The sequence below is a fragment of the Choloepus didactylus genome, chromosome 19 (assembly GCF_015220235.1).
Source record: "Choloepus didactylus isolate mChoDid1 chromosome 19, mChoDid1.pri, whole genome shotgun sequence".
NCBI classification, from domain to species: domain Eukaryota; kingdom Metazoa; phylum Chordata; class Mammalia; order Pilosa; family Megalonychidae; genus Choloepus; species Choloepus didactylus.
In genome coordinates, this window is record NC_051325.1 from 35,893,163 (window position 1) to 36,173,776 (window position 280,614).

General features: G+C 51.6%; 4 protein-coding genes and 2 long non-coding RNA genes across 19 annotated transcripts; 3 read left to right on the plus strand and 3 right to left on the minus strand.

The window, feature by feature from the left end:
* Positions 1–1,199: 1,199 nt before the first annotated feature.
* Positions 1,200–120,909, minus strand: NOL4L (nucleolar protein 4 like). Of its 5 annotated transcripts, none has more exons than XM_037811054.1 (11): positions 120,612–120,909; positions 74,599–74,754; positions 68,685–68,796; positions 61,066–61,175; positions 29,948–30,089; positions 14,464–14,723; positions 11,911–12,096; positions 11,640–11,831; positions 11,287–11,409; positions 10,663–10,864; positions 1,200–6,045 (listed from the first exon to the last, which is right to left on the minus strand). In XM_037811054.1, exons 1-11 carry the CDS (start codon positions 120,648–120,650, stop codon positions 5,825–5,827), a joined length of 1,743 nt encoding a protein of 580 aa, XP_037666982.1. In that variant the 5' UTR covers positions 120,651–120,909; the 3' UTR covers positions 1,200–5,824. The 5 variants fall into 5 exon arrangements, with proteins under 5 accessions (XP_037666982.1, XP_037666981.1, XP_037666983.1 ...); XM_037811053.1 differs by having other exon boundaries at positions 14,446–14,723; XM_037811055.1 differs by lacking the exons at positions 61,066–61,175; positions 68,685–68,796; positions 74,599–74,754; positions 120,612–120,909 and adding exons at positions 34,244–34,372; positions 34,500–37,823 and having other exon boundaries at positions 14,446–14,723.
* LOC119515208 lies at positions 60,713–64,138 on the plus strand. Its single transcript, XR_005212992.1, has 3 exons — positions 60,713–61,107; positions 63,566–63,734; positions 63,856–64,138. It is a non-coding gene; the product is annotated as an uncharacterized LOC119515208 (long non-coding RNA).
* A 36,122-nt stretch (positions 120,910–157,031) lies between the features above and the next one.
* On the plus strand, positions 157,032–171,446 carry LOC119516189. Its single transcript, XR_005213219.1, has 3 exons — positions 157,032–157,063; positions 160,267–160,418; positions 170,321–171,446. It is a non-coding gene; the product is annotated as an uncharacterized LOC119516189 (long non-coding RNA).
* A 4,870-nt stretch (positions 171,447–176,316) lies between these two features.
* LOC119515278 (uncharacterized protein C20orf203) lies at positions 176,317–176,739 on the minus strand. Its single transcript, XM_037811145.1, is given in 2 exon segments — positions 176,317–176,547; positions 176,550–176,739. Coding segments are annotated over 2 exon segments (375 nt in total). The 3' UTR covers positions 176,317–176,362.
* A 7,249-nt stretch (positions 176,740–183,988) lies between these two features.
* On the minus strand, positions 183,989–224,664 carry COMMD7 (COMM domain containing 7). Of its 5 annotated transcripts, none has more exons than XM_037811586.1 (9): positions 224,469–224,664; positions 217,672–217,722; positions 217,470–217,572; positions 208,326–208,382; positions 208,207–208,244; positions 207,652–207,742; positions 207,304–207,353; positions 206,865–206,913; positions 201,891–205,088 (listed from the first exon to the last, which is right to left on the minus strand). In XM_037811586.1, the coding sequence occupies exons 1-9, from the start codon at positions 224,550–224,552 to the stop codon at positions 204,952–204,954; spliced, it is 660 nt and encodes a 219-aa protein (XP_037667514.1). In that variant the 5' UTR covers positions 224,553–224,664; the 3' UTR covers positions 201,891–204,951. The 5 variants fall into 5 exon arrangements, with proteins under 5 accessions (XP_037667517.1, XP_037667514.1, XP_037667513.1 ...); XM_037811585.1 differs by having other exon boundaries at positions 217,672–217,725; positions 224,469–224,663; XM_037811588.1 differs by lacking the exon at positions 201,891–205,088 and adding an exon at positions 205,548–206,345 and having other exon boundaries at positions 224,469–224,662.
* A 13,607-nt stretch (positions 224,665–238,271) lies between these two features.
* Positions 238,272–277,806, plus strand: DNMT3B (DNA methyltransferase 3 beta). 6 transcript variants are annotated; one of them, XM_037811942.1, is made up of 22 exons: positions 238,272–238,348; positions 250,846–251,008; positions 251,979–252,040; positions 253,526–253,630; positions 254,594–254,725; positions 255,383–255,592; positions 256,385–256,543; positions 261,234–261,341; positions 262,352–262,499; positions 264,120–264,245; positions 264,373–264,417; positions 265,632–265,711; positions 266,014–266,126; positions 266,632–266,815; positions 267,418–267,502; positions 268,669–268,814; positions 269,179–269,269; positions 269,652–269,800; positions 270,641–270,726; positions 273,390–273,459; positions 274,333–274,451; positions 276,313–277,806. In XM_037811942.1, the coding sequence occupies exons 2-22, from the start codon at positions 250,852–250,854 to the stop codon at positions 276,452–276,454; spliced, it is 2,517 nt and encodes an 838-aa protein (XP_037667870.1). In that variant the 5' UTR covers positions 238,272–238,348; positions 250,846–250,851; the 3' UTR covers positions 276,455–277,806. The 6 variants fall into 6 exon arrangements, with proteins under 6 accessions (XP_037667870.1, XP_037667871.1, XP_037667866.1 ...); XM_037811943.1 differs by lacking the exon at positions 238,272–238,348 and adding an exon at positions 263,013–263,072 and having other exon boundaries at positions 250,534–251,008; XM_037811938.1 differs by lacking the exon at positions 238,272–238,348 and having other exon boundaries at positions 250,534–251,008.
* The last annotated feature ends 2,808 nt before the right edge of the window (positions 277,807–280,614 follow it).

Here is a 280,614-nt window from a genome sequence, read left to right on the forward strand (position 1 = left end):
CGGTTGGCTAGCGTGGTTTGCATGAGGTGGGTCTCTATTCTGGGTATATTGGCCCAGATCGTGGGCTCTTAGTGATTGTCAACAGTGGTAGTTCAGGACAAGGATTTTTCATGACTATTACTGAAGATTGGCTTCCCCTTGATCTCTACATCTGCATGAAAGGATGAGGTGGAGGTGCCATCTTTCACTTTGAACTTACTTGCTAATATCTTTATTAATCTTAGTCCCAGGGTACTACCTCAGTGCAGTGGTTTTCAAACTATTGGCCCTTCTTATTTTACATATTTGTCTTCTACATAGAACTTGAGTTAAAAAATTCTGCCATTACAAAAAGTTTTGAAAACAACTGCCATATAGTTTGTATGCAATATATATATATTTTATATATATCCTATATTAAATTGTAACTGTAAAACGTATGCCTACCATTTTTAAGTCACACAATCAGAATTGTTTTTAAACCCATGACAGCTTTGTTCCCCTGCAATTTTTCCTTAAAGTTTAACTTAAATGGTATGTGTAGGGTGGGGAAAAAAAAAAAAAAAAAACTGCACAATAAACATCCTTGGAAAAAGTGGCCCTTTTGTTTCCTTCAAGGTGGGATCCAAACTTTTGCATAGAATGGAATGTCAAGTATTGAAGGTTCAGAACCAATGATCGGGTTTCCTCAGTTTTCCAAGCTAGCGTTTAGAGCCTGTTAGATGAATTTTGTTTCAGTCAGTTGAGTTGAAGAGCCAGGCACCATGGTGAGGGGTAGTAAAAGAGTGCATGTTTTGTAGTCAGATAGAGTTGGTTTTAGGTCCCTGTTTGGTCACTGACTGTGAGTTAGATTCAGGCAAGGCCTGTAGCAGATGAGTCTCTTATTTCCTTATTCTGCAAATGGGAATAAGAATACCTACCTGTAAGGTTATTGCAAAGTCAAAATAAGGTCCCTCTTAAGCTTTCCCAAGGTTCTTGCAATTGACAAGCACTCAGAAAAGGTTGGTTGCCTTCCCTTTCTAACGATTTAGGTACTAAAAATGAGTTACAAATTTATTTGTTCAAGAAAATACACTAAGGACTTTCTTTGTGCTTAGATTATTGACTAGTAGAAGGTGGAATCTACTAGGAAAAAGGTGTTTCAGGCAAAACTAGATTTGGAAGGAAGAGAACTAGCCGACAGTGCTGCTGTCTTAGGACAGTGGAAATAAAACATTCAGTTTGTTATTCAGTGTTTATTAAGTAGATTCAGTCTTATATATGATATACAGATTCAAAAGAAAAAGGATTCCACATACTTATGAAATCAGTGCATTTAGCAAGTAATACCATGGAGATAACAGCTCGATTAACAGCTCATTGGTCTTTTGTTAAGTGAAGGGTGAGGGAGTTGGCCTGTGCTAGTCATTCCACAAACAAAACAATTTAGTTGCATCACATAGAGAAGACACATTCTAAGAATTAAAATGTTAAGCCACATTTACTGGAAAAACTCACGATATAGAACACAAATAATTTCTATAGAGAGCATTGAGGAGGAAGTCCTCACCTGCTTAGAAGAGCCACGTTAAGTTGCATAGGTGCATATCTGTAAAAATATAATTTAGAGGTGAAGCCATTGATTAAGTAATAAAGGGTCACCTTTAAAAGTTGGTGCCATCCACTGATGCCTTAAGTGCCACATGCGTACTGTCTGGAGCCCCCTGCCCCTCCCCAGAGGTGATGCCTTACGAATGAGCTGCCTCCAAGGAAATCCTGAAGAAATGCTTGTACCATCTGCACTAGAAAGTCTTAAGTTTGTCATCTCGGATGTGGAACTCACGCCTTTCTAAAAAGTCTAAATTATGCTAGAGGATTGAAGACCTCTTGGGCTGTCCCTAAATCCTGGGTGACTTGACCTGAAGGCCACGAGTTACCTCGACTTTGGCACTCCTAGGCTGCCAGAAGAACTATATTCATGCCATGGTTCCGCAGCTTGAGTCCTGCCTGCCTTCACTTTTCATCTGTCCATGCAATTACCCACCAAAGACTAATTGGAGGTCTCTCTTCTCACCCTGCTCCTAAATGGACCACATGATAGTGGCATGTGGGCCATCTGACATGTGGAAAGGATTTTCCAAACTTAGTAAAGTGTTTTTCAGCAAGTCTGAGTTCTCTATGGTATAGGTTTTTTTGTTTTGTTTTTATTTTTAGGTGGAAACATAGGTAAAAAGTGAGAGGTTTTGCTTTGTGGCTTTGCTAAGCAGATGAGCTTAGTGAGGTGCATCTTCCTCCTCAAGAGCAAGTCTTGCGGAACACACAGGGACTGGGGGCATCTGTACATGTAAACAGTACACTTTCACTGAGTCCAAAATTAGGAGCAAAAATACAAAGGTTCACATTGGTCTTAGGTAGATACAGGTGAAAAAGGATTGAGCTTAGCTCAGAAACAACAAAAACAAAAGTTTCTAAAGCACCACTAAATTATATAAAAATCAGACCATGGACGGATTGAAACTGGTATTCTGGTGAAATACTTTACTATCTTGTAAAAAGTTTTACAAAAAATTACAAATTAAAAGTATCAACCCTCTGAGTTCAAAGCAGCATTTTGAAGATGAACTGGTAGTTAATCTTATAACCACCCCTGGAGTCGTAAGTGGCCCTTGGTTATAGGGATGGATGGGTTCCTGTTGAAATTCTCTATATCCTTTCTAGCCCCCTGCCTGCTCCCCTTCCCCTAACACTGTCCTTAGGGATAAACTGTCTGTTTGGATGAGTGTTGACGGCAAAATGGATTTCAGATTAGTTACACACTTATGGTTTACTAGATGATCCAACACTAAGACCAAATTCCCACTTTTCGTCTAATTCTATCCTCCCAGTAGCGGCCCCTTGCAAAGACTCTGGAATTGGTGAATTCTGCTCTTGCATTTCCATTTTAATGAAGGATCCCAAATAGTTAATCTGTGTCCTGAGGCTCTCCATAAGAATTTTAAATGGCTGTGGAACAGGGCTTTGGAAGCTCCCTTGGGGAGAAGGCAGTCCCTCAGGAGTAAGAATGGGATAGCAGTGAGCTAAGTTCACCAGAAGCAGCTCTTTAGTGCTCTCCAAGTCAGGACGGAAGGGGTTGAAGCTGCATCTTTTGAAACAAAAGCAAAATAGATCAAGTTTCCTGACTGAACTAATGGAATCCTGTTTCCACATAATAACTTTGCTCCAGATTCTGTGTCACCAGGGTTCAGGCGTAGCTTCTCTGGGAAGGAAAAGAGCCTACCCAAGAGATAGTATCAACATGCAGAATCCATGGTCCTAGAGGGGCCACTGGGAGCCTCCTGGGATTGTACCACTGGCATTTGTTTCCTTTCTCTTTAAAAACATTGAACCTATGCTCTTACTGCAGTACTAAGGCAGGCTGAAGGTAGTTACAACAGCTTAAACTCAGAAAGCTATGACTTCAAACTGTAGCTTATGCTGATCTTTAAATATAAACCCTTGTATGGGGTGTTAGGGAGAGCCCCTTCCCCAGTCTTTCTCACTCCTGCCAGCCAAGAAATGTGAATTGCTTATGTCTAGCTTGAGTACTGCCTCTGGGAGGAGAAATGACATGTTAATAAGCAATTGATACCAAGAATTCTAAGGCGGCGATTGTCTCTGCCATTTTTTAACATTAAGAGTTTCTCTAATTGCCTGGGGTCACATTTTGCAAAAGATCTACTGATTACTTTGTAGTATTGTTCACACACAAAAATAAATATTTACACAAATTCAATTGTCTGGAAGTAGTACTGAGCAGGTGGAGGGTGGACATGTGGATGACTGGGGTGTAGGAGAGGCCTTGGGCACTGGATTTTGTGCTGTGCTAAGGGTGAGTCTCGGGTGTCTTGGCCCTGACCAGAGGCCTGGGAATTAGTCAAATGGAAGGCAGAGGTGGTGTGGCTGGGTGGGGTGTTGGAGGCCACTTGAGAAACAGACCACCCCCAACCTCTAGGGACTGGAAGCAAGCATGGGGTGGGGACACACTACCTTTCAGAGTTTCTGGATCTGGGGCCCTCCAGTCGGGCATGGATCTGAGTCAGGGTGGCAGGCTCCATGTTGGAGCCCCCTGTTACCTTCCTGAGGGGTGGTCTGCCACTGTGCTGGGAGACAGTGGCCATGGCTGCAATAGGCAGTTGGCTGTAGGAGAGCTGGTTTGGGCAGGGGTCCTGTTCTGGGAGAGCATGGTTCTCTGTGGCTGTCTTACGGTTCACTTGGCCCTGGCTCCCCTGGGGCCTCGCTGCTCTGAAGGAGGAAAGGCAACAGAGGACTTCTACCAGCTCTGGGCAGGGACAGGCAGGAGAAGAGCTCCTCTCCTGTGCAGCGGGGGCAGCAGAGCTGCTGTCATGGCTACAGAACGTGTTGCATGGAGAGGCCCCAGGGGCCTTCTGAGGTCTGGGTGAATCCCTGGTTTTAGCAGCACTGGTAGGTATTGCACTGAGCAAGAGGAAGTGCCTATCAGGGAGGAAGGAAACCAGGCCAGCTTCTTCTTTTTGCCCTTGTTCACACTCCAAGGATTATGGGTTTGTTCCAGGACTGGCCCTCTGGAAGAAAGGCCAGTCCTAGGATTACCCAAGTGGCTTTTCCACTTCAGTTGACACTCCCACTCCAACCACAGGGCAAGGGGGAGAGAGCTGCAGTCTGCCCTGGGGTGTGCAGCTGCCATTCCTGTTCTGTGGTTGCCTGATGGTCAGAAGGCTCACCCTGAAGAAACAGGCCCTTCTTGGCAGGTGTCTGAGGGCCCTAGGCCTTTGTGGAAAAGTGTTCAGACCCAGGTCCGTGGGACGGGGGTGGGCAGGGCCTTGCTGTTCAGGTGCCATCTCCCACCATTGTCCTGTAGAGTGGCTGGGAGGGCCAGGCCAGGGGACTGCAAGTTGCTCGTTGTGGGGGGGACAGGGCCTTCTATGGGCTCCAGCTCCTGGACACCCAGTCTGGACTTACCTCCCAGGCAGACACCCTGTGGAGAGAAATTGGGGGGACAGCCATTTAGAACAGGCTCAGGGCACATCCTGGAAAAAGCCCACGCTGGAGTGTGAGGTAGAAAACAGGTGACCATATGACTGGAGCTTCTAGAGAATGGGGTGGGTTGCCTTTGTTTTGTTTCTGCTTTGCGATAGGTGTGGGTGAAGCCCACGGGCTTGGCAGTGCCTGGAGGCATCTGGCAGCATCCCTGGAGCAGCACTGGGATTTCCATTGAGACAGCCTGGCTGAGGGCTGCTGGTCTTCTCAAGGGTGCACTGCTGCTCAAAGGGACAGCTGCTGGCTGCCTGCCCTGCCCTGCTGGCCCCCAGCCCCATCAATGTAGTGATATGGAATGTTAGGTCACAGGGATACATCCTTCTGATCAGACAGACACAGACTGGCAATCTGTACAAACACAAAAGAATCCATTTTGAGAAAAATAAATTACTAAGGGTAGAGGAAGAAAGGGTCCACTTTGTTTTTCTCAATAAATATGCAATTCTGCTCACCTAAGACTTGAAAGGTAATTATCTGGGGATGGGATTCTAACATCAGGGTCCACAAAGGTTATTCTAAATAGAGCTGTGGCCCCAGCGCCTTGTCAGGGGAGCCCCAACCCTTCCAGAGCTGCCCCAAATGGCCTCTTCCAAGCAGGTCAGAGCACCCGTGTGGTGAGATTCAAAAAAAAAAAAAAAGTGTCCTTGTGCCCAAAGTCTCAGGTGCTTGGAGTGTGGCTAGAAACAGCTTTTTTTTTTTGGATCCCACCTCTCTCAAAAACAAGAAGTACCAACTGGTGAGGCAGGAAGCTGGGTCCAAGGATGGGGCAGCCTCCTTTCCTAGGGTCGTGCACACCAGGCGCCCGTGGGTGTCAGTTCTGCTGTAAAATGAGGTTTTCCAGTTCATCTGCAGAGCGCAGGAGGAAGGCAGCAGACTCCCGGTAGCCAGCAATGAGCTGCCGCACAGCGCTGATCTCTGTGGGGCTGAGCTGGGCAGTGGGCATGGTCCTGCTGGTGCTGTTGCTGGATGGGGTGGGGGTAGGGGTGGTGGAGGTGGAGGAGGCCCCACCTTTCATGCTGAGGTCCGTGGGCCCTGTGGAGAAGTAAAGACTCGGTGAGGAGGGGACCAGGCACTTTGTGTGGTACTCAAGAGTGCCAACCCTGCTGTGAGACCAGTCAGGCTCTCAGTCTGCAGCTTCATCTGTCTCATTGATGGCTGTACCCCTAGCATCTAGAATGGAGCCTGGGACCTGGACGTTTGTGAGGGGCTCTGAATCCTCAGGGTGATCTGGCAAGGAAGGGGGATCTTGTCATTGCTGAGGCTTGGGAGGTGGAAGGTTTGCCTGAGTTCAGACAGTGAGTGTGTGCCTGGGGCTGTGCCCAGAGGCAAGTGACCCAGAACTGGGCGTGGTCTTTGGCATCAGGCAGAGCTGGCACGTACCCTTGCTCCCTGGCACTGACTACACACTCTTGCTTTCTAAGGACTGTCAGGTGGTCCCCAAGATGGACCTCCCCAACATGACTCTTCATAGTGTGGTGAGCAGAGCAGCTTGGGAATGCGTGAGGTAAGTACCACAGAGAAGGCTGTCAGCATGTCCAGGTGAGCAGTTGGAATCTGTATGCTCTTTCTCCCCAAACATGGAAGGTGAGATGGTGTCCAAGAAACTCTTCAAGTAGGTAGGGAACCAATATGCCAGAGAGGGGCATTCTGGGGAAAACCTGGGTAGGGTTCAGAGTAGAGCCATAAAAGGCTAGGAAAAAAAAACCATCTGTATGAGCTCAGACAGAGACGAGGCTTCTGTCCAGCGGAGTGAAGCAAGAAAGGGGCTAGCTTCCCTGGTTGCCTATGGGGAAGGAGTACAGGCTAGACCAGCCAGAACTATGGTGGCATCCCCCAGAGTGGGACTGTGGATGTACACCAGAGGAAGGGGCTGGGTGTGCCAAACCTATTTCTGATGGGCCTTTGCACCTGAAAGCCCCCTTGAGTTCTTTATGCCCTTCAATGACTTACATGCTAGGAGATAGTGGCCCAAAGGAGGTGGAGGGTTAATATTGCAGAGAGTGAATATGATGTGTGTGAGGGGGCGAGAATGGTCAGGACAGGCCCCAGAGACACTGGCCAGAGAAACTGCCTCCCCCTTTATTCTTGGATAGGGGCAGAAAAGAGAGAAGTGAAGTCCTCTGGAACATACTAGTAGTGTGTGTGAGTTGGGGGAGGAGGGGTTCCCTAGGCCCTGTTTCCTCTCAGTCTTTCCCAAGGAGCTCTACAGGGTGGGGCTTGGATACACATCGTGGCTCTCTGCCACCGCAAGGGCGATGCGTGACCTCTCTGGGCCTCAGATTCCTCATCTGCAAACCAGGGAGGCTGCTGCGAGGCCAAGTCCAGCTGCTGCTGTGACACTCACAGCACAGGACAGGGCTGCTGTGTGAAGGCCTCTTAGCTGTGGGGACCAGCTGCTAGGAAAGGGCTTCCCAGTGACTTTAAGGGGCTTTCTGAATGGGACCCCAGGAGACATGGAAGCTCTTATAGTTTGAGACACATTCTTTTGAGGTGTTCAACAAGAAAATAGCCAAAGAAGAGAGAATATAAGGGTATGGAGCCAGAACATCCTCAGGGAAGCCTTCCTTGGCCTGGCTAGATCAGCCTGTGCCCTGATCCTTGAGTCCCTTCCCCAGGTCATCTTATGGGGGGCTGGAGGGGGTGGTCAGGTTGCTCTTGGTCAACCAACCATGTCCCCAGGACCCTGTAGGTTCATTTTGCTCATAATTGCATTTATAGTGGCAGTTTTTATTGCTGCTATAAAAGTGAGATGGACAAGCTATGTCACTGAAGACATCTAGCCCAGAAGTAAGATCTTGGGAAAGATGATAGAAACTCAACTGCTGCTAAAAAAAATTAGTGCAGCCCTCAAATGGGGAAGGAAGTTGGAGTCTGCAGTGGGACAGTTGTCACATAGGGTTATTTCCTCTCTAGCCAGAGAATGTGGACATCAAGAAGGGAAGTCTTAGGAGCTAGTTGGTTAAGGAATAACCTTGAAATGAGAACCAAGGGAAAAGTTAGGTCTGTTATAGTCAAAAGCAGGAGGAGGGATGGGGCTGTGGGTTGATGGAAACAGCAGCCAAGGCTCCTGCGTTTGTCCCCATCTTGGTGGCACCATGGGGGCCAGGAGAACCTCTGCAGGATCCTGGATGCTGAGGGTCTGGGCCTGCACGGATAGTGAGGGGAGGTTTAAGGGCCTCCTAGGTGGCTCCTGGTTCCCTGTGGACAGTGCCTGGCAACAGCAGAGAAAGGAAGACCCCTAGGATGGCCTGCCATGGGTCAGTGGGAGCAGTGCCTGGGGTCCTTTCCTCCTTCCATCCACGTGTCTTATCCCAGTCTCCCTTGTGCTGAGAGTTCTTCTTCCTTCTCTGCTGCAGCTGTAGCTAACACCCAGAAAGGAGAACATCCCTGTTTACTGCAGCCAGTCTGGCCTGGAGCCACCCCCACAGCAGGCTCTGGTTGCAGCCAATGTTCAGGTTGCCAATGCCTTGGAGCTACTGCCACTGAAGAAGCCAGAGCAGGCTCGAGCTGCTTGGGATCCCAGGTAAGACAGGCAGAGCCCGATTCTATCTAAACTGATTTGCATCTCCAGATTATGCTGTAATTACCAAAGCAAAGAGCTCTGAGCCATTAATATGACTGCCCAATAAAGGTGCCAAACCACTGAAAACTCCCAATGGACAAGGCTGTGGCTGGGGAAGGGGACAGTGTGGGGCTCAGCAACCACACAGCTGCATGTCGTTTCCTCTCCAGTTACTTAAGTTAGGTACCAGTGTTCCCAGGACACGAGCTGACCAGATTGCTGCCTTGGTGACTGCACCACCCACCTCAAAGGAAGCAGGGTGCTCACACTTGGGAGACTGAGGCCTGGGATGCGCAGGGCCAACTGCCTCCCTGAAGGGAAGGATCTGGCTGTGATCGGGCTGGGAGTGCAGCAGGTCCAGCACCCTTCTGAGAGGTAGCCAGAACCTGTGCAGGTGCAGCCCTGAGATGGGCCCTGCTGGGTGGCACCAGCTGAAGGCCTGATCCCCAACACCTGTGGCCTGGAGCGCTCAGGCCCAGGCCCCCACACCTCTTCTGCTGGGCCTCAGGCTGCCCTGAACACGGGGCCTTCTCCAGATACAATCTATCAAGGACCCCACTCTGCAGGGCTGTTGAGGGGTACTGGATATTCTTCCAGAAGGAAAACAGTCTGCCCTGGGACAGCCATTCAGGCTTCAGCTTCAGGGATTAGGGCCAGGCAGCCTCTTATTTTAGGTTAAGAGGCATTAGGAAGGGATGAGAAGTTAAGCCCAGGCAGGAATCTTCAGGGACCTGAGCATACTGTCTGGTTCAGGGAGATATGGTGAGCACTGGGGCAGAGTTGGCTTCAGGCTTAAAGCCAGGGGGGGCAAAGGGATGGGAAGGCTGCTTGGGCTTCCTGTGATGGATAAGGCCTCGCCCCCTCCTCGCTGCCCAGGAACAGCAAGGGGTTTCCCATGGCCCGGGACAAGGGCTTGAGAGGAATTTTTAGGCATGATCTCCGACTTGGTGGGTAGCATCTTCCTCCAACCTACCTTCAAGTTTAACTCTTCCCCTCACTACGTCACCTTTGAACTCCTGAAACACCCCGCTTCTGCCTCCTGCCCTCACCATGACGACAGACAGAGTGATGTCTGCAGAATACAAGGCATAACCTCCTCTGCTCAGAACCTCTCAATGGCCCCCACTGCACAGAGAACAAAATCCAAGTGCCTGAACCAAGCAGCCATGTCATCATCACCCTAGCCCACCCCCCACCTTCCTCTAAAGCTCCAGTCTACAAGCTGCCCACAGTCTCCCAACTGTTGGGCTATTCCCCACCCGGATGTGCACTGACTCTCCTGCTGTCCTCCAGCCTCTGTGAATGATCTTTAGGTCCCGCTCAGCACAGTACCTGACACGACAAGGAAGTTTTGGTAACTAATGGTCTGTGTCCCATTTGCATCAGTGCTCCCTGGGATGCATCTGCTCAACCAGTGTGTGGGAGAGGAGCCAAGGCCCTCAGGTTAACCATTGCCCCACGTGACTCCAGCATGGACTCCAGGTGGCCCAGCACCTGAGTAAAGGGTCTTTCACACACTGAGGCCTGGAGAGGGAGGGATGTTCCCTGCCCAGAGCCACTCACAGGGCTGCCAGGCCACAGCAGACATGGGCTGCTTCCATCCTCACTCAATGTGACCCTGGGCCAACAACTATTTCCCAAAGTCTCTATCATCGTGAGTAAAATGGGGGCAGCTGCCTCTGCAAGGGTATGGTGTAGACTCCACTCAGGGAAGGAGCAGGCTGTGGTTGGGCTCGCTGTGCACAGCCACGGGCATGGAGGCCCTCCCTGGGAACAGTGCAGAGAGCCGGGCACCAGAGCAAAGGGGGGTGGGGAGGGCAGGCAGTGGAGTTGTAGGGTTTTTATTTTAACCAGCTGAGGTTTTCTTGACCTTCCATATCTAAGGACTAGCTAAGATTATGAAACCAGAGGACCACCCCCATGCTCCTTGGGCCATGAGGGAGTCACTTTCCCCTACTGACCTCTGATGTCCTCATCCATAAAATAAGACTCTTCCTACCTGCCCACCTACTTCCAGGGGCTACTGTGCAGACCAAGCTGGGGGTCTGCTCAGGGAGCCAGAGGGCCTGGGCCCCACCCCCACTCACCATTACTGTGATTTCCTGTTTGGAGGGAAGCAGGGGGCTGCAGGTTGCTGCCCAAGGCTCCGTAACCACGGTAGCTATAGTTGAGGCTCCCATTGACGTACACGGGGTCCTGGGAGTAGGAGGAGGCTGGCAGTGAATAGGTGGAGTGGGTGATGGCTGTGGAGTCCCGGGAGTGCTGCTTGTCCAGGGCTATGGGCTCGTCCTGTGGAGGAGAGAGGGAGACGCTGGAGAACCAAAGAGCATGAGGCCCTGGCTATCGTCCTGGGACATGGGGTAGATGAAGGCTGCAGTCCCAGGGTTCCTGGGACCCATGGCCATGCCCTCACCTCTGGGGTTCTGTCTGTTCCCTCTGACTGGATGCCTTGTCCCAGGGTCACCCCCACTCTGCATGGCCCCTCGGGGGGAGTGGATTTGATTTGTCTGTACCCAGTTGAAAACACATTCAGGGACTTCTGGTCTTGGGATGGAGTCCAGAACCCACGGCTAGGTCTATAGTGTTCTTTCTGACCTGATTCCTCAATTCCCTGACCCTTCCCCTGGCTTTGTCCTGCCTTGTGAGGGAGCTGGAAATGGCTGAGTGACCCCACAGCCACTCGCCTGCCTCTGGTGGCTTGTGAGCAGTACCTGCGAGGATTGATAGATCTCCAGGCGCATCCTTTTGGCTGCTTTTCTTGTCTCACTTTCACAGGCAGCTGCCAGGATGTTTTCTGCCATGGCCGAGGTCAGGTGGGGAGGAGTGGGTCTCGTCTGAGGGCAGAACAGGGACAGAGCCAGTGTTTGAGGCTCCCAGAGGCCCTGGCCTGGGGACAGGCAGCCAGGGCTGAGTGCAGCTGTGTAATCTTTCTGCCTCAGTTCCCTCCTCCGTGAAACAAGTCACCGTGCCTGCTTCCCAGGCCATTGTATACATTGGGAGTGAAGTGTCTGGCTGCAGGAGGCCAGGAATCCCAGGGGCATGGGCTGAGGAGGGGCAGGCTCACCATCTCCATGCCGTTCTTCTTCATGCGGCGGCAGGACTTGAGGTACGTGCGGATGCGCTTGCGGGCCCGTTCCTGGAACTCTGGGAACTGCCGGCTGCAGGACTCGATGATGGCCTGGATCTTCTCCTTGGGCTGCTTGGAGATGGGCACCATACGGTCCAGGTTCTCATCCACAAAGAGGCGCACAAACATCTGCAGGAGACAAGGGCCATGGGATGGGGTGGCCCTGGCTGTGGCCCTGCCCACCCTGCCTGCCCTTGCCGCCACTCACATTGAAGGCCTTGAGGCGCTCGGGGTCCATGCCCTCAGAGTCATTCATCTTGTCATTGTCCTCATGGTCATCGTGGTCATCGTCGTCGTCATCTGCAGTGGGAGCCCGGCCCACTGTCAAGTCCTCAGGACAGCCACTGACCTCCGTCTTGATGGAGTCATAGCTCCCAGAGCTGTAGGGAGGGGACTAAAGAGGAGCCGGGGTGGGGAGGGTCTGGTCAGGCCAGGCAGCTGACCACAGCTTCACCTTGGCCTTCTGCAGGTAGTGAGCTTGGGGACTGGGGTGGCCACAATGTGAGCCATGGCCGCGAGGCCCCCACTTCCTTCACCTGTGAAATGGGGACAGAAAGGCTACCTCCCACCCTGGCTCCTGTAGGGAGGGCTATATGCAGCAGTGCCCACTGAGGCCCATACCCTAGAGAAGCTGAGTGGGGTTAGCTCAACGTAGAGCCCACTCCAGGACGTGCCACACCAGGCAAGGGGCAGGCAGACACAGAAGGTCCCACTGCCAGCCAGACTCTTCCTGCTGTGCCAAGTTCTGTTTTGGCTTCGAGGGTTTCTTCCCTGATCCCCAAGGGGCTGCAACCCTGAGCTGGCAACTGAGCTGTCACTAAAGCACCAGGCATGCTGTCTGTCAGGAGTAGGAACAGACGGACCAGGAGAGAGAACCAGCCAGGGTGACAGGCCCATTATGCAAAGCATGCTCCAGAAGCTCGTGGGCTGGGGGGTCTCCTGCCTGCCCCCTCTCCTCTCAGGAAGACACTCTGAGCCCCAGTGCAGCGCATGTGTGTAGAAAGACGTGTGTAGAAAGGGGGAAGTGCCCAGGCAGTCCCCTTGTCCTGGAGCAGAAAAGGAACCTGCCCCAAGAGCTCCTCCCTGGAGCAGCCTCTGCTCAAGCTCCCCTGTCTCCATTTCTCCTTGGAATGCATTTCCCCACTTTCCTCTCTGCTTTCTCTACCTTTTTCACCCTTCCCAGCACTGTGCCCCATACCACCTGCTCCCCACCCTCAGGGTATATGCTGCTCTGGGGCAGCTCTCTGAGGACCTCTTTCATTCCTTTGGCATATCCTGACTCCATTCATTTGGATGCTGATTAGCAGGGTCCAGAGTACACTCTCTGCCCCCAAGAAGGCAGCATCTAGCAGGTAAGTCAGGCCCAGGGAACAAACAATGGCACAGGCAGACCCTGGGATGTGTCAGCGCAATCTGAGGGGGCCCAGAGGGGCACACAACACTCACTGGACAATAGTCAATGAAGACTGACTGCCAACGGTGCCCTAGTTCCTACAGTGGCCACAGCCACCAAGCCTCCCCCTGTATCTTCCCTCTAGCCTCTCTCCCCGGGACCATGCCCCCAAAGGTCACCCTTCCAGCTTTACTGGCCTCCTTAGGGTTCCTGGCCTATTCCCCTTCTCTTACTCCATATGCAGACTTTAAAGGGGACAGGGATGCTCAGCATCCTCCAGCCTCTCCCTGGGTCATGCCCAAGTTGCAACAGAGTCAAAAGACCTCCGAGGCAAAGGACTGGCTGCCAGCTGGCTGTGTTGCCCTGAGCAAGCCACATTCCCCTGCTGATTTTTAGCCAAATCCTCCCCCACGGTTACAGGAGACAAAGCCTGAGAAAACTGTAAGATAGGAGTAGTCAATGGCATTCACACTCCCCTCTCATTTCCTTGTCCCCCAGAGCCCTTGGCCCACACATGGCCTATGGTCACAGAGGTAGTGACAGGAGGGCCCCCACAGAGCAAATGCCCCCTCTGGCTCTTTGCTCACTGAGGACAGCAGCTATACCTGCCCCTTGGACTGGGTCCAAAAGGAGGAAAGCAGAGCTTCAGCCAGTACTTGCTCCCAGCCAGACTTCCACGGCCCTGAGCACAGGCAGAGTGACTCCCCAACACCATCAGAGGCAAGCACTAGAACCCACCCCTGTCCTCTCTGCAAAAGAGAAATCAAGCCCAGGGAGGAAGGGAGTCTGTCCAGCAGTATGTGAAAGACATGACAAGGCATCTCTGGCCACCCAGCCCTGGCAGGAGAAGATCCCAGGAGACCTCGCATTCCTCTCCAGCCCAGCACTGCAGGAAACCTTGGTGGCCTGGAGGTGGGCTTGCAGAGGTGAGAGGAAAGTCCCAGGATGCAGGTGTGGGAGTGCTGGTGGCAGGGAGGGGATACCTGTCCTCCCCACCTACATCCTTGGAACTTCAAAAAGCCTTTCCCTTTTCCTGCACCATCTGTAACAAGGGGCGAGGCATGCAGAGTAGCCAGAAAATGTGAGGTCTTGTGCTTCTCTGCTGAGTGAGGCCATTTACTGCTGTGAGTCACAGTGGATTCTGTCTCTGGGCCAGGGGAAGGTACAGCCATGAGAGGCCATGCCACACATCTGCCACCACTGCCACCAAGGCAAGGACCATCAACCCCATGTTACAGGTGGATCAGCTTCAGCTAAGCCCTGGGCATGTATGATTTCACAATAGCCTCACAACAACCCTGCAGTAAGAGGCTCTCAGCTCAGGGGGCATGGCGCTGGCAGCCCACGCACCTCAGGGGTGCTCTTTACCCCGTACTTGACACGGCTCCGCAGCCCGTCGGTGCCACAGCCGTCGGAGGGGTAGGAGGGTGTACCAAGCGTCGTGCCCGGTGGGAGCTTGTCGCACAGGTTGATGGGCTGGTCCTCGGTGGTGGCAGTGAAGTCCATGGGGGCCACGGCACCGTTGCCATTCATCTCAGGGAAGGTGGGGTCGCCCTGTGTGCTGCTCGATGTGGATGGGTTCAGGGTGGAGGAGCCATGGCCACTGCCGCTCTCGGAGGAGGAGTCGTCTGCAAGAGAGGCCTGGATATGAGGCACCCCCCACACACACACTCCAGCCCCACTGCCATGGAGTCCCCACCCCATGTTATCCTCGTAGGAACTCCTGGGGCAGGAAACAGCCCTGCTGCCCCTACACTGGATGCTCTTAAGAACCTTGCCCCCAGCCCCCCAGCCATAGCTGAGATGGTGTAGAGCTGAGGGGTGCGCAGGGCATGCAGGCTTCCCACTCTGTACCCTAAACCCACAAATGCCACATTCAGGCCCAAGGGAGGCCCAGCTTTAGGGGTCTGGGAATGAGGAGCCATGGCCTCAAATCCGGCCAGACTGCTGCCTACCAGAGGTCCTAGGGCACCCAAGAGTCTGTGTGGGCCCTCCCTTGTCCCCAGCTCCCGGGATTGCATGCTTCCTTGGCTCAGCACTGCCTTGCCCTTTTGCACCCTCCCTCAAATCTCTCCTCTGCAAGCCTCTATTCTGCCTGAGGAAGGAGAGAGGGCTCCACTGTGACCCCTGGCAGCCTAAACACAAACACCCTTAGATCTGCTCCTTCCATGGCCAGGTGGCCTTGGATGCCCCAAGCCAGGGCTATGATTCTACATCCCCAGCACCTGTCAGTGGGCCTGCCCCAGTTTCTTGAGAGGTGGGCAGCCCCAAAACAACTCTGTAGAGGCGCCTGTGGGACCCTGGGGGGACCCATTTTCAGATAGATTCCAGGCCCCTCTCGCTGACCTCATCCCAGCCTCTGGGGTCTGCACTCCTGCTTGATCAGCTGAGGCAGCAAGAGGTGGAAACTACCTGGCCTGGGCTCCAGGGATAACTGTCAGGTGAGTTCCCGGGTGGTTCCCAGTGCACCCAGGTGCCGGGCTGCTCTGCACCTACCCCCAGCCATGGAAGGGGGAGGGGCAGCCAGAGTGAGGCCTGGCCACATCCCAGATGGCCCCTTTCCCCAGACCAGGGTCATGCAGGGCCCACCCCCACCCACCTCGCCAGCAGATTATGAAGATTTAGTTCCTGGTGCTGGGCAAGCAAGCCTCAGGAGCATCCCCATGGTGACAGAGCGGTTCCAGCACCCCAACCAACCACTGGCCTCACTGCTGTCCGCGGGCAGGGCTGGGCTGCCCATCAAGCAGCCAAGGCCCTGGGCAGAGGGGGAGGGGAAAAGCTACGGCCCCCCTCCCCTGCGCTGCCCTAGGTCCCCAGGGCCAGGCTGTGTGTCCTCCTCCAGGCAGCCTGCCTCCACCATGCCCTTCACCCCCAGCCCACGGCTCACCCTTCACTCAGCCTACATCCCGGAATTCCTGGGCCAGCACCCTGCTGCTTCGCTGACCTCGCTGCCCACCCCATCCCAGCTCCTCACTCACAGGAGGGTCTGGTGGTCTTTTGACAGCATCTCCAGTGCCCCATCTAGATGTTGGCTGAGTGAATGGATTACCCAGCAGCATTTAATGAGCACCTACTGTATGCTGGCCCTGTCCCAGGCTGGGAAACAAAGTGGTGACTACAACCAAGGGGACAGAGGCACCACCAACCCACCTGGATAAATCAGAGTGAATTACCGGCCAGGCACCAATTGCCCCCCCCCTCCCCCATACTTGCCAAACACTCATTCCCTCCCCTAACCCCATCCAGCCTCCTGGAGCTACCCTTCCTCCGTCTTCAGCATCCCAGATTCCTTCGATGACACCTCCGCCCCACCCTTCTACAAGCAGAGGCCTACTGGCTTCCATAACTCAGGGCTCGCTAGCCTGGCCGCTGCCGGACCTCGCATCCCCAGGCCTCTGCCTGGGCTGGGCTGTGTGCCTGGCATGGCGCCACCAGCTCAGTAAATTCCAGTCAACCTTCAAGGCCTGGCTCCACGCTGCTTCCTGAGGAGGGAGCCTCTTTCCTCTGCTATACCAAGGATGGAGATACTCCCAGCCCCGACCCCAGCTTGGCACCTGTCCCAACTCCCTCACGTAGCTCAGGGCCAGTCCTAAGAGCTGCCCAACCCACACCCCCCGCAGAACAGGACCTGCTGCTGAGGTGCTGGGGCCTCTGTTGGGGCTGAGGAGCTGAGGGCAAAGACAGAGGCCCTTGAGGGCTGCTCATTTCCTCAGCTCCCCTGAGCTATGTAAGGTGCCCACTCAGCCCACCTCGAAGGGAAGGTGGCCAAGCTCACACCCCAGATCAGCCTGCCTCAAAATCCTGTGCTCGCCGGGGAGGCCCTAGGCAGCACACGGTTCCCATGGCCAGGCCGAGAGTCAAAGCAACTTCACGCCCCAGCACCCACACGCCACCGGCTTGACTTCAGAGGGCTTTGTATTCCTCCTCTGGAAGGAGGGGTGCCTGCGGGGGCAGTAGGCACCATGCCGGCACATGGGGAGCACTCAGCCTGGGCACTGGGCCACACCATGCTCCCAGTCGCTGCCTCCAGCAGGATTTCCCCTGGGGAGTGGACTCCTAGCCCTGTGCCCCACCCAGGCCAGGAGTCTTGCTTGGGGGCCCGGACTCCCCAGCTGCCAACAACACCCTCACCATAGGGCTGTATATCCCGGGCTGCCTGGTCTGAGCATGGCAGTCCCTGGGTCAAGTGGTGGCACCCAGGCTGGTAAGGGAAGGAGTCAGGCAGACGGGACCCATGAGGCACCAGGACCCGAGGCCTGTCTGGACTCCAGCCTCATGTAGCCACATAGTCCAAGTTTTTAGAAGAAATGGGAAATCTGCACCATTATATAAATATTCAGATTTTAAAATATTGATGTCTAATTTACATTTAAAAAAAAAAAAACCAGCAGACCTGTGGGCCACAAATTTGTACACTCCATTTGCTGCCACCCAGTTCATCCATGGGCCCAGCCTCTCCCACCTCCGTACCCCACCGAGGGGCAGGGAAAGCCAGCCACGCACACACAGGACCCACATCAGAGGGACGAAAGCCCACCAAAGCTGGTGTTCCCTGATCATGCCACAGTGCTGCCTACCTGGGGGCTACGTGCAGGCAGCCCCCAACCTGGCTACGCTTCCCACAGAACCTGCCTCCTGTGGAACTTGCTGACTGGGCTGCCCACATGGGGTGGGGCAGGGGAGTCCACATTTTGCCAGTGGGGTGGCTATGGGTTCTGGGCAAAATGCAGAGGAGTTTCGGAGCAGGCTACACACTGGCTGTGGAGCTCTGAAGAGGACACTTCATCTCCTTGAGCCACAGTTTCCTCATGTCAATAAAATAGGATTTATAAGCTGTAAAGAGTATCTGGCATAGACAGTAAGCTCATGTGCACACACGCTAGCTCCTGACGCCCCACGCTTTCTTACTTTATACAGCGCCTGAGCCCTGTACACATGTCTTCCATGGACTGGAACATGGGTTTCTGGGGCTCCTGAGAGCCCAGCACAGTGCCAAATCTCAGGTGGGCACAGCGAGGGGAAAAGGGAGAAAACAACAGGCCCGGCAGATGCTGCGCCTGCCCCAGGCCCTTCCTTTTCTGGACACCTTCTGTGTGCCTGGCCCTGAGCTGGGTGCTGTCACGCTGAGAAGGCAGGTGTGGTCCCTGCCCTTGAGGTTCTAGAGTCTCGAGACCCGGGCTCCTCTGGGCCTTTGTCCACAGCACAACCCTCCCAGAAGCAGCAAGCTCACCAGCTCCTGCACCACAAGATTGTGGAACGCATCCCAGGGAAGGGGGCTGAGGGATGGGACTTGGGGGAGGAAGTTTGGGAAGGCTGCTTGGAAAAGGTGGCCATGAAAAAAGCCCCAAAAAGCAAAGTTGAGAAGGCCTGGGGAGAGGCCTAAAGCCTCCAGACCCCATGTGGGGCAGAAGAGCAGCTCGGGTGGGCTGGCTGCGTCTGTTGGCCCCAGAGGTGGTGGTTGTGATCTTGGCTGGAGCCACAGGGACCAAGATCAGACTCCCAAGTGGAAGCCAAGCTTCCTCTCCTGAGCCCTCCTAACACTCACCCCCTCCCTGCTCCATCCAGCTGTGCTCTGGGCCTTTGCATTTGCTGCTCCCTCTCCCCCTTATGTTCCTTCCCCAGCCATCTCCTTGGCTCCTTCCCTCACCTCCAGGGCTTGGCATAAATGCTACTTTCTCAGAAAGACGCACCCCACATCCCCTCTCTGACACTCTGAACCCTTTACCTGTTTTTTTCCTGCGCATTTATCATCTTTTCACAATACTATTTACTGTATTTACGGCCCCATGTGAGCTGCTCCAGCCCTGCAGACCTGTAGTTGGCAGGCTGTATTGGAGGGCCCGGGGGGAACCGTTACTGCCTCCCGAGAAACCACAACCTTCTCTGATGAGGCCACACGATTCTTCCAGGGTTCCCCAGGTGGACACGTGCCTCAGGCCTGGCCAATCAGAACCGGCCATCACTGGGACTGGCTGACAGGCACATGATCCAAGCCGGACCAGCAAACGCCAATCCCAGGGCTTTTGCTGAAATGACTGGGAAAGAAACCCTCTTTGTGCCCTGGGGCTGCCGAGCCCACTCGGGAGGGAGGCCCACACCAAGGATTGCAGGGACTAGTGAGGGGCATGGCCAAATCCCTGGCAGCGATGTTTAAGCCCCTCGATCCACCCATGCCGAAGGCCAATAGAAAGCCCTAGACTTTTATGTTATGGAAGCCAATAATTTCCTTATTGCTGGAGCTAGTTGAAGGCAGGTTTGCATTATATGTGTCTGGCTCGGTCTCCAAGTAATCAGGGTCCACCCCGTGGGAGTGGCCGAGGGACCCAAGCTGGGAGCTGGGCTCACTGCTCACTGAACCACTACCACTCCCAGGCCCCTGCCTGGCTCTGGCCTGGTGTCTGGAGGCGGCTGGTGCTCCCAGGAGGGGCTGGCTGCAGGGCCCTCCTCTCCTCTGGCCCATGGGGAGCCTACCACCATTTGAGGGAAGAAGAACAGGCCTCAGGCAGGGCCACGCTGGGTTCCCATTCGTTCCTAATTCTTTCCTTCCCCACCACCCTCCAAAAGTGTGATTTCAGAGCCACCAAGACACACAACCAAACCAGTGCCCCAGTGGGGCACGGTGGGGGTGGAGTGGGCCCCGGGGCTCGTCAGCTGCATGACCTTGGGCACAGCCGCCTCCTCGGATCCTCTTATCTACAGCCCAGGGAGTTGCCCAACGCCCTCTTGGGCTCCAACACTTTATGACTCTGTGAAACACCCCAGCTGGCTCCGCAGGCCCAACCAAGGGCATTCCAGAGGTGCAGGCCCAGCCCCTGTGTGTTCTGGCGGGGCCCACCCCAGACCTGGAGCCCCACATGCCCTCTTCTGTGCTGCTGTGCCAGGGGGGCCCCAGGGCAGGCACCCCCATGGGGTCAGCCAGCCAGAGCCCAGATCAAGGCCGACGGTCGCGACTGCCCCCAACCTCCAAGAGGGCGAGGGACAGAGAGGAAGGTGCACTGCAGGCCACAGGTCCCCTCAGCATTTCCAAACCACCAGGCCTCCCCTGGTGACAAAGGGTGACTCCCTGATCTGGGCAGGACGTGGTGCCCACCACCTGGGCCCGGAATGCCCACGGGCAGGGAAAGACGGCCATGCCATCTATTTGAACGTGGGGCAATGTGCTGCTATTCAAATGGGGGAATTAGTGATGAATGGGGGAAATTGTTCCTCCCTCTGTCCCGTCTCCAGAAGGAGACAAAAACCCCTTTTACCTCGGCAAACAATGCCCTTATGTGGGCGCCAGCATGCCCCACAGCCCGCACAAGCCTGGCTCTGTGCAAGCCGCCAATCGCCACACCGGCTGTGGGGCCTCGGCCAGCGGCCCCCTCTCGCGGCGGGCACCCCTGGGGAAGGCGGGAAGGTACGCCGTCCCCGGGACGGGACCCTAGCACAGCAGCCTGCCTGGGACCAGCCGCGCCTCCCGCCTTCCAAGACGTGGTCACAGCAGCCACCAGGCAGGGGACAGGAGGGGCATCAATAATTCACACGCGAGAGATGAGCCGGGGCTGAGGGATGTGGACACCGGGGCGGGGGCCCCGCCGAGCCCTTCCTCCTCCCTGGCTGCAGCGGCTCTGGGCTGCCTCTGCTCGGAATTGGGGAGGTGCACCTCACCAGGACGGGCTCCCCGCCTGTGCTGACAAAGGCCAGTGGCCTGGGCCGTGTTTACACGACGCATAGTTCCCAGACTCCTGGCCGACTACCCAGATCGTCCTCTTGGAAGGTGGGCGGGGCCCGGGGGTCAAGTGGGGGACACTGGGGAGGTGGGTGAGGCAGTGGCCCTGGGATCCCAGGCCCAGCACGCTGGTGGACGGGGCCACACTGGGCCCCTTCCCCACGGCCTGAGGCCCACGGCGCCACCTGCCGCCAGGTCTGCCTGCTGCCCCACGCCCCTCCCAAGCAGCCCTGCGCCCTGTGCCCGCAGTTCAGACTGCCTGGCCAGGCCCCCACCTCGGCCTCCACGTGAGGCCATCCGGTTTCCACTCCTGCCTCCCAGGCCACTGCCCCGTGACCCTGGCACCTCGACTCCACAGCGCCCACTGTCTCTGCGCAGATGAGCGCAGCGGGCACTCCCGCTGGGACAGAATGCGACCCATTTCTTACCCGGGGCCCTCGGAGTCTAGAACTGCGCTGTCCAATGAAATGTGAGCCACACGTGAAATTTTACACTTTCTAGTAGCCACATTTAAAAAGAGTAAAAAAAAAACAGGTGAAATGAATTTTAATAATATATTTTATTTAACCCAAAACATCCAAAATATTTTCATTTCCACATGTAATCAAACTATAAAAAATAAAATTAGGATATTTCACGTTCTTTTTTCACACTGCGTCTTTGAGACTCAATGTGTATTTTACACGTACAGCACACCTCAATTTGCAAAAACCCTTTACAAGTGCTCCACAGTGACGTGGCCAGTGGCTACAGTATTCGACAGTGCAGACCTAGGTTTTAGTTGCCCCTAAAGCTGGAATCATTTCTCTCAGTGTAGGGACCCTCGGGTCCTGGCCCCGAGAGAGGTGTCCCAGCTGGAGGTGAGAGTCTAGGTCTCGGGGCAGGTGGCCACCCACCAGTGCACCAAGCTGGAAGCGGAGTGGCAGCGGTGTCACCCACCTTTGGAGAGACAACAAGGCTGCGTTAGGCCCTGGGCTTCGCAGCCTCCTCATGGTGACATCGGTAAGGAACTGGGAGCCCGAGAGAGCGCTCAGGGGACCCAGTCACATGACAGTGAGTGGCAGCGTCCACACGGGCCTGATGCCCATGTTTGCAGGCCTCCTGGGAAGAGCAATGACTCGGAGGCCGTCTCCTCTCTAGGCCTTGCTCGGCCCAGCTTACTGTGGGGCAGCTCCCCTCCTGGAGCCCCTCCACCAACCACACGGCCACTCATTGCCAGGGCATGCACAGGCTGGATACAGGCCGCTGGTCTGTCCTCCCAGGCCAGACCTTCTCCTTGGCCCCACCCCCAGGGCCGAGGGTAGGCAGCAAGAAATAAAAGCTAAGTTGGTGTGCAAAGCCCAGGCAGCGGTGCCCACCCCCCACCCCAGACACTTCATGCGTTCTGAAAGCAAACAGCTGCGGCAGGCCACCTTGTGCAAGTGAGTCACGGGGCGGGCACCTGGGTGCCTGCACGTGGCATCCGAGGGCCCCCCGCAGGCCCTTGGCCAGCCCTGCAGGAAGCTGGTCTGGGTTTGTGCAGCCCAGTCATTCGGTCAGGGCGATGCCGCTAACGAGGACACAGCCACTTCCTGGTTCCTGGGAAAGCTGCCCTGAGACAGACTTGGGGCAGTCCTCTCTCCTGCACGCCCCCTCGCCCTCAGCCTCTGCCCCAGGACAGCACGGCCGACCTCCCCAGAGGGTCAATAAGGACTTGGGGTCTACGTGTGTCCGGGAAGGGGAGGGGAGGGGTATCGACCTCCCCAATGGCCCAGGGGGGACAGGGAGCCAATAGCCCCCAGCTAATCTTCCAGGGGTGGGGGGATTGGGGGGCTTCTCCCACTCCCTTTCTTGGCAGATGCACCTCACCTCCTCAGGCCCAGGAGTTTATCCTGCCCTCGTGTCTTGTTGGGATTCAGGGGGTCTGTGGTGCCCAAGACCCCAGCAGCCTGGACAAGGCCAGGGCTGTGCAGGCCCTGCCTGCTCCCGGGACAAAGGGATCCCTCGGTGCTGTCTCCCAGCCTCTCACCCCTCGGCGGGCCGGGAGCAGGACAGCCCAGCATCGTGTGCAGCCTGCAGCCCAGCTGGTGAGAGACACTCTCCTGGGACCCGGGATGGCCAGGGCGGCCCACAGCCAACCCCAGGAGCTGCTCGAAGCCCCAGCTCTGAGATCCTGGGGAGAAGGGGAGGGCAGGAGGCTGCTGCCTCTCCATCCACTGTGGATGTTCGGAGCCTTGAATGCGGGCAAAGCGCTCTTGCCCTCGAGGGAGGGGACGTGTGACCTGGGCCAGGGACTCAGCCCAGACCTGGGTTCTAGCCCGGCCTTGGAGACGCAGGGGCAGGGGCACGGACAGGATGGGAGGGGGACAGGAGGCTCAGGCTAAAAGCTCCCTTCAGGAAAAGCAGGAAGGGAAGATAACAAACGGCAGGTACACTCAGGAAAAGATGTCCAAGACCAACAGCCATTAGGGAAATGAAAACTGAAAGCGAAGTGAGACACCACCTCATGCCCACGAGCATGGCTGTCATTGAAAAGACAGAACAGAACCAAAACAGAAAACATCAAGTGGTGGGTGAAGGAAGACCAAGGAGAAACTGAAACCCTCATGTGTTGCTGGTGGGGACGTAAAGTGGTGCAGCCACTATGGAAAACAGTTTGGTTGTTCCTCAGAAGGTTAAATTTAGAATTAGCATATGACCCAGCGATTCCACTTGCAGGTGCACGCCACAAGCACTGAGACAGATACTTGTACGCCGACTGCAGCCACCATTCCCAACAGCCAAAAGGCAGAGACAATCCAAGTAAAACGTGGTGACTCACACCACAGAATATTGCTCAGCTGTGAAAAGGAGCCAAGTTCTGGTGCACGCCACCCCATGGACGGACCTCGAAAACACGATGCTAAGTCAAAGAAGCCAGACACAAAAGGACAAATTCCGCAGGTTTCCACATATATGAAATTATCTAGAAAAATCCAAGTTGTTGAGACAGAAAAAAAGATTAGAGGCTACAAGGGGTGGGGGGCGGGAAGTTACTGCTTCTTGGGCACAGATGAAAACTTTTGGAAATAGACAGTGGTGATGGCAGCACAACATTGTGAACATAATCAAGGCCACTGAATTGTATACACTCACAAGTGGTTAATGTGGCAATTTTGTTTGTTTGTTTGCTAACCTGGAGTGGAGAACCATTTTTAGGAGTGATAAACATCTGTTGGCAACACCAAGTTATTTCCTGGCACAAGAGAGACTCCAGGATAAAATGGCAACACTTTATAATACACATATTTTACCACAATAGAGAAAATGATACAGAGGCTCACTGCAGGACCCCCGCAGAGGCTGTCCCAGGCAGGCTGCGGGAAGGGGCCGCGGTTCTCCCTCTGCGTGATGGTGACCCGGACTGAGAACGGCCAGGGGTGTCCTGCCCACGGGGAATCGGCTCTGTGGTCCCTGGTGGGACAGGGCTGCTCTGACCCGGGACAGCACGTGGAGGGCACCACCCGGGGGGGGACACCAGCAGCAGCCGAGGCACAATGCTCCCACCTGCTCCCGTCTCCTGGGACACTCCCCACGGCCCGCAGGGACACACTGCTGCCGGGGCTCCTTCCCCGGGACAGCAGCACCAAGCCGCGGCTGCCCACTCAGCTCCCGCCAGCGGGAGAGCTTGGGTCTGGGGTTGGCCAGGATGTCGGGCAACTCAGGGTCCCTCCACAGGCCCTGGCACCTCTGGGTGGGGGGCGGGACAGGAACTCTGGGGGGACCAGGACAAGCGATGAGTGCCTGGAACCTTCCAAAGAAGCAGGATTCCAGGGAGTGGAGAGCAGAAGCCAGGAGCACGGGCAAGAGCTCAGTGGGCAGAGGGAGCTGAGAGAGACCCCAACACACCAGGAGACGGGACTGCAAGAAGAGGGGCTGGTGTGGGGTTCCCAGGATCTGATTGGGTGGGGGGGCGAGGTGGCCCCAGGTCCGCGAACCCTGACCTCTGGCCTGCAGCACAGCCCCCCGCATCAGCCTGGCCCCCTGGGAGGAAACACTCCCAGAGGTACCAGGTGCCAAGTCCTCTGCAATGCCAGGCACATGCTGAGCCCTGCCCGGCCTCATCGAACCCTCCAGCAGCCTGGTGAGGTGACGGAGGCCTGGGAGGGCTGGTGACAGGCCTGAGGCACCACCGCAAGGACGGTGAGGCAGGGAAAGGCAGTGCCGCTGGAGGAATCACGGCCTGGGCGTGCGAGCCACACTCCTGCTGCCCGGCTGCCCCCACCGTCTGCTTACACGGGGCTCCTGAGGCCGCCAGCCTGGCCGCACTACTGACGGAAGCCAGGGCTCAGAGAGGGTGAGCAACATGACAGGGGCACCCAGCCGGGCGAGGGCAGGCCAGGACCACTTGGGAGACCCCCAGCAGAGTGGGTGCGGGGACCCGCCTGCAGGGAGGTGTGTCAAGACCCCAGGCCTTCAGAGGTGGCCGGACCTCTCTGTCTGTCCTCCTGGAACTGCGGCACGACAGGACCCTCATCAGACAGCCTGGCCGTGGCCTCCCTGCCCTGTCTCTCCCGGCTGGAGCTTGGGGTGGAGGGAACTTCTGGAAGGACATGACCCGGAACACCCCACCCCGGCATTCAGCATCTCCTCCCTTCCCAGCTGCCTCCTGACATGCGGCCTGAGCCTCCCAGACTTGCTTGGCCATGTTCTGTCCACCCACCTCCGTCCAGCCCTTCTGAGCGCCTACTCACCGCAGAGCTGCCCGTGACAATGAAAAACAGGGACTTCCGTGTCCTTCCACAGGGGTGGCCAGAATGGTCTGGGCAAGTCACTTCCCCCTCGGAGACACATGTCCTCCCCCAGAGAGCAGGAGGGACCAGGGTCTGAGCTCACAGTGGGAGCCAACTGGCCGCCAGTTTGGGGCTGGGCACGCAGGGCGCTCGGGAACTGGACCTCCGACCCCCAGGAGGACCGCACAAGCTTTAAAGACGTCACTGGACCGCACTTGGTGACAGGGAAAGGTAAATGAGGTAGCCCGAGGGAAAAAAGATGGCAGCAGCACTACTAGATCCCATTTGGGTTTTTTTTTTGTTTGTTTTTTTAAGAAAATGAAGCTTTGATTATATGTATAGGCTGAGAAAAATATGCCCCAAATGTTGGCATTTAAAATTTGCTTCATTTTTCTGCTCCTCTATTTTTTCTGTCTTCTACAATGAATATACTACTCATGAAGTAAGGAGGGCAGATAAGACATGTCTACAAAAACACAGCTCCTGCCCTCAAAAAGCTCTCGGACTGGCGGGGACCCCATGTGCCTGCCCCTCTCCCGGAAGGCAGGGAGCAGCCTCATCTTGTTTAGATTGAACAAAGAGCCCCTGGTCGTGCCAAAGGTGGAGGGCAGGACCCCACTGCCTCTGTCCAGCCTTGCAATGTGGTGGCAGCGCTGGAGGGGTGCAAGCCGGGCAGGGGCCCCGAACTTTCTGGTCTGCAGGCCCTGGAGGAAGGGGGGCACCGCTGGAAGTCCAGAGGGGTCAGGGTCTGGCAACAGGCCGAGGAAGGAGAGGCTGCCTCATCCAAGAGGGGCAAATGAAAGGCCCCTGCTCGCCCCAGGACACCGCACAGCTCCTGCCGGGAAACCCCCCACTCCCCATCCTGTTTGGGAAGGAGGAAGCAGCAGGACACGGGTGTGAGCAGGGCTCTCAGCTCTGCACTGGTGCTGGCTTCCTGTCCGCTCGGGAGGTGAGTAATGTCCGCTTCCCACCCCCAGGCATCCCTTCCGGAGGCCAGGTCTCACACTTCCCGCTTGGGGAGGGGCAGAGCAGGAGGCTGTGCAGCACAGCCAGGGGACGTGGAAGGGGTGGGTGCTCGCCTGCTGCAGCCAGGCCCCCGACAGCCATGTATCCCCTGCCCTCCTCTTTCCCCTTTCCATTCATTCGACAAACGTTCCCCCAGTGCCTGCTCTGAGCCAGGTCCCGCACTGGGCGCCAGGGTGCTGGCCCTCGGGAAACTTCCAGTATCCAGCAAAGAAAAGGACATTGAACAGATAACCTCACTGATGTCGGTGTAATTACAGGCTGACTTGCTGTTCAGCCCCAAGTCAACGCCAGACCACAGGGTCTCTGGAGAAAGCCTCAGCAGCTGGCCTCTCCCAGTCTTCCCCTCTCCACCCCAAAGGGCAGCCCCTGGGCCAGAAGGTTTTTTTGTAGGCACCTAGGACATATACAGAGCTCTGCTTGGACCCAAAAGAGAGTCCAAAGCTGCAGCCAAGACACAGCCAAGGGTCTGCAGGGGCCATGGCCCGTGGGTGGGCAGGGGGCAGCGGCAGGAGCCAGCTCAGCTCGCGGAAGGCGTCCAGAAGCCACAGGAAGAGCCTCCTGTGGAAGAGGGGAGAGGAGCGCCCTGCCTCTCCCTGAGCCTCAGTTTCCTCCCCCAGAGATGGGCAGGAGCAGGGTCCTCTCACAAGCGGCAGCTACAACCTCAAATGAGAAATGCCTACCCCGGGCCTGCGTGAGTGGTGCGCCCAGGCCAAGGGTCGGCTGCTGTGATGTTAGGGACCCTGGAAGGGGACCTGAGCAATGGAGGGGCGAGAGGAAGACTTGCAGGAGGCAGCAGGATCAGGGCACAGTGAGCTGGGTCTCTGCAACTAACACACTCTTGGTGAATTCAGCTCTTGCGCTCAGCCTCTTGGGCACGGGACCAACCCTGCCAAGGCCAGCCTTCATCTGCCTTTAAAATTAGGAAAAGAAGAAGAGCCCAACAAATGCAAGAGGTTTAAGTCTGTTCTGGCTGCCTGGCTCTCTGAAATGCAGTTCCAGGCTGCACCAGTGGTCAGCACATCAGCAGGGCCTCGGGTGTCCCCACACCTTCTGGCTGAGCGAAAAGACCCAGGGACCTCAGGAACAAATAGCCCGGCATGTCCCCATAAGGGGTGGACCTGTGTCCCCGCTGGATGCCATGCTCAGGGACAGGTCTTGACAAACGTTTGTTCATTTATTCCTTCAGGCACCTAGAACACCACTGGGGATACAGCAGAGACCAAGACCGACAAGGTCAGCCCTGGGACTAGCGGGGGCCTCGGACCCCCGTCTTCCCAACTCGCTGCCTGCATGGAGGACTGAGGGCCAGAGGCCGCACCAGGTCAACCCAGGGGGTCGGTGGGGCCGGGGATGAAGGCATACGAGCAGGAGAGGAGGACAGCAGGGCAGGGCCCACCGGAGCCACCTGCTCGACCTCCCCCACCCCCGCCCAGAAGCCCCTGCCTCTCTGCCACTGATAGACGCACTCATGGGAGACGGATCTCTGCTCATGCCCGCACCATGAGCACCTTCAGAGAGGAGGAGCTGGCTGCACATAGCCGGGGGCGGATGGGGACTCCAGGCTGGGTCGTGCCCAGCCTAGCCCAAAGCCTTTGGGACACCCTGCTCTGGGCAGATCCCGCAGGCACCAGAAGGAGCAACAGGGCCCAGGGCAGCCGGCTGGACCCCCTCAAGGCCTGCGAGCCCCTGTTCTGGGCCCAGGGCGGCCTCTGGCTGGCATGTCAGCCCACTGTCTCCAGACACAGCCGCTGATCAGATAATTGAATGGACGGCATAACAGTCAACGCCCTCTTCCCCGTGTCCAGGGCTGGCTGCCAGCCCTGCCCCGAGGAGCTCCTGGCGCTGTCAGCAGGCCGGCCGGCCTCAGCCCCCGCACCCGCGGTTCCCTCTGGAGCCACTTCGTCCTTGTGGTCAGCCAACTTCGAGGGAGTCCTGCGCCCCACAGAGAACACACCTTCTGCTGCCTGATCCCGAAATTGCCCCAGGAAGTGTCTCTGACACAGATGGTTGTGACGACCAACAACACGACACAGCTTCTTGGGGAAGGTGAACCTGTATTCAGTGCCACCATTCTGTTTTAGTTTATTCGTTGTTTTTTTTTTTTTTAATTTTCTGGATCCTTCTTGGGAAGGTGTAACTGGCAGCCCCTGGCTGAGCTCTGCAGGCAGGGCTCTCAACCAGCTCAAATGGGGCAGGAGGTGAGCTGTTGGGCACCGCCCAGCCCCAGAGCCCCCGTGGGAACGCTGGTGGGTGGTGCGGGCCTGGGAGCTGCAGCACGAGGGGGTCGCGCTGACCTCACGAGGCACCAAGGCACAAAAGCCTTTTCTTTCCCAGCAGCCTCGCACCCCACTCCTCCCAGAACCACTCCCTGGGCTCCCCGGGGCCACCTCCAGCTGCCTCCAGGCTGGGTCTCCTCCCAGACAAAGCCGGATTCAGGCCTGGGAAGGCAGGCGCCCGGCTTCTGCCATGGAGACGAACTTTGACCCAAACTGCAAGGCTCCTGCTCCTTATTTACTCTTTAAGGCTAACCCGTTTCACAGAGTTAACATTACACCCCTTTTCAACCCTGCACCTCCCTCCCGCATTCCAGGCTGCGACCTTCGACCCCTCCTAATTGCCGGCTGTACACCCCAGTTCTCTCGAGGCCCCGCTCCCGCTCACCCCCCACCCCCGATCACCTCCTCCCTGGAAATCACAAGACCACAAGTGCCACCCCATGCCCACAACCGTGACAAACCGGGGCCAACGCCCAGCCATGCCACCCGGGGGGGACTCTGGGCTGGACCTCGGGGGGCCTCAGATCTGACCTGACCTCAGCTCTCCCACCCCCAAGAAGAAAGCCCCAAGAAGAAAGCTGGAGGGGCTGCCTGGTGAGGCCCCCTGCCCCCTGCACTCCAGGGGGCCCAGGGCAGAGACCAGACCTTGCCTTTGGTTTGAGGGATGGGGGTCACATGTGGGCACCCACACCTCACCCAGTCATTTGTTCCCGCTGCTGGGCAGGTACATTCTCAACCTTCCCAGACCTGAATCACATGATCGCTTCCAAACCTGCATCTCAAACGCCCTTGAGCATCAGGGCGAACAAACGGGCCTGACGCCCCCTCAGGCTGCCAGTCCCAATGAGAACATCCACTTATCCTTGCATGAAGCCAACGTGCTCTCCCTGGAACCAGGGAGACGGTGACAACCAGCAGGGGCACTGGGAGCCCTGAGGTGGACACGCCCACCAGACCCTCTCCCCAGACGCCACACGGTGTCCCTCCACGGACGCGAGGCGGCGACGGATGGGGCCTCTGGCCTCGGGCCCCCTGGGCCTCGTGGTTGAACACAGCCCCTTCCGCTGTGGCCGCCCAGGGGCACTCACCGTCCTCTTGGCTGTGGAGGTTCTGGGGGCTCCGCATCCTCTCGTCCTGGCTGGGGCTCAGGCTGGAGGCCAGGTGCGGGTCAGCTGACATCCATGTGGCGTCGTTCATATCAAAATCCTCACTGCTCACCGAAGTCTCATCCTGAGCAGGGACAGAGAAGGCAGGCGTTCAACGGGGATGGGCTCGCACCAGGCCCAGGGCAGCCCATGGGTGAACCCCAGGGCCTGCGAGCATTTGGAAGCACCCGAAACCTGGCAGCGGGGGCTGGGTGGCACTTCCTCTGCCCCCTGTGGAAGCAGCTGGGGCTCTGGTTCCTGTCGGAAACCAGGGCTGAGGCCGGCCGGCCAGCGCTGCCTGTAATTGAAGACAATTACGAAGCCTTGCATCCTGGAGGGGTGGATGGTAGGACCTGGCTCTTACCCTCGTGAGCCAAGGTTGAAGTATGTGCTAGAAGCAAGGGCCTCCTGCTTCCCGCCCCCTGCCCACAGCCCGGGGGAGGGGGCTCACATACAAGGGGCCAGCGGGCCAGGGTGGGCAGGGGGGCAGCCTGGGCACCGACAAGGTCAAGCTGACTGCCCCCACTGGGCCTGACGCCCTGACTCCCACGGAGCATGCATGGAATTCCTTTCTCCCACTCCCCCAGCCCAGAGGACATTTCTGTCTTCCTCCTTCCTAACGTTTGCTGAGCTTCAAAAGATATGCTCTTGGGCAGCTTCCAGAACTGAAAAGGCCAGCCCAGAAGTGTAGAGAAGGAAGGGGGGCTGGGGGCAGGCAAGGGTTGGATCAGACCGCAAGAGGGGTTCAGCTCAAGGGCCTGGGGGGCCGCCAAGGCCTTCCAAACAGCCGGACGGCCTGCTGGAGAGGACCACGCCTGCCTCCTTCCCCCTCTCTGGCTTCAGCCAGCCCTTGGCCAGTCAACTGGGAACCCCCGGGGCGGGGCCCCTTGGATCTAGCCCTTGGGCAGGAAGGGACCCCACCTCCTCCCAGCCGCTTTCAGGAGCAGCAAGCAACTGTGTTTGGGAGCTGGCTGTAAAATGTAAGAAAGATGACCCCAGCAGCTCCCACCTCCCCAGCTCTGGCCTCGCCACCCTCCCCCCCTCACCACCAGAAGATCCAATCGCCTCTGTGAGGCCCCAGTTCGGACCCCCACCCCCCAAGCCGAGCCTCCAGGGCCCCCGTGCAGACATCTCCTTTACAGTGAGCAAACAGGGGTGGTTTGAACTTTCTTTGCTGCTGCCCCCCCACCCCCCGGCAGGCACAGCTGCACCCTCAGTGCTCCGGACGCAGCGGGGCTGTCCTCTACCCCCTCCCCCACCACGCCGGGCTGGCAGGGAATTTCCCGGAATTTGCAGCTTCTGTGCAGCACCCTCTGTGGCTGAATCCAGAGGACACGGGCTGGGCCACCACGCAGGCCTGCCCAGCTCAGGGGTCCCCGCGCAGCACACGCAGCACCCTGGGGGACCAAGCCCACGTCCTCTGCACACAGGTACCTGCACATACACTCCGTCTTCCTCCCACAGGCCACCCTGCTCTGCAAACACAGCACATCCATCCACCCACTGCCCGCCTTCGGTGAAAACACGCTCACTCACACCCACACAGACTGTGTTCTCACACCCTGAAGGACACACACACGTTCTAAAGGTTCTCTCTGCAGAAAGGGTACACAGGACAAGACTCCCCTCTACACTAACTCAATAGAACCAGGGAGAGAAGGGGCTGGCGGGGTGGGGGGGTCCTTGCAGGCACGGGGTCAGCAGCTCTCCACTCCTCCCGGCTGGTCCTGCCCACCCAGGTGCTGGGAAACAGTGATGGGTCATTCTCGCTTGAGCCCCTGGGCCCACTTGGCTGCCCAGGGCGTGACGGGAAACCATGGCTGAAGGAGGAAGGCCTTTTCCTGGCTCTGGGGTATTGTCGGAACACTCGAAATTTAAAAGACCTGACACTGAATTAACATTTGGAAGGACCAAATCATTCAAAAAGGAATTACTGAACGCCTACTGTGTACCAAGCACCTTTCTAGGTGCCGGGCAATGTGGCTGTGGACAAGACAAAGGCCTGGCCTTCATGGTGCTCACCGGCCAGTGAGGGGGATGGACAAGCAGCAGAAAATCCCATAATGTCTGGTGGCAGTGAGGGTGTCAAAGCAAAGCAGAGTAAGGGGGAAAGTGACGTGCTTTTGCCAGGGATGGGAGAGGAGGGCCTTGCTGGCCAGGGGACCCTGAGCACAGGCCTGTGGGAAGCCGGGGAGGGCTCTGGGTGGTGTCTTCCTAGGGTGTGGGCTAGGCATGGGCAACCCAAGTCGAGCACTTGCTGGTGGGTTCAAGGAGCAGCAAGAAAGCCACTGGGGGTGGGGTGGGTGAGCTGGGTACAGTGGAGGGAGAGGTCGGAGCCCCCCAGGGGTGGCCCCTCCCGGGTGCATATGCCCTGAGCTGGGCTGTACCTACCACCTCTGGCTCAGAGAAAGGCTTGCACAGGGGGTGTACTGCGAAGCTCCCAGCGGCTCCCCGAGGAGCAGGAAAAAGTCAGAACTGCTGGGTGCAGCACTGAGGGCTCACACACTCTGGCCTCACTCAGCGAGTTTAAACTAACAACGAGAGAAGCCAGAGTTTTTCAGGCACCATAAGCTCCACCTGGAACATCTCATTTCCCTGGCCCATGAGGTAGGTATAATTATCAGCCCCATTCCACAGGTGAGGAAACCATTAGGTTAAGGCACGTGCCCAAGCTCGTGCATTACAAGTGGCAGAGCCGGATCTGTGCAGCCCCAGGGGGCCCAAACCCGCCCTCCTGCCTGCCTGCGAGCCCTTGCTCCCACCGTCACTCTCACTGGACGGCCACGCTGCTGCCACGCTCCACGGTCCAGATCCCAAACGTGATCCCCGCCCTCTCCTTCAGCCCCGGCTCATTCTCCATGTTTCCCCTTCTTAAACAATCCGTCTGCCTGTTCCATGCGTCAGGCACCCGTCCCTTAGCCGGAGCATGTCGATGTGTTGTGGGTCTATGCCCTGTCTTTCCCTCAGAACCCCTGAGGTCCTTCCAAGAGTGGTGTCCAGGCTGTAGGTTCTGGGAATCCCCCATGAGGCCAGGGAGACTTGCTGAGTCAACTGGATTGGCCGGCATGATGCTAGGGTTTAATGATGACGCCGCATTAATTTAACAATTAAGGGCTCTGGTCCCATTGCGCACACTTCTTGAACAGAGGCCATGTGAAACCCTGGACCCCGGCTGGTGGCGGGCAGGCAGGCCCGTGGTGGCATGCTGCCTTGCAAAGCCCCCTCCTACAGCTGTGGGCCACCCACGCCCCGCCCAGGGCTTCTGTGGCTCCAGATGACACCCCCTCTGCCCACCGTGCTGGTGCAGATGGGGAGAGGGGGGCTATTTCACGCTGATGTCACGACTACCTGACCCCAGCCGCCACACACTCGGAGCTTCCCAGCAAGGGTTTTAGGCGATGTCCCCATGCCAGGCCTCTCTCCAGATGTGGTCCCTGCCCCTCAGAGACCTGCGCCAGCTGTCCAAGGCACCCGGCCTGAGGCGGAGCTGGGCTCTGGACCCAGGCCATCTGTGCCCAGAGCCCTCACCACAGTGCCACCACACCACACACCCTTCAGACAAAAGAACCGGATCCCTCAACAGCACAGCGCCTCGGGACGGGCCAGAGGGAGCTCGCGGGTGATAAAGCTGTGTTTAACACACACCCTCATGGCACTCGCTTGCTGGCTCTTCAATGGTCTGACACATTTATTCAGATCTACTATTTGCATGTGCTAGGGATGGAGATGACCAAGGCAGGCCCTTCCCTCGGGAAAGGGACCAGCTAAAAATTCCGGCCCACTTGTAACTGCAGAGAGAGGGGCTGTGGGACCCCCTTCTAATTATCTAACTGAACCCCAGTTGTGTGAAACATGATTCTATCCAAGATTTTTTACACCATGGCTGCTATAGTGATTTTTTAAAAGTGAACAAATCAAGTCTATCAAACCTAACATTTCAAAGAAACTAGTACATTTCAATCAAACATAGACATCTTCAACACCCACGCTTTCACAGGTTGACTTGGGAAAGAAACCTTCCCAAGACCCCTTTGCAACCCACCTGCCAGAGTACAGCCCCCGGCTATTCCTGGGAGCCGAGCCCCCCACCACCAACCCCAGCTGCAGAGGGGCTAGGGTAATAGCAGTCACCCTCCCTCACCCTGAGCCGACTGCTGGGGATCCCGGCTAACCACAGAGGCAGTCGTCAGCACACACAGTTCAGAACCCATCGAAGACTGTGCAGAGGGGACAACACACCCGCAGCCTGAGGGGCCTGCACGAAGCGGCTTGGACAGGTCTGCGGGTCCCAGGCTGGCACGCCTCACTTTTCCCTTCAGGAATCTCGAGGGAATTTGATCCATTCATTTCTGCCTTTCTGTAAACAAACTTCAATGAAACTATCATTAGAAAATAAAGTCTAGGCGGCCCGGACCCCAGAAGACTGGCCGGCCACCTGCATCCGGACCCCTCTCGCCTCTGCCCTCAGCACCCTGAAGCCTGAGGCCTTGCCCACCTGGTGATAAAAGTCCATCGTACATTTGACACCAAAGGGCCTGTGCCACAGGAGGTCGCAGGGTGACAGGGCCGGCTGCCCTCCTGAAAAGAAAGCTCAAGAGGCAGGAGGGCAGGCGGGGAGCCCACAGCCAGCTCCCGGGACACACCCCAATCTAGGAACCTGACTCTGGGCAGAGCTCCGAGAGGAGCTGACCAAACCCTCCCTGCTCTTATCTTCAGTCCAAAATTCACTGGCAGGTTCAGTTTCTCTCCACCCAAGTCCCGAGGCCCTTCCTCTCTGCAGACACCAACCACTGCCCAGCCCAGGAGGAGAAAACCGGAGAGCGCGGGGGAAATGGTCGAAACGCGCCTGTCTCCATGGCTGGTAACCACAGGCAGGTGCTATCAATAACCTGATTAGTTTACAACTGGGGTCAATTTCTCTGGAACTGGGTTCCTGGTGTCTCTGAAGTCCAGCCATTTGCATCCTCCAGGATGGGCGGGATCCTGGGGTGTGCCTCACAATATTTTCCAGGCCCTTTCTGAGAGCTGTAATTCTATCTGTACCGTTTGCTTCGGGAAAGAGGAGGAGGAGGATTTGTGGAGAGTTTAGTGCAATTGTGAGCCATAAGCCCTGATCAGGAGCCCTGGGTGTGTGTTTCAGAGGAGGGTGGGGGTGGGGGTGTAAGGGGGGGAGTCTCTGGGCCAGGCAGGAAGCAGACCCCTTTCTGGTCAGCCCCCGGGTCTGTTTTAGGGGAGGCTGCAGCTGCTGCTGGCAGGAACACCAGGCTCAGGCAGTTGCCCCAGCACCACCTCAGCCCAGAGAGGGCAGCACCAAGATGTCGAAAGTGAAGCAGGTTCTCAGCTCGCGGGCGGGTGCCTCCTTCTGGTGCACCTGCTGCCCCTTCCAGGCCCTGGAAATTCTTCAACACGAGGCGATTCTTCTCTGTCTCCATGTCAGCGAGCATTTCACACACAGCCCTCGGAGCATGCCAGGGAGGTACTGAACCGCATTTGACCCCAACTTAACCACTTCGGTTCATCAGATGGCTTATTAATGGAAGACAAAAAACCCACAGGTTCTCAAGCAACATGGGTTCAGATCCCTGTTGTGCAGGGACTGCCCAGATGAAATCTTTGGGTGGGTCTGAGCCATAAATGTGGCCAAGGCTGCTGCTTCATGCTCTACCCCAAGCCCACCTGACCACCGGGGAGGAGGCCAGCCTTCTGGGACACGCCCTGCACAATTCCACTCCTTCCTGCTAATATGCCTCCTCTGCTTACTAGTCACACAGGCACAAGCTCTTCTGGGAAACGTGAAGTGGGGAGGGCTGAGACACGGCCAATCGCCGACCACATTTTAGGTATTCTCTCTCTCACACGCAAACACACGCACATTGTCTCACACACCGAGTGTCTGCCAGACAGAAATGCATGCACATATCCATGGGGATGCTCTGTTGTCCCTGCCGTAATGGACGCCTGGATGCTGGGAGTGAGCATTTTCAACACCTTCCCACTAGTGTAGCGAGTGTAAAACGGGCTTTTGTTTCCTAAGCAAAGGCAACTGGCTGTTTTCCCAGCACTCCTCAGCACGAGGGCCTCACTATACCCCCACTCTCTGCCGTGAACGGAGAGTCTCTTTACAAGGAGCCCAGGCAGAAAAGCCTCTTCCAGCCAAAGGGAGGGCTGGAGGGGAACCACTGTGAGCAAGACTTTCCTTCCAAGAAAAGGACCCAGACAAGACAAAAAAGTTCTTGAGCAACTCAGGGGCGTTCCAGCTCCACATGGCCACAGGAGAAGTTCCCCCATGTCCGTCTTCTGGGAGGAAGGTTCTGGCATGCTGAGCAGCCTCAGGTCACCCAGCCATGGGGGCAGTGGGTGTAGGAGGAGGTGCTATTCTAAAACCCTGCCCTGTAAAGCAAGCCCAGCCTGGCCGGGATTAGACAGGGGCTTCACATCATTCAAGGGCCCATTTAGGTCCTAATGACTTTCCAGCGAAGGGGGTAATTTTCTACCTGGGGGCTGAACGACCATTGGGGCTGGGGCCAGAAACAGGCCTTTCCCCCTGACTAATGAACCCACAACTCAGAAATGTATTTTTCAGGGTCAGGACAGGGGCCTGTTCACATCATGGAGACGATGCTCCCCACAGTCCTCACATGTCCAGAGTTGTGGGAATCGAGAGCCATGAAACACCCCTCTCCACCCCCCAGCTGGGCTGGCAGACTGGCCAGGGTTTCTAGCTGATTCTGGGATAAGTAGGGCTTTACCTCGGGGGAGAGGCTATTTCAAGCCACCATCCTCCTCAGAAACAGGAGAAAATCACAGCGTACAAACACCATTTCAGGTGAAATCAGGAGGTTATTAACCTCCCCTCAGAGCAGACAGAAAGAAAAATCAATGTTTTAGAGGGGGGGGAAGGTTCCATTTGAATTAATGGGTTTGTGGCTTCTCCATTGATCTGCGCCTCTTCACACTTTCTTTTTGTGCTTTTGTGCTCTCCGGGAGGAGGGAGGGAGAGAGAGGGGAGTGGGGAGGAGGGGGCGGGCCTCCCGATAAGGAAAAGGACGGTCTAACCTTAACCTTTCTCCAGGAATAATGCTAATTAGCGAGGCTTAATGAGAACTTCCCCCAGGAAGCGCGGCCCCGGTGAGGACGACGGGACTCGGGCAAGCGCAGCTCAGCTCTAGAGGAGAGTAGGGAGGGGGGGTCACTCCTGAATCCAAACAGCTGGAATAAAAATGCGGCTTGCACTCTCCACCCCACCCCCACGCCTAAAGTGGCCGGCCCTTGAAGACGTGGTGGAGGACGGACAGCAGCGGGCTGAGGTGTAAATCCAACTTAACCCCGGCGCGCGCCCTCACTCCGCCCAGCTGCCCCCCGCCCCATGTGTCCTCTTCATTGAGGTGTGCCCCTTCGCCAGGGGTCGCCAACGCCCGCGGCTTCTGCTTGGACGGTCCACCTGAGCAGGGCACCCGGTCCCTTCCGGGGAGGGACAGGGGCCTGCAGAAGTGGGCTCAACTCTGCAAACCGCGTCCCAACTCCCCGCGCCACGGCAGAACCCCTCCCTGCCACTCAACGCTTCCCGTCCTCACATCCCCAAACACAGTCCACTTCCCTTCTCCCCGCGGCGGCGGCGGCGGCGGCGGCGGCTGCAACTCCGAGCCCAGCTCCCGCCCCGCCGCCTGCGAATGCTTCCTTCCCCGGGACGCGGAGCCGAGCCCGCTGCAAACAGTGTGGCCGCCGCACAATACCGCGGCGCGGCGCACACAATCACCGCCCCCCACGACCGGCGGCGCGCACGGCCCGGGAGTGGGGTGCGCCCAGCAGCGCCAGGCACTTAGAGCCAGGCACACCCCTTTGGCACCCCGCGGTCCCCCGGAGTGCAGCCTGCGCCCCCTCCCCCCACTCACTCACACTCGGACACACTCACCCGCCCCCCGCCCGGCGCCCCAGCCCACTCCTCCGAGGGCGCAGCCACTCCCCCGCGCCCCTCTCCTCAGCCCCGGCGCAGGAAACTCCCCCCCGCGTCCCCCTCTCCGGAACCCCCTCAACCCCCCGCCCCACTAACCGCATCTCAACGGCCGGCGGCGGCGGGAGGAGGGGGGCGGCGGCCGGGGGCCCGGAAACGGCCCGATCGCGGGGATCCGGGCCGGACTCCGTACCTGAGCGGGCGGCGAGGCGGAGACAAGCGGTCGGGCTCGGCGAGTGAGCCGGGCGGGCGGCGGTGACAGCCCCACAGCTCCAGCTGCTGCTGCTGCTGCCGCCGCGGCCGCCCGGGGAGAGGGGCTGGCACCGCCGCGGCGCGTCACTGCCCGGCCCGGGGGCGGGGGTGGCCAAGGGGAGGGCCCAGGCGAGCGGCGGCGGCAGCGGCGGCGGCGCCGCAGCCGGGAGGGAGGAAGGAGGAGGGGGGCACCGGGCACGGGGAGGCGGGGGAGGGGGGCGGGACCGGGCACGGGGCGGGGGCCGGGGGGAGGGGAGCGCCGGGAGAGCGCACGCAGGGGGAGTAGGAGGAGCAGAAGGACGAGGTGGAGGGGCGGGCAGGAGGGAGGAGTGGGCACGGGGGAGGGGGAGAGAGGAAAAGGAGGCACCCAGGGAGAGGAGAAAGGAGGGGGGGTGGTGAAGAGAAAGAGGGAGGGGGCGCCGAGCCAGGTAGGGGGTGGGGGTGGGGGTGGGGGGTGAGGGCAGGCAGGACGCGCCGCCGAGCGCTCGGGGGAAGAGCGCTCTTAAGGGGAAAGCGCTTCCAAGACGAGCAGTGCTGGGGGCTGTGCCCGGGAAAGGAGGCGGTGGGGTCAGTGCCCGCCTCTTGCTCCCGAAGGCCGCGATGTTTGGGTCCGAGCGGTGGGGGCGGGGCACACGGCGAGCCCTCCGCGCTCAGGCCCAGAGAGGAAGACTTGGCCCAAAGAAAGTGACTCAGGCACCGTCAGGACCTCTCCCCGCCCCGGGGCCTTCGGGCAGCCCTCTTCCTCCGCGCGTCTCCAGGTTTCCCGGGGCCGCGGGTCCTCGCTGGGCGGGGCTGCCTGGGCAGGGGTCCGGCCCCGGGTGGTCAGAGCAAGATCCTGAGCTGGGGAAGCCAGGCACGTGGCCGGCTCTCTGCCGCACCCCCCGCCCCCACCTCAGGGCCCCCCTTTTCTTGATCAAGTTCAAGCTCGGGCTCCTCGGCGCACTGCCCATCCGCTGCCCCTCCCCTCACCCTTCCTCCATTCCGCACCGTCTCGCCTCCTCACTCTTCCTTTGTCTCTTTCCCACCACTTAGTTTACACCCTCCCCTGCTCTCCCTCCCCACGGCGGGCACCTTAGAGTCCAGGCTGCGCTCACCTGTTCGACCCAAATGTTTCGGCGATCCAGAGCGCCTGCCGGCTCCCGGCAGCCCCACCCCGTTTGTTGTGCTCCTCCAGACCCCGCGGTGCCGGCTCCTAGGGGCGCGCAAGCTTCAGTTGTAAAGTAATGGGATGATATCTGGAATGATGCTCCGTCCTAGATTTGAGAGCGCGCTGTCGGCGGAGACGCAGCATCCGAGGCGGGAGAAGACAACGCGGATCCGAGACCAGGGCTCGGGGCAAACAGATCTCGGCCGCCTGGGGTGCGGGTGAGGAAGGGATGGGGCGTCGCGGGTGGGGGGCCCTGGATCGCGGAGCCACCTCAGACTCGGCCTGAAACGTGACATACTCGTCCCCAAACTGCAGAATTACAGTGGGACAGGGAAGACGGGTCCGAGGGAAAGGGGCGCAGGTATCTGCCCTCTCAATCCACACCCTCTGTCACAACAAATCAGCCTCAGAAAAAGCTTGTGCTATAACAGGGATGGAGAGGCACCCTCATGGAATTCTGTGGGGAGATGTCCAAAAAAAACAAACCAACAACAAAAAGCGATTCCACCTCCTGGTTCCTCTGGTCGCGTCAGAAGAGGAAGGGCAATTCTACTGATTTCTCTATGCGACAACTCATTCGCAGGGCAACCAGCAGAGAGGAGAAAACGAGACAGTCACCGCGATTGTTTGCAGTTTTGAAACAGACTGCCTTTAACCCTCCAACTTTTTTTCTGTAAAATCCTTTTTCTTTCTTCCCCTGAAAGCTTTGCATTGTAACAACCAAGGTAAGCAAGGCTCCCTCTACAGGTGGGAGTTGGAAGTACAACACCATAGGTTCGGAGCTCAGTATTCAGCCTTTAGAAAAATGAAAGGATGACAACACATCAAATTAAGGACAGACTTCCTTCCGTGCACATGCTGAAGATTTTACTGTCGATATAAAACTATAAATTATTGTGGTAGAATATGTATAACAAAAAATTTGCCATTTTAACCATTTTTAAAGTTGTCTAATCCAGTGGCATTAATTATATTCACAATGTTGTGCAACCATCACTATTGTCTATTTCCAAAACTTTTTCATCACCCAAACAGACACTCTACTCATTTAGTAATAACTCCCCGTTTTCCTATTCCCCAGCCCCCCGGAACCTCTAATCTTTCTGTCTCTATGAATTTGCTTATTCTAGTTACTTCATATACATGAAATCATATTTGTTCCTTTGTGCCTGGCTTCTTTACTAAGCATCATGTCTTCTCGGTTCATCCATGTTGTAGCATGTATGGGAATTTCATTCCTTTTTATAGCTGAATAATATTCCATTGTGTTATTTATCCATTGTGAACAGTGCAGCTATGAACACTCATGGACAAGTATCTGTCTGAGTCCCTGTTTTAATTTTTTTTTTTACTATATACCTGGGAGTGGAATTACTGGGTCATATGGTGATAGGTAAATAGTACTATGTTTAACTTTTTCAGGAACACCAAAGTGTTTTCCACAGTGACTGCACTATTTTACATTCCCACCAGAAATGTATGAGGGTTCCAATTTCTCCACATCCTCAGCAACACTTGTTATTTCTTATATAAAATATATTTTTAAAATATTTTCATAGCCATATTTTTCATAGCTGTGAAGTGGTATCTCACTGTGGTTTTGATTTGCATTTCCCTAATGACTAATGGCACTGAACATCTTTTTATGTGCTTATTGGCCATTTTTATCTCTTCTTTGGAGTAATGTCTAGTCAAGCCCTTTATCCATTTTTAATTGCATTATTTGACTTTTGGTTAAGTTGTAGGAGTTCTTTATATATTCTAGATATTAAACCCTTATCAGATATGGTTTCCAAATATTTCCTCCCATTCCGTGGGTTGTACACTTTCTTTTTAAAAAAGGGTATAAACATGTTACTTATTAGTACCTTTTATTCCTGAAACCAAATGTGTTTCAAACCAATTCACTCTCCCCAGTTTTCTCTGTTAGGTTTTCCCTTCTCATCCTCTGTGATGCAGGATAGTTCCGCAGCTTCATTACTTGAACATGGCACACAGTTGGTGCCTAGTCATGATTTTTAGAATGAATTAGTGGCTACCACTTTTCAGTTCATCTAGGGAAATGTAGACATTGACGACATGGGAACAGCCCTTTCTCACACTGCAAATGAGATCATTCAGGCCCCAGATTTCCCATCTCTTCCCACCACATTTCTAGAGACCTTTGACTTCTCCTGGCCTGAGTCATTATTTTGCAGGGGTGTTGGACATCTGGGCTTGAAATACAAGGCCAAATCCAACTTAAGTTCAAAGGTGGAACTGAACGCAGATAACCCACCTCCTCTCTGGCTAATAAAAGAGAGCTAGTACTGCCCAGAAGGGCAAAGCAATGATTTTTTTTGAGGCATGAAATGTGAACTCATTTACCATCACGGAGATAAAACAGACCCAGCCCCACTCGCTCCACAGAAGGCAGCATTCAGGAGCCCTGGAGAAACCAGGCTGCCAGCAGCACCGTGAGTTAGGCGAGTGCTCATGGACACTGACGCTGACACCCGCAGAGAGCTCCCAGATCCTTATCCCTGCAGGAGCTGCCACTCCTCGAGTAACCTTGTATAGGCTGCTTTCAGCGTCCTTGTGTGTCTGAACAACTCCCTCAGTCCTTAAAGTGGCCACAGCACAGGCCCCAACAAGGAATCGGGTGACCTAGTTTCTTGACGACCAATTCTCCCACTGACGTCTCCCTCTTCCTGCCCCAGTCTGGTGAGAGGCCACGCAGAGAGAGCTGTCCCTTCTATCTGCTAAAGAGGACAATACTGCCTTAATACGGCTTCCAGGCTCTGGAAACTGTGGGTGCTTTTGTAAACAGACGATGGGCAAGACGTGCTCTGTGGGGCAGCAAACCCCTCCAGACAGCTTCCTATGTGAAGTAAGCCTGCCCCGCCAGTGGAGCCTCAGCAGTAAGACCCAGGAGCTTGCTATTTATTATTAGGAAAAACAGGAGCTGAGCCTGACCAATGCCGAGCCGTTCAAGCATCTCCATGCATTTGAAAGCCCATTTATCCCCACAAATTACTTACTCATGACAAAGGGGGAAGTGTACCTGTACAATGGAAAGATCTGGCAGACATCCCCCACCACCCCGACCATGCAGTCAAATTCAGCAGCCCCCAAAGTGGGGCCTCCTGACACCATATCGCTCACCTCCGGAAAGAGGCCGTAAGAGGACACAGCCTACCTGTGTCGCGTTCTTCCCCAGGGCATGTTCTCCCCCAAATGCTTAACCTGAATCTGATCATGAGGAAACCACCAGACAAGAAATCCAGAATAAGAGACATTCCACAACACAACTGTCCCAGACCCTTCAAAAATTCACTGCCACCAATTTGATTGTTCTAAAGAGACATAACTGAATGCAATGAGTGAACTTGATTGGATCCTGGAGACAAGGAATGAGATGGAGAAAGGGGCTGGGGGAGACAGGTGCTAGGGGAAGACAGGGGGTGGGGAAGAAGAAGGAGGTGGAAGGGAGGTGGGGGGAGGCAGAGTGGGCTCTGGGCTGGGTGGACAGGAAAGACCCCTCCCAGGAGGAAGCCAACCAGTGCCCTAAACCCAGACGGGGGAAGTTGACAGGCAGAGGGAACAGCTGGTGCAAAGGCCCGGAGGGAACGGGCTTGGCATGTTTGAGGAACAGAAAGGCAACCAGTGTGGCCAGAGCACTGTGTGTGTGTGTATGTGTGTGTGTGTGTGTGTGTGTGTGTGTAACAGGGCATGCAGAATCTTGTACACCATGGCGAGGTGTGTAGATTGTATCTTAAGAGGGAGAGGATGTGATATGAATTACGCTTTTAGATCGGGGAAGATGAGATTGTAAGGGGGCAAGGATGGCAGTGGGGCCAACAGTGAGGAGGTCCAATAGAAAGAGTATAGCCTAATCAGATCTGCTGGCTCTGACAGTAGTGAAGTGACCTTGGGCATGATACCTCAGCCTCTCTAAGCTGCAGTTTAGTCATCTCTAAAGCAAATAATGTGTTTAACATAGTATTTGATACCAAATTTTCCCCTTTGAGATTAGAAAGGGTGGTAGCCAGCTCCCAAATGGCCCCAGATGCTTACTGGCAATCCCCCTCTAGGCTAGTCAGTCCCTTGTTACAAGGAATGGGGCTGTGCAAACAATAGGATACTGTAAACCAACAGGATACTGTACACCAATAGGACACTTGTGTAACCAATGAGATACAGTGGAAATGAGGATTTGTAACTTCCAGAGTGAGGTCATAAAAGACAGTGTGATCTTTTCCCGAGGGGGAGTACTTGGTAAATGGTGGCTTTTGTCATCACCATCATCATCCTGATTCTAAATCTTCACAGACTGTCATATCCCTCTCCACAGATGTACCAGTTTTCTCTGTCACCAGCAATATCTCGCAGTTCTCATTTCACTACACACGTGTCCCAGCTTACTATTAGCAATCTCTTTTATCTTTGCCAATCCGAGAGGTGAAAATTGGTGTCTGTTATTTCCCTTTGTCCCTTTCTGTTTGGAAATGTGACCATATTATTTCTGCGTATCATGTGTTTATTGTATTTTTTTTTATCCTTTGCTCATTTTTCTATTTGGGTTGTTGGACATTTTGTTTGTTTGTTTGTTTGTTTGTTTTTGGTAGGAGCTTTGTAATTTAAGGAAATTAATCTTTTGTCATATATTTTGCAAATATCTTTTTCTTATCTTTTTATTTTATTTAGGATGGGATTCATTTTTTGCCATGTGGAAATTTTACATTTTTCTATCATCCAATTCATTATTTTTCTTTTAACCTTTAGTGTTTCCAGTCTCTCTCTCTATATATATATGTATTTTTTTCTACTCTAAGATTATAAGAACAACTCATCCCATATTTTCATCTAGAACATTTATAGCTTCATTACATTTAAATCTTTTTTCTATCTATTATTTATCTCTGTATAAGTTGTGAGGTGAGGATCTAACTTATTTTTTTTCCAAATGGATATCCAAGTTGTCACAATAGTATCTTTTAAATAACTCATCATTATCCACTGATTAGAAATGACATCTTTAAAATATATTACTTTCCCATTATTTTTGGAATTTTCTATTCTGTTCTTTTGATCTGGCTATTCCTGTCCCAATAGTGTACCTTTAAAAATCTGTTTTTATGGCTAGTACCCACGTCTTCCTCTACCCCTCAAGAACTGTCCCTGCCCCCCCATAATAAGGGCATTTAACCTGAGCCCCACAGGGCGAAGCTCCAGCTGCAACACCATCATGGAGGAAGGAGGGACATTTCCGCCTGAGAGGCTGGGGGAGGGTGGGGAGTCCTGGACAAGGTGGCATCTACTCGCGGTACGGGAGGTGAGAGTGGCAAGGGGGAAGGGCACTTGGCAGAAGAAAGAGCACGTATAGAAGCACCAAGGGGGGTTGCTGTATGCCTGGATTAAAAATATTTAATCTGCAGGTTGTTAGTAGTTTGGCTTAGCCATTTATTTTTCACATTAGCCTACAGGTCGGCAGGGGAGTGAGAGATCAAACATATGACCACTTGGACAACTATTTGACAGTTGTGGGACCTGCTTAGAAGAAAGTGCCCAAAGTGTGAGAAGTAAGTAGCAGATCCAGGAGGGCTGCACTGAGGAGGTGACATTTAAGTTGGGCACTGATGGAGGCATGGGCATTCACTAGTGGAAAGGAGCCTTGTGCCGTCAACAAAGACACCCTCCACTCCAGCCAAATCTAGACCCCTGCAGCCCTCTACTCCAATCTCACGGACCATTCAGCTGGCTCTTAACAGACACTACTGTCCACTGGCAGGTCTCTGTCAGTCTCCTGCCACTTAATGTGCCTGTGGCACTTCCTGTCCCAAGCTCTCAGAGGCTACATGTGGTAGGGACTCATCAGCACATCCTGCACACTGCAGTCCTGAGCTCTGTGACGGAGCCCTGAATCAAGCACACCACCTAACTCCTGCCAGAGCATGCACCTGCCTCTTCCCCCTTCCTTGTCTCCCAGCTCCTTTTGAGAGGCTCAGCCAAAGGGCCAAGGTGGCAACAACCCAGCAACGACACACCCAGGGGCACACACAACAAAAATGAGTACAAATGTTCCCTAAAGGACACATTCTAGGACTGGTCATGACGGCCCCAAACTGCAAATTACCCAAATGTCCAACAGTGGAGAACGGACACATTGTGGTCCAGCCAGAGGACGCAGCACCACTCCACAATAAAAAGGAACAGGCTCTAGATACACCCGCAGCACAGATGGCTCTCCCAGACTTAAGTTTGTGAACAAGAGAAGCCAGACATGAAAGAACACACATTGTGTGATTCCATCTATATAAAGTTCTAGAACAGGCAAGACCAATCTATGCTATTAGGAGTGACTGGAAGGAGGTAAGCAGGGGTCTTAGGGTGCTGGCAATGTTTGGTGTCTTGATCTGGGTGCTGGTCACAGGAGGTGAATTCAGTTTGTGAAAATTTTCTGAGTTGTCCACTTAATACTTTGTACTCTTTTCTGTGTGTGTTATACTTCAACAAAAGTTTTAAAAAGGAAAAAAGTCAAGACCAGTTAATGCAGCCAAGCAGACTGTAGCTCAGTGTAATCAATTACCACAACCCGCTCTCCACCAGACCACTGCTGGGAGGCATGTATATGTTATCTTATTTAATCAGCCACATAACAAGGTTGATATTAACCACCATTTTGCACATGAAGAGTAGAGGCTTTGGGAGGAAGGTAGGGGGTCTTAGTCACCCAGGAGTGAGGAAACTGGTGCTGGGGTTTGCCCTGGGGTACTTTCCTGCAGAAAGGAGGATCCACCAGAGTGAGTCTGGCCCACGGGGCAGCCAATGCCTTCCCTTCGGCCGGGAACTGGGGAAGGCCAGGGCTGCTCCAATGCAACCCCTGATGGAGGCTGGGCCTGGCGGGTCCCATGGGGTGAAACTAGCTGGCTCCCTGGTAGGTAAGTGGAGGAGATGGAGGGGTCACGTGGAGGCTCCCATTTCAGTGAGTGGCGCACAGTAGGCCTGCAACAAATGTTAGCCCCTCCTTTCTACTCCTTCTTCTGCACTTTTCCTCACTGTCTTTTCCTTACTGTTCTTTTCTGTGGCCCAAGCCTTTGGCATCTTAGCACGCAAAGGCCTCACCAAGCTCAGGTGATGCACTCAGGCAGTGCCAGATACAGCAGACTAGTCTCCCAATACCCAAACTTATTTCTCCCCTGTCTTTCTCAACCAACAAGGGTGGAAAAATGAAATTCTTTCCCAGCTTTTCCCTTGAGGGTGGGGAGGCCATGTGACTGTGTTCTGGCCAGTGAGATGACAACAAAAGTCTGTTGGCAAGTTTCTGGGAAAGCTTTTGCTAAGCTAGCACCACTCCTTCCCATCTTCTTCTCACCTTGAATGAAGACAAGATGGCTGGAGCAATAGCAACTAACTTGCCACCATAAGGAAACTGTCAGCAACATCACAGACACACCAACCCCAACACTGCAGACATTAGCACCAACTGTGTCTCCTCCACTCCTGTTTCAGGAGTAAAATAACCCTTATGTTATGCGATACAATCAGCTGAGATTTTTTGTACTTGTCAGAAGCATTCCTGACTGATTCACAAGGCTCCCGTTTGTGGATGGACCAGACAAAAAGGAACCCCACTCCTCTGGGGCTTTTTCTCTAGGGGGCCGACTCCTTCCAGAGGCCGGGGGTGGGGGTGGGGGTGGGGGTCTGTGTCCAGGCACATGGTGTGCATACCGTGGTGCTTGGGAGCCGACAGGCATCTCTTTCCCTTGCCCACAGACTCTGCAGGAGGGAGAAGGTTCCAGGCTGCTGCATGGGTGTTGCCGAGGCAATTCCTGAGCCACAACAGTGTCCCAGTACCTCTGTCTCTATCCTGTTTTTTTTCCAGAGGCACTCTGAGCCATTCCAAACATCTCATTCAGACTTAAAATGACGGTGGGGGGTTGACCAGGTATGGGCTCTTTCAGTCATTTCTCTCAAGGAGGAAATTGCCGGAGAGAAGAGGTGCGGCCAGCCCAAGGCCAGGCTGCTTGTGGTAACGCTGGGCTGAGTCCCTCTCCCTGTCCATCTTCAGCACCCCAGCCCAAAGCACAGGCTACCCAGACCCTGTTACTGGGGTGCTGAAGAAGGATGGAGGGGTATCCTTGGGTACAGAAGGGGCAGGCAGGCAGAGTTCTTGGTCCCCTCCCCAGATTTGCCAGTGACACGCTGTCTGCTGCTGACCCTTGACCCTTCCTTCCCAGAAATGTCTCTTGAAGAAAGGAGGGCCTCTGTCAAAAGCAAAATGGGAAAACCACTGAAGTCTGGCCCAAACCTGCTGTTCCAGTAAGAGGGAAGTTGCAGCATGGAGAAGTGAAAGTTAGACAGCTGGTCAGGGGAAGGGCTACACTTAGAACCTAGGTTGCTGGACTCTCTCTACAGTGCTCATCGACACTTGCCATCACCCCCAGTTAAAACCCTGCTCTCTTTGGGCAGAGGAGTCGTCACCACAAGGCTTCACATTGCACACGACAAATTCCCTACTCAGCTGGCAGGCCCTGCAAGAGCTGTGCTCTGCAGACTGCTCAAGTTTATCCCCACCAGTCTCCCTCTCATTTCCCCCATCCTAGCCCCCTTGCTGCTTCAACCAAGGGCCTTTGCACCTGCTGTCTGCTCCACCTGAAAAACCCTTCCTCTTTCATCTCCACAGGGCTGCCCACTCCTCATCCTTCATGCTTCAGCTCAGAGGCCACCTCTTCAGGGAGGGCTTCTTGCCCAGAGACACAGTCTGCCATCTTACCCTATGTTAATTCTCTGCCCCCAAACTTCGGGCTCTTACATATTTTTTCCTGACTTCATTATCATCTCCTCCACCAGCCTGTGAGCTCCTGGAGGGTGGGCACCTTGTCTGTCTTACTCACTGCTATACCTCAATGTTCCAAAGAGTCCAGCACTTAGTAGGAACCTAACACATGGCTTTTGAGTGAATGAATGAGGAGGGTCTTGGGGAGGGCGAGATGTTGTGGCTGGTGAGATGTTGTGGCTGGTGAGCAGAAGCCGCGGACCCCTGGAGCTGAGTGGGGGAGGAGGAGCTGCGGGTGTTGGGGAGGGGGCGGGGGCGGGGCCCGGGGGGTGGGAGTTCCGAGGTGGGGGTGCGCGGGACAAAAAGCCCTGGGCAAAACAAAGCCTCCACAGGCAACACCGTGCCCTCCCACCTTCCAAAAAAAAAAAAGCCTGTTAATGAGGTAAACACAATCACAACCGGGAAAAAGCTTGGCCTTGCTTCTTCGTGTCCACCCAAAGCCATTATCTCTAATTGATCTCCAGACGTCAGCTGCCCAAGCGCCGAACCCTCCCGCCTCCGCCAGGTCTGGTTACAAAGCCGCGACCCGCCCACCGGCCCAGGAGGGCCTCCTGGCTCCCGCCTGCTGGGGTGACCGGACCTGTTTGGGGTCGGGCCCGGGCCTGCCCCTCACGAAACCTGTGGGCTGCGGGGACCTCCCGTATCAGAGCCGGGAGTGGGTCCCATCTGACAGGCCCCGCCGGGTGGGTCAGCAGCCCGGGTCGGAGCCAGAGCTCCCGGTACACCCGCGCATTCCCGGGAGGCTGACGGGGCCACCCGGGCCTCGCCCTCACCAAAATGAAACCAACAGTGAGGGTCGGACACAGCGCCCTGACCCAAAGACCCCACCCGCTCTGGATGAAGGAGACGCGCCAAAAACTGGAGTTAGGAGTCCAGCTGTTAAAAAAACAAAACAAAACAAAACAGAACCCAGGACTCAGCCACGAGACAACAAGTCCCCTCTGGGTCTCAGGCCGGGCCCAGAGTCGGGGGTCACGGGGTCGCCGTCGGTTCAGGGACCATCTGGACGTTGCGCGCTGCTCCTTCCTGGCCCAGCCCGGGAAAGGCGCCTCCTTTCCTGCAGGATGTCTCGGTGCTTAGAGCGCGCGGGAGCGCAGTTACCCAGGGTGCTTTGCAGGCCTCCGAGGAGACAGAGCTGCCGCCCCCCTCGTTTCTGGAGGCCCCGCGCCTGCCCTCGCTGCCAGCGTTTCCCCGATGCAGACAAAGCGTCCCCAGGCCGGCCGGGCCCGCGGCACCCGCACCAGTCCCATACGGGCACGGTAGGCATTTTCCCCCGGGATAGCGAAGCTGAAAGGCCACCTCGGCACCCTCGCGTTTACGAGGATGGACATCTGTAGCCGGGAACAGGGTGCAGCCTTTAGGAGCTGCTGGGGACAATGAGCCATTCAGTTTCAGGGGTCCACTATAGCTCCATCAGGATACTGCTCCCGAGACAGAGGGCTGCCTGGTCCCACCCTTTTCCCGCACAGCTTCAGGGAAGCAGACCGCTCTGAATCCAGGCTGCTGTTGAGCATCTGGAAACCGCAGCAAGATTCTAGAAATCACCCAAGGTGCTCTAAACATGCATTGATCACTGAAATAATGACCCATAATAAACATGTTTGACAATTAGCTTTGCATTCCTCTCTTTTGCCCTCTCAAAAAAAAAAAAAAAAAAAAAAGAGAATGTTTCCAAGAAAACTCAAATTCAGAAACGCCCCATTTTGCTTGACACAGTGGTAAAGAGGATGAGAAAAGTGGGGCTGTCAATGTTACAGCCCCAAATTCCAACCCCGGGGTCATCACATTCTTGGCGGGTCGCAGCCCCACCCTGCTTGTCTGGTGACCAGAAAGGCCTGCCAGAAAAGGGTCAGCCGGAAGCCTCTGCGGTCAGATCAACAGTGCCTCTGCAGTACTGTCTCCCACCAAGGAGGGGATGCAAAGATTTTTAGGCATTAAAGAAACAATTTGTTTGCTAAGTAACTTTTTTTTCAAGCCAGGAAAATTATTTTTGTGTGTGGTAAAATACACATAACATAAAATTTGCCATTTTAATCATTTTTAGCATACAATTCATTGGTATTAATTACATTAATAACATTGTGCAACCATCCCCACTCTAGTTCCAAAACTTTTTCATCACCCCAAACAGAAACTCTGTACTTATTAAGTAATAACTCCCTATTCCCCCCTTCCCCTGGTAACCTATAATCTATTTCCTGTCTCTATGAATTTGCCTATTCTAGGTAGTCCATATAAATGGAATCATATAATATTTATCCTTTAGTGTCTGGTTTCTTTTACTTAGCATAATGTTTTTGGGGTTTATCAACATTGCAGCATGTATCAGAATTTCATTCCTTTTTAGGTCTGTAAAACATCCATTGTATGTATATAACATGTTTTATTTATAGAAAAACTTTAAAAAGAAGGCCAAACCTGAGAGGAACCATTCTAACTAGATATTAAAACATATTATAAAGTTTTATATAACAGTGTGGTGCTGGTACATGAAAGGTCAAAGAGACCAACAGACTGAATAGAAGTAGATTCTGTTTTATGTGGAAATTCAGTAAATTATAAAGGTGGCATCTCCAAACAATGGGAAAATATAATTTAATAAATGATGTTGAGACAAAAGGGTTAAATCGGATCCATATCTCAGACCATATACCAGGATAAGCTCTTAGTGGATCAAAGATTAAATTTAAAAAACGGAAATATGTATTTTTTTGCTGTCAACTGAGGGGGCCTAAAAGGAAGTCCACCCCAGTGGCAATGAGCAGACCTAGAGCCCAGCTCTTGGTTTTTAATACCACTCTCCAATAAAAGGAATCAGGGCTCCTTGGAGAAGTGGCTGATTCCAGGGGCAGGAAATAGAGATGAGCCTAGAGCTTCTTGTAGGGCCAGCAAGTAAGGAGGTGCCCAACAGCAACGACACAACACCCCACATTCGGATGGACTGTATGGTGTGTGAATATATCTCAATAAAATTGCATTTAACAAAAAAAACCCAACAGCACCACACAAAAACGGGGCTATGTCAGAGGAACACAAGGGCTAACTGAAAGAGCTCCCAAAGGTCAAAGCTGGAACAATTTGAGCAACAAAATAAAGTAATATGGAATTATAACCTAAAGTATATAAAATAAATATCCATGAGTCCATTCTGATATAAATAAATGAGTGGCCAAATTAAATGGGGGAGGAAGGACAAATCTCCCACCCAGAAGAATTCCAAGTTATTTATGTAGATACTCTGCCCTCAAGGAGAGGGAACATAATTCCCCACTCCTTAGATGTGGGCTGTGCTTGGTGACTTCCTTCCAAAGTGTACCGTACAGAAAGGGGGAAAAAGAAACTACAATGGAGAGAACTGGCCAGGTGTGGCCAAGGCCAACAGCAGATCACAAAACATGCTGAGCCTACAGACACCTGAGAGACTGGAATGAAAGGGCACTCTGGGTTTGTGGTCTTCCTCCCAACAACCCATAACCAATTTTATCACGAGGAAAACATCAGGCAAATTCCAATAGTGGGGCTTCCTATAAAATCCCTGACCAGTACTCCTTAAAACTGTCAAGGTCATCAAACACAAGGAACACCTGAGGAAGTCACAGCCAAGAGGGGCCTACGGAGACCTGACACTAAACGTAACATGGTGACCTGGATGGGATCCTGGAAAAGGAAATGCGCATTAGGCAGAGACTGGGAATATCTAAATAAAATATAGACTTTAGTAAATAATAATATCTTGATACTGGTGCATTTATTGTAACAAATGTGTGATTCTAATGGAAGGAGATGTCAACAATAGGGGAGACTAGGTGCAGGGTTTAAGAGGATCTCTGAACTGTCTTCCTAATTTTTCTGTAAATCTAAAGCTGTTGGGAAAATTAAAGTCTGTAAAAAATGAAAATATGAAAGTACTAAAAGAAAAGATGGGAGTGGAGTGGAAATAGCCTTTTGAAGACTCAAAATGCAGAAGCCACTAAAGAAACAATGGATAAATTTGAGTACATAAAATAATTAAAATGGCAAAACACACATACCAGAAGTAAGATCAAAAGATAAAGGGTAAAGGATGGGAAAAAAGAGGCAATGACTAACTCCAGGGAATCAAAAGAAGCAAATGTAATCATACTATGCCAATTGGCCCATCTATAAGTAATATATACACACTAATAATAATATAAATAATGAATAGTGATTTATATAAATAGGGAGATGTAGACATGTTGAGAGATGGAGGAAACAAAATAATAAATTGTGTTTATGAGAGAGTATAAGAGTGTAAATACTTATCTTCTATAGCAAGACATTTTTTATGAAAAATCAATGACTATTATTTTTTTTTTACTATTTATTACTAAGAAATAAGAAATGTTATTTAGAAATATGTTCTTTAGAAATACAAGGTAAATGCCAGAAGAGATAGCTAAAAGATAAAGAAAAGAGGCTATCTCTGGGGAGTGGAAATTGAAGTGGGGGAGGCTGGGGCAGGGTCTGCTGTTTTTCTATATGACTTTAAAAAAAAATGTATTCTATTGATAAAAAGTGAATACAAATTAAAAAAAAAAAAAACAAAAAAAAACAGCAAAAAAGATAAAGGGCCCCTGAGAAGCACTTTCTGAGGGTGAGCTGCCCTGTGGGTATGGAGGAGGGTTCACAGGCATTGGGCAGGAGCTGACAGCTGCTGCCCCAACTACACATCCTCTCACAGCAGAAATGTTCCAAGGATCATTCTTAGCCAGGAGAAATCCAAGCAGCAGCCTTGGTCAAGGTCAGTTTCTCTGTTGCTCTTTGTTTTTCTTGCCACAGCACAAACTTTCTGCAGTGCCAGGGATTTACTGAGACAGGAAAAGGTTTGGGTTATAGATTTTCAGATGTGACCGGTGGCATTACGGGCATTTCTTGTGCTCTCAAGGAGGCAAGCTGGTCTCTTATGCTCAGCTATAAAACAAGTAAAAGACAAACTGATCCAAGAGGCTGGCTGAGGGGGTCTGAGAGGAGGCAGAAATGGAGTGAGAGAAGGAAGCCAGAAGCAGACCAGCAAGGCCAGGGGTCTCCCTGGATTCCTCGAGGAATCACAGGAAGGCAATCGGGAAGACGAACGAGAGGTTGAAGACTGAGAAATTGGTCCCAGCATACCCTAGTCAGTGAGCCCAGGTAGAGCCGAGGTAGCAGACTACACATTCTCACAAATTTGAGAGGGTTAGGCCGTGTATTGCTCCATGCACATTTCCAGAGAGCAGACAGAGAAGTTCAAAATTTGAAGAGATTGACCTATAGAAGTGGCTACTGCAAGACAGTAGCAAAACTTGCAAGCGGTGAAAAAGAGGCTGCTGATGATATGGAAGATGTGCTACGGGCTACAAACCTGCTCTTCCCACCAGTCCAGAAAGAAAGGTGCTGCCTCTCTTGGTGAGACCTAAGGTGCTCTTTAGACCCAACCTCCCCCAAGGGCACAGCTCCAAGGTCAAGAGACTCTGAAGTCTCACTGGGAAACCACACCTTTGGCCCATATAAAAGATCCCACTTTGCCCTACTTAGTGCTTTTTTTCCTGCCTTGACATTAATTTGTTTGACAGTAATAGCACTGTCCCCTCTTCCGTTTGTTTCAATTTCCTTTTTGTGTCATTTAAAAAAAAAAAAGTCTTCTGTAAATTCCGAATGGTTGGATTTTGCCATTTTTAAAAACCCGTCTGAGCCATTTTGTCTCTTTATAGTTGACTTTAACCCATTTACATTTATTGTGATTTATTGATGTTTGGTTTTAGCCTGTTAGCTTACATTATGTTTTCTATTTATTTCATCTCTTTTGAGTTGTTTCTTTTTACTCCCCATGTATTCACTCTTACTCTTGCTGGAGTTTTCTTTGTTTCTTTTATTTTCTCTAGGGGTTTAGAAGTTCTAAATTCTATTTCTATTTCTATTCCTTGGCAATGACTCTTTAACTTTAAAGAAACACATTAGAATCTCTGCTTCTCTAAGAGACCATCAAAGGTCACACACATAGAACCATAGCAGGAGATGTGGCAAAGTTTCCATTTTGCTGTTTCTTCCCAGAGTTTATACAGCTGCAAGGTAGCCTGGCGAGGGAGGATGGAAATCAGCAGTGTCATCAAACTCTTAAACCAGGGTGTCAAAGTCAGCACTCATGGGTTCTCCATGGGGTAAGAACCCTATGAGTGAGTAACAAGCTCTCACTTTAGCACATTATCTGCTTCTCTTTTGGGTCTGCCCATTTTCTTGGAGTACTTCTGAGCAGGAGGGAGATTGGGAAGGTTCATAAGAGAAGAAAGCAACAAAAATGGGATAGGGCTCAGAGCAAGAAGGAAGAGAACCCTCCCTACTCCCACAATCTGGTCCAAAAGATGATGATTAGAGAAGGAATGAAGTCAGCCAAGAAGTGGAAACAACCCAAGTGCCCATCCACAGATGAATGGAGAAACAAAATGTGGTGCATACATACAAGGGAATATTATCCTATTGTAAAAGAGGAATGAAGTTCTAACACATGCTACAACGTGTATGAACTCTGAAAACATTATGCTAAGTGAAATTAGCAGATGCAAAAGGGTAAATATTGTATAATCCCACTTAAATGAAATATCTAGAATAGGCAAATTCACGGAGAAAGAAAGTAGACTAGAGGTTATGAGGGGTCAGAGGAATGGGGAGTTATTGCTTAATGGGTACAGAGTTTCTGTTTTGGGTGATGAAAAAGTTTTGCTAATGGATGGGGGTGATGGTTGCACAGCATGGTGAGTGTAATTAATGCCACTAAATTATTAACTTAAAAATGGTTAAAATGGCAAATTTTATGTTAAATATATTTACCACAATTAAAAAAAGTGAATGTGGAGAGAGTTTTTCAGGGTGGGCTTGTTTCCTTCTCCACTTTGGGAGAAAGTTCCACAGTCAGATTGTGCTCACTTCCTGCTCAAATCCTTGCCTAGCTCCCCCGTGCTGGCCTCACGTCCGTTCATCCAGGAAGGCCCTCACTCTGTGTATCCTCTTCCCCCACCTCCAGCTGGTCTCCCGGAGCCTCCTCACCATTCCCCAAACTGGCTCTGGCCTCCCCCAACCCTGGGTCCTGCTTGAGCTGTTATTTCTGAAGGCCTCCCCTCACCCAGGCTTTCTTTTGTTTGCCCAAACCCCATTTAAAAATAAGCAAGTGTCTGCTATTTTTAAGGCCAACAAACCAAAAGTTCTGACCACTGTTCCAGGCTGGTTTAAAGACCACCTCCTCATGCAGCCCCACCCCACCCCCCATCCTGCCTGCCGCAATGGGTCACCAGCCCCCTTGGACTGCCTGGTAGGTTTCCGACTCCTCCGTATTTCTCTTGTTTTCTTTCCTGGGTTCTGGCTCTGTGGCTGCTGTCTTATCCCCTCTACTAGGAATTGATGCTTGAGAACAACTATACTGTCTCTTGTGCAAGGTCATTCAGTACATCTATTCAACAAAAGCTGCATACGAATATTACTGCCAATAGCAGTAGTGGTAATTGAGATTTCTTCAGTGCCTTGAATGGGCCCCGTGCTGTGCTAAGCCCTTGCCCTGCTTTATGCCTTTTACTTCTCAGGATAACTCTATGAGGTAGGGGTGTTATTACTACTCTCAAGCAACTGATGAGGAAAAAGAAGCACAGAGAGGTGAAGTGACTTGCCCAAAGTCACACAGCTCCTAGGTGGTGGCGCTGGTACTATCAGCCTGACTCCAGGGTCTTTGGCCTAACAGTGAAGTGAGTGGGTGGGTTGGAATCACAGCTTAGAACATTGAGGCCCCAGGGCCCTAGAAAGGGGCTACCCACATGTGTGCCCTCCCAGGAAGGGTTGGCCCCTCTTTCCCCGCCCTCCATGACCTAAGGAAAACTCAGGCCAGGAAAGAACAGCAGAGAGGCAGGCAGAGGTTAATGGAGGCAAGTCAGAGCCTCCATCATGGCATAAACTTGAACGCACCACTTCACACACTGCACAACAACCGTTAAGACATTAATGCTGCTCTGGAGGGCTGGAGACGGGGAGGCAAGGGAGGTGTCCACAGCCTTCCTGCTTGGGACGGATCACAGGGATGGAGGCTGTGGGGAGTGAAAAGGAGTTGAGCAGGGGGATGACCTTGGGGAAGTCACTGGCCCTCTGGGTCTCAGCCTCCACCTCTGTAGGATAAAAGCATGTTGGGACAGGAGCACAGATGTTGTGTCTTTCTCCTCCCATATCTGCTTTCTATAACAATTTCTTGGTCCAAAGACTGTGCTCTCAGGAAAGATCAGGGTAAAGCTGTCCATAGCGTGGCTATCAAGTCATATTTCTATCCCTGCAGAGAATTCAGCACACACAAAGGCAGAGACTCCACCCTCTCCCCACCCTCAGCCACATTTCTCTTCTGAGGCTTCCTTAAGTATCTTACATTGAAGGCAGCCCAGTTCCCTGGCCACCCAAAGCCCTCAACTTGACTTGCCTTCCTTGAGAAGAACCCTCCACCAGAATCTCTCCAAACCCCATGGGTTCCACACACACACGTACTGCTTTCGCTCAAGGCGGCACAGCCATTTCCGAGTACATCCTTACCTAGGTGTGGATGCAGGAACAGGGTGTGGTGTAGGTGCACAGGTTTGGGGGTGAAATGCTTGTTAGGAGCTGTGTGGTCTTGAGCAAGTGCTGAATCTTTTTGAGCCCCAGCTGTGCAATCTGTAAAACGAGGATAATAACGCAGCCCTGCAGAGGTGTGTGAAGTGCAGGATCCCGAAGACATGCGCGATTAATAACCTATCTGCTGGAAACAGCACCCACCCAGGGTGCTCTCTTTTCCTGTCCCTCTTCCACTCAAGTTCTTCCTGCAGACACCAGCGTGCATGTTTAGTTTTCCCTCATCTCTCTCTCTAGGCTGGGGAGCCCCACGTGGGCAGGGATGTGGCTCTGTTCACCGCAGTCTTCTCGGCACCTGGAACCTGCCTGGATCAGAGTGCACCCTTGAATGAATGAATGAATGAACAGTAGGAAAATTAGATAATCAGCTTGTTTGGTGGGTGGAAACGTCAAGGCCCAGAGGGTAAAGAGACTCAGAATAAGGTGGAAAATCAGCAGCAGAAAAACCAAGCAGGTTATAAAATGGTACATGCGGGATAATCCCCTTTTTATTAAATAGCCTTGTGGGGAGGGGCACCAAAATATTAGCGGTGATCTGAGCGGTGGGCTGATGGTTTTTGCTTTTTGGCTACTGATTTTCCCACAGAGGCCCATGTAGTACATGTGTAATTAAAAACAAAAAATGTATGAAAGGAAACCAAATGAGACCAGAAACAAAGCCAGTGGCCGAGTGAAGGAGAGACGCTGGCCCTTCTGTTGCCCATCCTGCACACAGCCCTGAATGGGGTCCTCGAGGGGTGGCAGCTCGGGGACCCACTGCCCTCTGGCCCCTCACCTTAGTGGAGGATGCCACAGAGCATTGTCCAACACAGTTCAAGTCCCATGCGGTCTCCCTACCCACCCCCTCCAAGAAAATGTCTTCATGTTCTGTACAACTTGATGTGATTTCTGTTTTAAATCTTTACAAGATTTTTCCTGAGTAAGGAAAAAAACGATTTTATCGGGCCACCCTCCCCCGTTCCGGCCCAGAGCCCGCAGCAGGGAGGGCTCCGGTTATCTGTGTGTGAGGACCTGGGAGGGCACAGACTGACCCCCATGGTGCCCTGCGGGTTGAGACGCTCCAGAAGTATTTGCTGCGTTGAATCAGAACTCAGGAAGAATTTTTTTTTCTTTGTGTGAAAATCATTATTGGGTTTTTATCTTACCTAATATTCTCTGTGGAGAAGAACACATTTCCCAGCCTATTGAGCTGACCCGACTGAAAGAAAGGGATCCTGTCCCGTCCTCAAGAAACTCCCACCACCTGTACATGGTCTGATCAAAGCAAAGTGAGGCAAGACGAGCTGCCTGCTTTAAGGGCTGTCTCCTGGATGTGCAATGTTGGGAGGTGGGGGGGTGGTTATTGGGATTTTTCCCATCCAAAGTTTTTAGTTATGGAGCCTTGTTCAGCATTAATCAAAGTCTTTCATCAAAGACTATGGGTGTCTCCTGTTGGCTGTGTGATGCTGCAGGGAGCTAAACCCTGTCCAGACCCCTGACGTGGGAGGTCGGGTTTGACAGCTACGGAGTGTGTCCCATGACTGCGTTGGGGCAGCTGGCTATCCCGCCCCAAGGTGAGCCCTGCTCTCACTTGGCTTTAGAGGAAAAAGCTACTAATTCAAGTACATGTATTTTTAGTCCCATCTCAAAGCAAAGAATCAAAGACTCCTGGGTCCTTGGCCCTTCCTCGCTGCTGCAGATAAATAATCTGATGAGCAACATGATTTCTTGTTTCGCTATGTGCCGGGCTATTGGAAAAATGGTGGTGGTGGGACAACCGTGCTGCCAGCAGGCCTTGTGCGCTCCTCACTGCGCATGGAGCGTGGGGTGTGGGGAGGGGTGGATGAAAGGTCCCGGCTGCAGTGGGAGCCGGCCTCACCTGCCGGGGTAGGGGCAAGGAGGGCCTGCGCCTTAGACCTCCTGCAGCGCGCAGGGCCCCCATCGGGGAAACCACTAACGAAAGTGAGAGAGACACAGCTGAACCCCACCGTGAGCAGAGGCCACCCCAACCTCAGCCTCAACCCTGGCCCAGCTGGATTCCTTTAGGATTTGCGCAAAGTTTGCCGGGGCAATTTATCCAATTCGTTTCATGTGTTCCAATTCATGTACAAGTTCATTCAGGGACACCCACCAAGCGTTTATGTGCCTAACCCTGTACTCCCTCCCCTCTTCCTTACCAGTGGAGCCCCTCATCCTCCTTACCCTCCCCGCCCCAGCCAAACCAGCCTCTCCCTCTCTCGCAGGCCCTGTTCTCCCTGGAGCCATAGGGCCTTTGCACGAGCTGCTCCCCTAGCCCGGACACTCTTCCCTTCAATTCTCCACCTCAGCTTCAGCAACCCTTTCTGAGGCGAGCTGCCCTGGCCTCAGCCAGCTCCCCATTCGAAGGGCTGGCAGCACCACACGCTGTCCCAGCTGCTCTGTCATGCTCCATTAACCTCTTCCTCAATCATGTATTGGTATCTACCATGAGCTAGTGTGTGATTTTTTTTTGTTGGTGTGTGTCTCCCCCTTGAACATAAGAAAATCTAGGAAGGATGTCTGGTTTTGCTCGTGCCCAGGGCCCGGCTCACAGAGTAGGGCTCCGTAAATATATGTTGCGTAATTGAATCCTTGCTAAAGCACTTAACCAATAGTCTTAACCCCCTCCTTCTGTTGATGCAAGTGAAAATACGCTAAGAAGTTTTATAACAAAATCAAATATAACAAAAGCCCTTAGTGGGGGGACCCAACTTGCACTGCATTGGCTACAACTGGTTCTAGCAGTGAACCAGACCCGGTGCCATTTTGTAGGTGCTGGGCCACCTGGCTGTTTGTGCTTCACTCTTCTTGGCAATGGATGAGAATGGGGATAAAAATGTATAAGAAGCCAGGTGCCTGGAACGGCACATGCGGTTACAGGAAAAGTGAGGCCACGAATTCCTCCCCAGCAGTGGTTAGAGGAGATAGAATGCTGAACCCATACAGTGGTATCCAGGTTTCATAACTATTAACAAAACCAGTGCCATTGTTACTGACATCCTTGTGGGAAAAATAACTTTGTCACTGTGAATTGGAAACCTAAGCCCAACACCATTTTCCCCACTGAAATTATTTTTGATTACGTGAAGCTTCACAGGACAGAGTCTCAGGTGAGAATAAGTGGGAGACTCAGAGAGGCAAACAGTTCCACCACCCAGGGCAAAGCTCACTTCATCCAACCCTTTTTGGGGGGCATGGCGTGGGGAAACAGCTCCCTCCTTGGGGGAGCGCGGAACTCAGTATCTTCAAGCCAACTGGTTTAAATCCTCAAACTGAGTACCACAGCCCCAGATGCTACCTGGACACATCCTGCCACATCACCACGAAGCTGGCTGCAGAGCCATTAACCCCCTCGGCGCACGTGCACAGGCGCGCACACACGCTCAGGTGCTCGGGTTGTCAAGGAGACCCGCGGTGAGCAGGACAGCATGCACACAGGGCCAGAAGTCAGACTCGAGTTCTAACTCATATTTCAACGGGGGAAGAGAGAAAGAACCCATTCCCCTAGTGGGCCCACAAGGCTGTGGTAGGTTCAGAAGTCAGGACAGATGAGAACGCTTGACACCGGGTGCGAGGAGCGACTGTCCCAGGGTTAGTGGTGGCAGAGGGAGCAGGGGTGGCACTCACCTAAGCCTCTGTGAGGGGCAGCCAGGCTGCATGCTTTGCAGGGGGGTGGAAGGTGGACTGTGGGCAGGCAGGCAAGAGACGGTTTCTTTTCATAGCCTGTTTCCATGGTGCCTGCCGGCCCTTGGCAAACCACAGCTGGGGAGTCTTGGACAGCCAGTGGGCCCCAGGGTCTTATCTCGCCCAGGCCACCCTCCGAGGCCCATCCTCCTGGCTGGTCTGGGCCCCAAGACGGACAGAGGCCACAGGCAGGCGGCCAGGGCTCCTCTCTCACCTCCCTGGGGAAGGGAGATGAGCGTCGCAGCAGACAAAGGGCACGGCAGAGAGAGGGACAGAGAGCGACAGCCCCCGGAGCCGAGGCCGGCAGTTCCTGCCCAGCCCCCTGCCTTGCCCCTGGCTTTGGGGAAAGTTTCGCGAAGCTTGAGCTTCCTGGATTTCACTGAAGACCTGTCCGGGCTGTCCCTTCCCTTCCTCCCCTCCCCTCCCCTCAGCTGGCCCTGCACAGCCCAGATAACCAGATAAGGGCCTCTTTGATTTTCAGTGTGTTTACACAGGCTGTGGCCCTGAGTTGCAGAAAGAACTGACGACATCTGGGCCAGTGGGGACGCCTCCAGGTGGGTGAGGGGAGACAGGCCACTTACCTGCTCCTGGGAATTCATCACTCGTAACTTCATCTGCTTCAGGTACGTGGAGGTCAGGGGCATATTGTAGTCAATAATCCCAGAGACCAGAGGAGAAGGAGGCTCATTTTCTGGGAGAAAGAACAGAAGGAAATCCCTCTCAGTCTGTGCCAGGGGCTGCCAGCCGGGGACCACTCCCTGTGACCCATCGAGCCTAAGGAGGAGGAAGCCACCTCCGAGAAGGAACAGGCTACTGGCCACCAGGGGATGGCATGGTGTAAAAATGTTTTTCAATTAGGTGCTGGGGTTTAAGAGATTTCACCTTTTTAAAAATATGGATTTCTGGCTTCTTGGAAAAATAGAAGGTCTGGCCCTATGGGCCTGCATTCTCACATGGCAAACAACCCCTGGAGCTGAGCAGCGGACACCTCTTTTACACAGGGCCTGTGCTCTCCATTTTGCCATAGTCTCCACCACTCCCTATTATACACCTCCACTCAATAATGATACTTGCTGGGTCCTTGAAGGCATTTACTTCTGCAACTTGGTCTAAGCCAGCTCTCTTTCTGGTGAACACATGCCACCTCTACCCTCTGCCCCACTGCCTCAGCATCCCTTCAAAGCACCCTCAGGTACCAGATGGCTCACAGGTCTGAGCCAGGCCTCCAGTCCCATACCCCACCCCTCCAAATTCTGGTTCCTCCTCAGTCACATGGAGAGGAGCCTTGTTCTTCCCATTTATTGCTTTGTTGTCTCGAAGATCAAAGTAATGCAATTTTTGTAAAGGAATTTGCAAAGTGAAGAAAGATGTAAAGATAGGGGGGAAAAAGGCCATAATTGTACCAAGCAGCTTGGCATAGGCCTCTGTGTTTGTTGTTTTTTCCCCCCCTGTGATCTTTCTTCTTTGCATACTTGGTATCTTAATGCATAAGGAGAATAACAGTCTGCTTTTTAAAAATTTTTGCTTAACATTTTTTCACAGGCATTTCCTCCACCATGAAAACTCCTGTTTTGCTTTGCAAATATTTTTATAGCCGTGTAATATTTTACCATAATATACTTGTCATTACCTTGCGATTGGCTGCTTAGGTTGTTTCCTACTGGGGCCCATTATAAATAACACTGCAGGGAACAGCTTTTGTGCCTGAATATTGGTCCATATTTCTGATCATTTCCTTTTTAGGACAGATTCCAAGAAATGGAATTCATGGGTCAAAGGATAGGAATGCTTGATAATTCTTGAAATCTCCAGCTAAACTGCCTTCTGCAAAGGCTGCCGTGGCGGCCTCTGCCCAGCCCCTCTGCTCTGCACCTGGGTGCCACAGTGGGTGCCACACTGGACGGGATGAGTTGAGGAAGGAGGTGGGGGGAGCACGGCTAAAACGGAGCCTGTCACACCTTTCCCCAATCTAGCGTCCCCTGCTATCTGCCCAAGCTCAAAACCCTGGAGTCACCTGCTAGGACCAGGCACACCAAGCTGAGTCATTTCGTCACTTGGGCCACTCTCCTTTGAATACCGCCCCCCCATGCCCTCTGCCCAGGGAACTGCTGCGGCTACCTGTCCTCTGGTGCCCTCCTCCTGCTCCAGGGGCTTCCAGCCAGGTTCATCTCACCCCAGGCCTTTGACCAAAAGGTCCCCCCAGTGCTAAGTCCATTCTCAGGATGGCCTGTGAGTGGTGTGAGGCTGCGAAGAGGGAGTGCCCCCCAGACCGCCAGCGCCTGCCCTCCCACCCCCCTTCACCCCCGTGCCTGAGAGGCAGGCTGGAGCGGAGGCAGCGGAGAGCCAGGGACAGCCCCTCCGAGGCCAAACCCAAGCCCAGAACGGCCCTGCAACCTTGAAAAGGTTGATGATGCTGAGTGAAAGAAGCCTGATCCAAAAGGACAAATGCTGTCCTATTCCACTTACGTGAGATATCTAGAATACACACATTCACAGAGACAGAAAGCAGATGAGAGGTTACCAGGGACTGGGGAGAGGAAGAAATGGGGAGTTATTGATTAATGCGTAGAGTTTCTACTGGGGGTGATGGAAAAGCTTTGGGAATAGACAGTGATGATGGTTACACAACATTGTGAATGTAATTAATGCCACCGACTTACACACTTAGCAATGGTTAAAATATTAAATTTTATGTTATATACATTTACTGCACAGACACAACACACACACACAAAAGGCCCCCACAAACAAGGAGACAAGAGAAACTGGTGCTGGCAAGGAGAGGAACAGCCCTGCAGAAAACAAGAATCCCAAACAGACTGGGCACCTGGAATGGGGGCGCCAAGGGAAGGGGTGCAATTTTGACGGCTGTGCACTTTTGGTGACTGTACAGACTGAAACCACATCTTTTAAAATCAAGTTTTATAAAAATGCAGAACTTTTTTTTTTTTTCTTTTTAAAGTTATGTTGTTACACACAGAATGCTTCATTTTTATTCTTTGGGGAAGGTACAAATGTCATTAATAGAAAGTATCAGAGACTGGCTTAAAATGGACCAAACATTTTTTTTTCTTTTCTAAGAGAATTCTTCTTGGTTCCGAGGCAGAGGGTCTGTCTGACACCCACACACATAAGCTCCCCTGGCACAGACGCCTGGTGGCATGGGGAAATGGAAGCCTGTTTTTATGCCCTCGTGCCTTCTCCTCCTTGCTGCCCCACCATCAACCTAGAGCGGACTCCCTCAAACCAGGTGTGTGTGTTAGGAATTGGCCCCCCAGATCTACTGGGCTGGATGAAATATGTCAAGCAGACATTCCAGTGACAACATTGAGATGGGGTCACTCAAAAGAGCTGTGGTTCCTTTCTTGCAGACTGAGAACTCTGCAGTTTCCGTTTCATGTCCTCAAAGAGGTAGCTGGCTGGAGAGAAGCTGTGAAGGGGCTTGGTACTCGCCAACGGTCCCCCTCACTCTCACGGGCCCTGGCCAGACGCCCAAGTGATGGCCTCATCGGGCTTCACAGTGACTGCTGGTTGGTCCATGGAGGCCGAGAGCTGTGTTCTGTTGCTGATGGCCACCACATCCTGCCTAGAGAGCTGTGACTGTTTATGAGCCGGTGTCCTAAATAAAGCCAGGTACTGTTTGGCTGAAAAAAAGCATCTTCCTGGACTGTTCTCTCCCTAGCATCCTCTCAGACAAGGAGCCTCTTGTAGTGCCCTGACGTGAGCCAGAAGATCATCAGGAGGAAGGCAGGACACCCCCATCTTGGGGAAGCAGGGACGTCTTGAGCAAACACATGCAGATCCATCAGAGAACACCATACATTGGTGCAGACTGAAAGGCTCAATTCTGCAGGTCGAGCAGCTCTGTCGAGGAGGCAGAACTTTGAACATTCCAGGTGAGGGAAGGAGGGATGGAGCTGGCTGTGGGAGGTCAGAGCACAGCCCCCCACAGCACGTAGAACAGCAGGCAGGGTTTTCAGCAGTGGGGAGCCTCGTGGGTTCTGGAGATGATGAGTGGGCACAAACCAAGAATATCAGCCTAACAGCAGAGCGAGGAGGAGTCAGGGCCTGGAGGGAGCAATGACAAGGCAGGTGCTCCCAGGTGAGAAAAATGCGATAGATGAGCAGAGGTGGAAAGATGAATGAGGAAGAAGTGGCTTCCCTGGGTTCTGCTGAGACAAGCCGGGCCCCAGCTGTGGCCACCACGTATAGAGGTCACGGTCGAGCCACTATAAATAGCCTGATGCCACTGGACTTCTGGATTCTGTTACTCCAGGAAAGGGGTGAGCTAGGAGCTACCCAGGGTCATGGAGCCTACGTAACCCAGCAGGTTACTGGGGAGAGAGGATGGAGGAAGCTCCCAGGGAAGTGTCAACATCTCTTTGCCAACGAAAATTGAAATCAGCCCAAGTGCTAGACCTAGTTTCACACAGCCTGGGAAATAATTGGTGATGTGGAGGCTTCACCCACCCCAGGCCAGGTGCCGACCCCTGCAGCTGGCCTACGGCAGCCAGCGTTACTCATCGGTCAGACCACACTGCCGCTGAGGGAGTGGCCCTCTTTTCCTTCAGAAGATGGTAATTACACAAGATGGTAATTTTCATGCAGTTTCACCTACAAAATGCAAGAAGCCCTTAGTCCAGAGAAAACAGTAGCTTGTGGGTGCCAGTGGCAAGGGTACAAGTGACCCCCCCCCCCCGCCAGGCATGGCTGGGGCATCGAAGGGCTTGAGAGTGATGAGGGCCTGGCACAGGGGAGCCACGAGACCAGGCAGCTCAGGCGGGGTTCAGATTCGGAAAGAGGTCCCAGGCCTGCGACCAGCTCAGAAGAGGGACGGGAAGTCCCCTTCCCTTGAAGCAGGTGGGTGGGTGGGCTGGTCCTCCAGGAGCACTGGCACGTGCTCAGGGCAGGGTGGGCATTCAGGGCGGGGAGGGTAGGGAGGAGTGGAAGGTAGGATCCCTGCGCTTGGGAAAGAGCGTGAGGACGAGCAGGGTGGGGCTGGTGCGGACTCCATTCGAGTGCAGAGGAGGGGGAGCTCAGCGGGAGCCAGGGGACCTCAAGGAAGCTTGGGAGGGAGGACGTGAGCAGGGCTAACGCTCAGCGGCCAGCAGCTGAGCCTGTGCTGACACGCCACGTGGGTCCTCTCGCTCCATGCTCCCAAGAACCCCAGGAGGTGGTGCTAGTGTTAACACCCCATTTTACAGGTGAGCTACTGTACTCCAGAGAGGCTGTGTCGTCAGCCCACAGTCACGTAGAAAGCGGGTGGCCCAGGAGAGGACGGGCTCAGCAGGGGCAGAGTCAGGGAGGCTGGAATGGGGTCATAACATGGGGGGACCTGGAGGCACCAAGCCAGGAAGACCCTGAAAACCACGCCAAGGAGTTGGGGCCTGGTTCTGAAGGAGCTGTCCTTTAGGGGACGGCTCTGTCGCTGAGGAAGGGGCCCTTCCAGAGGTGCCTGGTGTCGCTCCATCTCTAACTCCTCATTAGCAACCTTCCAAATAATATTTTGTCACATCAAAGAAAACAGAAATGGGCCCCCGGAGGCCTCCTCTCCCATAGGGGCCCTGGAGCAGGGCTGGTGTGAGAGCGGGCCAGTCCCCATTCTCTGTCCTCTCTCCACCAGGATGTACTCAGGGGGTGGTGGAAGAGGAGCGTGGAGTCGGGAGGCCCTGGAATTTCCCATCCTCAGGCTTCCTGATCCACCGCAGCCTCCTTTGTTTATGCTCCTGGTGCTGGGGGAGGGCACGGGGCCGCGCAGTCCCCCATGCTCTGCTGGGGACAAACCGCTGAGCAAGGGCGGCCGCTTTGCTTCCTTTCTCTCTACCGTGAGGCCAGGAAGCCAGGCGTTCTCCCAGCAGCCTCTCGAGAAGTCTCCATCCTGTCCCGTCTCCCCCACCCCCCACCTTCCCACCTTCCTGGGGCAGGAACCCCGGGCCTGCCTCTGGGGCCAGGGGCAGGCTCCAATTTCCCGGCTGGAGGGAGGCGGGAGGGCGGGCATGGCGGGCGGAGATAGGATCTCCAGGCTCCCGGCTGGGGCAGGAGAAGGGAGAACCTGCCAGCTGGCGAGGCGGGTGCAAGCGGCTAATGCCTCTGGCCATTTAGCAGACAGGGGAGCCTTTCAGACTCGAAGGCTTTCCGCTGGCAGCTTCCAGAAACCAAACCCTTCTCTCCCATGCAGCGACCAGGTAGTGGACTCAGGGTGCTTCCTGGGTGTTGGGGGGGATGGATGGGCTTGTTACTGACCCCACCTTGGCAGAGGCTGACTGTGTGTCTCTCAAGGGGCCACCTGACACTGCAGTTGTGTGTGGTGCAGACAGGTTGAGGTCCCCAGGCACCTACTGTGCACCAGGTGCCTTACATAACGGGCTCATTGAATTCAATTGCATCCTAATGACACCTCAGAGGGTTGTAGTGGCCGCGATGAGGAGGCGATGATCAGAGAGGTTCTCCAACCCGGTGAGGGCTGCACCGCAGGATGCAGGGCTGCACCCACTACCCCATGCCTGCCCAATGCCAAGCCACATTCTCCCACAGCCCATGCTGCTCCCCACCACTTTGGTGTCTCCTTCTTTCCCCTGATGGAAAGCTCCACTGCCGGGGTCAGAGAAGCCATGTTCCATCGAGTGTGGATGCCACCACGGTGTCTGTCCTGCCTGGAGCAAGTCCCTGGAAGGAGAGGCTCCTGCACAGAACCCAGTGCGCTGATTTATATTCTAGGCGGCTCCCGGCTTCCTCCCTCCCTGCAGAGGGCGGGGGCACGGTGATGGCAGCAAGGAGAGGAAACAGGCTGCCGCTGCGCTAGGGGTCACCTCCCGGCCGGCCATGCAGATGCCCTGGACGAGGCACGGCACCCGCAGCCCTGGGAGACCTTGGAGCCTTCACTGAGGGGTGGGGGGCAGGGTGGGGACACATGCTTGGGGAGGGCCTCCCACCTGTGGCCTGTCTGCAGACACCCCAGAGCAGCTCTCCACGGCAGCCCTTCTCAGCCTCGCCTCTGCTCCCCCAGGCGAGCAAGCAGTTCTGTGTCTGACTCCGCCAGTTGCTGTGGAAACCATCAGGCTGGGAACAGGCCAGGGAAGGGCGGGCGGGCAGGGAGGGGAGGGCAGCAGGCAAAGCCCTCCCAGCCCATCGGTAGGCACGCCGCCGTCCTGGCCCAGGGTGGCAGCTGTCCAGCCAGGGCCAGGCCGCGTGGGGCAGGAACACTGCCAGCCTCGGTCACTCTAAGGGCCACTGCTCACTCTCCGTGACTGCCCGGTGCCTGGTCCATGGATCAACTCTCAAATCCCATCAACCCCCTGGGGCGGGTACATTAACCTCCACGTCACAGATGAGGAAACTGAGGCTCTGAGGGATGAAGTCACCTGCCCAGGGTGCACATCTGTTGGGGGAGTGGAGCTGGGATTTCTACCCACACAGTCCTACCCTGGAGCCCCCCTACCTAACACCCCAATCCGACACTTATGGGGGATTAAGGAGATTCATTCCTGTCCCTTGTGCTTCAGAAGCCGTCCAACGTGCTCGACGAGGCTCCCACAGGCAGTAAAGTTCTGGATTTGCTGAGTCATCTGTGCCGGAAGTTGCCCAGGTGCATCAAGGATAACCAAATGAGCGGAAACCCCACTGGGTGCCTGCATGCCAGGCCTCTGGTTCTCATCTACTAAGGCTTCGGTGTTCGTTTTTCCTTCCCCATATTTGGTGGCCACCCCTTGGGCACTCCCCCAAATAAGCAGCTTGCCCTTTCTTTGGAGTCTGTCCCCAGACGCAGGAAAATCCCCACTGACTTCAGCAACCTTCGCAGGCCTGATGCCCACAAGCAGAGCTGGCTCGGTGCATTGGGGGGCAGGAACCCTGTTCCTCAGGGCAGAGTTACAATCATACCAGCCTAATGTGCTGCCCATCTCACTCCACCAAAGCCACCTGTGAGCAGATGGGCCCTGGATTCCCTGAGGCCTCTGGGATGCTCAGGGTATGTGGTGGTGGGCCCCTTGACGTGGTTCCCTGGGCAGAGCAGTGCTGCAGAGCACAGGACATCAGTCCAAGGCACCAACCTTGGCCCGGTGCAGGTGTTGCGGGCTCTCAAATTCCTTTATTCCAACCCCACAGGTTTACTGATCAGAGGCCAGTAAAGGACAGGCCCTTCTGGAGGGAGAGTCAGCCCTGCCAGCCTGGTGCCAGCCCTGAACATGCCCACCTTCCCTACCTTTGGGTTCCAGGCCGTTGGAATTAAAGTGCATCCTCTTCTGACACTCTGTGCAGCTCATCAGGAACCGGGTCACAGCCTCTCGAGGCAGGAAGGCATAGGTCTCCGCAATCTGGGGGAGGCAAGGGTCACATGTTAGATGGACCCAAGGGGAGGTGACTCGGTCACTGGGCCACTCAGGTTCTCTGCTTGGTGGCAGGCGCTGGCTCTCGCCAGGGAGGGCAGGGATTGGAGGTGCAGGGGGCAGCTGTCCTTGATGCTTAGCTGTGGAAATGAGTCAGTACTTTTGCTGAAAACCACTTGTTTTTAAGAGCTTGAATAAAGGAGCTTAATAAAAATGGAAAAAGCAAAATGCTTAAACATCTAGTTTTTAGCTTATGTTCTAATGAGCAGTAACCTTCTAGAACATTTTATTGCTGCTACCAAAAAAAAATGAGCTTATAAATATTGCTCTAGGGTAGGATGAACAATTTCCCCTCTTAAAGATGGATAAACTGAGACTCACAAATCCACCGGCTCGGGGCCTATAAACAGAACCCAAGTTCTACAAGCTATTTCCTGGGATAGCTCACTTCATCAGGAAACTTTTTGGGGAGAGCTGCAAAAGGCTGATGCCAGGGGGACCAGATACTTCAAACCGGACAGGCCTTTAGGGAGCCCCATGCTCCAGATGAGGCCACGGGGCCCAGCGACATGGAATGACTCACCCAAGTCCACATGGGTCAGACCAGAGCCCGAGCTCCAGGTCACACTACCCAAAGCTGCCACCCAGAGGGCCACCCCTAGAAAGGGAGGGGGAGAAAGGGGCGAGGAAGAGGAGAAAGGGATGAGGAAGAGGTAGTGTGCACCCAGAAGCCCGGCTCTCTCCTCAGGCTCCAGATTTAGGGAAACCCTGGTTTCACTGCCCGAGGGGACCAGAGGGTTCCCTCGGCCCCAGATTCCCCCCTGCTGAGGCCGCAGCTGCCCAGTGGCTGCTTTTCACACTTGTTTCCCAGAGCCCGGGCCCTCCCGCTCCTCTCCACTAAGGGGCAGTATCACCCCAGCGTTCGCCGTCCTCGCAGCAGCCCAGCAGGGAAAGTTGGCAGAGGGCGCTGGCCCGCCCCCCTGGGGAGGGGGTGCCCTGGGCCACAGTGGGCCCAGCCCTGCCTCCCGTCCGGGGGGCAAGCCACAGCTTTGTCCTTTAAGGACGCCAAGTGCCCTGCCCTGCTGTGCCTCTACAATGGCTGCAGAGGGGGGGCTGCAGTTAGCGGGCAGCAATGTAGAAGGCACACGGGTGCCCCAAGCTGTGGCCAGACCCTTGGAGGACCTGTTCAGGGGCTGCTCCCAGTGTTGCCGGCCCGCAGAGCTCCAGAAGCCACCCACGCCTGGGCGGCTGGCTACAAACGTGGAGTTAATTTTGGTGACACAATTGTTATTTCTCAGCTGATTTGATGCTCTGCAGAGCAGGCAGCCTCCTTGATGAGTTATCTCCCTTCCAAATTCCCTCTCTGATTGCCTTCCTCCAGAGGTCAGGGACAAGGGCAAACCCCAGTGCCTGTGACTGGAGCCCGGGATGGAGAGCTACGGGCAGCCTGCGGCCAGCTGAGGAGTCTTCTCCAGACGCCCTTGGGCGTTAAGGCTGCGGGACACGTGCTTTTCAGCCACACACTTGGGATTCTTCATCCCCAGCCCAGAGCTGACCAGAAGTCTGCTTCCAGAGGGAAGCATGTCCCCCTCGGGCCTGGGGGTTTGTGGGGTGGACCATGATGGCAGTGGAAGCGAACAGGGCCAAGAGGGAGGGGCATTTACTGGGCGGAGCAGGAGGCCGTGGCTGACTTGGGCCCTCAGATGACACCCTTGGCTCCCCTGAGGTGGGACACCCCAAGTCAGGCCTCAGAAGAGCAGACCAGAGGGCTGGGGGAAGAAAGTGGGGTGCAGTCTGCTGGGGAAAGGAGGGGAAAGTTCATCCCACAGGGGCAGCCGACTTAATTTCACGGAGCTCACTGGCTGCTGGGCAGAGAAACATTTCTCCAAGGGCTCAGAGATGGCTTTCGCGGCCTGGATGCTCTGCTGAGGCTACCCACAGCCTCAGAGGAGGTCCCTCTTGCCACCTGGCCCGCCAAGGGCACTGGGATGGTTCCCAGAGAGAGCCCACCCCAGGGGCGGGAGTGGTGGCCAGGGTTCTCCTGGCCCTGGCAGGGACCCCAGTGGTGTGCAAAGCCAGCTGGCATGCCACGGCAAGGGGCAGCACTGGGCTCACACCTTCTGGCCCCTGGCCCCACAGAGGGGCAGGAGGGGTGGAAGGAAGGCAGGTGGGACAGCAGAAGGGAAGCCACATCAGAGAAGTGCAGAGCCCAGCCAGGCTCTGGGAGGCCGTGAGGACTCACACGGAGGAGGCCGCCACCTGCTTGGGGCCTTTGACCCTCTGTGGGCATCTTCTGAGTCCCCCTCCCAACTTGCCCATACAAGAAGCAGGGCCTGTGGTTCTGGTTGAGTGCACGATGCCCAAGGCCACGGGATGAGTTGAAACCAGAGGGACAATCCTAGGATGGTGGCTTTCGAATAGTTTTAGAGCTACAGACCCCATTCTGGAAACAGACTCTTATGCTGAACCCCCAAATAGGAAACAGATAAAGATGGAGCTGTGGTGTCTAAGGCTGGGCAGGCAGCTCCAGGGCCTGTCCCCTGCCCGGCGACCCTCAGCTGCCCTGGGCTGCCTTCTGCCTTGCTCTCTAGGGCCTTCTACCTGGACAACGAGACCGTACAAAAATTTGTCTTCCACAGTTCTCCTAGTGGTAAAAACAGAGATTTCGCTGGCAGGGAGAATAGGAGCTATTTGCAGAGTCACTGACTTGCAAGGTCCCATTTTCACTCCCTAACTCGGAGGCCGACAAAGACAGATGAGGCCAATTCGGGGGATTTGCACCACTTTACAAGATCCTCCTTCTGCCCTGAGGTGGATTAGCACATGGTGGGCCTGCAGCAGCTGCTGACCACATCTGGCACCAACCCCAAAGTGGCCTGGGTAGCTAGATCTGGACTCCAGAACCAACCTGGCCCATCACCTCCCAGGGAGTGAGGAAGGAAGCATAGGGGCTTGCTCCAACCCAGACTGGTAGAGAAAGCAGAAAAGCAGGAAAGCCCCTCGAAAAGAGAACCAGTCTTCTACGAGGGTTCAGGGAACTCTGCAGACCCAACTGGAACTTTCCCAAGACTTTGGCACTGGCGAGACCCCCTGGGACAATCTGGACCTCAGATCATATAGCATCAGAGGCCAAGTAAGGCAGGGGCTTCCCACCCAAAATGGGAATCCCCCAGCTTTATCCATTGTAAATGACCATTTATCCTTAGCTCAGAACTTTTCAGTTTCAAAAAGCTCATTACCTGCCTTCTGACGCATGGTAAACAGCTGTAAGTGCTAGAAAGTTCCTTTTCCCATTGAAGAATTTGTTTCTGTTCATGTGTGCCCTCCATGCCCATCTCCCTCCCAGTGCCCTGCTTCTTTACAGGCACCCCCGGCCTGGAAGAATCCAGAAAACCCTACGTGCCCTAGCAAACTGCAAGGCAGCCCCAGGAGTCAGGTTTGGCAAAACACACAGAGACAGGCCCAAAGTCCCCTCAGCCAAGGGCTCAACGCAAACTGGGTGGAGTCAGGCTGCACCCATCTGTGGCCACCAGTACAGGGTTCCCTTGGGGGCTCTCTCACCACGGGCACGGATGTGATGGGGGCCCGATCTGCAGAGCGAGGCTGGAGACCTAGGCTTGGGTCGAGGGAAAAACAGGAGCAGATGAAGAAGGGGACAAAAGCATCCAGGCACCACATCCTGCCCCCAAAAAGGAAAAGGGTGGCATGAGAAGGGTGACAGATGGGGAAGGGGGGAGAGGGGAGGCACACAGAGGAGGAGGGAGGTGTACGGGCCCCCTCAGCCTCACACCCTCTGCAGGAGGGCCCTGGCCTGCTCTGCTCAGCCTTGGCCCTGCTGCTGAAATTCCAGCTCTGTGCACAACCCAGCTGGCTCACCGCCAGTCATGTGCCAGCTCCAGGCTGGGCCGCGGGAAGTGGGGCATGCGGCAGGCATATGCACGAGAAGCCCAGAGGCTCAGAGCAAAGGGGCTGGACGTCCACTTGGCCCAGAGACCCAAGCCTGGGTGGAGGCTGCAGACCCCAGCCTTCGTAAATACCCGGGAGTGCCTGGTGTGAGGCTTGGTGCTGGCACCCAGGGGAATCACCTGGTCTGGCTGGCCCTCGCCATCTGCCTGGGCAACAGCAAGTCATCGGGCTGACTGGCTGACCACGGGAGGTTTGTGGAGAGGAAGGATGTATGTGGACAAGGTGCAGGCTCTGGGGCCGGCTGCCTGGCTCTGAACATCAGGGGAGGGACCTCAGGGCAGGCTCTGTGCCTCTCAGAGCCTCGGTTTCCTCGTCTGTAAAGGGGACAACAGCAGTACCTGCTCCACACACACAATCTTCACAAGGGCAGAGGTTCAGAGAGTCAATGCACATGAAGTGCTGGGTGCAGAGCCTGACCCGCCAAGTGCCAGTAAAAATGCCACTGCAATGCTGAGCAAATGTGCCAAGTCAATTCCAAGGGGCCTCTGGTGGCCACGTCGTGGGCATCTCTCCCTTCTATGACCCTCTGATGGAAACACCCTCGGAACACCCTTCCCACAAGTTCCTGCCCCAAGCATACTGCCCGGGAAGCAGGAAGGGTGGGGGGAGCACACGCATCTCTGGCTCCCACTGCCTGGGCCTCGCCTCTCTGAGACCCACCCTTAAGACCTAAGGCAAAGACCATCTTCTGAGGACAAGGACAAATCTGATTGTTGGGTATTTTAAAAATCAGGCCATATGGGGAAATTATAGACTTATACAGACTACTTCCACTGTGGTTCAAGATTATATAAAGAATCTGGGGGGTGGGGGATATCCCTATCTGCCTGGGGTCAGGAAGCCTGGTCACAAAAGCGCATGTCCCTAGGACAGGTTGCACCACTCTCTGGGCCTCAGTTTCCTTAACTGTGAAATGGGACTGCTGCGAGGCTGGAAGGCGATGACAGCGTAAAGTGCTTGGCTTTACTGGCTTAGTGGTGGGCACCAGACAAATGGCTCAGAGCTGTGCAGGCACCACGGACAGACAGCTGGACATGGGAGTCAATTGGGGTGGGGGCCTCTGCTCCAGCCCCTACCCCTTCCCTCCCCTGTTATGGCATTTCTGAACTGTGGATTGCCCTCTCTGCTCCCTCCTGCCTACCTGAAGCTTAGAATGCCAGCTTATCTGCTCCCTTTTCCACGAAGCCCCCATGCCCCATCGCCAATGTAGCACTGAACATGGTTGCATTTGCTGAACACCTCAGCAAATGGGTTCTTGCTCTTTCAAAGCTAGTCTTGGAAACGGGTTCCGTTTCCCATGCATCTTGGGCTTGCTAACAGCTGCCCCCACTCCAAACTGAAGTGTGATCTCCTTAAGGGTGGGGACCTCCCAGTGCTGACTTCACGGGGTTGTGGGGGTATGGAATGAGCACACATGCACAAAGCCCTTAGGACAGGCCTGGCACACAGCAAACACCACGGAAGCACTTGCTGTTATGATTATTATTATCTGGGCCCCACGTGACAGCTCCAGAGCAGGCTGCAAGGGGCTGGGAAGGGAAAGCGAGTGAACCAGAAACCAGGGAGAGGGGGCCTCCCCTCCCTGCCCTCAGCCCTCTCCTTCCCTCCCTCTCACTCTCCTTTGTGCTGAGACCACAGAACCCGCCCCTCACCCCGTGAGCTGTCTCTGGCTGCCATGCCCTTGCCCTGTGCCCCCCTGGCTCCCCAAAGGCTGTTTCATCACGCCTCGGCTCCCTGCCCCGCCCCCCGCCCAACATGTGTGGAGCCCGTGGCCTCCTGCCAAGGCCTGCGGCTGCCAGCGGAGGAAGGAGGCAGAAATCTCACCGCTCGGTAGGTTTTCTTCTGCCCAGCATGCTTGGGGGCTTTGCCTGGCTCTGCTGAGCTCTCCACATGCATCGAGTAAATGATGTCAAAGAAATCTTCCACCACGGCGACCCGCTTCAGAGAGATGCCCTCTGGCTCCGACAGGCCATCTGCCCCCTGTGACAGGGTGGACAATCTGTGTTAGTGGCAGGCGTGATGGGGGTAAGGCTGGGCCCCAAGTCCGCCGCGACAGGGTCGGGGGCAGGGACAGCACTGCCCCCTGACCCCACAAAGCCTCCAAGGGCAGGGTCTGGGGAGTGGGGAGGTGGGAAGGGGGTGTGTGTGGCTGTGGAGAGGGCTCCGGGGAGCAGGTGGGCGGGAGCAGCGTCAGGGTGGCTGCTGCTTCCAAAAGCTCCCAGCAGCGATGGGCAGAGAACCACGACAATGAAAATACAAATTCAAAAACCAAGAGGCTCCATGTTCACAATTTCAGACAGATTGTGCCAGACTCGGGCGGGGAGCTCTCAAACCACGTGCGGTGCCAAGACCATCCTGGAAGTCTCTGGGGAGAGGGTGGTGCTAAATAGATGCAGCCCCATCAGGCGCTCGCCAATTAGCAGTAACCTTTCACTGTGGGCCGGGGCCGGGGTCCCAGGGGAATGGCTCGCATCACCTGGGTGACTTCTCCCTCCGCCCTGGCCTTTTTTGAAAAGCTTTCTGCCACCGCCAGCCCTCCCCACCCCAGCAGCTGAGCGCCAGCAACAGCAGCCAGGCTCTTTGTGTGTGGAGATACACAGAATAACAGGCCCCGAGGCCCCATGGGGGTGGCAGGGCCGTGGGAGCAGGTGCGCCCCCCCGAGTCCCCTATCAGGCTGGCATGGGTGCTGCCCGACGGGCAAGGTGTGTCAGCATCGAGAAGCTGCTGCTGGGCTGACCCCGCCCTCCCCAGTGCCAGGGCCAGGTGGGTGCAGGGGAGGCTACAGGGCCTGAGGCCTGGGGACCCCTGAGGGAACGGGGTGCTTGGTGAGCACAGATGCCCATTCACAGGGCATGGGGTGCACACACAGACTCAGGGACCCCCAGGCTCCCATCCACACTCAGCCATCCAGTTCCCTGCCGTCGTCTCCCTAAGGGGAGCTGGAGGATTCGGGTGGCCTTCACAGATAAAGAGCGTGCAGTGTGGAGGGGCTTTGGGGAAAAGGAGGGAGGCCAAGAAGACAAATCTCCAAGATGACTTGTCCCCACAGGACCCCCGCTCAAGAACGTCTGCTCCACGAGGGTGTGGGCTTTGGCCGCCCGTGGCTGCCCACCCAGCGCCCAGGACACAGTAAGCGCTTGGCACATAACCATGAAAGGATGATCCAAGAAGAGGATCTGGTCACCGACAGGCTTTGGTTTTGTCCAGGAACCATTCCGACATGGCACGATGGGTGGGTAGGGGTGTCTCTCTGTCAAGGGCCCACTTGGGAGCAGGGAGCTGCCCACTTGGGAAAGGGGCAGCTGGGAGGTAGGGTGCCAAACCCTTGAGTTGGCAGGCAGCACCCCCTGAGCGGCACTGACCCCCTCTTGCCAGTGACTTCCCTCCTGGTCAGGACCCATTTCAACGGGGACCTCTCAGATAGCGTGTACCTGGTGTGCGTGTCTGTGTGCATGTGTGCATGCTCATGCATGCGTGTAAGAAGATGCAGCAGTGGTCTTGGGGATGAGGCTGGAGTAGGAAGAGCTCTCTGCTGGGCCTGCTTTCCTTGCTGGAGGTTGTAGGCAAATGCTTCAACCTCCTCAGCTTCACTTACAAGATGAGCACTAAAATTCCATGACTCTTCTCCCTTTGAACTCTCTCAGGAGTTACTGCTACTTCTTTCTTGGGGGTCTCCACAAGAAAATATAACGGAGCTTTCATTTCTTCATCTGGGCAGTGGTTTTAGAGGTGTCTTCAATTTACAAAAAGTCATTAAACTGAACACTTACAATCTGTGTACTTTTTTGTATGTCTGTTAAACTTCAATTTTAAGGAGTTTGTTAAAAAAAAGTGTAACAGAGTAGTTCCATTTCACTGGGATAATCCGAACCCAGAGACACAATGATGGATTCAGAGGCTTAAAAGCAAATATGACCTCCCTGCTCATAAAACTCTTTGAAGCCAGAGCACAGATATTTCTGGAAAAGGGAGGAGATATAATTTGGTGGGAAGGAATGGTGAAAGAAAACAAGCCAATGAAGAGGACAACATTTTAGAGAAGGGACATGGAAAGAGAACCCTAACCAACTCAGTGACCTTGGGCAAATCACCTCTTGAAACTCAGTTTTCTCACTTGTAAAATGGGCTTAAAAAGTTTTACTTGGATGTTCCAAGGATTAAATGAGAAATATGGCAGGCACCAGGCACATACAGGTTTGGTAAATATTCTCCTCTTCCCCTTAGACCCACGGGGTTTGGACAGTCTGTGTTTAGGAACCAGCTTTCATCTCCTGCCCCTCTGGGCCCTGCAGGTTACAGAACAGGTCCCCTGCAGTAATACCCACTGTCAGAAGAGATGCAGAGTCTTAGGTAATTCCTAAATAATATGCCAAAGCTGTCACATGGCTTGGAAGGAGCTTTCCTAAAGTCCAGGTATAACCAGCTCACCGAGAGAAAACAGCCAAGCCCATGCCCGGTGCCTGGCTGCCTCTGCCCTACCCTCCCGCCTCCATCCTTAGACTCAGCCACCCCAAATTTCATACCTGGCCCAGTGCACCTACACATCATCCCCAAGGAACCCTTAGGGAGCACACTTGTCAGTAGCCCCCTCTTCACAACTCGATCGCCATCTCCCTGCCATTCAAACTCAGGGCCTGTAATGGGCCTCTCTTAACTCTTGAGATTGCTCAGGAAAGGAGTGCAAACCTCACTCGGCCTGTGGCGCTGTACCTCGCGGCCACCTGCACACCTTGTAGGCTACACCCTAAGGGAAGAACACTAGGGTGTCTTCCTTCAAGGGAAACTCTGGGAAGAGGGCAACCAAGGGATCCAACGCAATCCTGACAATCCCAGGCTACGGACAGCTCTGCCGACTCCCAGCTGAGAATTCAGACCTGGGGCTACCAGACAACAGCTGCTCCGGAGGAGGGGAGCAGAAAGCACCTTCCCCACAGCCTAGGGGTGCCTCAGCCAACCCACTTCTGCCTTGTGCCCAAATTAGCCTAATCTGACCCACTGCCCCAAGCAAGCTGGGCACTGGATTGACAAGGGTAGCGTGTTGTTTACAGCTGGCTGCGGAGGGTGCCTGGAGCCTCCTGCCCATCCTGAACTTCCCAGGAACGCAGAGTGGGAGAAGTGGAACGGAACCCCGCAGTAACCCATGGGAGAAACCAGGAAAAACCCAGTTATACAGGATCAACCTCTGGAGCCTTCCTGTGTGGGGAACTAGCCACCCCCTAAACAGCCGGCCAGACCCAGACCAACAAAACCAGACATGGCAATCATTTTTAAGAATTTGTGGAGCTACTAACTTTCTTGGACATCACCCACCCCCTTAAAACCAGCCCATCTAGGTCCTAAACTAAAGGCCGGGTTACAAGTCACTGAAGAAACTGCTAAACAGCTACCTCAATCCTGCTGATATTTCAAAACAGCAGCAGCGGTACCTGAGAATGTGTTAGAAATGCAAATTCTCAGGTCCCACCTAGCCCTCCTGATACAGACCTCTGGGTGGGTGGTGGGGTGGGTGGTTAATGGGCCTCCCAGGGGACTCTAATGCATGATAGAGTTTGAGAACTGCCGATTAGAATGTCTCCACGACTGAGACAGGGAGCTAACTAGTAGAGAAACTGGCACTGGTTCATTAAGTATAAACATGCTTTGTGCTTCCAGGCCTAATATATTAATATTTTCATCTCCCATGAAGGCCAATTTTCCTATTTGTGGGAACAAAAGCATCTTACTGGACAACATTAGTATAAATTCAAGACACCTGCCCAGAGGCTTAGCGTGGATTATGGATGGAAAGGGCAGGAGTGCCCAGCATCAAATTTTTACAGCCTCCCTGGCAAAGTCAGTCAACAGTCCTCAATGGGTCACTTCTGGCTTCCTCAGTTTCCTCAAGTGATCTGAATGCTCGGCCCAAGGAGCGCTGTTATGCCCAGGGCTGCAGACCTACGAGTGGGCCGAGAGGGTAGGCAGATCTCACCAGGCCAGGGTGGCCGTAGGAGCACCACCCCCCCCCAGGGGGAGTAGGGTCCTGAATCTGACCGAGCCTTATCTGTCTCCCTACTTCAGCCAATTAAATGAATCCCTGCCCTGGATGGCAGGTGAGGCCCAGTTGCTAATGGGTTACAGTTCTGTCATCTCCACTGGAACCCCCATGTCACTTGCTGGTAGGAACTCACCTCCTTATCAAGGTGGGCTCACTCAGCCACCAGAATGCACCAAACAGTGCACTTCTGACACTATATTGGAGGCGTATGCCTTCCAGCAACGATGAGGCCACGGCAGAGAGGATGCAGCTAAAAAGTGGGGGCATTTCTCAACTGGCTTGTTCCTCTGGTGGAGGAAGACAACCAGGGAGAAAGTCCTCAGGATGTGCCTGCCTAGCGCATTTCAGATCCAGCTCTCAACAAGGAGGAAAAATCAGAAAATCAGGAGAGCCAGTCAGCAGTGCCCACCGCAGAGGCCGCGAACCTTTGGTTAGAACTTGTGTGGGAGCCCAGGAACTAAGGGGGGGCGACTGCACAGGCACACGTGGGGATGCCACTCCATCCCCACCCAGTCAGGCGGCAAAGTGCCCGAGGTTACAGGCAAAAGCTACCGTGCATGTTATGGGTGTGTTCCCCCCAATGTCCGGAACCACGACCACTCTGCCTGTCCCCAAAATCCTACTGGACTGGGGTTTTGGAAGCTGCTACCCCAGAGGGACTGAAGTGGCAGATTCGCTTTTGTTTTTGTTTTTGGTTCCTGCAAAAGCTCGTTTAAACTGGCAGGGCTGAAAGAAGAACCCAGGGGGAGGAGCCAGTCTCCTGCAAAGGGCCCCAGAGGGAAAGGAAAGAGGTGGGGAGGAAATTAAAAAACCACACTAAACTGAGAGAACGGAAGTAAAGAAAACCAGAATGAAGACCCGCATCCAAAAAAGCCAGAAATTCTCTCCTCAGAATCCCCAAGAGAAACTGGTCACAATTTGTAAAAAAACAATCAGATGAAGGTGGGGGAGAGTATGGCTTAAACGGGACAAAGCCAGTTTTTTAATTCCTCTTGGTTCTGAATCCTACCTATTGTAGACTGGAAATCAACAAAACAGAACAAAACTCCAAAATAAGGATTCACGTCATAATTTTAGGACCCATAATTCCTGTGTGCTCTTGTAGGCCTGGATGGGACAGAGGGATGAGGCACCCCCTCCCCCCATAAATAAATAAATGCATAAACAAGGCACCGAGGACTCGATGTAGCACCTGCCTCTTCCCCACCCTCGTGCACAATCTCCAACTGCTAGGGTGGAGCCGCCGCCACCGCGTCGCACCTGCCATCTGGAGCAGACCTCACATATTCCAAGACCTCCTTTCTGCTTTGCTGTACCTTCATCTTCTTTCAAATCGTGCCGGGGACAGAGAAAGGTTCCTGGGATCAGCCAAACGACAGCACTACCTCTGAGGGTTGCCCTACCCTTCAAGCAGCTCTGAGTGTCTTTGGTTTAAACTCTGGGATTCACTTTTTGGTCTTAACTCTAAATTGTCTGGAAAGGATATGGGGGAAGGGGTGGGGAGAGAAGGGGTGCCATGGGCCAAAGAGTCCCTCTCTTGGAAGGACAGAGGCTGGGGAAATGCAAATCCCAATGACAGTGAACCCAGTTTAATAGAGCAAGGGAGGGAGCAGCTAAGGGCACTCTCCAGCCTCCAGGCCAGAGGAGACAGGGCCCGGGAGAGGTCCTGGCCAGGGGACATCAGGAAGACCTTCTCCAGAGGTGAAGTCACAGGCCCGGGGACCAAACTGCTCTGACCCCAGGCAAGGGGCTGGCCTGCCTGGGCCTCGTTTTCCTCCTGTGTGAGGTGACATAATATGCACAGTGGCTTTTGCGACCCCACAGGACAAGCTGTGGGAACCCAAATGGTGCACAAATAGCTCCCACTCTCAGGGAGAGGCCCATAAATAACCACCGTCACCACTACTCTGGGGGTGCGCTCCAGGACTCCGGAGGACCGGCCTACCCAGGTCGCCCCGGCCATGAACAGGGAATTGGAGGAGGGGAAGTCGCAGGGGAGAGGGACTAGGCCGGAGGGGGCGGCCCTGAGCCAGGCAGGCCCCGCGGGCGGGTCCCTCGGAGGAAGGCGGCCGGGGCGCGCTAACGAGCGGGGGCCCCAGGTGCGGGCCCCACCCCGGGCTGGATGGGAGGGGAGCGGCCCGCGCACTAATGACTGTTGACAGCGCGCACTGGGGCTGGCCGGGCCGCGCGCGCCGCTGACAGCTGCTCCGGCTGAGGGGGGGGGGGCGGGGCGGGGATGAGACTGCTCGCGCTCCCCCCACGGCGCACGCGCGTGCGTCCCGGCAGGGAGGGGCGGGGAGGCGCGCGCGCGCCGGGCCCGGGTTCGGAGGGCCTGCTGGAGCGGCTCGCGCGGGCTCCCCGCGGGCAGGCAGGTAATGAGAGTAACCATGGCAACCCACCAGAGGAAGTGTATTCTGCAGGAGACGTTAATCCCCTCTCCCCGGAGCTGGGACAGCCTGACTTTCCATTCTCACACAGTAATTAGATACCAGCTGTCAGTGCAGGGGGGACGGCTCCTCGACTGCAGCCCGGCTTGGTGGTGGTGGTGGGGGGGGCACAGAAAGGGGGCGGGGGGGGCGGGACGTGGGGAGGAGGGCGTTAAAGACACAGGGACGCTTTCCGGCGGGGGGCCCGGGCGGCGCGCCTACCCGCAAGCTCCGGCCTTCCGGTGCGCACCCGCCTCACCTGGCGACCCCGCCCGCGCGAGGCTCCGCCCACTCCACGCGCACCTGCTGCGCGCGCGCCTGCCCGCCCTCGCGCTCCGCTCCTCCGGCCCCGCCTCCCCACTCCCAGTGCACCTGCCCTGCGCCCGCCCCCCGGGACGCTGCCCACCTGTCCTTTGTGCGGGGCGGGACCATTCGATCCTGCCAGCTCCCCTTCAGGGAACGCCCGCTCAGGGCCAGGCGCTGTGCCAAGCCTGATCTCGTGTAATCCTCCCAGACCCTCCGCGGTTGGCGCCTCTGCAGCTCCCCGCCCAAGGCGCAGCGGGGTGTGGCCATTTGCCCGGGGCCACGCTGACTTGAACCTCCACCCCGATGCCCGTTTGACCACCAAGCTACAGCGCCTCACCGTTATAACTCCTGGGGCCTCCCAACCAGTCCGGGAGACAAAGCAATCACACTGGTGCTGGCATCGTGGTTCACCTACTGTGTGCTAAGCGTTCATTCACTGCCTCATTTCACTTTCCCAGCAGCCCTGGGAGGTGAGAAAACTGAGGCACAGAAAGCTGAAGCACCTTGCCCACAGTCACACAGGACAGAGTGGCAGAGCTGGGATTCCAGCCAGGCAGTCTGCTCCCAGGATCCAGGCTCCCAACTATGGGAACTCATAACCCCACCCTGGGATTTGGGTCTGGAATCTAGACCAGGTCTTCTCCCTCTTGACATAGCTCAGCCCACATGGATCTCTCCACATCTGAGGAGAGGAGCTGCCTCTTCTAGCCATACCTGAGAAATCTAAGACATTTCTAGGTCCTAGAGCCATGTCATGTCCCTAATCTCTGCCAGGCCTCCCAGAAACCCCTGCTCTCAGCATGGGGAGCCACTTGGGAATTCTCCTAGGCTGGCTTCTCCACTCAGGTAGGGGAACCTGGTCCACCACCGAGATGAGGCTGGCCCAAGGAGGAGATCACCTGGTAGAGCCTTTTTTGGTGGGGGAGTTTGGTGCCCCCCAGCCCAGATGTGCCCCCTGCTTCTCAGCCCACAATTAGGCCTGGGGGTACAAGTTAAGGAGGGGCAGGAAGTGCCCAGAAGCAGAGCCAGCCTGTGTCCCCCAGTGGCGGCGGCGGGTGTCTGGGGTAGGAGAAAGCTATCTGATCCCTTCCCCACTGCCCTGGCCATGACCTCCTCCCTCCCTCCCTCCACTCCTCCCTCCCTCCTCCCTCATGGCCAGGGTAGCCAGCACCCCAGGCTGCAGCTGAGAACCCATAGTTCCCCAACCCGGCCACATTCCTGTGGGAGGAGGGATGGGGGGAGCAGACTGAAGACTTCAGGGACAGGGGCACCCCCAGGGCCACCCCACACTGCATGGGCCAAGGCCAGGCTGCCTCACTGCTTTCTGCCTCCACTCTCCCCATCTCTCAGTGGCAGAGCTGCCTAAATTTGGCTCAAGGAGGGGATAAGGAAGGCGGGGGTGGGCGGGTGCTGTCAGAGGCCAGGGCGCAGCTCCCCGTCTAGCTGGCTGGCATTTTTGCTGTCTGGAGGAGGGCAGGGGGGCCCAGCAGCCCTCTCGGGAAAGGGAGATGTTCGTACCTTCTGACATGCACTTAGTAATGTTCAAACAACATGCAAACTGAGCTTCAAATGTGCCTCTCAGCCAAGGAACAGCTTGGGTACTGCTTTGGGGAAGAAGGACCAGTGGCCCACTCCCCAGGGGATCTGGCGGGGGCTGGGGAGGGTGCAGTGTGTCTAGGGCTGGGAGTTAGGAGGCTCAGTTTCTTCCCAGGTTGGCTGTGGGGCTTCAGACCAGTAGCTGACCCTCCTGGACCCAGGCTGAGGGCAGACAGTGCTTTCTCTGCCTGCTCTGGAATGTGCTGGACACACCCTGTTGCATGGTCAAGCACATGCATTCTGCAGCCATCCTGCCAGGGTTTGAACCCTGGCTCTCCCCTGGCTGGCTGGGTGCATTCCTCCACAGGGCACCCAAGGAAAGAGGTGGTGGGCCTGGGCATCCCTTTTCGGACAGCCTCTTCCCTTCCCTAAAAGTTGGGCACAGGAGCAAAGGGGCCTGAAAGAACCCAGGCTTCAGACTGGATTCCAGGAGTGAGGCTCTTTGGGTCTCACCACCTTGTATGAGAAACGGCTCCAGGACCATCAGCCTCGTGACCAGCTGTGATGCCCACCTAAGGGCCTGGCATGCAGTGGGCTCATCTGAAGTCTTCCCATCAGTGCAGTCTTATTGTTCTGGCCTCTCATTCCACTGCCATCTTTAGTTCGTTCCCATCTCGCCTCCTCTCCTTGCTCCTCTGTCTTGGTTATTCCCTTGTCTCTAGAGAGCTGTAAATTTCTCACAGTTTCTCTCCTCCCTTTCTCTCCACTTGTCTTGGTGACCTCAGGCAAGTCCCTGCCTCTGAGTCTCAGTCTGCACATCTGCTAAATGGAGGCAACGCTGAGGTGCATGTTGAGCTCTGGCCAGGGCCTGGTTCCCGGCAGGCATCTGATGGGTGGCAGCTCGGCAGCTCTTCTATACAAGCCCCCCACCCCTGACCATCATCCCAAATGACCAGGAGCAGTGGGCTATGCCCTCAGCTCTATCAGGTGCGGGGCAGTGGGGCCCTGCTTCTCACTGACTCTGCTTAGCCCCAGATAACTGCTCTCCTGCCCCTCGTCCGAGTCTGATATGAGCTGAATCCAACTTCCTGCCACCCGAAAGCCACTTCCTGCCAAACTCGAGCTGATACCAGAAGAGCTTGTTTTCTGTCCACAGAGCAGTCCCCGGTGGGGCAGCTACCCTCCCGCCGCGGGTGTGAACATTTTTTCCATTTGTCTGTCTGCCTGGTGGGGCTGGGGAGGGGAGGGTGGGGACTCGACCCTCCTCACCCCGCACGCTGCGGTAGCCTCCGGGCCTGCCAGCCGTCCCAGGCAGAGTGCCAAGGGTCCCTTTTGGCTCAGACAGACGCGTGCAGATAGTCACACAGTCTGTTTGACAGTCACCCCAGCCACCCAGTGTTCCAGCGAGGACTCAGGGAGACAATATGTGTGGCTGTCTCACAGTCACACAGACAGCCTCACAGCCACACATACAACCACACACAGTCACACAGATGGAGTCTCACACCCAGCCACACACTGTCACATGATCACAGTCACACTCAGAGTCCCACACAGACAAATACACACAGTCTCAGAGTCACTCATACACAGTCATACAGGCACACAACATCACACACACAGGCACACAGACAGGAATCTTCCACTGAGCTCCCCATTCTTGCCCAGCACCCCCTTTCCGGATGTATTCACTGATTCAACAAATACTCTCTGAAGGTCTGTCCTGGGCCAGGTCTTGGGCGAATGCATGATAAAAATTACTGGAATAGTAACAAATAATTAGCTGCCCTGTGCTGTTCCCTCAGTTTCCTCATCTCTGAAATGGGAATAATACTTCATGGGCTATGGGGAGGGTTAAGGAGCTAATGTGTGGGATGCATGGAAAGCCCCTGGTCCATCTGCTCCATGTCTGGCCCGTAGAGAGCGCTGCCCGGTGAGGCTGTCTCTGGCAGGAGCCTTCTGCTCCACACTGGGCATCTCACAGTGGGGCACTGGGGTGGTTGTTACCATTCCACAGATGAGGAAACTGAGGCTCAGAGGTGAGGCCCGCAGAGCCCTCAGGGAGCACCCCTGGCCTCGCCTCACACCACACTCTCACTCTGGTGCTCCTTCTAAGCTGCCTGCGAACAAAGCTCCTCCCCAAAGCTCCCCGACTGTTCCACATGCCCCCAGCCCCACCCTGTTATTTTCCACATCAGTCTCTACTTAAAATTTGCAAAATGGCTCCCCCAGTGGACGCCAAAGGCCAAGAGTAGGGATACTCATCCTGTTCTCTGGCACATAGTAGGTGCTCCACAACTATTTCAGGACTAAATGAATAAATGAAGTGACCTGCTCTTCGTGGCTATTGAGGGCGAGTCTGGAATCAAACCCAGGACCCTCTGAAGCCAGAGCTCGTTTCTGTGCTATTGCGCTTCTCACATCACCAGCAGGAGCTCAGTAACATGGGAGTGAATGAAAGAATGAATGAATGAGTGAGTGAGTGGAACCAAGATCCCGGATCCCAACCCAGTGCTCCCTGGGCTAAGCCCCTTCATTTCCCGGCAGCGTGGATGCGAGCCAAGCCCCAGCGGCCCCGGATGGTGGTGGGGCTGCCAGGCCGCCCAAAGCCGGCTGTCAGGAGCTCGTCCGGCCACAGCCGCCAGCAGGGGAGACCAGCTGGCAGCACTGGATCCCTCGACCCAGGCCTGGAATCTGAGCCGCCCTCAGAGGCCCAGCTTCGCTTCAGGCCCCCACAAACTGGCCTTTGTTCTCCAGGCCGGCCAAGACCCAGCGGCTCAGGCTTTCTCTCTGCCCATGGCACCCGCGCTGAGCCTGCGGGGTAAGTGGGCCAGCCTCCCCTCTGTCCATGCCCAGGACGCCGTTTCAGGGCTAAATGGAGATGTAATTTTCTATACAAATCCATGACAATTTAGATGGAGTGATTGTAATTGGCTTTTCAATGGGGGTTTTGTCCAGTGCTGGTGGCTAGAACTGGGTGGCCTGTTTGAGGCAGGCTCCATTTAAATGACAATAAGGCAGGAATATGGAGGACTTGTACAGTGCCTAGCGTCCCTCCATCCCTCCTGGGCCCGGGTGGGGCCTCATGTTTATGGATCTGGTCCTCTGGGGGCTGTCTGGACAACAGGGTGGGGGTGTGGAGCCCAAGAGAGTGGCTGCTACATCTTTGGGCATCAGGACACAGGGCAGAGGGACGGCTGGGACACAGTCCCCTGCCCACCCACTCACCTGCTCCCTCATTTAGTACACACTCACTAACCAGTGCCTCTTGGTGTTAGGGGTGCCCAGATAAAGACGGCCCTCCCAGGCAGGCCCGAGGGAGGAAGGGACAATGGCTAGCACTACACATGGCTGCAAGCATGACCTACAGCCAGACGCCATGCGTTCAAATCCTACTCCACCCCTTACTAGCTTCATGAGCTTCAGCAAGTTACTTAGCCTCTCTGTGCCTCAGTTTCCCCAGCCATAAAATATAGTTGCTGTAAGAATTATTGTGAGGATTAAATACCTTAATAGGTCTGGCCTAGAGATGGTGCTTCTATAAGTTACTTCTCTTCTTGAGTTAAAGCTCCACTTCTGGTGGCCGATGTGACCCTGGGCATGTGACTTGACCTCCTGAACCTCCTCCATTTGCTTCTCTTTAAAATGGGGCTTTCAGGAAGAGTGACCCCAGGGAGTTGGGAGGATTTAAGGAGAGGATGCAGGCAAGGTGCTCAGCACCACGTGGGACCTGGATAAACACGAGCTCTCCTTGGCCTTGAGGAGCTCGCCACCCCGGGATAATTATACCGCTCAAAACAAAGCTCTGAGGAAGCCACGGTGGAGGTCATCTCTGCTGTCAGGGGCGGCAGGGAGGGAAGGGTCTGGAGGGGGCCCGAGGTCAGGGTGGCTGTGGGCTGTGTTATGGAAGGCTTCTCGGAGGAGATGATATTTTGGCTCGCCACCCAGTGCGCAAACAGGCTGACCCTGGGACCCTACCTCCTGAGCGAGGGGTTTGCACGCGTGAGAAGGGCCAGGGTGGGGGGCTGGGGGGAGGTGGTCAGGGAGGCTCTTCTGGAGGGGCAATGTGGCCGTCACCTGGAAGGAGGACGGCCTGTGCACAGGCCCTCAGCTGGGAAGGCGGCCAGGCCAGTGTTTCAGGTGGGGTGATGGCGAGGCGGGATGAAGTGGGGCTGAAGGGATGGGATGGCTTGTGGCTTTATTCAGGGTGAAACAGGCAGCCGCTGAGGGGTTTTAAGCAGGCGAGTGACACCATCCAAATTGCGTTTTTAAAAGCTCCCCCTGGTTGCTTGTGGAAACTGGCCTGTGGGGGGAGAGGGGAGAGGGAAAGCAAGGGGGGCCGCGGGGAAGCGGTCGGATCACCGTGGGGCGGGAAGTAGTCGGGTCCGAGAAATAGCAGGTGCTCGGGAACTGCTAGGTGGGTGATGGGGGGTTGGGGGACAGCGGCGGCAGGGGGGCAAATGCAGCGGGAGGGGGGTGCAAAGGAGCCCAGGCCTCCTCCGCAGCATGCTGGAGGGCCGTGTGCAGTGGGCCTGCGAGCAGGGCTGGTGGACGGAGGTGAGGAAAGCGGGTGCGGGCTGCTTCCCACCTCCCCACGCCAGGCCAAGGCTCTTGGGCTTTTTCCTGAAGGCGGCGGGGAGCCAATAACATTTTTTTTCCAGGCAAGGAAAGACCATGCTGAGATTTGTGCTTTCGAAAGATCACTCTGGCTGCAGGGTGGAGGGGTGGTGGGTGGTGGGTGGTGGGTGGTGGGTGGGCCAGGCTGGAGGCAGAGAGGGAGGGTGGTGGGGGGAGCTCAGAGGGCTCCACTGGTCTGGTCGCCAGCTCCCAACTCCAAGAGCAACAAACCGCTTCCTCAGAGAGTCTGAAAACCAGTCCAAGGTCACACAGCTTGTCAATGGCACAGCTGGGATCCTGCCCCAGGGTGAACTCAAAACCCAGGGCTGTCTTCCCGTTTGGCACGCTCTGCCTTGGTTGCTAACAATGTCCATCATGAATAGTTTTTCATTGTAACTGTCAGCTGTAGAACCCATACTAACCGCCAAAGAGGTGGGTGCTATTATTGCCATTTCACAGATGAGGAAACTGAGGCTCTGAGAGGCTGAATCACACAGCTGGGAAGTGAGAGCCAGGATCAGACCCAGGCAGTCTGACTGCAGACCCCCACCCTTAAAACACACACCAGAGGTCCTAAGTGGGAGGCCACAGCCCAAATGGGGGCTCTGGACCTGCCTTTGGGAGACCTGCAGAGGTTTATTACAATTTCAAAAATGTTGCTAATATTTAAAAGGTGGGGAATTTCATGGAAAAAGAAACTCTGAACTTTGGAAGGGCCCTCTTGACATTAGCAGCCCAAGGGCTCAGTCCCTGGGCCCCGTCCTCCTGGTGGGTGAATGTCCATATGTGGATGACCCCAGCTTCATGCCTTGGCCCAGGCCCCTCTCCTCTGCCTCCAGATGGCTGCTGGACATCTCTGAAAGTGCGGGTCCAGGGCCCTACTGCAGAGCCAGGGGAGCGCACTCATCTAGTTATCCCACAATGATTTCCCACGGCAGGGGCCAGACGCTGGGAGCCTGGGGAGCAAGGCAGCCCCAGACCTGTTCCCGGGGGCTCATAACCCAGCCCCACGGTGTTGGGAGTTAGGGATGCAATAGCCTCACACACCCCAAACCTTCCTCCTGCACATGTCAAATCCAGTATGGACAGAACTAAGCTACTGAGCCCACCCCCTGCCATCACCACCAAATCTCCTCCACCAGAAGCCTTCTCCAACTCCATTTCCTGAGCCCAAACACACTGGAGCCATCCTTGACTTCTCTCCCTCACCCCTACATTCATCCATCAGCAAATCCTGCTTGCTCCACCTTTAAACTATATCCAGAATCCAACTGCGTTTCACCACTGCTACTGCTCCAGACTTCCTGCCCCGGGGGTTGGAGGGCATGGGAAAGAGGCATGTGCTGGCAGTCAAGAGCCCAGAGCCCAGCTCCCACCCTCCCTCTCGGGCCTCAGTTTCTTCATCTATAAAAAGGGTGGGGTATAGAGCCGGTCATTTTGACTCCTCCCATTATCTTTCTGTCCATATTTTGGAGCTGATAAGAGCCTGATTCACAAGACAGTTATGTTAAAATCAAATTCCCTTCTGGCCAAGGCAGGACACAGGAGGAAAACAGGAGCAGGGTTTGGGTGTCTGGGACAATGACAATCTTGAGACATCGGAAGAGCAATTTAAGTCATTACCTTCTCTGTAACAACTAACATTTACTGAGCCCTTACTATGTACCAGGCACTGGTCTAAGTGCTTTAATCTTCACCATAACCTCAGGACTTAAGAACAACCCCTTTTACGGTTGAGAAAACTGAGGCTCAGAGAGGTTAAGTTACTTGCCCAAGGTCACACAGCTTATAAGTGGTCAATCCAGAAACCAACCCAGGCAGCCCGGCCCCAGAACTCTCATTTGTAAACACTGTTCCAGGCTGCCCCTCAAGAAGAAATGAGGTTTGGGAAGCCTGCCCCATGGAGGCAGCCCAAGTTGCAGATAGGATAGGCTGGGCAGGGTTGGCAGCTCAATGATTCTTCCAAGACTCCCTACTGCCCGTCAAATAACACCCAGACACCCACCCCTGGACTCTTGGCTTCCGGAAGTCAGCTCCAGATGCCTCTCCTCCTCCCACAGGCCCCAGCACAAACTCAACACTCCAGCCACCCTGGCTGCTTCTCCTTCCCATCAGCCCTGCCTCTCCAGGGCACACACTGCTCCCTCAGCCTGGAATGCCTTCACCCAGCTCCTGAGCTGACCCTCTTCCAAGTTTCATTCGGATGCCTTCCCTTCCACCACGAAGCCTTCCCTGAGCCCCTGGCCAACAGACACATTTCCTACCTTTGATTTCCTAAAACACTTTGCCAACAAGGTCAACAACAGTGAATGTGTACAAAACACTCCTGATATGCCATTAGGTAATGTTAACAATGACATTTTGCAGATGAGGAAATTGAGGCACTGAGCAGGGAAGTGACTTGCCCAAACTGACAATGACAGAGTTGGGATTGAAACCCATGTTTGCCAAACAAAAAGCTAGACCTCTGAGTCCCTGAGCCAACCACGCTCTCCAAAGTGTGCCTGTGAGTCTTAGCTGACTTACCAGGAAGGATGCAACTTGAGGGCAGAGGCCACTCCTCACCTCTGCCCAGTGCCAGGCATACAGCAGGTGCTCATTAAAGATTCCCCAGCGAATAAATGGCCTTTGCCTCCTGCAATCTTAGAAAGAGCTTCTCCATTTGCATTCTCCTGGTGGCTATTTCAGAAGGGGTTCGAGGTGCACTGAGGCACAGGGGCTGGATAGGGTGGTGGAAAGCAAGGATGTCCAGAGTTGCACAGACCACATATCCTTAGGCCATCTGCAAAGTGGGGGGTTTAATTCCAACCCTCGGGGTCATCATGAGGATTAAAGAAGACGGGATGCACAGTGCACACAGTGAGTGCTCAAAACATGGTAACCATGGTTATTAATTAATGGATCACATTCTGGGCATTGCTGTTGGGAATAAAAATCAGTACCCCTTTACGGAGGGCAACCTGGCGTCATCTATTAGAAGACCAAAAGCTCATGCCCTCAGGTCAGCAATTCCAATCCTTGGTATAAACTTGCCTGTGTAGGTAATAGCTGCCTTTGTTTGAGGATGTTTACTGAAGTGTCATTGTAAGAGCAAAATATTGGAAACGATCAAAATGCCCATCAACGGGGACTGGATAATTATATCATAGCACATCCATAAACTGGAATACTATGCAGCTATGAAAAAGAACGAGAATGTTCTTTCGTACTTATGCACTGAGAGCACATAGATTTATTGTTTGGTGGAAAAAGTAACAACTTCAGAGTATAAGAGCTAAAACTACAATAGAAGAAAACATGGGCATAAATCTTTGTGATCTTGGATTAGGCAATAGTTCCTCAGATATGACAACAAAAGGAGAAGCAACAAAAGAAAAAATAGATTAAACTGGACTTCATCAAAATTAAGAAGTTTTGTACTTCAATAGATACCCTCAAGAAAGTGAAATGACAACACACATATTGGAAGAAAATATTTGCAAATTATGTATCTGGTAAGGGACTTTTATCTAGAATATATAAAGAACACTTACAATTCAATAATGAAAAGACAAATAGTACAATTAAAAATGGGCAAAGATCCCTTTGTCCAATATGGATGGATGAGTAGAGAAATAAGGACAAAAACTAGGTGAAAAATGGAGTGGGATGGGGGGATGAAGTGCTTTGGGTGTTCTTTTTTACTTTTATTTTTTTTTTCTTGTTTTTATTCTTTTTGGAGTATGGAAGATGTTCAGGGATTGGTTGGGGTGACTGAAGGCACAGCTATATGATGGTACTGTGAACAGTTGATTGTGTACTATGGATGACTGTGTGGTGTGTGAATATATCTCAATAAAACTGAATTTTTTAAAAAATGGGCAAAGAATCTGAATAGATATTTCTCCAAAGAATATGCACAAATGGCAATGAGCACATGCAAAAATGCTCAACATCATTACCCATCAAAAAAAAAAAAAATACCATTTCACACCCACTGGTATGGTAGGGATCGAAAAGACAACCAATATCTAGTGTTGGCAAAGATACGGAGAAATTGGAACCCTCATATACTGCTGGTAGGAATTTAAAATGGTGCAGTTACTTTGGAAACAATCTGGCAATTCCTCAAAAGGTTAAACGTAGTTACCAAATGACCCAGCAATTCCACTCCTGGGTACATACCCAAGAGAACTGAAAACACATGTCCATGCAAACACTCACACTCGAATATTCATAGCAGCATTACTCATTATAGGCAAAAATGTCCATCAGCTGATGAACAGATAAATAAAATGTGATATATCCATACAATGGAAAGATATTTGACAATGAAAAGGAATGAAATCTTGACACATGCCACAACATGGATGAACCTTAAAGACATTATGCTAAGTGAAAAAAGCTGGTCACAAAAGGCCACCTATTGTACAATTCCATTTATAAGAAATGTCCAGAATAGGAAAATCTATGGATGAAAGTAGACGAGTGGGGGAGGGCTCTGGCAGAAGTGGGGCACGCTAATAGGGCATAGGGCTCCTTTTTGAGGTGGTGGGAATTTCTAACAGTGATTGTGGTGATGGCTGCACAACTCTGTGAATATACCCAGAACCACTGAATTGTACTGTAAATGGGTGAATTGTGTGGTATATGAATTATACGCTAATAAAGCTGTTACATTTTTTAAAAAGCAACGTACAGAATAGCATACAACATATTTTGTAGGGAAAAAAATCCAGAACATATGTACATATATATGTATAAAATATCTCAGGCAGGAAACTCAAGAAATAACTGTGGTTGCCCCTGGGGAGGGGTACTGGAGGGCTGGCAAGCAGGGGTAGGAGGGAGACTTATTTTTTCCATATACTGTTTGGTACCCCACAATTTTTTTTTAAAATAACAAGATTCTATTACTTTTTCAAAATGTTACACTTAAAAAAAATAAATAACCAATGGTTTATTACCCCACTGGCCCTCAGCTGGGCAGCTAGGAAAACTCAAGAGATGGTCAGAGAAGCCTCAGGTTCTAGTTGGCCAAGCCTTGCTAACATCCATCCTCTCTTTTATTCCTCACACAAGCCCTGCCAGAAGATTTCAGAATCCGCCCTGCTTCTGCCAGCAAATCCTGTGGTGCCTCCTTCAAAACAGTCCTAGAATCTACCCCTGTCTCACCCCTATACAGCCCCTATCTTGGTCCCAGCTGCCACTTCTCTCCTCTGGACTGGTGACCCAGGCCTTCCCTGCTGCCACCCTCATCCCCACAGCCAGCAGGATCCTGTCCGGAAACACAAGTCAGCCAGCAGCCTCCCCTGGCTCCCAGCTCACTCACCATGTCCTGACCATGGCCTGCCAGGCCTAACCCAATCAGCACCCAGCACCCTGTGACCTCTGCCCTTGCCCCCTACCACTCACCCCTACACCCTGGGGTCCAGCGCCACTGGCCTCTCCGCTGTCCCTCAGACTCGACGGGCACCGCTGCCTCAGGGCCTTGGCACCTGCCCTTCTCCCGGCCTGGAGTGCTGTTCCTGCAGATACCCACATGGCGGCGCCCTCACCTCCAACAGGCCCCTGCTCCAACACGCCCTGCCAAGGAGGCCTCTGTCTACAGCAGCAGCCCTCAGCACCGCTGCCCTCCCTGCTTCACTGTTCTACATGGCACCTGACCTTTTCCATTCACTTGTTTGTGGTCTGTCACCACACCCCCAAATGTAAGCTCCATGGCAGGGGGGAGTCTTTCCCAGCACCAAGAACAATGCACACTGTAGGTGCTCAAAAAAATTTGTTGAAATAAAATTGGGTCCTAAGAAACAGTCACAGGCCAGAGGAGGCTAAAGAGACACAACAAACTAAATGTAATGTGGTTTCCAGGAACAGAAAAAGGACATCAGGAAAAAAAAAAAAAAAAACCAGTGAAACCTGAAAGAAAAAAAAAACGGTGGAGTTTAGTTACTAGCAATGTACCCATGTTGTGTCCTTAGTTGTGACAAATATACTACAGTAACTATAATAGGGGAAACTGGGTGTGGGCTACATGGGAACTTCCTGTACTATCTTTGCAACTTTTCTATAAGGCTAAACTATACTAACATAAGCCATTTCCATTTTTAAAAAATTGCTTAATGCAAGCACAAATGAGCAAACTGAGGCTCAGAGGTGAAGGCACCTGCCAAAGACCCATGAGAAATGGTGGTGTCTGGGCAGAGAAACCCAGCAAAAATCCCCCGAGAGGAGGCCCCTAAGATCCATTCATTTGCGGGGCAGGAAGGGCAGTGCTGTATGGGGTAGGCAGGCGGTGCTTTGCTTCTCCACAATCACTGGGGCTGGGCCATTTTATTGAGGACCACCCCCGGCCCTGGAGAGCTCAGAAGCCAGGTGCGCTCTCCCATGCATCTCCCCAGGAAATCAGCCTTTTCTGCCTGGCTCCCAGGAGGCTCCCGTGGCCTCTCCAAATCACGAGGTTGTTTGCCGAGGGTTCTTGGCCCCTTGGTTCAGGATCTCAAGTCAGGCCATACAAATCAGGGCGGGGGACAGGGAGAGGGTTGAGGAGACCAAGGCGGTGGTCCAGAGAGGGAAGAGGTAGGGGTTAACTCACCTTGAGCACCTACTAGGAGCTGGCACGGGGCAAGACCTTTTAGACCTACGTGACCTCATTCGAGTCCCAGCCCCGACAGGCTGGTCGGGTCATCGTTTCTGTTTAGCAGATGAGGAGACCGGCAGCCGGAAAAGGGTGCAGTTTCAAGGCCTAACTGGGCTGTGGTCTCCTCGGCGTCCTCTCGGACGCCCCTCCACTCCCACCTGCACTGGGGTCTCTCAGCATCACCTCTGCCATCTGTTCCTGCCTTTGCCCGTGCTGTACCCTCGGCCTGTAACACCCTTTCTATCCTCTTGCCAGGTTACCCCTACTTGTCCTTCCAGTCTCAGCTCAAGCGCTGCTGCTGAAGGAAGCTGTCCGTGGTCCCCCATGTCCAGCTGGGACCCTATGGGGCCATTTCCCTCGTGGTGCTCCTTGTGATGACAATATTCTGTTGGTTTGTGTGACTGGTAACTGGCTCTCTCCCTAGCTAGCCTGAGAGCAGACTGAGGGCACAGCCAACCTCTGCCTCGGTCTCCACCAGGGCCTGGCACTAGTGCCTGGCGCACAGTAGGTGCCCAATAGATAAGCGATGCAGGACTGAAGAGAGAGCAAAGCTCTGTGGCCTTGGGGAACTCTCCTGCCTTCCTTTGTGCCTCCATTTCCCTGTCCGTAAAACAGGAAAGCCCGGGCTTCTGGAGCTTTTAAACTTCATCCCTCTTCTTAAGCAAATATTTCATCTTGGGGGCTTCCCTGGGGCCCCTCAGCTCTGTCAGGCTCGGTTTTGCCCAGCAACTCTAAATCAAACCCTCACTGAAAAACTGTAAAATTTACTCCCGCAGTCAACTTTAAAAAAGAAAAAAATCACCTCCCTCTCTGCTACTCATCTCTGTCCCTACCTGAACCCAATACTTCCTGCACTCTGCTTCCAGACCTGCCCAAATCCTGCCAACTCCCTGAGGATAGATCCAGGAATCCCACCCCAGTCCCCAAAATTAACCTCCCCAGGGAGCCTGGAGACACAAGGTAGAGGCTCAACAAGGGAAAGAGAGGGGCCTAAAGTCACACAGCCAAGCAGAGGCAGGCGCGTGTGTGGAGTCCCGGCTCTGGCCTGGGTCCCCTGTCCCTTGGGGCATCAGCTGTGGCATCTGCTGACAGAAGGGTCCTCGTGCCCTGGGCTAATTGCCCTGTCCCCTCCATTCACTCACCCCAGCAGGTTGGCTCTGGACTGAGGGACCAGCCAGGAGCAGACGGCAGCCCCGAGGCACAGAGAGCAGTTACCTGCCCGAGACCACACTGCTGGTAAAGAGCAGAGCCAGAGCCAGACGCCCCAGAGCCGGAGCTGACCACGCAGCCACCTGCCCCTTCCATGGCTGCAGGGTGACTGGGCAGGAGGTGGGTTACATCATATTGATCGCACTCCTGCTGCAGAGCAGGGTGGGAAATCTTAGGACGTGACCTCGGGCCAGGGACTCACTCTGTCTCTCTCTGTTTCTGCATCTATACAATGAGGTCAGTGGTGTCCACTCAGTTGGGACACAGTGAGGGTTAAAAGGAGTAATACATATGGAGCCCTTAACTCAGAGCCTAGCAAAACATCCATGCAAAGTAAACGCCACCTACACGTGGCCAGAAGCAAGGAGGGGGGACCCAATTCAGTTTACACGTGTCTTTTAAGGAATCTGTCTACTGCAGAAAGCAGGGTCCACCCTCTTAGCCTGTTCCATAAAAACAGGGTCCACCTCCCCGGGGATCCATTGGCCTCCTTGCAGCTGCCCTGGTCTGTGGTCCCGTTTGCTGAGTCACACGCCAACCCTACTCCTCACTTGCTTTGTTGACATGCAGAAGGTGCTCAGTGTAGCTAATTAGAACATTCTCAGCATCTCCTTGGTCCCTATTTACTAATCCACAGACACTCGGAAAGCAGGATCTCTGGCCTCCTTTGCAGGGAAGTCGAGAGCAACCCCAGGCAGGTTCCCAGTCTCCTCGGTCGGGCAGCCCAGTGGCTCGGGCAGGGAGAGATTGGGGGGATAGGGGGTCTCCAGCCTCTCTCCAGCTCTGTGACCTCAGGCAAGCCCTTAACTTCTCTGAGCTCAGGCTAAAGGTGGACAGGGGGCAAACTCAGACCCAGATGAGTTCTTTTCTAGCTCTGCAAACAGATTCCGTCCATTAGTGTTTGCCTATGTGTGCATGAAATATCTCTGGGAGGACAGAGCAGATGCTAGTCACAGCGATACCTTCTAAAAGGGGAGCTGAGTGGATGGGGGAAAGAAAAGTGGTGGGAAGGAGATTATTTTACTGTATCTTTTTAAACTTTTGAATTTTGAACCATGTGATGGCAATGTATATTTAGACAAAATTAAAACTAAGAATTAATAACAAAATCTAGGATTCTGGTGAGGGAATTAAAACCCCCAATTCCCTGAGTTTACAAGACCTACCGCAGGGGACCCCTCGCCTCTGCATTTAGTCTGGGTAACTGCCGTCTGCCTCGTAGAGGGCCCTGGTTAATGGTGAATGAGCTGGGTGAGTCACTGCGTCTTACGGGCCTCAGTTTCTCCTCGGGAGCAAGAGAGCTGCTGAAATCTACGTCATGATCCGACTCAGATTTGTTGGCTGCTTCTTTGGATCAGATCTGGGAAGGACTTGAGACCTTCCAGGACAGGAGCCTTGGGTGTTGGGGGGCAGTGTGGGAGAGGAGGTGAGCTTGTGAAAGCCCAAGGGGTCCTCACAGTCCGAAGGAGAGACTATCACAAGCATCACCCAGGCAGTCCCTTTGTTCTACTGTTGGGGAAACTGAGGCACAGAGTGGGAAAAGGACTGTGCACCCAGGGCAAAGAGCTAGGTAGGGTACACGGCTGCCTGTACAACCACCATTGGGGGGCTCCATCTGCCCTGGATTTGTCCCCGGGCCCTCGAGGGGCTGCACTGGCAGTAGAGGATCTGGCCTGGTGGCGGCCCCTTCCTCAGCCTGGGGAGGCAGGAGGCCCAGCTGTGCAGGGCCTGGGCTGGACTTACAGGCTGCGGTGTGGAGTCTGGTCTTTGTCCTAAGAGCCCCTGGGGAGCCACTGAAGGGTTTTAGACTAGGAACTGATATTGCCTGATTTATGCTTTAGAAGATTGCTCTGGCTGCTGGGTGGAGAGCAAATTGGAAGGGCCAGAGAGGGAGCAGGGAGGCTGGTGTGGAGGCCCCTGTGGTCAGGACCAGAGTGGGGGTGGTGGGGAAGGGGAGCCGGGAAGGACAGCTAATAGCAAATGGAAAAAAACGTATTTCTTCTTGGGTTCCCCATGCCCAGAAATGTGTAAGTTGAGTCCAGTCCACAACATGACAGCTGTTTCAGTGGGGAGTGGATGAGTGGGACAAGAATGCCAAGATTCTAAGTCACCTCCTCCAGGAAGCCTTCCCTGCTGGGTTGGCAGCACCCTGGGCATCCCACATCACTGAGCGGGTTATGCTGGGCCATAATCATTGGTTTCTGGGTCCTTCCCCACTATGGTGGCAGGAATTTTTCTCCTTTCCAGATTCCAGTTCTTAGCAAAGGGCACAGCACACAGTAGGACCTTAGCACACACTGCTTTCCCTCCCTTTCTTTTCCTTCTCTCCCCAACGCTCCTCCCCTACTGTCTTTTATCTGAGCGCCCCCAATCCCCAGCTCAGATGCACCTGCTTACTAGAGCCTTCTTTGTTCTGGTCACTACTCTAAGCACTTGAGGTAAGACTATTATTATGTTTATTTTGCAGATGAGCCAATGGTGACTTAGAAAGGTGTGGGAGTTTGCTTGCGCCACCCAGCTGTCCCACGTGGAGCTGGGATTTGAACCCAGGTGATCAGGCCCCAGGGCTGGACCATGTGACCTAGTTCTGGGGACCCAGAGGCTGCCACTGTTTCTGCCGTGTTGAAGGTGCTAAGACATGTCTGTAAGGATCCCAGGAGGTCACAGTCACCCCCTAGCCAGCTGCCAGCGGCCTGGCCAGCCCAGGTAGCCGCAGCCCGGTCCCACTCCTCCCAGGCGTGGGCCTCCCTCCTGCTCCGAGTGGGCAAGGCTGTCCCAGGGGGCCGCAGCCAGCCCAGGCCTGCCCGGGCCCCGCCGCCCACGCAGCCCTCCCTGGAGCCGCCAGCAGGCCAGCAACGTGGCCTGCCCCGGGGGACTGAGCCTCGGCTGCCCGGCGGCCCAGACAAAGGCCGGCGGCATGCCCGGCTGCCTGGCACTCGGGCTGCCTGGCTCCTCCTCCTTCCCTCCCTCCAGAGCCCGGGCTGGGGGCACTCTCTGAGGTTGTTTTCAGAAAGGAGGTGGAGGGCAGGATAAGGGACAGGGCTGGGCAGCCCCAAGGGCACAGGGGGGAGCAGTGAGAAAGCCTGGGTGGGTTAACTAGGGGCAGGGGCAGGGCAGCCCGGCAGAGCCCCCAGCGCTGGCAGCAGGCAGGCAGGGGGCTGGTGAGGGGCATGGCCTGCCGGTCCGACTCCTCTCCCTGCCCCACTCTGGTCCCTAGCAGGCACCAATCAAGGTCTGCTGAATAACGACCACTCTGGGCACTGGGCGCCAGCAGAGTGGGGCTGTGGGTGCGCGGCATCACTGATCTCCTGAGAGACACAGGGCTTCGGGCTTACCTCGGGAGGCGGGGTATCAATTTAGTCGAGAGGAAACTGAGGCTGGGGGGGGCAAAGTGACTTGCCTGAGGTCACACAGCTACAAGTGGGCAAACAAGCCCACCTGAGTCTGACAGCATCACACCCTATGCTTTCCGCTGCCCTGGCTTTGTCTCCCTACAAATAATTAATTAACAATAAGAAGAAATGATGACTAATATTTATTAAGCATTTAACATGTGCCTAGGGCATTACCTACATTAAGTCACTGAATCTTCGCAAGGCAGGAGGTAAGAACTATTTTGATACCCAGTTCACAGACAAAGAAATAAAGGCTCAGCAGAGTAGAAGAGCTGCCCAAGGACAAACAGCAATTTGGTGGTGGAGTGGGATTTCCACCCAGCCGTCTGAGGTCTGCACGCTAAGCCACTGTTCTACCCTGAGTGGACGGACAGACGGATGGTCTAATGCGTGGGAGCTGTAACGCAGGCCTGCGCCCAGGCACCCGGAGGGCGCTCGGCCAGCAGTCGCCATGCAGGCCCCTGCCGGAGGGGCCGCGGGTCCCTTGCAGGGCTGGAGCCTGGGGGCCAGGGGCCGGGCTGGGGCGGCGGAGCTCCCTTGCCGAGCCGAGCGGCGGCATGACGGATGTGCCCGCCGCCGCGGGGAGCCCGGGGTAGAGCAGTTGCCTGGAAACGGGCTGCTCTGGCTGCCCACACTCAGACCTTTGTCACCATCTCAAGGACCTTTTCTTCCTCCTCCTCCTTTCTGGCTGGAGCAGACCCGCCATGCAGGTGAGAAGCCGGAGCCGCCGGCGGCAGCAGCGCCCTGCCTCCAGGACCTGCAGGCCGTGGCCCCGGGTGGGGGAGAGGGAGGCGGGGAGGGGAGCGGGGGGAGCAGGCGGCGGGGAGACGCTGCTCCGTGGGCGGCCAGGCCAAGGTTTGGAAAAATTCTGACACTGGGTGGTTCTTTATTTTCCCCCCAGCTTCCCTGACAGCACATCAGCCTGGGTCCTTTTTCTCAATGGTGCAATATTGGGAGCATTGGCTTCCCGGCGGGGGGTCAGACCCCCGAGGGGCCCTGGGCAGGGCTGGCGTCAGGGGGCTGGGGGCAGGGGCACAGGTGTGGTGCCCCCAGCGCTGCAGGCACTAATTGGCTCTCGGGCAGGTGGGCCCTGAGAGGGGATTAACTGGGCCCTGGGGAACCTGCTGGGACCGGGACCTGGACCGGGGACACGTGCCACGCCCCAGCCAGGGCTGGGCTGGGGGACGGGGCTGTGGCGGAGCTGACAGCAAGGGCTCAGGTTCAGAGCAGCCTGAGCTCAAATCTCAGCAATGCCGCCACTTGGGCAAGTCATTTCTCTGCCTCAGTTTCTTTCTCAATGAAATGGGGAGGACCCACCTAAAAGGGTGGTTGTGAGAGTGGAATGATATAATCTGCCTAAAATAACTTGCCTAGAGCAAGTGCTCAATGGAAGAGCATGGGGTCTGTCTGCTGAGATGCCACACAGCACCAGGCGTGTCATTATTACCCTTAAAATCTCAGGGAGGCAGGAAGTCTCCTGCACATGCATTGGACACATGCGGAAGCTGAGGCTACAAGAGGGGTGACACCTGCCCAGTTCAGACCTGGGGAAGGGGTGAGAAGCCAGGCTGGCTTCCGTTCCTCTCCCCAGCCAGGTTTCTGGTTTGCACAATCACTTCCTTAACCTCCCCCAGCAAAGGGGCTACACTTTGACCCTGAAAATCACACCTTAACATCACCTGCCCCGAACCTTCCTTGGCTGCCCAGTGTCCCCCAGATAAAGTCCAAGTTTGTCAGCCAAGCATTAGGGGCTTCTGGGATGCATCCCTGCTCACCTCCAGCCTCAAAACATGCTTCCGTGCCTCTGCACAGGCTGGCTCCCTGCCTGCGACACCCACCCTCCACGTAGCCCCTTGGTGAGTCTCAGCCCTCATGTTCACTCCTCCAGAAAGCCTTACCAGCCCAGTGCTCCCCAGGGCAAGCCAGGCACTCCTCCGGTGCTCCCCAGTGCTCTGTTCGCACCCCCTCTGTAGTCCTGGAAGACCTTCTCCCTGGAGTCACGGGTCAGCAGGGAGAATGTGGCCTGCCTGGCATCCAAGGCCCCGCTATCTCCCCAACGTCGTCCTGCCAGCCGCCCGGCTTGCATTCTCTGTCCTGGGGCTACCGGGCTCTTACGGCCTAGTGGGCCCTGGGCACAGCCTGCCCGTTCCTGCCTCCACATCTTTGCTCACCTGCCTCCCCCATCCAACAATGCCCTCCACACTCCTTGGCACCCTCCCTGTCCCACTGAAGCCAGTCCACACCCCACCCTTCCTCTGGGAGGACACCCCAAGCCACAGGCAGCTCTTTGACCCCACTCTGACCCTGCTTGTCCCACAGGAGTTGCTGCTGCCTGTGTGTCCTGGAGGTACTGGGAAGGAGGTGGGAGCGGGATGGGAAGGCAAGAGGAGGGAGGTGCTCCCCCTTTACTGAGCACTTACTCTGGGGCAGGCCCCCATCTAGGCACATGGCCACTCAGTGCCTCGACTTCCCTTCCACAGAGGAGCAAAATGAGGCTCAGGTTCAGAGCCCGTGCCTAAACGCCTGAGGCAAAGCTGGGCTTCTCCTATGCCTGTGATGCTAACACAGCCCTACAGGGTCCCCAAGGGCTGTCCCCAGGCCGGCATTCCTCGTGTTCTCTCCTGAGCCAGCACAGGCCCAAGGCAGTGGCAGCAGGGACAGTAATAGCAGTAGTCATAAGACCTACTGATTATGGGCACCATCTAGGTGCCAGGCTCCAAAACCCACACAGTCCCAAAGTCACAGATGAGGAAACTGTCGCCCAGAGAGGCAAAGCGACTTACCCGCGGCCACACAGCTAAGAAGCCATAGGGCCAGGACTTGAACCCTGTGATTAAAAAGGCCACAATGTCCCAGGGCCCAGGGCATGGCCTGGTCTCCCAGCCGAGCTGGCACCAGCTCCAGGCAGCTGTGGCCCCAATTCTGGCCACCAGGCCTCGTCCCTGAAGGCCACCCGCTAATTAGCCAGGTGGCTTCTGCTTGCTCAGTGGCTGCTTTGGAGCAATCCTCTCAGGAAGGGCCAAGCCTGCAGGAGCAGGAAAGGTAATTGCTAATTTGCCTGAGAGGAGACAAAGGGGACAAAGGCGCCTTTGGCTGCCCCGTGCAGCCTGAGCTGGGCCTCGTGTCCCAGAATGATCTGCTGTGGTGGGCTCCCTAGGTGTCTGTCTGTCCAGAGCGCATATCCACACTCAGTCCCCATCCACCCTGGGCCACCAGGCCATGCCCCACAAGGAGTCCCCGTCATCTTCCTGAGCCCTGCAAGGAGGGGATGACAAGGAGGGCAATGACTTCAAAAACAGTAATGACTCCTGTAAATATTCCATCATTTTCTCAGCACTTGATATGTACTGCCACTGAACCTCCCAGAAGCTCATGGGTTGGTATTTCTCTCAGCCCCACTTACAGGTGAGACAACCAAGACACTGGGAGGTTGTGTCTTCCACCTGGCCAGGAAGAGAAGGAGCCAGGATACAAATCCAGCCCATTGGACCTCGTCTGTGCTGTTTCCACTGTGCCCTAAACTGAGATTGTCCAGTTCAAGTCTCCCATTTTGCAGCTGAGGGAAGTGAAGGCAGGAGGCCATGTGGGAGAAAAAACACAGGCTTGGGAGTCCCTGGCTGTGCTTCTTCCGTGCTGTGTGCTTGGGGCAAACTAGCCTCTCCTCCTTGTGCCTCAGTTTCTTCAACTGTAAAGTAGGTCTAGAAATCCCTGAGTTGTGTGTATGCTGGGGAAGGGCAGCTGGGGCCTCAAAGGTGCTGAGCAAGGGTGGGCTCCCTGAGGTCCCCTGCAGAGGCGTCAGGCGGTGTCCCACGGCAGGCTGATGTGCGGTGGGGCTGGAGCCCGGGCCAGGGCCCCTAGGAGACGACACTGAGGCTGCAGTGGCCAAGGAGTAGAGGGGCTGGTGGGCAAGGTCTTCCGCTGAGGGCTGGGGGGCCAGACAGCGGCCGGGAGGGCCAGCCAAGGGAGAATGATGTTCCCACCCCCCACCCCACCCTCACAAAGCCCACCTACCAGGACCTGCCTGAGCTGCGGCCAGCTCCCTTGGAGGAATGGCCAGCGCTGGGGCTGGGGGACAGGCAAGCCCGGGTCCAAATCGTGGCTCCCCCATGCAGCGGACAGGCCTGCCCCTTTCTGGACCTCAGCTTCCTCATTGGTAATTCACCCTCATAAGGCTCTCCTGAGCTCAGAGGGGCAGGCAGAGGACAAGGCACAGGGTGCTGGGCTGTAGGGGGACAGTCTGGAGATGCACCCTTCCCTGCCCAGCAGAGCCAGACATCGGATAGACAAACAAGCTGACTGGACAATCCCAGGAGCCTGCGGCCTGAGCTCCCCACTTCCCCAGGCCCTGGGCCTCGTGGCAGCCTTACACTGTCACTATCATTGCATGGTGAGCATGTGGACATAGGATGTGTGCATGTGTGTGTACGCGCACGCGTGTGTGTGTGTGTGTGTGCGCTTGCATGCTCCAGAGAGGGCGGGCAGGCACTGGGCAGTCTGCACTCACCCTCGATCCCCTGGGTTCCCTGAGCCAGGGGGCCCAGGTCTTAGCTGCCCCCCAGCCCAGCCTCACTGTGACCCTGGACAAGTCACTCACTCTCTGCAGGCCTCAGTTGGCCCCTTTGTACGGTAGGGATATTATTTCCTGCCCCATCTTCCTCCTGAGGTTCTTAGAAGACTGAAGCGAAATGAAAAACTCCCAACAGCTGTAAACACAATTCCAAGCCATACAAAAGTAGGTTCTGGTTTCTACCATTTGTTAAGCACCACCTACAGGCCAGATGCGATGCTGGGCCCTTACACACACACCCCTGGCGTGTTTCCTCTAAGTCTCAACACAACCCTGATACACAGGCACCATTCCCCCCGTTTTGTAACCGAGGACACTGAGGGCAGAGAGTGACACATCGGATTGGCGCGCAGGGCTGTTGGAGTGTCAGCCACTCGGGATGAGGAGTCAGGACAGCCTCTTTTCTTAAAACCCACCCTCCAGGTTGAAGAAAGGGGCAGCAAAGCCCCTGCCCCACATACACCTAGAAAAGCTGGTCTCAGCAAAGCCCCTGCCCCACATACACCTAGAAAAGCTGGTCTCATCAGCTCTCCCGGGACGGGCTGTGAGGGCTCATAAACCATTCCATCCTGGGGCCTAAGGTCCCCAGGGGATAAAAGGTGATCTTTTGATTCCCAAATGCAGGGGGTGGAGGGAGCTGGGGACACGGCCTCCTTGCTGTCCCTCGAGTCAACCAGGGCCCTTGCACCTGCTTTCCTCTCTACCTGGAAGGCTTTTTCCCACCCCAGCACCACTGACTCTTCACACTGCTTTATTTTTCCCCACAGAATTTACCAGCATCTGACAAACTGGGTGTTATTCTTTTTGTTGTGCATAGTCCCACTGGAATGTCAGTTCTCCAAGGACAGGGATTTTCATTTATGTCTCCAGAGCCTGGAACAGTGCCTGGCATAGAGTAGCAACTCGGTAAATATGCAAACAAATGGATAAAACCAAGGCCCAGAGAGGGAAAGTGGTGGGCCCCAGGACACACAGAGAGTACAGACGCAGCACATGTGCCCAAGCCTTCTGTTCTGCGCCCAACCTCCGTCCTCTCTCTTCACCGAAGCACGGCATCACCTGGGTTTGCTGGAGCCGGGAGTCTGGGAGCCTGGGTCCCTGTCTCCTTCCCGATCAGCAATGGGTGGGGGAAGAACAGCCCCATCCCTGGGGCCTGGGGAGAGGAAGCAGGAAGGTGGGGTGTGCAGTGTCAATCCAGGCGACCCTGCCCCTCCCCACCCCAGATCCTGGAGGCAGGGCTTTTTTTTGCCATCCTGATTTAGTGGATGGTATTTCTCCCTGGAAATATCAACAGCCACAGTGAGGGCGGTGGTTCCTTGCCTTCTGGTGGCCTTCCTGGTAGTTCTCCCCATTTCATGGATGAGATGCTGGGTGAGCACAGAGGTGCAAGGGCACCATTTGCCTGAAAGTACTGGGGCAAAGCCAGGCTCGTGTACTTCCTCCTGCTCTGGGACCTGCGCTGGGTGCTGGGTCCAGGAAGTGAGGAAGGGACCTACCCCTAGCTGGGGGAGGGAGCTGCATGTTGGAAGTGGCAGGTGGCTGGAGTTGGGAGCAGCTGCTGGTCAACCAGCATGCCTGGGCTCACATTCAGGTGCCCCCCTTTGCTCATGGGGGACTTTGAGCAAGTTGCATAAGATCTCAGGGCCTTACAAGGCTGCTGCAGGAGCCTGGTGAACAAAAATGAGGGAAACACTTAGAACAGAGCCAGCACCTAGTAAGCACTTAATGAAGATGAGCTGACACAACATCACCATCGCCACCACCATCATCACCACCATCATCATCATCACTACCTTCACCATCACCACCACCACCACCACCACCATTACCTCCACCACCATCACCACCACCACCATCATCACCACCCCCACCATCTCCACCATCACCATCACCACACTCATCATGGTCATCACCATCACCATTACCACCACCACCATCATCATCACCACCATCACCATCATTCTGTCACAAACATCTGTCTCCCAGAGTGCACCCTGAGTTCTGGGGCAGGAGCCATATCTGTAGAGCTCACCACTACACCTCAAGAGGCTCTCTCCAAGTTGTTGAATGAATAAATGAATGAATGGATGAATAAATGATAAAGAGGCCTTTATGGAGAGGAGGAGGAGACTGTTGGGTCCATTCCTTCAGTCCCCAGCCCCTCTCTACCTTCTCCTTGTAGTTCTGCTCCCACTTGGGGCATTGCCCCCAGGACCCAGAGCCTCTGTGGGCCTCAGACACACTGGGCCAGACTCAGCTCCCTAAATGCCTCCCTCCCCATGTTGCTCCTGCTCTGAGATACTGAATGGCTGCCGCTGTCTCAGAGCTGGCTATTTGGGGCCCTCATTGTGGCTCCACCCAGACACATCTCCCAGCAGCTTCAAGCCAGCTTCTCTCTCACTTCCCACAGCCAGTATTTCTGCCCTGCCTTGCCTTCCCAGCATGGCCAGGAGTGAGTCCACTGGGGCTTGAGGCCCTCTGTGACCCCTGCTGATCGTGCCAGGCCCCTAACTCCCTCAGCCCTGGGCCTGGATAGGCCTACTTGCCAGGTGGGTCAGACAGCGCCCGACGGGACTGCAGGTGGCTTGAGTACGACACCCTGACCATCACGCCAGTCCTCATGCCAGTCCCACAACAGCCTTGGTGCTCCACTTTGCAGAGAAGGAAACTGAGGCACAAAGAGGAAGATTAAAAGGCTTGAGGCATTCATTTAGCAAATATTTACTGAGTGTCTACTGTGTGCCAGGTGCTGGGGACGCAGCAGTGAGCAAGATAGCAAATATCCCTGTCCTCAAGGAGCCCAAGGGCCACACACAAATAAATGCAGCATTTGTCAGGTGTCGAGACAGGCTCCAGAGTTAGAGTCAGGGGCTTGAGGGTGATGGGGGACAAAGGGCTTTTTGAAAAAGCAGTCAGGGAGGGCCTCACTGAGGAGGTGACATTTCAGCAGAGCCTGGTGAGGGCTGGGCGAACCAGCCTGGAGGCCAGAGTGGCTGAAAGGCAGTGCGCAGGAGCCAAGGAGGCAGAGAGAGGGGACAGAGCTGGGCCTTGGGGGCCATGTTGGCTTCAGCTCAGAGTTTATGAGGAGCCACAGGAGGGTTTTGAGCAGAAAAGGACGATGGTCAAGTTTACATTTTTAACCCAGCACTTTGACAGCTGTGTGAAGAGGGGAGCAAGTAGGAAGAAGGATGATGGGTGCTATTGCTGGGAAGGAGGTGACAAAAACTGCGGTGGGGGCAATGGAGAAGGCCCAGCACTCCCCACGCTGTCCACAGAGCTCTACTTCCCTGGGAAAGAGGGGCTCAGAGAGTCGGGCATAGGGGTGACAGGACTGGCATGGCGGACTCTGAGCCAGGCATGCAGATGCGACCTCCCTGAGCTCAGCAGCCCTGGCACCACCGGGTACCTGACACTCCTAGCTCTGGGAGGGCAGAGACCAAATCTGTCCTAGTAATTACCACTGGGGCAGCACCTAGCACAGCCCCCTGCACATAGTAGCTGCTCAGTAAACCTTTGTGGAATGAATGAACAGGGCCTGGTACTTAGCAGGTAGCAATCGAGGTTTGCTGAATGTCAATGAATGAATTGATTGCCTGTGCCTGTACTGTTTGCCAGTGATTTCTTATTCCTTAACACAATTGCAACTGCTGCCAATCCCAGAGCCTTACTATGAGCCAAGCCCTGGGCTCAGTGTCTTCACCTGCGTCCCCACCACCCAGCACAGCAGGTTTTATTCTGTGCCCATTTTACAGAGAAGGAAACTGAGGCCCAGAGAGGTTAATTCATGTCCCCAAGGTCACTCAGCTACTAAGCAACACTGCCAGGATTTGAAGCCAGAGTTGGGCTCTGGTTACTTTAATTAAAGCTGCTATAATACCTCCTAAATAGGGATCTCATCAGTGACACCATCATTCCCAACCCAACTGTAAATCCCCTGAGGGCAGGCACCCATACGTGGGGGTCCCTAATGAACAATCCTGACCCTCTGTCACATCTGAGCACTCACCTTGGCTCCTCACGGCAGCCTAGCACCACCTTCCAGGTGAGGAAACCAAGGCTCAGAGCTTGGAAATGTTTCCAAGTTCATTAGGGCTGAAAGTGACAGAGGCGGGCCTCCAACCCTCACCTTCTGGGTTCTTTACAGAGCCCCCCTCACCCCTCCTGTCCCCAGTGCCATCCCAGGTGCCCAGCCCAGGGGCAGGGGATTGAGTCCCTGAATCATGGACTCAGGAACTGGATGAGGCAGTCGCTGGTTGATGGCCCAGCCGGAGTCCAGAAAATCCCTCCACCCCAGAGGCTGTCCCAAGATCCGGGGCCACCCGGCTGACCCGAGCTGACCTCTCACCTCTGCCTTTTGCCTGGATGTGTGGCAGCCAGGGAACCTGAGCTCCAGGCCTTGCAGGGGGCCCAGCCAGGGGAGCTGGGCATTTAAAACCACGTGCAGTGTGCATAGCTGCACACACACAACAATGAGAACAGTGGCAGGGACGCGGCCGGCACCCATGGGCATGCACACACAAGCCTGCACTCTGCCAGGCCTTGAGAAGCCCTGAATTCTCAACAACAGCCCAGTGAAGCGGATGCTATTATTATCCCCATTTTATAGGTGTAGAAACTGAGGCACGGGGAAGTCGAGTAAGTTGCCTGAGTCACACAGTGAGTACATTGGTGGGTTTAGGATTCAAACCCCAGGAGCCTGGCTCCAGAGCTGAGGATCTAGGGGAGGCCACAGAAGGCACTAGACCCTTCTGGCCAAGAGAACTGGGTGCAGGGAGCTGGGCTGGGCTGGGCACCTCCTTCTCACCCCTTGGGAACTGCTGTTGTTTTCCACCACGCATTTCTATTACCTTTAAAGCAAAGTCCTCTTCTGCACCTATCAGGATGCCCGAGAAGTCCTCTTCCCATTTCCGGGCTCCCTTCCCCCCAAGAGCCACCCCCCACCCTGGGCTCCTTCCCAGCCTCCCTGGCACCCTGTCCCTGCCTTGATCCTCCTCAGGGCCACCTGGACCAGGCACTGATCACCTCTTAGGGCTGCTGGCAGCCAGCTGTGGCCTGGGTGTGCAGCTCTGCCTTCCCATGGAGGCTGCACCCCACCGAGGCAGAGGCCTGGTCTCAGGGGTTGGCACAGCCCTCCCCTGGCTTCTGGCTGATGGTTATGGGGCTCCACGCCACTCCCGTGCCCTCCCTGAGCCTGAGTCCCTTGTTGACCCCCAACAGTCAACCCTCCCAAGTCGATCCTGTTTGTGCCTATGGAGCATGTCCCAGGGACCGCACATACCTCCCCAACCCTGGGAAGAGCCACCGTCCAAGCCCATGGAATGGCCAGAGTGGACCCTGGGCTCTGAGCCGTGCTGTCAAGAGGATGGCAATTTAGGGATCAAGAGTGGAGACCGTGACATTTCTCCCCTGCATGAGCTCAAATTCCTGCACTGCCTTTTATAAGCTGTGTGACCTAGGGCAGGTGACTTCACCTCTCTGAGCCTCAGAATCCTCACTGGCAAAAGAAGATCACAGTTCCTATGTTTGGCCAGTGATGTGGCGATGTTTAGCTGTTTAGCACAGCACCTGGTACTTCATAAGCACTCAGGAAACAATAGCTGAGCCATCATCGTTTTTACTCTGTAAGAGGCATTGACTGAGCACTTTATATGGATATCACAACTTATGCCCCACAAAGACCCTAAGAGATGTTCGATATTACTTGTCCCCATTTTACAGAAGTGGAGGCTCAGAGAGGTTGAGATGTGCCCAAGGTTGCCCAGCTGGTTGGTGAGTTGGAATTTGAACCCAGAGCTCTTGGACCCCACAGAGAACACATGATTAGGTCCACGTGGGCCTCTCGGACTCTGAGAATCCCACTGTCCCTGCCCCCTCCTCTCCACAGCCAGCTTCTGACTGGACCAGCAGGACTTCTGGTTTCTACTTCCCCCTCCCTTGGCTCAGCGCCTTCACTCTGCCCTCTGGCTTCCACCAAGACCTTCACTCATCTGGGGGATAGCCACCTGTCAATCTGCTGACCGCCTCCTCCTGGAAGCCCACCCCTCCAGCTTCTCTGCACAAACTTGGTGCTTGATTCTCCCCTGCCCCTGCCCACTGCCCCTTCTGCAACTCTGTGGTCCAGTGTCTCTGCCACTGCCCAGACTCCAGGCCTTAAGTCTAATCACCACACAGACAAGCATTCGCGGAGACCAGCTCCTGTTTCTCATGCCGAGCACTTGACATGGAGTCTCTCTTCACCTTCCCACAGCAACTCCCGTGACAGGTAATGCTGCAGGACCCACTTTACAAATGAGGAAACAGGTCCAGAGAAGGGTGGTGACTTTTCTCAAGGTCATTCAGTTAGTGAGGAGCAAACTACAATTCACACGCCGGGTCGCTCTGCCTCACACGGCCCAGTCACACGGTCTGGGGATTCTGATCTGTCCCAGTCACAATCCTGACTGCAGCTCCCTTTTACTGAGTGCTTGACTGTGTCACAGCCTGCTGGTATTGATGCTTCACGTATATCCAAATCCACATCTATTGCCCTCCCCATTTTACAGAAGAGGAAACTGAGGCTCAGAGAGGGGAAGTGACTTGCCCAAGATTGCACGGCAGTAAATGGCAGAACCTGGGCCCAACCCTTGACCTAGGTTGCCAACCTAGAGGAGCCTCAAATTCAACGTGCACTAACCCCCCTCGCCCCCTGCCTGTCCTTGCCCTAGCTTCCAATTTCCTGGAGTGGTTCCTTCCCCGGGAGCTCTCCACCCCAGACACTCTGCTTCCCCTCCTCTCTTCCCCTCAGCCCAGGCTCTCAGGCCACCCCACAAAGGACCTCCTCACCAGCCTTGGAGGCTAACAACTGTCTGGTTTGGAGATCTTCATAGTAGGGGGTCCCCCGGAGGGGGCCCAAGATAGGGCAATGGCTCCCACTCAGAGGCTTGCCTGGCAAGCTGGGTTTTATGCCATCTTCCCAAGTACCCCATGGGGTGCAGGTTACCAGCCGCTTACCAGGGGGTCAGGGGATCAGAGTGGGCAAGCAATTTGCCCAGAACTATACAGCTGGTGGGAGTTAGAGCCAGGAACCAAAGCAGGTCTGTCTTTGGTCATGTTACCCTCTGGCCGTCCCGGTGGTGGCTCTGCCCAGTGACCGGACTCAGTTGAGCCCTGCTGCCTGGGCAGAACCCCTCCAAATCCCTGTGATAACAACAATGCCACCATTTAAGCACTTCACATGGATTCTCTCCTTTTGTTCTCCCAGCAGCACTTAGGGAAAGTACGATCAGACCCACTTCTCAGACGAAAAACTCGAGGCACCTCATGGCTCCTTAGCTGGCTGTCCAGGAGAGGCTGTGCCTTAGTTTACCAACCGGTAAAATGGGGTCATAATGGCCTGTGTTCCCCGGAACCGTGCAAGACTGTGGAAGCCAGGGGCCCACAGAGACACACCCTTGGGGTGCTCTCAGACAAGGCCGGAAACCGACGTGCGTTTTTCTCGACCTGCTACGGACAGGAGCCCGCGTCTCCCTGAGCACTCCCTCAGCCTGGGATGCAGAGAAAACGATGAGTCACCCACCCAGGCACAGGCCTGCGGCGGGTCCCAGCCAGGGTGGGGCAGGTTCCAAGCTGTAAAGGGGTCCCCATGAACCGGATGACTCCTGGCCTGGCACCACCAAGGCCGGAGCCGCCAGGTGTCCTCCAAGGCCTCCCACTGCCACCTGCCACCAGCCCTGGGGTTGGCTCTCCATTTCCGCTCACTGGACACTGTCCGCTGCACCTTCCGCCCCCGCTGTGTGCCTCTGCCTGCACTTCTGGGTCTCCTAAATGGTCCCTCTGTTCACCTACAAATCCCAGGGTCAACCCTGACCCTCAGGCTACCCTACCTTTCCTGCCACTAAGATCCTGCTTCTCAACTTCTGTCCTCCGAGGTCCCAGGCCAGGCCTTCCCCCTCCTCACCTCGTTATTTCCTGGTCTCCCATTTTTCCCTCTCCAGAATCCATCTCCCTCTCACCCTAGAATCCCCAGGGCTCCTTCCAAAACCCAAAACTGACCTTGTCTCCCCCCTATTTAAAAGCCATCCTGCCTGCCCTCTGCTCCCCCTGGTGCTAATGCTCCAGCTTCTCTGAGTAGCTCTTCAGAAGCTTCTTTTCCCTCTGGTCTCACCAGTTATCCAGCTCATTCATCAGGACCCAATAGGCCCACCCCACACCCCTGGCACCCCATTCTCTGGCCCAGTGGTCCCCGAACTGATTTTTTGAACATTTACTCATCTGGAATGTTCTGCAGAAGATGCTTTTGGGAAAGTCGTCCCCTGTTACCCTCACCCAGCCTGCACCAAGCCCACCAAGGCCTGTCACACTTTGTAGCCCTCCCCCAACATTCCCACCCCCTGGAATGAGCTTCCCATGTTCTGCTTTTGAGAAAAAGTCACTTTTGACTCTCAAGGTCCAGCTCATTTATTGCCTCCTAGACTTCCCTGATATCCTCAGGTAGGAGGATGGGGTCCAAGTCTCGGGTTCCTGAGGCCTCTGAGTGCAGAGCTAGATGGGCCACAGATCAAGTCCCACCCTGAGATATCTGCTGCCCACCCACCCCCACCCAGTCGGGAGCCTCGTAGGGTTGGGGGGCTATTCTGGGCCCTGGGAATATAGCTCTGAACAAAACAGATCGGGTGGAGCTCACAGCTAAGCATATAAAAAAGTAATATATATGTATATAACAGTCTATACATTTATGTGTGTATATGTGTGTGTACATGTAAGTGTGTGTATAATAGCAGAGGGTGATAAGGGCTGTGGAGAAAAAGTAAGCAGAAATGAGAGAGGAGTAGTGGCAGGGAGCATGGGAACCAGGGGTGGTTCTGACTGTGTGATGGGGGTCCTCCCTGAGGAGGCGGCATTTGAACAAAGATCTGAAGCAGGGAGAGAGAGCTGGCCATGCAGAGATGTGGGGAAAGTGCTCCGGGCAGAGGGAATGGCCAGTGCAAGGGCCCTGAGGCAGAATGCCCAGGAAGTGGTGAGGAGGCCAGCGAGGCTGCGGCCGATGGCGCGAGGGGAGAGTGGAAGGAGGTAAGGGCTGCGGGGCCTTGTAGACTTTGGCTTTTGCCTCTGCTCTGAGTGTGACGGGAGCCTTGGAGGGTGCTGAGCAGTGGAGGCAGAGAATCCAATCTGCTTTCTGCAGTTTCTTCTGGCTCTCTGTGTGAAGAAGGGATGACTAAGGGGCAGGGGTCAATAGCCGGCACAGGGAGCCGGTGGGGGGTGGGGGGGAGGCAGTGGAGGTGGTGAGAAGTGGTAGAATTTGAGACGTAATTTGAAGGAAGAACTGTCAGGATTTGTGGATGGGTTGGATGGGGTGGGGGGAGTTGGGGATAAAAGAAAGATGAATCAAGAATGAGTCCCACCCCCCTAAATAAATAAACAAACACATAAATAAATACATACATAAATAAATAAGCCCCAAGCGTGTGTGGTCCGAGCAGGGAGAAGGATGGGGCTGCTGTGATGGGGAGGATGTGGGAGGAGCACATGAGTGAATGAGTGAATGAATGAATGACCCGGGCCTGGGAACCAGGCACACCGGCTCAGACTCAGCTCTGGTGCTCCGTGGGGCCTTGAGCAAATCCCCGCCACTCTTGGCCTCAGTTTCCTCATCTGCCGCTGAGGGAACCGATGACCCTGTGAGCAAGTGGGTGGGCCTCCCAGCCCCTCTCCTCTCCACTCCCCTGCGGCAGGGCCAGGCAGCTGCTGCTGCTGCTGCTGCGGTGTGATGGGAAGGGGAAGGGACTGGGTGAGGGGAGGCTGGGTCTGGGCAGCTGGGAGGGCTGCCTCAAGCTCCAGGAAGCTTTTGAGAAGTGCTCTCTGGCCTGGGGGTGGGGGAATAGGGCACCCCTGCTGCTGATGCTCCCAAGGGTCCTCCCAAGGGCCCCTCCTCCACACCCCATGGCTTAGGGGCTCCGGCAGAAAACAACCCTGCCATTTGCTCCCTGTGGCTTCAGGGAAGTTCACTGGTCCCTCTGATGCCAAGTTCTCATCTACCTCACAAAATCCAGGAGGAATTCAGTGAAATGAAAGTGTCTGGCACATGGCAGGGGCTTAAAAAAATGGGAAACGTGCTCAGGACCCCTGCCTGAGGGAGGTAGAGAGAAAGTCAGCAGGCATTGTGCCAACCTCACCGTGGTCTCTGTAAGAGCCCAGAGCCCCTGGGCGGGGCAGGGAGCCCTCTGAGGCTCCTCCTTCCACTGCAGAGGTGCCTACCAGGACGGGACAAAGCCCCCCTCTCCCTCTTCCCCCAGCACCCTTCCTTGACCGCTGGGTCCTGGCACAACCAGCCCCAGGGAGGGATTCAGAGGCGGGGGGAACCACTGTGTAATAACTAGGGAAACTGAGGCTCAGAGCAGGGCAGGAGCCGGCCGTGGCAGGGATAGACCCTTCGAGTTCCCAGCTCTGAGGGCTTCTGCCACACCTTGTCAAGACTTTTCTGGTGTTCTAGTCTATTTAACACAGCATGTCCCAGACAGCCCTGGGGACACAGAAATGACTCAGACACAATCTTTAGGGATCTGATATTTACTGCCCACCTACTATATGCCAGGGACGTCACTAAATGCTTTATCTCCACTGTCCCATTTAACCCGTGACATCTTTCCTTGCCACCCCCATTTTCCAGGTGAAGAAACTGAGGCTTGGCAAGATCACATAGCAACTAACATTTACTAAGACTTGCTACATTACACACATTCTTTGGCCTCTACATGCATTAATGCGTTAATTTTCACATAAGTACTATAAAGAAGATCTGATAATCAGCTCCATTTTACAGATGAGAAAATAAAGGCCAAGTTGGTAAAAGGGCAGGACTGGGATGTGAACCCAAGACCCTGTGGCTTGAAACCCTGGTCCCTTCACCGACCTTCTATGTCAGAGTAGACCAGGGGCAGAAAGCAGACTTGGGAGTCTTTGGCCAACAGCTTGTTCTAATAAGCTGCCCCAGCTTGGCAGGACCTCTCTCAGCTTCCTACACTCTGTCTCCTGCTCTGAGGCCTAGGGCCAGGCCTGGCTTCAGCACTAGTTAGCAGGATGACTTTGGGAGTATGACTTCACCACCATCCTCAAATGACAACAGAGCCTCTTCCAGTCTGCCAACTCTCCTGAAAGTGGGGCTTTGGAGCCCATATTCCAGATGAGGACACAGACTTGGAGAGGTTAGATAGGCTACTTGCCCAAGGTCACATGGCAAGGACGTGGTTGAGTTGGGACCCTGTCACACACACTCAGGTCCTGGCCCCCCTCACTTCAAGTCAGAGCCCCCTTTCCCAGAGGAACCCACCCCAACCCCCACAGTCCTTGGTTTGGGGCTCAGCGGGGCCACCATGGCAAAGGTCTTGAGTTTTGCCCTGTCACCCTTGTAGGGCAGGGACTTGGGGGAAGAGGAAGAGGAAGGCTGGAAGCAGGGTGTCTTGGTCAGTGTCCTGGGGAGGGGGCATGATGCCACCTCTTATGCCCATCCCCTCCCTCTCTTGGCTCCGTCTCCTGCTCAGACCCCACAGGTGACAGGGGTCAGGGCAGCAGCTCGGGCTGCCTTGGTTATGGCAGAACACACCTGTCAGCAGCTCTCTGCTAGACAGAACGAGGTTTTTCAACTGGGATCCTGCACATGGGTGCCTGCACACACAGGCACACTGTGCTCTGCCAGTGCCCATACCCCAGGTGCCTGCACATCTGCTGACACAGGCACTCACAATCACACCCATTCACAAACCAGCACCCTGTGCCTGTCCCTCCACACACTGCCCAGGCACACCCATCCACACAAGCGCTCCCATCCTGCACACGGAGAGGCACATGCAGGCTCACACCAAGTTGCGCTTCTGCATGCACACACACATGCACGCAGCCACCAGGGCACACACATGCTTGGTCCCATGAGTGCACATGCACAACACGCACAGGACACGACCGCATACCCTCCAAGGTAAGCGCTGGCTTGGAAAAGCCCAGGTGTGCCTGACATCAGGCCCTCAACCTTCATCCCTGGGCAGCCCCAGTCACAGGTTCCCACCCCTCAGCTGAGAGAGCCTGACCCTGCCCCACCCCCACCCCCACCCCTCATCCTCCCACCAACATTTTCAGGGTCCCAGATGGGCTTCCTGTCTCACAGACCTCGGGGACAGGAAGGCAGTGAGTCCAAGCTCTGAAGGAGAGGATGCTCACTCCAGGCCTTCCCCAGGGAAGAGGGATGCATGCTGTATGCACCCCCCAGCAGAAAGGGACTCCAGATTACAGGGCCGGGGGGCGGGGGTCCTGGGAAGGTGGAGCCTGACCTCCAGCATCACCCTGGCTCTAAATGCAGTCCCCAGAGTCCCCAGGACCACATTCACCCCACTCATGAAGGCTTAATTAACAAAATGGCCCACTTCTGCCACTCACGAGAAATCCAAATGGGGCCTGTGCCAGACGTCACTGTCAACCTTCTCCCCACCACACACCCATCCCTAGGGTGCCAGGAAAGTCCCCAGATGTCCTGCCCCAGGCACCAGCCTGTGATTACAGACAGCTTGACTAGAGGGATTTTTAAAACTAATTCAGATTAAGGTGTAACAGACTAAAAGCTTATCCTAAAGGACCCATGCTTTTCAAATTGGATCAGGTAGCAGGGAGAGTGCCCTCGGGTTGGAAGGAAGATGCTACAGGCTCCCGGCTGGCCCCATCGGTGGTGTGGCCTTGGGGAAGTTCTTACCCCCCCCAAGCCTCTGGATGCTCATCTGAAGGGTTGGCAGTAATGACAGCACTGGCCCCTGGGCTGCTGGTGGGTATCACAGTGATTCTGAAGTGATGGTTTGGAGAAAACCAGGAAATACTGAGACATTCAACCGAAGGGCACCGCAAATATTCCACTGTGCTAAGTTCGAGGCATTTCCTGCCCGGACCCGCGGCCGCAGGTGCCAAAGGTTTATACAAAAGCCCAGGGGAGAAAGACTTAAGGCTGTGAAAACGCTCTCCAGTAAGTGAACGTTGTCTGCAAACTGGGAAAAGACCACCATTAGTCAATTTGGCCAGTAGAACACCTGGGGTCCAGCTCGCAAAAGCCTGGGGTTGCGGGTAGAGTTTGGCAGTGTCCCCCTCTTCAGGGTGGGGGGGGAATGCTGCACTGTGGTGGGACTCCTGGCACCCATGACAGCCCCATGGAGAAGCTGCAGTGGAGCCAGGAGCCTGGCTCCCGACCAAGGAAACTTGCGTCCTCTCTTGAGGCCTCAGTCTTCCCATCTGGAAGATGGTGCCGTTGGGCTGAGAAAGGCTGTCTCCAAGGACCCTGGGGGCTCTCTGGTCCCGGTGTGGGACCCCACCCTAGCTGTACCCCGTGGCTCTCGTAGCCCTGGGGACGTCCCCATTTGGAGAGGCCAGAGGAAAAGGAAAGGGGTTGGTTCATTCTGTGGCTGCTGTTGGAACGGAATCGGAAGGTCCTGCCTCCGAGGGGTGAGCTTCCCCTGCTGGGCAGCCCAAGGAGGCGGGAGCAGGCCAAACACAAGAAATAATAAATCCTAACCAGGCTTTGCCCGGCCAGGAGGCCCTGGCTCTTGTCGTAAAAAGATCTTATCCCCGTGAGCGCCCCGTGCCGCGCTGCGGTGGAGGGCCCCGCCCTCCTCCCGGCCGCCTCCACCTTCTATTTCCTGTGACAACCTGCAAACTGAAGACCAACTTGCCCTCCTCCCCAGCGCCCAGGCTCCTGTTGACCCCCGCCCCGCCCCCCACCCGGGCCCCAGCTGCAGGAGGCCCAGGCAGAGTGTAATTCCCCTTGCCCTCCTCTCTGCCCTGGGCCCGTCCGGACAGATTAAGCCTTTGTCACACACACCCAGAAAAGCTCAGGGCCAGATGGGACGGGACAAGTGGTGTCAGATCATCGACCCGCGGCTGCGGCTGGGGCTGGCCAGGACGAGGGATGGGCCCTGCCAGAGCACTGCATATGGCCGTGGGAGGAGGGAGCAGGCCCGGGAGAGGGGCGGTAGGAGAGCAACACGTACCACCAAGCCAGGGCCACCCCTGGGCCCCAAGACCAGGCGGGGACCCTTGTCCAGCTGCTGCAGTGACCCAACTCCCACGTCCCCTTTTCCCTGGACTCTTTCTGCCTGCCTGCCCTCTCCTGGAGCCCCCACTACCTACTTTAGCACATCCTCAGCTCTGCCCGGCTTCCCCACCAGCTGGTCGCCCCTGGGGCAGGCTCAGGGTCCAACCTATTCCGATACCCCAGAGCGCACCCCAAGGCCTGCGGGTTCCAAACACATGCCTGTCCGACATAGGATTATGGCCAGTGACCTTCACAAAAACCCACCCAGGATAAAACTGCAGGATATTTCCCAACTGCCACCTGGGGCAATGACCAACTTTGTGTGTGTATGTGAGTGTGTGCCAGTGAAGGTAGGGGACGGCCTTTGCACCTTTCATAGAAGGTCCCATTTGGCCCCTCCCAGGAAGAGGCCATGGCTGCCCCAGCAATTCCCAGCAGGGTTTGTTTCTCTTAGCTCAGTAAAAAGGAAAATGGAAATACAAAAATAATAACTGAGCCCCAGGAAGGTGCTGGAGATGGGGGTGGCAGGACTCGGGGCATCTCCCGAGGCTGGCTCCGGTTGGCTGGGCAAGTGGCAGGTAACTAACGGGCTCTCTGGGGATGGGCGGGCAGGCAGGGCGGGCGGGTGTGGGGCGCTGGAGGGGCGGGCTGTCGCGGGAGGGCACTGTCTGTTGTGTTTGTCGTCCTCCTGGCAGCCTGGGCTGGGAGCCTGGGTCCCCACTCTCTGCCTCCCTGGCAGACGTACCTTGGGGAGGGTTTATTACCCGTCTGAGAGCCAGCAGGGAGGCTTGTGAGGCCCCCGCTGTCAGGGGCTAGCAAGGCGGGTCAGTGGGGGCATGAGAAGGGTCTGAAGCTCCGGGCTGGGCTGGCAGAACCTGATGTCCAGGTCTGACACCCAGTGTCTGCATGTTATCCGGATGGGGCATGGGGGGAGGGGGTGTGCACTGCCTTGACAGCTGTGTGGCTTGGGGGGTGGGGGTTGCCCCAAGCTGCTCTTTCCCTAGGGAAGAGGTCCGCTCATACAGAGAGCCAACAAGTCAGCTATCAGGCTGGAGGGAGGTAGACACTCACCCCCCAACTCCAGGAGTGGGCGGAGTGGGGGCTCCTGTCTCAGACTAAGAAGGAGGTTGGGCCAAGACTCCCAGCTTTCTGGGAAAGGAATAACTAAGATGGGGTGGGAGGGCACAGACCTGGAAAGCTAGGATGGCTGGGGGTACTGACCCAGGGTGGGGGGCACAGAGCCAGCCAACCATCTGGAGGGTTGCTGACCTAAAAAAACTGCACTCAGGATGGGGACACTGACCAAAGGTGGGGGAGAACCTAGATGGGTACCCAACCTGCAGGGTGGGGAGGGCTGACCTAGACTGGCAAGGGGCAATGATCCAAACTCTCAGGGTGGGAGCGTGGGGAGTGACATGCCCTGGGCGTGCGTGGGGAGCGGTCCCCGACTCCACTGGGAGAGGGGACAATGGCCCAGACTGGCTGGGTTAGGGGGACAGCACTGATTTAGGCTGGGGGCAGTCCCTGACTCGCCCGGCAGAGGGGCACGGCCCCAACCTCCCGGGCCGGGAATCCGGCCTCGGCGCGCCCCTCCGTCTCGGGTCCGGCCGGAGGCGGCAGCAGCGCAGATGGGCTGCTGGCGGCCGCAGCGGCAGCGGCGCGGTTATCAGCGCTCCTCGCAGATGTGCCGCCCGCCCGCCCTCCGCGCTCACGGCTCCCCACTCCCCGCGGCCTGCAGCCCCGTCCCCTGGGCGCGGGGGGAGGCGCCTCCGGATCCACTCCCTGGCTCCCGCCTCCCTCCCTCGCGGCCCCCTCACCCCGCGGGCCGGGCCCGGGCGGCCGCCGGAGGGGGAGGGGGAGGGGACAAGTGCACTTTTCGTAACGACCGAATCAATTGTGTGTGAAGAGCCCGCTCCGGCCGGGGACAGGGCTGAGCGCGGGGCGGGCGGGCCGGACGGGGGAGGAGCGCGGAGGGGGGAGCGGGGGAGAGAGGGAGGGAGGGAGGCCGGCGCGGGGCGGCCCCGTTCGCTCGCTAGCTCTGGCCGGGCGAGGCCGGGAAGGGAGCGAGGGGGGCAGGGAGGAGGCCGGCCCGGCCGCGCCGGGCCGGGGGCGGAACGCACTAATGGAGGGTCTCGAGGATGGAAAGTTCAAAGCTCAGCGGCGCCCCAGGAGCGGCCGCCCCCCAGCCCCCACCCGCCGCAGAACAATGAGGTCCCGGCGGGGGAGCCGCGGGGCCCGCGCCGCACGCCTTCTCCAGGGCGCCCCGGGCCGGAGGGGACGCCCCCGCCCGGCCGGCCACCGCCTCCTCCTCCTCGGCGGCTGCGGTTCCCCGCCCCCTCCCCACCCCCGCCCCCACCCCGCCACTCCGTCGGGACCGGGCCGGCCCCGGGGACGGGGGAGGGGAGGGGATGGTTAGGTCAGGCCGCCCCCGCCCCAGGGAGGAGGGGGCAGCTAGGGGCCCCGGGGGCGGAGGGGGCGCCCCACCCACCCGCGGGAGGCTGCTGCTGCGCCAGGCTGCGGCTCGGGCCGCCCCTCCCCGGGCTAGCCCCGTCCCCAACCGGGTGGGGTCGGGCAGCAGTGCCCGGGCGGGCCCCCTTCCTTGGAGCTGGGAGGCCAAGCGGACTCCACGTCCCATGGCTGCTCCTGCTCGTCTCCCCCCACCCGCGGCACCAACCCCCCCAACACATACACACACACTCACCGCCCAGCCGGCCCGGGGGCGGGAGCGCGAGGCGCCCGGGACAGGCAGCCCCGGGGCGGGCGGGGGGGGGGGAGATCGGGCTTTGGAGCAGCCGCCTGCTGGCGGGGGGAGGGGACGGGAGGACGGAACATGCTGGGGTGAGCAGCCCGGGACAGCCCGCCCGGCACGGCCGCAGCCAGGGCAGCGGCGCGGAAGGGGTCAGGGACGCCCCGAACACTGAGCGCGGCTCGGGCGGGTCAGGGCGGACCGGTGAGCAGGGACGCGTGCGCCCCGGGCGGGCCAGACACACGGACAGCCTCAGGAACACACGTTAGGACACACATCCACACCCGCACCCCGCCCCCGCCCGCCCCAGGACCGGCCCGTAGCCGCCGCGCGCACTCACCGAGCCCGTCTTGACCGGCACATACACCACTTGGCCCATCTTGGGTTCCCGGCCGCTGCCCAGGCGGAAGCCCTTGGAGCGCACCCAGAACTGGAAATTGCCTTTCTCGCCGGCAGCGCGGGGTACCGCTGCCCGACGCCGGGTCCCGCCGCCGCCCTGCAGGACCTCGGCGCATCCGCTGGTATTTTGCTGCGTGGTCACCGTCTTGGTTTTGGCCGAGTCGCCGTAGGTGCGCAGGCACCAGTCCCGGAACTGTGCGGCCCAGCTCCGAGTCCCCGGGGCTGCCGCTCGCGCTCCCAGCCCCCAGAGCGCAGCAGCAGCGTCGGTTTTCGGCATCACTCCCGGCCGCACCCGGCGCCCTTCGGGGTGCGGGCCGGCCGCCCGGCCGCCCGGGGCCGAGGGCTGGGCTAGGCTTGGGCCTGGGCCGAAGCCGGGGCGCGCTGCGGCCAGGGCCGTCCCGCGGTGTTTGTGGCTTCTCCGGCGCGCAGCTGCTTGCTGGGCGGCGGGCGGCGGCACGAACAGCGCTCGGGGCTGCGGCGCGCTCTGTCCTGCTCGGGCGGCGGCGGCGGCTCTTTGGCGGCGGCCAGGCTCCGGCTCGCCTCCTGCTCCGCCGTCCTCCTCCCCACACGGCCGGGGATGCAGGAGCGATGGAGGCAGCTCCGGGCCCGGAGGTGCAGAGGGGGCGGGACCGCCCCGCGGGCGGCCGAGGGAGGGCGGGAGGCGGGGGAGCGGCCCCGGGCGCGGGGATGCGAGACCGAGCCTGGGCGCGGGCGGCGGCGGCGGCTGTCAGCTCGCGCGGCTCGTCCTGCTCTGCTCCGGCTCCCGCTGCCTCTGCTCTTCCTCCTCCTCCTCCCGCGCCTGCCTCCTCCACGCCGCGGGATCCCACCTGTTAGAGCCGCGCAGCCTTCGCTGCCGCGACCCCCCCCCCCCCCCGCGCTTCCTCCCGCGCCCCCCCCCCGGACCCAGCCTCCGCCCCGTCCCGGCCCCTGGGGGCGCGGGGGCTGGCGCGCCCGAAGCCGCCGAGAGGGCAGAGCCGTAGGCGCACAGTGCCTGGCCCAGGGACCGAGTTCCCTCCGGCCGGGCCGGCCCGGAGCCTTGCAGGCCGCTGTCCGTCTGGCCGTCCCACGAGGAGCACGACAGACCTCGGTCTGGCCACCCGCGCTCCTGCCTCCCAGGCTGCCCCGCCCGACTTAACCCGACCCGGGCCATGCTGGGCAAGAGGCCCCCTCCCTCCCGCAGGGCCTGGCCTGCAGGGTCCCTAGTAAAGCAACTGGCCTGACCTCTCCGTATGCACCCGGCGTCAGAGGGCCCCCGGCAGGGAGCCGGAGGAACAGTGTTCCCCTGGGGAACCCCAAACTGCCGCCCTCCAGGGCCTCCAAACTTCCTCCCTTCTTCCCCTGCTAAGTTCCTCGAAGTTTGGCCAGCCTTGCCTCTGCCGGCCCCCACTGCTCTGGGGCAGCCCCAGGCCCCAGGGAACTCCTCACAGGCCAACACTACCACAGCTTCAGGCCAGCCTGCACCCACCGAGTCATCCAGGCTTTGTGGGTGCCCCTTGTCCTAGAATCGCTTTCTGAATAAACTCAGGTAGCCCCACCATCCCCCTTTTCCCTGGGCAGCAGAACTGACCTTGGCTAGAGCAGGTCCCCTCCTCCTTAATGAAATTACCAACATAAATAAAGGCACAGGCCAATTCCCCAGGATTTCTGTCCTCCTTTCTTAACAGGTCAGGAGGAATTGCCGCACTTCTCTTGGTGCTCTGCTACCCCCACTCCTACCCCCACCCCTGGGGTCCACCCTCATGTCCCCAGGCCACTCCTGCAGGCAAGTCACCATCCGAGACCTGAGGCCCAGATTTTGGCCAGTGCAAGACTATTTTCTGCCTAGGAACTACTGGCTACCCCATCCCAAAGATCTCCCACCCTGGGACCTACTGTGTGCCATGTCCTGGGAACCCTGTTTTACAGATGAAGATCTGAGGATTGGAGAAGTGACTTGACCTGCCCAAAGTCATACAAAGAGCTCTGAGGGGTGGGTTTCAGCTCCAGCCTGCCTGGCTCCTGCTCCTACATCACACAGAAGTCTCCCCATTCCCACCTTATGTGCCTCCCTCCCCCCCTAGACAGGAGCTCCAGAAGCTCAGGGCCCATGTCTGTCTCATCGCTATATTCCCGAACCTTAACACAGCACCTGGCACACAGTAGGTGCTAATAAATGCAGAAAGAATCCAAGAGGTCTTCCAAGTCCCAACCTCTCTCTCTCTGCATTTCACATAGGGAATTTATTTTTAGATAATTTAGCATTTCTATGTTACTTTATATACACCAACAACTCCACAGTCGTTTTTATTACAATGTCCCAAGAACTCTTTTCGGTTCCATGCTGGCATGCCCATTTTTCAGAGGTGACTACTGGGACCCAGAGAAGGGGGGAGGCACTACCCAAAGCCCACTCAGCTCTGAGGGCACAGGGGCAGAAGAACAGTCAGGAAGTCCATGCTCTGGCTTTTCCCATGTGCCCCTTGGCCCTCAACCCTGCTGGCAAGGGTGCCCTGCTGCCTGGATAGTGGGGTCCCCATTTGAGCCCCGGTCTTTCTGCTCAGTTTTAAGACCTACTTCCTTATATAACCACGAAGCCAGGCTGTATTTCCATCCGATCTGGATCTTTGCCCGCCTTTGAGGGTCGGAAACCAATCTTGATCTGAGTTCTGGCATGGTAGAAGGAATAGTATAGTAGGAAGGAACACAGGCTTTGGGTGTGAGTCCAACAGAGCTGGGATCAAATCCTGACTTACTTGCCATGGCATTCGTCATGCCCCCAGGTCCCAGTTGGCTGCTTCCCAACTGAATGAACCCATTAGTCCACCCTTTGCTGGGTGAGCTGGGGCAGGTCACTGAACCCACAGCTTCCTCCTCTGTAAAATCAGCAGGATGTCACAGACGTAAAGGTTCAACAGGAAAGTATACGTAACATAACAGGTGCCCAATAAATGCCATTTTCTCCTTCAAGGTGGCTGCAAAGTATTCAAGGAGGAAGATGAGCAATGTGGACAGTTTCTTTGTTTCATGCATTCAGGAAACATTTCTTGGGCATCCATTATACATCGGGTGTTGGGGATATAGTCCTGGGATCCTCAATGTCCCTGCCCTCCCAGAGCTCACAGGTGGTGGGGGGAAGACAGCCATTGAACAAACCAACCCTAATGATTACAGTTTAGGGAAGGAGCCATGATAGGAAATAGGAAGCTGTGATAGCAAATAATGGATGGGAAGGACTGCTTTGTTGGGGGGGAAAGGAGGTCTGAGGAGGTAGCATTTGAGCAGAGACTTAAATGACAGATGCTTAGGAGCCAACTATGCCAAGAAAGAGCCAACCATGCCAGTGGCAGAGCCTTCCAGGCAGAGGGGATGGCAGGGGCAAAGGCCCTGAGGTGGGAAAGAGATTGGCATTTTCCAGAAGCTGAAAGTGGAGTGAGTTGTGGGTGACGAGGGGTTAGCAGGCAGGAGTCTTGAAGACATGGGAAAACTCTGACTTGCCTTCTAGATGCCATGGGAAGCCATTGGTGAGTTTTAAACAGTTGGCTGCTTAGTAGAGACGGACTGAGGAGTAGAGTGGAAGGAAGTGAGGAGGAGAGGGCAGCCACAGGGGTCTATGGTCAAGGGGCACGGAGGTCAGAGGCCTGCTTTCTCCTCCCACGTGTCAGCTCACTCCACGTCCTGCACATCCCAGCCCCTTGCCCCAAGGGGCATTGGGAAAGGAGTCGAGGTAGGTGAGGCTGGGAATGAGAATGGCTAGCTGGGGAGTGAGAATGGCCCACTGCAGCCCCTTCCCACTTCTGAGGAAACAGCTCCCTGGACCTCTGGCCTGTTGGCATCAGCAGTGTCCCCTAGGAGATCCTGCCCCCAGAGCATGCTGGGTAGGGGGTAAGTTTCCTACCACGCCCCTGGGGTGGGGGTGAGAGGCTGAGCAATTGTGATCCCAAGGGACCTTTTCAAACAACTGCCAGAAGGACAAAGCAGGCTGCCCCAGTAGATCCCCTGGATTTTTTTTTTTTTTTTATCCTTAATCCAGATGTTCAAAGGGGACTGGGATTGAAGCACAGGTGGTCCAAGTCTCCAGGGCTCACACCCACTTCCACTACTGACAGTAGAGCTGGGTCACAAGAGCTTAGTGATGAAGCTGCCTCAGAGAATATACAGTCCAAACTCTACCTTTGACAGATGGAGAAAATGAGTCCTGCAGAAGAGAAGAGGCTCAGGACCGAGTCAGGCCCCTGGCCTTTGCCTGGCTTGGCCCAGATTGCCAGCTATGCACTGAGCTCTGACTCTAAGAGGTGCAGACAAGTGGGTATGCCTGCAACTCAGAGGTGAGGGGGCCCCATCCCTGCCCACCAGAAGTTCCAGGCTGGGGGTAGGGCAGAGGGACTCAGGCCCCCACATAGGCCTGGCCACCGAAGGACTAGGAGGAGCAGGGAGGCCCAGGAGCCTTGGGGAGGGGTAATTCTACTGCCAGGAGTGGTGCCACTGCCATCAAGGGCTTGTGCAACCACCTGCCATCCCCCCTTCAAAAGCTTCTCCTCCTGCAGTCTGCCCAGCCACACCCATCTGCTGCCAAGGATTTGCTCCATGCCCCCTTACCCCAAAAGGGCTCCTCACCCCTCAGGTTGGTTCAGGGACTTCCTCTGGTCACTCTCAGTCCTGGGGCTTTCCCCATTGTGGCTCTGACCACGTGAGATCATGATTGCCTAGTTACCTGTATCCTCCAGGACCCAACACAGAGGCTGAGGTTAGAGAGATAGTTACTGAATTAATGAATAAACAAGCAAATGAATGAATAAATTGGCTGCAGTCTGTAGTATTTTCCAGTACAGTACACCACTCTGCCTCCCCCAAATTAACTAATCCTTCAGCATTTTTGTTCTCCTCCTGACAGGCTGTGCTGCTGCATGACCTTGCATGAGCGACTTAACCTCCCTAAGCCTCAGTTTTCTGTGCTGGTAAAATGGGGACAATAATTATACCTAACTCACAGGGCTGTTATAAGAATACCCAATAAGTGTGAGCTCCTATTATCATTGTGTCCAGACACCACGCCTGGTGTTGAGAATACAGCGATAAACAAGAGTGACGTGGAGCTCAGGGACTGGCTGATTTTTAAAAGATCATGAGACACGGGTGGAGATGGAGAAAACAGAAAGGTGCCCCGAGAATACAAGGCAAGGGGGTGCGTAGGAGCACCTCTGAGAAGCCCTGCCCTGAGGGCTCCTTGGACAATGTTGCGGTTTGCTAATGCTGCCATCCTGCAAAATACCAGGAATGGATTGGCTTTTATAAAGGGGGGGTTATTTGGTTACACAGTTACGGTCCTAAGGCCATAAAGTGTCCGATGTAAGGCATCAACAATCAGGTACCTTCACTGAAGGATGCCTGATGGCGTCTGAAAACCTCTGTTAGCTGGGAAGGCACGTGGCTGGCATCTGCTTGCTCCCAGGTTGCATTTCAAAATGGCATTCTCCAAAATGTCAGTGTCAGCTTCCAATAGCCATCTTCAAAATGTGTTTTTCAGCTGCAGCTAGAAGTGAGCTCCTTCTGTCTGAGATTTTATGGGGCTCCAGTGAACTAATCAAGGCCCACACTGAATGAGCAGGGACCACGCCTCCATCAAAAGGTTCAATCAGAGGTCACACCCTAACCAAAGGTGTCACTCAGAGTTGGGTGGGTCACATCTCCATGGAAACAACCTAATCCAATATTCCAACTTAATCAACACTAATATGTCTGCCCCCACAAGATTGCATCAAAGATAATAGCGTTTTAGGGGACATAATACATCCAAACTGGCACAGACAATAAGACAGAGGCACTCTGGGCAAAGAGAAGGGGAAGGAGAAAAAGGTCTCCCTCCCACTGTCGTATGTGCTACTGTCTTTGGAACCATAATGAAATGGAAAAAAAAATTCCACTTACCTTGCAGAGTTTGAGAACTGGGGTTCACTGCCTCGAGGCCAGTATCCTCCTTTCCCAGACACTAATGTATAAAGAGATAAGGTGAGTTGTTAAGAGATTTCTTCAAATGTCACCTCCTCAGAGGAGCCTTCCTTGACTGCCCTTCTAAAGGTAGCCACCCCCTCCTTCAGGGACGCCCCATTCCTTGCCCTGCTTTATCCATCTTCACACACCCACCCCACCGTCATTATAATAGATGTTTATTTGTTTCCTTGTTTACTATTCCTTCCACTCACAGGAATGTTTGTTCCAAAAGGGCAGGAACCCTGTCTTGTTCGCTGTGGTATCCCCAACATCCAGAACAGTGTCTGGCACACAGTAGGTGCTGTACACACATATTCACTGAATAAATGAATGAATTAATAAACCCTAAATGTGTGTGTGTATAAACTCCAATGGGATCCAAGAAGATTTATGTTGATTTGAAAAGGAAGGATCCCTTTCTTTCTGATATTAATTATATCTGTTGCAAGTCACTTCCTTTTACTGACCCTCAGTTTCCTCATCTGTAAAATGGAGTCAATAACTACTTTGCAGAATTACTGTGAAGTGCCAATCAAATGTAGGGTAAAGTGCCCAGGTGGGGCCTGGCACACAGTAGGTGCTCTGTGAGCAACTGTTGTCACTCTGACAGAGCCCTTGGTTGAGGAGGCACATAGAAGGGGGTCCCCTGGGCCTGAGTCTTCCTGCAGGACACAGAAGGAGCTGACACTGGATCTGTCCTGTCACCTGAACTTGCCAGTAATTTATTGATGCTGGATGCTGGCACCCAGCAGCTTGCTGGGTCAGCCTCAGGGAGCAGGTGTGGGGCCGTTAGGGCCTACCCCCAGCCTCACCCACGCAAGGGAGGGATGGACAGAGTAGGTCTGCCCAGCCCAGGAAAACAGATAGGTAAGCCCTTACAAAGCCCCTACTATGGGCCAGGCAGTGGGGGACTGGGAGAGACTATGGACAGTCCCTGCCTGGCCTGAGCAATAGAAGGTGAGATAGATATAATTCGAATGACAACAAAAATAATGAGAGCCTCATGAGATCCTACTGTGTGCCAGGAGCTTTGAACATGTGGCCATAGTTAAGCCTCATGAAGAAAGTCCTTGCTGTTCTTATTTGATAGGTCATAAAACTTCATCAAGGAGAGGTTAAATGATTTGCCTAAGGCCACATAGCTAATGGGTGGCAGAGGCAGAATTTGAACCCTGATCTGCCAGGCCCCCAAGCCGAGGCACATGTTACTGTCCCACTGTCTCCCATCAGGCTGGCTGCAGCCAAGGGCCCCGTAAAACCCTGGGGGGTTAAAAGTGAGAGGACGCCCACTGCACTGAACCTTCCTGGAGACCAAGCTCTTTAACCAGTCTTTAGAGGATGGGTGGAAACACCAAGGAGACAGTGTGTTTGGAGGCAGGGAAAGAGCCAGAACAAAATTTGGAGGTGGGAAAGGAGCGGTGTGTTTGGACTGTGCTGAGTATACACACATGGGTAAGCAGAGGGCTTCTGTGAGGGGGCAGTGGGCATGCTGGGGCCTTGAGTGCCTGGGGACTTCGGGCCTCCCTGGGTGGGCCATGGGGAGCCATGGATGGTTGCTGAGCTGTGAAGCCACTGTTTACCCCTGACTGGTATATTCTAAGAGGCCAGCCAGTTAGGGCACAGAGGGCCTGACCTTCTAGGTCTTCTGACATCTGCTTCCAGCCTCACCACCCAGCATTCTCCTTCTTCAGCCCTCTGGGCCTGGCATGTTCACAAGTTCCGGAACACCTTCGGCTCACTCTCACTTTCTGCACCTCTGCCTCTTCCCTAGGTGCCCTCTCCTTCTACCTAGATCCTACCCATTGCTCGGCTGCAGGCCCATTTCCTCCATGAAGCCTACTCTAACCACACCAGCCCTCAGTTGTATGCCTCAGCCTCAGAATTGCCAGGGCCTGAGCTAGACAACGGCCCACACTCCACTAACATCTGTAGCACTCACCATCCATAACAGTTGACTGTTTGTTTTACCTGCCCAGCAACTTTTTCTTAGATAACAGTATCTTGAAATCCCTTTGAGAAACTGCCCCTCCACATATTCAGAACACATAGCTGGAGCAGAACTGACCTGACCCCAAGTTCATTGAAAACATCCCATCCCCTTGACCAAGGCAACTCTGATTAGATTTCTGACAATACTGGTTGAGGCCCTGGATCCAGCCATGCCTGAAAGCCCATTTTATTTCCACCTTGGCTTCTTTGTGCTGGATCTCTTGCAACCTCTTGCAATCCTTGTCAGATATGCCATCTGTCCAGTGCAGGTTGGGTCTCCCCAGATCTAATCCAGATGGCTATACCAACCTTCTAACTGGGCTCCTGGCCTCTAGGCTTTCTCCCCCACCCCAACCCAAAGGTTCTCTTCTCTCACTTATGACATCTGTTATTTCCCAGTGCAACAGAATGAAGTCCAAACTCTTTGACTTGGCATTCAAGGCTTTTCACCATCTGTTCCAGTCTACTGCTCTCTGCACCAGCCACACGGACTTCCCTCCATCCCCCTGAGCAAGAAACTCTTTACATGACTGGGAGTTTTTATATGCCATTTCCCTCAGTGGGACTGGTCTTCCCCCCACCCCCTGCTCAATTCTTTTCCTGGAAAACTCCTACTTATCCTTTAAGACCCCATTTGACTGTTACCCTGTCTTCCATGGTTCCCTCCACCCCCAGGCAGGTCGAGTTGTTTCTCCCCGCTGGCACCTGAGCATGCCAGCCGGCCTCCTCCAGAGCAGTGACCACGCAGGGTGGCTAGTCTCTTCTACTTGGCTACCTTCTCCCCAGACGAGGAGCTCCTCAAAGGCAGGAGCATGTCTTATTCATTTCTCATCTCCCAAAGGGCCTGTGAACAAATAGTTGTTGACTGACTGACTGGCTGACAGGGGCTCGAGGTCAGACCGCCTTGAGGTCTCCTAACCATTGGGTAATGACTTTTGCTGGTCAGTTTTTCGAGTTACCCACTTCCTGGGTTTGCTTTACTTCGGGGCTTTCCTCAGAGCCTTTAACGTGCCCATGTGCTCTGTGAACCTCCCTGAATGGGAGAGAAGGTCAGAGTGTGGCCCAGGAGCCGGCTGCAGAATAGGGGAGTAGGGAGAGCCGGGCCTGCCCAGTGCCTCCTGAGAAAGCTGAGGTCATGGAGATGATGGTGGTGCTTTCCTGAGGGCCTGCGTGTGCCCTCTTTGGGGAGCTGTGGGTCTCTCTGGAGAAAGATGCCAACTAAGCACCAGGCCCAGGCCGGGCTTACCTCCACGGGGTTTGCGTTCAAGGCTCGGCTCAGGGCCTGCTTGTCTGGATGTCCAGCTGTTAGACCTTCCTCTTCCCTGACTTGAAGAGAGACATTTTTTGTTTAGAGGAGATTTCTCCCCATTTTCATATCGGCTCTATAAATTGGATTTTGCTGAGTGGTTTCTGACAAGCAAGTCGAACAGGCGTGTGTGTGCAGGAAACGCAAGGCCGCCTCTGGCCACGGGGGCGGGTCTGAGGCCTTGGGTTCTGCCAGCTGCTGGCCGCGAGCTCAGGCCCTGGGCCGCTGCTGCCCAGGGAGAGTGTGTGTCCTTGGGGTGATCCGGGACGACTTCTTCCCCAAGGAATTGGTTCCAGAGGTTTCCCAGAATCTTCCCTTAGAAGAAAGGCCCCAATGGCAAATGACCCTGGCCGTCTCCCCTCCCCTGCCCCAGGAAACCCACATCCTGGGTTCAGACTCATGGAGGGGTGGGGTGGGCAAATGTCCTCTCCACCCCCCGGCTCAGACCCCGCCAAGATGGACAGTCAGGGAAACTTGTGGGGGCTCCCGGTGCTTTTCCATGTCTTCAGACACCCAAACAAGGGGAAGCTGACATATTAAAGCAGGAGAGATTCCAGTTAGACAGCAGGAAGGAATTCTGTACTGCCAGATGGCTGAAATCTGGGCTATGCGTGGCGCAGGAAAGAGCACTAAAATAGGAATCATAGAGCTTCAGCTGGTGATTACTGTGGGACTTTAATTCAGCATCTCACTCTTTCCTTTCCTCCACTAGCTCATCCGCAAAATGGGAATTATGATTCCTGTCTGCTCCAGAGGGCTTCAAATGAGATAGTAAGGTGAGGCCTGAGGCCCAACGGCAAGGGTCTGGGTCACACAGCAGGTGCTAAATTAATGGTTGGTTTTCTCCCCCTTCTCTCAGACTACATGTCAGAGGCAGAAAGAGACCCCAGCAGGGATCAGGAAGCCCCAGTAACTCTGTGTCTGCCCCTGACTTCCTCTGACCCTGGCCAAGTTCCTTCTCCAACTGAGACTTGGTTTCTCCATCTGTGCCATGAGGAGCTGGGATGATTTCCGAGGTCCTCCTTTCCCCAAACCGTAAGACCCATGGTGAGGTCTGACCCCAGCTCACCTCCCAGAGGTCTCAGATTCGCTGACCTTCTGTTGCCTCCTTGAATCTGCCCACTCCCCCAACCCCAGGGCCTTTGCAGAGGCTCTGCCCTCTCCTTGCCACACAGTCACTTAATTAACTCAAACTTATCCTTATAACCCTCAGCTCAGGCGTCATCTTCTGAACACTGCCCTCTCCTCTAAGATCAGGCCCTGCTGTAATTCACTTTTATGGAGCTCCATGTCTCTCCTTTGTACTCCTTTGAAATATTTAACCACCCAAGCATTTCACATTTATGTGGTTTCTTGACTGATATCTGTCTCCCCGAAGATTGTGACTTCCATGAGGGCAGGGGCTGGATCTTAGTCCCACCCGAGTCCCCAGTGCCCAGCGCAGAGCCTGGCAGAGTAGATGCTCAACAAATAGCTGTTGAATGAATGGTTGGATGACCTTCTCATTTTGGGGGGGGGGGCAGTTGGGGAAGTGAAGGGCCATCTCAGCCCCTAAAAACTCCTTTTTCCAGGCAGACCCAGCCTTAGGAAGGAGAAAAGGGGAGGCTTCTGAGGACCTAAGCTGGCAACAGGTTCTGCCTTGAGGGTGGGCTGGCGGGCACACTGGGATCCCTTGGTGGTGTGTACTCTTTGCAGTGCTCACCTACACCTGTGCGCTCGTGGGACTCTCCCAGCCACTCCCAGAGCTCCAGAAGGGCAGGTGGCATCAGCTCCATTTTGCCAGACCAGAAGGGCAACCCCAAGAGGCATGCTGGCTGGAGGAAGGTCACCCAAATACATGACATGTGGCTGAGTTGGGACCCCAGGGTTGACAAAACTGGAAGGGTTTTCTAATCTTCATTTGACAGAGGAGGAAACTGAGGCACAGGGGGGAAGAGCTTGGCCCAACGTCCTTCCAGCCAGTTAGCAGCAAAAAATCCGTGATTCTTGAACACTCAGACCTTCCTCCTGCTGGGATGGGGGAGAGGATTCCTGGGTTTGATCGCCCTGTGCCTCTGGACAACAGGTATCACCGCAGGGCAGACTGGGAGTGGGTAACTTGGGCAGGGAGTGCCCTAAGGGTTTGAGTAGCTGAGAGGATAGCGCCAGGCTGCCTGGGTTTAAATCCCAAACTCTGCCACTCACTCAGTGTGTGACTTTGAGTGGGTAACTTCAGCTCTCTGTGCCTCAGTTTCCTCCCCTGTAAAATGGAGAAAATCCAGGTTGAGTAAGTAGACAAAGCACTTAGAGACTGAAATTTCCCTTGAGCTCAGAGCTGATGGCACCATTCTTGGCACTGGGCATCCAGGAGAGATAAGACAGGTGTGGTCCTCGTCCCTCTCAGAGCCCACACCTGGACAGAAAGACTGAAGGTCACACAAAAACGTCCCCATGAAGATAATCATTGCAGTCAGTGACAAATGCTGTCAGGAACCTAAGGATGATGGGATAAAATGGGACATGGTGGGGGCTGAGGGTTTAAACAGAAGGTCAGCGAGGGCCTCTCTGAGGAGGTGGCATCTGACTGGTGAGAAGAAGCAGCCAAGAAAATCCTGGGAGAAGAGAGAACCAGGGAGGGGCACAGTGAGTACAAAGGGCCTGAGGCTGGTACAAGGTATGAACTAGGGTCAGAGCAGCTGAGAAGTGAGATGAGGCTGGAAAGGTGGGCTGGGGCCAAGTGGAGGCTTTGGGGCCAAGGCAAGACTCTAGGGCAGGCCCATGGGAAACCATTGGATTGGAAAAGCCTAGAAACAATCTGGTTTAGGTTCTTAAGAGATCCTACTGGCTGCCAAGGCCAACTGACCTGCAGGAGGGCACGAAGGAAATAGGGAGACCCGGGGGCATGGGAGTTAGGGATAGCTGAGTCCTTGTGCCCCAGCCCAGACCTCTCTCGAGACTTCCAGGTCTGCTCACCCACCTGCCAACTCGACCTCACCACTCAGAGAGCTGGTGGGCATCTCAACAGAACGTGCCAACAACCCAAGCTCCTGGTTTCCACCCCCAAGCCTTCTCCTCCTGCTGCCTTCTCCATCTCAATAAAGGCAACCCCTCTTCCGGTAGCCCAGGCCAAAAACCTCGGATTCATCCTTGATCCCTCCCTTTTCTCACCCTCTATGTCTGATCTATTTGTAAATCCTTTGGCTTCACTTTCAGAATTTAACCAGAATCTGACCATGTCTCACCAACCCCCATTCCATGCCACCACCAGGATTGTCACACCAGCCTGATCCCTGCTCTCCCTGAGAGGGATTCTGCTAAAACACAAGTCAGATCCTGTCCCTCCCCTGCTCTGAAGCCTCCCTTGGCTCCCCACCTCCCTCAGCGGGAAGTCTTGACCAGGGCCCTCGAGGCCCTCTTGATCGGACCTCCCCTGTCCCTGTCTGGCCCTCTGTCCCCCAGCCTCTCACCCGTGCTCCCGTGGCCACAGCACACTCCCCTTCCTGCTGTCCTTCCAGTTCCCCCTTGGTGTTCTTTCCTCAGGGCATCTGCACATGCTGTTCCCTCTGCCTGGGATGCCCTTCCACAGATGTCTGCAGGGCTGGCTCCATCACCTCCTTCATGTCAGCCATGTCACCCTCTCACCTCTCCTGAGCACCCGATTAAAATGGCAAGCCCCTCCTCCCATCACACGCGTCTCTTCTCAGCTCCATTTTCTCCATCATTTGCACCACTTTCGAATATATGATTTAATTGACTTACTCAGGTTGTTTATCCTCAGCCTCCCTCTCCCCTTCCCATCCCCCATCGGGATTTCAGTTTCCAGAGTGCAGGACTTTGAATCGTCAGTGCCAGAGTCAACGCCTGGTGCACAGTAGATGGTGGGTAGCGATGTGCTGTTAAACTCAGTGGACTTGATGGGGTCACTTCAGGTCTCTGGAATCTTGCGTGATTCTTGAAACAACTCTTGGTGGGGGGCTACCTTAGTCTCTTGTCACAAAGAAGGAAACTGAGGTCCAGGAAGGGAAACTATTTGCTCGAGGTTAGGAGGCCAGGATGCAGTGGGGCCTGGACTTGTACCCCAGCCCAGGCCTCCCACTCTGTCCAGCCAGGCGGGGCGTGGGTAGGGGCAGCACCTCTGGGCCGGTGCGTGGTGGGGCGGCTAGGAGGAGGCTGGCAGGGCAGCAGCACCCTCCAGCCCCAATGTGGTCAGCCCCTCCCTGGGGAGCCAGGGTGGGCCAGGCTGGGAGAAGGCAGTGGCGGCCCCAGAAGGTCCACCCTCCCTGGGGCAGTGGTGTAAGAGGGCCATTGGGAAAGGCCCCGAGGCACCGGTCCATTTTACAGTTGCCCTCTACGGGGAGCCCGAACGGCCATGGGGGAGAAAGGAAGTCAGCAGGATCCAAAATAGGCCTGTGTTTTGGGAAGTGAAACTGGGTGCTGGGGACACTTGGCCAGAGGAAGACCTGGGCCTCCCAGGTTGAGGCTGGCTGGGTGAAGGGTCTTCCCTGCCTCTTGGGTCTGGGGACAGTGGCTTGCCAGGGCCTTGGGAATGGGCTCAGATACCTGTTATAAGCCATGTGACCCTGGGGTCACTTCAGGTCTCTGACCCTAAGTCTCCTTATCTGTAAAATGGGATGAAGTATGTATGTTATTGGGGGCTGGGAAGATGTGATGAAACAAGGCCCCAAAGCCCATGGCTGTTGCTCAAAAATGGCAACAGTTACTGATGCTCTCCAGGTCCACCTCCTCCAGGAAGCCTCCCCAGACTGGAACCCCATCCGAGACCTCTTGGTGTCCCCAGTGCCCAGGACAGGGCCTGACATGCAGGAGGGACCATGTGCTGGTGGAATAGGGGAGCCAAGGGCAGTGGGGATGTCCACCCCCAAGAGTCTGCTGTCTGCACCCTGAGAGCCGGCTCTTTGGGGGTGGGGTGGGGGCTGGAGTTGTGGCAAGAGGAAAGCTCTGAGGGTAGGCGAGTTATGTTCCTCTGAGCCTCAGACTGCTCATTGGCAAAATGGGGACACACAGGAAATAGAACCCCCGGCTTCTCTTGTCCCAGACCAGGGACACACAGGTCACCTAAGACATCAACCAGCCTGGGGTGGGCCTGGGGCAAGGCTGCCCCAAGGAGGGATCCTTCCAACCACGGTGGCTCCGCATCCTACTTGCTCCAGCTCCTGCCGTGCCTGGGTGAGAAGCAGGCCTTCGAAGCAGAGAGACTTCCTGAGTGGAGCTGAGCGCTTGCTGGCTCACGGAATCAGGAAGTGCCAAGTGACGGCGTCAACAGTCTGTGGGAGGACCTTGCCTCAGCCAGTCCACAGGCACATCAGGGCCCAGCAGGCAGGGTGCCTGCCCACCCCCACTCAGTCCCGGGTCACTCAGGATGTGGGGGTGGGGAGGGGGTAGTGTCTTCAGTGTCCAGATCTCCAAATGGTGAGAACCGGTACACCCACCTTACAAAGCCCCCGGGGCTTGGAGAAGGGAGGAATCTCACCCAGGGTCTTCCGCATCCCCCAGAAGCCCCACTCTTAAATTTCTTAAGGACTCCTGGGGTCCCCTGAAGGCTGAGTCTTCAGCCCCAGGGGCTAAACTCAGTGCTGAGTCTCCTCCAGGAAGGACTGCGAAGGGCCCATGTGGGCTTGTGCTTCCTATCAGCCCAGTCACCCACGAGCCAGCCGCTGGACACATTTCTAGTCCATCTGACTACACAGCCTCCAGATAATGAGAACACATGCCCTAGGTGGCATTTACTGGGTGCCGGACCCCATTCCAAGGGTTTTATCTACATCAACTTGTTTGAGCCTCACAGCTCAGTGGGGTCGGCACTATGGTTAACCCCATTTTGCAAAGGGGAAAACTCACGCACATCCCAGACCGAGCTCAACCTCGTCCCCAAACCTGCTCCTCCTCTCAGTTCCCAGTCCAGGGAGCAGCACCTCCAGCTCCCAGGCAACCACTCCTGACGCCTCCCACAGCCTCTCCCCGCACATCCTACTTCGCCACTAACCCGCCTGTGACCCGGGACTAGTAACTGACCCTCTCAGGGCCTTATTTGTCGAACAGTTTAACAACCCAGGCTGAGAAGGGCACTTGGTAGAGATGACGAGATTCACCATTAGTGCCCAGCTGTGTGACCTTGGGAAGGAGAACCAACCTCTCTGGGCTGCTGTTTCATTGGTGAAGTGAGGACACTAGTGCTCACCTCCGAGGCTGTGGCAAGGATGCAGTGATCCCTTCCCTTCTCGCCCACTCTAAGACTTTGCTTCAGCAACTTTCCCCCCTCTTCAAACTCATCAATGTCTCTCCCTCTGCCAAATCAATCCTGACAACGTACAAATGGCTAGTTTTTCTTCGTTTTAAAAGAGCACTTCTCTGAGCCCATATCCTTCTCTAGCTGCTGCCCCATTTCTCTCCTGCCTTTTACAAAAAACCTCCTTGAAGTTGTTATCTATCTTGCTGTCTCCAATTTCTCTCTCGTCCACTTCTCTCTCGCCCACTCCATTCCGGTTTTTGCCTCCACCCTCCCAATGAAACCAAGGACCTTGCTAAATCCGAGGGCCAGCCCTCAGCCCTGCCCTTAACCCATTGGCAGCTTCCAACGGGGTCAAGCAGTGGAGACTCCTTCCAATGCCTTCTTCACCTGGCTGTCAGGAAGGAGAACCTTCTGGCTTTCCTCCTACCTCCCTGGCTGCTCCTGCTCGGTCCTTTTCTGCTTCTTCCGCATCTCGCCCACCTCTCATCTGCTCCTGTCTGTCCACCCCCCACCCCCCAGGTGGCTGGCGCCCTGCACCGATCATGCCCACCTGGACACCTCCCCTGGGCTCCAAAGCCTGCCCCCAGCTCCCTCCTCCACATCTCCTCTCCTCTGGCCTCTCCAGTTTACCTGGTTCCATCTGCTCTGCAGATACTTGCCTTTGACCTGCGCCACCTTCAACCTTCCTCATTGCAGTGAATGGCAACTCCATTCTTTCCATGGCTCAGGCCAAAGAACTTGGTTACATCCTGAACTCCTCTCCCTCCCTCCTGCCTCCGATCCTCAGCAGATTCCGTTGGCTCTGACTATGAGTCCCTCAGCCTCCCCTGGAACCAGTCTCCATCTCTCTCACCTGGAGCTCCATCCAGCCTCTCCCTGTTCTCCGGCCCTGCCCTGGCTGCCCACAGCCTCCTCTCCATGTGGCAGCCGGAGGGATCTTACTAAAAGGAGAGTGGGACCATGTCCCCTGCTGCTTACACCTGCAATGGCTCCCGTGTCACTCGGAGAAGCAGCCCCAGTCCTTGTAAAAATCCTTGCAGCCCCCACCCCGCCCCTGGCCTCTCCCAGCTGTCTCCCACCCCCCCGTTCTGTGCCCTGCTCTGTCCCCAGCACCTAGGACAGTGCCAGGCACAACGTAAATATTTGCTGACAAATGAATGAGAGCTATAAATGCTGTGGATACATAAAGCAGGCTGGAGAGATGCAGAGGAATGGGTGATTCAACTTGAACTGGGCTGCTCCAGGAGGAGGTGGCATTTGAGCAGAGACTCAAGGCCATGAAGGACGGGCGTGTGGAGGAAGAGTTCCGGGTGGGAGAAGTGGTGATTGCAAAGGCCCTGAGATGGGGCTGGGCTTGGGGCATTCAGAAAACAGCAAGTGAGGCCAGAGTTGAGGGAACCAGGGGAGAGGAGGGACGGGCAGGGGTTGGGAAAGGTGTGTGTGAGAGAGAAGTCTTACTACACCTTTTTCCAGGGGGGTAAACTGAGGCTCAGGGAAGCTAAGTGACTTGACCAAAGCCTCCAAACAAGGAGGTGGAAGAGGAGGGACTGGCCCGGGGCCTGCTGGGATTTGGGTCCAGAGACTCTGGGATGCCCCATTCAGGGGGCCCCCGTCCCTGCCATTCTCCGGGGCTCACTCAGGCTCCACTTATTAATAGCTAACTCGGCTGGGGCCCTGCTCAGCCAGGAGCCTCTGGGAATTAGCTCAGCCCAGTGGCCTCTGGGGCAAAGCCCAGGGAGTGAGTGAGTGAGCTGGGGCCCTGCTCCCGGGAGCCGGTGTTCCCTGCCCCCTCAGGCTGAGCCACTGGCCCAGTCGCTGGAGACAGGATTGACCCGCCGGGACAGGAGACACGGCCGCCTGAATCAGCCAACTGCCAGAGACCAAGCGTAAGTCAGACTAGGACACCCCCTGCTCAGACCGTCTTACATGGGGAGAATGAGATCCAGACTCTGCTGGGCCCTCAAGGAGCTGCAGGATTGTCCATGGTTGAGACCCCAACTTTCTCCCTGCCACTCCCCTCCCTGCTCACTCTGCATTGGCCACCCAGGCTTCCATGGTGTTCCCCAGGTGGCAGAGCACGTCCTCCCCCTTCACGGGCCCTGGCCCCCGCTGCTCCCTGTGCCAGGAGAGCTCAACCCCCGACCCCCAACCCGCGCAAGGCAGGCTCTGCTCAGCCTCCAGGCCTCAGACCAGATGTCACCCCCTCAGAGGCCTTCCTGCCCACCCTCTCTCAAGCAGGCTAACCCCACACTTCTTACTCTCCATCACAGGCCCTTCCAGGCCCTTTCTGGCCTGTAACAAAACTGACCACCGCCTAATGTCTATTTACCTGACTCTTGTCAGTGCCCTCCCCCACACTGGGGTGTGAAGCCCCTCCCCTCCGTGGTGTCTCCTCGGGGCCTCACACATAGTGGGTGACCCATAAATATGTGTGGATCAAGAGCATGAGAGTCCAGCCCCTTCATTGTACAGAGGCAGCAACTGAGGTTCAGAGAGGGCCAGTCACTTGCCCAAGGTCACACGGCAAACCAGAGGCAGAGGCAAGGCTAGAGCCCAGCATGGCTCACCTGACTCTCCATCCTGCTTCATCCTGCTCTTCAGCCTGCCCCATAACTAGTACTTGGGGCTTAGCCAGTCCCACTCCAGCCGTTCACACTATCACTCCCCCTCACCACTATTTTTCAGTTCCGAGGAGAAGGAAGAAATAGGTTGAAAAGGAAGAGGGGGACAAGTAGAGAAGAGCAAGCACCAGAGATGAAAATGTCTTCGAGAGCTGCCTCGTTCCACCTGACAGGGCCCAGCAAGGTTGGGTGCTTGGCCTGGGACCTCGGGGCTTCGGGGCCCACCATCCAGCCTTGCCCTTGCCTGCCTGAGCTGGAAGGGGTTAAATTTTGTGCTTGGCTCCTGGCTCGCTGTGGACCGTGGCTGGGACAGAACATCTGTCTGTTGCTATGGTTGCCGTACACTTGAAGGGGACGGCTGGATAATTATGGCAAACGCCACCACTGAGCAAGTGAGCGGGCTGCCTGGGAGCGGCTCGGGACCCTCTCCCGCCCTTCACAGTGGCAGGCTGCTGGCCCCTGGTCTGGGGGGTCATGGTGGTACCCTGTCCCCAGGCCACAGCTCCAGGGATGGTGGAGGCGAGTCAGCCTGAGCCTCCTCACCTTTGCATGATGAATGGGCCTGCACAGAGCTTCTGGGGAACCCTGGGGAAGAGCAGACACTGGCAGCCATGGGCACCGGCACTGGCAGGCTGTGGCCTGCTGGCATGATGACGGGCACTGATAACGCCCCAGGGCCTCCGTGTCCTCCTTGCGGAGTGGAGCCCTGTCTTCTGCCCCTGGCCCTACAGGTCCCAGGAGCCCAAGAGGCAGCAAATGGAGAGTCTGGCTGTCTCGTCTTGGCCTCTGGGTCCTGCCTGTTCACTGGGCAGGGACTGAGGTGGCCCACTGTTCCCCCGAAGCCTCAGTTTCCTCATCTGCCCCTGGAGACTAAAAGCGCTTCTCTGACAGCTGACAGAGGTCTATGTGGGATCAGGCCTGGGACAGAGGTGGCTTTGGGGCAGGAAATGGTTGCCCCAGCCTCGCTCGTCACGCAGCTGGGTAGCCCCCAGCTGCCTGGTGCCTGTATAACCTGCCAAGGTTGGGCCTCTGTTGGGGCTGGAGGTCAGTCAGCACAGTGGCCAAGAGCTTCATTTGTCCTTGGATCTGCCCCCTGCCTGGCAGAGCTGTGGACAGGGCCGAGGGGCTGGCTCCAGGGAGGCTCACGCTTTCTCCCACCTCAGAGCAGGGAGCTCGGCTGCCTGGAGGCTCCGGACAGATGCCCAGACGGGCAGACCCCAGAGGCCAGAGAGATGCCAGCTTCCGTGAGACAGAGGCCTGGCGTCCTACGCAAGGTCACCCTCACAGGTGCCTGGCTTTTCCCCAGGCTGCTGCCCCCTCTCCCGGCACCTCCTCCCCTCGTCCCCTCTGCCCCCCTCGCATAACAGCCCACCTTGTGTCGGGTGCCGAGCTCTGCCTATTAGCTCACTGACCGCCTTCAGCAACCTATGAGGCAGGGGTCATCTTTAATGCTGTTTTCAGATGGGAAACTGAGGCCCAGAGCAGTAAAGGGATCTCCCTGAGTTCACCTGCTGGGCTGTAGGATAGATCGGAAGCTCATAATGGGGCCACTTGGGGCCCTGACTCCTTTTCTGGACCCCTTGCCAGGAGGGTCCCCTTGAGGGCAGGCACAGGTCTGGTTCTTCTGTTTGCCCAGCTCTGTGCAGAGGAGGCATAGATACATGTTTATGTTTCCTGTCATTCATTCTCTCATTCATTCATTCAACATGCATTGAGCACATATTATGTGCCAGGCCCTATGCTGAGCAAATCAATGAAACCCCCTCCCCCACTTCAGCCAATCCAGAGGCCCCTGGGGACATCTGACCCCAGTGCAGAGATTGATTCAAATGAAGTATCACAGTCACTGCGGCAGCTGCTAGTTCCCTGGACTCTCCCACAGGCCTGAGGGGGCAGAGGCCTCAACTGAGGAAATGGAAGCTCAGAGAGATCACGGGCCTGCCCCAGGTCACCCAGCAGGGCAGCCCCTGGAGCCCAGGAGTTCTGCACCCCCAGAGCTTGGTCAGCACAGAAGGCCGGCATCTCCTGGGTGCAGCAAATCCAGGCTTCACGGTCCGGCTGGCTGGTCTGGGATCCAGACTCCCTCCCTTCCTGGGGGTGTGCCCTGGACGAGGGAGGGGCCCTCAGAGCCCTGCTTCCTCCCTGCCCCACCCAGAGACCTGTGGGCCCCTCCCCAGGCTGCCTGACAGGTCAGGGTCAATTGTCCGCTGCAAGGGGATCCACCAGGTCTGTCTGTTTCTGTTTCCCCGGGGACAGGAATGCTGGCTGGGCAGGGAGGCCCAAGCCCTCCTTAAAAAGACAGGCACTGGCCACAGCCAAGCTCTGCATGTTTAACGGGCAGCTCCCGTGAGCCATGAATCAGCATCCGAGGGCCCTCTGGGCTGTCACAAAAGCATTTTCCCAGCCAGGCCCCTCTTGCGCTGTTGGAGGGGGGACAAGGAGGGCTGCAAGGAGGGGCCTGTGGGCCCGGGAGGGCTGCTCCCCTCCCAGCTGCAGGGCCTCCCTGGGGATTGATGGGTCCCAGGCACAGCTTCCAGGAGACCCGCAGGAGGGGCCGCAGTGGGAAGTGAGGGGCCTTCCGGCTCCAGGCCCGATCCTCCTGCTGCCTGGCTGGTGACCTCACATGGGAACCTGAGTAGTGGCACCTGGTCTGTATGACCTCTAAGGTCCCTTCCAAATATGCTAAGATCCTCTCACTGAAACCTGACTTCTGGATTCTCAATGACTGAACCAGGACCTGACTTGTCCCTGAGTCTCAACACTGGGCCTGATACTGGAGGCATCACTTCATCATGGATAGGAAGGGGGATGGATGGGCGGATGGATGGATGGATGGATGGATGGATGGAAGTGTGGATGGATGGATGGATGGATGGAAGTGTGGATGGATAGATGGATGGATGGATAGATGGATGGATGGAAGTGTGGATGGATGGATGGATGGATGGATGGATGGATGGAAGTGTGGATGGATGGATGGATGGATGGATGGATGGAAATGTGGATGGATGGATGGATGGATGGAAGTGTGGATGGATGGATGGATGGATGGATGGATGGATGGTTGGATAGATGGAAATGTGGATGGATGGATGGATGGATGGAAGTGTGGATGGATGGATGGATGGATGGATGGATGGAAATGTGGATGGATGGATGGATGGATGGAAGTGTGGATGGATGGATGGATGGATGGATGGTTGGATAGATGGAAATGTGGATGGATGGATGGATGGATGGAAGTGTGGATGGATGGATGGATGGATGGATGGATGGAAATGTGGATGGATGGATGGATGGATGGAAGTGTGGATGGATGGATGGATGGATGGATGGATGGTTGGATAGATGGAAATGTGGATGGATGGATGGATGGATGGAAGTGTGGATGGATGGATGGATGGATGGAAGTGTGGATGGATAGATGGATGGATGGATAGATGGATGGATGGAAGTGTGGATGGATGGATGGATGGATGGATGGATGGATGGAAGTGTGGATGGATGGATGGATGGATGGATGGATGGAAATGTGGATGGATGGATGGATGGATGGAAGTGTGGATGGATGGATGGATGGATGGATGGATGGATGGTTGGATAGATGGAAATGTGGATGGATGGATGGATGGATGGAAGTGTGGATGGATGGATGGATGGATGGATGGATGGAAGTGTGGATGGATGGATGGATGGATGGATGGATGGTTGGATAGATGGAAATGTGGATGGATGGATGGATGGATGGAAGTGTGGATGGATGGATGGATGGATGGAAGTGTGGATGGATGGATGGATGGATGGATAGGAGGGTGGATGGAAGTGTGGATGGATGGATGGATAGATGGATGGATGGAAATGTGGATGGATGGATGGATGGATGGATGGATGGATGGATGGTTGGATAGATGGAAATATGGATGGATGGATGGATGGATGGAAGTGTGGATGGATGGATGGATGGATGGATGGATGGATGGATGGTTGGATAGATGGATTGAAGTGTGGATGGATGGATGGATGGATGGATGGAAGTGTGGATGGATGGATGGATAGGAAGGTGGATGGATGTGTGGGAGGGTGGGTGGGGACATGGATGGAGGGACCCTTGGGCTAGTGGGCCTAACACAAGGTCTGCCTTGCTCCACTTGTGTAAGAGGCAACTCAATGTGTGAATGAATTCTTGGCTTGTCTCTTGCTCTCAGCTCTCACATCCACTCCACACCCAAGATCCATTTATTTACTTCTAATTCTCTCCCCTGCTACCTCCCTGGCTAAGGCCACTCCTCTCTCTACCTGGATGACCACAGCAGCCTTCTCAGTGGGCTCCCTGCCGCCTCCTTCACCCCCACTTCAGATCATTCCCCAAGAGTAGGAGAAGGGATTAGGGTATAAACTAGCCCCCATTTTTCCCTGCCTCAAATCTTCCATGGCCCTCCTGGAGCTCCTTAGCCTCATCCATGGGGCCTCACACAATGGAGCCCCCAAGTATTTCTGGACCTCATCTTCCCCCCCACCCCGACCCCCACACTGTCTCCGTTCTCCCACATGCTCCAAGTATCTGCCAACCTCAGAGGCTTGGTAATTGCTTTCCCTCTGCCGGAACCATCCTTCCCCCCACCCCACACACCCTCGGGTCCCATAACCAATGCATCCACATTCTACCCTCCTACTTCCTACTCGCCTTCAGATCTCAGTTCAGGTGTCACTTCCTCAAAGAAGCCCTCCTTGGCCCCCAGCCCGTACCAGGTGCACCCTGTTTTATGCGCCCATGGCACCTGAATCTTCACTTTATAGCTCTTCGTACAGCTGCAGGCATGTTCTTGTTTGATTGACAACACCTGTCCCCTAGCTATGTGGCTCTTCGGGGCTGAGTCCTCAGGACCCACCACAGGGTCTGGCACTTAGTTGGGGCTCGTTGAGAATTTGTTGAATGAACAAATAAAGTGATGGAAGGATGGATGAGGGGGAGGAGGGGTGGATGAGAGGAGGCAGAATAAGGAATCAGAAGGTAAAGGATGAGGTGCTGTTAGACAGGTGGCTGGGGCAAGGGAGCCTCTTTGAGGAGGTGACGATTGGCAAAGGGTCTTGGGGGGAGGGGCCTGTGGGCATCCAGGCCGAGGGAGGAGCCTCGCTGTGACCTGACCTGAGGTCAGCACAGCCAGAAGACACAGGGCGGCCAGCGTGGCTGAGGCAGAGGGACTGGGGAGGAGTGTGGGGCCAGCGAGGTCAGAGAGGAGGTGGAAATGGGATCAGGCAGAGCCCGTAGACCACAGAGAGAACGCGGGAGCTTGTCCCACGTGAGACGGGAGCCATCTGAGGGTCTTGGGCAGAGCAGTGGTGTCATAGGCTTTCTCTCACTGTAGGACATAAGCTCGGTGAGGGCAGCACCTGGTAGTAAACGCGAGTTCAGAGGGTGAACGACTGCATCTTACACAGATCCAAGCATCCAGTGACATCTGCCATCCTTGTTCCCTTGATATTGGCCATTTTCCATCCAGCAGTCACAGGAATTCTTTTTTATTTTTTTTAAGTTTTTATTTTGAAATACTTTCAAATTTACAGGACAGTTACAAAAACAATACAAATTCCATACTGGGAATGCCAACATGCCCTTATCACCACAAGTACCCAGATTACTGATTTTAATGTTTGCCGCATTTGCTCTATCATTCTAGCTATCTATCCATCCTTCTATCAATCTATCTATCCATCTGCTTGTGTACCTATCTGTCTATCTGTTTGTCTATCTATTTATCAATCCATTTTCCAAACACTTGAGTGTAGATTGTATACATCATGCTCCATGAACATTTAATGCTGCCATGTACATTTCCTAAGAACAAGGATATTCACTTATGTAACCACCTTAAGTGCAGTTATAAAGTACAAGAAATTTCCACTGATAGAAAGCTTACAGTCTACATTCCATTTTCTTTATATGCCCCAACAACATCCTTTAGAGCCTTCTCTCCTCCCTTGTTAGAGCCTGTCCAGGATCGGTATTGCCTTTAATTATCATTGTCTCTTTAGTTGCTCTCCCTTTCTTCCTCCTTTCCTTCCTTCCTTCCTCCCTCCCTTCCTTCTTTTCTTTTTTCTATTTTGGTAACATCTATACAACATAAACTTTCCCATCTCAACTACTCTCAAGTATACCATTCAATGGGATTAAACACATTCATGATGTTGGAGTACCAGTACTGAAGACTTTCCCTTCTCCCCCAAAAGAAACTCTCAACCCATTATGCTTAACTCCCTGTTCCCCTTGCCCCCAACCCCTGGCACTCTGGACTGTAAATTCTGTCTCTATGAACTTGCATATTTTCTAATTCCTGCTTTGTGGTTACCATGGGGCTTAAATTTATCATCCTAAGTCTATAACAATCTCATTTGCTTTGATAACAACTTAACTTCAACAGTAGATGCAAACTATGTTCCTACACCCCTCCGTTGCCCCCACTGGCGTGGACTTCTTGTCACAAATTACATGTTTATACATTATGAGTCCAAAACCACTGATTTCTCATTATATTTTATGCATTTGCCTTTTAGATACTGTAGGAAGTAAAAAGGCAGAGTTGCAAACAACTAAAATTACAATAATACTGGTGTTTATATTTACTCACATCATTACCCCCACCAGAGATCTTTATTTCTTTCAACCTGCAGAACTCTCCTCAGGATCTCTTGTAGGGCTAGCCTAGTGGTAATGCACCCCCTCAGCTTTTGTTTATCTGGGAATGTCTTAATCTTTCCCTCATTTTTGAAAGTCAGTTTTACTGGATATAGAACTTTTGGTTGGCAGTTTTTGCTTTCAGTACTTTAAATATGTCCTCCCACTGCCTTCTTGCCTCCATGGTTTCCGATGTGAAACTGGCATTTAATCTTACTGAGGCTCCCTTGTGGCTTTCAGAGTCCTCTATCTTTGGCATTCAACAGTTTGGTTATAACATGGCGCCATGTGGGTCTATTTAGGTTTATCCTCTTTGGAGTTCATCGAATGTATTGGATGTGTATATTCATATCTTTTTTTCATATTTTTATTGTAGAATATAACATATATACATAGAAGTGATAACTCTCCAAGAGCAATTTAACAAGCAATTAGAGAGCAAATTTCAAAGAATATCATAGGTCCCAGTTCCACAGTTTCAGTCACTTCCCCATTGTGAAATATAATATATATACAAAAAGGAAATATCTTTCAAAGTATAATTTAACAAGTAGTTAGACAGGAAATTTCCAAAGTATTATGAGTTACAGTACCCTAGTTTCAGTTATTTCCTTATTGTGAAATATGACATATATACAAAAAGGTGATAGCTTTCAAATTACAATTTAAGAAGTAACTATAGAACAAATGTCAAAGGATGCTATGGGTTACAGTTCCACCATTTCAATTCTTTCCTTCTAGCTATTCTACTACCCTAGCAACTAAGAAAAAGAAAAATTACATAGAGATTCAGTATTCATAATCCTTTGTTAAAGTCCATCTTGTCTGTTGCTACCCCTTCCTCTAGTTTAATCATTTTCCTGATCTTCAGGGATGTCTAGGCAGTGACCACCCTAACTCGTTCATGTTGAAAAGGGGTGTCTACACTACGGGAAAAGGGAACACATCTGGTTGATGTTCTTGAAGAGACTCTTGCCTCTGGGTTTTGGGACTTAGCTGGCATAGGAGATCTCTGAAGAGTTTAAGTTTCTGAAGAATAAACTTGGTGAGTGAAATCTTTATAGAGTCTCAGAAAGGGATCCGGGTATTCTTTAGGGTTTTCAGGACGACTGTTGACTTGGGCTTATCATACTGTGGTCATTTGGCACATCTAGGTGAAGTTTGCATAGGAGTAACCTCCAGGACAGCCTCTTGACTCTATTTGAGTTCTCTCAGCCACTGAAGCCTAATTTTGTTGCCTTTCTTTCTCCCCTTTTGGTCAAAACGGCATTCTCAATCCCTTGATGCCAGGGCAGGCTCATTCCTGGAATCCATGTCCCATGTCGCCAGGAAGACTCATTCATCTTGGGGGGTTCTGTCCCACGTCGGGGAGAGGGTGATGAATTTATTTGCAGTGTTAGGCTTAGAGAGAGGAAGTCCACATTTGAGCAACAAAAGAGGTTCTCTGGAGGTGACTTCTAGGCATAATTCTAGGTGGGCTTAGCCTCCCCTTAACAACTGTAAGTTTCACCAGAGCAAGCCTCATGATCAAGGGCTTGACTTATAAAGTACGGGGTTCCTAAGTTCACATAGCATAGGTTATGCCCACGATAATCCATCCATATCTCACATTATCATCACTTAGTTGTACAGTCCTCATCACTCTCCTTTTAAAACAATTCTCATGACCCAAAATACCCCATAGCTCTTGTCAGCCCTTAATTACTTGTCCCTAGTATTTATGTGGTACTAGTGTGGTATTCCTATTAATTATAGTCCCTAGTATGCAATAGGTAGATTTTTCCCATATACCCTTCTGTTTACAATTCTCTGTCTTAGTGTCATACCTTAGAAATACATCGTGCAAGCACCTATCTATACTTGTGGTGCTGATCTCTGGGAAACATGCCTTTATACAACCCCCATCAATCCTCTTTGCTCATGTCTTTTGTTAACTTTCGGAACTTGTCAGTCATTATTTCTTTGAATATTCTCTCTGTCCCTTTCTCTCTCTCTTCTCCTTCTGGGATACCCACAATGCATATATTAGTATATTTGATAGTGTCCCATAAGTTTCTCAGGCCTGTTCTCTTTTCTTCATTCGTTCTTCCTTTTGCTCCTCAGACTGGATGATATCGATTGTCTTATATTCAAGTTCACTGATTCTTTTTTCTGCTGGCTCCATTCTGTTGTTGAATCCCTCTTGGGAATTTTTAATTTCCATTACTGTGGTCTTCAACTCTGTTGGTTCCTTTTCATAATTTCCATCTCTTTATTGATATTCTTTTCTTTGTGCTCATCTATCATTTTCTGGATTTTGTTTAGTTCTTTGTCCATGTTTTCCTTTAGCTCTTTGAGCACATTTCAGACCATTTTTAAAAGTCTTTGTCTGGACACTGGACACTACCAATCTAAAAGGTTGAGCCCTTGATCTTGGGGCTGGCCCTTATGATGTTTGTTACTGCAAAGGAGAGGCTAAGCCTGCTTATAATTGTGCCTAAGATTCACCCCCCATGTGGGGGTGGGGGGTAGGTTGTTTTGGGTGTTATTTTTTACTTTTATTGTTATTATTATTATTATTATTATTTTTTGCAGTAAGGAAAATGTTCAAAAATTGATTGTGGTGATGAATGCTCAACTATATGATGAAACGTTGAACAATTGATTGTGCACTGTGGATGATTGTAAAGTATATAAATATATCTCTATAAAATTGCAAGGGAAAAAAAGAAAATAAAACACGGGACTGCAGGAAAAAAAAAAAAAAAAAAGTCTTTGTCTGGTATGTCCCAGGTCCAAGCTTCCTCATTCATGGTTTCTCCTGCTGTACTTTTCTCTTTCGCCTGGGCCATCGCTTCCTGTTTCTTTGTATGTTTTGTAACCTTTTGTTGAAACCTGGACATTTTGATATTTTGAAGTGTTATTGCTGGAATGTAGACTCTGAGCCTCTGTTCCTTAAGCTTGTATCCAGCTAGTGTTATGACAAAGCTTTCCTTGAAAGCCAGAAGCTAACCTAAAAAAGAAAAGGAGCAAAAGAAACCACCTTTCCCAGTCTGTGCAGTCTGACTTGAATGAGTGCTCTCCTTCAGGGCTTATCCATACAATGAGTTTATAGAATAGCTCCAGGCCAAAGCACAGGGGCCTCTCTGGTCCTTCTGCACATGGTCTTGTCTTGGGCATGCGCATGGCCCTAGGAATTTCCCTGTTTACAGAGATACTAATGTCCCCTATTCCCTAGGGAACAGTTTCCTCACAGCCCTGGGTACAGCACTTTAGATCCTACAGCTAGCAATCCCTTGCCGCAGGCGACACAACTTGACTGCTCTCCCATAGCGTTCTGCAGGACAGTTCTTTGAGCCTCCTTCTACATGCAGGGCAAGTTCTGGGACAGGGAGTCCCAGACATACGTGTTCCCAGAGTGTGCACGAGGATTACTCAGTTCCTTCGGGAACCGGGACCAGGGATCTGTGTGCTTGGAGCAGGGACTGGCTCTGCAGGGAGCAGGTAAAGGGCTGGGAAGGGGCCAGCGAAAGTACCATGAGATTTCACTGCTTTTAAGTGGCTTTTTCCTTGATTCGGGCTCGCCCTGTTACTGCAGTGCTTTAATTGTTTTCTGGAGCTTTGAGAAAAATGTTTCTGCCGGTTCTTGCTGGTTGTTCAGAGCTTCTGTGGGGGAACAGAGCCCTGAAGCATCTCACTCCACCATCTCGATTGGGGCGGGGCTCACAGGGATTTTCTTAAAACCTCAGGCTGAAAACTCTCCCACGGCCCGGATCACTCAGTATAAAAGCCAAAGGCTCTGCAGCGGCCCAAGGCTCTATAGCCGGGCTTCTCCACCTCGGCACTGGTGACATCCGGGGCCACGGATTCCTTGTCGCGAGTGCTGTCTTGAGCACTGAAGGATGTTCGGCAGCATCCCCGGGCTCTCCCCAAAAGATACCAGGAGGAGTGCCACCTCACCCCAACCTCCCACGCCCCACAGTTGTGACAACAAAAAAACCCAGTCATTGCCAACTGTGCCTTTGGGGCAAAATTACCCTGGTGGTGGAGGTGGGGGGACCACTACCCTACCCAATCAGCCTTTCCCAGCCCCCTCTCTCTGATCCCCACCGATCCACATAGTTTGTTTTCTCCCCTCTTTCAGGTCTCTACTCAAATGCGACTCAGGGAGGCCTTCCTGGACCCCCTACTGAGAATAGTCCCCCCACACCAGCACCTTCTCCCCAGCCCCCAGTTGTATTTTCTCCATAGCTCTGCCCAGTAGCTGACATATCTTTAGTTTACTTGTGCATTTATCTGGCCTGACTCCCGGCCCAGGCTGAGCTCCACAGGGCAGACGCTTATTTGGATCTCCTATGCCCAGTGTGGGGCACTATCTCTATTTTTGTTGAATGAATGTCTGAATCTCCCTGAATTCAGGTCCTCACTCCCTGTTTATGGATGAGAAAATGGGATCAGAGAGGTTCAGTGACTTACCCAAGGTCACACAGCGGAGTCTGTGATGAAGCCAAGACTAGAACCTAAGGCCTCTGCCTCTACATCTGGGTACATTTGGCTCTGTCTGTGCCCCTGACTGACTAAGGCCTGGGACAAGGTGGTCAACACAGTGGCCAGGGTACCTGGCGCCCCAAAAATAAAGCATCCACGGGGCTCGAACCCAGAACATCTGGCTATGAAGCAGATATGTGATCCCCTGCCAGGCGTCACAGCAGGGGGCTGAGGGAAAGGGGTATTGCTGGGAGATGCAAGCGTGAATCTTCTGATGATTAATTCATCCTAATTGACAAGGTTTTATTGAATTCCTAAAAAGCCCCAGGCTGGGCATGTCAGAAAACACAGTTGCAGCACCTCCCTGGGAAATATTCTCCTACATCAGGCAAGAGTGCAAACGCTCTTCAAAGATAAAAGTTTGTTGAGTTTACCCAGTAAACATTCCAGTGGGGTGGGGGGAGGGCGGTCCTCGGGAGAAGGGTGTGATTTCCTGACGAAGAGAACGCGCTTTTCATAAATTACCAGGAGGAAAATTGTATGTGTCGGAATAAACTCTGTCAAGAAATATAGCGGGGCTGCCGGATAGTTAATAACTCAGAGCTGTTCCCCAGCACGACACAGAATTTAAAATATATATCCTTGGGACTGTTGTTTAAAAATCCTGTTAATGGCCGGGACCCTTCTGCTGGTATTAGAAGGTCACTAATGGGCCCTGGGTGGGGCCCCCAGCAGAAGGCGAGGGGCAGGGGCATGGCCATCCATCGGGTGTGGGGGAAAGTGCCATGGATGCCACCTGTGGTCGGGGTGGGGGGTGGAATTCCAGTGGCTCCACCTCACTTTGGGCAAGGGAATCCCCCCGTCTTTACTTCAGTTTCCTGCTCTGTAAAATGGGGGTCTGTTTATTCGCTCCGCCAACGAATCTTTATGGGGTACTTGTTAAAATCTGGGTGTTGGGGCCGAGAGGGACCAAGTCCGACCCAGTGCACCCTTCCCTGGAGATCAGTCTGGTGGGAGAGCCAGGCGATGAGCAGATGCATCCCACTACAAATGATAATGAGCGTGATCAAGAAAAGCAAAGGAGAATAATAATGGGCTGGATGGGGGTGTACTTAAGTTAGGGTAGCCAGGGAGAGCCTCTCTAAGCAGGAGGCAGGAGACAGTTGAGTAGAGACTTGAAAAAAAAAAAAAACAAAAAAAAGAGGGAGCTTTGAGAGGATTCCTGGTGGCCGAGGGCAGAGGGAATAGCGAATGCAAACGCCCTGGGGCAGGACTGTCCCTGCTGTGTTGCAGGAAGAGCCAGGAGGTCAGTGTGGCTGGAGCAGGAAAGGCAGGAGGTGAGGTCAGACATGACGGCCAGATCACGCAGAGCCCTGCAGGAGTTTGGGTTTTGTTTGAAGCATGAGGGACAACCAGGAGAGGGCTTGTTTGCAAGGGAGTGCCTGGTTGTGTTGTATGTTTTAAAAAGACCCTCTGAAAGATCTCCAGGATTGATTGTCAAGTGAAACAAAAGCATGGGATAGACCACATGCATGGCAAGCTACTGTCTGCTTAAAAAACAAAAACAAAAACAAAAACGAATATAAAGTTGTGCATTGGCTTGTATATGCATAAAATTATCTCTGGAAGGATAGATGAAAATTGGAGGAAACAGAACTTGCCTCTGGCTGGGACAGGGTGGGAGGGATTCTTTCCTTTCTCTACATTTTCTCTTGTACCTTTTGAATTTTGAGCCATGCACATTTGTTACAGATTCAAAAAATAAATAAATAAATACATTTTTGGAAGAAAAAGAAAAAAAGAGGAGAGAAGAAACAATAAGGAAAGGTCCCTGTGGCTGCTGTGTGGATAATGGATTATAGATGCCACAGGGGGCAGCCGGGAGCCGGGGAGGAGACAGGGCCGTGGTCAGGCGGGAGGTGAGAGGGTGGCTTGGTCAGTAATTTTAGCTCCACCTTTCAGACAAGGACCAAGGGGCTCAGAGAGGGCACGAGCTGAGCCCCAGACCACACACCTAGGAGGTGGAGGCCGGGGCTCGGGTGGGCACCCAGCCCGTGGGCTCCTCGCGGCCTGCCTTCCCTTCTCTGCTCTGTGTCCTTGGGCCTTCTGCCCAGCCGTGTCCTTGAGGTCTGGGTTTGAGGGATTTGTTCCCAGTGCTGATGCAGGCTCTTGCTCACAGTAGGTGCCCATAAATGTTTACCAAGTGATGAATTCATTCATTCATTCATTCATGCAACAAACGTCTCGAGGGCCTTTGTTGGGCCCTGAAGACTCGGTGTGAACAAGACAAAGCCCCCGCCTACACGGAGCTCCCATTCTCGGGGTGGGAGGCAGGAAGGCAGACCCTCAGGACAGGAACCAAAAGACATTCATACAGAGACATAAGTGCGAGGGAGAGAAGCAAAGCAAAGCAGAGGGATAACAAGTGAGAGGGGACGCCCCTTAGATGGTCCCAGGGGGCTTCTCCAAGGATAGGAACTTTGGGCAGAGACTTCAAAAGAGCGTGGGAATGAGCCCTGTGGGTATCTGGGGAAGAGTATTCCAGGCAGAAGGAACAGAAAGTACAAAGGCGTGAGGGGAACTTAAGGGACAGCAAAGAGGGTGGAGCAGAATGAGAGAGGGGGAGCTTGTTGGGAGACAGGTAAGAGGGCGACGGGCCAGGCCATGCAGGGCCTTGCGGGAAAAGCAACGGTGCCAGATTGTTCCGAGACAACAGGAAGCCTTTGGAGGGCTCTGGCAGGAGCCTGACATGCTCTTTAGTAGGTTTAAAATGAATGAAGCTGCTCCCACTGTACTGTCTATGGGGTGGGGACAGCGGTGGTCTAGGCCGTGCAAGGGATTCTAGAAGAAAACCCCAGAGTAGGGAGGATGGAAGGGACCTACAAGGGTGTGCTGGCAAGGGCCCAGCCTTTAGGCAGAAGCTGGTGTTTGTGTCCTAGCTCTGCCACCTCCCAGATTTGGGAGCTTCAGCCTACCTGCTCCTGCCTTGTCACAGGGAGCAAGGCCATGGGAGCAAGAGGGCTCCTGAAGGCTGCAGATGCTTGGCGCCAGGATTAGCAGCAGATCTGCAGTGGAGACTGACGGGGGCAGCCAAGGCCCACCAGGAGGCAGCGAGGGCCTGGAGGCTGGGGGAGCCCTAGCCGCCTCCATCGCCCACTGAGGCCCTGCTCGAGCTCCTGGGCCCTGGGTTTGGCCTCCTGTGCTTTCACCATCTGTGTGCCATGGCTGGCCAGGCGTGCCCTGCTCTGGGGAGTCCATCTGGACGCCAAGCTGACAGCACATCCAGCTACAGCAGGGCATCTCAGAAGCAATCATTAACAGATTCGTCTGACTTCCAGCGATTTTCTTGTCTTGTTTTTTGGCCCGTCTCCCCTCCCAGTTGCACCGACAGGGAAAGGGAGAGGAGAAAAAAACTCCCACTTCCTGCGTGTGTGCTCTGTGCAGGAGCTGGGCTGGCCTCAACATTCGCCATCTCATTCTGCCCTCAACCGTTTACAGGTGAGGAAACTGGGCAAAAAAAAAAAAGGTGAGGTCTCCAAGGCCACTTAAGTGTTAAATAGCAAAGCCAGGATTTAAACCCAGGTGTGTTGAATTCCAGGCCTGCACTTTCCACCAAATCCCATTTGCCACCCGCAGCAGATGCCTGCAAGAGACTCAGGGAGGCAGCAGGGAAGGGGGTGACAGGCCAAAACCCTCATCCCAGGTTCTGGGTCCCCCACCCCCCACCGTAACTCTGTCCTCCCTGTGGAGTGTCCATGACCCCAGCTCAGGTGACATGGCACCTGCAGCTCAAGCCTCCACCTGCTGGCCTGCCAGCTACAATATTCCCAGAGCAGCGGGCAGACCAAGGGTCTCAGTTCACTGGTCCAGCCTCAGGAACCTCAGAGAGGGAGGTCACAAATGCTGCTGCCAGGCTTCCAGAAGCTTCTCCAATTTCTGTAGCCCCAGTGGCTTCTGGAATGGATCCAGGACAGCCCGACCCTATCCAGACCCCTTCACAAATGCCTGCTCCCACATGCACACTCAAGAGTCGCTGCCACCAAGTGTGGTGCCTTGGGCCCTTGGCTTGTTGGGGGCCTTGGCGACTCTGGGGCAAACCTGCAGTGGTCGGGTGTCACTGTGCCTGAAATCCCACCTTCAGCCAGTCATCAGTGGCGGTGAAGCATTGCCCTGTCCCAACTACCTTTTTTTTTTTCAATTTGCCCATAACTTCACAAGGGAGAAAAAGCATTTAACATTATCAGTGAAATAATAGTTGGCAGGAGAGGAAGAAAGAGCATCAGATTCCTGTTAGATTCACCGGGCTTGAACTCTAATCATTATCTTTGCCTCCACGCCAGTGCCTCTCTATACCCCTGGCCTCATGTTTGCCTTCCTGCCTCCTTCAAAGGCATCCCTTCCTCTCCTTCCCCAAGCAGCCCATCCACCTGGGGGGCAAGCCCTATCATCTAGCAGCCTCCAGATGGGGCTCGGCCACATCCACTGTCCTCAGAGGCCACCAGCATCTTCTCTGTTAAGCACAGCTCTCTCTCCCTCCCCACTGAAGACCCTAGCAAGGTTCTCCAGCATCTCCAGGATTGAGTCCTGACACCTTAGCTTGGTTTTCAAGGCCCTTTGTGACCCCACTTGGCCTGTCTGTCTAATCTCACCCCTTGCTACTCCCTGGGAGATTGAGAGCATGGGCTCTGGGTTGCTGTGTGACCTTGGGCAAGTTACTTAACTTATCTGAACCTTCAATTCCTCATCCATAAAAGAGAAATAGTACCCATCCCTGCCACAAAGGCAGCAGGGTTTCAAATGTGTTGTTTTGATGAACTCATGCCTGTAGCACTGGGCTGGGCAAACAGTCAGTGCTCAAAATAGGTAGCTGTCCTTATTTATCAACACCTCTTATAAAACAACTAAAAATACCCCCAATATGCTGTGCTGTTTCCTGTCTCTGAGCCTATGCAGGTGCCGTATCCTCTGCCTTGACAGCCTAGCAAACTCCTATTGATTCTTCAACACCCCTCTCGGGCAGTGCCCTGACCAGCGTGTGTCAGCTCTCCTTCCTCAGAAGACACCTGCAGGTTGGCCTTGTTGCTGAGCTGGAATTTTCCCATTTACTCATCAATCTCCCACCACCGGACTGTGGGCTCCCAAGGACAGGGGCTGACAAATGACCAGACTGAACCAGCCAGGAAGGGCTGGGGTGATGAGGGGGTGGTGCGGGAGAGGATGGAGGAAAAGGTGAAGTGAGAGGAGCTCTGTGGCCGCCAAGGCAAAATAAAGCTTGCATTCATTCAATCATTCGTTCGTTGATTCATTCACCCTTTTAACAAACATATATTGAATGCTTTCCATATGTAAAACCACTCGCTAGCTTCCCACAGCCTTTAGAATCACATCCCAAAACTCTCCTCCGTGGCACAGGAGGCCCTTGGGGTCCAACCTCAGGTGACCTCGTCAACCTTGGATTCTCCCTGTCTGTCTCTCTCTGTGCTCCAGAAAGCCGGGCAAACAGTCAGCATGACTTCAGTTCCTCAAGCAAGGCCACGTACTGGAATGTTCTCCTGACCTTCCCAGGCCGGCCCCTTCCAGGGGCCCTCCCTGGTCACTCTGTCTAAATGGGGTCGCCCCCAGGCCCCAGCACTGTTTCATTTCAGCAGCACGGTCGCCTTCTTCCTCCCTCTTACCCAGCCACACCCCGTACGCACTCGAGGGATTAGGCGATCACCAGCCGCCCCCTCGCCAGGCTGTGAGCTCCCCACCCCCCTGGACAGCCACCCTGGCCGGCGCCCGGAGCGGCCTCGCCTGCGGAAAGCCGCCCGGAGAGCCCGAGGAGGGCCGAGCCAGAAGGGGCCTTGGGGAGCGACTACGTCCACCTCCTCAAGTCGTAACAATAATATAAATACTACCACTTCCAACAATAACAGCAGCAAATGCTTACTGGGCGCGTCCCACGTGCCAGGCGCTGGGCTTCCCACGCGCTGTTATCTTTAATTCCCACAAAACCCCATTGGAGGTCAGATTGCCACCCCCATTTTACAGAGGATAAAACTGAGGCTCGGAGAGGTGGAGCCGCCTCCCCAACCCGCCCCCCCCCCAAGTCACAGAGCCTACATGCTTGGTGAACCCCTGGGCACTATGCCAGCCAACATGGGGGGCGGGGCTCAGATCCCGAGGGACGAGCTGGGGTCCCCAGGGGTTAGCCAGGGTCTGGGTCAGCCGTGACACCCCGTGGCAATGGCAGGGTAGTATCGAGGCTGACCTGGGTGGAGGCTCTACCCTTTTCAGGGGCGTGACCTTAGGTCACACACATAATCTTTCTGGCCTCAGTTTCCCCATCTGTAAAACGGAGATAAACACAGTGCCCTTCGTTGGATTGAACGTTGATGTGAGGGAGGGAGGCTGCTGGGGGTGTTGGGGATGAGTCTCGTGAGGTAGTGGGTCTCTGGAGGTCCCTGAAGGCTGCCTTTGGGCCCAGGGCCTCCCCCATAAGCAAACCCCACCCAAAGCCAGTCCTGCCCAAGGCTGCTCTGAGCCTGCTCCACGAGGAGTCCTGGCGGGGTGGGGTGGCTGGAGCCAGGAACACACTTCCTGGGAAGCACCTGATGACACAGCTCCCCTCAGGGTGGGTGATTAGATCCAGGGACCCCCCGCCCCGGGATGCACGGCATGCCCCAAGCCAGGCTGGGGCCACAGAGACCCTGGGTGCCCCCAGCCCTCCTGGCACCTGCTCCTCCTCACCCCTCGGGGCCTGGCAGCAGGAATGGGGCGTCTGCTGGAGTCTCCCCTGGGCCGTGCCAACCTCCCAGTGCCCAGACAAAGCCCCTTTCCATCCCCCCACCCTCTGGGGAGGGGGCGGGCTGGGGAGGGAGCTGACAAAGGGAGCTGGGGCTGAGCCTAGCGCTCCTGCCAGCCCCCTGCAGACCTGCCCGGAGCGCCCACATCCCCCTCCTGCCACTTGGCCGCTTGGCTGGGGCGCCAGCACCGTTGCTATGGCGGCAGCTCTGGGGAAGCTGCAGCTGGGTAATTATTGTGCACATCCATCCTGCCTTCTGCCCGCCCCGGAGAGCCAGGGAGCCGGCAGCCAGGGCAGGGCAGCTCCTCCTCACCCGCCGGGGTAGCCGCGCCCTGGCCTGGCACGATGCCCACCGAGGTACGGACGGGAGGCGAGTCAAGCAGGCTGGGGGGCGGTGAGGCTGGCCGGCCCTGGCGGGGGCCGGGGCAGGAAGGCCGGGAAGCCCCACTTTTGCCCCTGCCCCCCACCCCTGGCCCACCCTTGGAGCTGACCAACCAGCCCAGGACTTATTTTTCTTCTACCTTCAAACGCACACGCCACACACAACACCAGCCAGAGAGCCTCCTTTGTTCAGTCTCTCCTTGGCCTCTTTTGGGGTTGGGTGGGAGCCCGGGCCTCCACGCAGACACTGTCCTCTTAGAGGAGGGGGTGGCCCTGGGGTCCGGCTGTGGGTCCCGCCACCTCCTCGGCCCGGAAGCGTGCCCTGGCCCGGGGTCTAAATATAGCTCAGCCTGGTGGAGCGTGAGGTCACACATGCTCCCGACTGCCCGGGGTGGCCACGGGAGGGCGGGAAGCGACGTCCATTCATTCAGGTGTCCAGCAAGATTTCCAGAGCCCCCGTTGGCGCGGGCACCGTGCTGGGCCCAGAGCCCCAGCGGAGAAGCAGGTAAGTCTTGGCCTTCCTGGGGCTCCTGGACCCCTTAGAGAGACGCGCGGCTGTGACGTGAGGGCTACACTCACTCAGACCAGACATGGCTGGGGAAGAGGGGGTGTGAGTGAGGCCCGAGGGAGGTGGGAGGCTGCGCCAGGTGACAAGAGAAAGGACAAAGGTTGAGAGGAAGAGGGGCATGGGAGGAGTTTCACGTGGGTAAGAGCATGGGGTACAGTTCAGGCAAGAAACGGGGCTTGGGGACTGTGGGAGGTCACTCCAGCAGGCCAGGGGTCAGCAGGCTGCAGGGACCCCTTCTCCTCTGCAATTGGGCCCCACTGGCCCTTGGAGCCTCCCATGGGCCAAGACGTCCCCCGGACAATAGGCTGCCCAGGATGGCATCTGGCACGAGATCTGCCCAGATCCTCAGTTTCCAAAGACTCCCTGATAGCCAGGGGGCAAGAGGGGGGCCAGGAAGCTGGAGGGAGTGGGGGCCATGGGCAGGCAAGGGCACCCTGAGGCAGTGGGTTGGAGATGAAAATGAAGAGGGAGAACAGACAGCACTTGGCCTTAGGGGGTGAGAGAGAGGGAGGGGTCGGGACGGCCTCGCTGGGTTTAGGTCCCCGCCTGGGCCCCCTCCCAGACCGTGGTTATCTAGGTGCTGACTGGTCCCTGCGTGGAGGATGGACACGCTAAAATAAAAAGGGGGAGGATGTTTGTTGAAAGAAAGCCTGGCTCCGGCGGGCGGCCCAGACGTCAGGGCCTCAGGGAGAAGCGCTGGTGGAGGGAGAGCAGGCCTGAGCAGGCAGCAGGGCCTGTTGGGTAGGGGCCATCTTGGCCCGATGGCCTCTGGACCTCACACTTACAGTCACAGCAATAAATCTTCCCAACCGGCCAGGGTTCTCCATCTGCAAAGCTCTTTCCCAACCAGCATCTTACACTAGCTTCCCACAGCCCTGGAGCTGGGCGGCCAGGGGGAGCAGCCGTTGCAGAGGTAAGGAGACAGAAGCTTTGAGAAGGGAGGTGCTTTGTGGTTTGCCCAGACAGGGAGAGGGGAAGAGGGGTGCATGTCATGCAGCACCCACTAAGTGGCGGGAACTTTGCCAGCATCACTTGGGGCAGCAACTAGGAAGTGTCAGGAGCAGAACTGGAGCTCTGAGCCGATCCCATGGTCCAGTGGTTCCCTGTCCTCCTGAGATTGAGGCCAGGCCAGGCCCCACTCCGGTTAGCCATGTGCTTTCGGGGACAGAAGCCGGAGGGGCAGGGGCCTGAGACATACGTGTTGTTTGAAACAGAAATGCTCTTAGAAATTGTCCAGTCTGACCGCAACCACCTCTGTCCTACAGATGGGGAAACTGAGGCTCTGGCCAGGCCTGAGGCAGTGAATTCTGATGCTCCCCAGAGTTCTTGGTGGGTCAGCTGTCCAGGTGACATGAAGGTTTTCATGTGGAACACAGTTTGGGGAGGGGGGCACTCTAGATGCAAAGTCAGGAGAGAAGGTCTGGGCCGCCTCGGCAGCTCACCTGAGAGACCCCCGAAGGTCAGCCCCGGGGACCCGCAGGTCATGGGGTTAAAGCAGCCTGGGTCCGGAGAGACAAGGAGGGAGAAGAGGTGTACGCTGTCGCCAACACCAGCCATTTGGGTGAATCTGCACTCATGGCAGTGACGGTGCCGTAACTGACACGGTGAAAGGGAGGGTCTCGGAAAGTGCCTGGTTTGCGGCGAGGCCTCGCGACACAGCCGCCATTCTATTATCGTTCTTGTCCCTTCACACCATTCTCTGTCCCTGGTTTCTTCATGTGTTATTCTCACTTCATCCTAAATGGAGGATCAGAGAGATCACCTGTACAAGGTTCCAGACCTGGGAGAGGCAGCCCCACCTCACTGACCTCTGACCTCCAGTGCCCTCTGCCTGCCTCTAACCTGAGGCCAAGGTAGACGCCCTGCAGCACCCCCACAATGCACAGTGACCCTCTCCTTTCCTCCCCCAGCCCACCTGCCTTCCCTCCTTCCTTCCATCCATCCGTTCCTCTCGTAGGGCAGACGCAGTGCTGGGCATACAGAGGTGGGTCAGTAGCCCTGGGCCCCGTGGAGCTCACAACTGAGTTGGTTTCCTCATCTGTAAAAAGGGCATCACAGTGTCCACCTTCCTGAGTTGTCAGAAGAGTGAGTCTGCGTGTGCGGAAGGCCCAAGTGGTGCAGCTGTTGGTGAGGGAGGTGCCAGAGATGTAGATAACAGCATGGCTGGTGAAACGCGGCACAACAACCTAGACCAGACTTGACTACCAGCAGCGTGCCAGGTCCAGCCCCTCCTCGGGGTTTCTTCAGGCTGCCCCTCCCACCCGGAAGGGCCTTGCCCTCTTCTCCGAGTCTCACTGTCTCTCCAGAACTCCACTCCCCCACTGCTCCAGCCCCTACTCCTCTCAGCTTTGCACACTGTAGTCACTTCCACCTTGTAGCACATCTTAGCTCCTCAAGACCACAAGGGCTGGGCTCGGGGCTGTACAGGCCTGAGTGCGAACCCTGCCACCCCCTCCCTCGAAGCCTCCAGGTCCTCACTTGTCGGATGGGGGTAATTCCGTGCCCACCCGGGATGCCTGCGTCAGGCTTGGTGCAGTGCCCGGGGTGCAGGAGGGGCCTTACTGTTGCAGCTCTGTTTCTTCTGGCACCCACTCTGCTTTCAACCCCCCAGCCCCTCCCTTCTTTGCTGGATGCTGCCTGAGACCTGACACATAAGGCATTGGGTGAAAGGACTGCCGGAGAGAGAAGGCCTTCACCAAACCGCACCCTTCATGGAGGAATTTCAGAACGTGTGGCATGTAGATGGAGAAGTTTGGAGAACAGGTAGGAGTTCTTCCTTTTCTCCCCGAAACCACCCCAGGTAGGAGGCCACCTTTGCGCTCACAAGCAGGGCAAGCTATGATGGCTGGAATGTTCTCTTTGGCCTAAGTTGAAAAACCACTCTCATGGGCTGACTGGAAGCCCAGGGAGTCTGGACTGTGCTGTTCGTTAGGACCTGTCACAAACGTGAGGCACATCCCCCTCAGCAGTGCCAGGGTTTAGCCAGGTCCTACTCTGGAGAAATTGCTCGAGTGCCCAGTAAGGTCTGCCCAAGGCTGTTTGTGGAAGCTAAAAAATGGAAACAATTTAAAATGGAAGTAATCAAGAGAGGACTGGGCAAAGAAATTGCAGCCGTCACACATTATGGACTACTATGCATCTATTTAAAAGGAGGAGGTGGATCTGTACATATTGGCATGAAGAATTGTCCAGGACATGTTGTTAAGTGAAAACAAGGGTATCTGTGCTGAACAAAGCATATAGAATGTTGCCTAATCTACTCAGTGGGGAAAAAAACAGTCTCTCTAACAATTGGGGCCACCCCCAATTGGACAACTGGATGTCCACGTGCAAAAGAATGAAAGAGGACCCCTCCCTCACATGATGTACAACAATTGACTCAAAATGGATCAACAGCCTAAATATAAGAGTCAAAACTATAAAACTCTCAGAAGAAAACACAGGGGAATATCTCTAGGACCTTGTATTAGGCAATGGATTCTTAGACTATACACCAAAAGCAAAAGCAACAAAAGGAAAAATAGATAAATGGGACCTCAACAAAATAAAAAACTTCTGTGCATAAAGGACATTATCAAGAAAGTGGAAAGAAGACTTATAGAATGGGAGAAAATATTTGGAAACCATATATCTGACAAGGATTTAATATCCAGAATAAATAAAGAAATCCTACAACTCAACAACAAAAAGACAACCCAATTTTTAAATGGGCAAAAGGCTTGAATATACATTTCCCCAAAGAGGAAATACAAATGGCTTAAAAGCACATGAGGTGGTGATGAATGCACAACTATATGATGATACTGCGAACAACTGATGGTACACTTTGGATGATTTTATGGTATGTGAATATATCTCAATAAAATTGCATTTAAAAAGCACATGAAAAGATGTTCAACATCACTAGATATTAGGGAAATGCAAATCAAGACCACAATGAGGTATTTCACACCCAGTAGTATGGCTACTGTTAAAAAAACAGAACTTCAAGTGTTGGAGAGGATGTGGAGAAACAGGAGCACTCACTCATTGCTGGTGGGAACATAAAATGGTGAAGCTGCTGTGGAGGATGGTTTGGGGGTTCCTCAGAATCTAAGTATAGAATTACCATATGACCCGGCAATCCTGCTACTAGGTGTATACCCACAAGAACTGAAAGCAGGAAGTTGAACATATTTTCACACCAATGTTCACAGCAGCATTATTTACAATTACCAAAAGATGGAAGCAACCCAAGTGTCCATCAACTGATGAACGGATAAACAAAATGTAGCATATACCTACAGTGGAATATTATTCAGCTGTAAGAAGGAAGGGAGTCCTGATGCATGCGACACGTGGATGAACGTTGAGGACGTTATGCTGAGTGAAATATGCCAGTCACAAAAGGACAAATATTGTATGATCTCACTGATAGGAACTAAATATAATAAGCAAATTCACAGAGTTACAGTTTAGATGATAGGTTACCAGGGGATCCACTGGGTTTAGAGAATGGGGAGCTGGCGCTTAATTTGTACAGAATTTCTATTCAGGTGGCTTGCAGAGGTTTGTAAATGGATGGTGGTGGTGGTGGAAGCACTGCCCTGTGAGTACTTTTATTCACTACGTTTGTTAATGTTTGGGATTTACAATAAGAATATTTTCCTGAAATCTGTATGTGATGCTAAAAATTTAAAAAGAAAAGAGCCTGGCTGTGCAGCTGCACTTGAGGCAGACTGGCTGGGAGCTCCCGGCAGCAGGGTCGGTGGGGTCAGGCCAGCGTGGCAGTCTCTGGCTGTCCCTGGAGCCTCTGCTCCATCAGCTCACGGCTCCCTCTCCCAGGCCAGAGCCAGACCGAACAGGTCCCAACAGCAGCAGCAGCAGCAGGAGGTACGATGCCAAGGACCATGGGGTCCAGAGGTGTGTGAAACCTGGACAGGCTTGCAGGCAGAGAACCAGGTGGGCGGCCTCGAGGCCTCCAGGCCTGCGGGTGGATGTCACGTGGGGGCTGCAGCTGTGTCTTCCCAGCCCGGGTTTGCACCTGAGCCAGATGGAGGCTGCATTAGAGAGGGCAGCAGCCCACCTGTGGCCACTGCACGCCCAGGGGGTCGATGAGGTCATGGGTGGGAGAGGGGAGGGGCCCGTGGTGGAGAACCGCCTGTGTGCTGGGTTCTGACCTGGGTCCTTTGCCTACACTGTCACTTTGGCTTTTTAATTTTGTTCAGGGTGCTTTTTGACACACAGAAGCTTGGAGGTTATTTTTTTTCTGGCCAGGTAATGAAAACCAAGGGTTCAGATAATTCAAACAATGCCCAAGGATTTATAGTGAAAAGCATGGTCTGTCCCTGCCTTTTTCCCCAGGCACCCAGTTCGCTCCCAAAGGTAACTGTGTTAGCAGTTTTATGTGACTCTTTCCAGAGAGGCTAAGCATGCACAAGTGCGTGTGCCTATTCAATCCCCCTCCTCTGATGTGAATGGAAGCACACCACAAAGACTATTCTGGACTTTGTCTTTTGCACTACAAACATGTAGCTTATAGCTTCTTCTATAGTAATGCATTCTTCTTAATGTGTGGAATTCCACGGCATGCAAAAGTCTTTAATACCCAGGCAATCAACCCTGGAACTCTGGCCCCATGGCTTCCTGCATTTCCTGTGCACTGAGCTCTGTTCTGCCCTGGGAGGCCGGCAGTGCCCAGTACAGATGAGGACACTAGGATGACCAACCACTTTGGTTTGCCCGGGACTGCCCCGGTTTTAGCACCAAATGTCCCACAGCCCTGGAAATTCCCAGTCCTTGGCAAACCAGGATGCTGATCATTCTAAAGGAAACTGAGGCTCAGAGAGGGTAAGGACACCGTCCAAGACCTCGTGGTTGGTCAGGGAGAGTCTGAGAGTGGACAATGAGGGCAGCTACTGCTAGTTAAGTGTTTTCTGTTTCCTCTGTGCCAGCACCACATTTCATCCTCACAGCAACCCCATGAGGTAAACAGCAGGGCATCCTGAATGGAACTTGTTGGCATGCAAACCCAGGTTCAATCTCAGCTGCAGAGCTTGCCAGATGCGTGACCATGATGGCCAGCTCACTCAGCCTCTCCTCCCAGGTCCATAGCAGACATGCAACAAATTGTATTGAGTGCACAACGAATGAATGTGTGAGGTACGAACATTTATTATCTCAATTTTATAGATGGGGAAACAAAGGCACAGAGAGGCTAAGTCATTGGCTCAGGGTCACGCAGTTCATAAGCAGCAGGGTCAGGATTTGAACACAGAGGCTCCAGGGTCCATGACACTTTTTCTTCTTCTAGAATATTCTTGTCTGCATCCTTCATTGGTGCTCCCTGCCTCTGTCTCCTCAAATTAGGCCCCTAGCTAGCCCCATCCCCTCACCCACATTGCATTGCCCAGCCCCCTGGGTCCTCACTCCTAACTTTGGGGGGCACTGATCTGAATCCTCCCATACCTTCGTCCCTCTGGCCTCGATGCTGGCTGGGGCCCAGTGTCTGAGCCTCAGCTTTCCCCATGGACTCAGTTTCATTTGTTCCTTCATTTGTCCAACTCTTCATTCCTTTGCTCAACAAACATTTACAGAAACCTGAATGAGCCAGCTCTACCCTGGTGCTGGAAATTCAAAGATGAATCCAGCCCAGGCCCTTTCCTCAGGGACAGGACAGAGACAAAGAAATGGCACTTGTAACCCAGAGAGACGGCAGCTCTGATGGAGGAGCCCAGGCATGGCTGCGGAGGTGTGGGGAGATGGAGGGGCTACTCCCAGCCTGGGGAGCTCAGGAGGCTTCCTGGAGGAGGTTATGCTGGAGTCTGAAATGATGAAAGTGCAAGGGAAGGTGTGGGAGAAGAAATGGTGGTAAGAGGAGAGGGTTGGACCAAGGCCTGGAGGTGTATAAGTGCATGAGACCTTCAGAAAATGCCAGTAGCTCCTTCTAGCTGGAACCCAGGCCACCCTCAGGTGGAGACTCGCTCATGGCTCAGGGAAATCCACCCCTTCCCCTAGCCACCCAGCCAGCACTGAGCCCAGCAGGGCTTCAAAGAATCTCACTTCTAGGAATTTATCAGAAAAAAAACAACAGCAGCACATCAGTGACGTGGACATGGAGCTACATATGCACGGAAGATGTTTATCACTGTGCTATTTGTTATAGCAAACAAGTGGAAACAGCCTCCATGCCCAGCCACAAGGAACGGCCACATGAGCAAACGGACCTCCACAGGCTGGAGTCACCGCCATGCTGAGAAGTCAGCTTTCCAGAGACTATTTCATGGCACCAGAAAATGCATCTGGTGCAATTTTAAGTAAAAAAAACGGCAAGGTGAAAACTATTTTATTATTCTAAGTTAGTGTGTGTATGTGTGTGTATATACACATGGAAAGATACAAAGAAATGCATCAAATGCTTCGCAGTGGTTATCTCTAGGGATGGCTAACCTGAGGGTTATATTTCCTTTTTAAAAATAATTTCCTGTGTTCTCTGATTTTGCAACAGTAGACCAGCCTCACTTCTATTTGCAGAGACCAATTCTAGGAGACCAGCTCCAGGAGGCCACTACGTCCCTTTCCAGCCTCCTCCTGGGCTGAGCCCCCAGCCCACTGGGAACCCTCCACTGAGCCACACAGAACCACCTACTGCCCAGCCTGCATGCACATTCAGCCACTGTGCTTTTGCCCGGCTGTTCCTCTGTCTGCAATGCCTTTCCCCTTTTCTCTCCTTCTGGCCAAATTCCCCCAGCTTCCAGGCTGCCCTCAGCTTCCTTCCGGAGGACTCAGGCACACCTCACCTGCCCTCATTGGTTCGTGGTGGGTTTACACCAGAGACCATCAGGTGACCGTGAGGGGCTGGCTGGAAGGACATCTCCTATATGCTTCACACAGGGCCTAGAACTCATTTTCATTTTTCCTCTTGAAGATGTCCAAGCCTATGGAAAGTAGTAGTGAATGCTTTTTACCCTTCACCGAGACTCTTCACTTAATGCTCTCCTACATTTGCTGCTTCTCTTCATTGCTCTGTCCTGCTGAACCAGTGTAGACACCTCGACACCTGGCCAGGGCTGGGGCTTGGCAGGTGCTCAATGCCTGCTGCAGTGAACAAAAGAAAGAACAAAGAATGATAATCTTCCCTTCTCCATCCTCTGTCCCAGTGTAGTGTAGCACACAAAGCACTGGTCCTTCTAAAATGCAAACCCTGTCGAGTTGCTCACCTGCTCAGAGGCCGGTGGCCCACAGTTCAAGCATCCCGTCTGCTGACACCCAAGACCCCATCATCACTTTCCACCTCATTGTTCACTGATCCCTGGGGATGGCCTTGTCCCACACGGGCCTACATTGCGCCCATGCTGTTGCTGGTGGGCCTCCTTGCTCGCCTGAGGGCACACAGCCTCTCCCTGCCACACTCCCCACGGTGCCACATCTCAGAGAAGCGGAGGCCTCTGCTGACCTTTTCTCGGCCTCCCGGGACCGAGCAGCCTCTGTAAGGGTGGCGACTCGCCCTGGCTTGCTTGGGACTTTCCTGCACATCCCGTGTCCTGGGAACCCCCTCAGTCCTGGCCAGCTGAGACGGCTGATCACCCTAGACTCTGAGACTCTGACGGGGTGGGCAGGGTGTGTTCCCACACCCGCTGCTGGGAGACAGCAGCCTGTGAGCAACTCGGGGCAGGGGCCGGGCTGCTCTGAACTGAACTCCCCACCCCTTGCCAAGCCCAGGCCACAGGACAGGCCCAAAGAAATGTCTGCCGATGCTAGCTGACGGCCTGAATGAATGAGTGAATGAACACTATCCTCACCTCTTTTGAATCTTTTCTTAATGTCGCCTTCTCCATGGGGCCTCCCCTGGCCACCCTCTCAAATGGCGACTCCACCTGGGACCCCTTCCCTCTCCCTGCTTTACTTTTCCCCTAGAATTTATCACAAACTGACATTCTACACATGTCACTTAATCATTTTCTTTAGGGCCTGTCCTCCCACTAGAGTGATAGTTCCACAAGGGCAGGGCTTTTTGTCTCTTTTGTCCACTGTTTTATCCCCCGTGCCTAGAACAGAAGGTGTTCAGTATTAGTTGAATGAATGAATGAACAAAGGAATGAACCCTGCATTTTCTAGCAAGAGGTGGAGACTTGTGGCCTTCGTCCCACACATTGGGTCATTTGTTTAACCCGTTCAACAGACATCGGTGCCCACTGTGTTACAGGAGAAGTGTACGAAGCAGAGTACCCAGTCTGCTGGCCAGGATAAGGGCTCATAGGGCCAGCATGTCTGTGGGTGTGTGAAGTCAAGGACCTGGCTTTGGGGGTCTCTGGGGCAGGACTGTGTGTTCTTTGCAACAGCCCTAAAAGGCTGAGCCGCAAGCACTGTTTGGAGTGCTTTACACTTATTTTCTCAGGTACTTCTCACAGGTCTTTGATGTGCAGTTGTCATCCCCACTTGCAGTCGAGGAGGCTGCAGAGGCTGAGTAACCTGCTCAGGGACCACAGCGGCGAGCACGGGGGAGCCAGGCTAAGACCCCAGACCCTGCTGTTGACCCCGCACTGGGAGCTCACTCCGCAGAGGAGGAACCAGCCTCAGAGAGGTGCCGTCCCTCTCGGAGGTCACGGAGCTGGTCAGGAAGGGGGCTGGGATCCCCACCAGGGTCCACAGGAGTCCAAAGCTGGCTGAAGTCCTACACAGGAGGATGTGCTGAGGGCAAGGACGGGAGTGGCTGGGAGGCAGGGACGGAGTTGAGTCCCAGGGCCAGGCAGGCAGAGAGCCGTGCCTGAGACGGCAGAGCAGCTGTCGGGACCCGGGGGCAGGGAGGTCAGGCCCGGCTGGGAAGACCTGAGCAGACTTCTCAGTGAAGGTTCCTCCTTCCTTTTTCCTTCTGATAAATGGATATGGAAATGGTGAGCCACTGTCTCCAGGCCCTCACCTGGGGCTTGGGGAGGATGCAGAACACGGGATGAGCTGTACACAAATGTTCATCCCAGCATTATCTGCAGTAGCCAAAAGGTGGAAGCAAACCGAGTGTCCGCCAACAGAGGAATGGATGAACAAACATGGCCTATACGTGTGGTGGAATACTACTCAGCCGTGAAAAGGAATGGAGTCCTGATACATGTGACAACATGGATGAACCTTGAAGACATCATGCCGAGTGAAATAAGCCAGACACAAAAGGACAAATATTGTGTGATCTCACATTTTAAAAAACCTAGAATATGCAAATTCATAGAGAGAGAAAGTAGATTACGGGTTACCAGGGGCAGGGGAAGGGGGGAGGGGGAGTTAATGTTTTGTGGGTAGTTTCTCTTCGGGGTGCTGGAAGAATTTTGGTAATGGCCGGTGGAGAGGGTAGCACAATATTGTGAATGAAACTAACACCACTGAATTGTATACTTGAAAGTGGTTTAAGTGGGAAATTTTATGTTGTATGTATGTTACCATAATAAAAAATTTTAAATTAAAAAAAAAAACAACACCTGGGACGGGTGGCGGCCCCTCTCCCAGGCCACACTTTCTGGGTTCCTCCATCCACTGACCCACCTCCTCCTGGTGACTAGGTGTCCGCTGCTGCGCTGAGCGACTTGAGATGTTCTGACTTATTCAGTCCACACACTCACCTCTCACAGATGGGGAAATCGAATTCAGAGCAGCGAGGTAACTGCCCGAGTCAACAACCCAGGGCAGATTCCAACCTCAACCATCAGGCTCCAGAGCCTGTGCCCCAACCCCTCCCCAGGCTCCCCCGTTTCCACCTTGCTGGCCTCCCAGTCCCTGACAGCAGACACGGCATTGGAGCCCTCGCTACATCTCCACAGACCAGCGGAGGGCTTGGCGCACAGGAGGCACCAGGGGAAAGAATCCTGGTGATCTGAGATACAGAAGCAGGGCCTCCTCACCCCCTCCTCCACCACCCCTGCCCCAGGTCTGTGGGAAAACAACCTGGTCCCTCATTTGGACAGAACTAAAGCCTTTCCAAAACTACCCCTTCCTCGGTGGACAGAGGAGTGGCGAGAACATGGCTGTCAACCAGGCAAACGTGGGACTGCACCCTGCCCACCGTCGGCTATTTGAAGCAGGCAAGTCCCTCCACCTCCCCGAGCCTCAGTTTCCTCATCTGTAATATGGGTTGACGATGGTCACTGTGAGCCCGTGGCAGGCAGGCAGTAGGTGCTTGGTGAGGGTGGCCTCTTTCCCAGGAGCATCACAACCTCCAAGGCTCTGCCATGGTCTGTCCCTGACCCCCTCCCCACTTCTAGCATATGGATGTTTTAAATGGTGGCATGCTTGAAACAGACAGCAAAGCCCAGAAATGAGCTGCCCCCCACCTGGCAGCTGCACCCAGCAGACATGTGGTCACCCTGCTGCCCCCATCTCCAGGGCACTCCCTATGGACAAGGTTCGTTCCATGGGCTTCCTCTGGAGGTGGGTCCCGTGGTCCCCCCATCTCACAAATGGACAGGCCGAGGCTCGAGGGAAGTCACCTACCCAAGCTCATGCAGCCCGTGAGCCATGGAGGTAGGAGTTTTTTCTTACATAGATGTATATCTATTGACATGGAAAAATGTTTACAATATATATACTATTAAATGAAAAAAGGACATAGGACAATAGAGCATAATTTGGGAGAGTATCATTAACATGAACAGTAGTGGTCCCTAAGTGGTTGGATTATGGGCCTTATGATTTTTTTTCCTTTTTCTCCTGCTTCTCTGTATTTCCTAATTTTTTTATAATCGCTTTATTGAGATCTAATTCACATACCATACAATATACCTAACCCACTTAAAATATACAATTCAAAGGTTTTAAGCATATTTACAGAGTTGTACAGCCATCAACACAATTAATTTTGGAATGGTTCATGCAGAAAACCCATTAGCAGCCACTCCCCATTTCTCCCCACACCTCCAGCCTCAGGCAACCATTTTCTATCTCAATAGATTTGCCTGTTGGAGACACTTCATATAATGGACTCACACAGACTTTGGACCTTTGTGACCCACTTCTTTCACTTAGTGTAACGATTTCAAGGTTCATCCATGTTGTAGCATGTAGCAGTACTTCATTCCTTTTTTATTGCCAAATAATATTCCATTGCATGGATAGGCCACATTTTATTTATCTATTCATCAATTGATGGACGTTTGGTTTGTTTCCATTTTTGGGCCCTCATGAGTAACACTGCTATGAACATTTGTGTACAAGTTTTTGTGTGAACACATGTTTTAATTCTCTTGGGCATATACCTGGGAGTGGAATTGCTGGATAATATGGTAATTCTACATTTAACCTTTTGAGGAACTGGCAGACTGTTTCCAAAGTGGCTGCACCATTTTACATTCTCAAAAACTTACAGAGGTGCCAATCTCTCCGTAACTTCATCAACATTGATTCTAGCCATTCTAGTGGGTGTGAAGTGATATCTCATTGTGGTTTTGATTTGCAGTTCCCTGATGGCTAATGATGTTGAGCATCTTTTCATTCGCTTATTGGCCATTTGCATATATTCTTTGGAGAAAGGTCTGTTCAGATCCTTTGCCCAATTTTAAATTGGATTAATTATCTTTTTATTGCTAGGTTGTTGGGAGTAGGATTGAACCCAGGTCTGGCGTCTGCCGTGCAGCCCACCAACAGAACCTGCGCACACATGCACATACATGCTCTCCCTCCAAGGCCCACTTCTCTCTTCTCAGGTCTCGAAGCACCTGGAGTCTTGTCTCATCCTCTGGGCAGGTGAGGGCCATCCAGTGCCCAGTGAGTGTCCACGGACGGAGAGACGGACAAACAACTCTATGTCTAGGAGCTGGTGAGCCAAAGGGAAAGAAGAACACACAGACCCAAAAGTCCACAGCCCAGAAGGAGGAAATGGCTGGGTCCCTGCCCCGTGAGGTGGAGATAAAGCTCTGAGTGGAGCCGAGAGGCCACCATGGCAACTGTTCTCTGCGTCCTTGGTGGCAGTGACCCATCTGGCCTGTTTTTACACCACTGACAGTCGGCCCGCCCAAGGCTGGGAGAGGGAGGCCTGAGGAGATTAGCAGGGAACCTGAGAGCAAGTCAGCCTGGAATGGGACCGTGGTGCGGCCTGTAGGGGAGGAGTCTGGTCAGAGGAGAGCAGGTATGTGGTGAGGCATGGCCCCAGAAACCCACTGCTACATCTCCAAGGGCATCTCCATGGTCACAAAACTCCTGGCTCTGGAGTCCAACTCCTGGGTTCAAGTCCCAGCTCCACCTTTCACTTACTGTGTGACTTTGAGCAAGTTACTTCCCCTCTCTGAGCCTCATCTGGAGAAGGGAGGAAAGGAGACCACAAGGAGGTCTGTTTGGGGGCCGGACTGCTGGTGGGGAGCTGCGGCCCACAGGGCTGGAAGGCGCACTCACCCACAGGGCATTCCTAGACCAGAACTCAGCCAAGGGCGGTCACCTGTGAAATGGGAGCCACAGTCTGCTCTTGCAGACACCTGAGAGGAGCTGCTCAGGAAGGCTCCCCCTCAGCCTGGATCTCGGTGTGCAGGGCTGAGCTGGAGGCAGTGCCCAGGGCCTCCAGGTGAAGACAGGCAGGGAGGTGGACATGAGTGCAGCCCCTCGCTCAGGCGACTGGGGCTCAGATCCCAACTTTACTGCTGACTAGCTGTGAACCTTGGGCAAGGTCTCAGCCTAACTGTGCCTTGGTTTACCCTTTGGAAAATGCAGATGAAAACAGTGATGACCTCATAGGATGGTTGTGACGATTAAATGGGTTAATACAGGTAAAACAGCGATTAAAATCTTAGCTTTCAAATAAAGATTAGAGCACCCCCTGAATTCTTTTAACTTCTTTGGATCCCAGATCACCCCCAACTGTGATGGAGGCAGAAGAGGGGGAGGCTTAGGCTATTTTGACATTTCCCAAAGTGAGTTCCATAGACCTCCAAACTCACAAGCTGCTCCAGAACAATAAAAATGGACACCATCATCAAATAGCCCTGGTGCTGGAGAAGAGGGAGGCCCCCCTTGGAACTTCACACCATCCCTTCAAGGCCCTGAGACAACCTGCAGTGCAGAATCCTGTTGGATGTTGAAGTTAGCATTTTCCACATTTATTTCACCATGAGTCCCCTTTCTTTCAGTTTAACATTCTCCTGGCAAAACACTGAGGGGCCACAGCCATTTCTAGCTCCTAGCTTCTGGGACTCAAGTAAAGATGGGAAGGAAAAATCACCGTTCCCCGTGTGTGAGAAGCACCTTCCAGTTTTCAAATCACTTTCACACTCACCAGCCCGTGAAATCTTCCAGCCTCTGGGAGATGCATGAACCACTGCTCCACGGATCAGAGAGGTTCTGAGAAGGCAAGGCCTCTGCAGGGAGGCCCAGTGTCCATAACCGTCCACCTAGGACTGGCCTGGCCTGGCTCCCTCTCCAGCCCCCTGCAGCCGCCTCCAGCTCCCACAGCCCAGAGTCAGGACAGAAGGTGATGCCTGTCCATGAGGAGCCTTCTAGAAAAAGGAGTTCCCAAATGAAGCTGTTGTGGGTTCAGCCAGCCCAGCCTCAGGCAAGGGAGGGATGTGGGTGGATGTGGAGCCTCCGGGCCCCTGCAGAGGAGGCCCGGTGACCACAGGCTGGTTCCAAATAGCCTCTCCTATCTCCTTGTAAATGTCTCAGCAAGTCTAACATTTGACAACCAAATTACATCTCCCAGATGGTCTCCTGAATGCAGGACAAGTGCCAGAATTCTCCTCCAGGCCCCGTAGGGTTTGGAAAAGGAGATTAACCAGCTAGTCAATGGAAGAGTGACATTTATCTAACTCCTCTTATATGCCATATATTCGAAGGTCTATCTGTATGATGAGATCCCATTTAATTCTGATAATAACCTCACTTTACAGATGAAGAAACCAGTGGTGAGTTAGCATGCCCAGAGACGTGGCAGAGCTGGGCTTCAAACCCCAGGGTGGTCTCGCCACCCGAATCCCAGGGCTCCCCGCTCCACTGTGCTATTCTGCTGCCATCTGGCTCAGCTCGCCCACAAACACTCCCCCCAGCCCCTTCTCATTACTGACCCAGGTTCTCAGGTCCTGAAGAAGGGAACCAGATGGAGTCTGGCCCCCTAATGTCAGGCCCACATTGTAGATCAACAAACTGGTGTTTGGGTTTGTCAGTCGATGTCCTAGAGAATCTGGCAATTCAGCCTCCCAGGATCCTGGTCACCCTTGGGGGACAAGCAGAGAAATCAATGCTCTGAGTTTGCCAAGTCCCCCAGCCCGGGACGACCCTGCCGATGCCAAGACCTCCTTGGACACTCATCCTGAGCTGGCTCCTGGGCTGGGCTCCTCACCTCTTTGTCCAAACCTGGCGCTAACTCCTGGCTGTGACCAGCTTCAGCCTCCTTCCCAGCAGCCCCCTACCCCCACCCCGTCCCACCTGACCTGGCAGGGTCCTGGCACTCAGCCTGGGGGGCGGGGGCTGTGCCCATCACACCAGCCTTTGGAAAACCCCTTTGCCCTCACCTTGATGATCTCCACCCCCTCATTGTGGGACATTCTCCCCAAGTGAGATACCAAGTCCCTGACTTTCCAGAATTCCTGACTCAGCAAACTGTGGGGCTGCAGCCTGGGCGGAGGGTGGACACAGGGGCGAGGGCTCCCTCATTCTTCCCCTGGAGAGGCCCCTCGCCTGTCCACTCTGGTGTGGTGTGGCCGTGGGGAAGGAAGACCTTGAGCTCCCATTCGACAGAGATGCCCCTGCAGGCACATCCCACCTGCCCTGCTTCGAAACAGCAGGTGGAGAGGAGGGAAAGCACCGTCCCCGGGCACCACCTGCGTCAAAATCTCCACCACCGCCCCCACCCCCTCCCTGAGTCTTGCTCATCTTCATGCCACCCAGAGGTGGGCCCTCTTCCCTCCACCCATGGGTGGGCAGCCAGGGGCACAGAGAAGAGCAGTGAGGAGCTCTAGTCCACACAGTGAGGCAGCAGTGGGAGTCGTTGCCAGGTCTGGCCAACTCGGGTTAGAGTCATTTTTCCCGGTGCAGCATGGTGGTTAGGGGACTGGAAAGCTACAACAGGTTCACATCCTGGCTCCTCCGCCTCTCAGCTGGGTCACCAAGGGATGGTCACTCAACCTCTCAGTGCCCCAGTGTCGTTTATAAAATGCTATCAGAGTCCCGGCATCCAAATCCTGTTGTAGTTGTATGGCCTGCTTGGAGTGATTTAACCTGCCGATTTTCTCCGACTTAAAATGGTGGGCTTGTATACTTACGGCAAGGTTTATCACAAGGATTAAGAGAAGAGTGTGCGCTGAAGGCTTCCTGGCAGGAGGCTTGCTGTTGTGGTCAAGATGCTGCTGACCAGACACCGGAAAAATGCAAGAGAAAAGGGCCCCAAGGTCGTCCCTGGGGAGGGAAATTGGGTGGATGGGGAACAGGTGTGGGGAACCCTAATTGTCCCTGTATGCTGTTTGTGTATCTTTGGCATTTTGTACTTTGTAGTGTATTATTATTATTACTAAAGCCACTTGCATAACTATGGTATAAAGATGCTCCCCTGCCCTGACCCACAGGGCTCTTGCTGGCCGGAGGCCCCGTCCCTTGGGCGTCCAAGCCAGGATGGTCTGCTTGGCCGGCCCCTCCACAGCCCCAGCCATGCCTCATCCGGGCCCCGCCTTCTGGGCCACTTTCTCACCTCCCACAAGACCCCAGCGTCCCCCTGCGGGCCATGAGGGTCCCTCCCTCTCAGCACAGGCCTGTCACACAGCCGCAGGGGCGTCTCTGGCCACTGCCTGGCCTGTAAGAGGTGAAGATGGTGGTGCCTCTCCCCAGGGTAACCGCAAGGTTCAAAATGAGGTACTAAAGCATGGGAAGGGCCAGATACAGCTCTCGGCCCAGAGTCTCTCGCCTCCGTCCTGTACTTTGAAAGGGCAAAATGACTCAGGGGTAGGGGACCACTCGGGTAGGTGGTAAAGTCCGGGCCCAGGAGTGTTGGCACATCCCAGCCCCTTCCCAGCTCCCAGCCCTGCCCAAGCCTGCTGGGTGGTGCCTCAGCCGGGGGCTGGCATTCAGACCGGGGTGCATCTGCCCTGAGCATCTGCCCTTCCCACCCTGCAGGGCTCTCCATGGGGGGCTGGTCCATCACCCTCTTCCCCACAAAGGCCTGAAGATGCCTGACACATCCTGTTGACTCCAGACCCCTGCCTGCTTCTCATATCTCAACTCCAACCACCATGTCCCCGTTGCCCTGCCTTGCTCACCCATCTGATGTACCCCAAACACCCCAAACCCATTCCTGCCTCTGGGCCTTTGCACCTGCTGTTTCCTCTGCCTGGAAGGACCTTCCCTGATCTATTTTTAACAGGAACTCTTTATTTTGGAATAATTTTAGTTGCAAAGATAGTACAGACCATTCCTTTATATTGTTTACCCAGTCTTTCCTAATGATAACCAACTACCTAACCATCACACATTTGTCAAAATAAGAAATTAACTCTGGTGCAGTACTTTGAACTAAACTCCAGGCTTTATTTGGATGAAGTTGTACTTGTTTTCAGCTGCCTCGTCACTCGAATATAAGTTCTGAAAGCAGAGAAGCAGTCTCTTACTCACCATCAAATCCCTCATACCTGGCAACAAATATTGATTGGATAAAAGAAGGAAGTTTAATGGCAAAAACAGCCAGTGATTACTGAGGACTCCCTCTGCCAGGCACTGTTCTAAATGCTTTAAACATTGTCAATCATTTAATCCTCACAACAGTCCATGAAGTAGGTAGTAATGTGGGGAAACTGAGGCACGGTGCAGTTCAGTGGCTCGCCCGAGGCCACACAGATGTTACGTGCCTGAGTGGACAGGCCCAGCACACCCCTGCCCCCACATGCTAACTGCCCCTCGGGGTAACAGAATAAATGCCAGCCCTTCCACACCCTGAGTCCATACCAGGGAGGTGGGCAGAACAGGTGGGCAGGCACCTGGCGGCCACAGGGAACTGAGGCTCCAGCACTGGCCACAATTTGTCTGAAGCCACAGAGTAGCCCGGAACCAAGCCTCCTGCCTCCAGCTGGTTTCCCCAGACTGCCCGTCAGCAGGCAGCTACCTTGGCTTTGCCCAGAATTGCTGGGGATGGGGTGGGTGGGGAGGTTCAACCAGAGACTGTGGGCTCCCTCCCGTGCCTCAACTCCCCGGCAACCCTGCAGACACAAAGTGGGGCTGAGACCACCCGCTGACTCCCTTTGCCAATAGCCTGGGCCTGAGCCTCTGGATGTGGCTGCTGGGGAGGGGAACCAAACTGGGCCCCTCTCCTCCTGGGGTGCAGCCTTCTCAAGGGAGCCTGCAGGGCTCTGGGACAGGGAGGAGGAGGAGGAGGAAATGTCCCTTTCCAGATGTGGGGTGGGAGAGCAACATGGAGGTTATTACAGTTTTGTTTCCCAGGACTCAGGGACCAGGCTGGAGAGATATCCCAGCACCTCCCAAAGGGAAAAGCCATTTGCGAGTGATAGGAGGGGAACGAGGCGTACCACCCGTCCAGCCTGGGTTCCACCCGGCCTGGCGCTGCCCGGGCGCTCGTGCTGTTTGCTGGGTGCCTTGAATACAAGCATCGGAGCCCAGAATCTCCTTGAGGTTTCAGCCAGGCGTGCCCGACCCCATCCCCCATTCTGGGGAGCAGAACAAGCATGGGAGGGTGATGGGACAACCATGAGGGGGAGGCAGCCTCAATGATAGCAGCAGGCGGTTAGGCAGAGAGGTGGGGGGCGGGGGCACCTCGTGCGGGGCTAATTAAACAGTGACTGTGATGAATCGGGGAGAGGCTGCTGCTTGCTAATTAAAGGTGCGGGCGCCCTGCCTGGCAAGGCCGAGGCAGGAGACGCTCTGCAGCCATGTTGGGGGCCAGGCCAGCCAGGAGAGGGCTTGGTGAGCGCCCCCACCCTGACGGTTCTGGGCATTCCTCCCATCCCCCAGCCCTCCCCATGGGGCCCCTTGGCCCCTTCCCCACTTCCCTATCTCTGCTACCCACCTTGCCTGAGCCCGGGGCCTCCAACTTCCCCCTCCCCTCCTCCCCACCAACCCAAATCTTTTCCGATAAAGGCCCCCGGGTTGGGGAGGAGCAGCCCGCTGGTGCCCAGGGCCTGGGCTGGTGGGTGGGCATCATTCTGAGCTCTAGGTTCTCCCTCCGAACCCAAGGTTGGGTGAATGAGTCCAACCAAAGCAGAGGTTGGCTGTTGGGAACAAGGCCCCACGCCCACTTGTAGAATCATAGATGCTGAGACCTGCCAGTGTCTTTAGGCATCACCTGGATTTCCTCCCTTCCTACCCAAGACCTGGCGTTAGCCTGGGTCCTGCTTTGCCCTGGATGCCCTGGCATGTATGTGAGAAAAAAGGAGAGATTCCAGATTCCAGTCTTGAAAAGTGAAGATCGGACCAAATGACCTCTGACACTTGAAGATTCCTATATAGTGAACAGAAAGTCCCCAAAGCTGCCCATCCCTGCCCCGTGCCCCGTCAAGGCAGCGGCATGGTTCAGTGGCTAAGGATATGTGCTCTGGAGGCCAGACACCTGGGTTCAAGTCTCAGTTCCACCATTTACCAACTGCGTGACCTGGGGCAGAACTTCAGAGTGGACTACCCTCCCGCTGTACAGATGGGGCCCTGGGATGCGGGATAATCCAGGGAAGCACTTGGCACGGTGTCTGGTCCAAAGCAAAGGCCCAGTCAATGTCCACCATTGTTCTCTGAGATCTCCGTGCACATGGATGGGTGTGGCCTGGTGCCCAGCCTCTCCTCCATCGGGACTGCGGCCTGGTGCTCCGAGCAGGACAGTCAGACCCGACGTGGGGAGGACACCTCCCCCTTCACACTAGGGCCCTGCCCATCCTTTGAGAATAGTAGAGCAAAAATGATTACTCCCCATTTACTAAGGAAAACAAACAAACAAGTCAGAAAACAGAAACTCAGTTTACTTGACTTGTCCAAAGTTGATAGCCAAGTAGGGGGCAGAGCCAGGCCTGGAACCCTTGAGTGGCAGGAGAGGATGGGACTTGGGATTCACACATTCAACATTTGTTGAGTTTCTACTGGACACCAAGTACTGAACCAAACACCATGGGCGGGGATGAATTTGAGACTTATCCTGCCTTCAAGAGGATCCCAGTCAAGAAAGGGAGAGAAAACACATGCAAAAATTAAAAAAAAAAGACACGGCTAAGAAGCCAGGCATCTGGGCTGGGAGTCCACCATCCTTCCACGGAAGGCTGCTGAGGGTGCCGCTTGGGCAGACTGGGGGAGAGATGCTGCTTCGTCTTGGAGCTTGATTTGCAAAGCAAGTGTTCTCTTACTTGCAGGTTTGGGGGCAGCACTGGGGAAGGATGGGTGGGGGGGGGTGCCAGAGCCTCTCTGGTGCTCGCAGGGGACTCCTCACAAAGGGAGTCAGGATACTCTATGTTTAGAAGTCCCAGGGAGTCCCTGCAAGTCAATGATGTCTGTGGTTGTGGGGTCTGTGATCAAGGTATCATTTGTTTAGCTATGGCTTCAGAAAGTATACTGTTCCAGGCCCCCCAGCATGAATCCACCCAAGTCCACAAAGGGCCGTGATGTCCCTCTTTCAGGAGTCCAGGCACCCACAGGGATGGGGGCTTCCTGAGCCTGGCAGTGGGGGTGGGGGGAGGATGCTGCACCTTAAGAGGCCCAGAGACAGTGCAAACAGTTCACGGCTGAGAAACTCAAGGCTGCTAGCCCTGACTCTGTGAAGCCTGGGCCTTGGGCAGCCAACAGAAAGCAGGCAGGGATGAGGACAAGGTCTCTGGCCTTGAGGGCGATGCCTCTACCCTCCTTCCTGGGAGGTCAGGGCTCTGCCAAAGGAATGGAGCACAAAGCCCGGGCAGGTCGAGCCCCAAGGAGGCTTGGGCAAGCCAAGCAAATACGCCTTGCTGCTCAGCCTCCCTGGGGCCCCTTGCACCCCAGCTGGGCCAAATGCTGGTCAGACGCGCCCTCTGGTGGCCACTCTTGGCAGTGGCAGAGTCAGAAGCTGCTCTGGGTTTAAGGGTGGGCGACTGGAGTTGGAGAACTTGAGAGGACCACCCATCCTGCTGTACTGATGGGAAAACTGAAGCCCAGAGGCGGTGACTTGCCTAAGGTCATACAGCAAGTCAGTGGCCGAGTCAAGAAGAGAACCCAGTGGCTTCCTTTGGTGGGTCTCAGGGCAGCCCTGTACCAGGGGAGGGATGGCTGGGTGTTGGGGAGGACCCTGGCTCATTCCCCAAGGAATGTGGGCAGCTGTGTGATGAAATGTGCATCACTTCCCTTCCCTGGGTTAGTGTTGGTGAGGGGTGGGGAAATGGGTCTCCTAGCAGTGAGGATATAAACTGGCCAGTCTTTCAGGAAGTATTTACAGGAACCTGTCCTACAGCCAGCATCAGACTTGAAGGTGAAAGAGTGAATGCTTTCCCCCTAAGATCAGGAACAAGACAGGAATGTCCACTTTCATCACTTCTATTCAACGTTGTACTAGAGGTTCTAGCCAGGGCAGTTAGGCAAGTAAATGAACATCTACACTGAGAAGGAAGACATAAAGCTATGTCTATTTGCAGATGACACAATCTTGTACACAGAAAATCTTGAGAAATCCACTAAAAAACTAATAGAATTAATTAACAAGTTCAGCATAGTTGCAGAATACAAGATCAATATACAAAAACCCTAACTAATTCTATACACTCACAATTTGAAAATGAAATTAAGAAAACAATTCCATTTACAATAGCATAGGAAAGAATAAAATGATTAGGAATAAATTTAACAAGAGAAGTACAAAATTTAGATTCTGAAAACTATAAAACATTGTTGAAAGAAATTAAAGACCTAAACAAATGGAAAAACATCCCATATTCATGGATCAGAATACTTAATAAAATTAAGATAGTAACACTCCCCAAATTGATCTACAGATCAAATGTAATCCCCACCAGAATCCCAGCTAGCTTCTTTGCCGAAGCTGATCCTAAAATTCATATGAGATTCAAGGGTCCCTGAATAACCAAAACAATCTTGAAAAAGAACAACAGAGTTGGAGAACTCACACTTCCCAATTTCAAAACTTACTACAAAGCTACAGCTACCAAAATAGTGTGGTACTGGCATAAGGATAGACATAAAGAAAGATGGAATAGAATTGAGAATCCAGAAATGAACTCTCACATTTATGGTCAATTAATTTTCAAAAAGTGTGTCAAGATAACTCAAGGGGAAAATAATCTTGCAACAAACAGTGCTGGGACAACTGGAAATCCACATCAAAGGCATGAAGTTGGACCCTTAACTCATACCAATAGCACAGCAACAAAAGAAAAAACAGACAAATTAGACTTATCAAAATTAAAAGCTTTCATGCTGCAAAGAACACAATCAAGAAAGTGAAAAAAAAAAAACCAAAAAACTCCAAAATGGGGGAAAGTGTTTACATATAAGGGAATATTATTTGGCTGTAAAAAGAAAAGAAGTTTTGATACCTGCTACAACATGGATGAACCTTGAATACATCGTGCTGAGTGAAATAACCCAGACACAAAAGGACAAATGCTATATGACCTCACTTATATGAAATAAGCAGAATATGCATATTTACAAAGTCAGAAGCTAGCATAGAGGTTGCCAAGGGCTGAGAGAGGGAAGGAGGGAGGGGGGAATTCATGTTTAACTAGTATGGAGTTTCTGTTTGGGGTGATGGAAAAAGTTTTAGCAATGAGTGATGGGGATGGAGGCACGACTTTGGATATGTGATTAACGACACTGAATTGTATATTCAAAAGGGGAAAAAAGGAAAATCTTATGTTGCTCGTAAGTTACCCCCCAAACCATAGAACTGTACAACACAATGAGTGAATCCTAATACAAACAGTACACTAAAGTTGATAGCATAATTATAATAATACTGTTTCATGAATTGCAGCAAAGGTACTACACTAATGCAAAATGCTAATAATAGGGAAAACTGCATGTGAGAGGGGTGTTTCTAGAACTCTACTTTCTGCATGATGTTTCTGTAAGCTTAGAACTGCTCCAGTAAAAAAAAAAAAAAATTAATGGGGAAAAAGTTTGCATTTTCACATACCTGATAAGAGACCAGAATATATAAAAGACTCTTACAATTCAAGAGTAAAAAAGACAAATAACCCAATTTAACAATGGGCAAAAGTTCTAAATAGACATTTCTCCAAAGTATACAAATGGCCAAGAAGCACACGAAAAGCTGGTCAACATCATTAGCCATCAGGGAAATGGAAATCAAAACCATAATGAGATACCACTTCACACCTTCTAGGATGGCTATAATAAAAAAGACAGAATAACAAGTGCTGGAGAAGATGTGGAGAAATTAAAACTCTTGTCCACTGCTGGTGGGAATGTAAAATGGCACAGCCCTTTAGAGAACAGTCTGACAATTCCTCCACATAGGCAGAAAGAGTACACATGATGGCACTCCAGCAGCAGGGGAGACATGGCAGGCGCATGGTCAGGAAAAGACAAAGGTCCATTGCCTGTTGCCTAGCCAAGATCCCAAGACCCCAAGGCTCAGCCTCACCACAGCTTCCTGGAGACCCAGTCCCCACATGGGGGACTGTGCTCCAAAGTGCTGGGGACGCAGTTCTGGCTAGGTGAGCTTGACAGAGGTCACCTTGCCCCATCTGTACAATTCTCCTACTGTGGGCAAGGAGGGCAAGCCCTGGGTGGGAGCCGGGAACCTGGGTTCTCATCCTCTCTTTGCTGCTCTCAGCAAAAGACCATCTTAAGAGCTAAATGAGCACTTTCTATATGCTGGGTACTCAGGCTACAAGAATTACATGGCTTGTTGGATGTAATCCTCTCGAGGGGGGTGATCACCATCTTCATTTTACAGATGGGTAAACCGAGGCCCAAGGAGCCCAGGGACTGGAATAAAGTGCTGGGAAGTGGGGTACTTGGAGTAGCCACTACCTTAAGGCTGGACCTCCACCAGACCCCTCGTGCACATGACCTCAGCAAATCCTCCCAGAAACCCAAAGAGGGAGACCGTCCTCGGTTCACACTGAGGCTGAGAGAGGGAAACCAGCTGTCTTGTCACACAGGGAGGGCTTGGCAGGCCGGGAGCCAAGCCAGAGCCTGCGCTCTCAGCCCGAAGCAGGCGGCCTCTCTTAACTGCGACAGGGTCTCTGGCACGAGATCCTCGTGGGCCGGCTCCTCCCAGTGGCAACAGTGTTGTTGCCGCACAGCGTGGGGGAGCCTGCGGGGCAGTGGACGAAGCGCTGTCCAGGATCCATCTCGTTTGCTCCTCTAGTGAAGCTGCCGATCCTCGGTCCGACCTCATCCCTCACCATTTTAAAGCTTGGAAACTGGAGGTCCAGAGAGTTGAGCATGAGGCATCCAGCACAGGGTGTTCCGGCCCTGGGCAGGGCTGCCTGGGCAAATGCTCTGCAGACAATACAGCCAACTCATTTTCCCGTCACAGGGAAGACACGAGAGCAGCTCTGCAGAGGTCTGTGCCCAGCTCCCAGCTGAGCCCCCAGCTACAGTGTGTGTCCTTCCCGGGCAGGAAAAAGGACACTCAAGGACAGAGCCAAGGGTGAGGTACCAAGGACAGCTGCCAGGGTCTCAGGGGACCTGAAACCCTCCGCCACCTCCTGGGCCAGCCCCAGCACAGGACGACCCCCCTGCCCCTCCATCGGTGAACTGGCCAGCCGGCTCATGCCAGGAACTCACGCCGTGGACAGAGGGCCAGGCCACTGCCAAAAAGAGGGGCTGTTTCTTCCCAACTGCCCACCACCTGTCAGGCACTGAGCCTCCCCAAACCTCTCCAATATGTCACATTGGCCCCATTTTACAGAAGAGGCAATGCAGGCTCAAGGAGGTCAAGTGATTTGTCCAAAGTCACAGAGTCAGGAAGCCTCAGAGGCTACCAGTGGCCAGTTTGGGCCAAGAAAGAGGGAAGGAGGAAGAGACCGCCTAAGGCCCTTGGGAGGGAGGGAGGGTGAAGGGAGGGCCTAATCAAAGCCACTGGCTCTCTCAGAACATGTCATATTCATTCAAATGTCCATTCTCCATTCATGTGCACATTCACAGGCCCTCTCAGTGTGCCAGTCTCTTTGCTGGGCTTTGGGGAGTCAGGCGAATCAGGCACATCTCTACTCTCACAGAACTCATGGCCTAGTAAGGCAGAATGGAAAGGGAAACTGAGGCAGGCAGAGGCCACCACTTGCCTTGGTCTGCTAGTATTTACTGAGCATCCACTGGAGGCCAGGCTCAGTGCTGGGCACTGAAGGCACCCAGTGAAAGAGAATCACAAGGCCCTGCCCTCCTGAAGCTTACATGCTAGTGACATCCAGCCCCGAACCTCTGAAAACCTGTTTGCACAATCCCGAGCCCTGAATCCAACAGGGACTTCCTCTGGAAAGGTTGGGGAATGCAGCAACCTAGGAGCTCTCCCTGAGTCATCCTCAGGCCTGGTTCCAGGCTGCTGTGCAGGGATCTGAGAAGGGTAGGGAAACGTGATTAGTGCCATCCCTTGGGATGAGACCAGGTCCCTGGGGAGGTCAGAGCTGGTAAAGGGGTTGTCTGCACTACAAGGGCAGCAAGGAGCCACTCATTTTCATGGTGCACCCACAGACTCCTGGGGCTGGGGACACCGACGTCCTGACCTCAGAAAATCTCAGAGCTGGGAAGGGCCCCAGAGGTCCTTAAGTCTACTCTGTCCTCTCACAGAGGGGAGGCGACTTGTGCAAGGCCCCCCGGCCTGACCATGCCCTTGCTCCTTTGCTCCATGGACAGCAGTATAGACCCGTGTGCATGGGGGCTCCCGGGCCAGGCCTGGGCCCAGCCGCCCCAGCATAATTGCACCACCTTGGAAGGTAAATGTGTACAGCTGAGAAAACAGAGAGCAGGGAAGGGACTTGCCCAAGGTCATACTGTCGACTTGTGGCACAGGCAACATGGGAACTGGGGGCTGTCCGACTCTTTCCACCACCGGCTTACCTCCAGGAGGCTCCCAGGCAGGATTCAGACCTGTGGCCGTGACCCAGGACAGGCACGCCAGGCAGAGGGAACAGCGCGAGCCACTGGCACCAAGGGAAATTCCCGTCCCACGCCTCCCAGGGCTGGTGTTTGGTTGTTGTTGCTGTTTTTAATAACAAACCTTTGCCATCACCCCAAGATGCCCATCTCAGGGGCCCCACTCAGTGGGAATGGCAGACAGGCCATCCCAGAACAGCACCATCACGGCAGCTGAAAAGGAACAGCCTGATTTATATTTCTAAGTGGAATTTTAAAACCTGCTAAATTCCCTTGGTAAAAAAAGAGAGTCAAATAGGAGAGAGAGAGAAAAAATAGGCGAATGGCTAAATAAATTATTTATGGAATATTATAGAGCCATTAAAGAATTTTAAAGCAAATTTTAATGCTAAGAGAAAATGCACCCTATATAATGTAACATGGAAAAGGCACCAGCAAGTGTGTGTGATCCCAATTAATAAACACCACATATACGTATGTATGATCTGTATAGAAAAAAAAAAAGGAGTGGAGATAAATACAACAAAATAGCAGCAACGGTTACCTCTGGGTGCTGGGATGACAGATAATTTTCATTTTCTCCTTTCTACCTTTCTGTAGTTCTGAAATTTTATAACGAGCATGAACTGCTCCTATAATTAGACATAAAACAAAAAATACGAGGTGGAGCAGGGGCTGGATGGGCAGAGCAGGGGCTCCTCTGGCCCAAGGCCATCGGCCGACCCCCTGCACGGAGCCTGGGGCCCTGGGCTCTGCCCCTGCTGCCCGGCCAGGCCGCTGGAAGGCGCGGGGTGCACCAGCCATCTCCGCTGCACCCCGGGGAGAAGCCCGTGCCTGACTTGGGTCGGGATGGGTCACTTGCAGGCTGTAAATTTCCTGGCTGGGGAGACTAGAGACGACTGTCTCAAGGGCTGAGAATCGGAACATCCATCATCCACTGTATGAGAGAGGCCATCTTCTCTTCTCCTTCCTTTTCTTTCAGAGCTTCCGGGTGCAGCGACCGGGCTGGAAGAGGGTAGCCTTTGTCACCCTGTCACTGTGGCCTCGGGCAGGCTCTCAACTTCCCTGGTCTCCCAGTGCTCTGGGTTTCTTCTCACCTGCCCCCACTCTTAGAAAAACCATCCGGGTTAATCCAAGGGCAGTGTCTGACAAAAGAGAGGAACCCAGCTCCAGTTCTGTGCTCCAGGAGAGATCCTACCCTGCCTCGAGGCCGGGGCCCCTTCCTGCCCCACCTCACCGTCACCCGCAGGGTGAGAACAGGGCAGTGGTCTGAAGGCCAAGAGGGGGCAGATGTTCCAGGAGGGGAGGCCCTGCCCTCTGGAGCCAGCAGTGGAGCTGGACCCTCCCTTCCTCCCAGCCCCCCTCTAGCCATCGTGGAAGCTTCTGCCATCTTCCCGGGCTATTTTAGCAATCAGGTCACCCGTTGGCTCGCTCTATGCTTATGGCTGAAAAAACCCATAGGCCTTTTTCACAAAACTGCTGGTGTCTCCCCCTCCTCCAGATCTTGCCTAAGTCGGGGTTCTCAGAGTGAAAACAGAGAACTTGTCAGCCTTCCTTGAGTGTGGGGCCCTGCTCACTTGGGGACCAAGGCCACACAGTCCCTTCCCCGACCCCATCTTGAGCAGCGCCCTGCTGACGTGTCTGTTGCGGGGCAGGGGCGGCTGGTCACAGGGCTGTGAGGATGGCCCAAGCACCTAGTGAATCAGGCCCTGTCCCGCCAGCGTTGGACACCTGCTGGCCCCAGGCAGAAAGTTGCCCCTCACTTAGGGCTGAGGCTGGGTGACCCGCCAGGAGCCCCAAGCCGAGCAGCTGGATCGAGATAGACATGGGGGCTGCCCCAGCCAAGTCCGAGTTGTCCTTGGTCAGTCACATGGGCGTCTGCTGAGGGCCTGACACCCAGCTGCAACGCAGGGCCTTTATGCTGACCCCAGGTTCCCAGGACCTCACAGGAACCCAAAGTCCCTCTCTAAATGCCCATGGGCTCCGTTCAGAGCCGCCCGAGGATTCTGATCACCTACTCCTACTTCAGCTAACCCCCATCCAGCAGCAGGTGGAGCCCTCAGGCTGCAGGCCACCGAGGAACGAGGAACACAGCAGCTCCCACCATTCCCTCCCCCAGACATCCCTGACCTTCCTGGTCAGCCCAGAGCCAGGACCCGGGCAGGGAGCAGAGAGCCGGCTCGGCAGCTTTCACTCTCCCCAGGGCAGACAGACTATAAACACGCAAATGAAAGGATTCTGGCCAGGAATGGGAGCAGCTGAAATAGGGTGGTGAGAAGAGCTGTGGCAGAGGATGATGACAGGTGCTGAGGCTGGGAGAGATCAGTGCGTCCAGTGTGGCTAGAGTGGCACTGTCCAACAGGAACAGTATGTGAGCCACAAATGCAATTTTAAAGTTTCTAGTAGGCACAAAAAAAAAAGTAAAAAGAAATAGGTGAAAATAATTTAAAGAATATAGTTTATGGAACCCAATCAATATATCTAAAATAGTATCATTTCAACATGTAATCAATATAGAAATTATTAATGAGATTATTTTGCTTCCTTTTTGTGCTGGTTTGAATGTATTATGTCCCCCAGAAAAAGCCATATTCTTTGATGCAATCTTGTGAGGCAGACATATTGGTGGGGATTAAGTTGGAATGTTTGGATTGGGTTGTCTGCATGGAAATGTGCCTCACCCAACTGTGGGTGATAAATCTAATTGGATAATTTCCATGGAGGTGTTGCCTCACCCATTCAGGGTGGGTCTAAATTAAATCACTGGGGCTATATAAATGAGCTGACAAACAGAAGGAACTCAGTGCAGCTGAGAGTGACATTTCGAAGAGGAGCTACAGCCAAGAGGGACACTTTGAAGAATGACAGAAGTTGAGAGAGTAGCTGCAGATGAGAGACAGTTTGAAGATGGCCGTTGAAAGCAGACTTTTGCTCCAGAGAAGCTAAGAGAGGACAAACACCTCAAGAGAAACTAAGAGTGACATATTTGAGGAACTGCAGCCTAGAGAGGAACATCCTGGGAGAAAGCCATTTTGAAACCAGAACTTTGGAGCAGACGCCAGCCATGTGCCTTCCCAGCTAACAGGTTTTCTGGACACCATTATCCATCCTCCAGTGAAAGTACCTGATTGTTGATGACTTACCTTGGACACTTTATGGTCCTCAGACTTTGTAACCAAATAAACCCCCTTTTATAAAAGCCGATCCATTTCTGGTGTTTTGCATTCCAGCAGCATTAGCAAACTAGAACACTTTTTCTCATCCTAAGTCTTTGAGACCTGGTGGCACTTTACGTGGCAGCACAACTCAGTTTGAATTGGCCACATTCCAAGTGCTCAGCAGCCACGTGTGGCATATGCCCACTGTGCTGGGCAGTTTGGGGCTAGAGCCTGGTGATGGAGGAGGGGGCTTGAGGGCAGAGAGGTGGGCAGGGGTTGCCTTGGAGTTTATTCCAAGGGCAGTGCCATGGGACGGTTTTAAGCAGGAGTGTGACATGGTCCGACTTCTGTCACTGGTTATTGGAACATTTGTGATGTTTTTGCCAGGTGGCAGCAGGTGAGATTGGCTGCTGAGAGAGACACCTGGGTGAGGGCCGATGGTGGCCTGGACCTCATTGATGGTGGCCGTGGAGCTATAGGAAATACTGTGGAGGCCACAGAGAGGCAGGGAAACCAGGAGACAGGCCCTGCCATCTGCTTTCTTTCCCCTTCTATGACCAAAATTCCACCCAGGGAGCCCCATCTCTACAACTGCCCCCTTCCAAGGAATAGATCCACACTGTTTCTGTTTAAATAAACCCAAAGGAATCCAACCAGAAAATTTTTGCCAAGAGCCCAGAATTGAAACCTCTACACTTTCTGCATCTCATAGAATCATTGCATTTCCGGGCAAGAAAAGAGAAATCTAGACACCCAGTACCCTACCGTGATTCAGTGGTCTCTGCCTAGGTTTGAATCCCTTGCTGCCCCTCTTATTAGCTGTGTGGCCTCAGGCAAGATCCTTAACCCCTCTGGGTCTTTGTTAACTCATCTGTACAATGGAGGCATCAATAATATCTATTTCTTGGGATGACTCAGAGAAGTAAATGGGTTTATACCGATAAAAGTGATTATAAAACTCCAACACACAGTAGGCACTCACTCCATGTTGTTGTTGTTGTTGTTGTTATTAACAGACGGGACACCTGAGACCTAGGGATCTGAAGGGACCTGTCCAAGGTTGTGCAGCAAATAGGATGCAGAGCAAGCAGCAGAAGCAGAATCTAAATTTTCTAACTTCTGGCTCTTCCACAGAGCTGCCTCTCAACTGTATTCACTGGTTATTGGGACATTCGTGATGTTTTCGCCAGGTGGCAGGCACCATGCCAGCAGCTTGGGGGAGAAGGTAAGACAATACATGCCCATCTCCACCAAATCAAGGCTTTACAATTCAGAAGGAAAACGCTTTCACAACCATTTGGGGCTACAGGAGAGGAAGGCCCAGTTTAGGCAGAGCCACAAGCTGATAACGGGGCCATCCAAACAGGGCTGGCTGGGAACCTGTGAGACCACGGGGCCCGGGCCCACCTCTGCCTGACTTGCTCAATGACTCTGACTTTGACCTCAGGGTCCTTAGCTGCACTGAAGGGAGCAAAAGTTAACTAAGCACCTGCTCTGTGCCCAGCCCCTGATTTTAAAGTGCTCAGTCTGACTGAGGAGGAAATGTAAACAGGGAACCAAGCTGTCAGCCTGCGGTGTGGGCTGACCCACTCCCCTTGAAAGAGTCACGTCCTGAAACACATACTAGTTTTTAAAGTGTAATTTGTCATTAATAATACAGTTATGAGAGTCTGGTTCACAGGATTTCACAGCCTAGTAATATTTCCAAAGAAACTTTGGGGTTCCTGCAAAAGGACTGAAAAACTGTTATTCTGCCAAGGAAGGCCCTTAAAAGCAAACAACAAAGCATCTTCTGGAAAGGAAATTATAACACCAAAAATTAGGAAAGGCCATCGTGTCAGAATAAAGAACAGTCCTTCAAATTAAATCACTTCGGTTTGGGGCGGTGGGGTGGAGGACTAACCATAGTATCACCTTGCCAGACCTCATACTGGGAAGTCTAGAGGAGGAAACTATGGCCTCTTCTTCCTCTGACTATCTCCACTCCTTCCCTTCTTCCCCCAAGCCAACTGCACTTTGCACATACTTCCAGAAAAGTGTTCTCATTCACTCATGCCTGGCTTTGCTGTCTTCCAACTGGGCTGTGAGCTCTGCGAGACCGGACCACATCTCACCCCTCTGTCTATGCACATCTAACCCAAACTGGCACCCTGTAGCAGCCTGGTAAACACTGCTGAGTGTGGCAATGGATTCTGAGACAAGGGAAGGTATCCTGGAGGAGGCAGTGCTGGAGGCAGGCCCTGGAGATCCAAAAGAAGAGGAAGAATCAGGAACCAGTAAGGACAACAGGGCTGGAAATGAGTGTCCAGCAAAGAAGCCCCCTCCAGACCCAAGGCCCCTGGTAGTCAGGGCTGGGCACCTCTCCAGGCTCTCCTCAGCCTGGAGGGGAAGTGGGGTGAGGGGCTGAGAGAAGCCCAGGAAGGATTCCCTCCTGATAAAACCCAGGGCTGGGCAGGAAGAGGCTGAGCTGGGTCCTCAGAACCACAGATAAGCTGGGAGTCAAAAGGCCTTGCAGCCCTCCTGGGACAGTCCAGCTGCCCCCACCCCTCCCCCCCAGACTGACCTGAGACCCCTCAGCCCCATCCACCAACCACAGGGAGACCAGGGGGAGGAAGTGGCTGGTGCTTCAGACCCTGCTGCCAGAGGTGGGCTCAACGGCCACATGCTCTCTACTTCCTCCCCCTGGGCATGGAGCCCCAGATGGGATCCAAGACACAATGAGGGTCAGGGAGAAACAGACAGCAGCATCCCAAGTGCACACTGACCTTTCTGCTCGTTTTTCCATTTAGTTACCACCCCCTGCTCAAAACCCTTCCACAGCCACCCTATGCTCTTAGCACAGAGACAGAAGTTCTTATCCTGGCCCACAAGGCCCAGGCGACCTGTGCCCACCTGTGAGCTCGCCTCGCCCTGGGCTCATTTGTGCCTCTTGCTCCCAGCCATTCGGCTCTGTTAATAATTATGCTTACTTGTGAGATTCTTCAGGTGTTCAGGGACGTGTCTGCTTTTGATCACTGTGGCATCCCCGACATGAAGCAGGGAGCCTGGCCCCAGTAGCCCCTCAGAGCTATTTGGTGTATTTGGATTTGTTCACTTGGTAATCAAGAAATAAACTACAATATACTGTTTTAATAAAGGGGGGGGGGGCAGAAAACATTCAGTATTTTTATAACTGGCCACCAGGAGGCGCTCTTTGATCAGGGGCTCAGGTTAACCCTGAGAGCCCGGATTTACACGACAGAAACAAATGACAATACCTAGCCCTTTTCCAAGAACATTCCAGTCTTTTACTTCATCTCATCCTTGAAGCTTTTATTATAGACAATATCTACATGCTTTGCATTCTCTCTGCCCTTCCTCCCACACAAATCTGCCTACCTCAAACCACCGCAAGGTAAGCCCAACTTGGAGCCTTATGTTGCTCTGAGCAGGTCTATATCTGTCCAGCTCTTGGTCTCTCAGAGCTCCTCAGTCAGAATTCAGTTCTTTAGAATTTGGAACTTGACTTGTACAATGTCTTTCTCGGGCCTCATGACAAATGGATGGCATAAATCTTTTTATGCCTATGAACAGGTGAGGAAACTGAGGCTCTGAGCAGCCAAGGACGTGAAACACACAATGGCAGCAATGAAAGAGAGAGGCTGGGGGCCCAGAATAAAAAGCGTAAAGTAAATAACATAAGCCTTGACCTCAGGCTCCTGGGGAGTTCTCAACCCCCTCTCTCCTCCCAGGCTGCCTCCTCTGCTCTCTGCATTTTCACCTGTTTCCAAGTCTCTAAACCAAATCTTTCCTTCTCATCTTCTGTGAACATGCCACTGTCCCTCTGATCTGCCTGCCTCCAGTCTGGGGCCTCCTCGTGGGCCACAGTTCCTGCTGCCTCGCCCACCCCTGACCCTGCATCACTCTGCGTCTCCACCTGAAGGAATCCAGGCAAGGATTTCTCGCCTCCATAGTGAGGGTTCTTTCCCACCCCAACATCCTTTGCTAAAGAACCCACCCATTTCATAGATGAGGACACTGAGGCTCAGAGAAGAGTCTTGCCTGAAGCAAGTGAAAAGGGGGACGAACACCTGCCCTGGGGATCAGTCCTCATTGCTGCCCAGGGACAGGAAGTCAGATGCCTCCTCACAGGACCCCGCCCCCCATGAAATACTCTTCCTGCGTTTCTAGGCTAACCACTGGGTTTTCCTCCTTCTCCTCACCCCCAAAGGCTGAGTGAGCACTTCCTGCAGCACCTTCCGTTCCATGCAGGACCGGGAAGCTCTCTCTCTCATGCTGAGGACACCCACTTCTTCAATTTAACTCGGCATCGTCGAGTGCCTGCTCTGAGACACAGAGGGACATTCCTTGGACTGGGAGTCAGGAGCTGTGCATGACCGTGAGCAAACCATGGCCTCTCTCTGGGCCTTGGTTTCCCTGTCTAGAGGATCCTGGAGCCACTGCCTCAGCTCAGACATGCTGTGCTTTTCTCTCCTGTACCCCCCACTCCCGCCTCTCCCACCAGCCTCACTCCTCCAGCTCAGGAGTCAGGTCTTCTGAGAAGCCTTCCTGACCAACTGTGGGCAGCTGGCTGTGGGGCCAGGGCTCTAGATTTTCCCCACACCCCCCTCTCCCCCACCAGCCTCTCACAGAGCTACCTGGGAGTTCAGGGAGGCTGCAGGGACAGCAAGGACACTGTGTGACCACAATCACGGCTCCAGAAAGGCCCATTCTTGTTCTGGGCTAAGAGGCCCAAGGAACTGCCCTCTGCCAACTCCCAACACCCTTCCAAAGCTGAAAGGAACCTAGTTCTTCTGTGGGATTCCCGACTCAGGCTCCTTGGTTTAGGAATGAGTTGCCTCCACCCCAGGGTAGAGTCACAGCTGTGCGGTCACTTGAGCCCCACAGCACACCTGCTCATTTGTTCATTCAACACATTTATTTAGTTCAAAGCTCTGTCCTAGAGAGAAAGACAGTTACAAGACAGCAAACAAATATATTGTTGCAAATGATATTAAATGTTGTGAGGATGTGGAGACAGGATGGTCAGGGAAGGTTTCTAGGAGGAGGTGACATTTGAGCTAAGATTTAACTAATGACAAGGAGTTAGCCTGGGGGGACCACAGGAGGCCAGAGCAGCAGAGGGAGTGATGGAGAGGCTGTCAAGACACGAGGAAAGAGAAGCAGGGATTGGTCCATTCAGGACTGTCTGGCAGATGGGAAAACCGAGGCAGAGAACAAGGTGAGTTGTAGATGACCCTGTAGCTAGTTAGATGTGTTCTTCTTAACTGCCCCCTATTCAGAGCTTTGTTCAGATGATTCCCAATCACCCGGTGTGGGTCTTGTGTCCACCCCAGGGTTTCTGTGGGCAGGGGCTGTATCACAGCTATCTTGGGAGGCCCAGTGTCGGTACATGGTAGGTGCTTAATAAACACTGGTTGAATTGGATCTTGGTGTCCAGAGAATGTAGGCCAGTGCCTGGGGTACATTAGGCACTCCGAGAGCATGTTGGCTGAGCCCAACTCTACTGTGCTCAGACACAGTCCTTAGGCCCCAGAGCTCCCCAAGTGCTGAGCAGACAGACTCAGACTTGCAGCAGTTGTATCTCACACCCAAACCATCACAGAAGTACTGAAGACATCCTGTGCCCCCAGACAGACCTGAACCCAGCTCCTTGCCTTGATTTTCTCTCCAGTTTTAATCCCTCTAACTCCAGGACTAGTTTGAACATCAATGGTGGAAGCTTCCAGAACTGCATCTCAAGATGTCTTCGGCAAATGAGTATCTTACTTAACTGGCTCTTCTATCTCCCTTGTCAGTGCCTAGAGGAAGAAAACCCCACCCAGAAGCATTTATCTAACAAACCACATATCAAGCACCTCCTAGGCTGGAGGCCTTGAGGGAAAGCTAAGCTGGGGGCGGTGTGATGGGGACTGGCTTTGGTCTCCTGCTGGGGCTTGCTTATCAGCTCTCACAGAGGAGCAGCAACCATCAGCTCAGGATGTGGCAGGTGTGATGGAAGAGGAAGTGTGTGATCTTCAGCCTGGCTGCTCCCCAAGGGAGGCTGGGTACCATCCCACTTCTTTTGGTGTCATAAGGCTTCTGAAAGGACCACCTCACCCCCAATTTCCCAATAAGGAACGTGAAGTCACAGGGGAAGCAGAACAGTGCACTGGGGTTTAGAAGAGCCCTGCCTCCCTGCCTTCCGTTTCAAAGACTGTCAAAGCATCCATCCAGACAATAATGGTTTTCTGCTGTGGGCTGAGTCAGCCCTGGAATTCCAGGAGCTTGCAGTCTAGCTGGGGAGACAGATGCGTGTAGAGCAGTGCACTGCAGGGTACCCAGCACTCTGATGTAGACGCATCAGGGCACTGTGGGGGAACAAAGGAGATGGTCACCGCCTTTGGGGACACATCCAGCATAATGTGAGAGAGGCTGAGCGAGGCATAACGCTGATGACAATAACCACAGCCACCCCAGCAGCCACTGGCTGTCACTGCTGGAGGCTCACTGGGGGTGCCAAGCACACACTTTGCTTCATGTAGAATGTGCACTGTTTCCACATCAGAGATGGGGAAACCAAGGCATGGAACAGATAAGTAGCTTGTCCAAGGGACCCCAGGAGTAGGGCCAGAAGGAGGAAGCTGGCACACTGGTTCCAGAGGTGTTAATCCTTGGAAACCCCGCCAGGGGCTTCTGGGCACCCTGTGTGTTTAAATTTGCCAACCTGTCCAAACTGCTGTCAAATAAGGATCGTCAATCTTATTTCCAGCATCGCCAGCCACCCTTGCTATTTCTGTCCCCCCTCAGCTTTCCAGAGCCTGTGCATGAAGACCAGGACAAAGGGGGCAGGCTCGACTTGGTAGAAGGAGGAGACCTTGACCCAGATCCACCTCGGCAACAAGATTTTCTAGGTCCTCCAGAGGCTGCCTCCTCCCATCTGCTCTCAGCGCTGCCTGCAAATTGCTTCCAAGTGTTGATAATTACAATAGGCAAATCTAATCAACACCAAGAAGGAATGAACCTGGGGGTTCCTGGGGGGGGGGGGCGGCCATCTCCTTCCCCAAGCCTGTCCCAGTGCCTTTGGAACCCATCACCTCCTCTGAGGTGGGACAGAGTTGGGACCTGGGCCACGGTTCCATTCTCTGAGGCCTGGACAGGCCAGTGAATTGCCTGAGGTTACATAGACCTTTCAAGCAAAGCTCAGTTAGGGTGTGGCTTTTCCAGCCCTCAGCTCAGTCCCCTGTCCCCAGCAGCACCATTCCTTTTAGGAGGGAGCCCTAGAGGGCAAGTGAAAAAGGACTGTAGGAAGGTTCTCTAGCAGGTCATGGCCTGTCCAGAGATTCTCCGGGCAATCCAGGGTCCAGCCCCCTTCAAAGCTTCGGGCATTGGTCAGGTGATTTCAGAAAGAACACTAGCACCGGCAGGGATCTTAAATGTCAGTTTAAAACTTTCATGGTATAGCTGTAGGAACAGAGGAACAGGGAAAGGATGCAGCTTGCCCCAGGCCACGTAGCAGGTGAGACCCAAGTGCCTGACTCCCCCATCCCACATCCCATACTTCTCTTCCGGTGCTCAATACAGGGCGCTCTTCCTCCAAATTCACCTTCTGAATCACCGGCTTTACCTCCGGAAGGCAGGGAGGGAGTGAAATGTAAGCAATAGCTGCGGGGCTGGACAGACTTGGTTTCAAGCTGCATTCCCCTACATAAATGCTGTGTGGCCTTAGACAAACTCCCCTCTCTGAGCCTGTTTCCTCATCTACAAAACAGGGGAAGTAACTGTTTTTAAAAAAAATGTTGTAGGAAGAATTCCGTGAAATCGAGAGCTCCAGGGGACTGATGATGGCATTCCCAAGGCCTGGTAGGGGCTTGGACATTTGGTTCCTTTCCCCGCTCTCTCTCCCTGATAGCAAATATGCCTGAGCTCAAAGACCAGGTTTACTTCTTTTGCCTAGGCTTTGAGACAGGCCTGCACACCCTCCCTCGTCAGCCACAAGCACAGAGCTTCTTTCTGGAATGGTTTCTCTGACCCTGCAGAGATGACAGAGATGACACTGGAATTCTCTGGGGAAACAACTCCGGGCCTGGTGTACAGATGAAGACAGAATGCACAACCCCTCTCACCTCTGCCTCACTGGTGTCCTGAGCACTCAAGGGGCCTCCTCTACCCCCCTTCCCACGCAGTCCCTGCCCTGCCCAGGAGCCTCTTGGGTTCCAGAACTGGCTGCAGGGTCCTGCTGGGCAGTTGGGGTTCTTGGGGAGTGGCTTTCACCCCCTCCCACAGACATATGTCTGTTGAAATCAGCTCAGGGGCCAGGTGGGCAGTGGAGCTGAAGGCTGCTGACAGCAGGCCTCTGAGGAGGAGCATGGGGAGGAGGGGGCGGGAGGAGGAAAAGGAGAGGAAGCAGAAGAGGCCGGGTGGGTCCTGCTCCCTCCCCCACAACTCACCCCGGACAGACAAGCTAAGAAAAGCTCTGGGGGAGAAAAACCGCCAAAGATGCACGTTTGCCCTCCCTACTGAGCCCAAGGCCCTTCCTTCCCTCCAGCCAGCTGCTCCCAACAGATTAGTATTCAGCTCCGGAAAAGCAGGCCCCGCACACCAGCCCACGGGAGGCCGGGAGGCTGCCGGCTGAGTCAGCTTCTCTACCTGTCAGGAAATCATTCATAAAAAAATGACACCTTCCCAGTGCCCAGCGCCCGCCTCACCCCAACCACTGCCCCCAGGTCGCCTAGCCATGTTGCCTGCAGCCCCCTTCCTCCCGCCTCACTCCGGCAGCTACTTCACAGAGCAAACCTCTTTCTCTTTCCCCTGGGATGAAGACGAATGAGATCAGTGTGAAAAAAGGCCAGCTCAGCCTTAGTAAATCAGTATTTACTGGTCGCCTGTCCTGGGGACAGCAGCAGAGTCAAGAAGGGTGAGGACTACACTCAATTATGAACAAATGTCAGTGACATGGCTTCCAAAAGGTTTTCCCTATTGTGCAAGGTGGGCACGGCCCACCTTCAGTTCCTGTATGTATAGTAGAGGCTCCTAGGACTCCTCGCACAGGCGGACCTGGATCACTGGGGCCAATCCTCTAGAAAGCAAAACCGAGGTCTGCAGAGGGGAAGTGATTTGCCCCAGGTCAGGTGTGAGTTCAAACTTTTTGCCCACGTCTCCAAAATGTGGCTGACAATCCATGTTCTTCTCACTTCCCATCATTCAAATCCTGCTGCCCTCTCTAACCCGGGAGATAAAACGTAGGTTGCTCTCTTGTGGAAGAATGTCATTCTCTATCATGGCCCTGCAAGTCTGATCCCTGCTAACCTCACCGTCATTTCACGCCACTCTTTCCCTCACTCTCCTTCTCCAGCCACTCTGGCCTCCTTGTTTCTTAACACACCAAACACACTCTCACCTCAGGGCCTTTGCATGTACCACCCCTTCTGCTCCCACTTATACATGTCAGGCTCATCATCATCCCACAGGTCTAGACCCCTGTCACCTCCTCAGAGAGACCTTCCCTCACCACCACAAGCAGCACCCCCTCTTTTTTTCCCTAACCCTGCCTGAAGATGGGTTCCCCTCCTAATTTATATTACAAGCAAAATATGTACTTCTTTACCTGTCTACTGTCTGTCTCCCCAGGCAGAGGAAGCCCACGAGGTTGGTTTTGCTCACCATGGTGTCCCCAAAGCCTAGCCACAATGCCTGGCACAAAGTAGACATTCGGCAAACGTGTACTAAATGAGTAACTGAGGGACAGCTCGCTGTATGGAATCAAGCCCACAGGCCAGCTCTCAAGGCCCTCTAAACTCGCACCCACACCACCAAGCCAACTAGGTAAATGGTCAGAACACAGCACCTCCGTTTGTTCCTTCTTTGATGGTTGTGAGACAGAGGCTCAGAAGAGCACTGAGGGTGAGGGTGAGGGTGGAGCTAGCAGTGCGAAGCCCAGGTGCAAGGCTACTCTACCCCACCTACCCAGGTAAGCTCCCTGACAGTGCCCTTCTGGTGCTGTATAAAGCACTGTAAAACCCGCCGCAAACTGTCATCATTTCTATTCTCTTCTGTGACCCTGCAAGTGGCAGACTCATCAAATGCTGTTTCATAGGGCTTCAAGCTGCTTCTGGGTCACCCTTCTGATCAACTGCTAATCAGCATTTACCAGGCACCCACCAGGACTCAGACCTACATTACAAGACACGGACAATTATCCAAATTATAGGATCAAGGATCCTCAACATTTACATGTACATTAGAATTACACGGGGAGCCTAGGAGTGCAGCCACTCTGACCACTCGCCATTCCACCCCATTCTGATTTCACAGGTCTGGGCTGGGCAAGGCAAGCTCCCAGGGAGATTCTGATTGACCCCAAATTGAGAACCACAGGCCTAGGTGAGTTATTCCAAACTGCCTGTGCATTAGAACTCCCTGAGAGGCTTTTGAAAACACTGATGCTCGGCCCTGCTACTATGTGAGACTCTCACTTAAGGGGTCTGGGCTGGCATCTTGATGCTGATGTTTTTCAAACATTCCCCAGGTGATCAATTCTACTGTGCAGTCAAGCTAAGAACCACTGACCTCAGGCTTGCTTTCTAGACTATTCTGGCTAGCCCAAGTCAGGAGACCTGGGTCATCTTATTGGAGGTGGAAGGTTAGGGTCAAGACCACCTGAATGCCATCATCTGCTCCATCGGTGAACATCAACTGTGCACTTACCATGGGCTGCGCTGGACACACAGTTCCCACCCTTGAGGCCTTCACTCCCAACCCAGGTGGGAGACAGCCAGGATGAGGGCAGGGCCAGATGACAGAACATAGATGCTCCCGTCACTCTTCTGCTTAACATCTGTCTCTGACTCCCTCTAGGATCAGGTCCAAACTCCTTAGCCTGGTAGGATCTAGCCCTGGCCTATCTTCCCAGCCTCCTCTCCTGCCATTCCCCAACATTCTCCCTGGGCGTCCATCATTTTAAACTGCCTCTAGTTCTTCCACAAGTGCCAAGCTCCTTCCCACCTCCCTGCCTCTCCCAAAGCTATTCATCCTCAGGAACAGTACCACCCTGCCTTGCCTATGTGCCCCTCTCCTGGGGGCCTGTGCATTGCCTGGCTCTGAGTTAGCTGTGGCTCCATTTGGGCTGCCATGGGCTGCTCCACACACTTCCTGCAGTGGCATCTGTCACACCACACTGGAGCCACTGTCTGAGAGCCAGGCTCTGTATTCCCAACATAGACCACAGAGCCCAGGACACAGGAGGTCTGGGGAGCAGAGCGAGGTCAAGTTGTATTTTCAGAAGGTTGTTTTTTCTGAGGATGGAGAGCCTCAGGTAAGGTATTCACTGACTAAACGGTACCAGCCTGAGAACTACAAGATTGCCATGGGAGTGGAAATCCAGGAATCACCAGGCTAGATATCATGAAGAGATGCCTAACTGCATGGTTAAAATTCAGCCTGTACCATGTACCAGCTGTGGGCCTTTGGGGAAGCCACTCAACTTGAGCCTCAGCTTCCTTATCTGTACAATGGGGATAATTATAGTTCTAACTCAGGGTTGCTAAAAACAGCAAAATAAGCTAACATTTAAAAAGCATTTAACACAGTGCCGAGTGTAAGGAATCTTTTGATAAATGTTGGCAACTATAACTGTAGGTATTACTCATAGGACACCAGTGCTGATAAAGCTTTTAGAGATCTTCTCAATTAACTCCTGCATTTTATAGTTAGCAAACTGATACAGGAAGGCCTCTCTGGCACCTTGTCTCAGAAGCCCAGAGCAGGACCAAGTCAACTGGTTCTGCAGAGCCACTGAGGAAAGCCTGTGAGAGTCGCTGGGAATCAGCTAATGTACTGGCAGAATTCCACCTTGGAGTTTCTAATGACTTGGAACCTGACATAGTCCCAACATCTCGGCTCTGTTTCAGACAAAATCATTGAGCATATTTTAGGATCAGCAAAACCCTGCAATGCCTTTGGCTGAGCACTTTCCCTCTCCTTGTTGAAGCCCAGGGGTATTTTCTAGGAAATTGAGTCCATCTGTTTCTGATTCACTTGTACTTAACTCATCACCAAGCTGTTTTGTAAAAAGCCCTTTGATGTGAAAGTAGCCTTAGTCCATAAGCCTCTCTAAACCTTTATTTAGTCAACAGTAGTAGGTAAAAGGGTCTCTCCAAAGAAGCCAAAGGCAGCCTCCTGATCTCCCTCTACACACAGGCCACGTGAAGACAAAGTGTGGCCCACATGGCCTGCCCTGTGGCCCTGAGACTCCTCCTTTCCGGGCCTGTCAGGGCAAAGCAGCCTAGCATGACCCAGCCTGCAGGCTCCGCCACACAGCAGGCCTCCCCTGATGACCCCACCTCTCCTCCCTGGGCGCTCTCACCTAGCGTCCTCCTTGTACATCACCCACAGCTTGTCTAGATAGATTTACAATTTCCTGTGTGTTGCTCAAGTTTCTTAAACTTGATTTTAAGTTCCTCAAGGATAAGAAACCACCCTTGGTACCATTTCGCAAACCCAATTACAAGGGCCATTACTTCCAAACCAAAAACCTACAGGAAAGATCTGACGAGTACAAGGATTCTCCAAGGGACAAAGGGGCAGAATATGCTAAATTGGGGCCGCCTGCCGTACACATAGTAACAGCTCAAAGGGCCGCTGGTTGAACTGAACTTTCTAGGTCATGAAGGGAAGAATGTCTCCTCTTCCCTCTAACACTCAGCCCAAAGGACTCCACTGCATTTCAAACCTGCTCTGCTTTATTATACAGCAGGATGAAAAAATTGAAGAACTCCCTAAACCAAGAGAACAGACAATACAACTCCTCACTAAATTCAAGGGTGACTAAGTCATAAGGTGTTCCTGGGCTGGGGCAAGCTAGGGTGGTTTAGAGGATATCCCTAACTTCAGGATGATTTCAATACTCCACAACCCACCAAAGTATCTCTTCTAGAGGAAGAATCTTGGCAGAGTCCCCTCCAGGCAGGTCCAAGTCTGTACTTATTAAAGACATATCTGGGGTCCCTCAAAGGCAGGGGATGGTATAGCACAATGGTTCTCAAACTTGAGAATCACCCTTCAAGGGCTGGTTAAAACACCGATCATTGGGTCCCACCCCAAGAGTTCCTGACTCAGTGGGTCTAGAGTAGGGCCCGAGAATTTGTATTTCTAGCATATTCCCAGGTGATGCTGATGCTGCTAGTCTAGGGACCACACTCTGAGAATCACTGGTCTAGCCATTCCTTTAGTCCTGGGGTGAATATTTCAGGGGAGGTGTGGCGGCTACCTACTGCCAATGAACTTGTCTTTTTTCCCTTTTGCTCTGAATACCGTGGCTTAGTACTCAAAAATGAGTGATGGTGGTGCCGATGCCCCACCCTGAAGCAGGCGCTGGGCTAAGTGCTCTGTAGAAACCACTGTATTCAATACTCAAAACTACCCCATGAGGTGGACACCATCCTCATTTTGCAAATAAATGGCAAGGGTGAGGAGAGGTGAAGCAAACTTCCCAAGGTCACACACTGCTCATCGCAGGACCTGGTGCCCAGAGGCTAGTCAACGTCATCTCACTGAACAAATGCATCCGCAACAGAGGTGATGAGAGGCAGATCTGAACCCAAGCTGGATCCAAAGCCCAACATTTTCTATCACATTAGCAGGAAGCATTAAATGAGGCAATGCAAGCTCTGGGAAGGAAAGGACTTAAGTTACACTGAATCAGATATACTGCCAAGATGTTCCGGGCCTGCGCAGAGGAGTGACAAGGGAAAGAATGGTAAAAAGCTGGTTCCAGAGGGGCCGTGAGAGAGATGTGAGACTGACCTCTTGCCAGAGGAATCTAAGATGACAGATATAAGGCATCTGTAAATGATTCAGGTTGTCAGTGGGAAGTTTAGTTGTTTACATTGAAAAAAAATTTTTGTACAAAAATAATAGATGTTTTTAACAATATAACTAATGACTAATAAAATCAGAAGGTACAGGACTACTGTTCATAAACCAGAAAATAAAAGGCAAGGTCGTCTTATGTAAAAGCAAGAATCAAAATATGGACAGCAGTTGCTCTGGAGAAGGCGGCGGTTTTTTTACTTTTCATTTTGTTCAGTTCTTTAATGTTTTAATTTTTTATTGTACATTTCTCAAATAGTAGTATCTCTATAAATAGAGCACACTAATATATGCTTTTATTGAAAAAATCAGAAACTACAGATAAGCTGAGGAAAAATTTAAAAGCCTGTCATTCCACTGTCCAGAGTAACCAGATAACATTTTCCTTTATATCCACTTAGTTTGTTTCTATGTAAACATTTCTTTTTTTTACAAAAGTAGGTTCACCTTGAACTTACTGCTTTGTAACCTGACTTTTTGCCTAAAAACCATGACCAGGATCCTTTTCTAACACTGTCTTCTTTGATATCAGCCTCAATGGCTGCATGCTATTCTATTACATACATATACCCTAACACCATAATGTATATAACTAATCCCCTATTTGCTATTATAAACTTTAGTTTATTTTTAGACTATTTTGTGTTAGTCATCACAAGAGTCAGCCATGGTTCAAAAGAGTCCCATATAGATCAAGAGATGTTTTAAGATTCCTTCTGTTTCAACACAGGGTGAGAAACGAAATATTCATGGAGGGATGTTTCAGTGGGGGTTTGATTTTGTAATACTTCCTAATGTATGCAAGTTCTCTTAAAACCTTTCTATCAGGAATTTTATGGCATGTGAATTATATCTCAATAAACATCAAAACAAACAAAACCCCTTCCTGGTTGGGAATTAAAAGGCCAACTTTCCAACTATTGTCATGTGGCCTCAGGCCAAGTGTGACATTCAGCTTGTCCTTCTCCTTGGGTGAACATGGATTGTAACCACACCCGACTATCAGGGTCTCCTGTGCTTCAAATGAGATGACAAATGTGAATGAATGAATGCTGAAAACTATAGTGCTGTCCTTTATTCATAATCATTCAAATTGGAGACAACCCAAACACACATCAACTGGTGAACAAATTAAAAAAAACTGATGTATCCATCCACTGGAATATAACTCAGTCGTAAAAACAAATTACTGATGTGTCAACAACATAGATGAATCAAGCAAACATTATCCTAAGTGAAAGAAGCAAACCACAAAAGGCTATACACTGAATGATTCCATTTATTTGACATTCTGGAAAAGGGTAAACTATAGAGACAGAAATCAGGTCAGTGGTTGCCAGGACTAGGGGTGAGGGGAAGGGACTTACTATAAAGACACATGAGGGAACTTTCTGAGGTGATGGAAATATTATCTTGATTGTGGTGGTAGTCACATGACTATAAATTTGTCAAAACTTATTAAACTGTACAATTAAAAAGGGTGGATTTTACTGTATGTAAAATTTGCCTTAATAAACTTGATTCCACCTCAAAAAAACAATGGGGCAGTCCAAATATAAGGTATCATCAGACATTATCTGTAATATTTTTCAAAGACATTCTGAAATATCTTTGTGAAATATGACAAACATAAAATAAAAGACAATCCAGGAAAGACTAAATATCTTTCGGGAATATTTGTTGTTGGGTTGTCTGCCTTTGGAAAGGCCACTTCTATGCCCTAGCAAATGCCCGTGTGTGAAGCAGCTGGTCTTGCTTGGGAGCTCCCACTTGGGCTGTTTGGGGATTTTCCCTGTCATCACTAGTTTGTTTTTTGTTTGTTTGTTTGTTTGTTTGTTTTAACATCACCAAAATAAAAAGAAACAACAGTTCTAGAACTGGACAGTGAACTGCCCTCATCCTTCCTATCACTTCTTTTGTCCCCCAACCATGAGAATCCTTTTTCCCAAAGGCAAAGAATATTGGTATTTCTGGTCATCTCTTGGCCTGGCCTTAACCATCTTAACGAGCATTTTTCTTCAAATATAAATAAAATATAAAATAAGAGTAATCTGCAGCCAATGGAAAGCAGCTTTCTAAAGAGAATAGGAACAACAGTGAATCAACGCAAAGATGAAATGCTAATAGTAAAAAATAAGAAAGATCCTGCTCCAATTCCAAAGCACTGCAGCAAAATCCCTGCCTACCAGTCTACAGGCCCAGATCAATGGCTCTTATTCAATAGATTTCATTTGTTGACAAAATTCCAGTATACCAAAGGGACTGGTATAGTTCCTGGAGTTTACAATAGGATCTACATTATGGCAAATGGGAGTGAGGCTGTAATCTACTCTTGCATAGAAACGGTCACCCCTCCCCCAGGTCCCCACAAAGCTCCTGCCCCTGGGAGGTGCTCCAAGAAGGTCTGTGCAATCAAGGAGCTACTCTTGGAAGATGGCCCCAGGAAGACGGATGCCCAGCCTGGCCACATAACACCACAGACCAATTGGGTTTGAGTGATCTATGCGAAAACTGACCAACCGCCACAACAACTTCCCAGGAATCATTCTTCTAAAGTCAGCTAGGTTTCCTAACAAGTCCTGCCATAGAGGCTTTTCACCAGCCAGGTTTCATTTCGATAAACGACAGGACCTGTTACAAGGTGGGGGTGGTGGAAGAATGGAACTGACTGATGCTAAGGGTTAGGCTACTGACCTGAAAAACAAGTTTTTATTATCAAGAAGCTCACAGGTTAGTGGGGAAGAGAATCCTGGAAACAAATAATTATAATAATGTGATAATTAATAGCTCAAGCATTGTGCTAAGTGACCCGCACAATAACATATAAGTGAGAACAAATCTTCTGCAGGGTTAAAGAGCTTGCCTGAGGTCACAGAGCTGGTAAGCAGAGGGACCAGGACTAGAATCCCAGCAGTCTGATTCCAGAGCCTGCACTTCTGACCCCTACGGAAGAGGTCTGCAGGGGGCCCTATATAGGCCCAGGGGGTATTTAATATGGCCCAGAACTGTTAGGGAAGGCTCTCAGAAGTGCCCTAGGTGCTTCTTATTGAAGTATGGGGAAGCAGTGGAGGTCCAAGGGGAGAAGAGGCAGAGGGCCTCATGGCTTGATGGCTGTAAGCAGCCTGGTGGACTAGCTGCTCTAGCACAGGGGGCCTGCTGGGAGGCAGAGGAGATGGAGCCCTGGAAGAAGTAGGCAGGGCCAGATGGTTGAGGACTTGGTATACAAGGAATTTGGACTTTACTCTGGATAGAGCCATGAGCTTTGCACATAAGAATTTTCACTCAGGAAACAGACTGCAGAGGGACGAGGCTGAAGACTGGGATAGAGACATCAGAAAGCCACTGCAGGAGAGTCTGAATTGGAGAGCACAAGAAGCTTCTAGGTCAGGATCTGTGCAGTGCCCAGCTCTCAGGGTATAACTCTCAGAGCACCCCAGTGGCACCAGTGCTGGATGGTCTGCCGGGCTGAAGGCCCTTCAGGTCTCTCAGGATCCCATTTCTGAATTAAACAGGATCCCAGGGATCACAGGACAGTATTGTCTGACCACTGGTCAACGACCACAGTTTTTGGTCTTCAGGCCTCAGTTTCCTCCATCTATAATCTGAATGGATTTAACTAGTTTGTGTTTTAGGTGCCCTTCTGTTCTGTGAATTCTTTTTACATTACAGTCTCATGTTCTCAGGCACCTGAGGCTCTCAGAAACCTCATGCACACATCTGGACGCTCTGTCCAAAGGCACCACTTTGATCTTTTGGGGGAATGGTGGACAGTAATCTTGCTAGTGGAAGCATAAACAGAAAGGATCTCTGAGGAGGTCACAGTGGCACCATTTATCAAAATTACAAATGCTGGTTATGGTCTATCCACACATCAGAATACTCTGCAGCCAAAGAAAGGAATGCAGACTTTTTATGTACTGATATGGAAAGATCCCCAAGATAAGAACCATTTATACAGTATACGGTCATTTGTGCAAAAAATAAGAAAGGAGTAAAAACACATATTCATATTGCTTATGTGTGAAAAAAAACCCACCCTCTGTAAGGATACCTAAGAAATTAATACAGGGGTTATGTATTGGAGGGGAGCAGTAGGGGGAATGAGTAAATAGGGGACAGGTTGAAGGGACCTTTTTGCTTTATTCCTCCTATTTCTTGGATAAATGCACATACTCTTTGACCCAGCAATTCCACTTCCATATATTTACCTTATAAATATACTTCCACACGTGCAAAATGACATACATAGAAGACTATTTCGTTGTAGTCTCATTAGAGAAAAAGAAGGAAAACAACCTGAACATCCATCAGCAGGAAACTGGTTAAATCATCCCTTTGAGGAAACATGGTGTGTTTGTTACAAAGAATGAGACAGCTACACATGTTCCGACATAGAATGATTTCCAAGTTAAGTGGAAAAAAGCAAAGAGCAAAATGGGGAGTATACAGTAGGCTCCATCTGTGTGGAAAGAAAAATCATACTATGTGTATATATTTTGCAAATATAAGAAATATCACAAGAACACAAAATGAACTATTAACAGTTGTCTCTGCGGATGAGAACTAGTTAACTGGGGAATGGGGGTGGGAAGAATTACTGCATCTTTTGAATCAATGGCATGTATTATCTGTTAAAAACTTTTCTTAAATTTTGAGGAGGAGGGGGAGGAGTTAAAAAATTTGCTAGTTGGGGGCTAAAGTCACTTGAACATAAAGCATTCATATGCTATGCTTTCTCATGATGTTTGTAACCTGAATTTCCCCTGATCTGCTCTTATAAACTCTTAACTTTGGACCACAGCTAATTTCACTGAAGAACCACGGCCTTCACCAAAACCAGGAAGATCATTTTTGAAGAATTAGCTCTGCAAAGCAGATGATTCTTTCATTCATTTATAAAGACAAGTAGATTCAGACCTTTTCTTCAGAAACTTTTTTATTCATTACCTTCCAAAAGAGAAGGTCAGCTTCAACCAAAATAGGCTTAACTAGCCTCAAAAGGCCTGCTTTATAATAATACAACAGGGCAAAACCAGAACTGGGGACGGAGTTCTGCCTCAATTCTTTTCAGAAAAGACCAATCATGTATAATACACAGACGTCCCATTAAAACAGATAGGCAATGCACCCTGACCACCAATATAAGAGTGTAGAAATCGTTGGGGCTCTCCATAAGCGCCATTTACATAAAGGCTGCCTCTTCCTCAGCCATTAATGAGCTCTTGCTTTACTGGGGATGGGGGTGGGGTGGTCTGGGTATATAGCTGGTGATGGCACCATTTGCTGACTCTGGAGCTTTGATGGGCTGGTGTCAAAATGACTCAACTTATTTTCCCTCCTGAATCAGAGAAGCAATAGTCTGTTTGAATATCTAAAAAGTATCCTGGGACTTAGGTGGTGGTTCCCTTAACAGTGGTGTTTAAAGGATTATTGTGTAGGGCTTTTAAAGTACTTAATCCTGTTGATGTTTTTTGGTCCCTGAACCCCCCACCCCACCCCCACCCAAACTTTTGTACCTGGGCGCCCAAGAACCAAGGGAGGCAAAACGGAACAACCAACAGGCCTGGGGGTGAAGTGCCTCTCAGAGCAGTCACCCAGGGAAGGAAAAGGGGCAAGGTGGAGATGTAGGGGGACAGAAATCAGCTGAAACACTCCATGCTGGTTCTGACACGCTCCATTTCATGTAGGAAGCTGTAGAACTGAGGCAAGGTTAATTCTGGGGAGAGAAAATTCAGCTTCAGGTAAATGTTTCCAACTCCACAGAATCATCCAAGAATTATTTTCTACCCAGAGACTTTTTTTTTTTTTTTTTTTTAGCACATCTAAGTAGCTCTTGGAAGGTAATAGATCATGATAAAGAACTGAGAGCCCAGCTCCTGAAAAAAGGGTGTGTGTTTGGGTGGGGGTGGGGGTGTTCTAAATGGCTAACTCTATAGCAAAGAGACAATAGGGCATTACTCAGGATATTCACTGTGACTCCTACATCAAGAGCTTCTGAAACCTTCAATCTCAGCCATTTCTGTCACCCCTTCCCCCTTCTCAAAAAAGACCCTTGCTAATGATCTTATTAACAATCCCTGCATCATCTTTTATGACAGGAAAAGCAGTGGAATGGCTACTCTACAGCTCAGTTATGAATTTTTCTCTGGTAGAGACGATGTGAGGTGGGCTTCATGAGCCCACTGACAGAAAACACAGAAAAAGTAAAAAGGCTTAAATGAGAATTTGGACTCACCTATATACAAATTTTCAGTTTGGTTTCCTTTTTTAACAACCAACTTTAACTGATTAAAAAAAAAAAAAAAAGACAAAACATTTTAAATTAAAATGACAATTGGGAAAGAAATTCTTGAGACCCTTTCACTCAATTAAACATCAAAGCATCCAGCTTCTAACTTAAGTTATATGGGAGCAGTCTGCATTGCCCACCACCAAAATTTTCTAACAATTCCCTTGATTACAGAAGCAATCAAAATTTTCATTAGTAATATGTGGATCTCATTAACCTGAAAGTAGGCATGTCAGTGACCATGTCTTTGCTGACCACATGAGACATACCAGGCACTTCAGTAGAACACCTACTCAAATGGATTTAAATGGACCCAATGCAGATTTATAATTTTTAACCAAGTCAAAATCTATCTATTCTCAAGGATCAGGAAGAGAAGACTTACTTGTAAAAAAATACTTCCCACTTTCTCCAATTCGCTGCTCCCAGATGTCACTGTGACACAAAAGAGAAAAAAAATAATAAGTGGCTGAGAGAGGACTTACCCTGAAGACCTCAATCTTGCAGGTTGTCCAGAAGAAGATGTGTGAGGGTGAGTATGAAAGCAGCAAGATGTGCTCTTCAGGATGTGAGCCCATCAAGAGCACAATGGAAACAGCAACACAGAGAAGCAGCTGCTGATCCTGACAACTTTGAGGATCAAGGATATCTCTTCCCCACTGAGGCTATAAAAAGTCTCTGCAACCCAACCCTATGTCACCCAAGTGACCCAGGACTGACTTCAACTAGTTACCTCCAAATTTCCACTCCATATCTATAAGCTGGTTAATCATCAGAGTCTGACCTATGGCCCATCGAGCAAGGGTATGGCAATTCTGCTTCCACTGGAATAAAAGCAAAAGGCCAAAGTCATACAAATGCCCCCAGACCCCCCTCCAATTCCACCCCAAACATAGCAATGTTTAGTATTTATAAAGACAGAGGTAAGAAACAGAACTACGGGCTCATCTTAGAGGCACATATACAGGGGATGGGGGAGAGTCTAGAGGGATGGAAGACAATATAAATCTTTTCCGTCATTGCAAGATTTAATCTAAGTTGGAACAAATACTATATGTCATTTATATTCATTCAAATCAGAGGGAAAAAATTAGAGATGCACTAAACAGTGCTGGTTAAAAGTTATATGGATGTCATTTGTGTGAAACGAAATGAAAAACATTAAGCCGAGGAAATGACGCATAATGCTTGATGGTTTTTGCCTCAGTCGGCATTTTTCTTTTTTTTTCTTTCCATGATATAAAATTGAGCGATCTTAATTAACCTTGATTAAAAGGAATGATGATACCTTTTCAGAAAAATAAGTGGCTTTGTCCTCACTAAGACCTATAAGGGAACAGAAGGAGACATTAACATAATGAAAAGCCCCAGAAGCCTTCACCTGAGCAACCTTGGGGGATGACCTACCCAGAGTTATGAAATCAGCCCGGACCTGCTCGGCTGTGAGACTCTTCTTCAAAGCACCTGGGAAGCAGGGAAGACACTGGTTAAGAAAGGCAGATCGACTAGTCGGCAATAAGTGTATCTCGAGTACAAGAAATATGACATGGACGACAAAATGAATATGCAAGGCTCGGCTAGCTCCCTGAAGATTTCCATCTAGCTGGGGAGAAAAGGCACATCTGAAACAACCCAAGAATAACACAGCATATTTTGTTTATTGTACAACACAATTATTTACCCCTCCAGAAAGTACAGACTAAGTTAGAGATAGCAGAAAAGACTTCATGGACTTGGGGGTGGAGAGACCTGATCTGGAAAATGAGTGAGGCTGCAAATTTCCGGAGTAAAGACGGAGGCTCAACGTCAGGCGGGACACAGGGGCAACAGTCTAGAACTGCACTGTGCAGTATGTAGCCACTAGCCACACGTGACTATTTAAATTTTAATTAATTAAAATTAAATAATTTAGAATTCCGTTCCTCAGTAGCATTAGCCACATGTCAAGTATTCAACAGCCACAGGGGGCCAGTGGCCGCCCTATTAGTGCAGATTATAGATCATTCCTATCTGCATAGGAAGTTCTATTGGATAGCGCTATCCTAGAAATTCAGCTTTTATGTAGTATACCAGGAGGGACTAAACAGCTTGGCCTCTACAATTCACAAGTCACTTCCTGAGAGGCCATCAAACCTTCCCCTCAGAAGCCCTGGGAACACATCCCTATGGAGGCCGCTTTGTTCTGCTTGCAGGCTCCAATTCCTGAAAACAAAGTGTTGCCAGCAATCTGGGCTTCTCAATGTTTAACCTGCAGGCTACAGCCCAGAGTCACAGTTTGGCAGCTGCTTTAAAATTTTCCACTTCTTCATCCTCCAGAAGATGACTGAAGAATAAGAAGACACGCACCACCATTAAGGGAGGGCCTGAACCTATACCCCAAACCCAAGTCCCCACCCCCACCTCACACCAGAAAAACAACCCTAAAGGCTGTTGTCCCCTGTAAAATAAACCATGTAAACAAAGGGAGGAAATCTTTTATCTCCAAAATCAGACTGAGCAAGGAAGCCACGGGGAAATAAAAAAGGCAAGACCCCAGGAAACCTTGCCCATAAAGGCCCTCAGAGAAGGGGGTTGCTTCCTACCCATTCAATTAAATCATAACTACCACATGCACAGCTCCTTAGTTTATATTCAGTTCAAATCCAATACTTTGTTTGATCATCCCCAAATTCTGTGAAGTAGGGATTATTATTGCAACCTTTAATTTACAAGGAAACTGAAGATTAGAAAGATTAAGCTTTTGGGGGAGAAAATTTGGCACATGCACATAGTTAACAACTGTACTGCCAAGAAATCACCCAACACATAGGCTCCAAAAAGTACACCGAGAACTCATGGGAAGCTCTTTAGTACTGTTGGTAGTGGGGACAGAAAATCATAACAGTGGGCTGGTTTTGGTGCAGCCACACAGTAGCCTGGATGCCAAGTGATTTTCCTAAAACTTAAGCCAGAACATGTCTCTTCTCTGCTTAAAACCCTCCAACTGTAATGAAAACGTTCTAAAATTGATCACGGGGATGTATGAATAACTATGTAATGATACTGTGAGGAAGTGATTGTATACTTCAGATGGTTTGTATGGTGTGTTAATAGATCTCAATAAAATAGCATTAAAAAAAAAAAAAACAACTCAAATAGTTCCTGTTTCACTCACAGTAAAATCCAAAACCCTTACAAAGCTCTGCATGATCTGGCCTCCTCTGGAACTCCGATGTTCTCTCCCTTGCTCACCCTGCTGTTCCTATAATATGCCAGGCAGGTTCATACCTCCGGGCATTTGCCCGTGCTGTTCCCTCTGCTGGGAAGTCCCTTCCTCGAATCCTTACCTGGCTCAATCCTTAACTGCATTCAGGCCTCTGCTTGACTCTCACCTCCTCCAAAGGATCCCAGACCACACTATCTCAAATGGCACCACAATTCCCTCTACCCTTTTATTGATGCATTTTCCACATTGTGTTTATGACTACCCAATTTTGTGTTATGTTTATTGTAAATTTTTCCACTAGAATGTCAGTTTGATGAGAACAAGAAGTTAGCCTGCTTTGTCCACAACTCCTAGAACAGTGCCTCCTACTGTCTAATGATGCACTCAATAAATAGATATTCAATGAAAGAATCCACACAGAGGAATATACTATGCAGCCCTGAAGAAGAGTAAGGTAGATTTTGATGTGCCAACCTAACTACAAGAACAAAGGAACGGTAAAGAACAGTCTGCACAGTATGATCCCTTTTGTGTGAATAAAAAAGGATATATAATTTTTCCTCATTTGTATCTTTAATTATACCCTTATCTGGTAGCTAAGTTGGCAGACGCAAACAATTCATTTTCTTTGGAACAGAGCCACAAAAAACTTAACAGTAGGTATCTTTAAGGAGAGGGACTGAGTGGGACATCTTTCCTTTTTATTTTCTTCTTCTCTGTCATTTTAAAATTTTCTAACCATGTGTTTATTGTACTTTTTTTTTAAGTGAAGATAACAGAATCATGGGCCATTGATTCCTTTATTATACTTTGCAATAACAAATAAATATTATGTAAAAAAAAAAAAGTTAAACAAATTGCCCAGGGCTAAAATGGCTAGCACCTGACACAGCCAAGCTGATTACAGGCTGGAAGGTCTCTAAATCTAAGCTCTTTTCCATTCCAGATCATTCTGAGATGCTGTCCAGGTGAAGCAGTACAAGGCAGTACCTTGACAATGACCAATGAAGGAGGCTACTGAGCTGCAAAGGCCAAGAGCAAGCTCTCCATTCTGGAGTAACTTTGGATAAATAGGAGCCATACTTTAAAAATCTATTCACACCAGGTTAGCCCTCATGCTCTTAGCTTCCCTTTCAGCTTTTTCCTTTGGTGATTCCTTTGTCCTAAATGCCAGATGTTAAGATAGGCCTGCAGCCTTGACCCTAAGACAGACAGAAATCTCCAGGTCTGGAGTTACTGGAATATGTCACCTGGGGACATTTGAGGATGTCCTTCTGTAAACAGATAACCATCTAGGATGGTTTCTAAAGACCCTGAGTAACAATTTTCACTCTAACAGTTGCCTTAGCCAAATCCTCACTGCCATGAAATAGTATGGGAGATAAGATGCAGGCATAGGTGAAGATGAGAATTTCAGTTTTGCAGGGAACAGTTGGAAAATTAGCAAACATTGTTCTTCTAGCCAAAAATCTATGTAAGCTTATTCAGTGTAATAAGAGAAGCCCAAGGAACAGAATTAAGCCTTGGTGAAAACTCCTGCAGGAGGAAGCACATGGGAGAGGATGGTGAGCTGCATTCATTCTCTAACTACTGACCTTGAGGGCTTACTGGCTGAATCCACACTATGAGGATCGCTAGGAGCAGAGGTCACAGTCACTGCATGTGAATTTACTATGCACCTGCTAGGTGCCAGCACTGTGTAGATGCTGGGAAACATCACGGAACCAAACACACAAGAATCTCTGACCTCATGGGGCTCGTGTTCTATTGAGAGAAAGACCCTAACAATAATATAACAAATAAGTAAACCATACAGAGTATAAGGTGAAAAGTGCCAGAAAGAATTCCTTGGGGAGTGAGGAAGGGGAGTCATCACCTTTGTTTTGTTTTTTCTAATACAATTTTATTGAGATATAGTCACATACCAGATAATCATCTGAAGTGTACAATCAATGGTTCATGGTATTACCATATAGTTGTGCATTCATCACCACAATCAATTTTGAATATTTTCATTACTTAAAAAAAAATAAATAAAAATAAAAAAAGAACACCCAAAACATTCAATACCCCTTATTTCCCCCTATTATTTATTTATTTTTTGTCCTTATTTTCTTACTCATCTGTCCATACACTGGTTACAAGGTTTTCACAATTACACAGTCACACTGTAAAAGTTACATAGCTATACAAGCATCTTCAAGAATCAAGGCTACTGGATTACAGTTCAACAGTTTCAGGTATTTCCTTCTAGCTATTCTAATACACTAAAAACCAAAAAGGGATATGTATATAATGCATAAGAATACCCTCCAGAATGACCTCTCAGCCCTATTTGAAATCTCTCAGCCACAGAAACTTTATTTTGTTTCATGTGTCATCCACCTTTTGGTCCAAGGCTTTCTCAATTCCACGATGCCAGGGCCAGGCTCATCCCCAGGAGTCACGTTCCATGTTGCCAGGGAGATTTACACCCCTGGGAGTCATGTCCCATGTAGGGGGAAGAGGGGGCAGTGAGTTTACCTGCGAAGTCGGCTTAGAGAGAGATGCCACATCTGAGCAACAAAAGAGGTTCTCTTGAGGGGTGACTCAGGCATAATGATAAGTAGGCTTAGCTTCTCCTTTGCAGGAACAAGTTTTATAAGGGCAAGCTCCAAGATTGAGGGCTTGACCTATTAAATTGGTAATCCCCAATGTTTGTGAGAATATTAAGAACTCCCCAGGTGGGGAAGTTTAATATTTCCACCTTTTTCCCCAGTCCCTCAAGGGGGCTTTGCACACACTTTTTTTATTCTCTGCCCAAATTAGGGAGTCATTATCTTTTCATGAAAAACAATCATGTTACTGAGCACCCAAAAGGGCCTTGAATCTTGCTAAGAATTTAAATAAATGCAGGCTTAAAGAGGGGCTCTGCCTCCAAATTATCTGCACTCTTGTTCAGGAGACCAACCATAATGATAATGAGGATAATAATCATAGTAATAGCAGCACTGCAGCTATCATTTACCAAAGTGAACAGCTTACATTTATTAACTTGTTCAATCCCTCCCTGCAACACTGTGTGAGGTACAATCATTAACTCCATTTTATATCCAGAGAACCAGATTCTCAGAGAGGTGAAGTAACCTGCTCAAGGTCTCACAGCTGTTAAGTATCTATTCTGACAAGAATACAAGGCCATCTAGCAACCAAATGCAATGTGGGGGCCCTATCTGGATCCTGATGAGAACAACCAACTATAAACAAATAAAATGCAAGGGATAATCTGGAAAATTTGAACACTGCGTATTTTAATTTTAGATGTGATAATGGTATTGTGGTTATGACAAGGGAGAAAAAATTCTTTATCTTTTAGAGATGCATCATGTATTTAGGAACAAAATGGTAAGACCTCTGGGATTTGCCTTAAAATAATCCAGTTTGCAGAATAGTGAGAAAGAGTAGGTAGGGTACAGACTAAACAATTTGGCCATGGTGATGTACCTGTTGAAGCCAGGTGTTTCGTAAGAATTACACAGTAGATACTGAAAAAACAACAACAATTTTCTACAAACCCACCAAGTTTTGAATCAATCAAGCAAGGTTCTAGTCCCAACTCTTCCACCATACAGTCTTAAGTCAATCTCCCTCTCTAGACCTCAGTTTATTTATCACCAACACAGAGATTAAACTAGATTAGAACTGTACAAAGCTTCTACTTGACACCACCACCCCCCAAAAAAAGAAGGGCAACAATGTTCACAAATAATGGTTAAGCAGGTTTTTCTACTGAAGGACTTTTAAGGACTATGATATATTAATGTGTGAGTGAATCTTCAAGGTTCCAAGGTCCCAAACTTGTTTGACCACTGGAGCCTTTTATTGATGGAAAAACCAATTTGGGGAAGATTGTTCTGGAAGGCTCTTAAGGGTCCTTCAGCTCTAACAAGCTGTACTTCTATAAGAAGTCTGACTGCACAGGCAGAATCAGGACAAGGGAAGAGGAGGGGATAAGGATCTAGAGGCTATCACATTTCAGATTAGATTGGGAAAGCTCTTCAGTGACAAACTAAGGGCTACAGGCTTCCTTATGCTTAGTAAGTGGTGGAGAGGAGCAGCATAGGCGAGGTTGTGTTGTAGAAGGAGTAGCCCAGGGAGAAGAGAGATGGGGATCTGAAAGACGTTACTTCCATAATAAGGCAGGAAGGCTAAGAACCTGTTGGAGGATGGCAGCCTTCGCTTCTGGGACAAAAAGGACACACAAGGCCAAAGGATAAGGAAAAGGTCAAGGAGTAAAGAGGAGGCCAAGGGATCTCCAAGTTACAATCTCAAATGCTTAGGAGACGCCTGAAAGAAAGGGTGAATTCAAGCAGGAAAATTTTGCAGGAAAAGAAAATACATCAGACTCCTATGAAGAAAATGCTAGAACAACAACAACAAAAGGGTGAAACAAACTGAAATTTTGTGACCTAGCTGAGAGGTACGGCAAGCCAGAGACCTCAACTCCAGAACTTGAAAAGCTTTAAGGCATTAAATGGCCATGAGATGCATTCAGATCTTCTCCATTAGGTGAAAGAAAGTTTTGTTTCATAATTTGGTATCAAGGCATAGGACTGAAAACTAGCTGAACTACCAAAAAATAAGGGTGACAGTTGAGCAAGCATGTGCTTTACATATATTAATTAATTTACTCCCAACAATACTGCCACATTTTTCACATAAGAAACTGAGGCTTCAATAGGGTGACTTGTCCAGAGTCAAGTAGCAACATTAGATGACGTGACCAAGATTTAAATCCGTATGAGTAAGCAAAGCCTCTCTCTTGATTGGTATGCAATGAGTTCCTCCGTGTTCTCTGTATCTATAGAAAATGAACTGCCATAAACATGAATAATCAATCCTGCTTGAAAAATATAAACCCAGTATCCCCTGGGAGGGTCACAGCATCTCCTAAACGCAGTTCAAATCACCCAGCATGTACCAAGCACCTGCTTTATGTCATCACTTTTACTGGAACCATGGCCAACCAAAGAAATGTAAGAACCGCCCCTGACTTCGAGGAACTAACTACCTGTTAGAGCCACGAGAAAGACGTATAAAAGAAAGCACGAACAAAAGGAAACTATAAATGACACTCACCCAAAATGAAAGCTGTACATAAAAACATATCTTGGGAGTTGAGAGGAAGACAAGGTCCCTGTGCACTGAAGCGGCTTAGGAAGGCTTCGTGAAAGACACTGCACAGGGCCTGGAGCTGAGGGTTGGGAATGACTGAAGGCAGTCTGCCAGGATGGACTGGGGTGGCTGGGAGAGATGAGAAAGACAGGAAAGAATGGAGGGAAGGACATGAGAAATAGGTCTTCTGAAAGCCAGTGTTCACAACAGCTGTTGGGTAGACAGGTCTCCACCTTCAGACAAACCCAATTCCAAACGTGTAGGCCCAAGAATGAGAATAAAGACTCCTGGTTCCCTACTTTGGGCACCTATCCTACAGAAATATTCACATATGTGAATACAAGATGTTGTAAGGATGTTCACCACAGCACTGGTCACAAAAGTGAAAAATCGGAACTAAAATGTCCAACAACAGGAAGTGGATTAACTAACAGAATATATATTCATTCTATGGCATACTCTAAAGCAATTAAAATAATGAAGTTGAGCAATATGTACTGACATGGAAAGATCTCTATGGCATACTGGTATGAAAAAATGCAAGTTAGAGAGCAATTTTATAATGTGCAACCATTCATGAAAAGCAAAACTATATGAATGGATATATGTATGTCAAAGTCCACGTAAAAGTTAAAAAGATATTCACCAATAGTATATTGTGATTATCTCTAGGAACAAGAGTAAGATGAGCTGGGGGAAGGAGGGTAAGAGATTTTCACTTTTGACTCTCCATAGATCTGCATTGTTTTAAATGTTGTTTACAATGAAAATTTACTCCTGCATTAAAATAGGCTTCAAGATCCCATCCAGCCTGTAAGAGTTCAAGAGGGCAAAGGAAGGGCTCTTCACTGAGATATGGGAAAGTGCCCATCAGGAACAAACTAAGTTCCCAGCTTTTATTACACAATTGGGCTGAGAGCTTAGGAAGATCAGCTCATTACTCATTTTTAAAATGTGCAAACATGTATGAATCCCTACCTGAGCTACCATTTTGCTTCCTCTCAGACTGTTCAACACTTACCCATTCTTCAAGACTGGGCTCAAATGTCATCTCTCTCTTCAAATCAAATTAACTTTTAATTAAATTGTCAAATTAATACTAGCAACTTTTTAGATTATACATAGCCCAAAATAAACAATTAAAATAACCTGCAGTCCTACTACCCAGATACATAACCAGTTAACAACTTTTTGTAAGCTACTATTTTTATTCCACAGTACACTGTGAAAAGTTTTCCACATCATTTTCTTCATCAGCATCTTTTTAAAACTTCACATAATAGGAAATATAAGGGCAACCTTTTATTGCACTGGGCAAAGCATTTTATTTATATTATCTCAAAATGAGCCCCCAACCATCACCCCCAAAATAGCTTAGACAGCTGGGGAAACACTGGAAGGGAGGGATTGTTGCTAGGGGTTGAGCAAGATAAGGTATCTGCCCAATGTCACACTGCTGAGCAAGTGACAGTGGGGGATTTAATCCCAGGTCCACCTAGCTGTGATGCTTGAGCTTTGGAACACCGTGATGTTCCCCTGTAAGAAATTTTCGTCTATCATAAATGGTGTTACAAATGAATCACAACTTGCTTAATCAATCTCCTGCTCCTGGGCAATTTGATTGTTTCTAATTTTCCTCTATCATAAATAGTGTTAAAATGAACAATCCTACAGACAAGGTTTTATGACAATCTTCCTGCTGAAAACTTTCCTGACAGCTCTAGGCAAACTCTGCTTCTCAAACCATCTGTGATGAAGGACCAGTCTTTATTATTTCCAATCCATTGTAAACCAACGTTTTTATAAACTACAATGAAAATAAATTCCTAAAAGTATGAGATGAACTAAGATATACAAAATATAAGCCCCATTTTTAGAATTAGGTAAAAGTTTCTAAATGCATACTCTCAATATCAATTTCTGTACTTACGGTATAGAAGACAGGATGACAGTTTGGGGACTGACCCTGGATGCAGACTGCAGGTTGAGCTGTGCTGCCCTACGTGGCACCTCTGCCGCACTGCAGGACGGTGACTTGATTACCTGGTTTCCTCCCGGCCTGTGAGTCCCGCCTACGTCTGGGTCATTACTGAATGCGCTGGCTTAGTGCCCAGAGCAGGCTTGTGGACTCTGTGGATGGGAGGAACGCTCCGGCAAGTCTCCACCCACAGCTGGTAAGAGAAGCCACTCACCATTTGGAACCAGAAGGAGGCTTTTCACGATGCTTCTGAGGGGTCCGAGACTGATCTGATTGGTGGTGGCAAATTCAGAGAGCTGAGCCAGAAACCTTTCCACCTGCAGGGAGGGGAGAGCAAACACCAGGCCTTCACTTTCTAAGCATCTCGGTACCATAGACCCACACTCAGGAATGCTCCTCATCACAAAATACTTTACCTCTTTGGGCTCAGTTAAGAAGTGGAAAAGCACTTCTGTCAGGGCTGAGAACTGCTGTGAAGTAAGGAAGACAGAACATCAGTAAAAGTATCATGCCTGGGTCAGCGTTCCACACCCCACCCAGCTACAGATCCTCGAGAGAAAAGAAGAAAGGAGATACACAGCAGCATCTCACAAAGGGCCATAGCTATCAGCCCGGACAGCTCTTCTCTTCTCCTGTCCCTGCTGTCAGAGTGGTGGCCTCAAAGGTCCTGGAACCTCTCAATGGCCATAAATTAATTCTACCAAGTTCACTTTAAGAAAATGTTTTACTATCACCCAAGAGTTAGCTCCGAAGTCTTTGGAAACAAAGTCACTGCACAAAGTTGTTATACTATCAAATGATTTCAGAATCGGGATCCAGATTTAGTGTAGTCCTAGATCACAAGCTTACTGAGGACAAAGACCAGGTCTTATACTTCTGTTTCTACTCCACGCTCACTGTCCTAGCACACAGTTAGCACTCAGGCGGAGTACATGTTTTTAATGAAAAACTGTAAGAAACTGAGAAATGGAAGTGGATATGAGTATGGGTTTTGGAGTTAATATTTAGTTTGAACCGTCTCCACTGCCTATAACTAGCTTGTCTCTGGGCAAGTTAGGAATGAATTAAGTAGATGCTGAGGAGACGGGACTCTCTGTTACTGGACACACACACCAGGCAAAGGCTGACAGAGGGAGAATATTAAGGGGTATAAGGGACATGGAACCTGCATCCCGAATCTATTGTATTATGCAGAAACAGCAAGGGGAGGCCAGATAACACAGAAAAGGAAAGCACTGAACCCAACCCAGTTATTCAAAGAGAAAACATGATTATGTCTCAGAACACAAAGCATAAACTTAGTTAGGAATAGAATAATTAAATCATGGTGGCAAAACATTATTTGTACTGTCTCATGTACTTCTGGACCCTGGTCACACTCAATATTTGAACATTTAACAGCACAAAGCTATTAATGATCCAGTACACATAAAGTTTCATGTATATATGAATAACATGATCCTATGTTTTAAAAATGCACTTGCAAATGTACAGCACCCCTATAAAACACACACACACACACACACACACACCCCCTTTAATAAAAATAAAAAACAGGTGTTGATACCGGGTTTGAACATCTTAAGGTCACAAATGTTCAAAATACTCACCACTAGTGTCAATGTACCCATGTCACTACATTACCTGAAAAACACGTATATCTTATTGGGATGCTTGGGAAATGTACATTGAGGTTGTGTATGTGTTTACACACACATTCCAAAGATCTAAACACACACACAAACACACACACACACACACAGAAAAGGTCTGAAAGAGGAAATCACCAGAACACTAAAAGCAGTACTTCTGCATGGCAGAATTTGAGATGATTTTTATTTTGTTTTGCCTATCCATATTTTCTGTTTTTGTTTTTTCACAATAAACACACTGTTACTTGTTATTCCTTCCCCCTTACCTCTCATTCTAGTCCCCTCCTCACAGGTAGTTACTGCTAACACCTTCTGTAGCCTTCCAGCCATTTTATCTTTTTTTTTCTAAATAAAAACAATATCATTCTGAACTCACTCCCCTGTTTCTTGCCTTTTTTCCACTTAGGTATATCTTAGAGATCAATCCATGTCAGCAGATATAAATCTACCCAGTTCTTTTAACAGCTGCATGATATTCCACTGTACAGACTTAGCATAATTTAACTTGTTCCCTAGAGATGAACATTAATGGGGGCGGGGGAGGGGCAGATGTTGTTATTACAAACAATGGTGCAATGAATATCCTCCCACATATTTCTTTGTGCATATGTAAAAGTATACCTGTAGATAAAATTCTTAAAAGGTTTCCTGGGTCAAAGGATATATGCACCCTAAATTCTGAGAAAATATTGCCAAATAGCCTTGCAAAAAGGTTGCACTGATTTACACTCCCACCAGCCAATGGCATGTTAAGTGTCTACTTTCCCAAAACTTCAACATTCCCTGGAAGCATTTTAACCAACCCTTATCCAGGAGTTGTCTTTTACATTACTTATGATATTGGGTACATAACCCTGTATAACTGACGATTCTATATAGTTAAAACAAGAACAGTCAGGACTGGTTTAAGAATGTGTTCTAAAATGGGTTTTCAGTTTTCCTTTATTTCCTTTAATTTTTTTTTTGCTGCGAATCTGTGGAATTTTCCGATCTTTGGCCTACTGTATTTCCTATGCTGCCTGGGGCCTTTTAATAAATGGGGTAGTTGAGAACTAAATCCTTAACCTGGTATTCAGGCTCAAGGCCTCTGCCCTCACCCCCCACCTCTCCTTTCAAGAGAAACCTCAAGCTAATCTTGTCTGTTGGCTGTTACTGATTCCCATCCCTATCTCCACTTTTCTAAACTCTGCTTATCCTTCAAAGCCCTGCCCAGATACTATTTTCTTCCCAAATTCCATGGGACTCCCAGGAAGAAGGGGTTCTACCCAGAGTCTCAATTTCTAAGGCTCTCTCTGGGAACCGCGCTTGGGGCACTTAGAATTTTCAACCTTAGTAAGGAACTCAAAGGAGCCCCAGCAAGAAGGATCCTTATTGGCTTTGCATCGTCACAGCACCAAAATATAGTCAGTGCACAGAAAATATTTGTAGAAAAAATCTTCCCCACATAGAAACAGCACTTTCCCCATTCTCTGCCTTTGCTCCTGCCAAGCTGCCTTTCCCTGGAATGCCCATCCCACCCATGACTATCTATCCCGTATACAAAATCTTAACTGTTTTCACCAGTAAATACAGGAAAAGATACCTAAGATCAAAGAAATGCAAATCAGGAAAACAAGGAGACAGCATTTCCACCTACCAGATCAGCAAAGATAAGTTTGACAACACCAGTGCTGGTGACAGTATAAGGAAACAGAATGCTCACACACTGCATCTGATGGGAGGATAAACTGGGCAACCTTTTTGAGGGCAACTTGGCAATACTTATCTAATTTATAAATTATCATGTCCCTTACTTTGAAAAGTAAACCAAGATACACTTACACAAAGCTATCTGTTGAAGCATTAATTCATAAAAACAAAAATCTGAAATCAATTTAAGTGTTTATTAACAGGGAACTGCTCAAATAAATTACAGTAGTGCCTTTCAAGAAATACTCTGCTATGCAGCTGTCAAAAAGAAAAAGCAAACCAAAAAAACAAGTAGATCTATTTGTGCTAAATGGGGAAAACATCCATAATACATTAAGTTTAAAAAAAAAGCAAGATCATAAACAAAGAATTAACATATGGCCTGACAATTCGACTTTTAAGTATATACCCAAAAGAACTGAAAGCAGAGACTCAGGCAGATATTTGTACACCAATGTTCAAGGCAGTATTGATCACAATAACCATAAGGTGGAAGCAACCCAAATGTCCACTGAACAGATGAATGGATAAACAAAATGTGGAATTACACAGACTGGAATATTACTCAGCCAAAAAAAGAGTCAAGTTCTGATACATGTTGCAATATGGGTGAACCTTGAAAATATTATGCCAAGTGAAATAAATCAGACACAAAAGGACAAATATTTGTATGATTCCACTTATATAAAATCACTAGAATATGCAAAATCATAGAGACAGAAAGTAGACTACAGATTACCAGGAGTGGTGAGGGGGGAAGAAAATGGGGAATTAATGGGTACAGAAATTCTGTTTGGGGTGATGGGAAAGTTTTGGAAATGGATGATGTTGATGGTAGTACAACATTGTGAATGTAGTTAATGCCACTGAATTGTATGCTTGGGAGTAGTTGAGATAGGAAATTTTATGTTGTATACATGTTACCACAATAAAAACAAAGCAATATACAAAGAATGATCCCTTTTGTGTAAATTTTTTTAAAAGGATACTCACATATATGCAAGACACTATTGAAATGGTTATTAAAATAAGACTTAATTTTATACTTTTGTGTACAATTTGAATTTCTAACGATATGTGGTGCTTCTACTTCTAGTTAAGGGAGAGGATTGTGGGTCATTTTTTTTTTAAATATACTTTTCTGAATTTTACTCTCATAACCATTCTAAAAATGGTCACTTTCTAATCCTGCCTATTCTCAAGGCTCTATATTACCTAGCACTGACCACAGGCATCAGTGAGCACATCAACATAAAACTTAGTACTATACTGCCTCTACGTTTTCTTACCTGCCCTGGCAGATTACAACTTCGCCAGAACAGGAGGCCATGTCCTCGAGTCTCTGTAAACCCCGTTGGTTTAGTGGCCATCTGGTGTAAAGTGGGCATTCACATAAAAACCCACTGAATGAGCAATAAATGATGATGTGAATGGGCCTCAGACTTCAAAATAAATTTGGTTAATGGAGTGGATACTCAGAGAAGTTTGATCCTTGGGCAAAAAGAGGAAAGAAAAAAGGCCCAAATACCTTCAGTAATTTACTTATCAGGAGAAAGCTTTCCATATTAAAAATAAAGATAAAGGAAAAAATACCCCTTATGCAAACTAGGGACTATAGTTAGTAATATTTTAATATTCTTTCATCAATTTTAACAAAGGTACTGCACCAATGCTAAATGTCAATAGTGAGGTATAAGGGGTATGGAGTTTTTCTTTTTGGAACAATAAAAATGTTCTAAAATTGATTGTGGTGATGAATGCACAACTCTGAGATTATACTGAAAGCCACTGATTGTACACTTTGGATGGACTGTATGGTGTCTGAATAAAATTGTTAAAAAAAAAAAAAAAAGCCAAGCAGGGAAAAACAATCACTTCTTGAAGGGGAATTCATTTCTTTATCTGTATTGTTTGAACTTTTTATGAGACAGAATTCATCTGTTATTTGAACTAAAGTGAACTAAAAAGCCAAACTAAATAAATGGGTAATTAAACAAATAAATAACAAAAATAAAGGTTAAGGTTTAGAATGTGTTTCAAGGTCAGAAAATCAGTCAAGATCTGATCTTAAAGGAAGTGGCTTATATTTTCCATGAATACTAAGCTGAAGGTAACCTTAGGGATCATACAATCCAGTGGTTTTAAAAAGCCACAGTTTTCTTTAGCAGTGGAATCTTTTTTATTCTCCAAATGGAAGTCTTCCAGAGAACTCCAATGAGAAACAAGTCAAAGCTAAGCTACCTGGCTGGAAGATCATCTACAAATCTCCGTTGTGAAGCATTTAATTCACCAGGCTCTCAATTCAGACTTCTGAGACTGAATTCCCAGGTGCCTAACCTTAAACAGGTCAATTTATTTCCCTGAACCATTTTTCTCATCTGTAAAATAGGAATAATAGCATCTTACTTTTTAGGGTTGTTACATATAAAGCACTTAAAACACTGTGATTCAGGTTCCTCAACTGTAAACTAGGATAAAATAGTTCCTAACTCCTAGGGTGGGTACAAGGATCCAATGAGTTAATATACAAAAAAGTGCTTAAAACTGAGAGTGGCCATTAGTCACATATAGCACTGAGCACTTGATAAGGGCTAGTCTATTTAGTCTGAGATGTGCTGTAAGTATAAAATACATACCAGATGTAGAACACTTAGTACCAAAAAAACTCTCATTAATATATTTTATATTGATTACATGTTGAAATGCTAAACTTGGATATAGTGGATTAAAGAAAATATACTAAACTTAATTTCCTGTTTCTTTTTAATGTGGCTAATAAAAACATGGCTCTAGAAAATTTAAAATCAGAAATGTGGCTTGTAATTTATTTCTATTGGATATCACAGATTTAGAACATGCCTAGCATTATAAACATCATCCCCACTACTTTATGAGAAAAGTTTTTATTCAACAAATAGGCTTACTACATGTGAGGGAAGCTGTGGGGCAGCTGAGATGACAGGGCCCCACCTCCTGGGACTTTACAACTCAGTAGGGTAAACAGATGCGCCTCTACAGTGTTGGAGAGTTTTAACCTGTTTATTTAGGCTGTCTCGCTGGTATGAAAGGGGCACCCCAAGCCAGAACAGGACGAGTAGGAGCCTCCAAGGTGGATTTGGCTGCCACCTGCCAGCTCCACCATCAAGGCTCCTGCGCTGTGTATATGGTTTCTTTCTTTGGGGACTCCTAGGTGCTCCCCTTAACTCAGGGTCAGGCCCGTGTCAGGGCCCACGAATCCCAACCCTTGATTGGCCATTACTGGCAGCCTTGTTCCACCCCCAGATTACCTGCCCCCATGTCAGGCTTCCCTCAGGATGCTCAGACACTCTTCAGTCCGGCCATAGTCCCCTGAGCACCCTAACAATCTCTGAGTCCCTCCCTGGCCCGCCAAATTCCACTGCTCTCCAAAACTTCTTGGGCCTCCCAACTCCCTCAGTCTTGTTCCTTCAGCTCCCCAAACTCCCTTCAGCCTCACCAAGACTCCCCGACTTCCTCCTCTAGAACCCCACCAACACCCCAGGAACCCCTCAGTCTTCCCGATGTCCCTCAGTCCTATCTCTGGGTCCCCAGAAACCCCATCGGAACCCTCAGCTTTCCCTCAGGCCTCCACAAACCCCCACAACCGTCCTCCGACCCCCATTCCCCTTGGCCTCTCTCTGAAACCACCTCACACGCACCCAAATGCACACCAGCACCAGCATTCCTCGTCACAGTCCCCTGGAACTCCTCTCAGACCCCCAGAGCCCCCATGACTAACATCCCCAAACTCCCCAGACCGCAGGAGCCTCTCGGCCGTACTCAGTTCTCGCGGAAGCACCCCGGGCCCCTAGGCCTGCACCCCAGCGCCCTCCGCGACCCGAACGCGGGCCCACCTGCGCGTCCAGCTGATTTAGCTGCTGCATGTCGCCGCCCACGGCCTCGGGCACCGGGTCCTGCGTGCAGTGCAGGCGGCCCATGGCCTCCTCCGCGGCCCCACAGGCCCGACAGGCCCTGCAGCTTCCACCAGCCTCCTCAGCCGGCTTCCTCCTGCGCCGCCGCCGGCCTCACCGCGCTTCCGCAGCAGCACTTTCGCCACGGCCGCGCCGCCGCCTAAGGCGCGCTCCTCCCTCGGCTGTCCCCGGGTGCGCGGCAGGAGCGCGCCCTCGCAGAGCCGCGGACACGCGCGGACCCCTGGGGGCGGGAGCGGCCTCGCGGAGCCACCCAGCCGCGCGGCCGCTGTACCCAGCGAAGGGCCCTGAGGAGCAGAGCGGTTCGAACGCGGCATTTCCTGCGGTGTCTCTTGCTGGGTGGCCCTTGGGCAAAGCCCTTGGTCTCTCTGAGCCTCAGTTTTAGTATATGTAAAATGATTCCTGGGATGGCTGCTTAAATTAATCCCCCTAAAAGGTTTAGAACAGAGGCTGGCACACAGGAGGCCCTTAATCGATGTCTAGCTGCTATTATTACCATGACGCAAATATTTACATTCAGCGGATATTTACCTGCGCGCCTACTAGGTGCCAGGCACTGGGGATAGAGGAGGAAACCAACCAGCTAGTGTCCCTAGAGCTTGCATCAGAGTAACGCAGCAGTGGTAAACTTGGGCGTCAATCAGCATCACCAGGAAGGCTCTCTAGAAACACATCTTGCTAGGCCCCACCTCCATTGTATCTGATTAGACGGGCCTGGGGTAGAGCCTGAAAATTAGCATCTGGAACAAATTCCTGTGGACCACACTTTGAGACCAGCTGGAGTGGAGGAAAACTGACCCCACCGAAGGCTACACAATGAAGTACAGTCTGTGATGGTGCTGGGAGGGCAATGGGCCGATAATCACCTCAGCCCTTGAAATGCTTTGATTTCCACATTTTCTCTTTTAAAGAACCTCTCCCAGTGCCGGGGTGAGGATCACTCACCTGACAGATGAGGAAACTGAGACATGCTGTGGCCTATAGGACTACCATCCCCAAGCCCAACAGCTTCACCTAACCCTGAGTTCAGCCTTTTTTTTTTTTTTTTTTTGTGGTCGTGGTGGGGGGGCGGTTTTCCTAGAAACCTAGGATGGGAAGAATGTGGAAGGATTGACTGACCTTCCCCACCAGGCTTTCTTTTCTACCCATTTCCAAAATTCCCTTCTGGGAGGATATGAACAAAATCTCCTTTACCCAGAGGCCAAGCCCACGCCCGTGGTCATTATTTCACTTATGCTTTCATTCAGCAGATAACACCGTAATAGGTACTGGGACACAAGTGACAAAGCCAGATGCGATGATTCCTGGCCTAATGGAAGTCAGAGTTTAGTTGGAGACAGACATAAACACATAAAATGCACTCACGTGAGCTTATGAGGTGACGCTGGGAGGAACAAGGTGCTCTGAGAGTGTATACAGAGCACCCGTCCAAGTCTGGGGTGCTCGGAGGAGAGTAGGCCTTCAGGTCACCAGCAGCCAGGGACTGAACCCAGACCCCCTGACTCACCATCCAGGAATTTTTATTTTATTTATTTTATTTAAAAATATTTTTTAACCTTTTCAGAAAGATCCTTGTCAGGGCATAATATTTATTTATATCTTTAAATTTTAAGTCAACTTTGTTGAGGTAAAATTTGCATACAATAAAATGTACCCATTTCAATTTATTTTTAAAAATTATTTATAATTTTTTTTTTTTAAATATCCTCAAGGAAACCACTGGATTACCTTCATTTCTGCCCCCACAGGGACTGGTGCTGACACTCATAAATATTTGTGGAATTGAATTAGCCCATGTAAAAAAAAAATAGAGAAAAGGGAGGGAAATTGCTTGAAATTTCTGCCCATTGCTGCAGAAACACGGTAACTGCTTAACAGGTCATAGAAAGGGTGCTGTTATTTTGTTTTGTTTTATTTATTCAGGGCTCTTCCATTAAGGATTCCAAGCTGTTTAATCCCTCCTATTTAAAGTGTGGTCTTTGGGCCAGCAGCATCCAAATCACCTTTGTTAGGTGATTTTGTTTGTTAGAAATGCAGGCTCTCAGGCCCCGCCCCAGACTTGCTGCTACAACATCTGCATTTTAGCAAGATCTCCAGATGATTCTTGAGCACATTAAAGTTGGAAGTGCAAATAATAATAACAACCATTTTTAAATGCCTACCACGTGCAGGGCTTTACTTTAAGCACCAGAATCCATGCCGTGTATGATGATGGTTATACTTTGAGTAGTTTACCCACTGCCAGTCATAGTATTTCTGTTTTAATTTTTATCACATTGTGTTATTGCCGTCATTTACATATTTGTCTCCCTTACTTACAGATTATGCTGTCTTGGGCAAATTACTCACCATTCTGTGCCTCCCTTTCCTTTTTAATCTGTAAAATGGAGAAATAATATAAACTATTTGATAGGATTAAATGAGACAATGCTTGTAAAGCACTTAGCATGGCGACTGGGCACATAGTAAGCACGCAATAAATGCTTAGTAGTATTCTAATGTTTCAGTCTTATAAAAAGAACATGGCAATAAGCATTCCTGTATAAAATTTCTTCCACATTTGATTATTTCTTTATGAGAAATTCCTAGGATGTCAAGGATATTATTTTCAGACTTTCTGGGTTCTAAACAGCACCAGGGTGGACAAAATTTCATGTCTCTCGGAGGGCACCCAGAAATTAGCATCTCATCCTGAACGGGGACCTTGTGGCTGGTTCACTTTATAATAAAACTCCCTGCTGTGCCTCTTGGAAGACCCTGTTCCCCTTCCAACCCTCACCCCCTCCACCCCAAGGAGAAGAAACCCAAGTCCCCTAAAAGAAACCTCAAAGTCTCAGACAATGCCATTCTTGGCTTCAATTATAAATGCTACATAAACATCATCATAAGACGCTGCATAATATTCTCCTGAGCGAGGATATGATAATGCCAACATCAGTTCCCATGGCTGCCTATTTAACTCTTCACAATTTTTCAATTTTATTAAAAGCTTTGCAACTAACAAAGGCAATAAATAAAAATGCCTTACTAATGTCCTCTTTCCCAATCATGAAGGATGGAGTGGTGATAACTTTTAATGGGATAACTTTATAGCAGGAAATGCAGGCAGGACCAGGCCTCCCTTCCAGACACCCCCCCCCCCCCCCAGCAGCTCCCATTTCAGCCTTTACAAGGGACCCTGCTCCATTCATTCACTTTAAAATGGCCCTGTGGAGGGCAATGCACACCCCGTGCAAGTGAAAGGAGTTCATTAGATGTAGTTTCTCAGGCAAGGAGGATTCCTGCTGGGAATTTCCCCAAGAGGTCAGGTCCTCCTAGGAAGAAGGAGCCTCAGAAATGCCAAAGGTTTTTTGTTTTGTTTTGTTTTGTTTTTAAATTAAACTTTGTATTTTGAGATAATTGTAGATTCACATTTGGTTGTAAGAAATAATACAGAGAAATCCTTTATGCCCTTTATCTGATTTCCCTTGATGGTAACATCTTGCAAAACTATCGAACAGTATCATGACCAGGATACTGACATTGATACAGTCAAGATACTGTATCATTTCCATCACCACAGGGGTCCCTTATCATGCCCAAGGGCGTTTCAACAGGAGACAAACTCCTGGCCCTCTTTATACCAAAAACTGAAAGGAAAAAAAATCCACTATGGACATTTTCATGTTTCCATTTATTACTATCATCACCACAATCTTCAATATTAGCTCCTTTATTATAAAAATGATGGACAAAAATACAAAAATATGATTGACCTAGACTCTTCAAAAACACAAATGTCATGGATTGTATAATAATGTAGCTTAAGAGGTTGACGGTGTGATTGTGAAAGCCTTGTGGATCACACTCCCTTTATCCAGTGTTTGGATGGATGAGTAGAAAAATGGAGACAAAAACTAAATGAAGAATGGGGGGGGGAGGAATAATTTGGGTGTTCTTTTTTAATTTTATTTTTTATTCTTATTTTTACTTTTTCTGGTATACAGAAAGTATTCAAAAAATAGATTGGGATGATGAATGCACAATTGTATAATGGTTCTATGAACAGTTGATTGTACACCACGGATGATTGTACGATATGTGAATATATCTCAATAAAACTGAATTAAAAAAAAAACACGTCATGAATGACAATGATGAAGGAAGGCTGAGGAATTGTTCCAGATTAAAAGAAACTAAAAAGGAGAAGACAACTAAATGCAATGTGGGATCCTGAATGGGAGTAAACAATTGCTAAAAAAGACACTATTGGGACAAATGATGAAATGTGAAGATAGCCTGTAGGTTAAATAATATTCTATCAGTGCTCATGTTCTTAGTAAATACATGCTGAAGTACGTAAGGGTAAAGGAAGATAAAATGGTTCAGGAAAAAAATGAGCATATATACGGAGAAAGAGAAGAGATGCAAATATGGCAAATGTTAACAATTAGTGAATCTGGGTGAAGAGGATACAGGGATATACAGGTGTTCTTTGTACTATTCTACTATTCTTGCAACTCCTCCGAAAAGTTACAGAATATATTTTTAAAAGGGTTAAAAAAAAAAGAAAGCCTAACCTTTGTTCCCTTCATTCCCATCCTGTTCATAAGGGAAATGATTTTCTATTTTAACTAATATATCTTTGACTATTCAGGCTGGGAGAAGTGATAGCATTTATATGCATTTTCCCTCTTAATCCTCTCTGTAACCCCACCAGGAGGTGGCAACTCTTATCCCCATCTTGTAGAAGGGGGGATGGGGTTCAGAGGAGAGGTTTACCCAAGGTCACTGTGCTGGATAAGGGCAACTCTCAGACTGGAGTCTCCCAAATATTCTCTCAGAACAGTCTGGGATGGTGATTAGGCTTTTTCCTCCCTTTTTTTTTGAACGCTGGACTCATATACACCACTTACACTATTTTAGCATCTTGCTGTTGTCACTTAGCAATTTCTAAATTAATACTAACAAAGTTGCTAGTTCTTTTTCACAACTACCTAGTATTTCACTGCATAGATGAATCCTATATAATTTAACAAGCCCCCACAGATGGACACTTAGAGTTTTACCATGTTAACGCTATTACAAACAATGGGAACAGATATCTCTGCATACCTGCATGTACTTGTAGAATAAATTTTTAGAATGGAATTGCTAGGTCAGTGCAGTTTGTAAACTTTTTGTTTGGACAGAAGCTGTCAAATTTCCTAAGAAGGAAGAATCTGAAGTGAGCCTTGTGGATACATTTGTCCATTTACTCAACATGTCTTTATTGAACACCTACTATGTGCCAGGTACCATGCTGGCTGCTGGGACAGAGCAGTGAACCAGACACACACTCCTCTGTTATGCGGCTGACTGTCTTCCAGTGGAGATTTTATCAGAAGCCTTATTCTAAAAAGGATTATGGGCAGAGGAATACACACACACACACACACACACACACACACACACACACAGTAAATCAGGATCAAGCAAGATGCAAATTGGCCAACATATCCAGCAGCAGAGAGATTATTGATAAATTTCCAAACTGACTCTGAGTTTACTGGAAGCCAGGGGGAGAGGAGTCAATTTCACTTGTAGTCGTTTATCCTTATATGTGCCAAAATTTATGTACATAATCCTCTTGTTGGACTTTCAGATAATACCAATTCTCTGGTTTTGTATAGAATGCAGTAATGCACTTGCTTGCCTGTCCACAAATCTCCCTCCAAATCTCAGGATTTCACCTGGAGATAAATTTTTAAAGTGGATCCCTGGGGCAAAGTTTTAACCTTTTTAAGATCCTTGTGCCTACACTCCAAGGGACATTTAAGCTGTCCCCTCTAGAAATTTGTTTTTTAAAGGGCACTTTGGCAGTTCCTAGTTTGAGGGTGGGGGTGATAATGTCTCCACCTCTTGGGAATCTCATCCTTTATTTCAAATTCATGGTAGGAATCCCTTTGCCTGAGAAAATGAGGCCTTGGATCTCTATTGTCTGCTTTGTTTTCTTCCTCAGGATAATTATAAAGTGAATGCCTAGCTTGACTCCGATTTAGAACTGCAATGCAAATTGCTGCTGGGTGCTGGGACCAAAATTTGGGGTATAGCCTTGACTGGTGAAGTTTCATCTCTCTGAGCTTCACTTTCTTCATCTGTAAGGTGGAGGTCTGGAGAGCCTTCCAGGAGGATGATGATGCATTTCCTCACAGTGCAGACCTCAGCCTAGAGTGTTTTGTTAACTAGGGATGGTGGTGATCATGGTGACAGGGAGACACAAGTGCCCTGTTACCAGGTAATGTTCACCCACCTTGTCCCTTGCATAATTTCCAGGCCCTAGTGCCCATTCCATTTCCATTATTGGGGCCTCCAGGAGACCTTTCTTTTCGTGCCTCTTTCCTTCCTCAGTCGACCTCCAGGTTCCTGAGTTCCCACCTTCAGTTCCTGTCTACTACTCCTGGTAGCTAAGAGGTCTATAGGATTATAAAGTAATTAGTTTTCCCTTCTACCCACCGCACTTTTGCTTAGAACTCTAGCACAGGTTGCTACCAGGGTAAAAACTAACATCCCTTTTTCAAAAAATCGTGGAAACATATTTAAATTTGCCACTGAAATCATTTTTTAAGGTGTACAACTCAGTGCATTAATTACCTTTACAATGCTGTTCTACCATCACCACCAGCTACAAATCTATTTGAACCCATGCTACATTCTATGTGTGTATTATTTTGCCCTTTTCTTGGTCAACTCATATGGACAAAAAAAAATCCATAGCACCTCATGACTCTTCATCATTCTTTTGTAACTGCTGCATGGAATTCCACAGCATGAATAAACTGCAGTTTATTTAATCATTTCACTGTTAATGGACAATTAGGTTGTTTACAACTTTTCCCCATTAGAAACCCGGCTGCAAAGAATATTCCTCTTTGTGCCTCCTCATAGGTATATAGATTTCTACTTTTAAGAGTTAGTGCTAAATTGTTCCATATGACTGTATAACTACTCATTACTTTGATAATTTTCCAACACTTTATTATGAAAATGTCCAAACATACAGCAAAGTTGAAAGAATTCACAGAGAACACTCTTATATCCACCACCCAGATTCTACTGTTAACATTTTACCATAATTGCTTTATCACATATCTATCCATTTATCTTTCCACTTATCCTACTTTTTGAAGCATTTCAAAATAAATTGCATACATCAGTACACTTCTCCCTGAACATTTTAACATGTATATCACTAACTAGAGTTTAAAATTTGTTCGCAGTTTTGTCTTTGAAGTAAAATTTACATACAAAGATAGGCACAAATAAGCAAATAGGTACATTTGCTGAATTTTGACAAATGGTTACACACACCATTGTGTAACCCAGACCCCTATCAAGATACAGATTATCACCATCACTGTAGAAAGGTCATTTATGTCCTTTCCCAGTCAATCCCTGCTGTCATTCTCCTGGAGATAATCAGTGTTCTTTTTTTTTTCCAGCATAGATTGCCTGTTCTAGAACTATTTTTTTAATAGAGTAAATATAACCTATGCCCCCCTCATATCTTTTTTTCTTTTACTTCTTAATTTTTAATGGAGAAAAAAAATCCTGCCTATTCTCAGATGCCTAAACGATGAATTCCATTTTTCCTTGAGCACCTGTAAACAATTCATTTATTCCCTGGATGTATTTTGGCTTTGGGCTTCCTTAGAGCAAGGACCACATCTACACCTATTAGGCACTCAATAAATGTTTGTTCCCTTGAAGCCCTCACTCATTACTTTCTTACCTACAACCCTCAGACAAACCAGCAAGTACCCCTGGACCTGGCTTCCTTTACTTTTGGAAGCTCAGGCTTGACTCCTGTGGGAGTAAGATGATACAAGGCAGAAGGTCAGCAGCCTGGGGTTCTGGTCTCCTTTCCCCCTGAACCTGCTAAGTGACCTTGGGCAAGCAGCAGTTTCCTCCCCTGTCAAATGAGGCAGATGCTTATAGTGTGGAATGAGACCAAAAATCTTGGTGCTATCTTGACAACTCTCTCTTATGCCCCCACATTTAGGACCCACCAGCAAATATGACAGTTCTTCCTTCAAATCACGTCCCAAATCTGACCCTCACCACCCTTCTACCACCACACCTGGTGTAAGTTACCATCCTTACCCCACTAGATTCCTGCACCAGCCTCCTCACTGTTCTTCTGGCTTTCCCTTGTCCCCCTATTGTGAAAATGTGTGTTATACACGGGAAAGTACCATCCAGATGTTGGTGTCCTTAACTGATAGTAGCTTAGGGTGCTGGTATCAGTTACTTGTATTGACCTTGGGCAGGTCATTCAAGTTCTTTTGTCCCTAGTTTGAAAAGTGGGGATACTAGCACCTGCCTTAGAAGATTATGATGAGGATTAAATGAGAAGCTACATGGAAAGTGCTTAGCACAGTGCCTGATACGGAGTGATGATAATAACTGTCATTGGTGTGGAGAGACTGGAAGGAAAGGATTTTACTTCTTGGATTTGCTTGGGGTCCAGAATCTTTCAGCTTACTGTTTTGTGATAAACAGAGGTAATGGATCGCGCCTGTCCAGACCTGCCTTTGTCTGTTCTGGGCAGGGCCCTCTGGCCCCGCAAGCTTTGTTAGGTCCATATACAGGGCGTGATGATAACCCTGTCTGCAGGCTGGGCTTTGGAAAATGGTTATTGAGTTATGTTCAGTGATTATAATACTAGCAATAGCTAATATTTAATGAGCACTTACTAGGTGCCATGCTAAGCATTTTATGGTAACAGAGTGGGTAAGACCACAGCTTGGCATTTAATCCCAGCTCCTGGCACAAAATTTGACTGTATGACCTTGGACAGTTGGTTATGCTGCTTCTGTGGGCCTGATTTTCCCCATCTGTAAAATGGGGGTAATAATCCTTCCTATTCATAGGCTGCCAGTAGGGGTCAAAGGCTACTACTGTGAGGAGTCAATGTGTAATATATATAAAACACTCAGATGAGTGTCTGGCATGTGGCAGGCTCTCATTACCATCACTAACACACTTATTTTATAATAACAATGAATAAATACCTGACCAGCCTGTGTGTGCTTGTCTGGCCAGGTACTTTTAAAATAAATATTTCAATGGTCCATTTTTTAGTTAAAAAAAAGGAGAAAAGAATCCTTTCCGTAGGTAAACTGGAACAGAAAGATGTCTGGGTGTTCCTGTTGAAAACGAATGGCAAGAACCCACTTTGCAAGTGAAGGTGGTCTGTAATGACACCACAATTAAGACTGAGTACTTTACAATGGGGTTCTTTCACATACATGGGCAACCCCCACAATCGCTCAGGAAGTAGGCGTTACTATTATTATTATTATTCCAATTAGATGGGGGAGATGACTGAGGCTCAAACTCCTTAGCATAGCACACAGGGAGTGTGTGTGGGGGGGCAAGTTGGGAGTCTCTAGGACAAACAGCTTCACCTTGCTGAGCCTCAGTTTCCTTGACTGTAAAATGGGGCCTATCACACTGCTTGTAAACCTAGAGGTGAACCTGGCTTGCCTCAGCGGCCGGGAGCTGACTGGTGACTGGCAGAGAGATGAAGGGACAAGGATAGCTGATGCTAAGGAGGCAGGGAGAAAGTTCATCTCTGTACCTGCCAAGAGCTGGCACAGGCTTGTATTTGTTATTAACAATGATAATATTTTGTTTCATTTAACAAGCACTTTAATGGTGTTTTCTCATGTGCCAGGCACTGTTTGAAATTCTTTGCATATATTAACTCATAATTCTCATATGACAGCCCCTGTGAAATAGGTACTATTATTATCTCCATTTTACAGTGAGGAAATTGAGGCACAGGGAAGTGAAATCACTTGCCCATAAAAATATTTATCATATATTAAGTACCTATTATGCATCAGACATGGTGCTAAGCACTTTACATATACAATTAAAAACCTGTTGCTTTTCTAAGAGCTGAAGAGATGATAGCATAATTCAACACAAACATATTTAATCACAACATAGGTGCAAGTGTATCGAGGTTTTAATTTATTTCCATGAAGTCTCCCCAGGATGTATATGTGTGTGTGTGGCTTTTTTTTTGTTTTTTAACCACCCTTCGCCCAGTGCTCAAGCCAAAATCCCGGAAGGTCATATTGACTCCACTTTTACCTTTAACCCCCTCAGCCATTGGCAGGACTTGGCTCAATCTCTACAATCTATCCCAAAACCTCCTCTGCTCTCACTGTGGGCCTGGCTCCCAACCTCTCTCTTCTAGATCAGGACACGCCTCCTTGCCCCCAATATATATTTTAAACATCTGAGTCAGATTATGGCTCTAATGACTCTTCATATCACTTGGCATGAAACCTAAAGTCCCCATGAGGTCCCACATGACCTTCCCCACTCCCTCTGCTGTGGCCACACCTGCCTCCTGGCTATCTACCCACAAGCCAGGCAGATCTTCCCTTGGCCTCATCTTTATCACTCGGATCTCATTCAAAGCTCACCATCCTCCCATGGTTGTCTATGAACTCACTGCACTCTATCTTCTTCCCAGCCTTTATCTATACCTGATATTCACTTATTTGTTTATTTATATTCACTTTCTGATACTCCCCCAGCAGGACATAACCCCATATCTTACCTGTTCAGATATGAACAGGTCACCTAGCAGGTGCTCACTCAGGGTTTGACTCACCTTGAGCAAGCTCCTCCCTTCTCTGGACCTCAGACCCCTCATCTCAAATGGGTCCTCCAATCTTCCTTGCCCTGCTTCCTCATAGGGTGGTTGTGAGGCTCCAATGAGATGGTGAATATGACCAATAAACTTTGCAAACTGTAAAGTTCTGCACCCTGGAAAGACCATGCCATTTTTTCCTTCCACCATCCTTCTGACATTCACTTTCATTCCCCAATGACAGGAATGAGACCACCTGCTCATTCCATGCCCTCTATTCCTTTTTCCTGGATTTAGCTTGTCTGCTATCCCCATAAATGATCACTATGTTGCAGAAAACCCAGCCCTTTGGCATCTGTACAAACTAGTTGGCTGAAACAACAGAGATTTATCGTCTCGTGGTTCTGGAGGCTAGAAGTCCAAAATTAAGGTGTCAACAGAACCATGCTTCCTCTTAAAGGGGAGACTCTGCTTCATGCCTCTTCCCTGGCTTCTGGTGGGTAGCCAGCAATCCATGATGTCCCTTGGCTTGTGGCATAAATCTGCCTCTGCCACATGGTCATTTCTCTATCTCTGTCTTGCCATGTCCCAATTTCCTCTGCTTATAAGGACACCAGTCATATTTGGATTAGGGCCTATCTTGATTCAATTTGGCCTTATCCGAATAAGATCTTCAAAGGTCCTATTCACAAATGAGTTCACATCCGCAGGACTGGGGTGGGGGGCACTTGACCATGCTTTTGTGGGGGACATGATCAGTCCACCACTTAAATGTTCCATAAATGGTCACCATTATGCTGGTGGGTTTTATGTTTATGGTGATGCTCATTTGGCAATTCAAAGGCCTTTCTGAATTGGTAACTGAGTTATCTTAACTGACATTTTCAAAGATCCTATTTACAAATAAGCTCACATTCATGGAACTGGGGGTTAGGATGTAAGCATGTCTTTTTGAGAGACACAGTTCAACCCCTAACAGCAGCTGAACTAGGTCTCCCAAGCTTCCCTGGTGGTGGCACAGAGATACTTTACCAGGTGGCACATTTTGGCTTCTGATTCAGAAAATGGAGTCCCCAGCAGTCCTCCCCACAGCCCTGCCAGCTCATTTTTTTCCTACCCATAAAGACATATCTCAGATGATGGGGACAAGCCACAGGTCCTCCCAAGAGACCCCCTTGTTTCTGCATCAAGTGACTGGAACCCAATTTTGGACATTTGTGCCAGAGAGCCAAGGAGTTCCTGCTCTTCATTCACTTGTTAAGGTGTCAGAAGCTGAGCTCATTTCTTTTTGGAGTCCCCTCAGCCTCTCTCCAGGTTCCTAGGTAGAATAAGAAGCAATAAGTGTAGAAACTTTTGCAGCTTCCAAAGAATTTACCATTTATTCATTTGCAATTACCTGGTAAGAGATACAGAGATTAAGCTGTGGTTTAACTCAGAGTGCCAGGACCCAGGAAGCAGAAACCTGTGCTCATTCATTCAACAAACTTGTGCTCATTCATTCAACAAACTTGTACTGGCTCTTTTTGGTGCTAGGCCCCCCTGAAGGTACTGGAGGCACAGTGGTTTCTGCCCTCCTGGAGTTGTGTGTGTGTGTGTGTGTGTGTGTGTGTGTGTGTGTGTAGGGGTATAAAAAAGGAAACAAGGAAATACACAAAATCAATTTCAGATCACTTTAGGCGCTATGAAGAGATTGAAATATATTAGGAGTGATGAAAAGGGGATATATTCAGGTGGGGTGGTCAGGAAAAGTCTCTCCAGAAGGTGACATTTGGAGGGGAACCGAATGATAAGCTGGCCATGTAGACATCTGGGTGACAAGAGTGCCCAGCAGAGTGGACAGTGAGGGAAAAAGGCCCTGAGGCAGGAGTGTGCTTTGTGTCTTTGAGGAACACCAGAGAAACCAGATGGTTGGAGTGAAGTGAGAGAGGAAAGAGGCAAGGGGATACCTGGAAAGGTGGCAGGGACCGACTCCTACAGGGCCTTGTAGGCCACCATGTTAGTCATTCATTTGTTCTTTCATTCATTCATTCAACACATTCATTGAACATCTACGGTGTGCTAAGACACACTGAGACCCTGCCCTCACAGTTCAATGTGTGGAGAGGCGTACAATAAGCAGGTAAAAAAATGAATATTTAAACATAAATACAGTGTGTGATAAATACTAGGAAGTGCTGTTTTCACATAGTTCCAGGCCCTCTTAAGGGCCGAGGCAGCTGAGACCTGCTAAGGGAGAGGGGCTTCTCCCTCAGCTGGTGGATGCCAGCAGAGCTCCAGAATCCAGGAAACCAGGGCCTGCTTGCCTTTCCTCCTTTCCCCTCCCCTCCTCTCAAGATGGCTGACAAAGGCCGAGCCTGGAGGAAAGACAGGAGGCCTAGCCAGAGGGTCCAGAGAGGGGTGACTGGAGGGGGGCATTCTAACGCCCAGGTGTCATCGCGGCCGGGGTGGGGGTATAAAGGGGAGACTTGGTTGCTGTGTGACTCCAGTGGGCACCCGTCCCTCTCTGGGCCCCCGCACCCAGACCAGTGTGTAGCTATATGAGGCGTGGGTGGGAGGTGGGGGAAAGGCCCAGGAAGAGTCTCCAGTGTTGGGATATGTCTGGGAGACCCCGGTAGTGCTGATCATTCCCGTTGGTGGTTTAACAGGCCCCGGGGGAATGGGGGGTGGGGCGGGAGGCGGCGCCTGTGGAGGACAGGCGAAAGGGGAGGCTCCGGAGTGATTTCAAATTTCCCTCGTCCCCCCCCCTCCGCTACCCGGCTCCCGGGGCCGGGCTCTGAGTGGCTGCGGCGGGGGCGCCTCTGGGCAGGGGCGGGGCGAGGGCCGGGCCCGGGTTACAAGGGGACTCGGCGCCGCCCCCTCCCCACCCACTCCTGCTGCCCCGTCCCGCCTGCGCCGCTTCCTCGCAGCAGCCACCCCCCAGCCCCGCCGCCGCACCCCGCGTGGACGCCCCGAGCGCCCCCCGACGGACGCGACCGACTCACTGGCGGGCGGGAGAGCGCGGGGCCGCGCCCGGCCAGCGGCACCGGGGTTAAGTGGCCCAAGTAAACGTAGCGCGGAGATCGGCGCCGGAGATTCGCGAGCCGAGCGCCTTGCGCGGCCGCTCGCCGGCCCCCCGCCAGCCTGTCCCGACCCGCGGCTCGACGGCGAAGCCGCGCCCGAGCCAGGCTCTCGGCAGGTGAGCGCTCCGTGGCCCGGGGGAGGCCGGCCAGTCCCGGCGCTCCCGGGTCTGTAAGGTAGAGACCCTTGCCCGGGGGTGTCGCCGGGACGGTTTCCCGCCTGGTTGGAGACCAGACTTGTTCGGGGCGCGAGCGGAGGAAAGGTCCCCTGACTCTGGACTAATATGGAGGAAGAGGGCAAGAAGAATAAAATGCGGGGGGGTGGGGGGTGGGCGCACGTTTTACACGGCTACGAGTGGAGGAGATGCCTCTGCTGTACTCTTTAAGACCCGGAGGTGAGCGGTCCACCTTTAGGGTGGGGGACAGGACAGTCTTGCTGGGGTCTAGAGTCGAAGGGAGGAGAGGAGGGGTTTTGCTCATGGGGGGGGGTGCCCTTACCTGGCCTCTTCTTTAGAGGTAGCCACCTTGGCGAGGTGTATATGTGTGTCGGGGCGGGTAGAGGGAGTTTTAGTTCTCTCCATGGAGGTCGGCATCCATTCCTTATCTTGGAACTGGGGAGGGGCGATTTCAGGCGAGGTACCGTTTCTTTCTCCCAGGGTTAGAAAAGAGCTAGCAGTTGTGGGTGCGGGAGAGCAAGTGGGCCGGGATGTGCGCGCCTCTCGGGGGCGTGAGCCAGAGGGGCGGGCTCACGGGGTTCTCCCTAGCTGAGCTACCTGGGGCGAGGCGCAGTGGGGCTACCGGGACGCCCTCTGCGGAGGAGCTGCACCTCCCGGTGCACACCTGGCTCGCGACGAGCCGGCGGGGAGCGGCGCCTCCCTGCCCTGCCAGGCCGCCTGCCCTGGGGGCTCACCTTTCATTCTTGCTCTCTTCCGGGGCGAGTACGGCCCCACTTCCCAAACTCGCAAGCTGAGACCTCTACCACCAGCCCCTAGGAAACAGACTTGCAAGCCCTTGTGATTGACTAGAGTGGGCTGGGGGGCTGTTGCCCTCTTTTACAGGGGAGAAAGTGGAAGCGCGGATTTAGCAAGTTAGCAAAACTGAGTTGCCCTGGGGCCCAGGCTTTCCAGCTGGAATCACTCACCTGTGGCACCAAAGGGCTGCAAGAACCCTGGGCCCAGACGCATGGCGCCCTTAACCACGGGCCTGCAGAGGGGTTCGCTGGACCCCTGCACTTCCAATTACCCTTGCCCCGCCCAAATTTGAGATGCATATGAATTAGAGAATTTAGGACAGTATGTACTTTGAACTGCCTCCTGCATTCTGGGTGCTTGGGGTTTTGGCAATTGTTTTTTGTCAGGCAGCTCCCTGCTGGGACCCTCACTTAGAGGCAATGGACACTGATCTGCCTCTGCCCTTCTCTGCCAGACCTCGTCAGCTTCTGTCTTTCTGGCCCTTGGAAACTGAAGTTTTCCAGGTTGAAATGATGGTACCTATTTTATAGGGCTGGTATACACTGAGCACTCAATAAGTGTTTGCCATAGTTGGCACTATAATCTAGCACAGCCTGCTTAAGGCTGCCCTCTTTAGGGAAACACAGGTCTTGGCATGTATTTAAATCTTGTTTCAGCAAGTCCTTTTCCCTGTAGTTGTTGCGTCTGTGAAATAGGAATAATCCTAATAATTTCAGATTGTGTGAAGATAAAACTAATTTTGTTTGTGTGACAACCTCTCTAGTCCTTGGTTTTCCTCGGATGTTTGGGTGCAATAGCCCCTATGCCACTGGGCTCCAGTTAGGATTCAGTGAGATCAGGGCTGACACCCAGGTAGCGTGATGAATGTTGATATCTGTATTCATTAATCAGTAGTCCTCCTTTTTGGATGGCCATAAACGAATTGGGGCTGGAGGCACCTCTGCCAGGCCCTTCATTTCCTGACTTCTTACATGAAGGTGCTCTAGTCCTCTCCCGACTATGAAAGCTATTCCAAATCATTGTCCTTGACTTGGGAGTTGGCAGGAAGGAACGCCTTTGTTCCCTTTTGAAAGGAGCCATGGTTTTGTTTTATGGGTTGGGGCCATTTTTAACCCCCACCCCTCACCCTGGCTTGGGGCCTACCATGAAGATGTAATTGCAGAGCTAAGTCCGATCCATTACCTTTCCCCATTGGGCTGGAGAGGGTTGTGACAAAGAGCCTGGGCTGGGGCTGCCTCCTGCTCCTCGAAGTCATAGGCATAATCCCCACCCCACGCGAAGGTTGGGGGTGGGGAGCGGAGCCACAGGGGGCTATGGGAGGAGCAAGGGAGGTGGGATTGGGGAAGGCTGCTTTCCCCTCATTCTCTTCCTCAAGCCAAGAGGGGTCTGACTGAGAGGTGCCTGTCATCCCTTGTTGCAGCCCCAGGGACTTGCTTCCGTAGGAGTTTGGACAAGTTCTCCCTCTGGGAAAACTTACCTTGGGATTCCTTTGTCCCAGATTTCTGGGACCAATTGCCTCGCCTCTGGCTCAGACACCTTTTTCAAATTCATCTGGCATGGTCCTTGCTAAATCTGAAGTTCCTTCTGGGTAAGGGTGGTCCCTGTTTCCCTCTCCCCCCACAGTACTCAATAGGGGCAGGACCTCAGCCCAGGCACATCCTTCTAATAAAGATTTTTTTTTTTATTAGGAATTTAAGGTGCTTTTCTGTTTCATGTGGGACCAGGGCTGGGGCAGTATGGAATTCCTCATTTCTTTTGCAGACCACTCTCTTTAAAGAGAGACACAGACTTATCTCACCTTCCAGAAGGGAAAAACCCAGTGCAGGTCTTCAGAGGTGGCTGGAGGAAGTGGACTGAATTGCATAGGGAGCCTGCATTTAGGACTGCTATGGTGGATGGTACCTTTCTTGAGAGACTTGTTCCCATCTGTGAAGTGGGTATAAAAATAGCTGCGCAGCAGGGTTGCTTGGAAGTTTGAATGAAATCTACAGATCTTTCTGCTTAACAAGGCTTAGTTGCTCATTCACAAAATAAAATAGTGGGGGCCCTAAATATTGTAAAAAGCCTGTTATCTTTCAAGTCATAGGCAGCTGAGGCACTAGAACAAAGGGGCCCTGGGCTTTGGAATCCCATGCCTGGGTTTACATTCCTGCTCACTATAAATCAGTGGGTGACCCTCAGTTGCTCCATCTATAAAATAAAATGCATTGCTGGACAATTCCAGGAGATGTTGAAGTTTAGAACCAGTTGAGATGATAGATTTAAAAATTTGCCTGTTAGGAGGATTAAATAAATGTCAAATGTTAGGTATTGGCAAATTATTTATTATTTATTTCTTCCTGGGAGAAATGCAATCCTGTTAGCATTCCTGAGATTTTTCCAGGGAATAATCAAAGAATGAGAAGGACCTATTTTTTTTTTTTTTTTTTGGTAGGGAATTGGAATATTTTAAAAAGACATTCACTGTTTTCTATATGAATGAAAACCAAATTCACCATCTTCAAATTCTAAGAAGTAAAAATTGCCCATAATCTCACCATCTCAAGGTAATCACTGATTTGCCATTTGGGGATTATTCAGTTCCTTCTAGAAATGGAGAAATGGAGAGGCCTTCCTAAGGGAAGGGAGGTGAACCCAAGGAGCGTGCAGAGGGGCAAGTAAAGTTGATTTTGCTGAAGTCCTCATTACCCATAGGAGTCACCGTTAGAGCTGGCTTCCTGGGTGGACAGACAGTTCTGGGGAGCAGAAGGAAAGGAGCGTCTTTGGAATTCCCAACACTGATTGCTGTTCTTGTACTTTCTTGGACCAAGTTGCCTAAGTCACTTAAGCTGCAGATTTTTTCATTTTTCATTCAAACAAACAGTATAGCCTGTGGTCGCAGCCCTGGTGCATCCCGTGGTGCAGCTTGTGTGTGTGTGTGGGGCAGGGTGTTAAACTTTTCCAGAAAATTATCTTTTATAGCCTTTGAATATGTGGGAGAGAGGGGTCGATACTGAAAGGTACTGAGCAGGAAATTAGGAATGCATTTCTAAAAAATGATTGGGAGATAAACGGATCCAGTGGGAAAAGATTGTTAACTAATAATTTCTTTTTCGGGGGTGGGGTGGGGAGATTGGTGGAGATCCAGTGTGTGGGGAGAGCTGAGTGGGGAGGATGAGGTTTCTCAGTCTGGGAGTTCCTATCCTAAATTGAAGAGAATAAATGCTTGGATCATCGCCTCCTTTGTGGTTTTTGCTGCTCACATTCTGTAATCAGTTGTTGAGTCTCCTGGTCTGACTGGAATTTTCTTTGACCATTTGTCCTTATGTTCTGCTTTGTGCAGTATCCTCAGCTCCCAAACCCTCTTGAATTTTTGCCTTTTCTGTTTCTAAAGGTTCTTATTCTCCAAATTCCATTTTAATGTCCTCATCTTGTTTTATGGATGCAACATCTTTTATCTCCTTGAGAGTTTTCTAGTGTCTAGTACTTCCTGTATTTCTGATATTTCTCCTGTGTATCTTTTTTTGGTCTTTAATTTTTTAGCTTTCCGTATTTGAGAGGTACCAAAAAGCTGACTGCCAGCTCTTTTCTTTTTTTTTCAGGGGCTGGGGCTTGGAAACGGGTGGGCTTCCTTGTGGGACAGTGACGTAAAGTTGTCTTTGCATCTCCCAAATGCCAAAATCTGAGGGACATTCTCTCTGTTATCAGGTCTGTCTTATTCCCCAGAGTGGAGGGATCTTCTAGGTACAGGCCTGGCTTCAGAGGAGGGCAGCTGGGGAGATTTCAGTCTGGCATCCTTTCCAGCGCTTGGCCATCTGGATCCTTTCCTGGGTGGAGGGGCACTTGCCTTCAGAATAGGCGAGGAGTTGGGGTAGGGGACCAGTGGGTGCGGGGCTCTAACTCATCCTTTTCATTCCTCCCTGCAGCCCCACCTTTTGAGGTAATTGGGCCTCTGCCTAGGCTTTTCTGGAGTCCAGTAGAATTTGCTTTCTGTCCCAAGTGACTGGGGACAGAGCTGCGGCTGGAACCCAGGCTTCCACTGGACTCCAGCTCCTGGAGCAAGGACGATGCCTTCTTGATCTGTGTCCCAGTAGACAGCACGGTCTGTGGCACCCTGGCTTCATGACTGTGCTGTGCGACTTAACCTGAAACAGCAAAAGCAGGGCACTGCTCTGAGCGTGGTGGAGTTGCAGCACTAGAGGAGCCACTGAGGCAGCTCCACGAAGACAGGGCTGTCTGGCTTTTGCCTGCCTGTGTTCTCAGTGCTTAACATGGTCTCTGAATCACAGCAGGAATCATCTATCTGATTTATTGATAAAGGAGTGGGTTTTTCTCTCTTACATCATGCTTAAACGCTGGGCGGGGAGAGGGTCATAGAAGAGGATCCCACTGAGCCTGTTACAGGCCCACATTTTGTAGAGAGGATTGAGTGCTTGGTAACCTGCTGGGCACACTGTCTCTCTTTCATCCTCACACTGACCGTGGGTGGTGGTTGGCACTTTGGGTTGGGAAACTTGACCCTCACCAAAAAGGCAACTTGATGAGACTTGGGTATTAGGCCTTGGCTTCCCCACAGAGTCCTTGGGCAAATTTGGAAATATCTAGATCCTCAGTGACTTCATTTATCCTAGGATGTTACAGTTGTTCAGCTGTAAAGACAGTTCAGACTATTGCTCAATATTAAATATGGTTGTCACCATAGCCTAAGGTTACCCAACTAGCAAGGAATGGAATCTGGAGTGAAAGGCTGTCATGTTTTTCTTTCTAAGACCCTCTGCCACCAACTGCCTTGAACTGACAACTGGCAGGAAGCTCCAGGTGCCCTGGGTTAAGATGCTCCAGCGTATTCAGCAGTGACGGTCAACTGCTTTGTCTGCATAACCATTTTGAAGTGGGGAGTCCTGGATGTAGGCAATTGTGGACAGTTTTTAAGTGGTTTGTGTAAATTATCATGGACTTTTTTTTCTTGTCACTTACTGTATGCAACCCCCTTAATCTGTGGGCCATTATTTTAACATTTCTTTTTCTTTTTTTAAATTTTGATTATAACATGCCTAGTTTTTCTTGCTTTGTGAACATTTTGTCTTTTTATTTATATATAATACAGAAGGAGTTATTTTTTGATTATGGTGGAGATAATCTGAAAGCCCTCCCTAGAAATGCTGTCTAAATTTATCTGTGTGCAGAGCTAAGTTCCCTAGAAAGGAAGAGAAATCTAGGTTCTTGAGAATACGCTAAGGGATGGCCAAGACCTTTAAGGAGAAGATGATGGAAACGTTTGAAGAAGGTTGTCAGGCTGGCCCCAGCAGGTACTAACATTTATAATGCTTTGTGAACAGAGAAGAGCCCGGAAACAATCCCATGTATATATGGGAACTATACAGGAGAGGTGAAGTTGGAGCATACTAGTAGTTGTTACAGGTTTTCCTATACACAAATGAAGTTAGGTTGATTAAATCCGAATGGCCAATTTCAAGGAAGGAATGTTTCTTGGACAATGATTGAGTCTGTTTTCTGTTTGTTCCCCTACAAGTCACCCTCCTAAGAGAAAAGACTTTTTACAAGTTAAGGAAAAGAGACTGGAGGAACATGGCTTAATGAATATGCCAGCATATTAACAAATGGAATTATTGTTACGCAGATTTTTACAGAAATTTTAACGTGGCCTCATCTAGCAATAGCTAGCCTCGTTCATTGCCCCTAAGTTTAGTATTCTAATATTGGCTGCATTGTAATTTACTTAGCCAGTCTTTTATTTATATATATCCTTTTTAAAATAGCAATTGTAGGTTTATCAAAGTCATGCAGACCTCCCATATACCACTGCCCATCTCTTACTGATGGTCACTTACTTGCAACTTGTGCTGTGGCAAAGGGGCTGCACATATGAGAGCTCTGTGCTGGGTGGGTTCCTGGCAGCAGAAGTACTGTGTAACAGGATATGTATTCTTGGCATTCTAGAGGATACTGTTGGATTGCCATCATAAAGACTGAACCTTTATCTCCACTGCATTGAGATTTAAGGCATATTTCGCTGTCTCAACAGCCAGGCAGTGGTCCTGGGTTACGGCCTAAATGTGAAGGGCAGAGGCTGAGGGAGGCTTTCTAGAATATTGTCCCCGTCTTCCTTAGCCTCCTTGGGAGAGGGCCTTTTGACTCCTGTTTTGCAAAGAGCCTGCCTCACTCCCATTTCCCCTGTTACTATTGGCTATTGCATTCTCTTTCTCTTCCAAGGGTTTCCCAAAGCTGTTATAGAGGAAGGGGACTGGTTGCTTGCTTTTTGTGTAAATTTTGTGTAAAGAATGATAAAAGGTTGGGACACTTGACCTCCCTAATCTCACTCCTCCAGTTTAAGTTGTCATATCTTTTCAGATCTTTATTTATGGTCCAGGTTTTTGCCCCCTGAAAATCATCTAAAAGTTTTATTTCAATCCATAACAGACATCTTAAGTATTTTTTTGTTAGATTTTGCTATTGTGAACAGGGATGCAAGAAACAATCTTATGTAGCTAAATTTTTGTGCTTGTCCAATTTTTCCCCCTTTGGATCAATTCTTAATGTGACAAGGCTGGCTTATGCTGTGGGACAACGGTGGTACATATGGTCATGACCCAGAGAAACTCCTGAGTCAAGAAGGATGGAGGGATGGGTCTCTAATTCCCTTTGTGAGGCTGGGTTGGTGAGGGCAGCAGCATGGCACATGAGATTGCATCATTTCCAGGGCTCTGGACTGTATCATCTACTTTGGGATCCTCAACACCAGCAACCCAGTGAATTAGGTGGGGTCACTTCATTTCGCAGACAAGAAAACTGAGGTTTGAGGAGAACACTGAGGGCCTTTTCTGTTTTCCTGTACATATGATCTTTTCTGGAATTTGGCCAAGTCTTATCAGGTAAAGGCGCTTCTTAATTGGGACCTTTTGCTCTGCCCCCCCGGCCAGGTGGGTGGCCTGCCTCGGGCCCCCTTGCCTTTGTACCTGCTGTCACCACTGCCTGGATGCCTCCCCTCCTCCCTAATTACCTGAGCGGGATGTCCTTCCCTGTGTTTAACTTTTACGGCTACACTTATCACATTGTTTTAAGGCTGTCCCCTGATTAGACCTAAATCTAACTCTTTATTGGCTGTGTGTACCTGAGCCAAGGGGTCTGTTTCCTTGGAGCTTCAGGTTACACGTCTTTAAAGTGGGGATAATAAGAATAGCCTGGTGTGTTTTGTGAGGTATATAGTAATCACTCCATCTCAGCTGTTCCTGTGGGCAGTGGGAGCTGCTAAGAAAACCTTAAGCAGTTGAAAGGGAGAGTTCAGGAGTCTAGATTTCCCTCCCACAGGCTGTGGAAGGGAAGGAATTTTAAATAGGGAAGGCGGGAATATCTTTCCCTTTTTAACTTCACCAAATTTCTAAGCCCTGGGGAGCTGGGGGTGGGTCCCTTTCTGGGCCCCTCTTCTACCCAATGCCCCCCTTCATTCTTCTGCCCCCCACTCCTGCATTGTGAGGCTTAATTAATGCAATTAACATTACAAGGTGCTGTGAAATAGCTCTGCTGCTGATGCCAGCCTGGAGGAAATGAATGATGTCAGTTCTCAGCTTTAAAGCTGGGTTTGGGGGGGCGGTCCTTGAGCCTCTTCCCTGAGTCTATTTGGGGTGCCACCCACCCCTCTGTCTGCCACATTGCATTTGAGTATGTCTGACCTGGTTCAGTCGGGCTCCAGCACCCTGCACTAATGAGGCAGGGCCTCGTGGGGAGGACCCTGTTGTGGGACCACCTGGCACTGCTGCCCACTTCGAAGTCGTGTGCTGGATTCCAGCCTCTGGGGAAGGGTCCGAGTTCATGCTTCATGGCAAGGTTAGGCACCAGTGGCCTGTGAAAGCAAATAGGCAGCAGGTATATCATGTCCCTCGGCCATAAAGCTGCCTGGAGCTCCTTGGGATGTGGATGCTTTGTTCATAGCTCGTGTAATTGTCTATGTCGGGGCACAGCAATTAGAGGCACGACTAGACTGCCCGGGCACAAGTCTCGGCGTTGCCACTTTGTTGGTGACTTAATTAGCTCCTCTGAGCCTGCAGAAAGCAGACTGATAACAGGACTGCCTCGGGATGGGGTGGGGTCAGGGATACTTGTGCTGTGCTCAGCCTACAGTAGGGACCTGGTTCGTGATTAGCTGCCATTGATATTAGAACAGCGGGTGGCAGGACATACTTCTACAGCCAAGAATGGTTATCCACTCTGGAAAAATCCCCAGCCAGTTTATCCTCCAGCCTTAAAATGATCACACTAGATACAGCAGTTGGCTTGTGTTGAGGACTGTGCTATCCAGGAAATGCCATTGTTGAATCACTAGGAGCCAAACCGAGGTACCTGGGAAAAGGCGGGAGCTGGAGATTTTTATCTGCCTTTACACACCAAACTGGTGCTAATTTCTCTGTCTTGCCAAGAGCATGTAGTTAAAATTGTGCGTTCTTATATAATCGCACTGGGCATGATTGGATGCTTTGACAGGTAATGTTAGTGAAGTATGTATTATGTTGCTTAACTGCTCCATGCCTCAGTTTCCCCATTTGTGGGAAAAAAAGGGTAATAGTACTTACCACATTTAAGGATTAAATGAGTTAATACAGGTAAAGCGCGCATTGAGTAGTAAGCACTGACAAGAGGTTGCTTTTATTACCAGATGGGAGGATGTGTATACCTACATAGGGGGAAAGACTATCCTTTTTGGAGTAGAAGTCTAGGGGGGAGGACTTTTGAGCTAGGGTTTTTGAAGGCTGAGTAATAAAGAGGCATGTGGTAGAGAGATGCGGAGGGCTCTCAGGACACAGCCGCAGCCCACGCCTGGGGGCTGGGTTTGCTTGGCCAGAGTGTAGAATGTGGATGGACGAGAGGGACTGAGGGAGGCATCTTTCAATCATGGTGCGTTTCCAGAAGCTGGTGTGTTCTGTCTACACGTGGGGGTGTCCTGGCAGGAAGGCAGTGAAAGTAGTTCATTTTATCACAAACCCAGAGTGCTAGAAATGATGAAAAAAACATGGAGAAGGAACTTTTTATGAACTCACATTTTAATAATGAAACAGGGAGGAGTATTTTACTCCCATAGCCTGCCCTTTCCTGGGCACCCAGGTAGCTGGCTGCTTTACCAGAATCTTCCTCCAGCGCCCAGGAGTCTGGTTCTGGGAGCAGGAGATTTTTCAAGGCTGTCGATCTTGCATGGGGAAGGTACCAGGCAGGGAGACACTGCTGAGACCCTGGAGAGAAAGCCTGCGGGAGTTAATCATTGTCAGCTCTGGGCTGCAGGGCTGACCTGGGTCTGTCTAGGAGGCGACACTTCTGTCTGGCTTCTCACTTCTGTCTAGCTTCTCGTTGCGATCTGGAGGACTGGGATGCAATGCTGTCAGAGAAAACCCAACCACAGACTGGAACTCTGGGTCCCAGCTGTGGGAAATCATGTCCCTCGGTTTTGGCCTCTGACCTGCCACCAGTTCCTGCCTTAGGAGCCCTGTCTTTACCTCTCCCCCCACCCTCTCCTAACATTGTCCCATTATCTCCAGAGGGGACAGAGCTGCCTGAGGTCTGCCTGGTATCTTGCACCGTACAGGCGGGCCTCCCCTCCCACACCAGCCCTTCCAGGTTAGTTAGTTCACTGGTTTGGCCTGAGGCAAATGCTTGAAATTAATTATTACTCTGAGCCACACTCCAGTTTTCCTGGATTCTGGTGCTTGGCCTCACAGGAACTGACCATAGGTCAGTGGGCCTTTTCTTCCAGGTGAGGGCTTGAGGGAACAAGGCTGAGGAGCAGCTGGTTGGATTGGGGGGATAAAGCTCTTTTTAGGGGATAAAAAGCACCCTCATGTGTTGAGAAACAAAATAAGAATTGAGGGGCTCCTGTGTATATTACATGTCCTGGACCGTGTGGGGTAGATAAATCACTTCTGGGATTAAGTGCTATGTATCAGACATTCAGTTGTAAACGGACATGTGCATACTAAGCATCCAGGAATCTTGTTAAAGTTGAGATCCTGATTCAACAAGTTTAGGGTGGTGCCCAAGATTCTGTACTTTTCACCAGCAATCAGGGATGCAGCTTGAACCAGGATGTTGGACCCTGGGCCACCTGGGGGATAGGGGTCTTGTTGTCCCGCCCCCACGCCCGGGGGATGGCCGCTGGAGAGCCTGGGATGGGGGCCCCAAGTGACCAGTTGCGAAGCCCCACTGAGCAGCCAGGACACCCCAGACCGCGCACCACAGCGCCCCCTGGTGGGTGCGGCGCCGCTGCAGTCAGCAGCCCGGCAGGCCCAGGATCTGCTTCCAGAAGGAACCCTGGGGAATCCATAAGGAATGCCCTGAGGAGTCCCTGAGATGTCAGTACTGGGGGTGCAGAGGCAGCGAGCTCTGGGAGTGGATGGGTGGTTGTTGCCCGGGATGTTCTGCCCGGGCAGGGTTCTAGGATAGGAGGGTGTGCCGCTAATAACCTTCTGGGACTGTCTGGGGGAAACTGAGGGGTGAGAGATTGGGGACCTCACCCTGAGCTCTATCCCCACAGACTGAAGAGGGGGGGTCAAATGGCAAGGGCTGGTGACTTTGGAAATTCTGGGTGTCGCCGGCATTCTGTGTCGTGGGGCTCTTGAGCCTGGTGTATTCCCCACCTTTTAGACAACAGCAAGACCTTGGAGATTTAACCTGGTCTATGCATCAGTTTTCCTTTTTCTGTAAAATGGACAGAGTTGTGTTCGGAGGATTAGTCTAGGGAAGTTAATGTCTAAGTACTCGAGATACACTGGGCAGTGGCCCTGGCCACTGGGCCCGGGCCCTGTGCCACCCAGCCCATCAGCCGCAGAGCAGACATGGCCCGCTGGCTTAGCAGATTTGCCTAGCGACCATGCAGTTAACAGAGGGGCAGCAGTGGGGAGACCAAGTCCCAGAGATGGGGGTGAGGTTGCAGCAGATCAGGGGCCTGCCTCTCCTGTTAGCTGCCCAGTCCTGAGCCTGTGCCTCCCCCCACCCCTTCCCTTCTTGGGGACTTGGGACTCTGAGCCCCAGCTGGTGAGGGAGGAGGGGAATGAACGACAGGCCAGCAGACCAATGGGCCCCCGAGGATGGGCTGGGGCGGGACTTGTGCTGCCATGGAGAGGAGAGAAGCGGTTCTGTGGGGGAGGAGGGAACTGGTGGGAAGAGGACCTGGAGATTGAGGGGAAGGGAGAGAGCAAACAAAGGGGTCAGGAGGGAAAATAATGCACTGGCTTCCTGAGGCCCTGCGGAGGCTGGGCAGAGAGAGGGGGCCAGGGGCCGTGGGGGCCGAGGCTGGAGACAGGCAGGCCGGGGCAGGCGGGCTTTAAATGACATTGTTTGAAGGGGCTGCTAATTGCACAGAGCAGCCTGAGGCTGAGACCCCAGCCCCGGCCCCCTCCTCTGCCCTGGGCGCTGGCGTCTGAGTCATCAGGGTCGCCTGGCCACATGGAACCAAGTCCTGAGCCTCCGAGTTTGGTGAGGGGGCAAGCTCTGGGGGCAGCTTGGGTGGGGTCGTTGGGCAGGAGCATCACCCCGAGAATGAATGGGTCATGGCTGTCTCTTGGCCTGAGAACACGGAGCCAATGGTGGGAGGTTTGGGGGTGTGCTGTCTCTCGTGCCCCTGCTTCCCTTTCTACCCTACCCAGCCTGGCCCTCACCTTCAGGAAACAATGAAGGGAGACACCAGGCATCTCAACGGAGAGGAGGACGCCAGCGGGAGGGAAGACTCCATCATCACCAATGGGGCCTGCAGTGACCAGTCGTCGGACTCCAAGGATGCCCCCTCGCCCCCCATCCTGGAGGCTATCGGCTCCCCAGAGATCAGAGGTGGCCGGGCCTGTGGGGAGTGGGGGGCGGGGTCAGATGCTGACCGGTGGGCAGCCTCCGCTGACCACATCAGAGACAGGAGCCTCCCTGCAGGCTTGGGAAATTTAAGGGAGGGGGTCTGGTCTCTGACAGCCTCTGCCAAACCCCCCTGGGAAGGGAGAGAGAGATTCTTTTCTCCTTCCTGCCCACTGCCTGCCCTCCCAACTGGCATCTCACCTTTACTGGTGATACCAAGAGGTGGCATTGGGAGGTGCTGTGGCCATCCCCTGTCCTCTAGTCTTGGTCGGTATTACAGCACGGGCTGGGGTCCTCAGTGGCCCTTTTTTTGCATTGAGCCTCCTCTTTCCTTGGGTACAGGGCCTGGGGTTGTGCCGGGGGTGGGGTGGGGGGTGGTGGTGGGGTGGGAATAGACTCAGGAGGGTAGGGTCTTGAAGCGCGCTTTCTTCCCCACCCTCTTCTCCCCGGCTCCCTCCCCAAACCAGGTCACTGGGTCTCCTCTCCAAAATCTCTTAATTTTCACCCAGCTGGTTTAGAGACCCCTGTGTTGTCCCATACTGAATCTTCTAGAGCCGTGCTGTCCCAATAGATCTTTCTGTGAGGATGAAAGTGTTCTATTTGTGTACCTCAATAGTCACCGGCCACATGGCTACAAGCCCTTGGAATGTGACTAGTAAGGCAGTCATTAATTTAGATGTGATTAGTGACTGCTGCATTGGACAGCACAGCTCTGGGCTGAGTGTGATGCCTTACCTGGGTGCCCTCAGTAGTATTTTGAGGACTATTAAGTCCTGGACCTGTGCCCTGTGGCCTTATGAATCAACAGAGGGCGCTGAGGGGCCACGGAAGCGGAGGAGATGACCCTTCTGGATGCCAGTGGTTGGGGTGGCTCCCAGGCCACAGGTATGGGGAGGTAGCAGCAGCTCTGCCTGGAGGGAAAACGCGGCTGTCAGCCAGGCGATTTCCTCCACAGGACGCAGATCAAGCTCGCGACTGTCCAAGAGGGAAGTCTCCAGTCTGCTAAGTTATACTCAGGTACTGTCTCCCTTCTCCCCTTGCCCCTTTTCAGAGCTCAGGGCAGTTTCCTTTAGCTTTCAACAAAGGGAGAGCTTTGCTGAAAAGGCCCACGTCAGTGGGTACCCAATCAATGTTTGTTAAATGCTGAATTTGAACACTGCTTGGCACATGGAGGGCACTTGGCTGTCGTTATAAAAATTCCCCTCTAATATGTGCTTTATGAAATTACAAAGGTTTTTCCTGCATATATTTGGAACTATTTTTCTGAATCTGTTGATGATCAATTACATTTATAAATCTCTAATAGAACAACTATCTTTATTCCCGAAATAAGTCCAACTTGGTCATACTATGCTTTGAATTTGATCTACTTGAGCAACTATTTGTGAATGAAGTGGATATATTTTATTTCTTATGATATTTATCTGTCCTCATAAGATTTTTTTTTTTTTGCAAGTTTTGGAAAGAACTTGCCCCAGTAGTTTTTTTTTTTTTTTTCCCAACAATCACTACTATTTCTTTAACTGTCAAGGTTACTATTTCTTGAGCAGTTTTTTCCAAACTTATATTTTTCCACGTTACTTTGTTCCTTATGTTTTTTTATGCTTTCTATTTTCTAATTAATCTTAGTAGAGGTTTGTCAGTTTGATTGCTTTGGAAAAAAAGGAACCAGTATCAGGCATTGGACAAAATCATGAACAAAAGCAATGAAAATTGTCCTAATACAGCTTCCATTCCCCTGGATGGGGGTGGACCTGGGTGGGGGGGACACATGATAAAGAACAGCTGTGAGAATTAGGGGACAGGCGGCTAGACAGATGCTTGCTCTGGCAATGGTTTCCAGTAACAGTAATGAAACCTCATGTCTGAGCATTTCCTCTGTGTCTGGGAGGTTCTGGGCTAAACATGCATTAATTCTCACCACCGCCCTGTTGCCCTATAAACAGAGGTGCTGTTATCCTAGCTTTATAGAAAGGGGAAAGGACTTATTTAAGGCCACACGGTTGGCAAGGGGAGGATCCAGCTCTCCCCCAGCTAGATCTCCTGGTCGTTCCCTGCTCTGGTTTTTGTGGCTGGTTTGTTGAATTTTAGTTTGAGCATGGGGACTGCACGAGGGTGACCTGGCCTCATGGCATCGCTTCCTGGATGTTGTGTCTTGAGCTGGTGGCCCGTGTTTTCAACGATATTCTGTGAATTGTGAAAATTTGTCCAGCACAGATGTAGAGACACAGCCCTTCATGACACATATTTTGCACTTGCCACATTTCTTTGGTTTTCTGATTCCTCTGGAGTTGTACCATTCAATCCTGTCTTGAATTCATGATCCCTTAGTGAGCTGGTATAAAATCTTCTTGGAACAAAATGAGCTAATTGGAAATATTTTTAGGTCTATTAGATCGATGTTATGAATGTTTTCAATATGACTGACCTTTCATTTTTAATGTTTGGCTGTGTGGCTTTTAAAAATTACATTTAAAAGTTCCTAATGTTTCATTTATAAAGGATCTGACAGGTGAGGGAGAGGAAGGGGAAGAAGGGGATGGCCCTGACACTCCAGTGATGCCAAAGCTGTTCCGTGAAACCAGGACTCGCTCTGAAAGCCCAGCTGTAAGTCCCCCCATCAGGAGTCGAGGCACATGAACCATCCATGGGCCTGTAAAAATGTGTTTCATGTCTTGGATCTCCCTGGGGGGTGGTTTGAAGGGAAAAGCAACAGATGTTCTGAAATTGGAAAATGACAGCAAGGTTCAGATTGTCATTGCTACAAGGCTTTCTTTCATGGAGCCGATTTTAAACTCATAGAACCATTTTGGAAGTGCCCAAAGGGTTGAGTCTGCAAGGTGGATGACTCAGCCACTGGTAAACCACTGGAGTCACTTCCCTGGGTGGATTCTGTGGCCTAAACAAAGTTTGCGGTTTGGATTTGGGGAGGCAATTAATGTTCTTGTTCACCCAGCCCTTTAGAGACCAGGCTGACACTTGATGTCTGGTCCAGGCGTGGTTTATGATCTCACCTCAGCAACCCCCTTTTTACAGATGAGAGAAGGCTCTAGTAACTTACCCAAGGGTAAAAATTAACTGTTGGACATAGGATTTGAACCCAGGTGTGCGTCTCCCAAGTTCACGCCTTTTGGAGAAAGATCATAAAGCCTGAGGGCTTCTCATCCTTTTTGATCCAGTGCTTTCCTGAAGAATCCAATAATGGGCCTTTATGCATCTTTTTAGAAAAAAATTGGTTTATAGTAAATATGGATTTTATTTTTCAGTCCCAATTTGCAGGTGTCTGTTCCAGCTGGCCACATCTCCGACTCCATGCCAACTCCTGTGACGGGGAGGGTGGGATCCACTGTGCACTGTCAGGCAGCCCAGCTGCCACTCCTCCACCCTTATCCTACTAACCGGGGGCTTTCTGGGTAGGGTGTTACCAGCCCAGCGTCTTCATCTGTCTACTGACCTGAGCACTTACTGCTGACCTGAGGCCACCTGGTCTCCTTGGCAACCTCAGGGCCAATACTCCTGGTCTCCTGCTCCAGGCACCTCAGGCCCGTGCTTACCCTCTCTTGCTTCCAGGTCCGAACCCGCAATAGGAACATTGCCTCCAGCCGGGAGAGGCACAGGCCCTCCCCACGTTCCACCCGAGGCCGGCAGGGCCAGGGCCGCAGTCACGTGGACGAGTCCCCCGTGGAGTTCCCGGCTACCAGGGTTGGTTCCCCAGACGCCCAGACCCCTGCCCCCTGTCTCTACCTGGTGTCGGCAAGATCTTGCGCCCTCACTGAGTGCTGTTTTTGTGGCCAGGGCATAACCTATTTCCTTTCTTCATGCTCATCTCATTTTCAGGATCACCCTTTTTTTTCCTTTCTCTCCTGGGTGGTAGATAAGCTTCTTTAAGCCTGATGGTTTCTTTCCTGGCCTCATCCTGGATGGAATTGTGGTGGGAACACAAGACCTACAGAATTCCCTGTTGACCAAGTACTTGCCCCACCACAGAAACAACAAGCTTGCAGCCACTGACTTTAAGAACCGTTTTGCCTCCCTAGTATCTTTGTCTTGGGCTTCCCCAGCGGTTAGAGCAACATGCCACACCTTGCAAGATTGGGTGCACAGTAGTTGCTTAAAGACACCGGTGACTCTGAGTTTGCTTTTGGGACATTACCTATCATTAAGACTTGGTCTTCTGGCTGTGGAAGTTTTTATTATGACTTTCTTTTGCCACTGAAGGCATAGTTGTTCATGGAAAACCCGTCTCTGTTCTCCTTAACTTTGTTGTCACTCTGTTTGCCTGGGGAGCAGAAGGGGTCCATTGGTCTGTGGTCACTCACTTGCTTTGCAGTGGCCCAAACTGTGTCCTTCTGTCCACAGTCCTTGAGGCGGCGGGCAGCAGCATCTGCAGGCACGCCGTGGACATCCCCGGCCAGCCCCTACCTCACCATCGACCTCACGGATGACGATGCGACACCCCAGAGCAGCAGTACCCCTTACTCACGCCTGTTCCAGGACAGTCAGCAGGAGAGCTTGGAGACTTCCCAGCTGGATGCAGAGGGGAGAGATGCAGATAGCTCCGAGTATCAGGTACTAGGAGAGAGGGCTTCTCACCAAGGGTGGCCCAAGATGCTGGATATGCAGTCACATGCATACAGTTTTGCAGCTGAGCTTTTTTCACTTAATAAGAAATTAGAGCTCCCTCGCTTTTTTCATGCCTGAGACAGTAGTTTTGCACTATACTTTAATTAACCAATTGAATCTGTTTGTTTTCCACTCAAACTGCTATAGTAGGCTTCCTTACACATATAAGGAATTCTTATGGTATATATATATGGTATAGGATTCTTTCTTTCTTATTCATACTATAAGTATACTTTCATAACTTCGTGTTTTCATGGACATCTCCACAGTTCACAGCCAGCTTTTTGTCATAGTGCTACGTGCATTTGGCCAAAAAGATTTTATTGCATTTTAATGGCTTTGCAGTAGCCCTTCCCAATGCCTTACGGCTGGAATTTTCTGGTCCATTTTTTTACTCTGATCTCATCCATTGTGATCTTCCATTCCCAGATGCTACGTTAAATGTTACAGACAAAATAATATAATACAGACTGACAAATCTTGCCCGTCCACTGCCCCTCATATTTTGAAGCAATTCTTACTCCTAATTTTTCCTCCATAAAACGTTGGGAAGTGGGTATTTTGAGACTGACTTGTAGCATCTGTCCTAGTTGTTTGCCTGAGCAGTGTGACCAGGGCATTTGCAGGAGGTTCTGGGCTGGATTTTGGGGCAGGGTCATCACTGGGGGGCAGTACTGTTCCATGACCCTGGGTGGTCTATCTCGTGGGAACTCATTCACCTGGCTTTTCTCCCTCCAGGATGGGAAGGAGTTTGGAATCGGGGACCTCGTTTGGGGAAAAATCAAGGGCTTCTCTTGGTGGCCGGCCATGGTGGTCTCCTGGAGAGTCACCTCCAAGCGTCAGGCCATGTCTGGCATGCGATGGGTGCAGTGGTTTGGGGACGGCAAGTTCTCAGAGGTGAGTACGGGGCAGGTAGGTCTCATGTGCCCATAGACCCACAGTTCTTTGCTTCCCCTTTTTTGACCCTTCTCTTTTGCACTTGGTGCATGACCTTTGAAAATGATGGCACGTTGCTACTTGCTACAAGTGGATGAGGTCATGCTTTTTGTCTGGGAAGAAGTTAGCTTTGGCTGAAACTAAAAGAACATCCCTTGTTAACAAGGTTAAACAGATATTTAGGGTCTAATGGAGTCTAGAGCTCTGTCTGCTTTCAGTCTGCTGAAAAGTTCTGGATCCCCAGTCATGTGTGCTTCTTGTTGTTATTTCTCTGGGGCAGTCACCTTGTCAGGAAAAGCCACCTGGGCAGTTGCCCTCAAGGTGCTTAGTGGAGAAGACTAGAAGAGACAGGAACTAGAGCACTACCTCTGAGCATCTGTCAGCCCTGAGAGAGGTAGTAGGGTAGGATCTCTGCTGGTCCTGGAGATAGGTTAAGGGTCACCCGGTATCAGTTGTAAAAAGTTCTTTTTTTTTTTTTACAGAGTTTTTCAGGGCTGGATTCTTTTTTTATTCTTTTAAACTTTTATTTTTGAAACATGTTCCAATTTAAAGGACAGTTACAAAAATAATACAAAGCCTTTACAGAGAACCCTAAAATACCCCTACCCCCCAGAAAACCAGACCCACCAATTTTAACGTTTTGTCACATTTGCCATATCATGCTACCTATCTATCAAACTGTCAATCCATTTATCAGTCCATTTTCTGTACACTTGAGTGCAGGTTGTATATATCATGCTCCTAAAACCACTAAAAAGGAAGTGGTTATCAAGTTCAAGAAGTTTAACATTGATATCAGGTTTACAGTCTATATTACTTTTTTTTGGTCTCTTTTGAGTCTTTTCTTCCTTATTAGATCCCATTCAGAATCATGTACTGCATTTAATTGTCATTATTTCTTTAGTTGCTCTTTAAAAAAATAATAAATTGCAGGATCATAGTGCATAGTACATTCACAATATTTGCAGAACACTCGGCTACCTTCCATTACTTTTCCATCACCTCAAACAAAAACTCAACACCTGTTTGCATTAACTCACCATTCTCAAATTAGAGTACAGGTTGCCATGCCCCCTACCCCTGGCAAACTGTATGCTAATTTGGGTCTCTATGAGCTTACATATTCTCCAATATGCAAGCTCTTTGTAGTTACCATGGGACTTTGATATCCTAATTCTTTAATAGTCACGTTTCCTTAAATACTAACTTAACGATCCTCACGAACTATTTTTATGTACCCCTCTGTCCCACCCACCTTTATGTAGTTCTTGTCACAAGTTACATATTTATATATTATGAGTCCAAAATCAGTGATTTATCATTACATTTTATGCACTTGCCTCTTAGATCCTTTTGGGAGTAAAATACAGTAGTACTGGCATTTGTATTTACCCATGTCACTACCCTCACGGGAGATTTATTTCTTCATAAGACTTCAGTCCATTGTCTACTGTCATTTCCCTTCAACCTGCAGAACTCTATAGCAACTCTAGCATCTCCTGTAGGGCAGGATTAGTGGTGACAAACTCCCTCAGCTTTTGTTTATCTATATCTATCTATATCTGTATCTATATCTATATCTATATTTTTTTTTTACTAGAGAAGTCGATGAAATACATGCATAAAATACAGGATTCCCATATACCACCCTGTTAACACCTTGCATTGACATGGTATCCCTCATTTTTAAAAGTCCATTTTGCCGGGTATAGAATTCTTGGTTGTTTTTGTTTTCAGCGTCATCCCACTGCCTTCTTGCCTCCATGGTTTCTGATGAGAAATCTGCATTTAATCTTATTGAGGCTCATTTATCTGACATGTTGCTTCTCTCTTGTGGCTTTCAGAATTCTCTTATATCTTTGGATTCAACAGTTTGATTATAATATGCTGCAGAATAGGTCTATTTGCATTTATCCTGTTGGAGTTTGTTGAGCATCTTGGATGTTTATATTCATATCTTTTGTTAAATTTGGGGATGTTTTCAGCCATTATTTCTTTGAATATTTTCTGCCCCTTTCTCTCCTTCTGGGACTTCCACAATTGTGTATTAGTACTCTTGATGGAGTCCCACAGGTTCCTCAGGCTCTGTTCATTTTCTTCATTCTTTCTGTTCCTCAGACTGAATTGCCTTGTCTTCAAGTTCACTGATTCTTCCTCTTGCTAGCTCCAAGCTCCAATCTGCTATTGAACCCCTTTAGGGAATTTTTAATTTCTGTTACTGTGGTCTTCAGCTGTGTGTGTTTCCTTTCCATAATTTCCATCTCTATTGATTCTCTCTTGGTGTTCTTCTGTTGTTTTCCTCATTTCCTTTAGTCCTCATGTTTTCCTGTAGCTCTTTGGTCATATTTAGAACCATTCTTTCATTGTTTGTTATGTTCCAAGTCTTGTTCTCTTTGATGGTTTCTAATGCTTTAATCTCCTTTTCTTGGACCATCACTTCTGTTTCATTGTATGTGTTGTAATCTTGTGTTGAAATTTGATAATCAAGTGTTTTATTGCTGGAATTTGTAATGAGGCATTCTGTTCCTTAAACTTCTATCCAGCTAGTGTTTTGACCGAGTTTTCCTTGAATGACAGGAGCCAACAAAAAAAAAAAGTGGGAAAAGAAGAAAACACCTTTCCCAGTCATTACAGAGTGACTTGCTTTGCTTTCTTTCAGAGTTAATCCATAAAATGAGTTTGGGGAATAGCTCTAGGCCAAAGTGTAGGGGCCTTCAGATCCCTGGGCATGCAGGTTGGCCATTTACAGTCTTCTCATGGCTCTGGGCACTGCACTGTATGACCTACAGCCAGCAATCCCTTGCCCCATGTTCCATAGGAGAGCAAGTTCTGGAATGGCAAGTCCTTCAGGCCACCGCCAGACATACACGCTCCCAGTGGGTGTACGGGGTTACTTTGCTCTCTCCAGAACTTGAACTAGGGATACACGGTGAGAGCATGGGCAGGCTATGTTCTGAACTGGTGAGGGGTCTGGAGGGGGCCAGCCAGGGTGCCATGAGATCCTTGCACTTTTAAACAGCCTTTTCCTTGATTAGGATCTTGTGCTTTTGCTGCAGCTCTTGAACTGTTCTCTGGAGCTTTGAGAAAGATGTTTCTTTCTGCCAATTCTGTGTCAAAGCTTCTTTGTGGGGGACAGAGCCCTGAAGCACCATTTTGATCCCAGGCTGGGATCTTGATTATTAATGTTGACCATTTTTAGTTTGCCTTTCTTGATGATGAGGGGCTGCCAGGGAAGAGCTCTGTATAATCTGTATTATGCACATTCTGAGCTCTCCCAAGATTTTGGCTGGGATGGTATTCCCTGTGATAGTCTGCTTTGGAAATATTATTCCAGATCTCCCTAACCAGAGGGCCAGACAAGTTAGGTGATCTGGGCTGGGATGGAGGCAGGTGTGGGAATGAAGGATCATTTGGTACATTACTCGGATTTAGCCATGTGCCATGAACGCATTAAGTTTCCCAAGGGCAAGAATAATACAACTAGGAGAGTCTGCAGTTGCCCTCTTTGACCAGCAGGGGGAGGAGAGGGACAAGTTGCTGGGCCTGGGCAGTCCCTGAAGCATCTTATTTCAGGGTTCTGGGCAATGATTTCTGTGAAATGCAGAAGGATGGATTGAAGCCTAATGGTTGTGATGGTTTTGGCCCCATGAGCATTCAAATGCGCTTAGCTAGTAGCAGGCAGTATGGTGTGCTTAGCCGAGTGTGGGATGGGATTCAGTGTGGGGCCTGGACTAGACCCTGCTCAGTACCCTGCTCCGTGTATTGTGTTGGAGCAGTTGCTGGTGGGAACAGCCCCCACATTTCAGTGCTCAGGGGTCTGCCTTTTTAGTAAGCTCCCTCTGGTTCTCACGACGATTGTTGAGTCCCAGTGTCTTCACAGGTTAAATGGGTACAATACCCCTTGTGGGAGGTCGGACTCTGAGGTGTGAAATGGAGGACGGCAGGAGAGTCACCCCTGTCTGAGGATGGAACTTGGCACATCTTTCAGTTCTGATGACCTTCCCTGCACCCCAGTTCCGTCACTTCTCACATCACTTCTCACATCACTTCTCACCAGCAGCCCTGTGTGTCTGCATGGCTTGGGGACTTTGGAAGGGAGTGTATTGGAGGATTTGGATTTTTAGCTCCTAACGGAAGGCAGACATCACACATTCAATAACCTAAAATTGTTGACTCTGTCCCAAGCACTGTTCTCAAAATATGTTAAAATTAACTCAGTTAATAGTAAACTAGTTGCAGCCGCTGTTAAGCCCTAGAAGGATTGGGAGGAACATCTGTCAAATCTCCACGTTGGAGCATCCACAGTGAATTTTAGGACTGAGCATCAAGGCATACATCAGGGACCGTGTAGATCATTTGCTCTTAAAATACATACAGATATAGACTGTGTCTTAATTATCTTCTATTTTTATTCAGAATATCATACTTTCTGTGTCCTGTCTACCATTTTTCTGGCTGTAGGATGCTATTTGTTTTCCATGTTTTGTCCTTTTCTTTGGAATTGCCATCTGTGAACTGTATCCCCAGGAATAAGGCTCTCCATTAAAGGGTGCAAAAAAATCTTCCCCTCCTGACAGATGACTCTGAGAAAGGCATATAGCACTTGTGACACATGCTGTAGGTAGATGGTGACGATGTCTTTCTCTTGTAGGTCTCTGCGGACAAGCTGGTGGCTCTGGGGTTGTTCAGCCAGCACTTTAACCTGGCCACCTTCAATAAGCTGGTCTCTTACAGGAAGGCCATGTACCACGCCCTGGAGGTAACAGGGGAGTGGGTTGAGGGCTTGGCCCTGTCAGCCGAGTGTAGCCACTCCAGGGTTAAAGCAAGAATTCCACGGAAATATTGCTCAGGCTACAGTGTTGCCAGTGATGGCTTGGAGGGGGGCAGAGAGAACAGGGAGGAGATGAATGCAAACATGGTAGCCTCTAAATTGGTCTGACTGCAGAAGGGCCTATTTGCTTAGAAGGGAATGAAAAGATTTGGGACTTCCCACGACTTTCCCGTGCTGGGTGACTGATGACATTGCCAGCTGAAGCACGAAGGAGGAACACGGGGTAGCGGTAACAACCTTTGTCAGTAATAGCACTTCCAGAGACCTCGATGTCTCTTTCCTTTGTGTGGTTCTGGGCCAAGACAGGACAGCAGCAGAGGCCTACTGCCTCCTTCTTTATTTCTGGACCATGTTATCCCTTGTAGACCATCAAACCGTCAGGCTTTTGTCCCTCCTTCCACCTTGACTTGGCTCTGGAAAGACTAATGCCTTTGTCCAGCATTTATAAGCCAGCCTCTATGTTAGGTGCTGTATGTGCTGAGTTAGACCTGTAAATCCTCCTGGTGCCTCTGATACAGGACTTCACGGTTGACACCTTGCTATCTTCATTGAGGAGATAAAACAAATCCAGTGCTGTCTCAAAGTGCAGAGGTGGTAGGACAGTGCTGGTCCAGGCTTCCCCTATAGCTAAAAGTGTCAGCTAGTTCTATTTGCCTCTGCCCTTTGAGAGGCAGCTGACACTCTCAAATTCCCTCCAGAGCAGAGACCCTATTTGGAGCCTGCAGGGAAAGACTTCACTCTCCAGCTCCCTCGTGGCCTCCTGCCTGTCTCCCTGCCCAGGCCCCTCTCCCTGGCACATTCCACAGCCCCGGACAGCTGATCCACTATGAAAGGGCCCAGTGTGAAGGGGGATGCAGGCCCCCAGCTCGGGTACCTGGGTGTGGCCTGGCAAGCACCCACCCCCCCTGTTCATCACAGACTCGCCTTTATCTCGGCAGAAAGCCAGGGTGCGAGCTGGCAAGACCTTCCCTGGTAGCCCCGGAGACTCGTTGGAGGACCAGCTGAAGCCCATGTTGGAGTGGGCCCACGGGGGCTTCAAGCCCACTGGGATCGAGGGCCTTAAACCCAACAACAGCAAGCGACCAGGTGGGAACAAGTCCCCAGGGCAGCGCACACTGCCCCTGCCGGTGGGAGGAACCTTGGGAGATGCAGCCGCCCCGTACCCCTCCCCAGCAACCAGGGTAAAGCCTGAGCCCACCCCTCTTTGACCCTGTGGGCTCCAGGGCACGGAGAAACACATAGTCCGGGGCAAAAGAAAGGCTGGGCCAGTCTTACCTGGCTTTCCAGGTCACCTTCCTGCTAAAGGTTAAGTGCATATAATTTGAAGTTAGTCTATCCTGAAGATGGAACCTTCACTAACATCTTTCTTTAAAAGGAGAAAATACTTAAGCCCTGCGCATTTGAGAAAACTTGGAAATAAATAACCTTAAGTTTCCTCTATCCAAACAGGCATCTCCCACTGTTAACATTTTGACCAAAACCCTATTTCCATTCATGGAAGCCACGTGAGGTCTCCTGAGCTTCAGGGCTGCGTCTTGCAATTTGTCCATTTAATGTAGTGTTTCTGTTTTGTTTTGTCCCCACCCCCACCCCCCAAAGTGGTTAATAAGTCGAAGGTGCGTCGTGCAGGCAGTGGAAACTTAGAATCAAGGAAATACGGTATTTCCTTCCCATCTTTTGTCTATGCACTGTTTTCTATGATGCACTTTCTTTCAATTTCTTTGCATATACAGCGATCACTAGGAAAGAATCAAATCTGACACTCAACCTCCATCCACCTCACTCCCCTCCCTCACAACTGACCTCCAGGTTAACACTTTTGGGTGCACATCTTTCTAGTTTTTTCTGAACACTAGTTGGATTCCTGCTTTCCCCTTTATTTCTCAATATTAATAGACTGAGCACTTTGAAATGTCAACCTGTCACCAAAGGCCCTTATCATTTTTAATGGCTGCATAATTTGTTTTTCCAGGGGGGAGAGGAGAGCTTATATAATGACGTCATTTATGATCTAATTTCTAGATAAAAAATATAGCAGGGAGCCACAGGTAATTTAAAAATTGTCTAGGAATCACATTGAAAAAATAAAAAAAAAAATGGGTTCTACATTTCAGTTAACCCAGTATACCCGGAATATTAGCATTTCAGTCATTAAAATTGAGGTAGTTCACATTTCCTTTTTAGGTACTGTCTTAAGTCTTGTGTATTTTACACTTATAATACATCTCAATTCAGAGGCTAAATTATCATTGGAAATGCTTAGTCCATATTAATTTTCCTTAAATTTATAGTTGAAGTAAATTCACATGTTCAAGTTGTTCCAAATGTACAAAATTTTCCAATGACTGAATGAATTGTCAAATGAAAATTGATTTCCTGAGTCACAGAAGTAGCATTTCAAGAGTTGAGTAGCCACAGGTGGCTATTGGCCAGCATGTTGACGGCTCAGGTCTAGAAGTTTCAGGATTGTAGCCTGTTTAAAGCCATATAAACTGTGTTGGACTTGAACCCTGGAGTGAGGGGTTTTGAATTACCTGGTGATACGAGTTGTCCCCACCGTGGGGACATCTGGCTCCCAGTGTGGATGCCTTGTCATGCCCCAGATGAAGCTGGCACCCAGGCTTGACATGGTCTTGCCTGGTGCCCACGGTCTCCCTGGAGCCTCCTCCTACCAAGCCACGGTTGCCATCCTCTTACTTTGCACAGAGAACAAGACTCGAAGACGCACAGCTGACGACTCGGCCTCCTCGGACTACTGCCCCCCACCCAAGCGCCTCAAGACAAATTGCTACAACAACGGCAAAGACCGGGGGGAGGAAGATCAGAGTCGAGGTAGTGGGCCCATCGTCATTCATCATCAGGACTGGGGCCGGCAGGGAGGGCAGGAGAACCGCTCAGCTTAGCTCATCAGGAGGACCCCTGGAGCCCATCTCACCCCTTCTCCCTCTTTTCTTAACAGAGCAAATGGCTTTGGATGTTGCCAACAACAAGAACAGTCTGGAAGGTAATGTTCTCTCCCTCCTAGTCCTCCCCGTCTTGTCCTGGGGAGTGCTCAAGGCCTGCCATATCCTGTCTTGCCTGCCTTGCCCGGCTTTAACCCAGAGCTCTGTGCCTTGACCTCAAACTGAAGAGTAGACGGGGATGTTCCTGGTCCCTTGAGTTGTTCCTTCATCTCACTTGCTACATTTTATAGAATGAGGTGCCCAATTTTCAGCGAGACTGTTCTGTCTTTAGGATAGATGAGTGGGAAGGGTAGGGTGGGGGCAGAGAGGAAGAATCCAGGGCTCTATGGCCAAGAGAGCCAACTCAAAACCTAAAGCCAGGATCAGTGGTTCGGACTTCCCCAAACTTCCCCAAACGAGAGCCATCTTTGAGCTGGAACCATCTTTGAGGTGAAAGACACGTCTTTCACGGTTACCCTCTCATGGGAACTTGGATCTGCTTGCTCTGATTGTACTTGAAACTCTGCCCAGGTTGTATCTAATGGAGTTCAGAATGTGAGGAAGGATTGATTTCCTTGCTTCCTTTACTCAGTGCTTGATAGGAAAACAACACAGCTCCTGACACGGAGAGGCCTGAGGAAAGCTGGGGTTTGGAGCTTTCCATACTGGAAACCTTGCCCATAAACCCTCTCTAAGACTCTTACCCTCCTGGCCAGGGAAGCTTGGTCTTGGTGTTCTAAAAGTTCTGCCCCACCTGGTTGCACATGTGAGTCTGTTCTGACTTGTGATATTAAAGGAGGGTGGGTAGCTGCACTGGATAAGGACATGGCCTGTGAAATTGTAGTCATGTGCTGTGCTTATAGGGTTCATTCATGGGCAAGTCCTATCATGATTAGACAACAAACAATTGGAGTCACCACAAACTCCACAAAGTTTGTTTTTAAAGGGTTTCAAAGAAGATTTTTGTATCAGGCCCTTGACCCAGGCTCTCAAAGTATATCTGTCTACTGGAAGAGCCCTTGTTCAGGGGCCAGCTCACATCTCCCTACTAGGCCACCATTGCCCAGTGGGCACCTTCCACTTAGTGTTGGCTTTCCCTGTCTCTGAAAAGGGGATTGCACTACTTTGCAGCATCGAGCAATAAGTGGCATAAAGCAAGAAGAGTTCTTGGCACATTGCTGGTGCAAGGTAATGTGTAAGAACCATTAGACCCCAGCTTTCTGCAGCTGGAGTTAGATCTTGATTGCTACAAGTGGCGACCCTGTCTTTCTTACAGATAGCTGTTTGTCCTGTGGTAGGAAAAGCCCCGTTTCCTTCCACCCTCTTTTTGAGGGTGGGCTCTGCCAGACATGCCAGGTAAGTCCTCCCCCTCCTCCCTTTCCCTGAACCTTCTGCCCTTTACCTCTTCCATTGACTTCCCTCTTCCCCAGCCAAAGCTCCTGCCTGTCAGCATTAGGGAAGGTTCTATATCCCTCCCCGGGGCTCCTGTCACACCCACCCTTCCTCTGTGAGGGGGGTTGCTGAAGAGGGTTCTTAGCCAGTAGTCCCTGTATTGGACACCAAGCCACCAGAGATGTGTTCTGTGGCTGCATCTTAGGGCCTTGGCCAGCAAGTGAGCAGGGTCTGATCGTAGTCTCTGATCTCCCTTTGGCTTACAGGATCGCTTCCTTGAGCTGTTCTACATGTACGACGATGATGGCTACCAGTCCTACTGCACCGTGTGCTGCGAGGGCCGCGAGCTGCTCCTCTGCAGTAACACGAGCTGCTGTCGGTGAGCGTGTGTGGGCCCCATGGCTTCCAAGTTGTACCCCATGATTCAATGGCCTGAAGGTGGCCTTTTTGAGACCTGTCCCAGGCATGGGGACTGGGAATCAATTGACCTGGAGGCAGGGCCCAGGGTTAATATTCTGCATGGCTGGGGTTCTCATATCCTTGAAGTAGAAGGGGGCAAATAGGGATTGGCTCATGACAGGCATGTCTGTGAGGTCTAAAAGGGGGAAAATGGTGGAGTGTCAGGTAAGGCTTCCCTGGAGATTTGCCAGTTGGCCTGACATCTGCAGAGTCCATGGGAAGCAGGTTAGAGATCATTTTGGTGTAAGGGTATCAGCATGAGGATATGTGGGGATATCCAAGGAAAGAAGAACTTAGTGCATCCCACATCATGCAGGGCCTGCAGGCCATGGTAAGGAGTTCCTGGGGCCCCAGTGGATGTTTTAGGCAATGGGTTACTATTTTCCTGGGGTGATGGTGTCCCTTCTCCCCTTCACTGGATGCAGGTGCTTCTGTGTGGAGTGCCTGGAGGTGCTGGTGGGTGCGGGCACAGCTGCCAACGCCAAGCAGCAGGAGCCCTGGAGCTGCTACATGTGTGTGCCACAACGCTGCCACGGTGTCCTGCGGCGCAGGAAGGACTGGAACACGCGCCTGCAGGCCTTCTTCACCAGCGACATGGGGCATGAATACGTAAGCCCCAGCTCCTTGGCCCAATAACAAAAACAAGCTCAGGGCTTCAGTAGCTCTGAAATCCTCTTGGCACGCATTAATGCAAATAAAGATCAATTATACAGACTGAGCATCTCGGCCTCAAAGGTTTGAGACACCTGGCCAATGGGCAACACCTGGGTATGCTTCTCAGTCTTACCTGGTGTTCTTCCCCTCCTTTTGGGCCCTCCACACGTGTATGGACTTTCAGGGGCCTGATGAAGAAATGGTTGTAGAACTGTGAGTACTTCTCTAAATGAATTCTCCTGCGCTCCATTTTTCAGTTCCTAGAGCAAAGTCCCAGGGCAATCTTCTCTAGCCCATGAGAAGGGCCAGGAGTAATCTAGCTTTTTAAAATGTGCAACTGTATGAAAGTCATCTGTGTCTCATCACTAAGGCTAGAATGGCCATTCTGTGCCAATTGTTGGGCACGTTCTCTTTGATGCATTCCCATTGCAGTTCCTGGTGGGGTCACAGCTGATAAGTTTCAGGGATGGGTTTGAATCTCTTGCGTAGGATCAGCCTTTCCTACAGGGATGGGGCGTGACCCACCCTGTCCTCCATAAGCCCCTCTTTCCTGGCAGGAAGCTCCCAAGTTGTACCCTGCGATTCCTGCTGCCCGAAGGCGGCCCATCCGAGTCTTGTCCCTGTTTGATGGAATTGCAACTGGTGAGTTTGGCGTTCACCTGGGGAGGGCTGCTGCCTCTGGCTTGGTTGTCGGGATGGGTGCTTTTGGCTGTGAGAAAGTCCGAAGGCCTAGTCAAGATGCCTGCTGCTGCCGCTAATGCCAAGACACTCCAGTCCCCTGTTTCTCACTGGTTCTAGCTCCTTTTTTGTCTCTACCTTCTCACCCACCTGGCACATTTTTTTTTTTTAAAGATTTGGGTTTATATTCCACTTTACTTTTTTTTTAAATTAAATTCAGTTTTATTGAAATATATTCACATATCATACAGTCATCCATGGTGTACAATCAACTGTTCATACTATATATATATATGCATACTATAGTTGTGCATTCATCACCTAATCTATTTTTGGATGTTTTCCTTGCACCAGAAAGAATCAGAATAAAAAAGTAAAAGTAAAGAAGAACACCCAAATCATCCCCCCATCCTACCCTATTTTTCATTTCGTTTTTGTCCCCATTTTTCTACTCATCCATCCATACACTGGATAAAGGGAGTGTGATCCACAAGGCTTTCACAATCACACTGTCACACCTTGTAAGCTACATTGTTATACAATCGTCTTCAGGAGTCCAGACTACTGGGTTGGAGTTTGGTAGTTTCAGGTATTTACTTCTAGCTATTCCAATACATTAAAACCTAAGAGGTGTTATCTATTTAGTGTACCTGGCACATTTTTGATCCTTTGTAAATGTATGCAACCCATACATTTGCAGTGAATCATAGTCATTCCTGCTAGGAATGACTCATAGTAGCAATGAAACTTCGTGAATCCCCCCAGACCTTGAGGTTATTTCCTAATGTTTTGCTCTTGTGAACATGGGTGCAGCAAACATGCCTGGCTGCATGTCTGCATGTGTCACCGTATACTGGTTCGGTAGATGTTGGACTTCCTGGGACATTGGCTTTGAGAGATTCTGCCAGGGGGGCTGTACAAGTTGACACATCGGAAGGTTTTCAAGAAATCCCACAATCCCGAGAGCTGCTGTGTGCCTCAGGGTGCAGTTTCCTTGCTGACTGCAGTTGCTCCCTCAGGCACTGCTAGGTGGCTGTACTTCCCGAGCCTGGTCTGTGTCCTGGAGGGGCCCAGGCACGACAACCCTGGGTCATCCTCAGTACATTTTCTGTCCTGCCTGCCCCCAAAAGGGTACTTGGTCCTGAAAGAATTGGGCATCAAAGTTGAGAAGTATGTCGCTTCTGAAGTGTGTGAAGACTCCATTGCTGTTGGAACCGTAAAGCATGAGGGGAACATCAAATACGTGAATGACGTGAGGAACATCACAAAGAGAAATGTGAGAGCCACCCACACCCTGGCTTGCCTCAGCCTTGGGGGGGGGCATCTACATTCTCTCTCTTCCTCCTCTTCCCCACCCCTCCACCCCTGAGACCCCCACAATCCTCCCTATCCCAGGATTGTGGTGGAAGAGAATCTGGGATCACATCGAGCTGTCACAGTAAGAGCCAAAATCTAAATCATTCCGAATGATTTAGATCTTGGGGAATCGGGGGCATTAGGTTTTCTGGGGTCAGAAATGGAATTGGTGGACTAAAGTGACCAAGCAACATTTTAGGAGCAGGTATTCTAGGTTACATGGGAATCCAGGCTCTCTGTCCTCACCCCCTTCTGTCCCCTGATCATTTGTTTTTCTCTCTCAGATTGAAGAATGGGGCCCGTTTGACTTGGTGATTGGTGGCAGCCCGTGCAATGATCTCTCAAATGTGAACCCTGCCAGGAAAGGTCTGTACGGTGAGCATCCCTGGTTTCTGGTGGCCCCAAGAGTCCATTGTCACCTGAGTGCTGGCCCAGGTGGAACGGTCTTAGCAGGAACTGTTGGCTTCCGGCTAGCCTTCCTGGGAGCCTCGTCGGACTCTTTCTGCCCCATTGCCAATCCTCAGCACCCAGAGGGAAAGGTACTAGGAACTTGTGAGCCATAGATGTCTGTGGCCTTGCCAGTCCCTCAGGAGGACTTTGGAGACATAGAGACCTGGGGGTTTGATGCTAATGCCAGGTGATCATTAGGAGCTTGTTGGTTTGCTAGTGAGCCTCAGGAATTTGGAGAGTTGCATAGGGGTGGTGGGTGGTGGGTGGGGGTGTTTAAACCCTGCTCTGTTGTCTTTCATGAGCTTAGAGGGCACAGGCCGGCTCTTCTTTGAGTTCTACCACTTGCTGAATTACACGCGTCCCAAGGAGGGGGATAACCGACCCTTCTTCTGGATGTTTGAGAATGTCGTAGCCATGAAGGTCGGCGACAAGAGGGACATCTCACGGTTCCTGGAGGTGAGACAGGACAAATGGGGTCATTGTCAAAGATGACCTGGTGGCAGGGACAGCCCTGCTGGGAATGAGGGGCTGGGTGGGTGATGCCCATGCTTGGGAAGGGTTTCTGGGTTCTTGATGGGGATGGGTCACTCAATCTGAGTGGATGGGTGGATGGAAGTAAGTGGGGCCTCTTTAGTACATGGGAAATACTTGATCAGTAATTTCAACTTGAGCCAATTGAAGTCAGAGATAATGAAACCATCTCCCCATGGAGATGATAATTGACTCCACTTTGGTTCTAGAGAATTCTTTTTCTCACCCTTTTTCCTGAAACTGCTTTAGGGGCCACAGGGAAGTTAATGATCCAGTGCTTAAGATGTGTCAAGCGCTGTGGTAAATACTTTTTATATACTTAAGTCATTTAATTTTGCCAAAAACATTGGAACTTAAATTCTCTCTCAGAGAGGATCTAGTTCTCTCATGTTGTGTGACCCTAGCAGAGGGGTGCTAAGAGGTATTTATTACTACTATACTATATTTCCACAACCAGGACCTTGGCTTGGCTAGATTTCTATTTCAAACAGCATTTATCACCTCTGAGCATGTTCTGTAATAATCTGGCATGTCTCAGTGTATACCTTCTCTTAACCTGCGGCTTGATCTGGTCTCCACCATTGATATGAGGCACTAGCTGTGTCTTCCAGCCAGCCCTTGATGGGAATTGGTCTGTCCCCTGGCTGGTGGGGTCATCTCTACAGTCAGGGGCAAGCTCTGTCACCTGTCCAGTTCTAGCTCTACTCTGCTATATGCATTCTGACCTGGGCTTCCCACCAGCTGTCTTTTTCCCTCCCCCTGCAGTGTAATCCAGTGATGATAGATGCCATTAAAGTGTCTGCTGCTCACAGGGCCCGATACTTCTGGGGCAACCTGCCTGGGATGAACAGGTAACAAGGGGGTCCGAGTGGGGCAGCCAACATGTCACAATAAAGGTAGCAAATGGTGTCAGCCATGACTGAAGAGTTATGACAGAGAAACTCTGTAAAGAGTTGGGTTTGAGAAACAGCCCCCAAGCTGGGCTTCAGAGCAACCCGGAGTTGGTCTGAAGGATGGGCAGCATCTACCTGGGAATCTAGCCAGGATTCCTCAGATCTGCCATTGTTCACCCCTTGTAGGTGGCCTGGTTCTTAAAAGCCTATGTGCAGGCTGCGTGTCTAATCCCCACATCAGGAGGATCTCGTGAGACTTGAGGTTGTTGATACTTCTAAATGCTGTCTCCTCAGCATTGTGGTGGGGATACCCAGTGGAAGGTAGGATTACTGAAGTGACACTGGTCTTATGGTGACTAGCCAGGTAGCAAAGCTGAGATATCAAACTATCCCAAACCTCTCTCCCATGGAATCTTGAGTCTTCAGGTTTTCTTAACCAAGAACTTTGGCCATGGCCATCTCTTTCTTGAGGTCCAGGGCCACATAGCTCAGCTTCTCCTTGATGTGATCTACGATCTTGCACTTGGCCGTTGTCCTCTTTAGACATGCCGCAATTCACAAAGCAAGTGGCTTTATTGAGGACTAATTAATCTCTTCTTGTGTGTGGTTTCAGGAAGAACATTCTGCTAAGATTCAAGATGTGATGGTATTGCAACATCCTAGACCTGGAAATAAGTTTTAAAAATTCCTCCTTTAGAAGGAAGTGTTAGAAGCTTCAAAACTTTTTGGCATTTAGAAGAATGTGGACAGAGGTGGAAAGGCTACTGGAATAGTTTGGAACATTTGTTTTTGTTGGATGTCTTGCATTTCTTCTTGGCTGACCAGCCAAATGGTGCTGTGTCTGGCTCGATTTAAATGGACTCCTTCACTCAAAAGGCTTATCCTCCACACCAGGCACTGTTGTATATGCTGCTGGCACAGTGGTGAACAAAGGAGACAGAAGTCTTGGCCCTCATGGAGTTACTACTGGGGATTGGGAAGACAGTAAATGATGTCCGAGTCTTAGCTTGGAGGAGGGTAGGGGAGGGAGTACATTGGAAGAGTTAATGGGGAGTTCTCTCATTTTAGCAGGGGTCTAAATGAAGGGATCAAGCCATGTAGTTGAGAAAAGAGCAGAAGGAAGACGGTAAGGGCTGTCGGGTGGTAGGGCATTTGCAGACCAGCTCAGAATAGTGTGGGATGGGGAGTGGTTGGGAGACAAGGGTAGAGGACTCAGAGGTCCATGGCCAAATTGTGTGGGGCCTGTGGGTCATGGTACCACTTAAGTGTACTTTGGCATGGGAAGCCATATGAGGTTTTAAGAAGATAACAAGGTTGTCTTAGGTTCATGGTAGTTTCTGGATGTGGAATAGTGAGGACAAGGGTAGAAATGAAGAGATCAGTAAGCAGGCCAGGTTGTTCAAACAAGGGATGAATGATTATTGTGTTATGGTCTTGAAGGTACCATCCATGCAGAATACAATGTGAATGGTGGCCCCTGGGATTTACAGTATGACAGCTCTGTGGACTGTCAGATTCAAGGTATATCGAGGATAGAGCTTGCAGGATTTGCTGTTAATCTGATGTGGAATATGAGCTAAAAAGAGCAGCCTGAGCTGTGTCATAAATGGAACTGCCTTGGCTGGGCTTTGTGCAGTGTTCTGGGATGGGTGTGTCAAGCATCGAGCAGGTATCATAGACCCAAATACAGCCCGTAGATGAAAAACCTTGGCTTGTTTAGACCTTAATCCTAGAATTTGCTCAAGTTAAGATGTGCACTTGGAGGTGCCAGTGGCTGCCTTCCCTCCATAGGCCCCCTTGTTCTCTTGTGTCTTCTGGAAGAGGGGGAAAGGGGATTGGGTGGCATTTGCATTTGCAACTTTGACTTCATTGTAGATCAAGGCAATCTGTGATAGACTCTTGGGACATGTTTTGTGTGGTTCCATGCCCCTCTTGTGGGCTGTTTCCATACCTGTGCCTAGATTCTTTTTGATGATCTTAAAGTTCCCTACCTAGGGGTTGTTGTGGTGCTCATCTCATCTGTGCATTCAGACCTTGCTGGTTTTCTGCTCTGGAACTACTCAACCACTTCAGTTTTTCAGTTTGCCTTTCTATTGGCCTCTGTGTTTGCAAAATGTGTTTCAGTGGTGAAGGTTACAAGTTGCATCAGTCATTGTGTAAACCACTTCCTGTCTGTCCTACCCGTAGCACCTTCATTCCTTAGCCTGTATCCCAAGCTGTAATAGCCACCAAAAAAAATCATGGGTTTGATGTGCTAGTTGTATCAAGTAGATCTAACATAACGCCTTACTTTTAAAGTAAATATGTGTCTCAGAGAGATGGTTTAAGGTCACCCAGCCTCCTAATGAGCTTCTGCCATCATACTCTCCTCAAAGGAAGCCTGACTTTGATGAGTATTAAAAATCAGAAGCATTGCTTCCTGGATATTGGATTCCCAAAGGGACAAGTCAGTCCATTGGCTTGGGCACACAGACTTGTGGCCAGACTAGGATTATTTTCATGTCCAGCAGTGGCAAGTTCACCGCCAGGGCACTCTTGCAACCTATGCCCCCACTGTCACCTTGAGAAGTGCCTGGCACTTTTACAGATGATAGAAAGTAATGGGTTTTGGCTGTTCCCAGGCCTGTGATAGCATCAAAGAATGATAAACTCGAGCTGCAGGACTGCTTGGAATTCAGTAGGACAGCAAAGGTAAGACATGCTCACAAATTGGTCTGTGCTGTGACCCTCTGGGAAACACACTTGGTGACCTCCAAGCGGGGACTTGAGATGACCTTGGCTGTCCAGTTTATTCCTGCTCCTCTCTTCACGTGACTCCCTGGTGCTGGGCCTCTTTTCCCACATAATCTGCCCTTTCTCCATTCCCATCTTCTAGTACAGAGAAGTAGGAGAGTTTCTTGATAAGTAATCACTGAGAAATTGCAAGCAGACAAATTGTTAATTCTGGACACCCAGAGATACATGAGATAATTTCAGATGGCTCTCTCAGGAAGAAATTATTACTCTTACCTAGACTGTAAACCTAGGTAGGACCTAAGTTCATTGTCTAGAGCCTTTGTACCACGCTCTGGTAGAATCATGCTTTTGCCAAAAGAAAAAAGAAAAAAGAAAAAAAAATCTGTAATCATCTATAATTAATAGATAATTAAAAATCTCCATAAACCTAATTTTCAGTGTTTGAGTCAAGCTACACTTCATTTGTCCAAACTCCAGTTGACCACTCTGTATCTGGGTGGTTTTAACTTTTTTACTTAATCTTCCTTGATCAGTAACTCTGGTGTCTTCGTGGTACCCATGTGATCTTATTCATGGTCACTTTTTTGTTTATCTCATTCTCTCTGAAGCTCGTCCTTCCTTTTCATTAACATCTTGATGTTTGTGGGAGGCACAAAAAGTTCCTGTCCTTGCTGCTCTCCTTTCTCATTCCCTCTGCGAGTCCAGCCCTGCTGTCTTCTCTCCCACACCTGCCCTCCCTCCCTCCATCGTCCCTGGATGATTCTGAGCCTTTACTTAACTCAGAACCCTGCATTCGTGCTCACCCCATGCTATTGTTTTATTCTCCAGTTAAAGAAAGTACAGACAATAACCACCAAGTCGAACTCGATCAAACAGGGGAAAAACCAACTTTTCCCTGTTGTCATGAATGGCAAAGAAGATGTTTTGTGGTGCACTGAGCTAGAAAGGTGAGCAAGGCCACCCACGGAGAGGGAACCAGTGTAGACAGAGACAGAAAGGGGCACGGCAGGTGACCATCTGCAAGAATGCACAGGTGCTTTCCTTAATTCTTCATGATCTCATTGCCCCATGTTTGCAGGGTGGGAGTAACATCTCCTCCTGTTGAAATGGCAGGGGGAGGGGTGGCAGGGAATACGATGAAACAGGAAGTCATTTGGCAGCACTGTCTGTCTGTCGGCTACATTGCCCAGGCACCTGCCTGCCTCAGCTTGCTGGGGCGCTAGGATGTATGAAGAATCAGCAAAAGAGAACTTCCAGACATGCCACTGCTCTTTCTTGAGAGTCCTGCCAAGTTTCAGTCTGTAATTTAGCCCCAGTCCATTTTCTCCTCTTCCTTTTATTTGGCTAAATTGGTGGTTTGTCTATTTTGATTCAAAGAACCAGCTCTTGATTTTAGTTCTCTTCATCTATTCTGGTTCCATTTTTTTTTTCTTTCACTCCCTGTTTTCTTAGTCATGAAGTTGTATAAAACTTAATTTTCCTTTCTACACTTTTGGCTGTCCCCAAGACTTTGATGTCGCTTGTTTCAGTTCTATAACTGATTTTCTTCTGTGACTTAATAGTTTTCTTAGTATAAAAGGACATTCTGATTGGTAGAAAGAAAAGCTAGTGGATCACCTTGCCCAACCTACTGATACTGTGGATTATTTTGTATTTTGAGACCCAAGCCTAACATGCTGGGCTAGACCTGTGATATTGCTGTTGGTGCAAACGGCCATTTCATGATGTAGATGCCAAGGAAAAGCATTGGCTCATTGGTGTGATTTCAGTATTTGGATTGTAAACCTAGGTAAGACCTAAGTTTAATGTCTGTAGCCTTTGTTACAGGCTCAGGTAGAATCCTGTGAATTTGTTTGCCCTCTGCCTGAAGCCCAGGTTGGCTCTTAATAATTGAGCAAACTGGGTTTGAAAAGCAGCAGGAAAACCCAGGATTCTTGCGTATACTCCTGGTAAATCACCTGAGCATCTCATGATTGAAAACCTGGCCCATTTTTGTGAGTGCCTTTGTTATTAAGGAAATTGCTTAACTTCTCCCTTCATTGTGTTTTTTAAAATTCTGTTTGTTAGGCTTTATTTTTTTAGAGCACTTGTAGGTTTACAGAAAAATTTTGCAGAAAGTACAGAATCCCCAAACACCTCTCTTGCCAAGTTTCCCCTATTACTTAACATTTTGCATTAGTGTGATAGATTTGTGACAAATGAAGAACCAACTTGATAATAATTATATTATTAACTAAAGTACACAATTTATTTTAGGGTCTATTCTAAAACAATTCTATGTTTTTTTTTGTTTTGTTTTTTTTTTGTAATTTTTAGTGTGGTCACATGCCCCAGTTTCCCATTTTAACTACTTTTAAGTATACAATTCAGTGATGTTAATTACATTCACCCCCATCCCTTACTCAAACTTCCACCACTGTGTTTTGAAGATAGATACACATCTGACTGGCTGGCTTGATGGGCAGAGATGTATTCATTCAAGCCATGCCCACTGAGCACCAACTGGTTTCCAGATGCACTGCCAGCACTGGGGGAACAAAGTATATGCCCTCAGAATATGCCCTAATTGTGTGATCATTTGTGGTCAAATGAATAGGGCGACCTGACCTCTTGTAGGGGTTGGGTTGGGGGGTAGTCAAGAAAGGGCTCATGTGAGGCCTCAGTGGGTCTCAGGGAAGGGGACACAGAGGAGGGGGCACGGCAGGAAGCCCGTACATCATCGGCCATGGCGAGGATTTGCAGACGCTCCAAGCAGGCTGAAGGTGGAACTGCTGACTCCCTGTCTTTTTTACTCTGGTGCCCTCCCAGGATCTTTGGCTTTCCTGTCCACTACACGGATGTATCCAACATGAGCCGTGGTGCCCGCCAGAAGCTGCTCGGGAGGTCCTGGAGCGTGCCCGTCATCCGACACCTCTTCGCCCCCCTGAAGGACTACTTTGCCTGTGAATAGTCACTGCCCTGGCGTGCTGGGGGCACTGAGGCAGGGGGGTCAGAGCCAGGACTCAGGAGTGGGATCCCTCAGGAGGGGGGTCCCTGGGCTCTGGCCTCCCTCAGCTCAGCTGTACTGGGTCATGGTGCATACCTCAGTTTCCCCCAATCGCTCAGTGGGAGCAGAGCCACCTGACCTTCTCTGGCAGGGGGAGGCTTCTGTTGTTGGCACACCCAAGGTGCCACCTCTTTGTGCACAATTCAGACCAGGCTGCTCACAGCGGCCAAACATGGTGCTCATTTTTTCTCCTGAAATTTTAAAACTTGAAGTATAGGTAGTAAGATTGCTTTGTTTTTTTCCTCCTGGGTTTACCACTCAGAAAGGATGGCTGAGATACCAAAACCACAGTGCCGACAGCTCGCCAGTACTCAGGTTCATGCTGAAAACCCACCCAAGACAGTTATTGCCAAGATTTTTTAATGTCTGCTACTCTATGTTTACAGGAATGTGCAGTTGTAGACAGACGTGTAGCTAAGGAAGATTTTTAAGGGCCCAGGATGTTTTTTTTCTCTAGGGCTAGTAGAGGATGAAAATGATGTATATGTCTCTTAATTTTACCTGGCACATTCCCCTTGCCTCAGTATAAGGGCTGGAGTCTGTTCTTGGGGATCATATAGAGTATTTTCCACAATGATGATGATATCAGCAGGAATGATGTTGTCATCATATTCAGGGCTATTTTTTCCCCACAAACCCAAGGGCAGGGCCACCCTTAGCTAAATCCCTCCCAGTGACTGCAATAGTACCCGGGGGAGCTCAGGAACTGGTGGGCCGAGTTATAAGCTGCCATGTGGACAAGGGCGGCACCTCTATCTCCCTACCCCCAGGTGAGGGGAGTGACGAGGGAGCTTAGGTAAGAACCCTCCCTCTCAAAAGCTGCCCACCCCCTGAGTCCTCCTACTCAGGCACAGGTCCCCGGATTACAGGTATGTCACCCAACTCCTCATCCCCTTTTTATACTCAGAAGCAGTGACAGCCAGGGGCAGAAGCACATTCCTTGCGCTTTACCCTCATCTAAGAGATGGCAGGGAAAAACTGCAATAAAAGCCCGAGCCTCCCTCCAGAGATTTTTAAATCCTTTTTTATTCATAAGTCGTTTTTAAGGGGAATGGGAGGTCGGATAAGGTGCATTTCAGAAATGCTGTCGTAATGGTTTTTAACACCTTTTACTCTTCTTACTGGTGCTATTTTGTAGAGTAAGGAACAACGTTGACAAGGATTTTTGGGTTTTTTATACACAGACTTTTTTTTAATCTCAGACTTCTATTTTTGTTTAACATTTCATAAATTTTTTTTTTTTTTTTTTTTTGGTAACTGGAGCCACGTAACAAGTTTGGGGGAAAAAACTGTGCCTTGTCTCAACAGTTTCGCTAATTTTTAGGCTGAAAGATGACGGATGCCTAGAGTTTACCTTATGTTTAATTAAAATCAGTATTTCTCTATGACAGTCTGGTGTCCCTTTTGTTCTTCTGCAGGTTAGATAACTAAGGAGTGCAAGGTTTAGAAGTAGGCTATTCATTCAACAAGCCCAGTCCTCATGTTGCTTATGGTTTAGTGCGGTGGTCCTTAGGTCCCAGTTGCATCACCATCACGGAGCACAGATTGCTGGATCCCAACCCTAGATTTTCAGATTCAACAAGTCTGGGCTGGCATGCTTGAATTAGCCAGATGTCTGGCACATTTACAGCTCTTGGGTAGCTGATCAAGGCAAAAACCACTCACAGCTCCAGTAAGGAGTCCCACAGTTCCTCATGCTTCTGTTGAATTCTCCTGTACCTTCTTCTGCAGCTCCCAAGTTGTCATGTTGCACATCAGCCAAAGTCAGTGGGGACTTGGCCCCAGTAAGAGGACAGTTTGTGAATAGGTCCATGATTTTAACACAGCTGCCAGTGTCCCTACTCCTCGGTCCAGCTGGTTTCTCAGAGGGGACCAGTGTTACAGATGAAATGCCTACCCTTTGTTGAGCACTTATTGTGGACATTTTACCCTTCTAAGCCTAACATTGCACTCCCTCTGTTAGCTCCATTTTAGTTTACCTATGGCCGCCTGTCCTTGAATCCCAAACCAAGAGATCGCTGGGGTGTAATCCTAATCTCACTACCTCTAGCCTTTGGATGGGGAAAAGGAACCGATGAAGAGCTCAGTACCATCCAGGAGGTGCTGCATGTAAAGGGAGGAAGGTGTGTCAACAGGACATACCTCAGTGTGTCAGTTAAGCACCTGTGTAAATTGGATAACATGGGTTATAATAATGGCCATCTCAACAGCTTAATAAGGTCAAGTTCCTAAAGCATCTGCCTATGGCAAAAGGTTGGTACCTTTTGTAATTGGGGGGTGGGGGTGAGTGGTACGGAGAAGAAGTTCCCAGAATGAAAGGATGAGAAAGGAACTGTTAATAGAAAGGTGCTGCTGGGCTAGAGCAGCGCAGCTGTGTGTTGCCACGGTGAGACAACTTGGCATTAGCAACCTGGGCCTTTGCTCCTCCCTCTGAGGGGTTGAGACCCCAGGGGCCTTGTCCGCTTCAATTAAGCAATCTTGTGTACAGTGCTTCACCTAAATGCCAGGACAGGATGAAGCAAAATAAACAGCCCCGACCTCGAAACCCCAAGAGAGGAGATGGAGTAGCCCTCCAGGTGAGGACCCTTGGGTTTCCTTGCCTGCTAGTGTTGTAGGCTGATGGGAGACTTGGAGGGGCTGGGGGTGGGGGGACTCCTTTTGGTGAAAGGTGTTTCCTCAAGATGGGGACCAGATGTTAGATGTGAGTGATCCCAGGCTCAGTGGCAAGGGGAGAATGCAATAAACATTCTGCTCTGGGGGAAGGAGCTGGGCATTGGTATCAGGTAGGGCTTGCCTGGGTTTGTGTCGGGCATCTGGCACATAGTTGCTGTTTATTTTGGGCAGGCAATTTAACCTCTTGGAGTTTTTAATCTCATCTTAAATGTGGGGATAATATATAGTACCCACTTCATAGGGCTCCTGCGAGAGGTCAAGGGCATAATCTGGGTAAAATGCTTTCTTTGCCTGATGCCTGTCTCACAGTAAGCCCTCTTTACAAGTTAGATGCCATAATTTTAATAACAAATACCATTAGTTAATGCAGTGTTAATGAGTGTGACCACTGGGTGCTGGTAATGATAGTAACATCCAATACTTAGTAATGATGTTTTGATAGTAAAGTTGCCTTAAAAAGGAAGGGCAGGGTAAGATGCCCCAAATGCTGCACAGCAGATGGGCAAACTGATGCTAGCTGTATCAGCCACGACATCTGGTGTGCCCCTCACTGCACCAACCCCCACCCCCACCACCATGTATTGGGGTCCTGTTGCTCATTAGGGAGAGTGGATGGGGGTGGCTTTGGTATCAGAGACTTTGTGGGAAGGATGGGGGTTGGGCAGGGGTCACTCCCTGGCTTAGTCCCTGTTTTCTAGCCAACTGCTTCTTGACTGCCTACTCTGTGCCAGGCCTGTGCTGGGTTCTGGTTCCACTCTGAAGCCAGAACGTCTGGGTCCCCATCCTGGCTCCACCCGAATTAGATTGTGATCTTGGGTGTGCTCCATAGCCTCTTTGTGCCCCAGTTTACCCAACTGAGATAAGGATAATAATATCAACCTCATAAGGCCAATGCATGGAGCAGATGTATCAGTGTATGGTGTGTAGTGAGTGCTGAAAAAACGGTAGCTGGTTTATTACTGTTAGAAAACCTCCCTAACAACCCTGAATGAGGCCGTGATTACCATGATTTCAGAAAAGAGTACCCAGAATCCGGTCGCATAACAGATCCAAGGTCACACATTCAGTAGCAAATGGAGTTGTGGGTTGGCTGTGAACCCAAAGGCTGCAACCTTTTCTCCTTTCTCACCTGGTCTCACCAGCATGTTTTTGTTACTGCTGCAGTTTGAGATTAACTGCTGCCCTTTACAACTGGGGTACAATTTTCCTCCCTAACTTCCAGCTGTATTTCCTTTTCTTTTTCCTTTGTTCTTTAGTCTTTCCTTTCTTCCTTCTTTCCTTCTATTTAAATTTATTGAATTTTTTAAAAACTTGATTCACAAATAATTTCAGTCTTACAAAAAAGTTGCAAGAATGGGACAAAGACTTCTCAAATACACAGCAACCAGATT

Coding starts and splice junctions, on each gene's coding strand:
- NOL4L (XM_037811053.1), bottom strand. CDS start 120,650: ATGGGCCAAGTGGTGTATGTGCCGGTCAAGACGGGCTCG. Junction 11,410..11,639: donor AGAAGAACGGCATGGAGATG/GTGAGCCTGCCC, acceptor TTCTGCCCTCAG/ACGAGACCCACTCCTCCCCA. Junction 6,046..10,662: donor AACAGGAAATCACAGTAATG/GTGAGTGGGGGT, acceptor ACTTCTCCACAG/GGCCCACGGACCTCAGCATG.
- COMMD7 (XM_037811585.1), bottom strand. CDS start 224,552: ATGGGCCGCCTGCACTGCACGCAGGACCCGGTGCCCGAGGCCGTGGGC. Junction 207,743..208,206: donor CCACTTATTTTTCTGAAAAG/GTATCATCATTC, acceptor CTTTTATTCCAG/TGGAAGCAGAATTGCCATAC. Junction 206,914..207,303: donor TGGGAAGTATTTTTTTACAA/GTAAGTCTTCTC, acceptor TTTTTTAATCAG/TTAAAGTTGGTTGTTAAAAA.
- DNMT3B (XM_037811943.1), top strand. CDS start 250,732: ATGGCTGTCTCTTGGCCTGAGAACACGGAGCCAATGGTGGGAGGTTTG. Junction 256,544..261,233: donor GGGACGGCAAGTTCTCAGAG/GTGAGTACGGGG, acceptor TTTCTCTTGTAG/GTCTCTGCGGACAAGCTGGT. Junction 264,418..265,631: donor CAACAAGAACAGTCTGGAAG/GTAATGTTCTCT, acceptor TCTTTCTTACAG/ATAGCTGTTTGTCCTGTGGT.